The sequence below is a fragment of the Musa acuminata genome, chromosome BXJ3-6 (assembly GCF_036884655.1).
Source record: "Musa acuminata AAA Group cultivar baxijiao chromosome BXJ3-6, Cavendish_Baxijiao_AAA, whole genome shotgun sequence".
Lineage (NCBI taxonomy): Eukaryota > Viridiplantae > Streptophyta > Magnoliopsida > Zingiberales > Musaceae > Musa > Musa acuminata.
Window position 1 is genome coordinate 12,802,644 of NC_088354.1, and position 243,793 is coordinate 13,046,436.

At 39.3% G+C, this 243,793-nt stretch overlaps 31 protein-coding genes, 1 long non-coding RNA gene, 4 other non-coding genes and 1 pseudogene across 61 annotated transcripts in view; 20 read left to right on the forward strand and 17 right to left on the reverse strand.

Moving 5' to 3' along the window:
• Positions 1-605, reverse strand: part of LOC135641774 (probable serine/threonine-protein kinase At1g54610) — a 9,308-nt gene extending 8,703 nt beyond the window's left edge. For both annotated transcript variants that reach the window (XM_065157478.1, XM_065157477.1), the window contains exon 1: positions 1-605. This exon is cut by the window's left edge and continues 3,703 nt beyond it. The gene's annotated coding sequence lies outside the window, so the exon portion shown is untranslated.
• Positions 606-4,269: 3,664 nt separating this feature from the next.
• LOC135640809 (probable protein phosphatase 2C 74) lies at positions 4,270-6,758 on the forward strand. 2 transcript variants are annotated; one of them, XM_065155568.1, is made up of 5 exons: positions 4,270-4,944; positions 5,387-5,560; positions 5,797-5,967; positions 6,054-6,233; positions 6,336-6,758. In XM_065155568.1, exons 1-5 carry the CDS (start codon positions 4,399-4,401, stop codon positions 6,492-6,494), a joined length of 1,230 nt encoding a protein of 409 aa, XP_065011640.1. In that variant the 5' UTR covers positions 4,270-4,398; the 3' UTR covers positions 6,495-6,758. The 2 variants fall into 2 exon arrangements, with proteins under 2 accessions (XP_065011640.1, XP_065011641.1); XM_065155569.1 differs by lacking the exon at positions 5,387-5,560 and having other exon boundaries at positions 6,336-6,634.
• Positions 6,759-12,165: 5,407 nt separating this feature from the next.
• LOC135641623 (sucrose-phosphate synthase 4-like) lies at positions 12,166-16,834 on the forward strand. The gene is made up of 14 exons (XM_065157140.1): positions 12,166-12,593; positions 12,702-12,791; positions 12,880-13,091; positions 13,169-13,232; positions 13,311-13,525; positions 13,603-14,104; positions 14,199-14,330; positions 14,406-14,537; positions 14,609-14,785; positions 14,903-14,956; positions 15,023-15,085; positions 15,219-16,079; positions 16,152-16,279; positions 16,364-16,834. The coding sequence occupies exons 1-14, from the start codon at positions 12,192-12,194 to the stop codon at positions 16,629-16,631; spliced, it is 3,300 nt and encodes a 1,099-aa protein (XP_065013212.1). The 5' UTR covers positions 12,166-12,191; the 3' UTR covers positions 16,632-16,834.
• A 3,669-nt stretch (positions 16,835-20,503) lies between these two features.
• On the forward strand, positions 20,504-25,370 carry LOC135641733 (glycerophosphodiester phosphodiesterase GDPD4-like). The gene is made up of 9 exons (XM_065157393.1): positions 20,504-20,767; positions 20,870-20,956; positions 21,037-21,134; positions 21,943-22,003; positions 23,140-23,220; positions 23,422-23,514; positions 24,169-24,258; positions 24,468-24,595; positions 24,935-25,370. The coding sequence occupies exons 1-9, from the start codon at positions 20,564-20,566 to the stop codon at positions 25,092-25,094; spliced, it is 1,002 nt and encodes a 333-aa protein (XP_065013465.1). The 5' UTR covers positions 20,504-20,563; the 3' UTR covers positions 25,095-25,370.
• Positions 25,371-25,977: 607 nt separating this feature from the next.
• LOC135641732 (uncharacterized) lies at positions 25,978-36,310 on the forward strand. The gene is made up of 12 exons (XM_065157392.1): positions 25,978-26,275; positions 28,088-28,234; positions 28,319-28,433; positions 28,518-28,612; positions 28,840-28,943; positions 29,494-29,531; positions 30,348-30,583; positions 31,413-31,506; positions 31,617-31,807; positions 33,639-33,858; positions 35,580-35,747; positions 35,836-36,310. Exons 1-12 carry the CDS (start codon positions 26,060-26,062, stop codon positions 36,015-36,017), a joined length of 1,806 nt encoding a protein of 601 aa, XP_065013464.1. The 5' UTR covers positions 25,978-26,059; the 3' UTR covers positions 36,018-36,310.
• A 4,297-nt stretch (positions 36,311-40,607) lies between these two features.
• Positions 40,608-44,339, forward strand: LOC135584132 (uncharacterized). Of its 5 annotated transcripts, none has more exons than XM_065157394.1 (6): positions 40,608-41,033; positions 41,207-41,339; positions 41,940-42,093; positions 42,611-42,647; positions 42,915-43,209; positions 43,303-44,339. In XM_065157394.1, the coding sequence occupies exons 1-6, from the start codon at positions 40,848-40,850 to the stop codon at positions 43,413-43,415; spliced, it is 918 nt and encodes a 305-aa protein (XP_065013466.1). In that variant the 5' UTR covers positions 40,608-40,847; the 3' UTR covers positions 43,416-44,339. The 5 variants fall into 5 exon arrangements, with proteins under 5 accessions (XP_065013466.1, XP_065013470.1, XP_065013471.1 ...); XM_065157398.1 differs by having other exon boundaries at positions 42,915-43,205; positions 43,283-44,339; XM_065157399.1 differs by having other exon boundaries at positions 42,915-43,205.
• A 2,628-nt stretch (positions 44,340-46,967) lies between these two features.
• LOC103988060 (regulator of nonsense transcripts UPF3) lies at positions 46,968-56,746 on the forward strand. The gene is made up of 12 exons (XM_009406569.3): positions 46,968-47,378; positions 48,566-48,672; positions 49,358-49,453; positions 49,574-49,672; positions 49,793-49,869; positions 51,649-51,756; positions 53,380-53,530; positions 54,410-54,480; positions 54,572-54,977; positions 55,069-55,190; positions 55,271-55,324; positions 56,053-56,746. Exons 1-11 carry the CDS (start codon positions 47,239-47,241, stop codon positions 55,295-55,297), a joined length of 1,404 nt encoding a protein of 467 aa, XP_009404844.1. The 5' UTR covers positions 46,968-47,238; the 3' UTR covers positions 55,298-55,324; positions 56,053-56,746.
• Positions 56,747-57,016: 270 nt separating this feature from the next.
• TRNAT-AGU (transfer RNA threonine (anticodon AGU)) lies at positions 57,017-57,090 on the forward strand. Its single transcript has one exon. It is a non-coding gene; the product is annotated as a tRNA-Thr (tRNA).
• Positions 57,091-57,336: 246 nt separating this feature from the next.
• TRNAT-AGU (transfer RNA threonine (anticodon AGU)) lies at positions 57,337-57,410 on the forward strand. Its single transcript has one exon. It is a non-coding gene; the product is annotated as a tRNA-Thr (tRNA).
• Positions 57,411-57,455: 45 nt separating this feature from the next.
• LOC135641496 (uncharacterized) lies at positions 57,456-58,530 on the forward strand. The gene is made up of 2 exons (XM_065156863.1): positions 57,456-57,769; positions 57,864-58,530. Exons 1-2 carry the CDS (start codon positions 57,598-57,600, stop codon positions 58,394-58,396), a joined length of 705 nt encoding a protein of 234 aa, XP_065012935.1. The 5' UTR covers positions 57,456-57,597; the 3' UTR covers positions 58,397-58,530.
• A 128-nt stretch (positions 58,531-58,658) lies between these two features.
• On the forward strand, positions 58,659-62,134 carry LOC135641495 (pentatricopeptide repeat-containing protein At3g13880-like). Its single transcript, XM_065156862.1, has 2 exons — positions 58,659-60,627; positions 61,198-62,134. Exons 1-2 carry the CDS (start codon positions 58,877-58,879, stop codon positions 61,949-61,951), a joined length of 2,505 nt encoding a protein of 834 aa, XP_065012934.1. The 5' UTR covers positions 58,659-58,876; the 3' UTR covers positions 61,952-62,134.
• A 562-nt stretch (positions 62,135-62,696) lies between these two features.
• LOC135641891 (small nucleolar RNA Z279/snoR105/snoR108) lies at positions 62,697-62,800 on the forward strand. Its single transcript, XR_010497829.1, has one exon. It is a non-coding gene; the product is annotated as a small nucleolar RNA Z279/snoR105/snoR108 (small nucleolar RNA).
• On the forward strand, positions 62,702-65,353 carry LOC135641497 (psbP domain-containing protein 4, chloroplastic-like). The gene is made up of 5 exons (XM_065156864.1): positions 62,702-63,323; positions 63,668-63,771; positions 63,901-64,009; positions 64,676-64,903; positions 65,001-65,353. Exons 1-5 carry the CDS (start codon positions 63,047-63,049, stop codon positions 65,063-65,065), a joined length of 783 nt encoding a protein of 260 aa, XP_065012936.1. The 5' UTR covers positions 62,702-63,046; the 3' UTR covers positions 65,066-65,353.
• A 26,822-nt stretch (positions 65,354-92,175) lies between these two features.
• On the forward strand, positions 92,176-94,031 carry LOC103988065 (GDP-L-galactose phosphorylase 1-like). Of its 9 annotated transcripts, none has more exons than XM_065154028.1 (5): positions 92,176-92,804; positions 92,894-93,191; positions 93,287-93,405; positions 93,560-93,626; positions 93,704-94,031. In XM_065154028.1, exons 1-2 carry the CDS (start codon positions 92,508-92,510, stop codon positions 93,158-93,160), a joined length of 564 nt encoding a protein of 187 aa, XP_065010100.1. In that variant the 5' UTR covers positions 92,176-92,507; the 3' UTR covers positions 93,161-93,191; positions 93,287-93,405; positions 93,560-93,626; positions 93,704-94,031. The 9 variants fall into 9 exon arrangements, 6 of the variants coding, with proteins under 6 accessions (XP_065010100.1, XP_065010103.1, XP_065010104.1 ...); XM_065154031.1 differs by having other exon boundaries at positions 93,331-93,405; XR_010497118.1 differs by having other exon boundaries at positions 92,182-92,640; positions 92,723-92,804; positions 92,894-93,405.
• A 298-nt stretch (positions 94,032-94,329) lies between these two features.
• On the reverse strand, positions 94,330-95,046 carry LOC135640443 (uncharacterized). The gene is made up of 3 exons (XM_065154883.1): positions 94,888-95,046; positions 94,738-94,800; positions 94,330-94,642 (listed from the first exon to the last, which is right to left on the reverse strand). The coding sequence occupies exons 1-3, from the start codon at positions 94,969-94,971 to the stop codon at positions 94,466-94,468; spliced, it is 324 nt and encodes a 107-aa protein (XP_065010955.1). The 5' UTR covers positions 94,972-95,046; the 3' UTR covers positions 94,330-94,465.
• A 1,132-nt stretch (positions 95,047-96,178) lies between these two features.
• LOC135640523 (mitogen-activated protein kinase kinase kinase 3-like) lies at positions 96,179-102,421 on the forward strand. 2 transcript variants are annotated; one of them, XM_065155042.1, is made up of 11 exons: positions 96,179-96,717; positions 96,892-97,380; positions 97,616-97,703; positions 97,819-97,881; positions 98,894-99,054; positions 99,147-99,222; positions 100,604-100,663; positions 100,766-100,873; positions 100,978-101,214; positions 101,631-101,746; positions 101,829-102,421. In XM_065155042.1, exons 1-11 carry the CDS (start codon positions 96,290-96,292, stop codon positions 102,094-102,096), a joined length of 2,094 nt encoding a protein of 697 aa, XP_065011114.1. In that variant the 5' UTR covers positions 96,179-96,289; the 3' UTR covers positions 102,097-102,421. The 2 variants fall into 2 exon arrangements, with proteins under 2 accessions (XP_065011114.1, XP_065011115.1); XM_065155043.1 differs by having other exon boundaries at positions 101,634-101,746.
• Positions 102,422-102,616: 195 nt separating this feature from the next.
• LOC135640524 (uncharacterized) lies at positions 102,617-104,096 on the reverse strand. The gene is made up of 2 exons (XR_010497354.1): positions 103,447-104,096; positions 102,617-102,869 (listed from the first exon to the last, which is right to left on the reverse strand). It is a non-coding gene; the product is annotated as an uncharacterized LOC135640524 (long non-coding RNA).
• Positions 104,097-106,381: 2,285 nt separating this feature from the next.
• Positions 106,382-107,938, forward strand: LOC135639732 (transcription factor CSA-like). Its single transcript, XM_065153608.1, has 2 exons — positions 106,382-106,683; positions 106,943-107,938. The coding sequence occupies exons 1-2, from the start codon at positions 106,527-106,529 to the stop codon at positions 107,575-107,577; spliced, it is 792 nt and encodes a 263-aa protein (XP_065009680.1). The 5' UTR covers positions 106,382-106,526; the 3' UTR covers positions 107,578-107,938.
• Positions 107,939-108,787: 849 nt separating this feature from the next.
• On the reverse strand, positions 108,788-110,179 carry LOC135641350 (probable indole-3-pyruvate monooxygenase YUCCA10; annotated as a pseudogene).
• Positions 110,180-112,503: 2,324 nt separating this feature from the next.
• LOC135640582 (NAC domain-containing protein 104-like) lies at positions 112,504-113,807 on the reverse strand. 2 transcript variants are annotated; one of them, XM_065155182.1, is made up of 3 exons: positions 113,318-113,807; positions 112,962-113,230; positions 112,504-112,892 (listed from the first exon to the last, which is right to left on the reverse strand). In XM_065155182.1, exons 1-3 carry the CDS (start codon positions 113,478-113,480, stop codon positions 112,743-112,745), a joined length of 582 nt encoding a protein of 193 aa, XP_065011254.1. In that variant the 5' UTR covers positions 113,481-113,807; the 3' UTR covers positions 112,504-112,742. The 2 variants fall into 2 exon arrangements, with proteins under 2 accessions (XP_065011254.1, XP_065011253.1); XM_065155181.1 differs by having other exon boundaries at positions 112,504-113,230; positions 113,318-113,800.
• Positions 113,808-116,587: 2,780 nt separating this feature from the next.
• LOC135639884 (TOM1-like protein 4) lies at positions 116,588-126,334 on the forward strand. The gene is made up of 10 exons (XM_065153875.1): positions 116,588-116,896; positions 117,100-117,217; positions 118,882-118,960; positions 119,634-119,732; positions 119,836-119,949; positions 120,611-120,762; positions 121,823-121,904; positions 123,171-123,256; positions 123,353-123,544; positions 125,464-126,334. The coding sequence occupies exons 2-10, from the start codon at positions 117,111-117,113 to the stop codon at positions 126,095-126,097; spliced, it is 1,545 nt and encodes a 514-aa protein (XP_065009947.1). The 5' UTR covers positions 116,588-116,896; positions 117,100-117,110; the 3' UTR covers positions 126,098-126,334.
• A 411-nt stretch (positions 126,335-126,745) lies between these two features.
• On the reverse strand, positions 126,746-136,117 carry LOC135639885 (ultraviolet-B receptor UVR8-like). Its single transcript, XM_065153876.1, has 12 exons — positions 135,753-136,117; positions 135,086-135,272; positions 133,814-133,960; positions 131,758-131,839; positions 130,798-130,953; positions 129,160-129,333; positions 128,840-128,911; positions 127,911-127,982; positions 127,574-127,692; positions 127,227-127,312; positions 127,067-127,119; positions 126,746-126,977 (listed from the first exon to the last, which is right to left on the reverse strand). Exons 1-12 carry the CDS (start codon positions 135,844-135,846, stop codon positions 126,900-126,902), a joined length of 1,320 nt encoding a protein of 439 aa, XP_065009948.1. The 5' UTR covers positions 135,847-136,117; the 3' UTR covers positions 126,746-126,899.
• A 5,694-nt stretch (positions 136,118-141,811) lies between these two features.
• On the reverse strand, positions 141,812-146,932 carry LOC135640483 (aldehyde dehydrogenase family 3 member H1-like). Its single transcript, XM_065154950.1, has 10 exons — positions 146,653-146,932; positions 145,705-145,773; positions 145,508-145,604; positions 144,460-144,666; positions 144,175-144,290; positions 143,976-144,080; positions 143,728-143,900; positions 143,568-143,658; positions 143,114-143,263; positions 141,812-142,232 (listed from the first exon to the last, which is right to left on the reverse strand). Exons 1-10 carry the CDS (start codon positions 146,857-146,859, stop codon positions 141,984-141,986), a joined length of 1,464 nt encoding a protein of 487 aa, XP_065011022.1. The 5' UTR covers positions 146,860-146,932; the 3' UTR covers positions 141,812-141,983.
• Positions 146,933-155,667: 8,735 nt separating this feature from the next.
• Positions 155,668-156,962, forward strand: LOC103988074 (NAC transcription factor 32). Of its 3 annotated transcripts, none has more exons than XM_009406585.3 (3): positions 155,668-155,872; positions 155,976-156,250; positions 156,361-156,962. In XM_009406585.3, the coding sequence occupies exons 1-3, from the start codon at positions 155,710-155,712 to the stop codon at positions 156,793-156,795; spliced, it is 873 nt and encodes a 290-aa protein (XP_009404860.2). In that variant the 5' UTR covers positions 155,668-155,709; the 3' UTR covers positions 156,796-156,962. The 3 variants fall into 3 exon arrangements, with proteins under 3 accessions (XP_009404860.2, XP_018683208.2, XP_009404861.2); XM_018827663.2 differs by having other exon boundaries at positions 155,668-155,849; positions 155,942-156,250; XM_009406586.3 differs by having other exon boundaries at positions 155,684-155,872; positions 155,942-156,250.
• Positions 156,963-160,414: 3,452 nt separating this feature from the next.
• LOC135641154 (aspartic proteinase Asp1-like) lies at positions 160,415-162,864 on the reverse strand. Its single transcript, XM_065156253.1, has 9 exons — positions 162,472-162,864; positions 162,285-162,402; positions 161,947-162,170; positions 161,631-161,864; positions 161,422-161,560; positions 161,135-161,329; positions 160,979-161,051; positions 160,803-160,890; positions 160,415-160,691 (listed from the first exon to the last, which is right to left on the reverse strand). The coding sequence occupies exons 1-9, from the start codon at positions 162,690-162,692 to the stop codon at positions 160,625-160,627; spliced, it is 1,359 nt and encodes a 452-aa protein (XP_065012325.1). The 5' UTR covers positions 162,693-162,864; the 3' UTR covers positions 160,415-160,624.
• Positions 162,865-163,583: 719 nt separating this feature from the next.
• Positions 163,584-163,656, reverse strand: TRNAR-UCU (transfer RNA arginine (anticodon UCU)). Its single transcript has one exon. It is a non-coding gene; the product is annotated as a tRNA-Arg (tRNA).
• Positions 163,657-164,184: 528 nt separating this feature from the next.
• LOC103988076 (serine hydroxymethyltransferase 7) lies at positions 164,185-170,204 on the reverse strand. Its single transcript, XM_009406588.3, has 4 exons — positions 168,899-170,204; positions 167,794-168,199; positions 164,737-164,838; positions 164,185-164,635 (listed from the first exon to the last, which is right to left on the reverse strand). The coding sequence occupies exons 1-4, from the start codon at positions 169,955-169,957 to the stop codon at positions 164,412-164,414; spliced, it is 1,791 nt and encodes a 596-aa protein (XP_009404863.2). The 5' UTR covers positions 169,958-170,204; the 3' UTR covers positions 164,185-164,411.
• A 1,383-nt stretch (positions 170,205-171,587) lies between these two features.
• On the reverse strand, positions 171,588-175,432 carry LOC135640217 (nifU-like protein 2, chloroplastic). Its single transcript, XM_065154454.1, has 4 exons — positions 175,255-175,432; positions 175,054-175,156; positions 173,428-173,738; positions 171,588-171,927 (listed from the first exon to the last, which is right to left on the reverse strand). The coding sequence occupies exons 1-4, from the start codon at positions 175,354-175,356 to the stop codon at positions 171,736-171,738; spliced, it is 708 nt and encodes a 235-aa protein (XP_065010526.1). The 5' UTR covers positions 175,357-175,432; the 3' UTR covers positions 171,588-171,735.
• Positions 175,433-176,401: 969 nt separating this feature from the next.
• LOC103988080 (MLO-like protein 4) lies at positions 176,402-184,127 on the reverse strand. Of its 2 annotated transcripts, XM_009406590.3 has the most exons (15): positions 183,883-184,122; positions 183,719-183,776; positions 183,372-183,604; positions 183,189-183,305; positions 183,044-183,104; positions 182,308-182,399; positions 181,049-181,123; positions 180,754-180,839; positions 179,765-179,814; positions 179,626-179,666; positions 179,366-179,536; positions 179,235-179,270; positions 178,863-178,930; positions 178,156-178,216; positions 176,402-177,019 (listed from the first exon to the last, which is right to left on the reverse strand). In XM_009406590.3, the coding sequence occupies exons 1-15, from the start codon at positions 183,994-183,996 to the stop codon at positions 176,738-176,740; spliced, it is 1,545 nt and encodes a 514-aa protein (XP_009404865.2). In that variant the 5' UTR covers positions 183,997-184,122; the 3' UTR covers positions 176,402-176,737. The 2 variants fall into 2 exon arrangements, with proteins under 2 accessions (XP_009404865.2, XP_065011186.1); XM_065155114.1 differs by lacking the exons at positions 176,402-177,019; positions 178,156-178,216 and having other exon boundaries at positions 178,859-178,930; positions 183,883-184,127.
• A 722-nt stretch (positions 184,128-184,849) lies between these two features.
• Positions 184,850-199,215, forward strand: LOC135640892 (ATP-dependent DNA helicase Q-like 4A). 4 transcript variants are annotated; one of them, XM_065155709.1, is made up of 25 exons: positions 184,850-184,983; positions 187,492-187,687; positions 188,811-188,868; positions 189,157-189,597; positions 189,701-189,874; positions 189,952-190,082; positions 190,164-190,530; positions 190,606-190,737; positions 191,128-191,214; positions 191,304-191,431; positions 192,552-192,672; positions 192,752-192,903; positions 192,968-193,103; positions 194,912-195,035; positions 195,124-195,194; positions 195,276-195,344; positions 195,437-195,565; positions 195,648-195,806; positions 195,892-195,972; positions 196,053-196,214; positions 196,373-196,428; positions 197,770-197,893; positions 197,981-198,075; positions 198,180-198,257; positions 198,329-199,215. In XM_065155709.1, the coding sequence occupies exons 2-25, from the start codon at positions 187,500-187,502 to the stop codon at positions 198,762-198,764; spliced, it is 3,699 nt and encodes a 1,232-aa protein (XP_065011781.1). In that variant the 5' UTR covers positions 184,850-184,983; positions 187,492-187,499; the 3' UTR covers positions 198,765-199,215. The 4 variants fall into 4 exon arrangements, with proteins under 4 accessions (XP_065011781.1, XP_065011782.1, XP_065011784.1 ...); XM_065155710.1 differs by having other exon boundaries at positions 184,878-184,983; positions 187,500-187,687; XM_065155712.1 differs by lacking the exons at positions 184,850-184,983; positions 187,492-187,687; positions 188,811-188,868 and having other exon boundaries at positions 189,459-189,597; positions 189,723-189,874; positions 198,329-198,909.
• A 9-nt stretch (positions 199,216-199,224) lies between these two features.
• On the reverse strand, positions 199,225-200,051 carry LOC135640893 (dirigent protein 22-like). Its single transcript, XM_065155713.1, has one exon. The coding sequence runs from the start codon at positions 200,044-200,046 to the stop codon at positions 199,441-199,443; it is 606 nt and encodes a 201-aa protein (XP_065011785.1). The 5' UTR covers positions 200,047-200,051; the 3' UTR covers positions 199,225-199,440.
• A 596-nt stretch (positions 200,052-200,647) lies between these two features.
• Positions 200,648-201,889, reverse strand: LOC135641351 (pentatricopeptide repeat-containing protein At5g39710-like). The gene has a single exon (XM_065156709.1). The coding sequence runs from the start codon at positions 201,887-201,889 to the stop codon at positions 200,648-200,650; it is 1,242 nt and encodes a 413-aa protein (XP_065012781.1).
• A 1,473-nt stretch (positions 201,890-203,362) lies between these two features.
• LOC135639481 (uncharacterized) lies at positions 203,363-204,381 on the reverse strand. The gene has a single exon (XM_065153246.1). The coding sequence runs from the start codon at positions 204,209-204,211 to the stop codon at positions 203,591-203,593; it is 621 nt and encodes a 206-aa protein (XP_065009318.1). The 5' UTR covers positions 204,212-204,381; the 3' UTR covers positions 203,363-203,590.
• Positions 204,382-207,106: 2,725 nt separating this feature from the next.
• Positions 207,107-209,861, forward strand: LOC135640894 (uncharacterized). The gene is made up of 2 exons (XM_065155714.1): positions 207,107-207,267; positions 209,452-209,861. The coding sequence occupies exons 1-2, from the start codon at positions 207,195-207,197 to the stop codon at positions 209,664-209,666; spliced, it is 288 nt and encodes a 95-aa protein (XP_065011786.1). The 5' UTR covers positions 207,107-207,194; the 3' UTR covers positions 209,667-209,861.
• Positions 209,862-210,437: 576 nt separating this feature from the next.
• Positions 210,438-221,814, reverse strand: LOC135641249 (cleavage stimulating factor 64-like). Of its 3 annotated transcripts, XM_065156487.1 has the most exons (11): positions 221,428-221,814; positions 221,110-221,188; positions 216,486-216,660; positions 215,860-215,893; positions 215,508-215,746; positions 215,349-215,426; positions 213,636-213,671; positions 213,069-213,545; positions 212,011-212,164; positions 211,817-211,878; positions 210,438-210,809 (listed from the first exon to the last, which is right to left on the reverse strand). In XM_065156487.1, exons 1-11 carry the CDS (start codon positions 221,465-221,467, stop codon positions 210,672-210,674), a joined length of 1,512 nt encoding a protein of 503 aa, XP_065012559.1. In that variant the 5' UTR covers positions 221,468-221,814; the 3' UTR covers positions 210,438-210,671. The 3 variants fall into 3 exon arrangements, with proteins under 3 accessions (XP_065012559.1, XP_065012557.1, XP_065012558.1); XM_065156485.1 differs by having other exon boundaries at positions 211,817-212,164; XM_065156486.1 differs by lacking the exon at positions 213,636-213,671 and having other exon boundaries at positions 211,817-212,164.
• Positions 221,815-222,403: 589 nt separating this feature from the next.
• LOC103988087 (protein TPLATE) lies at positions 222,404-233,488 on the reverse strand. Of its 2 annotated transcripts, none has more exons than XM_009406603.3 (7): positions 232,105-233,481; positions 230,859-231,455; positions 229,775-230,136; positions 226,730-227,033; positions 225,244-225,366; positions 223,860-224,315; positions 222,404-223,158 (listed from the first exon to the last, which is right to left on the reverse strand). In XM_009406603.3, the coding sequence occupies exons 1-7, from the start codon at positions 233,242-233,244 to the stop codon at positions 222,658-222,660; spliced, it is 3,483 nt and encodes a 1,160-aa protein (XP_009404878.2). In that variant the 5' UTR covers positions 233,245-233,481; the 3' UTR covers positions 222,404-222,657. The 2 variants fall into 2 exon arrangements, 1 of the variants encoding a protein (XP_009404878.2); XR_001978816.2 differs by lacking the exon at positions 222,404-223,158 and adding an exon at positions 224,866-224,937 and having other exon boundaries at positions 224,176-224,315; positions 232,105-233,488.
• A 7,214-nt stretch (positions 233,489-240,702) lies between these two features.
• LOC135641139 (transcription factor TCP8-like) lies at positions 240,703-243,509 on the forward strand. The gene has a single exon (XM_065156225.1). The coding sequence runs from the start codon at positions 241,491-241,493 to the stop codon at positions 243,075-243,077; it is 1,587 nt and encodes a 528-aa protein (XP_065012297.1). The 5' UTR covers positions 240,703-241,490; the 3' UTR covers positions 243,078-243,509.
• The last annotated feature ends 284 nt before the right edge of the window (positions 243,510-243,793 follow it).

Here is a 243,793-nt window from a genome sequence, read left to right on the forward strand (position 1 = left end):
AAAATCATCACACTGTAGTTATCAAGAAGCAAATATGAATAGCTGCTACAGACAACTGTTAAAAAGGAAAGGGGAAAAACAGAATGTACAGATATCTTAAAAGGGACTTGCTGAAGCAGTAGAAAAGAATGCATAAGACAATCTGATATGCAAGATTCAATTGACCACAACATACTTCAGAACATAGATATGTCAAAATGCGATTTCAAATGTGCCAATTTACGAGCATAAATAGATGTCTTAAAAGGATGAGAAAGCATTTCAAGCAATTTCCAGAAGAGGCGCATTCACCATAAGCTGAAAACCATATATACTGTATAGGCGGCGTAGAGATTTCTGTAGCAGCATCCTTGGTGGAATGCGCAGCCGCAGCAGCTCGGACAATCGGAACCCTCGCCATGGCTGGCGAAATCCTCGAACCCAATCGGAGGTACGGTGGAGGATCTCCGGAGCCCCTCTTCCGAAAACCTAGATAGAGTTTTGCCGGGATTAGGGTTCCAATTGGGCCTGAAACGGAGCACGGTGGTGGGGCTCAACATTTCGAGCCACGAACTCCCTCACCGATGGCGGCGAAAAGAGAACCCGTCATGTAGCTCAGGCGGTTGGGCGCTGTAGAAAGACGGTGAGAAGATACTCCTCGCGTAGTATCATCATAATAAATTCTAGCCGTCCGATGAGAATCTCACGAACTTACTCCACCAATCACTTGGCCCCATCAGTTTGCGGGTTCCACACACGTTACAAGTTCAAATCGAAACCGATATCTTAACGTTATATGACGAAACGTTATTATTACCACGTTATTTTGTTTTAGAAAAGAAAGCTTTAATTATGAACTTACCAAAATAGATCTCGAATATTCTAATCAATATCACTATATAAATTCACCTCTGGAGTTCATCTCATTCCGATAAGACGTTATCTAAGATGAAATGTGTCGTGATGTCTTAAGATCAAGCATGTGTCACCCATCCATTTGATCGCATCTTCGACACAATAATAAATCTCCTTTATCAATTTGGGTTATAACATCAAAAGAGAATAGTTATTATTTTTTGTTATAATTTTACTTTATTACTATGATTGCTATTGACTAAAATGATGTGAATAATATTCTAACATCACTACACGTTTTGGTACCCTACAAATTGTCAAAAGTCTCCTCATATCTTACATTGTAATTTAGTTTAAATGTCATTAGTGTGAGGAAAAAACCACATCTTGTATTCGAACTGTGCTATTAGGTCGAATCGACTGTAGAAGTTTCAAGCAATGATTGTGCTTTGAGATTTATAGTGATGTAATCTTGTAAGTACGTAGCTAATTATATATTTGGATTAAAATCTATTTTAACTCATGTGAATTTAGTCATGGACCTCTTAAATTTTATCTTGTAAGCCAACTCCCTCAATACGACATCATAAAAACAAAGAACAAATAGGAATGGTTGAGCTAGTCCATATAATCCTCCTGCACTCGCTAGCTCTCTTTGATCAGCTTGTCAAGAAAGAGGAAGCTACGGAAGCCATAACAACGGACGAAGACAGAGAGACAAAGGTAGGAGAGGCCCAAGGTATAGATAAGGGAGCGCCTATGACCACTGTGTCGTAGGCATGATGGTTGGGGGCGTAGAAGAGAATGAAGTGGGAGGCGGTGGGGACAAATGCATTCAAGAGGAGGAGAAGAGATCAGGAGACCACTACGTATCTGGCGTCGAACTGATTGACGCACATCTACTTGATGTAGAATTAGAAACTCTTGAGCACGTCGTTAGCACTGGAGAAGCTCTGTGTGTACGATGCCCTACTAAGCAACAATAGCTCAGTGGTGGTGGTGGTGATCATTTTCGTGATGAGGCCTCCTCTCGTCATTGATGGAGGTCTTAATTTTTTTAAAAACTTAAATTACATATATCATTATATTAATAATTTATTATGAATCAGCATATCACGTAAGCAAACTCTAATGTTTATTAACTCAGGCTTAATAGGAGGGGCTTATATGCTACGTTTTTTTTTAAATGTAGGGGTTATTTTAGACACGAATAAATCATAAGGGCTTAAGAGGTCCATGACCAAAACCACAAGGCTAAAATAGATCTTAATATTTTTTAAAAATTAAATTATATATGTCATTATATTAATGGTTATTGTGAGTCAATATGTCGGTAACATCTGTTAGCTCAAACTTAATGGTAGGGATTTATATGTTACGTTTTTTTAAATATATAAGTTATTTTAGACACGAATAAACCATAAAGACTTAAGGTCTATAACTAAAATTACATGAGTTAAAATGTACATTAACCCTATATATTTCTATTTCTCCATGTAGTTATCCCCTTGAAGTATAGAAGGTCCTCGGAGTCATTGATGTGTAAAAACTAACGGAACTATGCTTGAAAGAACTGATCTCGTGAAGCTAGAAAGAACTGATCAGTGATGTTGTTCATGTGTTCTTGTATAGTCCAGGATACTACACTAAGAGGTTGCCATCGGTTTTCGAAACCATGCATCATGGACACTGGGTTTGCAACTCCTGCATTGGACCGATCTTAGTTCATCCTCATGTACGGCCAGGTTAACGAACATTAAATCTCTTTGAATTGGACAAGGCACCTCTTACTTATGTTGACTATTACCTTGTTGAACAAAATATCCTATCTTTTTTCTATAATTCAAGTTTGTCATGTACAATTTGCTTACGACAGTTTGTATCTCGATTTTTTTATATCATATTGATAATTGTTGACAAAATTTATGAGATTCTCGTCTTATCTCTTTAGTTAAGGAATACAGGCAATGCAACATCCCAAGGAGAGGAGGATGTTTCTTGGAGTCCGGTGCGTGTACCTTTAGCCGGAAGGGGTCGGTCAATATGATTCAACAACTAATTCTTATTTCCAGACCTCTTCCGTGGATGAGTTCGGGCAAGACTTGGCTACCTCTATCTAATTCGTCCCCATCAAGAATTATCCCACCACATAGTGATTAGGAAAAATCTTCGTACATTCCGTCTTTAATTTTCAACATATTTCTGACCAGAAGAAAACACAAAGAAAGAATTGATTGAGCGCCACCGACTCTCGTACGGCTCCCGGCCCCACCACGACCGACAGAGAACACGGCGTCGACCGAGTCGCCGACGCGGGGCCCCGTCGGTGGGCCGGCTCGGGTCAACGGTCATACCGATCCTCCTCCATGTCGGCATGCACCGAAGTCGGCCGGCGATCAGCCGATTCCTCGTCTTTTCGGTGGAAACGTTCTCCCGCCGCAGTCGGGTATGACACAGAACTGCCGCTCTAGAAGCAGGTCATGGCCGCAATGGGAAGCGGAAGTGGTCTAATAACGCAGCCTGTTCGGATCGATTAAACCTAATAAACTTATGGGATATTTATTTATGTTTCACATATCTTTAATAGAATAAATCTTGTCCGTTAAAAAAATATTATACGATTTTTTTAAAAATTATTCATATTTTAATTATTTCTCAAAAATATCTCTCTTTTAAGATACCTCTCGAAATAATTTTCAAGTATTTTCATTTGAGTCGTTTATAATAATTTCAATAATATTTATAATGTTTATTGATGTACTAAAACTATTATAAATTTTATTTTAAAATATTATAAGTGATATTATATTATGTCTATTTGATTATAATTACTCATAAATTATTTATAATATTATTTTTTATTTTTATAAATAGTTTGATTGAGATATGAGTCGATTTAGATACATGAAGATGGTCAAAATATTATAATAAATTATTTTTAAATTTTTATTTAGATGATATTATTTTCAAATAGGCTGTGTAGTGTTTTTCTTAATGATGATAAAAAAATAATATCAGATTAAAACACTATAATAATTTTTTTTTAAAATAATTGGAATATTTTTAAATTAAAAGTATTATTTAAGAAAAAATAAATAAAATGACGAAATACTAAAAATGTGAAAAATCGTCCAAAAATATTTAGTCATTTCATTTTGCTTTTTCTCCGGGATGCCGGCCGGACTCGAAGGACTGATCCTGTCAATTCCCTCGTGCGACCGGTTCCGTTGCCTTTTCCCGGACCACTTCCTTCGCCTCGAAGCCTTCCTCCGGTTCCTGTCGAAGCAAACTGTTCACAGCAGAACCAAACCCTCGGCTTTAAGGATATCGCCCCGTTGACGGGTCAAACATCATATCAGCAAGACGACTCTTCCTCCCTTCCTCCTCTCTCACCAAACATATATAGTTAGATGCGTTCCTTCTCCCTCCATCCCTCCCATTCTCTAAACCCAGAGCGCAGTAGCCATAAGAATAGAAAGCCAGACCTTGGAATATAAAGTCTGCTCGCCCAATCCACAAGCAAAATCCCATATCGAGGAGCAGAGGGAGAGGAAGCAAGCAACAATGGTTGATCTGGCTGAGTTCCTATGTTCCTTGTTGTGTTCTCTTGCGTACCTGAGGCTGGCGGTTAGGAAGTACTTTCTCGTCATGGCTCCCGGCCGGGCATCCCCCGCCCCCCATTCGTCGTGGAAGCGGCCCGCCGAGCTGGCCGCCGTGGCCAACAAGAGGTCCAAGGAGTCCTCCGACCTCAGGGCGCGCCCCGTCGAGGATGTGGTTCCCGGAGGAAGCAAACCGGCAGGGACTTTCGTCGAACAGGTTTCGTCCCTTCCGAGGCAAGAGAACGTGGAGTGTGAGGAAAAATCCGGTCACCCGATGGTAGAAGTTGCGGAGAATAAGATGCCAAGGATGAGAAGAAGACCGGCGAAGATTGCCATACCAAAGCCTTCAGCTGATGCAGCTTTTGGTGTTGCGGATAAGGAGGAGGATGGTGTCGAAAGGGAATTGGCCGTCGAGGGTGGTGAGTACTGTGTGGTCAGCAGGAAAGGACAAAGGCATATGATGGAAGATGGCTATGGCGTTATACCCAACATCCACGGAGACTCCAAACAGGTAATATACAAATGAATATAAATATAAATAAATATATATATATATATATATATATATTTCCTTTAAGAGAATTTTGAATCTTGTTGATTGTCATATGAACTACAAGATCCTTTGTCATCTATGACACCTTATGTCCTATGAAAGAAAGGCTTCAGGTTACTTGCTAGAGAAACAATTGGCTTTTTTTATGATATAGGAATCATATATACAGAGAAATTCTCACAATGTCTTTGTCTTTGCTGATCTGATAATGTTGATGGAAATCTAATGGATTAGACTGATACATACACAACATTTACAAGTGACAGAAAGACCAAAGACATGCTCGCTTTCTCTTGTGAAATAGAAGCTCCAAATTGTCCATGTCCTTCTCTTGCATGTTATTTGTCGCACAAGTTTGACACGTTCTTCATGTTAAGCCTCTGGTTTTACTCATCTGCAGGCCTTTTTTGGAGTGTTTGATGGGCATGGGGGCCGTGCAGCCGTGGACTTTGTCTCTGAGAAGCTTGGGAAGAACATTGTTGCAGCTCTTGATGAGCCAGAAAAGGAAGAAAACCAAGCAGCAATGGCAATAAAAGCAGGCTATCTGACCACGGACAGAGACTTCTTAAGTCAGGTGTGTAGCTCCCAACTGCTTTGAAGCATTCAAACTTGCCTCTCTTTTAATTTGTATTCATTATCGACAATACCTCCTTTGTTGCGTTGACCATCAATGATCAGTATCAAATCAATATAACAACAAAGAAATTAAATCCTTTCATGCTATTGTATGCTCACAATATTAGAGCTGTCTAATGACACCCGTTACCAAAACTTACATAGTTGACGATGAATGTTTCCTTTCGTTTGTAGGGTGTTCGCAGTGGAGCATGTGCGGCCACTGTGTTGCTAAGAGATGGAGAACTACATGTGGCTAATGTGGGCGACTGCAGGGTGGTTATGAGCAGGAAGGGAGTAGCAGATGCTCTTACTGATGACCACCGTGCTGGTAGAGAAGATGAGCGCAATCGCATTGAGAACTCTGTAAGTTCTTCTCTTCTATCTCTCTCCCAAATCAGGTTCTTGATCTTGTAGCTTAATGAGCTTACAATATTCTGAACTCCACACAGGGGGGCTACGTGACATGTCGCAATGGAATATGGAGGGTGAACGACTCTCTAGCTGTGTCAAGAGCAATTGGCGACCTGAACATGAAGGAATGGATCATTTCTGAGCCCGAAACAAAGAGTCTCCAGCTAACTCCAGGCTGTGAGTTCTTAATACTGGCCTCAGATGGATTGTGGGATAAGGTAAATATGTCCGCTACGGATTTGCTGCACTCATAATTCACATTTACCACCTAAACTTTCAGTGGTGCAACTCTTTAACTCATCGGGGAACCATTCCATTAGGTCGGAAACCAGGAGGCAGTTGATGTCGTCTCGAGGCAAAGCAACGCCATGAAGTCATGCAGAGACCTCATAGAGGTCTCCTGCGGGAGGGGCAACCGAGATGACATTACAGTCATGGTGATAGACCTCCAGAAATTTATACAGCTGCGTGGGTCGTGAAACTTCCTCATGGATTCAATCTTGAGGTAACAGATGACATGCAGCATATGATCGGCGATACGCTCACTCCAAAGAACGCATCGCATCTTCGTAAATACTGAGATCAAGATGCCATGCTCGATGGAGGCCAATTAATCTTCATGCGGAGGAAGATGATGGATAGAGGAGAAGAAGAAGAAAGTGGTAGAGAGAGCCAATACCTGTAAATACACACATTTTTTGTCTCGATTTCTAGCAATGTCAAGTTCTTGTGAGCATAGTGAATTCAGTTTTAATTGAAGATTTAAATTAAAGATTTAAAATTTTTAAAAAGAATGAATATTAATATACGAGTGATATGAATTTATTCTTGTGTTATTGTGAGTTGGAGGACTTGTAGAGACTCGAAGCTCTATCCCTTATATTTCTGTCATCTCCTCTCGTCTCCCCAAAGTCAATCTCAGCTAACTTGCAGGAAACTCACAGTTTGATTTATCGACAACGTAGGCGACAAGAATGATGACTCAACCATCTTATTGTTTGATTGCTTAAGATTTTTATGAATCGAATTTTCTCGTTATTTTTATGCTCATCGATCCATCGGCTTCGAGAACTTCAAACGACTCTCCACATTTGGTCACTCCATGGATAATAACCCACCAATTAGGACCTCTTCTTCTTCTTCTCCTTTCTCTCAACTTTCTTTTTAGCTTTTCCTTCCCTACAATAGCTGACCCTCACATACAAATTACTGCCTCACCCACCTTCTCCCATGTCTTAACTCCTAAAGAGCAGATTACCATCCCCAAGCACACCACCATAGCAGAGCAAAGATGGAGGTGGAGAAGAAGATCGTGGCTCTTGCCATTCTCATCGCGTTACATTCCGGCGGTGTCTCCGGCGATCTCGACGACCACGACGCACTGTCCAAGTCGCTTCTCTTCTTCCAGGGCCAGTCGTCCGATAAGCTCCCGCCGGATCAGGCCTTGATTTCGCGAGCAAACGTAGGTTTGGTCTTCACCGGTCACCACTGCACTGCACAGGTGTCATACTCTTGTAAACAGTTCCTCTCCTCGCTCTCCCTCTATGTTGTCAGCCATCGCTAACAGGAGTTACTAATTCAAATATTTAGAATTAGATAAAATAAAATATTAAATTTTAGATTAAAATAAATAAATAAATAAAGATGAAGAGTTTTGTTAAACTATGATGAATTTTTTATTATTTAAAAATTTTATATTTTATTTTTTTATTAATATAAATAGATGTTAATGGAAAGCATTATTCTTTGCTCCTTTACTTAATCTTCTTTCTTTTCGTTAAAGTTGTACAAAAACAAATTAACAAGTACTGGTTTTAAGAAGACTAACAAAAGTACTTCGATTAAGAAAAAAAATCAATAAATCTAAAAAAAAATAAATATGACAGTCATTAGAGTAAATAATTTTTATCAACTCCTTTCTATATTTAAAGGTGAAATTATCAGTTTTGGACCATTAAAACAAAAATCTTATCTATTTTATAAGGATTATGAAATTTAATAGAAAATAATTTTGTTGAATATAATCCACAGGATCCTAATATTACTAAAGATCAAATGAATAAAAATATACAGAAAGATATAAGAGCTCTCTTCGTACTACAACAAATAATAGATGAGTTCCTATTTTTCCCGAATTATATCGGTATAAATATCAACAGAAGCCTAGAAAATAAATAAGGTAAAAAACTTCAAAGCTTCAAATTCTTCGACATAAATTCAAATTTTTTATTAAAAGATTCCGAATCTATCATTGGTTTTTTCTAAAGTCGGTATCAAATAAGATTTTACTATAAAAATATAAAAAATTAAATAATAGTTTTAAAAGTTTTACAAAGTTTATCTTCAAACTTTGATATGATTTTTAGAAGAAGTTAAAGATATAAATATATTATATATTGATGAATTAGTGAGATCACTTTTAGCTCATGAAAAACTTTAAAACGTGTTCTTCAAACGAAGATAAATCAAAAGAATGACCAAACTTGTGTTGCTCATCCAGATCTCCGACGTTACTTCTTCTTCAATGTGACTTCCGATTGTCGATCTCCATCGTCGGCCATAGGGTGCTCGTTGTAGCAACGACAAAGATGAGAGGAAGAAGGAGGTTGACTCAAAAAAGTTGACTAGGTTTTTATGTTTTTATTATATTATTTGGGTAAATTTTTTTATATTTTTCTTGGGAGAGATATCTTCATATTATGACTTTACTATTGATTTTTTTTTTCTCCTCATGTAAGAACGTAGTTTGTATCTCATAAATCCCATTTTTAAATTATTTTATCTGATTTTTTTTGTCGACTGGATTGATACATTAGCAACTACTAATCCTCTTCCTACGGGTTCTTTCTGCAGGACTCTCGTGGAGAAGGAAGCAGCCTCGAGTTCCCAAGAGTAATAACCTGTGCTATACGCTGCCGAAATCCCCATCGGATAGTGTCAACCGCACACCATGCGGGCTGCTTTTGTAAACGTTACGGAAGCAACGTACAGTACTCGACATTCACCACCTTAGTTCCTTCTTTCCATGAAATGCGTGATATGGACGTCACCCCTTACGTTGATGAGTATATATTATTATATTATATTATCTTATTTAATTAGTTAAAAATATGCTATAATTTTAATTATGATTATTGATTAATAATTTTTTTTAATTATGATATTTTTTTAGATAATTTTGGTAAGAATAATTCTCTTAATTATTATAAAAATACATTATAGTCTAGAAGAAATAGGAGAGTCATGCACAAATATTGTGTTCTGGAATTTGAACAATCGAACAGCTACAGTTTATGGTTGTGGATTCAGCTAAGCTAAAAAATATTAGTAAATTAATTTTGAATATATGATAATAAAAAAAATTATTTTTAATTATATATATATATATATATATATTTGTGTGTATATGTGTGAGCATACGTTGAAGAGAAACATCTTTGAGAAAATCTACGCTTGTCTTGATTTTTTATTATTTATAGAAAAATATTCAGTGTCATCGTAGTTGGACAAAAGAGAAGTGTAGTGATGTTGATATCGTCACAATAGCTTACAAATATCAGAGGAGATCCTTCGGAAGAATCTAAGCCGATGCTTGAAGTAGAGGTGGGAAGGAGGATGCCAAGAATGTGCCAATGCTCTTAGGATTGTGGAACAGCTTCCTTCTTGGCACAGAGGAATCTGATTCTCCACTGTCAGGGAGTAACTTTGGCACAAACATCATAGTATATCCGGTCCTTTAATTCGTCCCTCCTTCCCAAGTAGTTTAGCTTATTGATTCCACGTACGATTTTATAGTTGTATTATGATTACCAAACAAACACAAACACCGAAGTTAGGAAAAAAATATTCACTTATTAAATTAGTTATCACATGAATAAATATTGAATTTTGTATACATATATATATATATATATATATATATATATATATATATATTCACTTTTTTTTCCTTGAATTTTGTATTTAAAGTTGGCTATGCTTAAATATTAATTTTTTTTGTATAAACCTTATTGTTGATAAATGAATTTGATAATCTTTTATGAAATGATTGTGATATATCCTAGCGGTTGTTAAGTATAATCATTAAAAAAATTATCTTGTATGTTTTATAATCTATTATTATGATTATTATCCATGTGATAAAACATAATAATTTTTCATAAAAATATATTTATTACTATAATTATTTTTCATGAGGTAAAATTATCTATTACTATGATTGTTCGTAGGATGAAGTTACTATTACTGTGGTCGAGTTACCGTAGTAATATGTAGACATGAAATTGTGATAGTAAAATTCACAGCTATGTAAGTAAGAACCATAAATAAAAGTATGTTTTTATTATAGTGATGTGCTATATAAAATGACATTCTTATGAATGTATTTGTTGTCACATCAATGTTGCTATATAAAATAATATATACATTTTTTTCAAAAGTGATATTTATGAGCTTTTGACACTTATAAATATATACTATCTTCGTTATTTTCGTCGTCTTTTATGCTCGAAGCAAATGAGATAAAAGAAACGAGATATAAATATTTTTTTTTTATCGATGAGCAAAAGTAAGAGGGAGGGAGAGAATATATATTTTTTGTTTTTGAGATAATTTTTATTCTCGTTCAAATTTTATAATATCACAAGTAAAAGTTGGAAAAAAGTTTAGAGAAACAATAGAAAAAGTTCATTAAGAAGCAATCGGGGAGGAGAAAAATGGTGTTATAACTACGGGTCGTAGAACAAGAAGCATCCTTGGAGGAGCATAATATGGATTGTGATATCACTGGATGGAGAAGCTTGGAGAGCGTGCCTGCAACATCAAAAGCCAGAGGGAGACGTCTCCGACACTTTTCTCACTCTAAGAAAGCGGCGTTGGATTCCTCCTACAGTAACAAAAAGCCATCCTGTATTCCTTGATGTGGTTGAAAGCCTGCACACAGTTGGAATCTGTCCATTAGCATTAAGTACGAAAGATGATGTTTTTGAACTCTAGCAAGGGAGGTGATGAGGCCCCAATCATTCTCACAGAAAACTGTGTGTGGCAAGGAATAATATAATGGTGATGAGGAATGATCCCAAAAATCCCGCACCAATCTTCGAGTCAGGATGAAGCTTCATGGAATTCCAGATGAGCCTCCTGCTTTGGCACTCGAGCAAAAAAGCAAAGCAGGGATGGAAATGGGATATTCCTCAAGATAACCACTCTCTCTCAACTTGTGACTGCTACCATTTCCAGCTTCCCACAGCCATTCATTGTTCTTCCTCATCCTGTGTTACTTCTTTGTTTTGCCTGTTTTTTTGTTCTCTTTTTCCTCCTCCACTTGATTCTTTCTGCTCATTTGGAATTGGAATTTGGCATTGGGCAGTGGTACACAGGTCATGTGGTGCCGAAAGTGTTGATAAGATGCTCTTTAGGTGTTGGATCCACAGTTGCTCCGCTTGATTGGCACCTAATGTTCATCCTACCTAAAGCTTACTGCATATAAGTAGAAGGCATCTGCTACTTATGTCTGTGACCATGCTATGTGACATGGAAAAGTCACAGGTAAAATCTGCTTATGAATAGTAATCCTTATAAGCATAAAATCTATAATTATACTATATCTGAAATGTGAAAATAATTTATATGTTAAGATTAAAATCAAGTGTATAGATCTAATTACTACGATGCGTATCTTTTGATGTCATCTCTTCAGAGATCTCGTTTGATTTGCTAAGCACCGTTTTTGATCCAAGATTGCTGCAGGCACCGATCCAAGATTATTGCAAGTACTATATATATATATATATATATATATATATATATATATATATATATATATATATATATATATATATATATATATATATATATATATATATATATATATATATATATATATATATATATATATATATATATATATATATGATTTATTAATTTTTAAACCGTCTTAAATTGATATAATATATTTAATTTTTTTTAATAAAAGATAATCGACTAAAACGAAATTACCGATATATTTAAAATTAAATTAATTTAAGTATATAATCTTAGAAGATAATAATAATGATCAACAGGGAATAATTACTCAGTGGAGTGATTTAATACAAGGGGTGAAGAAAATAATAATAATTGGCGTTGGTATTCCTATTTTGGAATTGGAATAAAATTTCGAATCAACCCCTATATAAATGAAGGCCCTGCTCGCTCCAACACAACTCGAGCAACCTTCACCTCCCCCTCTTCCCCTTTCATCTCTTCTTCCTCATCTTTCACTCCACAAAGACAAAACCAGACCTTCTCTGTTTTCCTGTAGAGGGCGTAGAAGAGGAGGGAAAACGGCGCCGAGTGGTACAGAGATGGCGGGAAATGAGTGGATTAATGGCTACCTCGAGGCCATACTGGACGCCGGACCCAAACAGCCTCTCCGGCTCCGTGACCGCAACTTCTCCTTCTCTGCCCTCAAACAGCTGGTGGTTCGCTCCGCCAGCAGCGGCGGTGGCGGCGTGGAAAGATACAGCCCCACCAAATACTTCGTCGAGGAGGTCGTCAGCCGGTTCGACGACGCCGACCTCCACAAGACCTGGACCAAGGTTTGCTCTTCGCCATGGCTTACTGCGTAATCCCTGTTCGACCTGTCGTTCGATTAGATGCGCCTTAGTGCCATGCATCCATGGTGCATGTGGTTGATTCATGGATAGGTGGTGGCCACGAGGAATAGCCAGGAGCGGAACAATCGGCTGGAGAATATGTGCTGGAGGATATGGCATCTGGCACGCAAAAAGAAGCAGGTGCTGGCTTTTGGTGATGGGCGCAACATGTTTGCTTTTATTCCTCTCGTTTGGCACTTGCTTACATGACTTTGGAACGGATGAACAGATACAGTGGGAGGAGGCGCAGCGGCTGTCGAAGAAACGGCGGGAGCGGGAGCAGGGGAGCAAGGACGCGGCGGCGGACATCTCGGAGCTATCGGAGGGGGAGAAGGTGGAGCCTCCCAAGGACAGCATGCCTCGAATCAACTCGGAGATGAAGATGTGGTCGGAGGATGATCAGGACGGGAAGAGCAAGCATCTCTACATCGTTTTGATCAGGTGATTAGCTCAATAGAAACAGGACATGTTGTGCGATCGCCAACAATTAGGGTTCTTATGATTTGGTCTCATGGCAGCTTGCATGGACTGATACGTGGGGAGAACATGGAATTGGGAAGGGATTCGGACACCGGAGGACAGGTTTTGCATCAACAAGGCAAATAAGAGCAAGCGATTAATCTCATGATGTTAATGCTTTTATGTGTGTGTCACGAACAGGTGAAGTACGTGGTGGAATTGGCACGAGCACTGGCGGCCACCAACGGCGTCTATCGTGTGGACCTCCTGACTCGCCAGATCTCCTCCCCTGACGTGGACTGGACCTACGGTGAGCCGGTCGAGATGCTGACTCGTCTCTCTGACGTGGATCGATCCACCAACAATGACGGCTGCGGAGCCTACATAATTCGCCTTCCGTGTGGACCCCGAGAAAGGTGAAAATCCAACATCACAATTCATGACGTGAATGTTTTCATGCATTTGATCTTACGATCACCAAGTTTTTACTCAGGTATATACCCAAGGAGTCGTTGTGGCCTCACATTCCCGAGTTCGTGGATCGGGCCTTGGCCCACATAGCCAACGTGTCCCGAGTACTAGCCGACCAGGTGGCGGAGGTGGACGGCGGCGTCGGAGGCGGAAAGCCGATTTGGCCGTACGTGATACATGGGCACTATGCCGATGCAGGGGAGGTGGCGGCCCGGTTGGCCGGTTTGCTCAACGTGCCAATGGTGATGACGGGCCATTCGTTGGGCCGAAACAAGCTGGAGCAGCTCCTGAAGCAAGGGAGGCTCAGCCGGGAGGACATCAATTCCACTTACCGGATCATGAGGAGAATCGAGGGCGAGGAGGTCGCGCTCGACGCGGCGGAGATGGTCGTCACGAGCACCCGGCAGGAGATCGAAGAGCAGTGGGGGTTGTACGATGGATTCGATCTGAAACTGGAGAGGAAACTGAGGGTGAGGAGGAGGAGAGGCGTCGGTTGCCTAGGGCGTTACATGCCGAGGATGGTGGTAAGTGAGAACTCAATTCACCTAGCATAATTCTGACATGCATGGATGTCTCTGATAATTTTCTGGTTCTCATGCTCTTTGGCTTAAATTATAGGTGATACCACCAGGGATGGATTTCAGCTACGTGAACACGCAGGAATTGATGGAAGGCGATGGGGACCTCTCATCTTTGATCGGCTCTGACGGAGCTCCAAGCAGAAGGGATCTGCCTCCGATATGGTCTGAGGTCGTACTATAAGCTTTAAGCTTTTCATTTGATTAAGCTTCGAGCTCATACTTAAGGTTGTCAACATACAAGCAGATAATGAGGTTCTTTACCAATCCTCACAAGCCGATGATCCTTGCACTGTCTCGGCCGGACCCGAAGAAGAACGTGATGACTCTGTTAAAGGCATTCGGCGAGTGCAGCCGTCTCCGGGAGCTCGCTAATTTGGTACTCCTTGATATATCACTATCCTCACTGAAGTCGGGGCCACAAGTGCTTATGCTCTTCCTTTGTCGCAGACACTGATACTGGGCAACAGAGACGACATCGAAGAGATGTCCGGCAGCAGCGCAGCTGTTCTTACCACGGTGCTCAAGCTGATCGACAGGTACGATCTATACGGTCTGGTGGCCTACCCCAAGCATCACAAACAGTCTGATGTCCCCCACATCTATCGCCTGGCAGCGAAGACCAAGGTATTGGTCAGAGCATGATCATCACGAGAACAGACGTGATTTTACTGAGACCTGAATGTAGGTAGCAGCAAGTCAAACATATAATTGTCCATCTTATTTTCGTCAACATTTATGCAGGGAGTCTTCATCAATCCAGCTCTCGTAGAACCTTTTGGCCTTACTCTCATAGAGGTACAGGACTCTCAAGTGGCATACCGGTTATGGGTTTGTGAGCATAAACTGTCTCTTGTTTTGCAGGCAGCTGCCTATGGTTTACCAGTGGTTGCAACCAAGAATGGAGGACCTGTGGACATTCTGAAGGTTCCCTCTATGTGGATCTTTCATTACTGAGTTTGAAGAATTCACAACATGAACTACAGAGGATGAAATGTGATCAAAGCAGCAGCATTGATAGATCCTTTCTCGGTGTTGATGAAGACTAGTTTGATCGCAGGTGCTCAACAACGGGGTTTTGGTGGATCCGCACGACCAATGCGCGATATCGGACGCGCTGCTGAAGCTGGTGGCCGACAAGTCGCTCTGGTTCGACTGCCGCCGCAATGGCCTCAAGAACATCCACCGCTTCTCGTGGCCGGAGCACTGCCGCTCCTACCTCTCCCACGTCGACCACTGCCGCGCCCTCAGCGGCCACCCGTCGTCCTCCCCCTGCCTCGACCTCCCTCCCACCGCCGCCGCCCTCGAGCCCATGAGCGAATCCCTCCGCGACGTCGGCGACGACCTCTCCCTCCGGTTCTCCCTCGACGCCCCCCTCGACCTCGCTAACCCTCCCACCGCCAACAGCGACATGGGGCCTGCCGCCATCCTCGAAGCCCTCCGCCGCCACCGCTGCAGCCCCCACGCCGCCGCAGTCAACGACCACGCCCCCGGCCGCAGGCAGCGCCTCGTCGTCGTCGCCGTCGATTGCTACAGCGAGGACGGCCGTCCGGCGCTCTCCGACCTCAGGCGCGTCCTCGACGCGGCCATGGCCGTCGGCAGGGGGCGGGTCGGGTACGTGTTCGCCACGGGGTCCACCACCGCGGAGGCCGTGGAGGCGCTGAAGTGCTGCCACGTTGATCCCGGCGAGTTCGACGCGCTCGTGTGTGGGAGCGGGAGCGACGTGTACTACCCGTGGCGGGATCCGCCGGAGGACGTGGACTACGGCGAGCACGTGGAGTACAAGTGGCCGGCGGAGCACGTCAAGTCCGCTGTGCCGCGCCTTGCGCAGCTGGATGAGGCCCCCGAAGGCGATCTGACGGTCGACGATGCGGCCTGCCGTCCCCATTGCCTCGCGTACTCGGTCAAAGCCGTCGACAGAGTGAGCTCTTCCGTCTTGACACACAAAAACAAGTGAATTAGTTGTATCCAATTGCCTTCATTCTGCTTTCAGGTTCGCAAGATCGACGCCATTCGCCAAAGGCTTCGGATGCGAGGCTTTCGTTGCAACTTGGTATACACACGGGCAAGCACACGGCTCAACGTCGTCCCCCTTTTCGCATCGAGGGCATCCGCCTTGAGGTCCATATCTTCACCTATTTGATTCCCCGACCGCAGTCTCAGACAACGTTCTCTGCTTGACAGCAAGACTTGCTATCATTACAGGTACCTATCGATACGATGGGGCGTCGACCTCTCGAAGATTATGGTGCTCGTGGGAGCGAAAGGGGATACCGATCACGAGCAGCTCTTTCCGGGCATGCACAGAACCCTAGTCGTTAAAGACGTGGTTATTCATGGCTCTGAGAAGCTTCTGCGCGACGAGGACAACTACGAGACAGAGGATGTGGTGCCAACACAAAGCTCAGACGTCGTCTCTCAACCTGAAGATCGTATTGCCTCAGAAATCACAAGTTTTATGGAGAAAAATTGATCTTATATAGTATAAATATTATATAAATATTAACCAATTTACAAACTTCACTTAACGGGCAAACACAAATGTGAATGGAGCTATAGACGTATAGAATAAAGGGTTAAATGCCCATGTAATTTTGGTTATAAATTAAAGTCTTTATCATATTTAAAATAATTTTTATATTTTTTAAAATATAATATATAAATATTTTTTGTCAAGTACGAGTTAATAGACGTTTGAGTCTGCATACATGTTAACTAACAGACGTTAAAGTCTGCACATATTGATTTATAATAAACTATTAATATAATAATATATGTAATTTAAATTAAAAATTGAGACAACTATTAATGACGGGAGGAGACATTATCGTGTAAGCGACCACCAACAATGACACCAAGCTGTTGTTGCTTAGTAGGTTATCATACACACGTAGCCTCTCTTGTGTTGACAAGTTTAGGAACTTCTAGTCCTATCTTAGGTAGATGTGCATCGACCAATAGACATGTAATGATCTTTTGGTTCCACTTCCTTCTCTTAGGTGTCTTCGTCCCTACTACCGCTCACTTCGTCCTCTCTCACCTCTACCTCCAGCCTCTTCTATCTCTATCTCTTCGCCTTTATCCATCGTTACAGCCTTCATCGCTTCATCTTTCTCGATAAGATAGACTTTTTTTTAAACTTAAATTACACATGTCATTATACTAATAATTTATTATGAGTCAACATGCCACGTAAGCAGATTCTATTGTCTGTCAACTTAAACTTGACAAGAGGGACTTATACGCTATGTTTTTTAAAATATATGGGTTATTTTAGATACAAATAAAATCATAAGAGCTTAAATAATCAATGACCAAAATCACAAAGGTTAAAATAGACCTTTTTTTTTTAAACTTAAACTACATGTGTCATTATATTAACGTTTGTTCATTTAGCCTTAGTGATTTTGGTCATGGACCACTAAAGCCCTTATGGTTTACTCATATTTAAATTAATCCATATATTTTTAAAAACATAGTATAAAAACCTCCATCGTCAAGTTTGAGTTAATATACATTAGAATTTACTAACGTGATATACTGACTCATAATAAACTATTAATATAATAACATATATAATTTAAACTTAAAAAAGGGTCTATTTTAGCCTATATAATTTTTATCATAAACAAAAATCTATTTTGTTAATGAAGAGGAAGCGACAAAGGCTATAGCGGTGGATGAAGGCGGAGAGACAGAGATAGGAGAGGTTGGAGGCGGAGGTGAGAGAGAGTTGGGCCATCACATTGTAAGCGCAATGAGTGGGGGCACAGGAGAGAACGAAGTGAGAGGCGGTAGGGACGAAGATGCCTAGAAGGAGGAAGAGGGACCAAGAGACTATTATATGCCTAGTGTCAGACTGGTCGACGCACATCCACCTAAGGCATGATCAAAAACTCCTAAGCTTATCGTAAATGCCAAAGGCTACATGTATCCAATGCCCTACTAGACACCAGTTGCTTGGTGATGTTGCTTGTGGTCACTTCCACAACAACACCTCCTCTAGCTATTGATGATGATCTTAATTTTTTTAATTTAAATTATATATTATTATATTAAATAGTTTATTGTAAGTCAACATGTTACGTAATTATACTCTAACGTTTGTTAACTCAAACTTGACAAGAGGAGCTTATATCTATATTTTTGAAAATACAAGTATTATTTTAGATACGAACAAAATCATAAGAGCTTAAGTTGTCTATGACGAAAACTATACGAACAAAAATATATTTTTTTGAAAACTTGAATTATATGTCATTATATTAATAGTTTATTATAAGTCAGCATGCCACATAGGTAGACTCTAACATTTGTTAACTCAAACTTAATAGGAGGGGCTTATATACTATATTTTTAAAGGTGCATATATTATTTTAAATATGAATAAACTGTAATAGCTTAAGTAATCTATAACCAAAATCACAAGAATTAAAATGGACCTTAACCCTTAATTATATCAAACAAAGATAAAATAATCTGACCTATCTACCTTGTTTAGATTATAATACTCTATACAAAACTTTGATTTAAGTAATTTTTTATTAGAAACTAGACCCTTGTATCTTTCTATCAATATCTAATTTGAATAATTTTAAATATAAATATATATCAAAATGTTAATTTTAAGTGATCTCTTAAATCCTAGTAAATAAAAATAAGTTGATTCTGACCCATCTGTATTTAATTATTTATAACTTTTTAGATAATTCTAATTTTATGTAAAACTTAATTTATCTAAAAATAGACTCATATATATTTTTAATAATATCTTATTTGAATAAATTGGAACTTAATTTTTTATCCAAATATCTAGTGCAATATACTTTACAAATTCTATTAGAATAGATTTATTGTTAAATTTATAAATTTTTATTTTTACCATTTTAAACTTGACTAGAGTTAAAATTTGAATGAGTTATATAAAAGTTCATATTATCTTCATATGTGCATGACATGTATATTTTTATTGTCTCCCATGTGTTTCCAATATATTTTTATTTTTTATAAAATATCCTTATTGTGTACTTATGGGATAGTGTCAAACTTTATCAAAACTAAAAAAGAAGATATATTCATAATAGTATAGCAAAGTGTTTAATATGCTCATATAAGTAAATCGATATCAAGATACAAGACAACAAGCTCAAGAGCATATTTATATTTATCATTTCATTAGATTCATTCGTAAAAATGTAGCAAAGTATATTATATTGAGTATATTAAGAATAATATAAAACATAAGGTCAAGTGTCACATTTGATATTTCATTCAATTCATTTATATCAATAGAGCATATAGTAACACATAAGCAAGTCTTTTGATAACATATCATTATCCACCTATTTTTGGATGGTTATTCATATTAGTCTCTTACTCTAAGAGCTCCTTCCACTCACATCTAACTTCAAGCTCTATATATAATCTCATTTCTATGCCACAAATATGATAAACACTTATTAATCTTTGTAAAAATTTTTAAGTTAGCTTGTCACTCGCCCTTATGTTAGGTTTGGGTCAATGCAGTGAAATACTAAAGCATTGTAGTAAGTTTTTAGTTTAATATAATATTACTATAAAAAGACACTTTGCTTGTATTATTATCTAAAAATCTAAATTGGTGTATGCTATTTTAAAGGTTAAAAGACCTTTTATAGCTTGAAATTTAGAAAGTTAAATATAAAGTTTTTACATTTATGTGAATTTATGGTAAATGTTTGATTTATGATTATATTGTTTCATTGATCTTACTAGTTTATAAGTGATTGTTAATAATTTTTTAATTGAATTTAAATTTTATGGAGATATCAAATAATATGATATATGATTATAAATTACATATTTCTTATAATATATGTGAATAAGAATTGAATGTTTTTGGTGTCCATAAATTTTATATTTTGGATCATGAGTTTGGATTATTGATGATTAATTTTTTTTATTTAAGATACGTTCACACCTTTTAATTGTTATTTTGAGAGTTTTACAATTATGCTCGCGGGTATATGTACCAATGATAACCCATTAGGAATAAACATGTCCTATGTATATTATCATATATATATATATATATATAATATTTATTAAAAAATAATATAAATAAAAACAATCTAGCATGGGGACATGAGCTCTCCTTCTTCTTCCCCTATCGACTCCTCTCCTCCTAATGATACTATTATTAATATTATTATTATTTATAAAATTTATTAAACTTTATTAATAGTATTATTATTATTTATAAATTTTGATATTTATTAAATAATTTTTAATAATAATTTTAGTTTTTAAAATAGAATGAAACAATTGTGAACTGAATATATTTATATTCGGCTCGTCGATGCATAATAAAACGGTTCGATTCAGAAATCACAAAACAGAAAACAAAAACAAAAAAACAGAAGCGAAATGAAGGCGATCGGCGTCGGGAGGAGGCCTTCACCGTCTTCTCCTATCCTCCCCCATCACTCATCGAGCCAGAAGAAGCTTGCACGAGCGCGATTACTCCGCATCCCCTCCAAGAGGTCGCTCCTTCGCCTCCTCCTCCTCTTCGCCGTCCTCGCTCTCGCCCCACCCCTCTACTTCCACTTCCGCCTCCGCCGATTCCAACAGGTACCGGTCATCACGTAAATCTGATCCTATACTTGAAACCCTAAATCCTGCTCTTTTATCTCTTTTGTAACTTTGGTGTTGACCTCGATCCGTTCGACTCAGATGCGATCGAGGAAGTGCGGGTGGTTGGAAAGTCCTCCCCTTGTCTGTGCTCATGGAGGCGATTCGAGCAAGGCCGTCCCCAACACCGTAATAATTGTTCTTCCATTTTTCTGTACGATTATTTTTGGTAAGTGTGGTTTTTCCTCCTTGTTCTGACCTATTAACAGATGGATGCTTATCGCGTCGCCATCGATTCTCGAGTGGATTGCATAGAAATAGATGTCTCTCGTTCTTCAGATGGGGTGCTGTTTGCGCTGCATGATCGGTGCGGTTCATATTATTTTTGTTGCTTCACTTCAATTTTGGATTGGTAAAAGTTTGTCTGCTTTACTGCATCCTGAAACACATTAAGCTATGTGGTGTTGTTATCTGTTAACGAGATTTGGTCTCCTTCAAGTGGGTGCATGCCAGTGGGACAATATAGTTTGGAATAATTCAGTTCTGTAGTGGCAAAAGAGGATGCTTTGGAATTGCATTTCATAAGAAGAGGATGAATATTAGTAAGGAACTGCAGATTGCTAAATTTTCTATACCCACAGAAGGGGAACGAAAATGTTGCGATTTACATTTTGTGTAACTTTCATCAACAGTTGCTTTGAAGTCTTAAAGGACTGTTATTTTCCCCTCACTTTCACCTGTTTTCTTTTGCTGTCTATTCTGATCCTCTCCTTTGACCCTAGAATTCAGAAACTTTGATAAAATCTCTGTTAAGACATGCTTTGACAGTTTTAAGGTGATTGTATTACATATATGTCATTTGATTAGTTGTTCGTTCTATCCTATTCAAATGAATTTGGCTTTCATGAAGTTAAAAAGGTCCACCTGCACTTCTAAGGAAATGCATGAAATTTCACTTCTTTTGCAACCGGATTGATTTGGAGTACTGGCGTTTTCAAATACTCTTGAATTAGATATTGAACAGATAGACAGAAAATTATATTTTGCATCAGAAAAACATGAAATTTATCTGTGGCAGCTCTATATAATTTTCTGACTACGATTCCATCTAAGGCACTATTTTATCTACTTTTTCTAAGCATCATTTAGACCTAATTCTTACATGACACAGGCAGGGATCTGCAGAGGATGTCTGGTAATAGTACAGCAAAAGTTGGCTACATGAACATGAATCAGGTAAGAGTTCTCTTTTTTATAGTTCATGAATCAAGTGGCATTTTGATTTTAATCACATGGTGTGGAAGCTTCCTAGTGCCCTTTTGTAATTTTTATTCCATAACCAATGATAAGAATTCAGTTTCTTGTCTGTTCACTTGTCTTGACATGAGTAAGTCTATACCAGCTTTGTTTGTTTCCTCTTCCTATATTCTGTTGACAATATCTTTCTCTCATAATGACCAATTCACATTCTTATAGTTCCAGAAATATACATCATAAAGAATGAATGATAGAGATACAAAAGTAAATATAAATAAAACATATCACAAAAATATAACATGGGTCTGTTTTACCTACAAAACCAGGAGAATTTGCTTCATATCCGGATTGCTTCAGCTGTTATGACATGATAAATTGGCCATTTTCTTTAATGATTTCTTGTAAACAGCCAAGTTTGACCTTGTTGTTATTGATTTGTGTAACAAATCATTTCAAATGAAAGTAGTATATCTGCATGTTGCATAATCTTTGTTTGCCAATGTCAACATGACAAATCCTGTCTTATAGAATTCAAGTTACATTGCAAGCCAACGGTAGTTATGCTGCAATATTCTTGAATGTTGTTATTTTGCATTTATCATCACATTTTTAAATAGGATGAACTCATTGGAAGGCAACAACAAATCTTCTTAATAAATAGCTTGGAAGTGATAGTTCTAGGTTTGTTCCCAGATTATATTGGAATTGATGCCTCTAAAAATGAATCTCTAATTCAAAGAGGAGAAAATGTGTCTTAAGCTGTCAACTAGAATACTAAACTACGGACATATATAACCATTTTAATCATTAAGAAGGCTATTTAATGCCGAATAGACATGACTACACCAAAAAAAAATAAATTAGATTACTGATGAACACTGGCACAGTAAAGGCTATCTTTATGTACATTATTGAAATTTATTGGAGGATAGCTGATTATTTGGTTAAATTGTTTGCATTTTCTTGATAGCATGTTCTGTTACAAAATTTGAAATTGAAAGAAATTTTATTATTGAACATCTGAAATTACAACTGATCAGTTTCTTGTGTTGATTATATTCTTTGTATATTGGGGAAGTCACTTTTATAAGGTGATCTTTTAGTTTGTGCTATAGATAAAGGAACTGGATGCAGGCCTTCAGTTTGCACAAGAATTTCACAACCAAAAAGTTCCTACAGCTGAAGATGCATTGGCGGTATAAACACCATATTTCTTGAAGTTCTTCCTTCTTTTTTGCTTTCACTTACTGATCAATATATTGTCTATTAGAGATTTACCAAATGAAGTAACAGAATTATGACAGCTACAATTAATGATTTTCTTCTGGTCAGCTAGTAACAATGATAGTCATTTTTCTGGATTGTAATTTTGTCATTCATTTCATTTACTTATGCAGACAATAGCAAACTCAATTAGGCAGGTCATTGTGGATGCAAAAGTCGGCCCACCATTGTATGAGAAAGGCCTAGCAAAGGACATACTGTCAATTGTAAGTTCGGTTATTTGTAATTAATCTATTGCTGCTGTATTCATAGGAATTTCTAGAAGGGATGCTATCTTAAGTTTGGTGTTAACCAAGCTTAGATTTCCATATATATGGGGTTCTGCTTGGCCCCAGTTCAGAACATCTTAGTTGGGCGAGCTTGTGGTGATTGGTACAGAATTATGAAAACCAATGCCTGTAATTCAAGATCTATATCCCAACATCAACAAAATAATAGCATTTTCACTGAGAAAAAAGTGAATGATGAAAATGTTAGCTTGAGGTCTACCATTTATATGAAATATTTTCATCATCAGTCATTGTTTAGAGGATAAAAATCAGGTTAGATTGGCCATGGGTAGGATCATGATCAGTGGGATCATGTCAGTAAATCAAGGGTTGGCTGAAAATGTTCTAAAAGAAAAGTAGAGAAATAAGAATGGAAAGAAAAAAATGGAAAAATGGAAAACTGAACATATATATCAGCTGACCCCAAATAGTTGGGACATTATAGTATCTTTTTTTTGTTGTGTATATTCTAAGATACACTAAAATTTTATTTTCTTACACGTATATCCTTGAAAAGAACATCATAGTGAAATTGACTATAGTATTATTTTCTTACATGTTATTTTCTTTTCCTTAATTAAATGTTGACAGGTGAAGAAAACCCAATGCAGAAATTGCGTTGTCTGGGCAAAAAGTGACGTCTTGGCAAATGATGTTATCAAGCTATCACAAGAAGTTGGGGTATAACATACCTCCATAAATTTGTCTTTTACATTGCTGATTAAGTTTTATTTAGAGTCTCGTAGTTTCATTGTCATATCATTATAGGCACAGCTACATAAGATGTAGCTGGGATGTCAATTAGGAATTTGCTCCATTGCATATACTAAGAAAGTTTTTCCTTCTCTTGCCTGGTCTCAGTCCCAAACTCAATTCCTGCTACTGTTCAGGTGGGATACATTGTTATGAGTGATCCTTCTACTGGTGCAAGAAGCAAACTTTTGAGAATGAAAGGTGCTGCAGTTGTGGGCGTCTACCATCCTTTGGTTGATGAGGAACTTGTCAGAATTTTGCATGGGTACGAAACACAGTTCTAATCGACTTAATCTTTTCTCTCTCTCTCTCTCTCTCTCTCTCTCTCTCTATATATATATATATATATATATACATACATACATGTATGTATATATATATACATACATACATGTATGTATATGATAAAAAGGCAGGCCTTAGATCCAGCTAGAGTATTATTTAAAAGTTAGGGAAAAATGCACCATCTTCTCACTTTTGGCAGAACTTGACTAGTATACTTTGCTGTAAAGTAATTAATACTTGTGCTGACATGATACGAAGAATAGAGCATCTAGTACAATTAATATGGAAACCATATTAATGCCATTTGTGTTCCAAACAGGGAGGGCAAGAAAGTCTATGCTTGGACTGTCGATGATGCTGGGTCCATGCAAAGAATGCTGTTTGAGCATGTTGACGCCATCATCACGAGCAATCCGTCCCTCCTTCAGGGCATCATGCAGGACATGAAAACAGAATGTCTACAGGGTGGGTTTCCTTGACAGTAAACTATCTATCTCCCAGATTATAAGGTTACTCCACAGGATTCATACTTATTCTGCTAGCCTTCTTCTTGTTCACTATTTAAAATATGGAAAGAATGACTGGGTTGTGTTAGATCATCTATTCTTAAAGCTATTTTCAGCTTTACCTTCTTTCAAACTTCACTCAATTTCTCTATAGATTTTTTCATAGATAGCTCGTTGTTCCTTTTGGGTTACCCTATTTATTGGAAATTTGGAAAACATTAGCTTCCTTAATACATAGCTTATTTTTCACATTGCAGTTATAATCTTCAATTTCTATCGCATATATTACTGCTACATGATGGGAGAACTTAGAGGATAAGTCAACGAATTATGGCTGTTCATTGAATGTGCTGCTGTTTGTGTGCTTCCATTGATATAGCATAAGACAAACGCAATGTATACCCAACCAAAGCAATCAAAATATGGTATTTATACTAATATTGATGGGCGTTGGGCCGACCGCTCCTTGGCCCATTACCAGCCCCATGATACTTCTCTAATCAGAAAGAAACCGCGCATCCACCGTTCATTTTCTCGGGACATCAACTAATATAAGGCTGATTGGTTACTGTCGCATGAAATTTATTGTGCGGAACCGTCTGTTTTAGAATCTTTCGTATGCACAAGACGGCGTGATGGCGAACTCTTCTCTCAAAAACGTTTCTCTACTCTCTTGGCCGACTCTTCTGTATACCTTCCTAATGATTGGGACATGGGGTATGAAGCCATCATGGTGCCTTTATGTTCGTCACTTACAAAGCAGGTAGAAATGTGGGTAATGCTTTCAAGGATGTTCAGGTATATTATATTAAGTGCTACTCGGTGCCCTCTCTATTTCAATCCCTTTCGCTTCTTGCCGATTTCCTATTTCCCTTTCGTTCGACCCCCCCGGCTCTGTTGCTCGTTGTGGTTGGATCGGATTCCCCCGGCGGGCGACGATGGCGGAACCGGAGGGACGACCGATGGTTGCGGCGGCAGCGGGGAGGCCGGGGCGGCAGGCGCCGCAACAGCAGCAGGCGGGTCTCGGGCAGTCGTTGACGGGGATCGTGCGGATGGCTGTGTTATGGTACTTCGCCATGAAGTTCTTCGGTCCCAAGAAGCCCGCAGAGACCTCCCAGCTCATGTCTAATCTATTCCACAAGGGCGAGCCCTTGGTCCGTCTCTTCGCTCTCCCAAACCCTAGTTATTTTAATCTTTTTATTCGAGATTTGATCCTGTGATCGGATCCTTATACATAAGAATGAAACAATCGTCTTTTTGGCCGAACATGTGATGGTGTGATGATATACGGGCAGGCTTAGCGAGAAACGTTAAACCTTGGAGTAATTCAAGATCCACGGCTTTTCCAAAATAAGATATTTTCTGGTTCGATGTATGAGTTGTTGTTCGATGAAGAGCATGGACTTGGAATACAAACCATCATTCTTTAAATTTTCTTGTTGAGGACATACATAGTGACTGAAGTTTATTCAGTTCTAGTAACCAATTTGCCTGATGTTATGATCTACTTGTATTTGTTACATATGTTTTATTTTTCTGATTTCTTCTTTTTATGACTTTTTTGTTGCCTATTATTTAGTGGTAAATTTGCCTTTTCATTGTTGACAATTTTTTGCTGAGTTCTCTTAGGGCCACAGATAAGAAAAGATACTTAGGATTGATTGCCATTGGTCATTTTGATACATGATGGATAACTAGTTTAGATGAATACCTGTAAGTTTTAACTTGTGATTGTACAAAAGACTATTCAAAGGCCATATCGGACTAGTATGTTATTTCGTGGTAATTGGCATTTCATGTTGATATTTTGGAAGGTAAGCTATTATGCCTATGCAGTTGATAGCCTTCTCTTTCCTTTCTTTATGGAGCTTGTTTTTGCTAAACCAGTTGCTCCCACTAGGCTTTGGCTATCCCATGATTTGTTTGACTTCATGAAGATCCAGATCTAAGAACTTGTGAAATCATATTGGGGGGTGTTTCCATGGTTGGATGCAGTGACTATAGGGGAAGCCTTGTCAAAAGGGGATTGTTGAGTTTGAGGCTTTATTGTTCTTTCACCAGGTTTGTTCTTACAACTCGTGGACCCTCGAGCATTCAGATCTTATGATAATCAGGATTTTGATTACATCGATCGAGACTTGTGACATCTGCCGATGCTTGTGGTTGCAGTCCTTTGAAGTGTTCATATTCACTATAAGGTTTCAAATTGAAGTCTACAATAAGAAGGTTACTTTTGTTGCTTACAAAACAACAAATTGGAGCTCCTAATTCAAATGTGTTGTACAATTAGTTTCTTGGGCAACCCAACTAGTTGCATTTAATAAGTTGAACTTATGTGTATGTAATTCAATGAGAAATTAACTTATGGTAGTTCTTGCTTTGTATGAGCTATATGTTGTTCATCAGTTAATTTAACTCATGAAAATTCTTGTTTTGAATAATTACTTTAAAAACATCAGTAGAGAAATGCAAACTTTCACCATAGATTGGTACACAATTTCACATGTCAGATGATGTTCAAATACTGAACACTGCAAGGTTTCAGAAATTCGTAGGAGACTTGTGGAGAAATATAATTGTGATAAGGAACCTATGGTACTTATATGTCAAGTGCATGACTAAAATATCAGAAGATAAGTCTTCAAAAAGGTTATTATATTATTATAAATCCACTTTAACAAGTTTTATGAGTTATTAATTTTTTCATACATATGCAACACATGAATACACATTTACATGTGGATGTGTGCTGCAACAGGATTTATTATGGTGTGTCCACATTCCACTAACACTCTTCCAATCAATATTCCTATTAAGAGTATGAGAAAAGGATATTGTACAAGCTTATCATTTTTTGTGTTTTGGATATTTTTGTGCTGTTGTTGTGCTTTATTGTCATAATGAACTCTTCTATATAATTTTACGGTGCATGATCAGATTTCTTTTGTTACTTTTCTAATGGCCAGGATATGTGGCTTTATCTTTCTGAGAAGGAGAAGTTTAAGGAATTCGGTGATGAGGATGCCCTTGTTTGGCATGAGACAAATATTCCTTATGCAGTTTGGGAACAGAGTAGTACTAGATCCTTATCCTTGAAGTATTATCCATCAGAGGTAACCATATCGATTTTGTATATGTGGACCTTAGTTTTTGGTTCATATCTCATTGAGCATACAACGGTATCATGTAACTTGTAGGCTGTAAAACACAATGGAAGCCTGTATGCTCATGTTTTCTTTGCTCGCTCGGGTTACCCTCCTGATCCTAATGATCCTGAATATGAACCATTATCTGCCTTTAGTAGGACCCATTGTGAGTATTTCAGTTTCTATGGCTTTTTTTTAGGTTAATTGGGTAATGGTCCGTATTGAGCTTACACATTTTTATTTTGTTCAGCCGTTGTTGCCTTCTTGCCCAAGTCAAAATCTGGCAAAAAGAAGAGCTTGCTAGGCAGTTCCAAGGATTCTGAAGGGGAAGAATCAGTTGCTGAGGTTATGCTTATCTCTTAGTTTCATTTGCAATTTAGGTTTTACATACATGAAAACTGATCTCTTAAAAGTTCGCTGTTAGATGACTTTTTAGTAATAAATTGATTTCTTTTCTTTTATTTTCTTTTCTGGTCTTCTTGATCCTCTTTTGGTTGTGGAAAATGGGACTGCCTTTTTACCTTTCTTCTCATATTTCCTTGGTTTGACAAACTTTTATGTGGTTCCTACAGTTGAAGGATGATACTCAAGTTGAAGCCAAAGATGTGGGTCCTGCAGAATGGATTTCATACTGGAAACCAAATATCACTATTAACCTTGTTGATGATTTCACAAGGTACTTCCCAACCTGCTCCCCACAGCAAAAAAAAAGAAAAATAAAAAAAAGGAATCAACAACAACAACACTTATTTGATAATATTTGAGCCGATTGACTAGAATGTGATGTGGTATAATTGTTTCTAATACATATTGCAGATGTAATTTTTTTTTACATTTCAGATTAGGCATCCAACTTGTGACCCCTTATATGATGGAAGGATATCTCTTAGCTGACTCAAATCTTGATCAATTGATGAGTCTGATTTAGTTCCTTTATTATTTTCTTGTGCTGCCATATCTGGTACATGTGATGTTCATGTCCACATCTACCTTTGAACTAAATCAATCCTGTTTTCATCATACATTATATTGGTATCATACAAGGGGTCACAAGTTTGATCCTGCAGTATGTTTGATAAAAAATTACATGTAACTTGCTAAAAAGGATTGTGAATAGATTGTTCAGATTTATTTGTGGCTGGCATATGTTGAGAACCAGAACATGCATAACATTTATTTATTTATTGTAAACCATTCTAATTTTCTCTTGTTTTGTTTAACTGCAGATACCCTCATAACAATGTTCCTCCAAATATCGCTGGCTGTATCCTGTGTTTCATACATTAATTGCATGCTTGAATTGAGTCTATAGTGGATTTACTATCTTTTGGTAGTTGTAACTGTAAATTGAATTTTCCACTTGCCAAGATTTGTTTTGCCTCATTTTGTTGTAACACCCTTGCAGTATTATAAGTTGTGGCATAGTTCATTAGCCAGTGTTGGTAATTCTTGTTGCTAATTTTGACTTTTATCCAAGGAACTTGTTTCTCCCAAGTCTAGCTCATCCCTGGATATTGAAGGGGTGAAATTTGTGGGATAAAACATGGAGGAGAAGGGCAGAGGGAGATGTGCAAGCGAGGAGGGCTGGAGATGGCCAGGGTTACAGTTAATATTTGCATGCAGGACTTTATGATATCCTAGAAAAAATTGACCCGAACTGATTGGTGGGAAAGATCTGTCAATGTCTATATGGGCTTGGGGCAGGTTCTCATAGGTTCAGGACTCTGCCACCTCTATGATTGGGGGGGGGGGGGGGGGGGGTGGGTTGGGTTCTCAAGCTCTTCATAATGGAGTTTATCGAAATCTTTTCAAATTTGCATGTTGTGAATCATTTAAATTTATGTTTTATGGAGTTTATCGATATAGTTTTCTTTTACATTGTCCGGATGTTGAACTTGATCATTTTCCACCTTCTATTTCAAGATAATAATTTTGTTCTCTTTGGTAAAATAATGCTTTGAGTTGTTCTCTGCTTGTTTGGATATTGACATTGTAAAATGCTTAAGTTGGGATTGCTTATTTATATAACATGATCACTCTAAATGGTAATAACATTGAATACCTTGACCCCAGATGGCAGATTTAAACATAGAGCCAACCACAGCGAACTACTTCCCTACAATTTTCTTTAATGAATTTTGGCTCTTAAGGGACAAGCTAATATCACTCAATGAGACCGTGGCAGAATTGCCTCTTAATCTGGAGTTAGGTCCCATTAGCTTGACTAAGTGGCAATTGTTTTTACAGATTGAGCAGTCTTTTCAGATCCATCGTAGTTATGGAAGCATGCTTGAAGGCGAGGCTGACGAACTTAAGGTATACTGAAATGACAGTAGTAAGTTTTGCTGTCAAGTTGCTGAGCTTTTCTATGCATTAAAGCTACACAATAGTTTATTTCAATTTTCAAGAACTAATTATTTTGGTATATAACTTTTGATCCAGTATGTTCATCCTTTTTATTTTCTTTTTTTAGATAATGTATTTTGATCTATGCATAAATCTGATTGCATTGATGTTTTATTAATTACAAGACAAAAGTAGATCTTTCCCTACCATTGAGATCTAGGCTTAATGATTTGTTAATTATATGGAAATAATCTACTATATCTTGCAAATCTGAATGCAATATAGTTTTGGATAAATTAAGTCTTGTTGAAATGCCATTGCTTTAACAAATCCCTTAATGTACTTTGAAATACTTTACCATTCATCTTGAAGTAAAGGTACTCGGTTTGCATTTCAACTAGTTAAAGGTTAATGCTGAAAGAGGCAGAAAACAGTTGTTTTAATACTAAAGTTTTAGACCAGATTTCGTATTGGTGAAATGTTATTGGGTCAACTGTAAGATCTTAAGAAAAGTACAGGATTAGGTAAGTATTATTCTTTGAACTTTAGAGATACTATGTTGTCGTAGTTCAGTTGGTTGGCAAAAGTATCGGTCATATTGTTTAGATGACTATACCTACTTTTGTAATCAGTATATTCTGATGTATTATATTTTGTTTTGTTCATTTAATTCTAGATATCTCTCTGGATTTTATTTGTTGATAATTTTATGCATCCATTCTGGTAGTGTCTCTCATCTTTCGAAGACTAATTTGATCTTTCTGTCTGCTTTTGATGACTAATTTGATCTTTCTGACAGAGGGTATTCTTGGAAGGAAACCCATATCTACTGGGGGTGACTATGGTTGTATCTCTACTACATTCTGTGTTTGATTTTTTGGCTTTCAAGAATGGTATGTCAACATGACAACTTTGAAGATATTACAAAGTACTGATAAACCACTGTTATGCTTAATGCCAAAATAAAGGTTCAAAACTATAAGATTATATTTATTTTTTGCAGATATTCAATTTTGGAATAAAAACAAATCTATGGAAGGACTGTCTGCAAAATCAGTTGTCGTGAATTTCATATGTCAGCTGATTGTTTTCCTTTACCTCCTGGATAATGAAACCTCTTGGATGATACTAGCTAGTTCTGGAATTGGGTGCTGCATTGAGTTTTGGAAAATTGGGAAAGCCATGCACATTGTGGTAAGCTCCATCTTTTACTATTGTTCCCTGATAATTGCATAGTACATACAATGTGCAGAATAACCTAAGAAATACCTTGATAAAACTTTGTTTGTTCAATGTATGAGGTGTTTGTTGACCACACCAAATTTTCAGAGATAGGACCTGAGTTCCATGGATGTTGCATATACTCCAACTCACCCACTTCACAAATTCCATGATTTAGAAGTTCCATAGGATTTGTGACTTGTACTATTCAGGAAAATCATGCTTTGGTAGGAACCAAATATATCACTTTTACAATTTCAAAACCTTTCTACTCTTTGTGCGAGTTGTTGGAAGCAAATAAAACAAGAAAGCGTAGATAAGATAAAAGATTTATTTGTACTTTTTATTTTTTTAGATAATCCAAGTCAGTGATTTAAATAGGCGCTCGGGCGAGGCGAGGCCCGAGCACCTCGTGTGTGCACCAAGCGATGCGCTTCAATGAGGCATCGCTTGGGCGCTTGTGTTGGGCGTTTCAGGTGAGCGCCTGACTCTGTTAGGCGAACCGAACCAGTTTAAGGCTGGTTCGGTTCGTAGTTTCTTACCTCAAAACCATGCTTCACGCCTACGCGACCTCGAGGAACCCTAGTGCTCCTTCTGCCTCCGTCGTCGATGCTTTCTACTGCTGCTTTCGCTGCAGATGTAGCGGACCGAGCCTTCCTCTGTTGTAGACAGACGAGTCCGACGGCCCCCTAGCTTCCTTTTGCTGTCGCATCCTTCCATTGTCAAGGGAGACGACCGCAGGTTCCTCCACCACCGACAGACACCGTCTGGAGCTTCCGTCACTATCACTGCTGCTGTCCGTAGCCTTCGTCGCCGCTATCCGCAGCTTCTGCCATTGTCATTGCTGCTGTCCGCAGCTTTCACCGTTGTCATTGCTACTGTCCATAGCTTCCGCCGCTGCCGCTACTATCGTTCTCAGCACTGTTGCTATTTCTGTTACTGTTTATATTTTTTTCTCCCCTCTCTACTTTAAGTGATATACCGTTAACAGTATATTTTAATTTAATATTATATTTTAATTTAAATAATTATGTTTTTAATTATATTATTTATTTTTTAATATTTTAATATTTCAGAGAATATTTTTTTCTCCTCTTCTAACTTAAGTAATATACTGTTAACAGTATATTTTTAATTTAATATTATATTTTTGTTTAAATAATTATATTTTTAATTATATTATATATTTTGATATTTTGATATTTTATAGCACCTCGCTTTGGTACCTTTTGGTGCCTAGCGTTTTTTAAATCACTGATCCTAGTGATATATGCATATTTTTGTATATTATATACAACTACACAGTCACCTGTATATACACTCCCATTCTAGACACTTCCGATCTGTATGTTCTTTGACCTTGCTGCTCTCTAGCATCTAAATCAACATCTGCACTCGTTTCAGACTGAGGACTGCAATGATGGCACAAAGTGTTTAAATCTTTGTTGTCATGTAGTCCATTGTTATTTGGTTTTGTTTTTTAGGTGGTTTTCCAGAGTCATCTGAGAAGCAAAATTCATTGTTGGGGATTTAATTTGTTTTGCCTAGAGTAGTTGATTTGGTAATTATTTAAGCTGTTTAAAGTTTCAAATACTTGTTCAAGGTCCTTTGTTTTTACTGTACCTTGTAATATTTGATGTTTATGGAGTTATATTGAGAGTGGATGTCATATGTGATTGTTGAGTTTTAGTGTTTGAGACATTAAACATCCAACTCAACCAGAAGATAAACTCTTTTTAATCTCAGCTTCACATGTAATTAGAAAATGGTCTTCATTGAACTTTTCCATTAATATCTACACCAGATTGACAGAAGCGGAAGGATCCCCATGCTGAAACTTCAAGACCGTGAGTCGTATGCCAAGAATAAAACAAAGGAGTATGATGATCTTGCCATGAAGTACCTATCTTATGTGCTTTTCTTCCTCGTTGCTTGCTTTTCCATTTATTCACTAATGTACGAGCAACATAAAAGCTGGTATTCTTGGATACTTTCTTCCCTCACTAGCTGCGTCTACATGTTTGGTAAGCTCCCTCTTCTTTTTCTTTTTAGTTAGAAACTGCATCTGCTGCATTTCATGTAAGGCATTATAACATTCTTTTGATGTGGCAGCTTCTGTCACTGGTGTGCCTAAATTTACCTTTTATCTCTGTCAATGTTCTTAAGGCTTGCGTGTTGTCTTTTATTCTCTGTTCACCAACATACATTTATGCCTCATACGAATCTGGGATCACCATCATATCATGGCCAAAATGTTTGAGTTCACTATATGTTTTTTGCAACACATAATTTAGTTAGTATAATGGCAATCTAGAACTTTGGAGTTTTTGTCAATATATTCCCTCGTCTCTCGTTAATGCTTGGATGTGACCAGCATAAATTTTACACATCATCCTGGGATTACATGATTCTATGGACCTATAGGTTGAGCACACTCTATGTTTCCTATTAGGCTTGTTGTTTAACTACTGTAACATACATTGATTTATCTTTTCAGATAATCATGTCGTCCCATAAAAAAAGTTTACCTATGCATTTTAGACATATATCGAACCTGATTATTTTAATTTTCAGCCAGCCTTTCTGAAGTTCTGTGAGCATTTTTCTGAGTCTTAGTCACTAAACGTTTTCTGTCCTATTTTCTTTAAGCATCAACGATTTGATGTTCATCAATACCATTGGTAAGCATTTTGTGTAATGTGTTTTTTTGTTTGAAGATTTTCTGGCATCTTACTAGCATAAGCATTAATCCTAGTTAGTTAACTAGTAAGTTCGTCCTGTATGACACCGGTTACTGTGCACCAATAAATGAAAAACACTAAAGTTTATTTTTTTCTAGAAGAAAATGATGTGATAAAAATGTACTAGGAATTGAGAACCATTGGACTGGTACCAGTGTATGTATAGCTAGATAAATGTACATATACTGTTTATTTTTTATTAATTTAATTGATAAATGTACATATACTGTGATTAAATTATTTTTTATTAATTTAATATACATATATAGCTTGATGATACTAAGCAGTATAGATTAGGATACTGCTACCACACCATTTTGATGAGTTATCATAATTAGTATTGAATTAATATTTAAATGCTTGTATATATGGAATATGACAAATTATCTATATTGTTGAAAGATTAAACATTTTATATTATTTATAATAAGAATATCGTCTTCTGAAGCAAAAGTAGATGTAACTAAATATCATCCAGAATACTTTAGTGTATTTTCTTTTCCTTATACTTTGGGACTACAAAATTGAATATGAGATCATTGAGAGAATGAATGAACTGAGGTTTGTCCCCCTCGATATCTTTGGGTGGTACAAGGTCGCAATTCCCTAGGAATGATTTTTAGAAATCTTTATGGTACATTTCCTTTGATAATAAAGATGCCATCCTCCATGAGATGTGGAGGTGCGAGGATTTTACCTTGAGAGTTAAATTCTTGAGTCAAAGTGAGTCTATTAATATTTTTTTCTCTTATCTAATTTTTTCCCCTATCCTACAATTAGTAAATCCTAAAAGGCTAAAACAATATTTTCTTTGCACATTTATCTTTTCATGTTACATAGGTTTTGGTAGCAAAGCATCTGTCCTGTGTCACATTTGATATCAAAACCATTGTCTTTTGGTTGGTACTTTTAACTTGACAATTTCCAATTGAGTTGGTCGATCAATAATGCATTTGCCTTGTTTCTTTTATGTAACTAATATATTCCTTGTGCATTATCTGCAGGGTTTATCATGATGTGCCCACAGCTTTTCATAAATTACAAACTTCAATCTGTAGCACATCTTCCTTGGCGGCAAATGACCTACAAGTTCCTTAATACCATCATTGATGATCTTTTTGCATTTGTAATCAAAATGCCAATGCTGCATCGTCTGTCTGTTTTCCGAGATGGTGGGTTATCCTTGGAATAGCTTGTTTGAACCTGTGTGAGAACTTCCTGGTAAAACTTTCAGCTAACAATTTTTTATGGGCTGTGCAGATCTTATTTTCCTGATATATCTATACCAGAGATGGATATACCCTGTTGATAGGAATCGCGTGAATGAATTCGGCTTTGGTGGTGAAGATGAAGCACAGAGCAACCGAAATTTGGTATCTGGTGATGCTTCTGCTGCACAGGAAGGTGATGCTACGACTGTTGGCGACAAGAAGACCAATTGATCTCGGTACCTACCCTAGCTGTACTTCTTTTAGTTTGGGCTGACTTAGAAAACTGTCTCGGATCCTCTTCGTGGGATATAACTTGGCCCAACAATTCAATTGGCCGTTGCTGGCTCAGCTGGATGTATGATAAGGCTGCTTTGCTGACTACATGGTATAAGCAAGCAAATCACTGGCGCATTACTAACAATAGTTTGAAGTTGGGGTTTGATGAAACTCTTTTTTTGAGTATCCAAATACGTTGCTTGGGATGTAATAAGACATCGGTCCGCTAGAAGATCATTCCTTTGATATTTTGGTGGGGCTTGGGCTTGTTCTGTGTGGCCGTTTGCCATTGAGATTTCTTTTTCAGTTAATGAGGACAACTATGTGCTTACAGAGATAGTATTGAATTGTTTTTGTCAGGACAACCACGTTGATTTGATGGGTAGCTGAAGTGTCGTTGGTTGATCCGGTTGAGTTGTTTTTTTCCTTCACATTCTACTCCTTTGATCATATTATGGAGACAGTTCGTGCCGTTCATTCCCCATCATGATTGTTCTTTTGTATATAGATGATTCTGGACAGGCCTTTGCGATAGTACTACTGCCACCGAAGGGATGACGCACTACGATTGACGCATCGTATTGGGAATATTTGCTCGTCATGAGATGTGGCTGCCTGTGAACTGTGAGGTGGTAATCTCCATCACCTTTTTTTCTTTTTCTGTTGTCTTTTCTAGTTCTTGTCAGCAATTCGATCGAACCCAGTGGTCAGAGTTTGTTCATACGAAAGCTGATAGCTGATGCAGTTTGCGCGCCGAAAGTGATTTGTTCTATTATATAAATTAAATTTGATTTGTCGATGCTGCCTAGATTTTTATCATATGTTTATAGGCTCAAATCTCATCTTTACCATTTACATGAACCTTCTTTCTCTTGTTTCTCGGCTATATTTGATCAGTTACGTGACTTTACACCGTTCATCTTCCTCACGTACGTGAATCGTCGTCCACCTTTGCGCTCGGTCTCAGCGTACTCCACCTTTGAAGCCATCTATCTTGGCACAAGTCCATAATATATATATATATATATTAAATGAAAATATATTCTATTAAAAAAGAAAGATAAAAACACCTTCAACCATCTATAAATCAATGATACACTCATTTTTAGCTTGCACCACTTAACCTCTTATAATTTATTCGTATCTAAAATAACTCTTATATTTTAAAAAACGTAACATATAAATCTCTTTCGTCAAATCTGAGTTAATAAATATTAGAGTTCATTTATGTGAATTCATAATAAACTATTAATATAATGATATATATAATTTAAGTTTTAAAAAATATATTTTAACTCACCATTTAAACCCTTATGGTTTTACTAGTGTCTAAAATAATTCATACATTTTCAAAAATATAACACATAAGCCTCTCATGTCAAGTCTGCTTACGTGACATATTGACTAATAATAAACTATTAATATAATAATATATTATTTAAATTTAAAAAATTGAGGCCATCATCAATAGCAAGAAAGGCATCCTCATGGAAGCGATCACCACCAATAGCACCAAGCCATTGCTGCCTAGTAGGGCATTGTATGCATGCAGCCTCTCCCATGCTAGCAATAAGCTCAAAAGCTTTCGGTCCTGCCTCGAATGGATGTGCATCGACTAGTCGAACGTTAGGCATGCAATAATCTCCTTATCCTTCTTCCTCCTCCTAGACATCTTCATCCCTACCGCCTCTCACTTCGTCCTCTCCTATGCTCTCACTCGTTGCGCCTATGACATGGTGGTTCAACTTTTCCTCACCTTCGCCTACAGGCTCTTCTACCTTTGCCTCTCCGCCTTTGTTCGTCGCAACGACCTTTGTCACTTCCTCTTCCTCAACAAGATATATCTTTTTTAAAAAAACTTAAATTATATATATCATTATATTAATGATTTATTATGTGTTATTATGTTACGTAAGCAGACTCTAATATTTGTCAACTCAGACTTGATGGAAGGAGCTTATATGCTATGTTTTAAAAAAATATAATGATTATTTTAAATATAAACAAATTCATAAGGATTTAAGTGGTCATGATAAAAATCACATGAGTTAAAATAAACCTTTTTTTAAACTTAAATTATACGTATTATTATATTTATAATTTATTAACTCATACTTGATGAGAGAAGCTTATATGCTATATTTTTAAAATATATATAAATTATTTTAAATATGAATAAACCATAAGGACCGCAGTAATCCATGATCAAAATCACAATGACTAAGAACCTTAACCCTACTATGCCCTCAATATCTAAGAATTAATTTTGATAGGATATCCTCCTACTATGCCCATGAAATCAATTCTACCATACTCGAAGACCCTCTATTCATTGTGATGGATGGATCTTACTCACCTTTTATACGTTGTTTCTATTTAGGAGCATGACACGTCATTTTTATAAATAATAAAAAAGATAATATCGTTATTATCGGATGCTGCACCCTTACTGCTTCTTCTCCCTTAAAATGCTGAAAGTTGGACGATCTACCGAGGACTTCAAAAAGAACCTCCATAGACAATCTCTCTTCCATCTGCGTCGATTCTGATTCCAAGCAATTTATATAACTCCTGCTCTTAAAGATCCTACCAAACACACCATGAATACTCACTCGACAACCTCGTTCAAAAAATCTTTTTTTTATTTCAAAAAGATCACTGATGTTGTCGATTCTATGGAATCTTTAGCAAGCAAATTATGTAAACGAAAAATCTACATAATAAACGGAAAAGATCACAACTCCGAAACGGATGCGTGGCATTGGTGGGGATCCCAAAACACAAAAAGGGTGGCCAAAGCTCGAGCTAGGGATGGGACGCACCACCACCGTCGATTGATGTCGTTTGTCCTCTCCTCTCCTCTCCCAAGTTTTCCTTGTCAGCTTTCTCCCGGTCAAACCCGCAGCCGACGAAGAAGAAGTTGGACACAGCTGTGACGGCAGGAAAGATACACATACCACAACGCGTGTCTGTCTTCCTTGCTGTGCTCCCTTCCTTCTTGTCGGCCCACTTTATCCCTGATTTCTAAGCTCCTTTCGATCCTTATTAGTCTCTAATTTTCCTCTTAATAATTATCCTACACTGCATCTTAACTTATAAGATTCATACCATCATTAAGTATAATGAACTATAAACGTTATTTATTATCGTGTCCCCGATAATAAGTAGTACTCGACATTAATTGCATGTAATGTTTCTCGGGTGGAATGTCGAGAAAGCGAAGCTTGCGATGCGTAAAGGTATAGTGTGGGTGGAAGCAAAGGAATTCTATATGGTTTCTACTCTCATTGATGAGAGAAGAATACGTAGCACTAACGTACTATCTTGACGCTATACGGAGCCTCCAAGCTTCGAGATTGACCGAGTCAACTCCATCATGGCTACGTGGACAAACCACATACACCGAGTCGAAGTCAACCGACGATCGTAACTCATCTTTCCATTGCATAGTAAATGACTAACTACACAACTATCTATTTTAATCATCTAATCTCCCAACCATATTGTCAATTTAGTCCGCTATCCGACAAGAGATTATAATAGTAGATGGACGACCACCCGCACCTAACTTGGACGAAATCCGCCGCCAAACCAATCAACTTCCATACCCAACATTCTCATTTCTCCTTGGATAACGTTATCTCGCCCCTACGAGGGCTCCGAGATATTGGAATGATAGATTCTCGTGTCGCTAATTGTGGATTTATCTTATGCTGACCGAGCATTATTATCATGGTGTTAGTCACATCGGCCAAATTGGTGCATTGAACAACATCTAGGGTTGATGGATGGGACTCACATGGCGTGTGAGAGACATCATCTTTAGTTGCCGAAAGCTATTTCTCTTTTTATTCCCTTCATAATAAATATATATCCAACAAAAGATGTATTAACATCTAATAAATTATCAATCAATATATATATTTATTTATATATACCCAAAAAAACACATGAAAGAAAAATATAAATACAATGGTTTTTTTGGATGGTTGATGAAGGAAAAAACAGAAAAAAAACTTCATTAATTGTGAGGGAGACAGCAACAAAGTGAAGTGCTTTCCACATCCAAGTCTGCCTGTCCACACTCCATGGAAATCTTCTGCTGTCTTGCTGGAAGGCTTCTTCTTGGCGTTGTTTGTTGCAATGGGTGATAAAGGGATACAAATCCATCACTAACATGTGATTAGATAAGAGATTAGCTTAAGAGTACAAGTAAAAAGTCCTTGTTGAACAATGTAACATATCGCTAAATTATGTTAGACAGACAGATCTAAGGCTCGAGACATTAAGATTGTATAATTTATGATGATCGATGAAGGTTCTTAATTCTCGAGTGTCTCTAATATGCATCTCTCTTCTCTCTTCTCCCTTCTCCAAGAAAATTTCCAACGGTTAAGTCCTTTCAATTCCATCACAACCAATGCCTTCTGCTGTCATCTTTGTCCATCAAGAAGGTGAGTCCCATACACCAACTCATGTGAGCAACAACAGCAGTGTTTTAAGGAGAGTATATAATGCCATAGGTCCCTTCTCCTTGTAGTCTTTCCCTTTCCTCCCTCTAGCTTTATCCTCTCTCTCTCTCTCTCTCTCTCTCTCTCTCTCTCTCTCTCTCTCTCTCTCTCTCTCTTCTCTGGGCCTAACAGAACACACATCCAAAGCCTTGACCATCTCTTGCTAGATTTGGTGGCTGATCTTTCTGCTCGTCGCTTAGGATTGGGGAGTTGAGAGGAGGAGGACGAGGAGGAGAAGGAAGGAGGAGAAGAGAAGGATCTGGGGAGGGGGAAGATGACTCCACCAACTAATGTGGCAGGCCAATTTGGAGACACCACTTACACCAAGGTATTTGTTGGGGGGCTTGCTTGGGAGACCCAAAGAGACACCATGAGTAAATACTTTGAGCAATTTGGGGAGATCCTCGAGGCTGTTGTCATCACTGATAAGAACACAGGAAGATCCAAAGGCTATGGATTTGTAAGTCTTTCTTTCTCACTCTTCCTTCCTTACCATCATCTGCAGCTAAGATTACAAAAAAGGAAGATCTATAGCTGTGACTCCTATACCGGAGAATCTGGATCTACGATCTCATTAAGAATCGATAAGCTGAATTGTATTCCTTACTTTGTTCTTGTTACACATCCTCCTAGGTTACATTTCGCGAGCCGGAGGCTGCCATGAGAGCTTGCATAGATCCTTCTCCCGTCATCGATGGAAGGAGGGCTAACTGTAACCTTGCCTCCTTAGGGCTTCAAAGATCTAAACCTACAACACCTCTTCATGGTAAGCAAATCATTTTCCAAATTTCTGCTAAACAAAGAACCAAGATTAATGATCAAATCATAATTTATATTCTGCTCTTTCATGAGGCCAAAAAAATGGAGTTCATAATGTAGGTGATAGATGTAAGATATGATATCTTTATGCCGGATCATGCTTATTTCATTGTGCCTGAGACAACTAACTCTACTAATAAAGTATGCTGGCATCATTAGCTGTATGATCGAGCATCAACATGACCTTTTCCCCCATGTTGCTATTCTTGAGCTCAGTTAAAGTTTGATGGTGTAGAATCACAAAAAGGTTGAGAGAAAAATAATGAGGTCACAGTAATTTAAACTTGCTATTCAATACAAAACAAAGCCTATAGAGAAAAGGCCGAAGGGACAAGCACATCATCCATCCTAGGAATCGAATCTGTTCATTCATTAAGGTAAAGTCATCAGTATTATTTTTGTTTTTGCTATAGTGAGTCTCACTCTTCCTCAACTGAACTGTGGGATTGTTACCTTGGATTCCTTTCCGTGGAGGAGACAACACTGTGCTGCAGTGCGACTGGGGTTGACGATGATGATGATAACACCATTGTTCTTTATCTTACAGGAGGGAGCAGGAACTTTAGGGTCGTGAAATCTTTTCAGGCAGGCCTTCAAGGTGGGATGGGAACAGCTTTTGCTTCAGCTGCGGCTGCTGCTGCTGCTGCTACCGCCTTCCCTCATTATGCCATCCAACAAGGGCTTCCTTATTATGTCTATGGGTAAGCTGTAAAGAAGTCGACACACATTGTTAGGTTCAGATGCCAGCACATGCACGCTCACTTGCCCCTAAAAAAGCAGGCCCATGAGAGATCGATCATGGCGGCCTGCTCTTGCACCATCTACACCAACACTACCTTCATCCTTCTCCATGCCTGGATGCTCGCTTCCGAGCAGTATTACACAGCTGTGTCTTCTATATACTATTCACAAGAACAGTACTCATCCTCTTTTCCATGTTCCCACTCACTAAAGCTGGCATCCTCTCTCTCTCTCTCTCTCTCTCTCTCTCTCTCTCTCTCGTTTAAGTAAAGCAGGTAACAATGCATGTAGATAAGCTTTTACGTACACGTATGAACTTATGCATGTAGATCATGTTGAACGTAGCTTTCTCCTGGAATCGTGGTTACATTCTAAACCTGCACGAGGATTCTTTCTTCAAGTGTTATGAACACGCATGTATGAGCATGGCTGTCATGAAAGGAACGCTAACTTCTGGCTTCCCACCTGCGATTTCAGGTTTTCACCATATTCCGCTGAGTACAACTACGCTACGGTATGTCCCACTTGATCCCATTTGCATGCATTGTTCCGAGGAAAAGATAGAAAGAGATATGAAGTTCCAATGTTTTCGTTTGTAGTACTCGTCTGTGTCTACTTGTTTTTTGTCGTGGGAACCAATGCCGGTTTCTCAGAACCTTCACTATTGCAAGAACATGTTCTTGTTCGAAGACAAGAATCTTTGTCGTCTCGTTGAGGGATATAAGAAGATCAAACAAAGTTATCTACACCATCTACTTACCAAGTACTCACTACCTTTTAGTCTGATCACCAGAGCTATTACAACATGTATGGTGGAGCAGCCACTCAATACCCACTCTACGGAGGAGCAGCAACTGGGGTGGCCGCTGGAACCACCGGCTACTACCCATACTTCCAGTTTGGACAGGGCGGCGCCGCCGCGGCTTATCCTCATCAGGGTCAAGGATACGGCATGCAGTACCCTCAAATGCTCCAGTACTCTGCAATGACCACCACGGCGGGGGTGACGGGCTTCCCGTCCTCCCTGCTGCATGGAGCTCCCGTGTCCCTCGCCATGAGCCCCGCAGCACAGGCAGGTTTGTTCCAAGGCATTGTTCCTTGAGATTGGATCACCATGTCTACAATTCGGGGTACTAATATTTTTAACAGTGTCTTCTGCTCTAAAACAGGCATGACAATGGCTCTCACAGCTCCAACCCTGCCGAATCCAACACCCCATCACTACAGACACATTCCTGCTCACTTCGCTGCACCTACCGCACCAGAGCAACCCTTGGCCTAACCATGGTTCTTCTTCATCCTCCATCCTTGTTCCCATTACCTGTCTCTGAGTCTGTCCATCGTCTCTAACACAAGTCCCAGGTTTCCACCCCATGGTCTTCCGCAGACCAAATCGAGTCCCACAGGGGCAAACAGTGTCAGTCGAGCTCAAGACTGGAGGAGCACAACTACAAGTACTTCAAATCCATTACTTGATGCTGCACTAGTTGTGCAGTGTCCACTCCTTTATCCCCTGGTCGGGGTTAAAGCATCTCCATCTAATCCTACTGCCCTGAGATGGGCTTATACACTGTTACAGAGAAGCATTTCAAGTCTTCTATGACCTTCACTGATCAACCCAACCCTATATGTCAACTGCACCAGTGTGATCAACCACAAGAAGTCAACTTGCCTAGGGAAAGGCAAGATGAACTCACTAACCCTCTGTTCTGTTGACGTAGCTTCTGTGTGAACATTTGTGGCTAAACTCCATGGGGAGTTTTAGCTCCAAAACCCAGGGAGGTGTAGAGAAGAGCTGGTGTTTGTTTTTGGCATGGCGCTCTACTCCCTGTTCCAGCTGACAGTATTATGAACTCCACATATGGCTGTGGAGTTCTGACCCTCGAGATATATTTTTAGTCTCATGGGTTCTTCTTCTCCCTAACTAACACTACTGCTTCTACACCACCATGGTTAGGTCCAAGAGCCCCATCACTCTCTCTCTCTCTTATGCTGCTTAAAGTTAGAGGAACTTATGTTACTGTTGCTGCTGGTTCTCTCTCTCTCTCTCTCACTCTGTTTAGGATTAGAGAGACTCAGAGACTTGTATTCCTAATATCCTATGTACTAAGAACTGGATCTTGTAATAACTAGGTAGGCATGCTACTTTATCAGATACCCTTCTGCAATCCACTGCTGCTAATAGTTTCAAGTAGCTTGATTATTATGATTGCTCTTCATGATTGTTCTGCTTTTAATATACATCAAGATAGTTCTGTGATTGATGAGGAGGGGAGTGGAATGGATGATTTTGGAGAAATGCAAATTATATGTATTTTTTTGGAAAAAAAGTTAAGTCTTATTTGATTTGGTCGAATTAATTTTCCACATATTTTCTTATTTTTGAAAAGACAAACAATGAGATTAAAAGAAAAAAATGTATAAGATTTCAGTAAAATATTTTTATACGTTAATCAATTTTTAAAGCTTGTTTTTACATAAGTAGGTGTGTAATATTATTAATATAAAAGAAATATATTATCTTTGTTTATCTTTTGGATGAATATTATGAATACTAATTTCTAGACTTCAATTTTTCTCAAATGATGCCTTAATTTTTTTTTATTCGTAAAACTCGACAATAAAAAATCATGTATTATTGCCGATCAATACATCATATAAAATAAAGAAGTAATTTAATAATACATAATGTAGATAATTTTATCCGTATATGTCGTATGATCAATTAAGTTCATTCGATTTATTAGTTCCTGTCCTAATGCTTCGAAGTTATAGATCATGGCATACATTGAAAGACGGTGGTGGTACCGCTCGTCTCCCAAAATCTCGAGGATTTAAATTTTGGGCTCCAAATTCAAATCCATTTAGGGTCTATAAATACCCTAGCTATTACTGCATAAAAAATCAATTATTATGTAGAAAGGAAAAAAGAATTCTTGATAAAAAAGAGTTGAAAAAGCTTGAAAAGTTTTAATGTTCTCCTCCACCTCTTAGAGTTTAGAGTTCATTCTAAGATAGGTGTGAAACTTGTAAAGATCCTCTCCTCAGCCAAAAGGAGAATAGAGTTGTAAAAGGGTGATTGATCTTTGCCTATTGAAGGGAGGACAAATGAGAGAGAGATGTTCTTAAAAGTCGAAAAGAGTCATTTCTCTTGGGTGTTAAATCAACTGAGAAATCACGAGGCTATGATACCAATTATTAGGATCGGGGTTGGCACTAAAAGGGAGGGGAGGGGGGGGGGGGGGTGAATTAGTGCAACGGTAAAAACACGTCTTCAAAAACTTTCATACGATAAAAACCATTTCTGACGAAAAGCCGTTTCGTAAAGATAATAACTTTGAAAGCATATGTAGATGTAGTTAAAGCACAGTAAGGAAGAGAGGCAGTTTGCTATAAAAGAAAGTTGCTCAAAATAAATGCAAACCGAGTTTTAGAGTAGTTCGGTCAATGTGACCTACATCCACTTTCGGCTTTCTCCTCCGACGAGGTCACCGGCATCCACTAGAGGCCTTCCTTCAATAGGCGAAAGCCAATCACCTTTTACACCCCTCTTCTCCTTTTCACAGGTTTAGAAGACAACTCTTACAAGCACTTACACTCCTCTTACAGAATTCTAAACTTAGAGTGGAGGAGGGAATTTCTAAAAGATTGCAACAGCGTTTTCTCACTTTTGAATACTCTGTGCTTATGTATTTTAACCAGGGATGAGAGGGGTATTTATAGGCTTCAAGTTGATTCAAACTTAGAGCCTAAAACCTTCCCATCTTGGGTTCCTCGGGCACGGGCGGTGCCACCGCCTGCATTGGGTGGTACCATCGCCTAGTGTCAATCTGACACTGACAATGTCCTAGGGAGTACCACCGCCCAGGTCTAGCGGTACCACCACCTAGGGGGTAGTGCTGGGTGGTATCACTTCCTAGACTGGTAGTAACACAGCCTGGCACCCTGCTAGGGGCGGTACAACCGCCCAGACTGATGGTACCACCGCTTGACATAGTCTCGAAGATTGTTCCACAATAGTGAGACTTCTTGGGGCACTGTTTGGGCATCTTATTGGTCCCAACATAGTCCTTACATGGGCCTAGCTAGCCCCTAATTGGGTTGGCCCAAATCCAAACCCAATTATGTACTAACTACGGAATCTAAGACATAATATGAGCTAAACAAGTCCATAAGTCTATTCTTCCGACGAGCTTCTAGCAATCTTCCGATGAACTTCCGATGATCTCTCAGCAATATTCCGACGGACTCCCGGTAAGCTCCTAGACTTCACGACGATCTTCTTGGCGAATTTCAACGAGCTTCTCTAGCAAGCTCCTAGACTTCTCGGCTGGTTCTGCCAGAACTTCCAACGATTTTATATTTATTACATTTCAATTCATAGAATTTTAGTAATATTTTAACTTTTTTTGCATTATGTACGCTACCAAATTAAATTCTATAATGTTTCGTATGAAATGCACATTTAGCAAATCGCATTGGCATTATTGAGATGAAATTAGCACAAAAGGAAAAAAAAATTAATTATTCCTTCTTTGAAATTCACACAAGCTCCCGATAGGTGTCATCGAGATTCGTGCATAGACCTGGTTTGGTCGACCTGTATATGTATACGTATACGTAAGTTCCGGAACGCCGTGATGTCGATGTCTCACCGACCTATCTTCTGATCGGAAGCTGGCGTCAGATGTGGGCACCACCTGTTTCACTAGCACTATCCACTCACGGGACAGGTACTTTGACGAGTCACTGACAAGCAGTAAAAGAGCACTGCTCGATATGTTACTTGATGTTCGAGTGTACGCTAAGTTATGTACGCCGTCGTGTGCGCAACTCGCGTCCTTGATGTATGTTCCTCGCCTCTCTCTTCAGTCTTATTGGGTCGGTTTCTTGTGTCGCTCGCATCCTCTGGACGCTGATTCGAGACCTCAGATCGGAACCCTAATTCGGGGGCAAAAACCCTAACCATCCTCTCGATCGAATCCAGGGCAAGAGAAACGAATCTGCGGAGGATTCTTGTAGCGCCGACCGTGATTGTGGCGTTTCTGGGACATAGTTCTTGCGGAATTGTTGGGTCGGGGGTGGGGGTTTTGAGGGTGGAACACATGAAGGATCCCCCCGATCGGACGAAGGTTGTGATGCGGCACTTGCCGCCGGCGATCTCGCAGTCGGTGCTGATGGAGCAGATCGATGGCAGGTTCGCCGGCCGCTACGATTGGGTGTGCTTTCGTCCCGGGAAGAACAGGTAAAGGGGTTTTGCTACTATTTTAAACGACTTCGTTTTGGTTGTAGGTACTGTGGCTCCAATTGCCATGTAATTTGATAATTAGACGAGGTGATGTTGGTAGTTATACATAAGATCTTGGTTCACGGAATCTGCTTTATTGTTATTTCCAGTGTCTTACAGGAGGCCCTAACTTTGTAGTGCATTTGTTCAGGGGGGTTTGATCTTTATGTCTGCAGTAATTCTTTTGAAGAAATTTGAATTGGCATTGCACTTTTAGGTGATAAGTCCATTTGCTTGTTTCTCCCAATTAGCCGACCTATAAGATTCCATGATGTTTATGATCTTTTAGTGATCTACGCAAAGCCAGGCTGGAACTAACCAAGCAAAAATTCTTTGAAAAGTTTTATGGGTGTCTTTTAACTATTGATTTAGTTCACATGCTTCATATGGGATAATGATCATCAAGTGAACCATGAAATATGTATAGTAGATTTAGGGTCTGGATGAAAAATTGTTCATATATGTTTATGTTTCCTTTTTTGGGCAATAACTTATACTGTTAAATTTATTATTTCTTTCAGTTCCCAGTAGGATAAAAATGAATCCATTGGGAAGAAAACATCTGGGATGTTTTTGATTCTTTAATCCATTAAATGGCAGTAAATTTTTTTTGTCTTTTTATTCGTAATTGATTTCTTTAGTTTCATATATTTGTACTTCATTTTTTTTTTTTGCATACAGTTCTGGCTACTGCTTATTGGTTAATCTCTTTTCTGGCAGAACATTTTTGTGTTCCATGGCTTTTATCTAAAGAGTATAACTGAATATAAGAAATGTGTTTATTAACTTGTGACATTTCTCTTAAAATCTTCATGTTATATTTCTGTAGACACACTGCTCTTGTGGCAACTTTTCAAAATTCTATCGGATGTCATTTTGGGTTGTAAAATTGGTATATCGAGATCTATAGGTTATCTTCATTGTTTTAGTTGTCTGAATGCAATAAAATATAATATTAAGTAGCCATTGCCTGTGCTAATTGCAGCAACCATACATTCAGTAGATTTAGTAATTAGCATTCTTGGGCTGAGTGGCTGACTAAACTTGGATATGTACATTCAGATATTCTTTTGTACTCCTGTTTTTAATGTGTTCCTGATAGTTTTTTTTTCTTTCCTTTTAATGATATCCGTTCAATTCTGCAGCCAAAAGGACCAAATACATTCTCGAGCATATCTTAACTTCAATAACCCAGAAGATGTGGTTGAGTTTGCTGAGTTCTTTGATGGACACATTTTTGTCAACGAGAAGGGTATTTAACTTCATTTTGTTCTTATCACTTCTACTTAGTTTGAATCTCTATTTTATATTTTCTTGAAAGTTGTATTGTTTTAACATATTTATGCAAGTGGAAATGTGTTTTGGGATGCACAGAGTTGGTACACTTGACTTTCTCTCAAAGACCTGTTGGTTGTGTTGTCAGGAATTTCACATTACTTCAAGATCATGTAATAGGTTCTGTATTACATGTAGGAAATATGAGACCATGTTGAAATGAGTTTTTAGTTTTTGGTTTGGTGCTTTAGGTCATCTAAGGTCATGATTGACCACATCACTGCAGATTAGTTGATGAAGTCTTCAACAATTATGTTTTTGTGGGCAACTAGTGTGAGCATTTACTTAGCTTTTAGAGCATGCAGTATAAAATGCTTTAGCCTTAATCCTGCAAGTATTTCTCTCTTTCTAGCATTCAGTGTTTACTTGTACACTTAGTTTCTCAGAGGGCCTTTCTTTCCTCTTTTCTAAATTAAGATGCAAAAGCCTGATCTTGACATGTAAATCATTTCAAGAACAGTAAAGATTTTTGTAATAAGCTAGCTGTCTTGTGTCCTAATGTGATTCTGTATTAAGAACTGTTTAAGACTTTTCATGAATCTTGTCCATGTAATCTATGGTATAGTTTTTATATGAAGGATTTTTGAAAAATGTTATCCCAGGTGCCCAGTTTAAGGCTCTTGTAGAGTATGCACCTTCACAACAAGTTCCAAATATATGGTCAAAGAAGGATGGTCGAGAAGGGACTATATCTAAGGGTACACCTTTCTATCCATTTTCAATTTTTTTTTCATGTGAGTGTGAACTTGACATATTAGACTTATGTCCTTTAGTATTTTTTTGCTTTAATCACTAGCAGTTATTTGATGAATAACTAGATCCTGAATATATGGAGTTTCTTGAGCTTATATCAAAGCCGGTGGAACATCTTCCTAGTGCTGAGGTTCAGCTGGAGAGGAGGGAAGCTGAAAGAGCTGGTCAGTTCTAATATATGGATGATACCTTTTTCTAGGAAGTGCTAAATTAGGTAGCTCAGTGATACACTGAGCTCAAGAAATTAATAATTGCATTGACGAATTTATATTTCCATTCTATAGGTGCAAAGGAAACACCTATTGTAACACCTCTAATGGATTTTGTTCGACGAAAAAGAGCAGCTAAAGTTGGCGTTCAGGTACAATGTGAATCTTGTAGACTTACGACTTTGTTTAATCTTTTATCAATTAACATAGCTATTTGTCATACATTTCTGGTATCCAACATAAATAAGGAAACATTTTAAATGTGTTTTTGCCACAGGTGGCCCTTCTAAGTTGACCTGGTTTCCATATAACATTTTAAATCCAAGTCAGGCTGAAGTTACACGGAGACCAAACTGATCCAAACACTGTAGATATTCTACCTTGGATAAATTTGTGTTGAAGTTATGTCGTTTAATATTTTAACTTTAAAAAGTTGCTTCAGAATATGGTAGCAGCTAATAAGATATTGTGTATACTTAAAAAGAATAATTTTGAGTTGAGAATTGGCAATGCTAATTTGCACAAAACCTTGGTTCTAATAAAGAAATATGTAAAGTTAAATGGATTCTGTCCTTAATAAAGCATGATTCAATAGGTTGCATTTTGTTTTGAAGTGAAATTCTAGAGAGTGAGTTGAATTTAATTGTATTTTAGGGCATGATTACTAGTTAAATTTTGTTGTAGTGATGTTTTAAGTAAATAAGGCACGAACAGAAAGGAAAAACTGGATCAGAGTCACCCCACATTGTCTTATAAAAAAGCACATGACTACATTGAAAGGTTTTGGTTATGTCCAAAACCAAAATGTTATGTTTCACTGTTTCCTCAATGATGCACTGATGTAACTTCCAGCATTTCACAATAACAATTATTCCCTGTCAATCTTGTAAACCACTCATCAATCTGGACATCTGATCTTTGATCATTACTTTTTTTACATTTCTTGTTAACTATCTAACTTTTTGATTCTATGGCATGGTTGGTCTTGCAACATGATCTAACGCTTTGATTCGATGGCATGGTTGGTTTTGGAACTATCTTAGAAGATTTACCTTTATCACCTAAGTGGTACTTGCCTCTTAGATGCTGCAAGGGGATGCCATGGGGTGAAACCGCCATTGTGTCATCATGCATGCCTCAAGTTGTCTATGAGCAAGAATTGAGAATCCTGACAGGCTTTGTTTGGCACATTGGCAATTGAAATGGAAGAAATTATGGTACTCATAACACAAGCACCATGACATGTGATGCCATATAACTCATTGTCCACCTATGAAAAGAGGCAATATGTTATCGAGTTTCTTTTCTTTTGTGGAAAAAGCCGCATAACTTTGACTTGGGGTTGTAATGAGAAGTAATATTCCACTATATTATATAATTCTTTTTGGAAATAAAATGTTTAGTCCTTATGTTGATCATAAAAATAAAAAGATGTTGAAGATCTGTAGTTAATTGACTAATTGTGGACTTTATAACAGATATTTTGATTATGGAGTTGGTTATAGTATGATTCTTTGATACTTAGTTTTGTGATGCTATATATAGCATAATAATCAGTTACTAGTGGTGATTTCTATATGAATTTCAAGTAATCAATAACATGCTTTATCCTCATTAAAGCTTCAATTCTCATTGTTGTTACTAAAGTTACATGGCTACAAGTGATAGCTGCTTTTCAACAGTTGAGGAAATTGGACATGACTTTTACGAAGTGACAGTTTTGAACATCTAATTTATGTATCAAACTGAAAAGTGTGTGGGTATTTTAATTGGTTTATTTATATGAAGGTTTTATATGATGTGCACCAAAATTTCTGCTTGTTTGCTCTGCTGGGCTTTCAGATTGATTGCAAAATAAATTTATCGATACTTCATCCTTGGGTATAAGCTATCACTTTTATTGCAGACATTAAGATACTATTATTTTGCAGGGACTATCAAGTGGTCGTAAAGTCAACAGAAGAGGTTCAGGGGTTTCTTCTGGCAACTCAAGTTCTTCTAAAAGAGGCCCTCAGAAGCGCAAGGGCACTACTTCAACTGTATGCATTTCTTTAGTTTTCTATTATTTTTCAGTTTGAATTGATTTGAGGTGGTGCATGAATTTGAAGCTTTTTTTTTCTTGATGATGCTCATGTATTTTTTTACTTGTTTAGTCTGGAGCCTGTTCTGGTTATAACTATTTTCATAAAATATTAATTGGCGAGGAATCTAAGTTTCTTTAGCATTACTAACTGTTCTTTTGAATATCATTCTGAGTTCTTGTTTTTACTGCACCAGTTTGCTATGAAATGGTTACTTCTTTTTTATTTTCTGAATTGGTCTTATGTTATCACCGGTGTGTTTTTTAATTATTTATTGTGCTTTTCGTTCCCAGTTTAATGTCTTGTTTTCTGCTGATGTTTGATCTCCTCATTATGTAAATGATAAGCATACACTTCGTGGCATCCCTGTTCACCATTTAAGCAGTCTACACTTCCAATCTCTCTGGGCAATCATAAAGCAGCATCTTTTACAGATGAATCCACTTAACTGCTGTAATGTCATCTGTCAAAGGAAGCATAATTTATTTGTCCACAAGTATGTGCCTAAGTAGCAGTAGGTGTAGAAGTATTGACTAAATTGTTTACATGTTTTACCATTTTTGGTACATGATAAATGTTGTTTTCTTTTAAGATTTAGTACAATGAGGTTTCTAGACCTTTTACTAGGGTTTTTTTGTAAAGGGTGCTAATGCATGTAGGATAGAGAAGCAACTGTAAACTTGTGTTGATGAATTTGGACAATCTGGACAATGGATATCCCAGTTCTCACTACATTTTTTTCAAATTTAGTAGTTGCCTAAAGAAAATCTTTGTTAAGAATTACTTGAGGCTTCAAAAAATGGTAAAACCTTCTGTGGTCTGCCACACACACAAATCACAACAAAAAACCTGAGAATTGAAGAGTCCAAAATTCTTTATATGTTCTTTTCAATATTCTCCTTGGACAAAAATGGCTGAGTATACCTAATGCTGTCAATTCTAAAGCTAATAATCCTTTCTTGCTCACTACAAATCCATGGTAATATCTCTGACTGGCATTTTACATGATATGCTATTACACTACAACCAACCTGTGCCTTCAGTGCTTCCGCCAATTCAGGGAGTTCAATTTTGTGAAAATGAAACATGGAAGCTTTTATCAATGTTCTGCAATTGCTAGTTCATGGAGGTTAGGAGATGCCCAACTAAAGAAATTTTTTAAGTGTTCTTTGAGATTTCTGATGGTTGGCTTCTGTACAACAAAATGGTGGCCAAGTGCATGAGACTCCTTAAATTTTTGGTCTCAAGAGGGAAAATATACGCAACCTTTCTCCTACGAGTGGAAAACAAGGTTGTTAAACTCACCATCTGTGCCATAAGTTCGTGCAATCTTATGACCCAGATCAGGCCTGGTGAGTCGGGCTGGTTGCTGAACCAAAAAAAATGGTTGAATCACAATGTTCTCATGTATCTTATGTATCAATTGGATTATCACTTTTATTTCTTGATTTGAAAATGATTATAGTTGCTTCTGGGCATGGGCCATGGTCATAAAGCACCTAGAGACATCATTATGATGGGCCATCTTAAAAACCTTCTTTAATCTAGCAATGATGCTGATGTCGCTTTTTCTTTCTGCAGTATGTTCTAAGGAACAATATGAAAAAGGGGAGTGCCAAAGAAAAACCAACTTACATATTAATGTCGAGGAGAGAAGAGCAGCAGCCTCAAGTAGATAAATCTGTGTCTGTAGCTTCTGCAATGGGAAAAGAAGCTTTAGAAGATGAACTTGGTATGTTTTGTTCAATTCTCACTCTGTGAATATTGTTAATTCAAATATCATCTAATAGGTTTTTTGGCTGCCTGCTTTATTTTTCTGAATATGTTGATGTACTGTATTTTAGATAAGGCTTACCATACAATGCTTCAGTTAAGGTTGTTTGCAATTTTTTGGCTGTTTTTACAGGAAAATAGAACTGGCATTATAATATGTATGCTAGCATTATATTATCCTCTTCCCCTCTTTATCTCTTTTTCAATTCTTCTCCTCCTCCTGTCAGACCTCTACTCGGTGGCATGGAGGTATACTGAGACATGGTACACAATGGATTGGTATCTTTACCTGATCAAGATATGAAACATTTTATTTAATAACTATTGTTTTTCTCCATTTGTATGATCTCGAAGTAAATTGCTTCTTGTAAATTTAAAGATCATGCAACATGCCTATCCATGTTGCTGAAACTCTCATGGTTGAAGAATAATCAGCGAGATTCTGGAAGGCTTTAGACTATATTATTGAGGGTTTTGTTAAATTGTTTTTTCACAATAAGTTGGCTGTCTTCTGAAGATCAATTAATTAAGCTTACAACTTGCTTGTCACCCCTCTCTCTTCTTCTAGAACATCCTTATCCTGACTGTGGATATTCACTTGCATTTGTGCCCACTATTGCTGCCACAGCAGTATTAGGTTTTTGGAGTTCTAATTCATGGTTATCCTTTAGTTTCACTGATCAATTAATTAAGCTACAAAAGGGCATTCATGAATATCCACAGCAGTTCTGTGGATTTTTATGAATGCTTGTTCCAACTTCCAAGATGCTTTTTTCTCATATAACAGTATCACTGATTTCTTTTAACTAAGTAGCTGGATCTATTGGGACTTTTGTAGCTTCTGGAGCTGTTGAATGCGGAAAGAGCAAACTCATGCTGTTGAAAGGGAAAGAGAAAGAAGGTTCTGATGTAAGCAACTGATTGCTTTTGTGAATTATGTAACCTTTTTGGTATTCTAATCTTTGTAATTGTAGCTACTGCTTTTGATATTCTTGTCTAGCCATCTAGAGGAGTGCCGCAACGGCAGGTTTTTATGCCTTTAGTAAAAAGGTCACCAACTTCATCATCTACACACCAGGCAAGTGAAAGAATCACTAAACGCATGCTCTCAAGGGAAGGGCGTTCATATTTATCTGCATCCCATCCTGAGCTGCAAATACACGAGATAAATTCGAAGAAGGACAAGCGTCCACCTTTGCCTCCCAATGCAAGCTTAAATGTGAAGGATTATATATCACATAATCGATCACTTGATTCTGTTTCTGATGGTGATAGTAATTCACATGCTGCTGCCTATGAAAGGTCAATATGTCATGGAGATAGAAAATCTGACATGTCTTTTGTCAGAAGTGAGGACATGAAAATTCATAGAGGTGGACGAGTCAGTCTTTCTGCAGTGGAGAATGGTGAGTACCTGTCGCTTTACTGCAAACTAATTGAATGTTTTTGTGCGTTATTCTTTCTAATACATGACTGATTGTTTGCAAATGTATTTAGGTTATCATAGGCATGTTGGCCGTCGTGGATTAGCACGAGATATAAAGGAAGTGGATGGCTCTTTGAGTGTAACAGAGGGAAAGAATTCCAAGAGAGGATCCACTGGCTACAGTTCCCATGAGGTGAACTATGAGAAGATTGTATTTCTCAACTGCACCCTCCTTTCATACGATTGAATTTAATCTTCCTACATAATGTGCAGAGACAAGTATGGGTTCAGAAATCCTGATCTGATTCGTGAATTTTCTAATGAATGGTAAGATTATTTACCTGAAAATTTATATCAGATTTTTGTTACTTTTTGAGCATCAGTTGAATCCTACCAAATATTCAACTAAAACTTGACTTTGATATATATGAAAAATGGAGGCAAATTTTGATATATTGTTCCTGCATATAGCACAGGATTCCATAAGCTGCAATCTTAAATAATCATTTTGGCCTATTTAGCATCTTATGTTAGTATATCTAGCACCATACTCCTTGGCTGTTGTCTAAACCATAACCCTTATTTTTCAAATTTTGAGCCATTGTTTGTAAACTCAATTAGATTGCATTTTTATTGCTAAACAATAGTAACAACAAATGTCTCAACTATTTGGGGTCCACTATATTGAATTATGTTCAGAATAATATTCTTAGTTTAATTAATCAAATTTAAATCTATATTTGTAGTTCCTAATAATGTCTTTCTGGGTCTTCCTTTTTTTTCACCCCACTAAATACTATTTGTCTCATGTATTCTAACGACAACATTCATAGGTCTATGTTTATGCTATCTTTAACTATTCTTTTTCATTTTATCTTCACCAATGGAAATATATTCTTTTACCTTTTTTAGTGGCACATCCACCTCAACATTTTCATTTTATCGAATACAAACTTTTTGGGTATGCTACTTCTTAGCTGTCCAATACTTCATGTTTGGTTCCTTGTATTATTTCCACTATTTTCTGTGACCTATTTACTATGTTTTGACCGCAGGATACATGTATTGCTGTGGATTTGTCAAACTGCAGCAACATTTTGGCTGTGGAGCTCAGTCTACTCTCACTACTGGATCCTGTGAAGTGCATAACAGCAAACCCTCTTTAGGTAATGCTGCTTAAAGTATGCTATTGCCGAATTGTTCTCGCGAGGAATAACAGCTTCAACTAGATCAAAGGCGGCATGCTCAAAAGACGCTAGCAGGTGAAATAAATAAGCTAATGGGTCTGCAAGTTGCAAAGATGAATGGGGTGCTTGGATGGATGATTTCTTAGGTTGGAAATGGAAGATGTGTCTTTATCGCTCTGAACAGTTTTGGTTGGTTACCATGTTTTTGGCATGAAGACCTGAAAGTGTTGCAGAAGAACAAGGAAGCTTTCTTAGTCAATTGCTCTTGGTTAGAGAATTTAAAGAATACGTAAGGGGTCAGTGCGTTTATCTAGCTATTGTTTCATAGGTTGGAGAAGTCTTTTATGACATGGTGCCTATGTGATTTCTTGATTTGCAGAATGCTTATGTAATAGTAGGAAACCCCCTGTTCTAAGCACCGTGCCTTGTGTTTGTATTTAGTTGTTGATGAGATTGAGAGTGGTCAAAATGAGTTGATTGTGGTGGATTGCACTCTCGGAAAGGTCTGCGGATGAAATTACTGTTGACTTAAATATGAACACAGTTTTCATGTGTTGCCTTATTCTGTTCTTCTGATTACTCTATGATTCATTCTAACTATATTAACTTGCATCCTAGGTTTAATTTTATATGCTAATCGAAGCATTTCTTGACACGATACTGATTTCTATTGTTGTTTCGATTTTGATGATAGGTTTGTTTGGATGGCAATGAAGTTTGATCTGATACGCATGTGTGGTCACATTTATGCATCGGCCACCGTCAAGCTGTTATATGAGTTACGATTAAATACTTTTTTATATTATTTAATCACATAAATTTAAAATGTGAAGCTTTCATAGCTCAGTTGGTTAGAGCACCCGTTTAGTAAGCGGGAGGTCTTGAGTTCAAATCTCAATGAAAGCACTTCTTATTACTCTAAATTTTTTCGGTTCGCATCAGTTATCTCAGAAGAAAGAAGAATACATTTAACATAAATCTAGACATGTGAAGCTTGCATCTCTCAGTTGGTTAGAGCACCCATTTAGTAAGTGGGAGGTCTTGAGTTCAAATCTCAATGAAAGCACTTCTTATTACTCTAAATTTTTTCGGTTCGCATCAGTTATCTCAGAAGAAAGAAGAATATATTTAACATAAATCTAAACATGTGAAGCTTGCATAGCTCAGTTGGTTAGAGCACCCGTTTAGTAAGCGGGAGGTCTTGAGTTCAAATCTCAATGAAAGCAATTACTAGTTCTTTTTTTTTCGGTTCGCATGTGTTGGTTGCTCAACAAAATCTCAGGAGCGAGAAGAAGATGGAGATTGGTTGTCCGTGTCATGGTGAGGAGTTCATCAGCTTTTGGATAAGAATTGTATGTACCAAAACTGCTGCAGGTAAGCTCACAAGAGCTTGGGATATCGTCTTTTCTGTTCATGGCTTGCATGCTTGGTTCCACTTCCATCCTCCCGAGAAGGCATACAACAACGCCTGTAAGCCTCTTTGACTGGGGGAAGCGCCGGAAAGCAGAGGAGAAACCTCCACACAAGTACCATGACATCGATCTCCCCTTCTCTCGATCACTAGTGGCCAACACGCACCTGAGAGGTACCTACTTCTGATCTCGCTGCTTCCTTCCATGGACGCCAGCTATACACACCTCTCTCTCTCTCTCTCTCTCTCCCCCTGTTACATGGAACAGGTAGGGAGCTGAAATGCTGCTACAGGGCCTCCATCGACGGCTTCAGCGCCGTCGACTTCCACCGCTGCTGCGACTTCAAGGGCCCTTGTTTGGTGGTGGGCTACACCACCACGTCCTTCAAGTTCGGAGCATTCAACCCCGAGGGATACAGGAGCACCGACGACTACTACGACACTTTCGACGCCTTCCTCTTCTACTGGAAGGAGGCCGGTGGCTCTGCAGCAGCGGACGACCCGGTCACACTGCCCAAGGTCGGCGGCAGCGGCGCCGCTATTTTCGATTACGCGAGAGGCGGCCCGCAGTTCGGAGCTGACGGCCTACTCATCGGCCCGCCGCTTACGCCGGTGATGGGTGTCTTCACGGGGCCGGACGCAAGCTCCGGCGTCGGTGATCTGAGACAAGCCAAGTCCAGGTTGGGGCTGTCTTATGCGAAGAGGGAGGACGGGAAGGAGTCGGTGTTTGGAGACGTGCCTAAAGCGACACTTGTTGAGGTGCAGGTCTTCTGTTGCCCGCAGATTGCAAGCTTGTACTGAGTAGAAGCCTTCCAATAGCTAATTTGGCATGATTTGGTGGATAAAGTATATTGTAACACTAAGTAATCATGTGTAGTGCCATGAAAAGTATTAAGATCACAATAATGGAACACTGTGCTAAAATACCAAGCTTATGATCATGGTTTCATTGATTTAATCAAAAGAATTAGCAGTTGAATGATGATGATGATGATGAGGCCCCATTGAAGTGGGCCTCATCTAACTTGGGCCCATTCAAATAATAAGGGAAAGCCAATAGAAAGAGACCAAATCAACTGAGTGGTTATATTATGTTTCAGGTAGGCCATGAAGGTCATAGCTCTTCTCAGCCACAATGCATAGTCCCAAAGGTTGCAATCTTGTTGTGCCATTTTAGAGATCATCATTGTATTCATTACTTGAATTCCTTGATTGGTATCTAGTATTTATACTGATGGCTATAAATTCATAGTTCATGTATCCCAATAACCACCAAATTTTATGAGACCAGCACAGATGATAATAAGGCAGCATACTTGCAGATGCCTTGAAGGATTTCCCAAGCATGTTAGCTTATACAGATCACCCAAACAACACTTGTCCACCTTTTTCCCAACCCAAATCCAAATTCCCTCTCCACCCACACTGTCTCAACCCATGTACTCTGAACTCCTCCTATCTGCCACAAAATCCCTGTCTTTGATCCATGGGAAGGAAGTCCATGCCCACATTATCAAGGCCTGCTTCACACCTTGCATGTTTCTGCAGAACGTTCTCCTTAACATGTACTGCAAATGCGGCGACATGTCCCTTGCACAGCGCCTGTTTGACACAATGCCTACAAGAGATACCATCTCTTGGAATTCGCTTATTACTGGGTACTCTCAAGTTGGAGTGTGCCGCAAGTCCTTGGATGTTTTTAACGAGGCAAGGAGTGTGCAAACTAAGCTGGATCATTTCACCTATGCTAGTGCACTGAGTGTGTGCTCTCGAATTGGGGACCTGAAGATGGGGAAAGTGATTCACGGGATGGTTTTAGTTAGTGGATTTTATCAGCGTGTTTTCTTGACTAACTCACTTATTGATATGTACTCGAAATGTGGTGGGATCAGTGATGCGAGTCTTGTTTTTGATAGTTCAAGCGAATTGGATGATGTTTCTTGGAATTCTATGATCTCAGCCTATGTTCGGATTGGTTGGGATGAGGAGACACTCAGGAATTTTGCCAAGATGCACCGGTTGGGAATAAAGCCGAATCCATTTGCTCTTGGTGGTGTCTTCAAGTCTTGCTCAAGCCTTAGCAATTCAGTTATACTTGGGAAGATGGTTCATGGGTGTGTAATTAAAGTTGGTTTGGACTCCGATGTATTTGTGGGCAGTGCAATGATAGACTTGTATGCAAAGAATGGCCTCTTGAGTGAAGCAGTCATGGTCTTTAACTCCGTGCCTGATCCTAATGTTGTTGTGTTCAATTCCATGATTGCTGGGTTTTCCCGGTTGGAGACAGATGGAAATAATGAACATAATTATGAAGCCGTATGTCTCTTCTCCGAGATGCAAAGGAGAGGAATGAGATCTTCAAAGTTCACGTTCTCAAGTGTGCTGAGAGCTTGTAACTTCCCCCATGATTTTGAGCTGGGGAAGCAAATACATGGACAAATTTTCAAGAATAACCTCAAGCGTGATGAGTATATTGGAAGTGCACTAATTGAGATGTATTCGAGCTCAGGTTCCATTGAGGAAGGATTCAAATGTTTCCATTCTGTGCTTAAGCAAGACATTGTCACCTGGACATCCATGATATCTGGATGTATCCAGGTAGACCATTTTGAGTGGGCACTGAGCTTGTTTCATGATTTGTTGGGCATTGGCATAAAGCCTGACCACTTCACTTTATCATGTTTGATGAGTGCCTGTGCAAATTTAGCTGTGGCAAGGTCTGGAGAGCAGATCCAGTGTTATGCCATTAAAGTGGGATTTAATTGGTTCACCATTATAAATAACTCCCAGATATTTATGTATGCAAGGTCAGGAGATGTTGATGCTGCCAATCAGACATTTCAGGAGATGGAGAATCGTGATGTAGTGTCATGGTCTGCAATGATCTCAAGCCATGCACAACATGGTTGTGCAAGTGATGCTCTGATGCTTTTCAAGGAGATGGAAGGTTGCAAGGTTTCCCCAAACCATGTTACTTTGCTTGGTGTTCTTACTGCTTGTAGTCATGGAGGACTGGTTGATGAGGGACTCAGGTAATTCTGTTGCAACTGGAATTGAGATAAAAATTTTAAATCCATTTTTTCCCAAAACATAAACTCACGTAGGTATCGTCTAAGATTTCATACGTTGTATAGCAAGAGAGGGTTTGTAAAATCTAGATTTTCTCTAGATCTATTTCACCACTTGAAATAAGATTACATTCTATAGATGCGAAAGATGGTGGCTTTTGTGAGCCATGCAGCATCTAGAAAAGTAAACACAAGTAGATAACTTCTGTAGAGAAGCAGCACCAGTACCCCTAATGAGAGGAATAAGACTAGGATTATATCTTTTTCTAATTACCCCAAAAGAAACAACTCTATAAGAGTTGAATTCTTCAATTCTTTTTCCTATGCTTTTCCCAAAATACATTTTCTTAGTCAATAGATATGTGGTAAATACTATTGCCTGTCTTCAGGCAATATACTTCGCATTGACTAGGCTTTGTGCACAGACGTTTGCAAGAAATCTGATAAACATGTTTTTCTTGGGCGCTGACAAGGCTTTGTGCACAGAAGTTCTTCAGAATTCTGATAAACGTCTTTTCTATCTTATTTGGCCAGGTATTTCGAGCGCATGAAAGTAGATTACAACTTGTATCCAAATGCAAAGCATTGCGCCTGTATTGTTGACCTCCTCGGACGTGCTGGGAGGTTGGTTGATGCCGAGAAATTCATACTAGACTCATGTTTTCATGATGATCCTATCCTATGGAGGGCTCTGTTGGGTTCTTGCCGAGTTCACAAGGACACTGAAATGGGTACACATGCGGCAGAACGAATAATGGAGCTTGAGCCTCATGCCCCTGCCTCATATGTGCTACTTTACAATATGTACCTCGATGCAGGAAGGAAATCCTTTGCGATGAGGGCAAGAGATTTAATGAAAGAAAGAGGAGTGAAGAAGGAACCAGGTCTTAGCTGGATTGAGATTGGTGCATCGGTTCATTCTTTTGTGGCAGGTGATAATTCCCACCCTGAAAGTCACGCAATATACGATAAACTAGAAGAAATGCTGTCCAAAATAGAGAAGATGGGTTATATCAAGATGGAGGCTTTGGAGATCAATGGTTCCAGTCCAAAACAGAATGGAAGTTTTGTGAACCATCACAGTGAGAAGTTGGCAGTAGCACTTGGAATGATTCGTCTACCCCAGTTGGCGCCAATTCGTGTTATGAAGAACTTGAGGGTGTGTGTGGACTGTCACACAGCAATGAAATTGTTCTCAGAGAGTGAAAAGAGGGAGATTGTCCTCAGAGATCCTTTCCGGTTCCATCGGTTTAGAGGTGGCTTATGTTCTTGTGGGGACTACTGGTAATTATAATTGGTGCAACACCAGCAATGCCATTAAACTTCACTATGCCATTCTGGAAATCAACTGAACAGAAGGGAAGCCTAAAAAGCAAGGTGAAACATGCTGAGGGCATTTGTTGGTTCTGTGACTGTACATCTTATGGAGCAAAAGGAAAGTTGCTGTCCATAATTTAGTCAAATTTCAACATTTTCGATCTTTGCCCAAAGAAGAAAAGAAAAAGGAAGATGAACCAATGTAGGAACAAACAAGACAAGCAAATTCACCGGCAACCAGTCATTTTACCTCTTTGAAAGAAGCAATTTCTCTACAGTTTTGATCTTTAAGAGTACATTAACCACCATTAATTGCTGTGATCTGATCTACCAAATATTATTTTGCTCGCATGTCTTCTGCAGTTTACGACGCTGATCCATAACATTCAACGGTGATGTTTGTGACGATAACATGTAGAATGTCATTGTAACCATTTATCAAGCACCGAGTAAACACAGGTAAATCCATTCGTAAGGAATCAAATTGATTGATATTGTTGATCATTTTTCTAGCGGTGGGTCTTTTGTAGGGAATGATCCCACCGTAAAAATAACAGTTGATCTCCAAATTGATGTATACCGCATCTCCATGATTACGATCTGTCCAGAATTGAGTTTAGTCCCACATCGACAGGTAGGAAGAAGACAGGATCGCTTCGGGCTACATATAGTTGAGCGGGGTCAATTGTAAAACCATGATCCTTCAGGCAGTAAACGGGATGTGATGAGTGGTAAAAGCTCGCGCTGTTTGCGTGAAGAGCAGCCGCCCAGAGCCTGTTACGACAACAGGGCCTGCTCCCATCTTTACCCTTCTGATCCCAAAATCTGTAAAGCATACATAAAACTTTCTCGTATGTAAAAAGCTCATTATCGTTGGGCTCTTTTCGTGTTCGATCGGACTAACCAGGTTTGGATACTTCATTGATCATTCATCGAATATCCACCACAAAACCAAGGGCCACTCTTTAGCTGCGCTATCCTTTATTGCCACGACACCACGTGTCCTCGTGGTCTGCAAGAAGGATAAAAGTGGAGGGATTCAGCTTGCGGTCTTGCTGGAGGAGGGATGGAAACCACCCTTTGCAGTAGCTGCAGCTTTTCTGTGACGTACGCACCCCGACATCAGCTCCATCCGAAGAGGTGCAGCGCAGTAGCAGCGAACGGAGGTGGACTTAGAGGGGATGGGAACAGAGCCACGGGGTTGTTTGGGAGAAGGTGCGCGTTGGCTTCTAGTTTGTCGTTGGTTTCCGGGATGGTGTTGGGATCTCCTGGAGATGGGTCGGCAGTGACGCAGGGTCTCTTGGCCGGGAGGATCCCCGGCTTATCTGAGCCTGACGAGAATGGTTGGTATTCCTTCATACAAGTTATATGACGACCTTTCTGCTATTCAATATTCATGAATTTTGGTGATCTTTGGGCTGCTTATAACATGATTTATTTCTTGAAATCTCGTACAACAATGTTTATACCAAATTTCTCGAGATGGATGCTGCTGGGGTGCGTAATTTATTTGTCTGCTTAAGCCAGAAAACACAGAAAATATGACTGCAAGAAACATGTTTGCTGAAGTGTCTAAGAGGGTTGTGATGTTAAATCCATTGTGTTATTTCCTCTGTTTCATCACCATCTGTACGAGTGTGGTATGCAATCAGTTTGGATAACCCTTCATAAGAAATTGCTCAGACAGGTTGGAGGCAATATCGTAGACCGGATGACAAATCCGGAGGCCATGGAGTGGGTTGGAGTCCAATAATCCCATACAGCTTCAAAGTTCCAGATGGCTGGCAAGAGGTACAAGTTCTTACTGGAAGACATCCTTGGATTATGCTTTGAATGTGACTTCATCGCTACGTCTCATTTCTGCACAAAAGTATTCCTTTTGGCACCTAATTGTCTTTTGCTAATCATGTGTCGCCTCAGGTTCCCGTATCAATTGCAGACCTCGGTGGCACAGAGATTGATCTAAGATTTGCAAGCTCCAAGGAAGGCCGACTGTTTGTTATCGTAGCTCCTGTTCGACGATTTGCCGGTATCGTACCATGTTTCTATAGTTTGTGCACACACCTTCTGCCATAGCACTTAATAGCAAATTAAAATTAGGCTTGTTCTGGCAACCAGATAGCAAATTAGTTCTCTTCAGACTCAGAATGAAACTTTTGTCTTGTTTTTACCATTCCACTAATCTTTTCAGGAAAATCTAGTTGAGTTGCATGGTTCTTTTACTTGATCAATGTTTCCCCTTATCCCTACAAAAGATTGATTAACTTGTCAATTTACTTCAGAAAATTCATGCGGACGAATATGATTCCAGAATTTATATAACTGTTGTGCAGATTCTTGATGTGTTGATATCAAGGTCTAAACTTGCCTACAGTACAAGTACTGTATTGTTATTTCCATGTGGACACATATACTGGCACATGGATCTATCAATCAGTTTAGATGAAATATGACTTCCAATAATCATAGAATTTTGTAGTGGATGTGACTGAAAAATAGGTATCATACAATAACCAGAATGACAAATTTGATAATGTAAAAAAGTATTTATCAAAAATGAATTGCTTGCTTGAGATTACAGGTATTCGTTTGAAGAATTTTGTTTTCTTGGAAATGCCAATTGCAAGAAACACTCTTGTCTTCCTAAAGATATTTCTTGTTCTCATTCATCATGTTATACTTGAACCTTGTGTAGACATCGAAGGAGAAGCAGAAATCGAAATGATTGGACCACCGGACAAGGTCATCAGTGCTTTCGGCCCAGAAGTAATTGGTGAAAATGTAGAAGGTAAAGTATTGAGCATGGAAGTAGCAGAACATTCAGGAAGGAAATATTATCAATTTGAATTGGAACCACCTCACGTCCTAATCACAGCTACGGCTGCTGGAAACCGACTCTACTTGTTCAATGTAACAGGAAGCGGTAAAACCAATATCTGAACATTCTTCGATCACCAGATTCTTTTGATAAACAGGTCATGGATCTTGTAACTTGGAAATCTCTTCCTCTTCGTTTTCAGGTCTTCAGTGGAAGAGACACTACAAGGGTTTAAAACAGATTGCAGACTCTTTTCGTGTCGTCTAGAAGCAAACTAAGTTGATATCTTGTAAATGATGGATGGTTCTCGGTCATCAATATCGATTGAACAACGAAAGAAATCTTTTGCTCAAGAAGAAGAAAAAGAAGGGATGCTTCTGCACAGAATTGTAATGGTAATCCATGGATTGCCTTCTTAGAGGTTGTAATTTCTTAGGTAGCTTGCATCCCTCCAAATTGTACACCTTGCTAAAATTATGTATCATTTAGGATTACTGGAAGCATAGGTTGCCCTTCTGAGCTGCCCAAGCATCAATCAGTAAACAAGCTTTTGCACGATAGGCTCAAACCGACCTTCTGCAAGTCCAAAGAACTTGAAGAAATATAACTTATCTCTCTTTTGGTTTAATTATCATATAAGAGTTGTTCACTGTTCATAAAAAATATATATATATGCCACATCACACATAGAGGAATATTTCATCATTGAACCACTTATTAATAATCTGTAAATATTCAGGAGACAACTTTATATCAAATCATTTTTTCACTAAATTAAACTTCGTATGCATTCCAACCTCTATGTGAATTGTTTTCTTAAGAATATTATTGTCAAGTTGATGGTATCAACCAATTGGTTACATCATTAAGTTGATTACATCTTAAAGTCGAACACGTCGTCATGATGATCATACCCATCAGGCTACCACACCCTCAAAATATTTTGGCATTTGATCATATCACCATATAGGTTGCTCCCTCAAGATAGTCACACCCGACTACATCCTTCTAGTGTCCTTAAGGTAATAGTGTCATTTAAGATTATTATATTCTTAGTTCATATTCTCGAGTTGGTATATCCTCAAGTTGATTATATATTACAGTTGGTATCATCTGAAGTCAATTATGTATTCAAAGACACATTGGACCTTTGAATCTCTTCGAGTGATGCATTTATCACACACGATGCCATGAGACATGATTTTGTCTTCGAGTCGACTTCAAGTCAACTGCAGCTTTAAATCGGATAAATAGCACCTTCGAGATGACGCTACGTGACTCCTACATTGACTTGCTTAAGCAATATCACTAGGTACACAAAATAAATAGAGGTATATAGAATGCTTTGTTTGGAATTGAACTATGGTTTCCAAGATGGCATAACAATACTTTAGCACAAACATTCATATTTTGGTATTTATGTTAATAGATAAATGGTAAATAAGGTCTGTTGACCCCTTGTTGATCGAATAAGACTGCTAGACTAATTGGTTGGGTCCATGGCCGAGCTACTTGATCAAGCCATTCCAACTTGATCCCAGTCAAGCCTAGCCCAACCAGATTAGGTGCAGCTATTTCATCCACCAAAGTCTCTTGTAAGTAAGAGATCCTTAGTTACCACTATACTACTCATTCATTTATCTATTATTAACAAGACAAAATATGTAATAACTATTTATGCTCATGGCATCCAATGTCATTGATACAACCATCTATTTTACGATATATCCACTCAAGATAAGAAAACATGTAAAGCGCTCAACATGACCAAAGCATCACACTCGTATGCGATCTAAATGGACAAATAAACATCCGATGCATCTAAATGTCTCTATTGTGCATATGATAAATCAAAGTAGGATAAAAAAGTATTAAAGTAAATCGACATAGCCAAAGTATCCTCTTCTTACATATGATACATATAACATGGACTAAAGAAGTATCCAAATCACATGACATACCAAAAGTATGCACTTGCACGTCATACATCTATCCAAAATGATATGATTGACATGTCCCCTTATACGTAATGTGTTCATCTAAGATAAAAAAATATTTGAAACATGTTATATGCCTAGAGCATCCTCTTAAGCATGATGTGTTTGCCTAAGAAAAAGTATACCAAGCATCCAACATGATCAAAGCGTCCTTTTGTGTGTAATATGCCAACCTAGTAAAAAAAAAATGCATATATAACATTCGATGCATCCAAAACTTTTCTTGTGTGATGTATCTATTTATGATGAAAAAGTATTTGAAGTATCCGACATGATCAAATCATTCCTTTATATATATTATATCAATCTAGAATAAAAAATATTCGTAACAATTAGTCCTTTATATACATTATAACAATCATTTCTTTATATATAAAAAAATATTTGATCAAAGTAATCTCGTGCACTCAAGCCTAAGATGAAAAAAATATCATGAATGCAATATCTATCGAAGTTCCAAGATAGAAATTATGCTTCGAAATAAAGAAGCCCTTTGAAATTATGCAACATCTTTCGAGGTATATTTTTTATTTTAAATTCACTTAACTAAACTTGAGCTATTATGAAAATGATTACAATATATTTTTAATCATTGAAGTGGTCTTACCAAATGTACTCTTAGTGTAATCTTTTACAAGAATGAGATATGGGTAGCTTTTACCTAGAGAGAAATTTTTATTTGATCAATCATGACTCCTCGAATGTGGAAACACTACAAAATGTCTTAGAGATTGATGCTCAATGGAAATAATAATTATTTCATTAGAGGTCTTGCAAGTATTTGCAAATCTCAAAGAAAACTACACAAATAACAAGTGGTACCAAACATCATTTTTGATAGGGATTCTCTAATTTCCAGGAATAGTTAAAAGCAAATGGTTACTTTTATTTTTTTTCCTTATTTTTATTTATATCATTTTTATTTTTTATTCGGCTCATTACACAAAATCGAATTAACGATAAATAAAATAATAATTATATTTTATTCATAATGGGTTAATTTTGTCATTGTAATAGGAAAAAAGAAAAAAAAAAAGTTTTGCTTTACACAAAACCTTTCAAAAACCATTTTGCTTTACACGTCTTGCTTGACACCAAACCTTTCAAAAACCGTTTGCTCTCTTTAACGTTTCCTCCACGCTTTACACCTTTCAAAAACCATTTGCTCTCCTCCACGCTTTACACCAAACGCTTTACACCAAACGCTTTCTCATCGTTTCACACACAAATAATCAAATGGTGGGATGAATAGTGACAAGAGGGCTCGACGGGCTGTTGTTGGGCATTGTCGCTATGGAACTTGGCGCCCGACAAGGCTGTGCTATGAAGATGGCTGCCAAACCGGTGGCAAGTCATCCACGACAGAGGGGTGTCGGTCAAGGATTATTGACCATGATATTGCATTGGTCACGCACAATGGAAAAGTTGCAATGAGAGGAAATTGAGAGAAGGGGTATTTGGGGTGTTTGGGTGATAGGGATTTTGACTTTGGTCATAATTAATTTTGATTAAACTTTATCCTTAATTAAATTATGATTATAGCCCATTTTTAGTTTTAATTTTTGTTGATTCTCAAATTTTAATGATGAAATCAATTGATAAGTTTATGAGACTAATATGCTCTTGAGATAAGTGACATAAAAAAAAAATACTTTGATTACATAATCAAGAAAACGGGGTCGAAATAAAGCTCATATATCAAGAAAACCATTAAGCATGAAGTTGGATTAATTGGACCCATTAAAAAGTCAAACTAGTAGCCTAAACCAGGCTTGGGTGGTGGTATCGCTAGGCTCAAGTGATAGTACCACTTAAGTTAGTCGATAAATATAGTTTGTGCTTTGTTAACCTTTTTAACGATGGTACTGCCTATTGATGAGGGTAATAATGGCGATAAGACTCGGGTTGACATCAACTGCCCCTGATGATGCCTCGCGCTTCGGTTGACCTGACAACACCTGATAAAACAGACCGGAACGTCGGTCGAGGCACATTAACATCTTGCTCAGGCTCGGTCCTTCACGCCACGCCAACACCGCTGTCAGACGTTACCAGGAGTACGATCCTGCTCCCTGCAGGCGGGCACATCAGGCAACGGTAACCTTCACTATAAAAACTCCGACTATATACTAACTTGATCGTCGGAGGGGTCGGGTCGAGTTCTTCTGACCCGACCTGTGTACAGGTGCAAGGACGAAGTGCCCCCACACGATGCCCTGGCCAGGAGTCCCGTCCTGGAGAAGACAGCGGCCCCGTCTCCGATCGCACCTAGCGAAGCCAGCCACCTCAGCGGACTCCCGGGTCCCGCAAAAAGATCCCCGCTCATTCGGATCCGAACCAAGCTGTGTTGGCCCCGAGGCGACGACTTAAAGTTGTTGACACCAATATTTTAACGCTAGAAGGAGGGTCGAATGTCGAGGGATCGGTAGATCGACTCAAACGAACCCACAACCGAGGATAGTAGAAAGTCTTTTATATGCTTAACTATATACAAATATTAGTTTTACAATTGAAATACTAATAGATATTAGAGTTATCCAAAAATAAAATATTGAAAGCTATAAAGGAATAAAATAAGATATCTATAAGGGACAAAAGACTAGATGCTCATATATAAAATATTAGATCAATTGAATTGATGATAATTTTATATATTAATTTACAAATTATCTCAATAATAAGAAATCCACTTTATGATTTATGTTTACATTAGTTGGAGGGACAATTTACATAAATAACATAATACAAATTACATTATCAATAATAAAAGCTAATTTCATGACATACATTGAGGTCGCTATTCAAACTTTATGATCGTGGAATTTCATCTCACAACTTAGTATGATCATACTCAATTGTCAAGTTGTTGAAGATATGTTTTAATATACTATAGTAACTTTCTTCTCTAAAAATAATAAGTTTTATAGTGGATCCTAACATATTAGCATAAAGTATTTTATAGTTAAGGAATGAGTCCAGAAACAACTAGTATCAATTAAGATATGTTTTGAGTTCTACTATATTGATTATATTGATTGCTGATTCATTTACTTAAGTTTTACTACTTAAAGTATCTATTTAAAACATATTCTTATGATTAGGTTTATGAGCAATTCATAAAAAGATATAGTGATACATATTTAAGTGAATATTATAATTAATATTTTTTCTTACATAATTAAAATTATTTATTTTTTCTATCCTATTCATATATGTATATATTATGGTTGAATGTGATAACATAATTGTCTTGACAAAATAAATTATAGAGGTCATTTTGGATTATAATAGAAAAAATTAACAATGTTATCGTCGTATATAGAATGAAGTATAACATTGATGTCATACAATTACTATGACTTAGTATTAGGATTCAAACTTACTATAATATTATTATATTTATTAGACTTATTAGCTTATTTTTTAAATTTACACATGTATAAATGCTTTTTAAATTTTCATAATCCAATTAGGTAAAATTATTTTTAAATAAATTTTATTTTAGTTATTTTGATTTTAAACCCTTTGTATCTTATTAATTAATAGCAAGGATTTAAATTTTCAATTATACCACTTGTACCGGGTGGTACATACTGGTTTGCCAATAGATCGATATGCGAACCATCTACTATCAGGTGGTATGCTTGATATAGTCCCGTATCGGATGATATATGACTGTATCAGGTGGTAACGGTCAAAATTTCGACTATTACCATTTGGTACAGTTGGGTAACGGTCGAAATTGACCGTTACTACCCAATACAGTCAATAATGGTCAAAATTATCTCTTAAACTATCTCACTCTATTTCACTCTCACACTCTCTTAAACTATCTCAAGCTCATTTGTACTCTACTAAACTATACAAAGCAAGGATTTGTGAATTGAATTAAGGCTAATTTAAAAAGATTAAGAAGAAAAACTTTTTAATGTATTCTCTTTCTTTAATTAGAGAGTAATTAAGATATTTAATATTATGATTAGTGTGTTTAATATTGATTTATTTGAAATTAGACACTTAATTGATCAAATATTTATATTTCATACATATTAAATATTAAAAAATATTTATGATGGTAAAAATATGTTTAATTAGATTTTATTAAAGTTATTTAAAGCTTTAATTAATGATTTTAATGATGATTTAATCAAAATTTGATTAAATTTGGGTCTATTCAATGTCTTTAATATGATGTTTGATATATATTTTTAAAAGAGAAGTAATTAATAGATAATTAACTATATTAATCATGTGATTAGTGTATTTAATAATGATTTCATAATAATTTGATCTTTTATATTTAATGATTCCTTTATATATTTCACATATTTATGATGATAAAATATGTTTAAGTAGGTTTTATTAAAGTTATTTAATACTATAATTAATAATTTAATAAAAAATTGATCGATTTTAGGTCAATTCAATGTCTTTAATACCTTAGGGTGTTTGACATATTTATAGTATTGAAAAATAAGTAAATGATGCATAATTAACTATGTTAATCCTATGGTTAATGTATTTAATAATGATTTCATAATTATTTGATCTATATTGGATTAAAATTACATATTTAATATTTTTTAATGTGTTTCATATATTTATAATGGTAAAATAAGTTTAGTTAGGTTTTAATAAAATTATTTAATGCTACGATTAATGATTTTTGATCGATATTAGGTCAATTCAACATATTTATAGCTTATTTAATTTAAATTTGGTAAAAACATGATACCAAAGGAACAGTTATATGATAATGCATGGGTTCATGCCCGAAAGATGGATGAGAACCATCATCATTGACAATGTATTTATTGTGACTACAATGACAATATTAGAGGAATAACTCAGGTGAAGATGTATTTGGCCGATGGATATCTCGATATTGTAAAATTCAAAAAGTTTCTGATGAAGATCTATAAATTATTTCAAAGCAAGCTACAATAAGTAAAAGAAGATATATTACAAAGGAAGACAATAGTTAAGGAAGAATACTGTAGAGCTACGTAGGAACCTATTTATGATCAGTATGAGAGTCGCGACGATGAAGTCAACCCAGATCTCATAGCTGGAATTCGTGCATCATTAGAGCATTAGTTTATGATTAATAAAACAATGAGGCATTGATGACCTGACTCACAATGGGATCATGATGATGATAGTAGAATCTAAAGGTCGACCAACATGAGGCTGCCAACTGTTCCTCCTTAGTTATGCCAAGCTAGTAGCATGAGGCATAGTGAACTTCGTGGTTTTATTAGAGGTCTTGGCAAGCGATCTATACCATATATTGTTAATATTGATCCGTAAACCTATCACCCACAAATAGCGAAACATACATGGATTGACGATATATATACAAAAGAAAAGAAGTGAGATATTGAGAAGATAATTATAAAATTATTCAATTTCCATAGGACTCCAACCAACATAGCCTAAGGTCCATATTACCATAGTATGGTCTCCTTTATTCAAAAGTCTGGCACGGGGATTCAACTTCCAACATTGAGGGAGATTCACGACGTGTACTTAGATGAAGAGGTGATAGAACTAAAGGATTAGATCAAATATTTTAAGAGGCAATGAGACAAATATAGGGTAACATTGATATATGATAATTGGATAGGGTCAACAAGAATGAGTATCGTCAACTTTCTTATTTATTGTAATAGAAAAATGGTATTTCATAAGTCAGTTAATGTTTCTGATAAGATCCAAGATGCATACTATATTGAGAGCTTGATGGACATCATAGTAGAGGAGATTAGAGCATAGTATATTATCCAAATATTATCAAGAAGACTAGTTTACAATTGATGGAAAAAATAAAAATATTATTTTAGACTCCGTGTGTAGCTTATTGCATGGATTTAATGCTAAAGGATATTGGTCAGCTAGACGTGGTCAAGAAGTATGTAGCTTGAGTACAGTCAATTACAAAGTGTATATATAACCATTATTGGGTCCACTTTTTAATGCAAAAGTATATAAATGGTGAGATACTTTGATTTGGAGTAACTCAATTTGCTACCAATTTTATTGTATTAAAGTCATTACAGCAAAAGAGACATGGCTTGAAGGCAATGGTCACCTCATAGGAGTGGTCTGATTCCAGATATTCGAGATCGAGCGATGGAAAGAATGAAAATGTCATTCTTTTCTCTAGATTTTGGGAGATCGTGGCTAAAATCATAAATGGTATGGAATCACTTTATATTGTTCTCCGTAAGGTCAATATGGATAAGCATCTATAGATACTGTTGCTAGTCATAGGTGCCCTATAAGCCAATCACGTGAGTGATAACACGTGTGATATAATACACATTCTTTTTGCTTATTATATTATTTGGCATTTTATCACATTATATTGCTTGTTGCATATATATATTGTTAGACTCTTGCTCTATTGCTCTAATAGTTAACTTTTATGATAGAAAAAATATCCATGATTGTTGAATCTCATATTTTGATGATGAATTTAATTGATAAGTTTACAATCTAATCTACGTTTTGAGTAACGTAGGACTAACTTCAATCAGAAAATAGAAATCGATTAAAGTAGGAGGAATCAGATGTTGGGCCGGAGTGAAACATGCCTCGAGATTGAATATTAAGCTGAAAGATCAGTCGATGTACTGCCAGAAGTCATTCGTGCCATGAGTTTGGGCATTAGGCCGAAGGATCAGACATTATACCAAGGAGATCGGAAGTTGCGGGAGTCAACATGCTGATTGGGCAATACGTCGAAGAAGAGGACGATGCGTCGGATGAACCAATAACATGCTGGACAACATAGGATTCATGCTTATAATCAATTATGTCTAGATCAAGTTAGTTTAGGTCTAATGAAGTTGATATTGATGTGAAATAATGTCAACTCAATTAGGGGCCAATTGAGCCTGGGACTGTTTTGAGCCAAGTGGAAGGCTTGTTCAGTGACCCATAACTGGCCCAAGCGATGACATCGCTAGACTAGGAAATGATATCCCCCCAGACACAGTCTCCTAGACTATGTCAACCGATAGTACCACCTAGACACAATCTTCCAAATTGTTTCAGGTGGTGGTACTACCAGTCTAGGCAGTGGTACCGCCTAGTATCAGTGCTACAAGCGATGGTATCGACAAGACCCGAGAAACTTGAGACATTTTTTAGCTTTATTTTAAAGTCATTTGAGGTCTATAAATATCCCATATTTTCCTGCTTAGTAGAGCACAAAATTAAGTAGAAAAGGGGGAAAGAATAATTGAGAAAAAAATTAAAAACTCTCTTAAGATTTAGAGTTTCTTCCTCATAGATTTAGAAGTTTTCTAAGGGATAAGTGAGGTGTAAAATGTTCTCTCCTGGGACTATGAAAGGGAGAAAGAGTTATAAGGGTAGTTGATCTTTACCCGTTGAAAGAAGATTGGTAGTGGAAGCCGATGGCCTCGAGTGAAGAAGAATCGAGAGTAGATGTAGGTCACGATGACTAAACCACTATAAATCTGATTTACATTTTTTTTTATGCTTTTCATTCATATTACAAATTGATTTACTTATTCACTATGTTTACGAACCATATTGACATCGATTGGACCCATTCATGCACATTTTCTTTGATCTTCTCTTGTGTAACCAATGGTTTATGTTCTAATAGTTTCAAAGCTAAGGTATCAGGTAAGAAGACCCCCTGTCGCCATACCTCTTTTATAATGACTCGGGCCTGATAGGCTAACTGGCCTATCAACTTCGTTTGGTCTAAACCACTGACCAAAATGCTTAAGCTGAAGTTGATAGTAGTATACTCATCAGACCCTTATAAGCCAATCTTAATCTTGCCCACTTTCGATGTGGGACTAATCAGGGATGTTACATCTTTATTCTTGCCTAACAAGTCTTATCAACTCGAACCTTTAAAATGGTTGACTGAATACAGATCACATCACTCCTTTCAACTTTAAAGGGGTAAACATTTCTCACCTAATGTTTACCAACGATCTACTACTAGCCTTTCGTGCTAATAAAAAATCCTACACCAATGTCCTCAAGGCACTTAACATTTTTTATACTTTAACCTCCAAAAATCCAAACTATACTTCTCAAAGCATTCCACCCCTTCCATCAAGCATTCTATGAGGTACCTTCTTTAGGGCATTTCTCTTCATTTTTTTTAACCAAAAAAATGAGACCGATTAAACAATTCTCAACTCTATTTCTACTCATCTATTGTTCAACTGTAATATATCAGATTCAATTCTAAATCATATAATGCATTTAGCATGAAACTTATTTGGAACTCCCACCCTTCTTCCAACCATACAAAACTTCAGTTGGTACATCATTTACAAACCCAAAGTTTATGATGATTGAGGTCTTACTAATCACAAAATTATCAAGCGATCAATTTGTGTTACAAGGGTTCTACCACTTTTAACAATTCTGAACTCCTCATCCTATCCCTCTTGTTCATCTCGCCCTTCAAGGAGAATCAGCAAAAATAATAGCTAATTGCAACAGCTAATACTAAAACAATAATGCAATCAGGTCACTGGCTTTAAGCAGAACAACAAAATAGTATTTGATGATCACTGCAAGCTCTCTGATCTCTAAGAAAGGCACAGTGATGTTCAAAGAGACGACAGAAAGAAGGATGTCACATGAGTTGAGAAGCAACAAGTGTAACAGCATAATGCCTTCATGAGATCAGAGTAACCACGGAGATCAAACAATCCTAAAAGAAGAGTGTACCAGGCAACAAGAACACATCCCAGGTCAATGTCAAAACCAAGTACAACAGCATAATGCCTTCATCAGAAATCTGCTTTCTGTTCCACACAAGAAAAATAATTCAAATAATCACTTGAAGAGATTGAACCTTCTCGAGAAAGAAAGAAATAAGGTAACAACAGATTATGAGTGTATCAGTAGACAGAATCACAGTGATGGGTAGAATAACTACGCATACAGACATCACAGAAACCCACATGATGCTAGGGCCAAGCACTGATTTTGGAGGTGATCATCGAGAACTCTTCAAGAAGCAAGGACTTGGAACTGATTCAGGATTCTAGAACTTTTCGGGAAGTGCAAAGAAAAGCAAAACGAGTGGCAATTTACCTTCCCTCTGAGATCAGGCCCCTGCCCAGTCTCCTCTGTGGTTTTGGGTCTCAAGCAGCAGACAAAGGCGATTCCCCGTTAGCTCCTCCCCCGTGGGTGGGAAGAAGTCGAGGTAGCCTCCTTATAGGTTTTGACGGTTGAGTCCGGTATTAGTTAGCCCAACTTGACCCCACCTAATTGTTAAACCAACTAGACTAACATTTAATTAAGGAGACTTAGGTGCAAGCAGTTCACAGCACTCAGAACTTGTAGAAAGTGTGATCCTATTGTAAGTGAAAAAGAAGAGGCATTCGCACAAACACTGTCGTGTTGTTACCTTCCGGTAAAAGAGACAAGAACTGGAGTAGCAAAGCTCCATGTAAACAAGCGATAGGACCACAGAATCCAGCAGAAAATCACAAAAAATGTTCTTCCAGGCTTCACAATCCACTATTCACGTCCTCGCATTAACATACAAAAGAATCAACGTACGTCTGCATGCCCTAGCGAGCTTCCGTGATGGCGTTCAGCTTCGGGTAGAGGATGTCATAGTGATCGGCTTCTGCAGCGCCACCGGGCCTATACAACAAGGTTATGAAGGGCAGTCGGCGGCTGGACGAGCTTGACGTTGCAACACGCCGGGCTGCATGCAGAGTATATCGGACCTCGTCCAGCGAGATGGAGTCAGGAGGGAAAGTCTTTCTGCTCCATCTTGGTATTTTCCATTGTGTTGTAGGGCTGAAGTCACGGTCGAACGGAGACTGCCGCCCTAATTGATCCAGTCTCGTGTCAAGGAACACAACACGCACCGCCACACCCAGTGCATCCGATAGAGCAGCGAGCTGCCTATGGTAGGGGATGTTTTCTCCATCGCCAAGAATGCTGTGAACCTGCAAAAGTACGTGAATCTTCAGCGCCTGCACGCATGTTGGCCAATTAAAGCGTCCTACCTCGTCGTAGTCTGTGTCTGGATCAAACAGGATTTCAGCAGCTTGCCTGGCTATTTCATTTGAAGCAGCATAGCCTAAGAGTGAAATGACTGACCGAGCAAACACATTAGAGAACACTGAACGAAGAGAAGACACAAGAAATTTAATGGTGAGCAAAGCGTCCCACTTGAAGCTGAATCCCACTGTCTCAGGCTCCTCGACAGAAACTCCTTGTGACTGAGCTCGCAAAGCAACAGAATATTTCAATCGCTTTGTAGAAGAGTTCTTGAAGAGACTATAGTTCAAGCAATCACCTTCGTGGTGTCGATTCTTCTCTGATGTGCTCGTACAACAGCTGGAGGAACATCTGAAGGCAATTTCACTTATAAGGACCAAAGGAGAACTTATACGCAAGCAGATAGAGTTGGAAAGCATTCTTACCTCTCTCAGCTCTTCAAAGTTGGCACAGATATTGCCGCGGATGTCATTTGTCCACTGACAAAGTGTAAGACTTTTGTCCGATACGGTCGACCTCGGTGTTGTCTCGTGTGACCCAAATGTGCTCCTAACTCCGGCAGAAACAGAAACACCATATAAGAAGATGCAGAACCACTAAGTTGCATCAAGTTCTCAAGATGTTGTGATGGGTTACCACATAGGCAAATAGAAAGCTTCGGTATAACGAAGCACCATCGTTTCGTATCCTCCGAAAGAAAGCATACAGTCGATGAAGCAGCTAAAAGTCGGAAAACATGCTTATCCTAACTTTCCCATCTTATATGCGACGGTAAAGTCGACGAGAAGAAAGAGGAAGAGACGGTGATGAGCAACAGAAGATGAAACCTGGATCTTTTCTCGCAGGACTTTTTCACTTCTGCGGTATTCTGCTACCATTGAGCGAAAAGTTTCCTGCAGTACAATTAGAGAATCGACAGAGTGCTTAAGGTATATGGCCTTGTTGTGGTATATTTTTATGATGAAGTGTGATGTATATTTCAAAGTTCGTAATTGTTAGTTGTCTAGTGGGATTATTCTCTTAGCCTTTTTTTTTTTTTTAGTCTCTCCTCCTCACATATGAATATCTTCTAATATTTTCCTCCAATTCATGTGTCATTCAATTGTCTCCGTCAATCTTTCACTACCAATAGGAGATAATTCTCTTTTTTAATCTTCTCTCACATATGGATATCTTCTAAGAATAATCTCTCTTTCATTCATTACAACCGTAACACAAATACACTTGCCAGAATTTAACCAAGTAACTGAAAGAACAGAAACATGATGCATGCATGTTCAAGAACTAGTTGAAGAGAGCTGCTTACCTTTTCTCCGAACGCCAGCTTCTCCTCATTCTTCTCCTCAACCTCCGCCTTCAAGAAGTATAAGAAAAGAAGAGCTCAGATGTTTCATTGCATTTGAGCAAGAACCACTGGATGGTTTTGAAGAAAGACAAAGTCATGTGCAAGAAAGAACTCAGAAAGAGAACTATATATACAAGCCACAGGCAGAAAATATAAGCCACGTAGATGTAATCAAGTAACAAGTCTCATGAGATGGAGTGGAAGAGTTGAGATCAAACCAACATAAAGAACAGTGTGCAGGCAAGAAAGTTGAGGAGAGGAGAAAGGTAGTAAACAATTGTTGTCCTCTTTTCCTATATTTGGCATGGACAATGACAACCATGGATTAGTTTGGAGATCAATGCGCAGTTTCTTAGAACTTGCACGACAAACTATTTGTCCATTTGTATGGTTTTTTGTTGGTTCCCTTTACCCTTTTTTATAACTTTATATTTTTAGATCCAATTCGTTTCAAGGACCAATAACTTTCACCGTGTTTGTTCTTTCAATTGCTTGGTTAAGTTCTTGAGTGTGTATGTGTTTCGGTTGCAACGCGAGAGAGATATATTATGAACTTTGAAGTATACATCACACTTCATCTTAGTTATTTAGACATGTGCAGAGGAAGAAGATGAATTGGTCCTATTCTATAAGTCTATGCAAAGATGTTAGATGAATCACAAGTTATATCGACAATTGAGTTAGATCTAATTCAGTCAGGTATAATTCAATAAGAAGGTGTTAGCTAGTTTAGCTGGTAACAACTTTGACGGTTTACTATAAGGTTCTGGGCTTAAATCCCACTTTTGTTATTTATCTTTTGCGAAAAATAAAATAAAATCACAACATGAATATCCTCATGTTCTTAAGACACCTAATTTAATTCAGGTATTGTAGCACATCTTTATAATTAGTTAAATTTTATGTTAGTATTAAAATCAAGTATCGAAGATAAAAAACGAAAGGTGCACACCTTTGGATAGGATTAAGGTTTATTTTCTATTTATGTTTACTGAAATGATTGCTTGTGGATCCCTAGTGAAATACTTTCTCTAACTCGTTTTCTCTTTTGTTAGTCATAAGGAACCCTAGGAGGTTTCGGGGAGGCTGACTTTTATGGACGGACACACAAGGGTGCCGCACGACTTAAGCAAAACTAGCTAAGTGTGTCACATTATGGTATCAGAGTAGGACAAGCATACAAATAAACACTTAGCATGTAAATGTAAGGGATCTAGTAGGGCTGTGTTGAGGGTAGCTAACACACGCGACTGTTTGGGGAAACATGCATGGAGATGTAGGGAAAATGAGTCGCTTAAAAGAGCGAGCATCTAATATTGGCATTCAGAGTAATGACTAACCCTTAACGCAAGAGGCACCACAAGGATAATCAAGCTGGGAAGAATGTGTAGCTCACAAAGGTTGGGATGGCTGAGTTGTGCAATTTTCCCAATTTGCTCCTAATTAAGTTGGCCTAATTCTAACCCAATTACACCTAAAACCTACTTCGATCTAAATAATTATTACAAAGCTTGAATCAATTGTTGTCCGATTCATCGTTCTCTCTTGCGGCCTACTGCCCAATCGGCCAGTTGACCTCCATAACTCCGATTTCCTTGGCGCAATTTCCACTCTTCTTGCCCCGATGTCCGAACCCATGGCCCGAAACCTTCTTCTGATACGTCGATCGATCCTCCGGCTCGACGTTCAATCTTCTGTAAATTTTACTCTAGCCCAACATGATTCTTCCTACTTTAATTGTTTCTCCCTGATCGAATCTTCCTACGTCACTCAAAACACAGATCAGATCATAAACACATCAATTAGTTTCATCATCAAAATCCAAGATTCAACACTAAACTCTAATGGATCTTGCCCTGTTGGGTACTGGATCTTCATCCAACTACCCAAGCCACTTAAATTAGTGAATTTATATTCAATAATCACTCATTGGCTCTTATTGGATCTCATTCATAGGATCCAATAATTCAAGGGCTTATTGGATATCCAATAAAATATAGGCTTTAGCGAATATCTCATATCTGAATCTCTACTCGTCGCAATGCCTACCATATGTGTGTGACCCGCTAAGCTTAATATCAAGCTAGCTGTGAGTCATAGTTGTCAGAACTTCTTTTGAGTCAGTGAATTATTATCTCTATAATAATTCACTCAATTCATCGATTACGGATGTACTAGGTCACTATGTCGCAGTCCCTAGATGATATAGGGGAATTATTATCTCCATAATAGTTTGTCAGCTATGAGATCAACTAGTTCTTGAACATGCATGCATCATGTTTCTGTTCTTTCAGTTACTTGGTTAAATTCTGGCAAGTGTATTTGTGTTACGGTTGTAATGAATGAAAGAGAGATTATTCTTAGAAGATATCCATATGTGTGAGAAGATTAAAAAAGAGAATTATCTCCTATTGGTAGTGAAAGATTGACGGAGACAATTGAATGACACATGAATTGGAGGAAAATATTAGAAGATATTCATATGTGAGGAGGAGAGACTAAAAAAAAAAAAAAGGCTAAGAGAATAATCCCACTAGACAACTAACAATTACGAACTTTGAAATATACATCACACTTCATCATAAAAATATACCACAACAAGGCCATATACCTTAAGCACTCTGTCGATTCTCTAATTGTACTGCAGGAAACTTTTCGCTCAATGGTAGCAGAATACCGCAGAAGTGAAAAAGTCCTGCGAGAAAAGATCCAGGTTTCATCTTCTGTTGCTCATCACCGTCTCTTCCTCTTTCTTCTCGTCGACTTTACCGTCGCATATAAGATGGGAAAGTTAGGATAAGCATGTTTTCCGACTTTTAGCTGCTTCATCGACTGTATGCTTTCTTTCGGAGGATACGAAACGATGGTGCTTCGTTATACCGAAGCTTTCTATTTGCCTATGTGGTAACCCATCACAACATCTTGAGAACTTGATGCAACTTAGTGGTTCTGCATCTTCTTATATGGTGTTTCTGTTTCTGCCGGAGTTAGGAGCACATTTGGGTCACACGAGACAACACCGAGGTCGACCGTATCGGACAAAAGTCTTACACTTTGTCAGTGGACAAATGACATCCGCGGCAATATCTGTGCCAACTTTGAAGAGCTGAGAGAGGTAAGAATGCTTTCCAACTCTATCTGCTTGCGTATAAGTTCTCCTTTGGTCCTTATAAGTGAAATTGCCTTCAGATGTTCCTCCAGCTGTTGTACGAGCACATCAGAGAAGAATCGACACCACGAAGGTGATTGCTTGAACTATAGTCTCTTCAAGAACTCTTCTACAAAGCGATTGAAATATTCTGTTGCTTTGCGAGCTCAGTCACAAGGAGTTTCTGTCGAGGAGCCTGAGACAGTGGGATTCAGCTTCAAGTGGGACGCTTTGCTCACCATTAAATTTCTTGTGTCTTCTCTTCGTTCAGTGTTCTCTAATGTGTTTGCCCGGTCAGTCATTTCACTCTTAGGCTATGCTGCTTCAAATGAAATAGCCAGGCAAGCTGCTGAAATCCTGTTTGATCCAGACACAGACTACGACGAGGTAGGACGCTTTAATTGGCCAACATGCGTGCAGGCGCTGAAGATTCACGTACTTTTGCAGGTTCACAGCATTCTTGGCGATGGAGAAAACATCCCCTACCATAGGCAGCTCGCTGCTCTATCGGATGCACTGGGTGTGGCGGTGCGTGTTGTGTTCCTTGACACGAGACTGGATCAATTAGGGCGGCAGTCTCCGTTCCACCGTGACTTCAGCCCTACAACCCAATGGAAAATACCAAGATGGAGCAGAAAGACTTTCCCTCCTGACTCCATCTCGCTGGACGAGGTCCGATATACTCTGCATGCAGCCCGGCGTGTTGCAACGTCAAGCTCGTCCAGCCGCCGACTGCCCTTCGTAACCTTGTTGTATAGGCTCGGTGGCGCTGCAGAAGCCGATCACTATGACATCCTCTACCCGAAGCCGAACGCCATCACGGAAGCTCGCTAGGGCATGCAGACGTACGTTGATTCTTTTGTATGTTAATGCGAGGACGTGAATAGTGGATTGTGAAGCCTGGAAGAACTTTTTTTGTGATTTTCTGCTGGATTCTGTGGTCCTATCGCTTGTTTACATGGAGCTTTGCTACTCCAGTTCTTGTCTCTTTTACCGGAAGGTAACAACACGACAGTGTTTGTGCGAATGCCTCTTCTTTTTCACTTACAATAGGATCACACTTTCTACAAGTTCTGAGTGCTGTGAACTGCTTGCACCTAAGTCTCCTTAATTAAATGTTAGTCTAGTTGGTTTAATAATTAGGTGGGGTCAAGTTGGGCTAACTAATACCGGACTCAACCGTCAAAACCTATAAGGAGGCTACCTCGACTTCTTCCCACCCACGGGGGAGGAGCTAACGGGGAATCGCCTTTGTCTGCTGCTTGAGACCCAAAACCACAGAGGAGACTGGGCAGGGGCCTGATCTCAGAGGGAAGGTAAATTGCCACTCGTTTTGCTTTTCTTTGCACTTCCTGAAAGGTTCTTGAATCCTGAATCAGTTCCAAGTCCTTGCTTCTTGAAGAGTTCTCGATGATCACCTCCAAAATCAGTGCTTGGCCCTAGCATCATGTGGGTTTCTGTGATGTCTGTATGCGTAGTTATTCTACCCATCACTGTGATTCTGTCTACTGATACACTCATAATCTGTTGTTACCTTATTTCTTTCTTTCTCGAGAAGGTTCAATCTCTTCAAGTGATTATTTGAATTATTTTTCTTGTGTGGAACAGAAAGCAGATTTCTGATGAAAGCATTATGCTGTTGTACTTGGTTTTGACATTGACCTGGGATGTGTTCTTGTTGCCTGGTACACTCTTCTTTTAGGATTGTTTGATCTCCGTGGTTACTCTGATCTCATGAAGGCATTATGCTGTTACACTTGTTGCTTCTCAACTCATGTGACATCCTTCTTTCTGTCGTCTCTTTGAACATCACTGTGTCTTTCTTAGAGATTAGAGAGCTTGCAGTGATCATCAAATACTATTTTATTGTTCTGCTTAAAGCCAGTGACCTGATTGCATTATTGTTTTAGTATTAGCTGTTGCAATTAGCTATTATTTTTGCTGATTCTCCTTGAAGGGCGAGATGAACAAGAGGGATAGGATGAGGAGTTCAGAATTGTTAAAAGTGGTAGAATCCTTCTGACACAAATTGATAGCTTGATAATTTTGTGATTAGAAAGACCTTAATCATCATAAACTTTGGGTTTGAAAATGATGTACCAACTGAAGTTTTATACGGTAGGAAGAAGGGTGGGAGTTCCAAATAAGTTTCATGCTAAATGCATTATATGATTTATAATTGAATCTGATGTATTACAGTTGAACAATAGATGAGTAGAAATAGAGTTGAGAATTGTTTAATCGGTCTCATTTTTTTGGTTAAAAAAAATGAAGAGAAATGCCCTAAAGAAGGTACCTCATAGAATGCTTGATGAAAGGGGTGGAATGCTTTGAGAAGTATAGTTTGGATTTTTGGAGGTTAAAGTATAAAAAATGTCAAGTGCCTTGAGGACATTGGTGTAGGATTTTTTATTAGCACGAAAGGCTAGAAGTAGATCGTTGGTAAACATTAGGTGAGAAATGTTTACCCCTTTAAAGTTGAAAGGAGTGATCTGCATTCAGTCAACAATTTTAAAGGTTAGAGTTGATAAGACTTGTTAGGCAAGAATAAAGAGGTATGGCGACAGGGGGTCTTCTTACCTGATACCTTAGCTTTGAAACTATTAGAACATACACCATTGGTTATACAAGAGAAGATCAAAGAAAATGTGCATGAATGGGTCCAATCGATGTAAATATAGTTAGCAAGAAAATTCATAGCTAAAAGAACCTCCTAAATGGCAATCATGATGTTATCATTGTTAAGACTATATCGCCGTTCGTAAATATAATGAATAAGTAAATCAATTTGTAATATGAATGAAAAACATAAAATAAATATAAATCAGATTTATAGTGGTTTAGTCATTGTGACCTACATCTACTCTCGATTCTCTTCACTCGAGGCCACCAGCTTCCACTACCAATCTTCTTTCAACGGGTAAAGATCAATTACCCTTATAACTCTTTCTCCTTTTCACAGGCCCGGGAGAGAATATTTTATACCTCACTTATTCCTTAGAAAACTTCTAACTCTAGGAGGAAGAGACTCTAAATCCTAATTTTTTTTCTCAAGTATTCTTTCCCCCTTTTCTACTTAATTTTGTGCTCTACTAAGCAGGAAAAGGTGAGATATTTCTAGACCTCAAATGACTTTAAAAATAGAGCTAAAAAAGATCTTAAGTTTCTCGGGTCTTGGCAATACCATCGCTTGTAGCACTGATACTAGACGGTACCACTGCCCAGACTGGTAGTACCACCGCCTGACACAATTTGAGAGACTATGTCTGGGTGGTACCATCGGTTGACATAGTCTAGGAGACTGTGTCCGGGGGATACCATTGCCTAGTCTAGCGGTGCCATCGCTTGGGCCAGTTATGGGTCACTGAACGAGCCTTCGACTTGGCCCAAAATAGTCCCAGGCTCAATTGGCCCCTAATTGAGTTGACATTATTTCACCTCAATACCAACTTAATTAGACCTAAACTAACTTGATCTAGACATAATTGATTACAAGCATGAATCCTATGTTGTCCAGCATGTTATTGGTTCATCCGGCGCATCGTCCTCTTCTTCGACGTATTGCCCAATCAGCATGTTGACTCCCACAACTTCCGATCTCCTTAGCATAATGTCAGATCCTTCGGCCTGATGCCCGAACTCATGGCACGAATGCCTTCTGGCGGTACATCGACTGATCTTTCAGCTAAATATCCAATCTCGAGACATGTTTCACTCCGGCCCAACGTATGATTCCTCTTGCTTTAATCGATTTGTATTTTCTGATTGAAGTTAGTCCTACGTTACTCAAAACGTAGATTAGATCGTAAACTTATCAATTGATTTCATCATCAAAATATGAGATTCAACAAACATGAATATTTTTTCTGTCATCAAAGTTAACTATTAGCATGGACCACATTAAATAGAGCAAGAGTCTAACAATATAATGGTTCTCTTTTTTTTTCATAATAATGATTAGGTGGTCCTACCCCAACTAGGGACGAAGGTTAAGAGTCTTAAAAAGAGAAGTTAAGAATAGGATTAAGTACTAAACAGAAAGCCCTAAGGAATTCTTTATTGAAACCATCGAGACCTGCGCTCATGCCCAGTCTCATTTGGTGAAGAGCAACTTCATCCTCTACTGGAAAGAAAGGTTTACAAAGGTTGTGATGAACCTCCAAAGGTATGGAAGGAAGAGGAGGGCACTGGGATCAATCAAGAGGATCTATGGTGTCTGAATTGTCCTATATCTGAGAATACTAAAGGAAAAATGAGCTGACGATCTGATTGGAACAATCAGACACAGAGCCATTCTCATTCATAATATAAAGAATTTTATTTTATGTCCCCATGTTCAAGTCATTGAATCTTGGCCCTCGACTACTACTTTAAATGAAGTTGTCTATTGAGGGTTATGATTCTATTGTAGAGGGACTAAAGATCAGTAGACTCCTTATACGAGAGATTACCATTGGCATCCTTGAGCTCAGGAACATAGAGCTCGACCATGCTATGTTAATAGAGTTCTCAAAATTCAATCCAATAGATTTCCTCCATTTGGATTTCTCTAAGAGTAGCAAGGCTCTATTGGAAAGCAACCATGGGATTTAGGAGTCTTAGATCAAATTGAGCAAAGGATTTGTTGGTTATATCATGGAGCATGTTCTAGCCAAAAGGTCTCAAAGCAAAAGGGTTAGAGAGTATTGTAAGAGATTGGGTAGTCATCTTAGCTAAAATGAGGGAGTAGTCTAAGTGAATTTTAGGAAAGTGGAGAATTGAAAACTCATGAAATAAAAAAAATCCCAATGATAATTTGTGAGAAACCTATCCAATTGAGCAACAATCACATCGTTAATAGAATGATTATTGGATCATGTAGGACAAATTTAAAAAGTGAGAGGGGACGGCCTCTCACTTTGCACTTCGAAGATGAGATAGTATTTAGATTGCCACATAAAGACAGGGAATATTCAATAAAAATTCAATGCGAAAGGAATTCGTCCCATAAAAGTTTACATAAAGATAGACGAGTATTAGCATAAATGGTTGATAAGAGCCAAGAAGACGTACTTTCAACTGAACAACGAGATTAATAGTTTGAGGATTCTTACTAAGCAATTTTAAGTTTGCCTGATTTTTATAGAACTAGGATAAACCCTTTATATTAAGATATCGTCATTCTAATATTTGTCATATTTCTTATAGAAGTCTTTGATTCATCTTTCTACTAGTGGATTTCTAACATTGCAATCAGTTCAAGATTATATATTCTTATCGAACACCTATGTTTATTTACCTCACCTCTTTGACGATTGAATCTCGGATACTCATAATGAAATCAATTAATTAATTAATAATTTAATTCATATGTTGAGATAAGTGATACAAGACTAATTACGATCGTGAGATAGACAAAACGATTAAAGAAGAATCCAATGTTCGGTCGGAGTCAATGATCGAACATCGGGCCGGATGAATCGGGTGATATACCGAAGGATCGGATGATGTAGTGAAAGCTCACTGGAAGTTCACTAGGAGTTCACCAAAAGCTCGCTGGAAATTCACTCGGAGTTTGTCGAAAGCTCATCGGAAGATCGCCAAGAGTTCGTCGAAGTTCACCGAGAGTTCGGTTGAACAATTGATATGCTAAACAACTTAGATTTCTTGTATCGTAATTGTTTTAGCCTTAACTATCATAATTAGGACTTTAATTTGAGTTAGTTTTGGGAGAAATCCTACTAACTCAATTAGGAGCCAATTAAGTCATAAACAAAACTGAATTGGTCTAGTTGGATGGTTCATTCAGTCACTTGGAGCCATATTAGGTGGTGGCACCACTCAGATTGGGCGGTGAAACCACTTGAGGCTTAGCCTCCCAGGTGGTCTAGGCGATGGTATTGTCGGTAATTAATACTACCATACGGTGGTACCACCCTATTAGGTGGTGGTACCATCAGAGCCCAGTCTTCAAGGCTTTGTTAAGCGATCGTACCGCCCAAACTGGGTAGTGATACCACCTAAAGTTAGTCTGCAAGCGATGGTACCACCCAGTACTAGCGGTAGTACCGCTAGTACCCCGGAAACCCAAGATGAGACATTTTTTTGCTCTATTTTTGAAGTCATTGGAACCTATAAATACTTCACTCTTTCCTACATGAAAAAGTACAAAAAGTGCGAACAACACCTATCTAAGAGAGGTGTGAGGCTGGTAAAAGGTTGTCTCCTAAACCTGTAAAAAGGAGAAAGATGTTGAATCTCGAATTTTGATGATGAAGTCAATTGTCATTTGTTATCTAATCATATATTGAGATAAGTGTGCAGGATTAACTACGATGAAAGTAAGACATGTAGCAAAAGTTGCGTCGGAGTCAAGACTATGATCACGTTGGGGGTTCGAGAGTTCGACGGAAGTCTGAATGGTCGTCGGAGGTTCTGCGGGAACAAATCCGAGAAGTCCAGGGGCTTGCCAAAGAAGCTCATCGAAACTCGCCAAGTGGATCATCACAAGTCCAGGAGTTTGTCGGAAGTCCACCGGAGCATCGCCGAGGGATCGTCGGATGGTCGCCGGAAGTTCGCTGGAAGAAGCGATTGACGAACGGAGCAAGCTGCAGTATAATGTCTTAAAATATCGTAGTTAGCATGATGATTAAATTAGAAATGGGAGGTGATTCCATTAACTTAATCTTGGGGCAATTAGGCCCTTGACAGACCCAAATTGGGCCGAATGGATAAGCCCATTCAGACCCAGATTTCTTGGCCAGCGGTGGCACTGCCTGGGTCGACGGTGGCACCGCCCAAGGGCTCAGTCTCCGAGCGAGACTGGGCGAGCTAGAATTTTCTTGCTTTCTATGGATTTCGAATTGTGGGACATAGCTGAAAGTGGTTTTGAGAAGTCTTCCAAATCAATGAACAAATGGAATGATTTAGAAAAGAAGACTTTTTCTTTGAATGCTGAAGCGATGAACACTTTGTTTTGTGCCCTTGATAAAAATGAATTTAATCGAGTTTCCATATGCGAAACTGTACATGAGATTTGGCACACACTTGAAGTCACACACGAAGGCACAAGTAAGATTAAATAGTCAAAAATTAATCTTTTGGTTCATAGCTATAAGTTGTTTCGCATAAAACCAAGCAAGACCGTTGGAAACATGTACACTCATTTTACAGATGTTGTCAATGGTCTAAAAGCACTTGGTAAAATTTTTTTCAATTTTGAACTTGTTACCAAGATATTAAGATCCCTTCCAAAAAGTTGAGATCCTAAAGTAACAGCAATACAAGAAGCAAAAGATCTAAATAACTTTTCGCTTGAAGAATTTATCAGGTCCTTGATGACCTACGAACTGATGTGTATAGCACATGATGAACTTGAGAACAACCTTCCAAAGAACAGGAAGGACATGACACTTAGAACCAAAGAAGACCACTTGGGTGAAAACTCAGGTGATGATGATGATGACTTAGCACTCCTTACAAGAAAGTTTTAAAAATTCTTAAAAAGGAACAAAACAAAATAAGACTTTAAGAACAAAAGTGAATTAAAAAAGGACCAAATAATTTGCATGAATGCAAGAAGTCGGGACACTTAAAAAATGAATGTCTCCAAGTGAAAAAGAAGCTACCAAAGAAAAAGAAGGCGCTCAAAGTAACTTAGGACGATTCGAGTGCATCCGAAGATGAGGAGCCAATCAACAAAGATGAAGTTACAAATTACGCTCTAATGGCTCTCAATGATAAGGTAAGTGACTCAATCAAATCTTATTTAGCTTATGATGATTTATTTATTATTTTCAATGATCTATATGATGAATGTAAGCTAGTTAATAAAAAATATAAGTTGTTAAAAAAGGAGCATGCTTCTCTTGTTAGTATATTTGATAAATTAAAAAATGAGCATAGTGATAGTATGTTAGCTTCTTGCACTAAAGTATGATGAGACAGATTCACTTAAAAAAGAAAATATCTTACTACAAGAAATATTAAAAAAATTTAAAATAGGTAATAAATCTCTAAACATGATCCTTACTAATAAGGGTCATGTTCATAGAAAGGAAGGAATTGGCCTTATGAGTAACACTCAACAAAAGCCAACTATCTTCGTAAAAGAACTTACATTACATGTCTCACCTAGAGAAAAATATATTTTTTATGAAAAATATGATCATTTTGCCTATAAATGTCTATTTAAAAGGTATAGTCCATACAAATTAGTTTCAGTTGCTAAAGGAACCATAAATCACTTAATGATAGGTAGATCTATTTATGAGGGACCCAAGGTTAAATGGGTACCTAAAAGAAAACCCCCTTTCTTATAGATATATCTACAATCACAAGCTAGAAGCAAGAGATGGTACTTTGATAGTGGATGCTCAAGGTACATGACTAGAGATCCAATACACTTGTCTAAGCTCACTAGCCAAGACGAAGGATTTGACACACTCGGAGACAACAACAAAGGAAAAATTATTGGCAAAAAAAATATAGGTAATAAATCAAATCTTTTGATTAAAAATATTTTATTAATAGATGGTTTAAAACATAACTTGCTAAGCATTAGTCAATTGTGTGATAAAGGTTATAATATCAAATTTGAATCTAATGCTTGCATTATATAAATACCACACATAAATAGATCTTTGATAATGTCTATACTATTAATCTTGATAAGTTTTGTGATGAAACTTGCTTTTCAGTTTTAAATGATGATGTATGGCTTTAGCATAAAAGATTAGGCCATGCAAATATGAAACTAATTTCATAAATTTCAACTAAAAAATTAGTAAAAGATATGTCTAAATTAAATTTGTCAAAGATAAAGTTTGTGATGCATGCGAACTAGGAAAATAAATAAATAAAATTTAAAATCAAAGAATCAAATAAACACCTCTAGACCACTACAATTGATCCATATGAATTTATTTGGACTAATTGATATAACAAGGAGGTAGTAAATATGCCTTTGTAATTGTTAATAATTATAATGGATACAGGACATATTTCTTGGCACATAAAAGTGATTACTTTAAATATTTTTAAAATTTTCTAAAATTAGTTCAAAATAAAAAGAATTTTATGATTTCCTTTATTGTAAGTGATTATGGTTGTGAATTTCAAAACCATGATTTAAAAACATTTGTGATTTCAATGGGTATAACCATAACTTCTCCGCTCCAAGAAACCCTCAACAAAATGAAGTTGTTGAGAGAAAAAATATGAGTTTATAAGAAATGGCAAGAACCATTATTAATGAACATAGTGTACCCAAATATTTTTGGGCTAAGCCGTTAACACAATATGTTATGTCATGAACATGGTTCTTGTAAAACTATTACTTTCCAAAACTCCCTATGAATTCTGGAACAATAAAAGATCTAATATTTCGTATTTTAAAGTTTTCAGTTATAAATGTTTTATTTTAAATGAAAAAGATACCTTAGAAAAATTTGATGCAAAATCCGATGAAGATATTTTTCTTTGTTACTCCTCTTTGTCTAAAGCTTTTCGTATATTTAATAAAAGAACTTTGGTTATATATAATGTATTCATCTAAGATAAAAAAATATTTGAAACATGTTATATGCCTATAGCATCCACTTAAGCATGATGTGTTTGTCTAAGAAAAAGTATATGAAGCATCCAACATGATCAAAGCGTCCTTTTGTATGTAATATGCCAACCTAATAAAAAAAACATACATACGACGCATCCAAAACTTTTCTTACATGTGATGTATCTATTTATGATAAAAAAGTATTTGAAGTATCCGACATGATTAAATCATTCCTTTATATACATTATATCAATCCAGAACAAAAAATATTCATAACAATTAGTCCTTTATATACATTATAACAATCATTTCTTTATATACATTATATCCCTCCGTTATACGTGTCTTTCTAAGTAAAAAAATATTTGATCAAAGTAATCTCGTGCACTCAAGCCAATGTAAAAACATCATATATGCAATATTCAAGATAGAAATTATGCTTCGAAATAAATAAGCCCCTCGAAATTATGCAATATCTTTCAAGGTATATTTTTATTTTAAATTCACTTAACTAAACTTGAGCTATTATGAAAATGATTACAATATATTTTTAATCATTCAAGTGGTCTTACCAAATGTACTCTGAGTGTAAGCTTTTACAAGAATGAGATATGGGTAGATTTTACCTAGAGAGAAATTTTTATTTGATCAATCATGACTCCTCGAATGTGGAAACACTAAAAAATGTCTTAGAGATTGATGCTCAATGGAAATAATAATTATTTCATTAGAAGGCCTTGCAAGTATTTGCAAATCTCAAAGAAAACTACACAATAACAAGTGGTACCAAACATCATTTTTGATAGGGATTCTATAATTTCTAGGAATAGTTAAAAGCAAATGGTTACTGCATCATCTACTATCAAACCTAAACATTCAATGATCCCTATCACATATGGCAGCAGAAAGCTCTCTAAGGAGAGCTAACCTTTAGTGTATTTGAGATACACAAATACACAAAATATTATTGGGGCGAATTTTCGGAAAAATCCTTTGATTTTTTTTTTCCAAACAAATCCAATTTTATTTTTTTCTATAGACACCCCTGTTTTTCAATATTCTAATATTGTCCTGCTTTTATTTTTTTACTTATTTTTATTTATATCATTTTATTTTTGATTCGGCTCATTACACAAAATCGAATTAAAGATTAAAAAAAATTAATTATATTTTATTCATAATGGGTTAATTTTCTCATTGTAATAAACAATAAAGAATACAAAAGAAAAGGCCAAATAAAATTATGCAGCTAATAGTAGTAGGGGAATAAAGGGCCCCACCATTTACCACCCACGTGTCCCTCTGTGGCTGAGACGAACCTTTCTCGAGGCGCAGCGAGAGCGATCGAGGTGGGTGTGAAGGAGAAGAAGCAGCAGAAGAAGAAGAAGAAGCGCCAGAGTTGGCCGATCGCGGGTTGTAGCATTGGGACCTGCCGGTGGGAATCCCACCGCCTCTGCCTCGTCTTGGACAAGGAGCGCAGCCCCGCCCCGCACGGTGGTCGCGGTGCCCTCCCCTCCGCCGGCGGCAGCCCCTCCGACATCCTCTTCCTCACCGGAGACGGCTGCTCCTCTCTTGCCTCCCTATCTTATCTTATCTTAGATTAGCCTTTTCCCCCTTCTTTGACTGGTTCACCTGAAAGGACAGATAGAGAGAAAGAGATAAAGATGGTGACCATCAGGAGGGTTCCCACCGTGCTCTCTACCTGCCAGGAGGATTCCGGCCAGCCCGGGGGCTGCGGCCGAAACTGCCTCGGCAACTGCTGCTTGCCTGGTGACGCACAAAATCGCATCTTGATTTGTATTATTCCTCCAAGATTCTGTTTGTTTCTTGCTGTAGAATTGTTTACAGTATCCAAACTTCCCCTTTATGCCTTCGGCAGCGACGCAAGTCCGAAAGTTTCTCCCCCCGGTGTCGACGAACCACCGTCCGATTTCTTTCTCAACACCCTTTTGCAGGGGCAGGTATTACCGTCCTATGCTTCCTAATAATCTTCTCTTTTTAGCACCTTTCTTTGTTAGCTGACGAAGTTTTGGGGATATTGTCGTGGGAGGATCGGATGAGCCGCGGGCTGTTTCGGTACGATGTGACGGCGTGCGAGACTTGGGTGATTGCCGGGGAGTATGGTTTCATGGCGCAGCTGAACGAGGGCCGCCACCTCAAGAAGCGACCCACGGAGTTCCGCGTCGATCTCCTCCTCCGGCCCTTGGATCCTACCAAGTTAAACTTCACCAAGGTCGGCCAGGAGGAGATCCTGTTCCGCTTCGAGGCTGGGGAAGGTGACAAAGCTCGGTTCTTGGAGAGTGCTGCTGGTGGATGAAGCCAACACACCCAGCGTTGCCGCGATCAATGTGAGTTCTCTTCCAATGTGCTTTTGTTCTCTGCGCTTCATGGTAGCTATTTCTATTTCTTTTCTCCTCTCTCTTGACTGCTATATATTGCCGAGGTTGCCACTTTGAGGACGGTCATGTGCTCGACTGCTTGCCTCAGAGAATCGACCCTGATAGTTTCTTGCTGGCTCTTCATATGGCAGCAGAAGCAGCAAGGCCCTTACTTCAAGCTCGGGTACAATAGCTTAGGTGCCTTTGCCTCCATTAATCACCTGCACTTCCTCAGCCTCGCTGATTAATCTCTGTTTACGCCTACTGTTGGTTCACACAAGCCAATAGTCGGAGAATTAGTGACAAAAAAGCTTTAATTTTTAACATGCCCTTTCCAGTTGAGAGATCTCCCATGGAGAGGGTTCCAATTTGCTGAAGCTTCGTCTGTCCCAGAGCAGAGTGAAGGTCTCACAATTGCTCAATTAAAGACAATTCCATGGCATTATGCATGTTATGCTGATTCCTAATAATTGGTTCTGAAGCAAAAAGAAAGTCTCTTTCTGAGGCAAGGTTTGAAGAAGTGAAAGCTTCAATCTTTTGAGGCCACAGGTGTAATGGAGTCCGAAGAGAATAAAGGAACACCATTGAAGTCCTCATCTTCCAGGGGGGTGTTGCTTAGTCCTACAATGAGCAAGACGGCCTGAGCTGTGCTTGCTGCATTTGCCTAGTTGTTTCCGAGGGGAATAAGAAGCAGATACTCTGTCTCACCTCGACACTATCCGAACTATCTTCTCTTTGTATTTGTTCTTCAGAATACTTTGCCTAAATATGCAGGTTATTTGAATAAAGCAGATTGTCGATTTCATTGTAGGATTTTGTACCCATTGATAATTTAAGCTTCCATTATTAGCTGGGGTTCTCTTTGTGACGAACAGCAATGGCAGCTTTAATTCTGTCCTTACATTTGTATTCCGACTCTGTTATCTCTGAATGTTTGTGCTTTCTAGCTTCTCTCTTGCATCATCAGAGTATTAAATTGCAGCATTGGCAACACAGAATAATAATGATTCTCCAAAATTCTGGATGGAAACACCATTAACAATGATGTTAAATAGAGTAAGAAAGATTACCAAGCTATTAGGAAGACCAGATGCATGTTTGATACAATAAAGAATTGGACACTGTACATATATTCAGTAGAAATCATCTCTCTTCCTATCAGCATGTTCACACCTCTCGATAACTTTTAGCTCACCATGCCTCCAATATATGAAAAGGAACCCCGTGAAGCAAAAGGTAAACAGCTAAAAGGAGGCATTCGCGACGTCAATTTGCAGACAGGTATGATACGATTGCTCCAATTCTACCCAATCCCTCATCTCATCTCCTTCTTCCTCCTCCTCCTCCGCCTCCTCCTCATACTCATCATCACAATCCTCGAAAAGGTCGTAGTCTCTAATGCTCGGCACTGGTTTTAGACCCTGGTGAGAAAACAGCAAGCAAACCACCATTACCGACTGAAGATTACAGAGTCTCAACTTATAGCATGAAAACTCACATCCATAGGGTTTCTTACCTCGGTGAAGATCTTCCTGGCCTCCTCCATAAGATTGTTGTTCAGTATAAACATAGCGGCCTCCTGAAACAGCAAAGTTCAAAGAGAAACGACGTATCAGGAATCCACCAACACCTCCAAGCACAAAGAATAAAGGAGAATATTACATACCCTCGCGACCTGGAGCTCGGCCACTGTGAGTGTCCGAGGCTCTGCCTCTATGGACGATTTCCTCTCCAGTCCGATGATCGCCATCTCTCCTCTCTCGCTCTGTCCCTTGGTAAGGCTGCCACCACAAGAAGAAGCAGAAGAAACACGTAAATGGATTCACCTCGTGTGTGGTTTCTTATACAAGGGAGGGAGGCTGGAGAACGGAACACGTGCACGGTAAACCATGACGGAGCGGGCGCACACCTGTTGCATATATTTGTCGCGCATGATCGCAGGTGGCACGAGGTGGCCACCATGGCGGTGGCCGTCACATGATGCGTCGGAGGAGGACACGTTTTGCCCGCCGTGTCGGCTGCGCCTGCCGACTTCGCCCTCCTCGCCACCTTCTGCACGCACCCACAACATTCTAGATCAGAACACACAGTTCCAGTACGCTTCACCGTAGCCATGCTGTCGCAGTAATCTGATCAGAGTCCAGCAAGCAATAAACACGCACACAAATTACTCGTTCATGCACGACAGTCTCAACCCATATGTCGGGCTTACGCCCGTCAATTTCCCACGCTTGAACTGTTCGAACAGGAAACAAGTCAAAGTCCCCAGGATTGACCGATTCATGTTGGTCAAATCTTCATCACACTTATCTTGACTCGTTAGCTCAACCACTTCCATCCCATTTCTTGATATCCCGACACGAATTAGGTAGCAACGGACGGTGCGGTGTGCATCACGCAGACCGCTGCACCCTAACGTACGTGTCAATAAAACACATTTTATTATTTGATATATGTCGTCAGATGGATTTTAATGTCTTTGGATCCGCCGACATCGTGTGTGATAAATGCATCTAGAAACTGTAAATGAACAAATGGGGGCCACGACGTATCAAACCATCCCGGAGTTCGAACGGGTTGACCTGTCGAGTTGACTCGGATTTCTGTCCCTCGTTGAAGGAGAAGAGAACAGCGTTCTCTGGTACATGTCTTGCTCTCCGGGAAATGTTTGGTTTTGACGGCTTCTTCGACGGTTCCCTCCTCTCCTTCCGCTCACTTTCGTATTGCATTAGGATTCGTGTTTATCCGGATCTCAAGCAGATCGAACGGATCATTACGTTTAACGCATCGTGTTTATTATGGGTCAGTCCGTAGGTGAAAGCTCGCTCGTTGGCGCAGCGTTCTCCTCGTGGGACACGCAGAGAGAGCGCGCTTTAGGAGTTGCGAATTATAGATCAGACGGTGGTAAGGGTTTCCCCGCATTGTATTAAGGTGGGGGTATTTGTTCCATTGTTTCTTCACGAATAGCCGCCGGCCTCCTGTTGTTTCCTTTTTAGCCCCTCGCTAGCTCGCTTTTTGAGCTCCAATCTCTTCCGTATTCTTTCGCGATTCTCGCTCGGGTTTATGCCATGAAGATGCCAGCTTGGTGGGAGGGGAAGTCGAAGTCCAAGCCGAAGCCGAAGCCCAGTTCCAGTCGTCGGTCTGCGGCGGAGCAGGAGCAGTCGCACCCGGTGGACGATGAGGACGTGACGCCGAAGCGCGGCAGCGGGCGCGGGAAGGTGAAAGGTAACATCTTTGACGGGATTCTTGGCTTCAGACGGGGCAAAGTTCCTTCCCCCATTTCCGCCGGCGGCGGCTGTGGAGGTGGTGGCGGGAATGTTTCGGTGTTCGGTCAACCGCTTCCGCTGCCGAAGTCGGTCTCGTCGCCACTGCCGTATTTGGTGTCTCACGAGCACCCGGCGGTCGCGGGGTCGGCGTCGGCGTCGACGTCGGTTTCGACCTCCAGCGGCAGCTCCTCGGCGTCGTCGGATGAGACTCCTGATCTCGGGTTCTACAGGTATTTTCTTTTGGCTTCCCTTCCAATCGAGTCTTTTGGGGATGGTTATCATCACGTTTATTCGATCAGGACTAAATTCCAGTTCATGATGCGTCGACGTGAATCTGGCTCGAGGGTTCTCGGTCCAGATGCAAAATATGATCTTTAATCTCTTGATGTTGTTGGATCGAGTAGGTATCCGGATACCATCAGCATGCCAAGGGGAAGAAATGTAGCACCTGACTTGCAATCGCCTCAGTATACAACTGAAGACCGGCAGCTCTTCTCCCGCATTGCAGCTTTGGAACATCCGAAATACTTTGAAAGCTCTGATACTCCAAGAAAAGAGTCACAACCACACGGATTCGATCCTTCCTCTAATGGTAGGACTGCCTACTCTCATGTCCAATCTTCGGCTGAGACTTTATATGGTAGAAGAACTGCAATTTCTTCCCCTGGGCATCCTTTTCCTACCTCCCCTGTGCATTCCAAAGCATTTGGTTTATGTCCAGTCTCCCCAAGCCAACGACAGGATAATTTTAGGAGCCCACCTCATCCCTTACCTCTTCCTCCAAGCTCCCCTAGCTCTTCATCCTCTTCTTCACGTTCTCCAAGGCTGCAGTGGAAGAGGGGAAAATTGATAGGCAGGGGAACCTTTGGCCATGTCTATCTTGGATTCAACAGGTGCTTATTCCCTGCTCTCTTTCTGCATTGGTGTATGATGCACATTATCTTTGGAATTCTATAAGCATATAATATGATCCATGAAGAGCAATCAAAGTGGTCTTGTGAAGGGGTTTTGCATTTTCAATTGGAGATATCTGTTATTTATTTTCATTCATATGCACTATGGGCTACAGCTTTTTGAATTAGCATATACTAAAATATACTAAATCTTGACTTTTTATTCATCCTCCAGTGAGAGTGGGCAGATGTGTGCAATCAAAGAGGTCAAAGACATATTTGATGACAAAAATTCAAAAGAGTGTCTCAAGCAACTAAGCCAGGCAATTTCTAATTTTCTTTGACTTGGAGAACATCTATTCCTATATATGAGTTTCCTTTTTGTGCAATCTTCATCATATCAAGAAAGTTAATGTGAAATATGCTCTCTTCTGTCAGGAAATTGGTTTGCTCAGTCAGCTGTCCCATCTAAACATTGTGCAGTACTATGGAAGTGAGCTGGTAATCTGAAAACATTGAAGTAGTTCTTATTTTTCATCTTTGCAAGAACCTCATCGCATATGTATCTTTCTAATTTGTAAATTAAAATATTTCCATTGTTAGGATGCTTGACAAGTTTTGGTTGTGCATTATGGACAAAATTAATGACATACGTGAAAGAGAGACATAAAAGTAAAGAAAATGAGCCACAGTTGTCTGGCAAAAAAGTGCTTAAGTTTGAGCAACATAATTATTAACAAACCAGGCCAGCCTAGATCGTGGACATGACATATCTTGACACTTATGCACTCCCTGAACCCAACAAACTCAAATCATTGCAGTTTGGTCTAATCAAATCAATTTAAAACTTAAAAGAAATATGAGCCAAAAATATCCTTTTTTCAACTGGTCTTCCAATGTGATATATGTTCTTCATGTTAATCATGTAAGATTAATCCTATCCTATGTATGATAATAAGATTAAGCTAGTACTTTTTGTGCATATTCAGTGGTAATAATGATTCATGATGGCTATTTGAGTTTTCACTTAACTCAATGATGGAGTGGATAAGTCCAATAGTGTATTTGCCTTCGTCTTCCCTTCTTCTCATCCTGCTTGCAGGTCTCTGTATATCTGTGCAAATGCATGAACATACACATCTAACCTAATTCTTGCACAGTATCAACTGAGTAGACCAAGAATTCCCCATCCAACAGTGACCCTTAAAATGAGAGCAAAGTAGAATTCAGAGCTCTGCACACTAATTGGGTTTCTGAATGCATTCGGCAAGAAGTTAGTTAGGTTTGTACATAGAAAATGAAGAAATTACTACTAGAGATATTCATTATTAACCTTGTGTTGATATTTGATAACTATATACATGTTTTACAAGAAAGGATAATAACTATTCCTTTCAAAAGTACTCTGACTTGATTTCCATTTGAAAATTACTCCCGAGAGTTCTTTTTTTGAAAAGTTTATTAGGTTATAAACATATTTCAGTAACTGATTAATTCAGAATTCCTTGTACAGGCTGAAGATACACTCTCAGTCTATCTGGAGTATATCTCTGGGGGTTCTATTCACAAGCTGCTTCAGGAGTATGGTCCTTTTAGTGAACCTCTAATCCGGAACTATACTGCACAGATCCTTTCTGGACTTTCATACTTGCATGAGAGGAATACTGTGCACAGGTACCGGCTGGTGCCTTTCCAAGTTATATATCCTTGCATTGGAAAAATTTTGTAACCAATGTGGTTATTGAAAGTGGATAGCTCTTTTGCAGGGATATCAAAGGAGCAAATATACTTGTAGATCCTAATGGTAAAATCAAACTGGCTGATTTTGGAATGGCTAAACATGTAAGCTTCTTAAGTTTTTAAGCTTAAAATATTGTTAGCTGAATAATCTGGAAAAATGAAAATTTCTAGCTGAGATCATAAGTCAGACAAATATTATTCGTGCTTGTGGACTTCTGCTGTATATGTATATATGTAGACATTATTTACATATTATGTATATATACATGTTTATTGTTATGTAAATATCTAAAAAGAGGTAACAACCTAAACAAAAGTAATTACTTAAGCTTTTTATTGTTTCACCAAACAAACAATATTTCTGAGCACAACACTCTTAGCATTGATTAATAAAAAAAAAAGAGCTTATTAGGTTATTGTCTAGTTTTTTTGTCAGAGTGACATTTAAAAAAAAATTTGTTAATGCAAACATCCATCATTTTCATTTCCAAGCTTATTAGGTTACATAGACTTATAAAGATCTAATGAGTGTATTAATATCAGCCTCAGCTTAAGCATTTTGACCAGTGATTTAAGTCATATGAAGTTGATGAGTTAGTTATAATGGCCATTATTTTTGCTCCATAAGATGAACTACATTGATAATCTCCAGTCAATTATTCATTATCATAGGCCTATGTTTATCCAAAAAATCTCTTATTAAGTGTGTAAAAAATTTTCAGTCAACTTTTCAAGAAGGGTACCATATATCTTATGACTGTTTAAAAGACTCATTACAAGTTTTCATTAAAATTTTTTACATTTCTAGAAGTTTTACATATGTCGAGTGGTATATAATTTATAATACATCTTAAAAATATATGAAAGAGATAATTAAGGTAAAAAAAATACAATAAAAAAAATGATCGCACTAGTCTGGTTGGTACTGGTAGGTATCATATGGTTGTACCAAGGACTAAAACTATAATATGATGATAATATAAAATAGGGTTACTTCTCTGTGTGATGTTATTTAATTCCATGAGTGTACTGCTATTGACGGTGAGACAGATGGTAATATGGTAAAACTGGTTGCTTTTCTCCTTATGTAGGTACTTTCCACTTGATTTGAAAGTGACATTTTCACTCAGATTTGGCTTATTGGATCTGGCATTCTGCATTCAATTACTGTAGCATGTAACTCAAGACAATTGTGGTGGGATATAGCATCATATTTAATCGCTGTATTAGAAGTCACATCTACAGGAATCATCATAAATTTATCAGTCAATTCCAAAAATACAAATTAGAGTTCACACTATCTATATGTGCTGAAAACAAGCATCACTTTTAGTGACTTTCTAATTTTCAGAATCAGTTGCTTAGACATCCTACATGTGTCTGTTACCTGATGAAACATTTTGTACTTTACTAAGCATAAGATTTTTCAGAAAATTGATTTCTCTGTAATGCCACTTATTTTTAACAACTCATCATGAAACAGATATCATCTTGCACTTCAATACGTTCATTTAAAGGAAGCCCTTACTGGATGGCTCCTGAGGTTTGTTAAATCTATAACAAATGTTATAGTCTTAAGTCAACAAATTTACAATCTGAGATCAGTTTCCACTCTAAACTTTTGCGCAATTTGAACATTCTGCAGATTATCATGAATGGAAGTGGCTATAACCTCTCTGTAGATATATGGAGCCTGGGATGTACAGTTCTTGAGATGGCATCTTCAAAGCCACCCTGGAGCCAGTATGAGGGGGTGCTATATCCATCTTTTCCTGTTTTCTTTGAGAAACATAAACATCTCTGACATTGAGTGTCATTACTCGTGTAATTATAATTGTACTTTTTTTGAATTACTAGGTAGCTGCCATATTCAAAATTGGGAATAGCAAAGATATACCAGAAATCCCAGACCATCTTTCTTCTGAAGGAAAGGATTTTCTAAAGTTATGTTTGCAGCGTGATCCAATGGCTCGCCCTTCAGCTGCTCAACTGATGGAGCACCCTTTTGTTCGAGACCAAATAACAACAAATGCAGCAAAATTTAATGAAATCAGAGATACTCTGCCTTCTTCCGCTAATAGAAGTACTAGAATGGTATGAGTTAAATATTTATATGTGTTTGCATTTTTAGCTCCTAAAAATAGATGATTCTTGGATGTCCTCAAGCTTCTTTATACTTCCTGCCTTTCCTTGATTGCAACCTTCTTATCCCCCAGTAAACTATATAAAATTAGTTGAATTAACTGCTATAGTTTACCTATAAATTATCGGCTTTATTTTACTAAATGTGTACTTTATCTGTAAAACTTAACTTCAATGGTGCTTATTAATTCATGTTCCATAGTTTTTATTTTTCTTTCTGAAATTCCTGCCAGACAACATCTCCCACACCTTTCTTTCAAATAATAAAATCAAATTTGTGGCGAAAGTTTATTTCTTTAGTTCTGGTGGTTACTGTAAATTGTTCATTCTTTCATTACCAAACCATTTATCATTTCTGATATATGCAGCAGTTGACTGTCGAGCTCTCTTCAAAAGAAAACGCTTCTCTACATGATAGGGAATATGGCATATGTCAAACATCTAGATTTCTCTCAGAACTTCCTTCAGCATATAAGAATTCAAGGTATTGTAACTCCAAACTGGACTGACCAATGGGTTCCCTTTTCCTTGGCTCATGACAATTGCTTTTTTATTAATTTTTGCAGAAACTTAACTAGCTTGAGAACAAACATGTCCCTACCTGTTTCTCCCTGTTCCAGTCCACTAAGGCAGTTCAGACAATCTAACAGAAGTTGCTTGCCTTCTCCTCCTCATCCATCTTATTCTTCCGGAGCAGATAACTACAGTCCAGTCAACAATATACTCTATCCAGCTAGATTAAGCAATAACATTTCAAATCCTTTCTCTGATATCGGCTTGCTAAAGGCCCGAACACCATCTGACTCTTCGAGAAGATTGAACCTCCGTTTGTAAACATGATAGTCAGAAACTGAATCCGGTCACTGCAATTGATGGTGGAAAGATTGGAATGGGATACTAAAAGTCCATCCTAGGCCGTTGCAGTTGATGACTCAATGGGCAGCATTTGCAATTGATGGTGGAAAGTATTGCTTCATGTGATATCATCTTCCATTCAGGATGGAAGATTTTGGCTAGTTTTGTCGGTTTTGTTCATAAAGTTGTTGAGAGTCAACATGATCAATGTCATGAATATCATATATTTATAGCTTGTACAGAGTATACGTGTTCACAATATATAATTGACCAGTAATTGAGGGTTTTGACAGTGGGAATGAAAGACCTTGTTCTGGAGTTGTTTCAAGTTCAGCTTTTTGCTCTGTAGCATAATGATGTTAACAGAGTTGCAAATTCAAACACACAGTGTTCAGTGGAAGCTTAAAAAGTCTTCATGATGGACCTTTTTTGTTTGTGCGCGTGCCTTGATAGTCTTGATCTTACCTGAGTGAGTGCTCAAAGGTTTTTTTCAGCAAGCTTTGTGCATGTTTTTTTTTTATTGCCTTTGAACATGTTACATACGTAGATCCCAATTATTTATTTCACAGCTTGTCCATATTTCTACCTTTTATAGTTCATGGGACCTTGGTGGAGATTGGTAGCTTTCCTAGTATCTGCATGCTCCTTCCAGAGGATTAAGAAAACCTGGCTGAGTGCTTCTGCTTCTTCATCATCTTCTTTATTTTGGTGCTAAGCTCACCAAGCTGTGGGCAACTGGTGGGCTGGTTTGACTGCAAAATAAGCATGTTTAGTCAACCCCATGAGTCCCAGTATACTATTATTATTTGTGACAAACAAAATGAGTATGATTTGATATTGGACATGGATGGTCCTGTCTCTTGTATACCTACTACAACTGGCATCTAATTACCACACAAACAATAGCTTGTATTCATGAGTTTTATCCAGTGAAATGATGACTACTATTCAACTCCAAAACAGAGTTGGCCATCCAAGAATTTAAAGCAGTTTAACTGATCATCTTCAGCATCATGAACAGCAAATTTCATCCGCAAAGTCAACGAATGATCTCACTGAATGAGATGGACAAGTCAGTAGGAGCACCAGAACTGCAGCACAGAAGAGCAAACCACATTGTCACTCATAACATCTTATTCTTCATTTGCAACATGTTGCCTCATCAGTGGCCATGTCAAATATGAAATTCCAATGTTTTTTGTTTGAATTATCTCCAGTCTCATCATCTCTTATCCTCAGCATAGCTTGTGTTAATCAAACTATGCTTGGGAGTTAAATGATTTGTGGCAGGGGAGATGAAGATGACAAGAAAAGCAAGGAACCACTCACCACAGGCCCTAGAAAGTTGCACTCAAGCTGCCACATGAAGCCTCCCGCATCAGGTGGCATTTCAAGGAAGATCAATCAATAACAAGAACGCTCCTCAGCTGTCTTCTGTGGAGAAGATGAACTGTCCTTCGGATATGCCAAAATCATAGACAAAGTGAAGCGTTCAACCCTACAACACCCTTTAGCAGCATGGACCATGGCAGAAACAATTTGGGGGAATCCAAAGGACAGCCACAACACAGAGAAAGTACATAAGCTGGCAATTAAAACCACCCATGTTCTGCATCTAATAAATGAAGGAAAAGTTACATGGCTGCTGTTTTCTGTAGTTTCAGTTGTTCATGCACTTGCCACTTTAGCTTGGATGGTTGTTGAGGGCTTTCCCAAGATAAAATTCCCTCCTCTAAACTCTTCATGTTGGTTTCCTCTTATTTTCCAACTCTTCTTTAATGTCAAAGCCATGTAAGATGGGAAGAGATTGTCCAGCTTGAGATAGTGGAGCTTAAAGCAGATAAGAAGTCCCATCCTGTGCACAGATGTTAACTTCAAGATGGCCTTTTCTGTGGTTTTCTTAAGTAGCCAAGCTTGAGGACCAAGTGTATTCCTACACAAGTAAACCACAAACCATGTGTATTTGCTTGGTGAAAGCTACTCCCAACCTTTCCCACTTCATGACTTAATGGAGAGGGCAAGGTAGTGCATTGAAGGAAAGATGCAATGTAGATGTCCAAGTACAGGATGACAGAGATGTATACTCTCCTAAAAGCATGCCTCCCTTTTCCTCAAAATAAAATCAAAAAGAAAAAAGTACTTCTTTCAACAACTCTTCCTTCTTTTGTCTGATTAACAAGTGAGCTCTTCAAATATAGTTCATAAACAAGCTACTGATAATCTTTCCATAGAATCATCTGAAGCTAACAAATTAAAGTTTACAAGTGTTTGATCATGTACTCTACCTAATAAATGCTCACATATAACTTGTTGTAAGCATTTATTATGTTACATGTTGGAATGATGATGTCTCCAGAAAAGATATGGTCAGGTGTGATGCTTTTTAATGGCCAGGACAGATTCTGGCTTCTCCTCCTTCATGTAGCCACTAGTTGATGGATCTCATTAAATACTAAGTCAATCTTTGATAGCTTTAGAACCAAAGAGACCAGGCATTTCCTATTCCACTAGCATCCACAAATGCAATGGGGGGGGCCATTCTTCCTTCTTCCATATAAGGAAAACTTGATGCCATGCTTTTTGTGAATCCTTTGATCAATGAGGTTGTAGGAACCTTTCTTGATGTGGTTTCCATCTTGCTATATTTTATGCATGGCAACAAAATAGATAAAAACTTAAGGATATCAATTCATGTATAGGAGGAGTACACTATATATTAATTGCTTTGAACCACATTAGGTATCTCAATACTATATGATTAATAGTGGTAGTTGCCACAGATACATCATATTACATTGACTAAGAGATTCTTAAACTACTTTGACTAGGAGATTATTAAAAAAAAATGTTAGGTAATATTTTCATGTGTATATATAAAATAGTTGATGAAAAATTCAATAAGAAAATGGCTCAAAACATGAGACTCTTATTAATACGAGATCGATAGAGAATCAATTATATAATCTTGTTACGAAAATAGATAAATTTCTTAGTAACGTGGAATATGAAGTTAATCTTATAATAGCATCAAGGATCATCCCTAATAAAGGATTTGATCAAGTATTCAAGGGTTACAACATAACCTAATTGCAATATATATATATATATATATATATATATATATATATATATATATATATATATATATATATATATATATATATATATATATATATATATATATATATATATATATATATATATATATATATATTGCATGTTTAAATTGATTGACATGCCTAAGGGCTTTACTAGATGACAAATTGAATTGAGGCACTAAAAACTTGTGGTGATCATATTGCCATGTTAATTAACTCTGCTAATATAACACAGTTTAATTAGCCATATCCCTCTCTACTACAGTTGACTAGGAAAAATATTATTGGACATGGTTTTATGCTCCTCAAGAACATAATGTTCACGTAAGCCATAATCTACAGTGCATGTATATTACTGTCAATTGCAGGAATTGAAGATGTTCTTTTACCTGACATGAACAATTTCATGTCAAAATCTCGTTTAATTTTGACTTGCATGTCAAGACAGCTTTTTCCTAGTTTCTACTGAGCATGCTTCACGTAACATCACTGATTGAAGGTGGATATTTCTGTGATGAATACTGTGTGCTATTTGACTCTTGTCACTCCCTTTCCTTGTTTAGATCCGGAGGAACAATCTCTCATCTTAATTAGCTTCTGCAACCAAGGTCATGAAGCTTTCCTCCTCACCCCACCCCACCCCCCACACAGGTCTGCGAACCATGTGGAGGCCTTAAAAGCTTTCCTCCGCACAAAGGCAACCAAATTAGGGTTCTTCATCTTTCTATATTCCCCATCCCCTTATTCTATGTGTGGGTAGTCCAACCGACGGAGAAACCGCTTGCCATCTTTGAGAGGAGTAGATAACAAGTTCTTGAGGGGAGAGATAAGTAGCATCCCTAAGAACACGACATCGCTGATCCCTTCAAAGTCTTTAAATTATTGTCCACCATCTGATCTTTTATGATCATTTGTTGCCACTTATTCCTACCAAACAACGAGAGAGATCATTTCATTCTGCACCGTAGGTATTTCCAAGTCCATGCATTTGAAGCTGCAAGAATCATGATGTGGAAAGAGAGAGAGAGAGAGAGAGAGAGAGAGAGAGTATTGATAAGGAAGTTGTAGAACGGAATGTGTATATATTACTAGTAATAAAGATGGGATTGGTGCAAGTTTAGAGGGAGAAAGTGATGGGGGCAGTGGCCAAACACGCAACTGTAAGGGTGATCGGATAGTTCTTTCTACCTCTCCTTGTCGTGCAAAACGAACAAAAAGGACTTGCCATCCAAACCCTAACCCAACCCATCCCTTTTACTTCTCCTCTTCCTCCTCCTGCGCCCTCTTCTTCTCTTTCAGCAGGTAGGGCTGATGGGATCGACGTCGGCTTCGGCCGGATCTGGTGACGCCAAGGCTTGCCCTCGTGGTCACTGGAGGCCCGGCGAGGATGAGAGACTGCGGCAGCTGGTGCAACAGTTTGGTCCTCAGAACTGGAACTCCATTGCTGAGAAGCTGAAAGGAAGATCAGGTGTGTGTGTGTGTGTGTGTGTATGTGTGTGTGTGTGAGAGAGAGAGAGAGAGAAGAAAGATTGTGAGTCACAAATTCTTCTTTCCATGATGTATAGTTCACGAGAGGGAGAAGATTAGTAATCATCACTAGGCTTTTGCTAGTTTAGAGCTTGTTCTTCTTGATGTTGTCATGCTTTCACCACCAGTCAGTTCTCTGTCCATAGATAGAGTCTGTTGCTTCCTAAGAGAAGGGTGCTATTGCTGTCATCTATTTGCAGGTAAGAGCTGTAGGCTGAGGTGGTTTAACCAACTTGACCCACGGATCAACAGAAGGCCATTCACAGAAGAAGAGGAAGAGAGGCTGCTGGCGGCGCAGCAAGTTCAGGGGAACAAGTGGGCGCTGATCGCGCGGCTCTTCCCGGGAAGGACGGACAACGCCGTGAAGAACCATTGGCATGTCATCATGGCCCGGCGGCACCGGGAGAGATCGAAGCTGTTTAGGAAGAGCGCCAGCTTCCCGGATCAGATCCATCCGGTCTCAGCTCCTCAGGAAGGAAGCCATCGACGGCATCTCCGATTTGGTTCTGATAGCGACTTCCGCGTCGTCTCACCCTCAGGCTTCATGCTTTGGCGAGCTTTCTCGGGATCAAGAGACTACCCTAGCACTCCCAAATGTAGTTCCGGTGTTCTCCTCGACAGCTCGCAGCTCCATGGCCGCTCGCTTCGCCCTCATCATCAAGCTTACAGAAGCCTCAGCGTAGATGCCAACTGCTCTGACTATGCAGTGAGTGCACGCGACATGGCTCGAGATGGAAGCGATTCAGCTAACAGTAGAGCTATCAGCGAGCAGATCAATGACAGAAGCAAGAAGGTTGCCTTCATAGATTTCTTGGGAGTTGGAATAACTTCTTGAATCCAAGAACCTTTCGACTCCTCGGATTTAGGCTACAGATTGGGGTCCAAATTAGGAGAGACAACCGAGTCGGCCGGCCATTATTTTGCTTTGGGGTCTCTGACATATCAAAACATCATCCATTAATCTGACACAAGTCGTGGGAAGAAGTATTACTTCCCCACCATGGATTGCATCTGTTCTCGTTCCTTCCTTCCTCTGTGTTGTGGGCATGAAGATGTGCAGGGTAGATGATCGCATCGGATGGCGGCTTATGCATGCACGCATGCATGCATGCATCTCAGTTGTGATTGTTATCATCAGCATGTAATTTATGTAATCAAACTGTGACAGTGCAACCCTAACTATGAATTGCATGAACAGGTTCTGTAATTTGCATTCAGATTTAGCAACTAAGATCTAACCATTATCTCAAGGTTTTCAATGAATGTGCTGAAGGTGTATGCTTCTTAAGATCTAAGAAATGACTAACCTCATTGCTGGTGGCAGATGTTATACTCTACCTATAACCTTTCATATATTCTCAGTGCTTCTTATCCCATCATAAATCATCAATTAAGCTTGTATGTTATAATTAACGATGATTCATTGGCTATAATTTGCAAAAAAACATGTTATGTCGTAATTGAAATATATTGATATTATGTGTTAATTTAGTTAATAATTACATTTATCTGGCTTCTACAGATTGGCAGAAATTTTGTTTATTAAGATATGTAACGGTCTTCGTATCAACCCGTTATAAGGATTAGCGGCCGATATAACGGAGTTCAAATATCTTGGTGAGTTATAACTCAGTTACTGCACGATTCGGGATCTCATCTTCGATCCACGTGTCAGAAAGCGGACGACTGGCCACCCTGCTTAAGTTCCTCCGCGGTTTACCGGAACGGAAATTAGAACTGATGTCACGTGCGCAAGCGACACCACTAAATCACCGTTCATATTCATCCAGATCGTCGTCATCGTGCTTTAAGATTCGCGCGTGGTGACGGGGGAAAGAACTCCTCCCCTCCTCTTCTTTGTTCGCTCTGCAGCAGACAGAAATGGCTGCCGTGAACTCCACTGTGTCGGATTAATGCGTTCCTCCGGTGCATTGTTTAGCAAAGAAGTGTATATACTGAGAGAATTCGTCAGTAGGATATCAGAGATACAAGTCAGAATTGAGGTCTTCTTTTTCTTTGTCAGTGCTAAACAATATCAAAAGCTCTCATTCTTGGTTACAGTTTTCTATCTTCGTATCGATGTCACCTGCAATATTTAGTGCATCCATTTTGATGCCGGGCAAGCCCTTCTTGGAGAATCCTGAAAAGTAGACTCCATTCTTCCCTTTCCAATGCTGAGGAAAACTTTGTCGTGGGAGTCCTTCCTGATTCGATAGCTCACCTTCGTCCTACATGAACAATATGCTTGAGCTTAGAAACATGAGTGATCGGTCTGAGTTTTATGAAGGGGAAACAAAGGGTTGCACCAAATTCCTTTCCATCACCCAGTTGATTGCTGAGCTTTTATAGCCCGTGGCAAAGATGATGGCATCAAAACACTGGGATTGACCATCAGCAAACACCACGGTCTTCCCTCTTATGCTTGTGATCGCGGGCACCACCTGTCATTCCAATTCAGTTCGTGAGAAGGAAATAAGACATGGCATCATATGCGAGCATAAACCAATGGCTTCAATATGATCACCTGAATCTGCTTTGACTTGATCTTTTCGATGGTGCCGATGTCGATGACCGGGGATCGTCCTTTTGTTTCTTTGGTGATGAAGGGAACTCTCTTTGGTCGAATGATGCCATGCTTTGATAGATCCCCGAACTTTAGTTTGGACAGGATGAGGATGATGACATCAACCATGAACATTGGAAGATACTTCAGGAGCACCATTCCCACATAAATCATCTCCTTGGTCACTACGTGGAACTGCACATCAGAAGAGACTGTGAAGAACACGTTGAAATGACTTGACGTAGTTAGGAGATCGTGAGCAGTTCACGTACTGGACTCCGAATTGAGATGGACGCGTATACGCCGAATTCTGAGAGATCGTAAGCGATCTCCATCCCGGAGTTGCCGCAGCCGACGACCAGGACGCACTTCCCCGGGTACGCAGCCCCCGACTTGTATCTCGACGAGTGGAAGACGTCGCCGGGGAAGCTGTCCAACCCAGGGAGGCGCGGAACGAAGCCCTCGCCATTCTCCCCGGTGGCCACCACGAGAAACCTTCCCTTGTACAGCTTTTCCTCGCCGGTTACGGTGTCACGGGCTCCGTAACACCGACGCGAGCGTCGTACTTGGCCACCTCGACTTGGGTACGTAACTCGGGGTTCAGCCGGAAGCGCGCCGCGTGGCCGTCGAGGTAGCGAATGAACTGCTCCTTGGGAATGAACGTCGGCGTGGTCGGGGGGTGGGGCATGTGCGGCAGGGCGTAGTACTGCTTCGCCAGGTGGAGCTTCATCCGGTCGTACGACCGCTTCCGCCACAATGAAGCGACGCAGTCTTCCTTGTCAAGGATGACGAATGGGACGGAGAGAAGGAAGAGGCAAGCGGCGACTGCGAGATCGGATGGCCCTGCTCCCACGATCACCACAAGGCTCTCCATCACTTCTGCTGCTGCTGTCTATTGCAGCATTTACATAAAAGGAGGCTGCATGCGTATGAGCTAATCCATACACCACAATCTCTTCTTGTCGTATTAGCTTCGGGTAGGAAGCGTTACACCTCTCCGAGCAGCGCGTGGAAAGGGCTTGGAGAGTCCTCACTCTGCTGGCTGTGGGCAGTTCTCAAGCTTCATACAAGCAGCTTGTCGAGTACTTCCGAAGGCAGTATATGTTTCCACCTTTTTTAGTGAGAAGAAAGGAGGATTCAAATAGAATATTTGCGAGATTTAATTCGATATTCGAGTATATTGCATACTTCTTTAGATGGTGAATCGTAAACCATGTTTCCTGTTTTTGTCTTGCAGTATTGCAAGTATCATGCGATTGGATTAACGTTAGAGAGGTATTGACATCTAACAAAAGTTTTGCTCTTAAGTGTTTTCAAACAGGTTTTTCTTGGTTCAATCAGCACCTTATAAAGCAAATGTTGTTGTAAAGCAGGTATTTCTAGAGGCTTGGAGAGCAATTGAAAGTGATAGAAGATAGAAATTATAGAAAAGTTATACATGTTCTCCCTATTTATACAGGTTAGGAGGAAGAATTTTTCTCGATAGAGCAGCGAGATTTTCTCATACAGTAGGAAAAATCTTATATGCTATCATACCCCCGCAGGATGGTGCTCCTATCAAGGATGCCGATCTTGAATCGATGCAATATAAATAGTTTATGAGCAAGAGGCTTTGTGAGTGAGTCTACTAGCCGTATGTATATGAGAAACACGTAGTTGATGTCAGACAATTTGATCTCGCATAAAGTAGAAGTTAATAGCAATATGTTTCATACGAGAGTAGAACACCGGAGTAGTGCATAGATAGGTAGCTCCGACATTATCATAATATATTATAGAAATAGGAGTCGAATTAATGTTGAGTTCCTTGAGCAGATTTGTGACCCAATTGAGTTATGCAGCGGTAAAGGCGATGATATAGTATTTAGTTTTAATTGTAGACCGTGTGATTATCTTTTGCTACTTAAAACTCTAACTGTGCAAGGTACAAACGTTAGAGAGGTATTGACATATAACAAAAGTTTCGCTGTTAAGTATATTTTCAGACAAGTTTTTCTTGGTTCAATCAGCACCTTAGTATTTTTAGAGGCCTAATAAGAAATAAAATTACTTGGAGAGCAATTGAAAGAACTCCTTAAAATCTATAATTTGATTGTTCTATAAATAGTGTTGATGAGAGGGAGATGTAGTAACATCATATATATATATCTCTCAATGGTTTTTCTAATAGTAAATAATTCTTTATTTGTAGGGGTAAGATTTGTGATTTTAACCAAAGCAAACTCCCAACAACACATGTCAGTCACTTATTAGCTCGGTGTAGGGCTGATGTGGCAAATTGAGTCTCGTTTCTTAGAGCAACTACATATCAAGGAAAAGAGGTTTGTGACATTATGGGTAAATTAGGTGGGAATCCAAATCCACTTAGGAGCAACCCCCAACCTTTAATGATGAGCCTATCCATAGGATTCTTTTGAAGGAAGCTCATGCCTCCTTAACCCACATCATAAGCATCATTAGTAGAAGATGCATTTCTAAGACATTGGAAGAGCCCCACTTTCCTCATTATCAACCAATAGCTCCCCATGCACAATACAAAAGATCAAAATACATACGTAAACAAACAAAGTGCATCAAGTTAGGACCATGTTTTTGTCGTGGCACAAAGCCTAACCACACCACAACTTAATGGGTTTCCAAGCAAAGTGGAAGATGACCTATCCATCCAACAAAAACAAGTGTTTCTACATGGCCACATGCCCAAATCTTCACATGCATCACTGACTTCTTTAGAGGAAGGTGAAGGTGGTGGTGGGGGGGGAATGAATGGTAGAGCTCAATTGTTACTCGATCATCAAGCAAAGATGACAGGGGCAGTTCATGAGAATGATATGAGTGCCAAAATTGTGGATCTTGGCACACATCTCTATCATTGAAGTGAACTGTGTGTCACTTTAGACACTATCGTAAACAATAAAGTCTTCAAGAAAATATAGACATTATCAATGTATATATTAAGTTTCTTTTGCTTTTTATTCTCTTGATTAGATGTGAATTCTGTTGTAGGATATACTAAGATATATATGTTGAAGGAAGAAACTTTCTGTGAAGTCCTCACTAGAAAATGCAAATGCTTGGCAGGCAATAATTATTGGTTGGCAAGCAATTAAGTTGGCATTAAGGCTCCATCAATATCATATGGTATCAGACAGATGAAAACATCTCAATCATGCAAGCTTGGTGGTCCAAGCACCTAGCTGAGAATTTGAAGAGCTCAAGTAATCTCCACTTCCATCTACTATTTTAGGCTTATCCCATTGACGACACAGATGACCTAATGCTTGTGTATCCTCCACCCATCAAAGAAAGAAAAAGAGAAAGAGAGAACAAAAGCAAGCACCTTGCTTTGTGGCAGAACAAAGCCACTGAGATCATTCATTATATACACGTTAAAGAAGGTGATCAAACAAATAGCTCCATAGAAGTATGACAAGTCCTCAGTTTGGCAAGCTTATCTCATCAATGTCATCCAAGGACAAGAACACCTCGTCCAGGCACGAGAGCTCCGAGCCGCCGTCGTCGTGGAAGCTCGACTGTGAGCCGCCGGTCGACTCGTAGACTCGGCACACGACCCATCTGTTTGATTCCTGCACGGCGATCGTCGTCGTTGAATGAACGAGACGCGGTTCTTGCATTGCCTGAGCTGAATCACTTACTTTCTTCCTTGTGCCTCCGTCGCCGGTGCTGTGAAGAACACCGTCATCCAGTAGATGGTACTCGTGCATCAACCAATTGGTTTTGACGCCCTCAGGTGCTTCGCCCAGGTAGTATCTGAGGGTCTTCTTCACCCCGACATCGACGCAACTGCTAGCTATCGTCTCGTGATCGGTGCCGGCGGCGTGCCAGTAGCCAGTAGCCGTCGCTCTGCTCTGGGTTGTGTGGGTGAAGAAGTACCAGTGGCGGTTTCCTCCTTGAAGAGCTTTACCTTCGAAGACACAGTACATACGTCTTATATCGCATGCATGCAACAACACGAAACGAAGCTAGTAAGTATACGGGCCAGGTTGCTGACCGCCGAGGTCCCACGGATCGCAGTGGTGGAGGTCGATGGTGGGGATGATGTCGGGATGGCACGGGAGCAGCGCGGCTTTGCGGTGGAGGAAGTGGAGGACGAGCTCTTCGTCGGAGGGGAAGAACTGGAAACCAGGTGGTAGGCTGCTGCTTCCTTCTCCCATGCTCTGGTAGAACAACAGCGTCAAGGGAGAAGACTGATCATCCGTGGAGTGGAAGCTCCATGTACATTTATAGTGCGAGAGACAGCGGTGGAGAGTGCTTCGAGGTGGCTGCTAATTAATAGATCTTGGTTTTCCTTTAGATAATAGCTATCGATGTGCTACGGAATATACATTAGTGTTCCACGAACGAGATCGCAACATCTTGTCAAATGGACTTTTCCTCTGAGAAAGGCACGCAAAGTGTCACTTGAAAACCATCGAGGGAGAGAGAGAGAGAAAGAGAGGAAAGTGATGTGATTGTGATCGAACAGTTCGTATTAACAAGAAAAAGGTGATGGAACCCAATGGATGATGATTGCAGTATGGGAACAAGAGGGGCTCCATTGATACTACAGTATGCTAAGCAATGATCTTACGTAGCAGTATATATATAGTATCCAATTGTTTAAGAGATATTAAGAAAGAAGACTCAAAGAATTAATTTTTCATCAAACAGTCGAATATACACTTAAATCTACTTTATAATTTAATAATTTAATTTTGAATTAAATTAATGTCTAACCTGATATATATTATTAGTTTGACTAGTTTGACTCCGACCATAAGTGCTACGATTTGTAAGAAAGAAAACAGAGGAGTTAGAAAAAAAAAACTAAGGAGATTGAAATAAAAGATAATTATAAAAAAAATAAAAATAGTTGGTAAGGAGTCGAGCAACGAGCTAGAAGAGAGCTTGCTGTAGGCAAGTGGCTCTGATACTATGTAAATAATTAAACGAAGAAGATAGAAGATGGAAATTATATAAGAAGCTATATTCCTCATTCAGATGTTACAGATTAGGAGGGAGGGTTTTCCTCAACAGAGCAGTATCTTAATGAAATATTTTTAGGAGTTAGTAAAAAAATAAAATAAGGATATTGAAATAATAAAAAAAGAGGATAATTATAAAAAGAAAAAAGTTTTGAGTCAAGAAAAGATTAATAACTAAGTTAACAAAATTAATCCTATCAAATAGTCAAACTTATGATTGCGAATAAAGTTAATAGTACTCCTACTAAGCTAAGGTTGAGAATAGGATTGATTTGCACCGGACGAGAGAAAAATTATTGAGCCACACATAAATAAGAAAATATTCAGGTATAAAGAGAAATTAAAATAGGGGACCAAAAACATAAACCACATGTTAGTAAATATAGAGAGATTTTAAATTAAATTAATACCTAACCTGATATATGTTATTATAATTAATCTATAATCGCCAAGATATGTTGGACTGCTGAGGCAGGCATCTATCTGAGCGTGGTGGAGGCTCCAATCATGCTTTCCGTGTCTCTGAAGTCATCCTTCGGTCCATCGTATCGGAAAATGACGTGTTATGTTCTGAACGGTGGGGATGTCGTGTATATACACAGCTCAGACGACAAGCTGAGGTCGTTTCTCTTTGTCATTTTCGAGAGCCTGCACGCTAAGAAGAACAGTATATATGTTGGCTCTCGAATGGAACGACGAACTCACCTTTCTGATACACTGTAGATTTGAAATGCCACCCTATACAAGACCCGATCTGAGAAGATAGAAGACCGACATTGCCAGAGATCCAAGCAAACCGGTCGCTGTGATGCTACGAGACAACCATAGCCAAGCAAAAGATGAGAGGTCTTTGACGAAGATAGAAGACTTGTTGGTCTTCGTTGGAGACAGAAGATTCTGCAATAATTCCACCCGTATTTGAATTTACTTAGCAGCCTTGACTTTCCAGCCAACCATCAACCCCACCTGGCAGTAATCCAGGCAGCATGTGAATCACACACTGTAGCAGATTTTACACAAGCATTTGCTTTTCCACCTCTTCTCGTTCCTTTCCTGTCTCCCACAGTCATGATCACTGGCCAGTTCAGTTTTGATGATGCGAAGCACAGATCATGGCACCCAGAGCTGGGTATGGCGCATGGCATGGTGGAGTCTGCTTACGAACTCACGCCCTGGGACATGGTGGAGTCAGCGAGGCCAGAGAGAGATAGAGAAAGACCGGCGGTGGAGGGGAGATGAGCGGTAAGAAGAATAACAAGGCAAGGAGAAGGATGTCGAGGAGTGAGAGCATGCAGAGTGGGGGTTGCCTTCTTAAGATGTTCTTCCTCTTCTCTCCTGGAGATGCTGGCAGATGGAGAGTGGTGGAGAGGAACGAGCAAGCAAACTCCTTTCCCTGCAGCTGCATGACCTTATTGCATACAGAAAAGGGTTGCGGATTCACTGATGCAGAGTAATCTGCATATAACAAGAAAGATTAAGATCTAAAACTATACTCTTTAAACATGTTCCACCTTTTTGCAGGAGACCAACGAGCTGTTTCTTCCTTCAGCCATGGAAACCCATCTCCATCCCTGCTTTGAGTCTGGGATTGCTTGCTATTATTCTATGATCAGAGGATTGTTGCCAAGACATAGCAGCAGAATGCATCTTTGCCTCTGCATTTGTATCATTATCCGGCATGAGAACTGCGGCAGGTGTGCTTACAATTAAGTAGTGTTTAAGAAGAGGCAATTGTATGGGAGAGAGTGTATATATATATATATAAATAAATAAATAAATAAATATATATATATATATATATTCCAATTATAATATTTTTACATTGTGTTGTAACAATTTTAACGATACCAAAAACACACGGTAACATAGAACAAAAGCATGATAATAATTTTAATTAATTATAAAAATATTATAAAACAGTATAAAGATGTTATAAAAAAATATTAAGAAAGAGAGAAAAATATGATGACCTGATATATGTTAAAATTTTAATTAGATGATTACGAATCTCTAGAAACCTAAAATAACATGCAAGTGCCGAAATATATGATTTAACACTGGCAAGGAAGCATAAGCTTTGCACAAGCCCTCAAATCGGTTTCTAGTTGCTCTCACAACACGCTTTCATGTGGGGAAAGTCAAAGTCAAAGTCAAAGTCAAAGTCAAAGTCATCGAAATTTATTTGGTTCAAAATACTTAAGCTCAAATTAATAATAGCATAATTCCTTATTATCGAACTAGGGTTTCACGCATGCAATTAAGGTCGAATTGGGTCTTAGCAGTCGATCGCGCAATCAGAATTGGTGGCTTTGACCTTTTGCGCTGTGTGTGGACAGAACGACCACCGCGGCACTGCAGAATCAACAAACACGCAGAAGCTAAGCAATCAATCAAAGTCCGTGTTTGGGATCTTCTCTTCTACCCCGACGACTCCTTCCTTCCACTGCCACTTTATTTTTTTATTGAAGTCGGCTCCTTGATGGTCAAATCCTTCTCTCTCTCTCTGTTTTGTCTTTATAATTCCTCCCCAAGATAAGAATCCAAAAGACGGACCCTTCTTCGCCCTTCTCTCTTCCCGTCCCGTCTCCCTCTCCTTCGGCGTCAAGGTAAACCCTTTGCCTCTGGGATCCTGTCTGTCTGTGTCATCCTATCGATCCGTGGGTTCTTTAGATTTATGTTGACTTCGATTGTGTCTATATGTTCTTGAAGTAAAAAAAAAGAGAGAGGATTTTGAGGGTTCTGGGTGGTCGATTTGGATATGATGGTAAAATTTGTGGTTCTCGGTGTTCATATTGGGTTCGATTTGCAGGCCTTTTCGTGATGGCTTCGGCTGCGGCGTGTGCGGATCGGGCGACGAGCGATATGTTGATCGGCCCGGATTGGGCGATCAACATCGAGTTGTGCGACATTATCAATATGGATCCTGGGTAAGGTTCTTGGCTTGTTCTTTCCCTTTGGTAGAACTAGCTTTTAGGGGGGTTTACATTGGTTGATTCGGCATAAAGTTTCAGTTTTTGTTGGGAGTACCTAATCAGATGGATGAGCAACTTTGAGGTTCCACTGCTAACGCATCCAACGGTCTACCTTTTCCAAACTTTAGGAATACCCAAGCTTTTTGTGATGGAACTGGCATGACCTCACCAGTATTTGGAGTCCGAATGCATTAGTTTATGATCATATATTTCTCTTACATAAATTGCCTGAGCACACATTGGTTTTATTTGAAATGGACGTTTGACGTTATCTATCTGCTAATTCTGGATTGCTCTTATCTAAGTACCTTGAGTTCCAAGAAAAAAGAAAAAGTTTCACTCCTTATAGATGATGAATAATAAATATATAAGAGCAGATATATGAGCCTAATGGACATGATAATAAATATTAAATGTATACATCCAAATCAATGCCTGAATGCACTAGTTTTTGGACATATATTTCTATTACATAAATTGCCTGAACACACGTTGGTTTTATTTGAAATGTACGTTTGACTTTTTCTATCTGCTAATTCTGGATTGCCCTTATCCAAGCACCTTGAGTTCTAAGAAAAAATAAGTTTCACTCCTTATAGATGATAAATCATAAATATATAAAAGAAGATACATGAGCCTAATGGACATGATAATAAATATTAAATGTATACATCCAAATCAATGTCTGGACTTTAGATTGTACTCTATTTTCCCTCTAACATATAATTCCATCACCTCAATGACTTGATGAAGGCGTTGCATCCTGAAGGCTATAGATTTGTCACCATACTTATTGCTTTATCACTGCAAACAATGAGGCAACTGACCATTTCTACGATGCGAGTAACCTTCTTAGAGAGGCAGCCAATTCTGCTTAACCAATTTTTTAGAGAAATATCTTTTTTTAGTGTGCTTTATTTTTGTTGTCACGAGCTCTGGTCAAAATGTTTTAAGTTAAAGTTGATAGTAGTGCACTTATCAAATTTTTATAAGTCAATCTTAGTCTTTTTCACTTCTGATGTGGGACTAATCAGGGTGCTATAATTTTTCCCACTTAGGGGTTTGACATCCTCATTAAGGCCTAGCATAACCCAAATTAAACCATAGCATGGTGCATGTGAGACATAACTCAGTGGTGACCTCATGTCGTGACTAGTCCTTTGACTCCATTCATGGATAGTCGTGTCATACTCGAGCTTCCTCACAATGCCCAAATATTAGGTCGGCTTTGATACCAAATGTTATGACCCGAGCTTGATGGGTTAGCTGACTCATCAACTTTGTTTGATTTAAATCACTGGTCAAAATGCTTAAGCTGAATTTGATAATAGTACACTTATTAGACCTTTATAAGTTAATCTTAGTCTTGTCCACTTCCGATGTGGGATTAATCGAGGTGTTACATTTGTTGTTCTAAAAAATGTTAGGATCATGCTAGTAAGTAACTGATATTTTCCTTTATAAAGATTCTTCTATGAATCTCCCTTCTGATGGTCTGTGGAGGTTTCTGATTTCAATGTGCTATACTTTTGTTGTTCTAAAGAATGTTAGTTGGTTCATACCTGTAAGTTACTGATATTACTAAAGCTTCTTCTATGAATCTGTCTTCTGATGAACAGACAAGCAAAGGATGCACTGAAAGTACTTAAGAAGCGTCTTGGAAGCAAGAACCCAAAAATTCAACTTCTAGCACTTTTTGTAAGTGCATATTCCCCTCCAGTTAGAAATTGTTATTTCTCGAAATGTTTAATATTCAATTGTTGATATTATGTTTAAGTATTTATTGAGTTCTGATTTATAATTATGATGGTTATTTTGATAGAAATATAGTAAAATTTTAATTTTTAACAATTTTCTTTTCTTCCTTAGAAGTAATGCATAAGTATTTTCGTATTCATATTATTTTGTTGCAGTAGCAGGCCTTAAATACTTCTAAGTTTTAAGTATATACACCAGGATGCTGTCAACTTCAACCTACAGAAATTAGTTTAAGTTTAAATGGACACTTGACCATGTGTATGCAATAAATACTCCTAGATCACATGAAGTTCTTTATTGTCCACAAATATGATTTTATACTCTAGTTATGCACTTAACATGCTTTTCTCTAGCAACACTGTGATAATGATGTCTAGTATATGTGTGTAATCTATATAAAGACAGATGGTAAAATGGATTCTGAAGTTTATATAAACAAGTGTTGTTGCTCATTCTACCTTACTGTCACAAATAACAGATTCAACTAAGCTATTTGAGAGATCGTTTTTCTTTTTTTGGTTTAGTTGGCTTTCTCCCAAAAAAGATATATCTATGTTTTAGTTGATATTCTGTCTCCAGTGGTAATCTTATTTTACTAAAAAATGCTAACTAGGTGCTAGAGACTCTAAGCAAAAATTGTGGAGACAATATTCACCATCAGATTGTTGAGCGGGATATTTTACATGAAATGGTTAAAATAGTGAAGAAAAAGGTAAGTACCAAATCTGTAGCACCTCTTATCAATTGTGTTTGACATCTCAATATTTGTTCCTTAACATCATGCATAATACCTGTCTCCTGAATCATGTTTGCAGCCAGATTTGAATGTGAGAGAAAAGATTTTAATTCTGATAGATGCTTGGCAAGATGCTTTTGGGAGAGCAGGAGGAAAACATCCCCAATATTATGCTGCATACCAAGAACTTAGGGTTTGCATCTTTTTGCTGTGCACCTGGTTATTTTTTTGCTTGTCCTAGTTAAAGTGGCAACCATTCCATATGCGGTTGTATGAGTTGTTTGTTATCCTTCGCTTTAATATCTCTTTCATTTGCCAAAGATCATGAGGGAATTAAGCAAAGTGCTAGTCAAAACATCCAAATGATTTTTAATAATTCTCTGTTCTTTAACAATAAGATTGATTGCTAGTTCTTATCTTGATGTAATATATTACAATGGGATAAAACGATCATAAGGTTCTAATCCTTTTGTCCGTACCAGTTATCTGACATTTTACTGATGTGTTTTTCACCAACATAAAGAATGCAATTTTTGTGCTAATCTGGGCCACTAGAACTAATATATCGGTAAATGCACATGCTTAGCATGTTTCAGGCTTTCCGTATTATTAGGTCTGTTATTTCCTAGATTTCTTCTGTGTATTGACAACCCATACGTTTTTGCAATAAAAAAAATTACTGTTTCCTTTTATAGGCATCTTATTTATGCGTTTTGTCATCCCATTTGCTAGCAAATATTCATGTTAATCATGATTGGGTTATTTTGTGTTTTCTTCCTTGCATATTTACAGGGGCAGCTAAATCTTTTGGCCTTACAGTTATATTGGAAGAATTTGTTCATTTTGTTTTACAGGCTGCTGGAGTTGAGTTCCCACCCCGAACAGAAAACACTGTGCCACTATTTACCCCTCCACAAACTCATCCTATAGAATATCAGCCTGCCACATCAGCATATGAAGATGCTGCTTTAGAAGCTTCCCTTCAGTCTGATGTTTCTGCTCTCAGGTTACTACTTCAGATTTTTCTGTTATGCAAATATTAATGTTTGATCTGTTTAAATCTTATGCACCTCTTTGTTTTAGTGGTAATGACTTTGCTACGTTCCTTTTGTCTTTTTCTTTTTGTCATTAATCTTTTATACCGTTTGGACGTGACAGGGATATTGCTAAACACTATTGACTTTAGAATTCATTGTCTCAAGTCTCAACCAAGGCATACAATACCGCCTGGTACAGTTTGGTACGGTCAATATTCACCACTCTGACAGCGACCGAGACTTAGAGTAGGGTATACCAGTCAATATAGGACCAGTATGCATGGTTGACTGGTACCAGGCGCTGTAGCATGTGGTAACCTTGGAAGTGATGCTACCCAACTAGCTATTTGATAGCTGTTAGAGGGCTTTTGGAAGCTTTATAAACAGACCCCAGAATCTTCAAATCAGCCCTCACTCTCTCACTTCCTCTCTTTCTCGATCTCATTTTGTCTCTGCTCTCTCTCAAATTTTATAAGTGAAGATCATTTATGATGGTTTGTAAATTGTATAAATATGACTTGTAAATGCTGACTAATTGTTCCAAGAGAGCTAGAGGAATATCTAAAAAAAATTGTCAGAAACAATTAAAGAAAGAATTTGAGGAGGCCATGGTTTGACTTATATTATTGTGGTAGAGCTCAATGGCTGGGAGGGAGAGATCCATGTAGTCATTCCCAAATGGTTAGGAATTATAGCTGTGTCGGTTTTGTTGTTGTTGGAATTAGGAGGAGGTAATATTAGTGAGATCTTTTTGTAAAAAGTAAGGTTCAGATTGTTGAATGCAAATACAAGGATATGTGTGCTGGCTAATTAGATAATGAATTATACCTGCTGAAAATAGCTGAGACTGTGATGTTTTTATTAATTTTTTTTATTCTGCTTGAAACTTTGTGCATGAAGCATAAATAATTATGCATTAACCTTTAATACACAGGTATACTGAATACTTTTGATTACCTACCACATGTTTATAAACATAGAATTTTTGAGAAATTCACATTCTAAGAGCAATCTATTGTCTTCATGCAGCTTGCAAGATATTCAGAGTGCTCGAGGGATAGTAGATGTGTTATCTGAGATTCTCAATGCATTGGATCCCAATAACAGAGAGGTAGAAACTTTCCAATATTGTTTTTGATACAGGGTTTCATTCTCAACCGAACCATTTCCTATTTGTTTGGAACATGAAATGGCATAGACCCCTCCTACTTATGCACTTCTCGTATTGCAGAACTTGGAAGCTTAGTTCTACTTGTTCACTTACAATGCCATTGATCCTCATTTTTCTGCATTTCAGCATGTACGCTGTTAGATCATTCCTTTTTAATAAGAAACTCTGGGTTAAATTTGCATAACTGAGACTAGAAAGCCAAGAGACGGGTGAGTGGTGGATGGTTTGCAGTCATTTATTATGCTGAATGAATTATGGGAACTTTTAGAGTTAGTGAAGTTTCATTAATCTGTCCGGTGAAGAATTAGTGGAAAAGAGAATCTGCTGTGTTCGAGTGTCAGAAAAGTGAGTCCTTTCAAACTTTAATTGGAGCTATAGCAAGAGCATCTCTAATTCTTCTTGTCTGAGGAGTTAAGGCTACAGTTTGCAAATGGTTAAGGGAGCTTGGAATTATGTATGAGTATAGTAATTCAAACAATTCAAACAAAATTTAGAAAAGAACTGAATTTATATTGGATATGCTGTAGGCACTTCCATTTCCTGTCAAGTCTTTTGTAATTTTGGAAAAGGAAAGTGCTATTAGAAACTAGAAAACATGTTTATAATGGTTTGTAGGAATTGTTTATTAATATTTTTGGATGAATAGCTATTTCTGAAATGAGATTTTTATGTAGAATATCATGCATCTTTATTTCTTTTTTTAATGATTTTAATGAAGGTTCATTTCCCATGTTCTTTTCTATTTCAGTAGCAATACAGAATGTTGATTATTGGTTATGGTATATGATTGCCAAAAATGTTATATCTTCATCACTAATTATCAAATAAGAAAAGAAGATCCTCTATTATGTAATCGACCTCTGCACATAACAGACTTTTTGCAGCAAATTTGACAATCATGTTACACCACTTATGTAACTTCCTTGTAACTTAAGTTACAACTTCCTTTTCAAGTAAAATGAGTATTTTTCATCTTTGTTTTGAATTGTTGCATATCAAACATGTATCTGATGCTTCTAACATATAATTAACAGTGTCAGATAAGTTGTAGACTACAAGTGTCTTTCAAATATATCCTGCTTTTGTCATGACATCTTAATTTTTTGCCTCTACTACTAGGAGGTTTTCATACAAGGGCATTATAGATCAATACATCCTTGATTTAGACATTTTTCATATCTTAGCTAATTGTGCCTCACATGACAGGGCTTAAAGCAAGAAATTATTGTTGATCTGGTCGAGCAGTGCCATTCTTATAAAAAACGTGTCATGCATCTTGTAAATAATACTGGGTATGGTCTAGATTTCCAGTGTGCTGTAAAGTAACATGGAGTTGAAATCTTATATGCTGATTCTTTCTTTTTATTTTGCATTTTTCTTTGTAACAGAGATGAAGAGCTTCTTTGTCAGGGTCTAGCTTTGAATGATGACCTTCAGCGCATACTGCAACGGCATGATGATATCTTAAAGGGAACTGCTCCAAGTGGTGGAGCCCCACTTGCTTCAGCTGCACCTATTGTTAATAATGTAAAATATGAAGATGATGAGCTTGAGGATGATTTATCCCATTTGTCTCTCAGGTACTTTATTTACATGAGGCTACATTTTCTTTTTATGCCTATTTTTATGAATAGTTTTATGCAAGATATGCAATTTTGAATAATACTATCCGGTACGGACGGTGCGTACCGGTTCATCAGTTGACCGGTACATGGACCACCCGTTACCGGATGAAACGAAATAAAAAATAAAAAAATAAATATATATTTTTATTTATTTATATTTATATATAAATATTTTAAAAAAAGGTGACGTCGCGTTGCCTTTTTCGGCGACGTCGCTTTTTATAAGAATATATATATATATATATATCGAACGAATGTCGAAACTTTGGTACGGTACGATATTGCATACCTTGTTTTTATGTTAATTATGGAAGTAAGGCATGGTGTATGGGTGAGACACCTATGCTAAGAGGATATTATGTTTCTCTGATAGCTGTTAGTATACATGATTTATTTTGTCTCTTCAACTTTAGGAGTTAGTGTGAGAAGTTGGCTGAATATGTTTTTTCTTAATGTATTTTTCACTCATGATCCTTATTAGAAGATTTGTTGGAACTTTCATCTCAAGCCAAAGGACAGTCAAGTTGATCGACATAGACTGACACATGCCCACATCATAGGTCCAAATCTTGCCCTGTGCCAACTAACACAGAGGTGCACCCACTGGCGTGGCTTTGGAGACTGATTGTGCTACAAAGCTTTGACATATCTCCATATTGCAAAAGCAAATCTTTGCAGGCCTATGATGATACTTGCTTAATTCTTGCATGTTGAGACTCATTCAAACTGTTTTCATGAGCCCAGTGATGGAAATGTAGTTGTTTCTTCAAGCAAATTGGATTAAATTTCTAGCTTGTGCATCTTAGTGTTTGTTGAAGATCTGCAAGGAAGTTCAAATTTTAAAGCAAAGCCAAATTAGCCAATGGTCAAATTCACAAAACTGCAACTTAATATAGACTTGTAAGATCTCACCTTAGTATCCCATTTTTATGTCTGGTCAACAACTTAATATCTCAATAGTAATCAAATTAAACAAACTCGAGGCTATCTGATCGCAAGTCATGAGCTTGAATGTTAATGAGATTATGAATTCATGACTTGTGGTTGGATTAAAATTGTGCCTAAAGAAAATATCTCTAATTGTGAATCACCAAAATTGGGATAAGCACTAGACCCTGTGAGGGCTTGAGACAACTTGTGTTTTACATTCTTTTGTGTTAAATGAACTGTGGCATTGGTGTTGCACCTTATATTATTAATACAAATACACCATGCTTTGCATCTTTGGAGTAAATATAGGTGAACTGGGATGGCTTGAGACAAACTGTTCTCTCCCACATTTTAGCATGAGTCACTTGTCAACTGCTTGTGATTAGGCAATGAGATTATCTACATGTTCCTGCAGTTGAGTTGAGCTATATAATCCTTTTAGGACAGGCGTTTTAGTAACCTATCTCTTCTGGACCAGATTTTAGTCTTTTCATATTATGTAGCCCATGTTAATGGTATTTGGCTTGTCATTAGTCTTTTAAAGAATGGAAATGCTATGCCAATTGTTCACATTTGTTGCTTTCAGTTTTTGGAAAATCTTCTGCCATAATAAGGAAGACAATTATGTCTTTTTTAAGTAGATGGATAAATGGATTTTGTTTCTCTCACACATGAAATGGATCTCTTAACTGCAATATTCGCTGCATCTAATATTATGGAGTCTTTTGTATTAGCTGCTTCTTAAAATCTCACTGGACAACCTTGGAAACATGTGCAGTTCATAGCATCAAAAATTCCCCAGCATTGTATTCTTTTGGTAGTGTTAGAACATAACTCGTTAGCAGAAGTATGTATAAGTTACCATTCTACGAATGGTAGTGAATTTGCTTCAAATGGGCATGCTTACCTAACTAAGATCATGTCATCTTTGGACATTGCTACAGGACCTCAAGGGATACTGCAACAGGGCAGAGCAGGAAGGCTTCTAATGTCAAAAACCCAAGCCCATTTCTTCCTCCACCCCCACCATCGAGGCCAATCAGTACAGAGGCAAACACAGTCGACTATCTAAGTGGTGATGTTTTCAGATCAGAACAACCACTGGATGCACCACTTGGCGCACCTCTGCCACCCGCTCTTGCTCCACGCTCCCTTGGCTCTTCTGAATCAGCTCCAACATTGAAGTCATCTGGACCACCCAGGTACGATGAGCCTATTCAAGCAGCAAAATCCGGCGAAGAGCAGCCTCCAAAGGCTCCTTGGGAACTGCCGCAGCCTTCTGGTGTGATACCACCACCCCCATCAAAATACGGCCAAAGGCAGCAGTTTTTTGAGCAGCAGAAGCATGGTTATTCTGATGGAAACTCGATATCACCTTATGATGGATTTGTAGCTGAAGACCAGCAAGACTTCAATTACCTTCAACAACATGATCAGCAGCATTTGGGCGGTCTAGACTCTTCGCCATCAGCCCAGCAAGCCAAACCTGAGGACATGCTCTTCAAAGACTTGGTCGACTTTGCAAAGGCGAAATCATCTCCATCAACCAAGCTACCCAGCAGTCGAAGAACCCGCTAAGTGGTTTCCCTAGAGCAGGTTTGGCTAAAAGAGACTGGCAGGTGTGGAATAAAGGAAGACATTTATGGGTTTGATTATTGTCCAAGCTGGTTATTCTGTGGTGTATATGTTGGAGAGAGTCGCTTTGTTGACAATTATATTCTGCTTACACAACATATCTTCTTAGGTTATTTCTATGTAAAAAGAAATCATACTTGTTTTATTGATCGATTTCACGTGGACGTCTTTTTGTTGTTATTTTCGTGTGCTAGTAATGTTGCACATTTTCTCTCAACAACACATCAGCTTCCGTGAGCTTTTCAAGTGCGAGACGTCAAGAAAATATTAGAGCTCAGTAAGCTTGTGGATGTACTTTTTCCAATTTCAGTGATATGTCTACATATATTTGGTCTATAAATCTTTTGAGCTCTTTTATATGTTCATGTCACAACCTACGTATATTCAATTTCATTTGATCTAAATCACTAACTAAAATAGATATAAGTCAATTTAGATACTTATCGGACTAATCATGTGGGTGAAAAAAAATTGAGGGCTGAGCTTCGGATGTTGGGGGGTGAATTATTTTAATTCATATCATAAGTTGAAGTTGGCAATCCAATGGACGAAACTAAACTGCTAAAAATACAAAAAAAAAAAGGCAACATATGAGAGAGAGACCGAATAATGCAATCATGTATGTATGGGCACACGATTTACATGTTCCTGAAATGAGAGTTTCATGCAAATAATATCCCAAGGAAAAAAAAAAAAGGAAGAGTGGTATGTATCGGAATAATAATTCACAGACCGAAAAGCTATGCTAGACTCGCATCCGCTTGACATCAGTCTCGGGTACACTCGTGTCGTTCCCGTTGCCCCTCGTTGAAGGCTTTGCAGCCTGTAAAGAAATCATAGCATCTTTAACTAACCAAATAAGAGTTTCTGAACAATGGCATATCTTTTAAAGATACGCTCCTCCAAACTTACAGTCTCATCAGGAACAATGGCATATCTTTCAGATGGTGAAACCCAGATTTTGCCTGTGAAACACAAGAAAGCACCGTGAACTTACTTCTGGCACTAGGATCATCCATACAATCATCATGTACGAGAAGTGGCACTACATGAAGTTATCTGTCTATCTAACCTGATGAAGGTGCCACTTTGGAGGATTCTATCTGCTTGCAACCTAGTCCATCCTTGCTTATTACCTCTATCATCTTGGGAGTATTCCTTGAATAATTAGAACCCAAACTCAGAATGCCAGATTTCGTATGAATTGTGATCCACTATCTTAGAATAAATAACTTTTTTGTACAATAATAAGTACGCAAATAATAAAAAGAAAATGAGCATCCTAGTCGAGCACATTGGTTGGCAATGCAGCAGAAGGTAAAATATTTTGGTCTGTTAAAGATTGGATATTATTAAGGAAAGACTAGCGATCAGCATTAACAGTTCCAAAATATTGGTGAGTCACAAAAATGCATTTACCGGTCAAGAATATCCCCGTGGCCAAGCTGCCCACTTGTGCCTCTGCCCCACGAGAAAACATTTCCTCTTTCTGTAAGGGCAAGGGTGTGCCTCCATCCACAGGAGATTTGCTTCACTTTCTGCAAATAAATTGAAAAGAAATATTACATGACATGTTGCATAATTGCCTTCAAGCTGAAATTACAGCTTATGATTCCTATCCTGATTAAAAAGGAGCCAGCATCTTTTCTGCTACCATTTTGCTAAAACGTTGCAAAAGAAGGTGGAAACATATTTCAATAATGCATCAACCGTCAAGGTAAATTTAGCATGTCAAAATTATAAGATAGTGATGTACCTGTTCCTCTGGAAGTTTAACTTGTACAGGAGAGCAGTGATCATCATTATCACCAACACCAAGTTGTCCAAACTACATAAGAACCATTTTGTAAGTACAACAGCCGAAAACAAACAAAAAGAGCAATTTCTAAATGCACGCATCATGCCAGTCAGAATATAATTAAAGATTAGTCTAAGTTACAAGAACAGCTAACTATGGTACTCATCGTGTAGATACAAATTTTCTACAAGGGTTAATCTCACAGTACTTCGTGTCTCATTCTAGGAACCAAGAAACAAAGTCAAGCATTAAACTCCTGAATTTCTGATTGGTTTTATGCCATTCTTCCTAGTGCATGAATTCAAGGTTTGAACATACAGTCACAATAAGATAAATGCGAAAAGTTTGGTATCAATTTAATACATGCAGTGTGGCAAATGGCAATGATGCTGCACCTACATTGATGAAGAGTATAAGCTATTTTAAGTCTTGGCAGCATTCAGTAATAGTGCTATTGATGTTTATGTCTTTCAATTTTGACTTTTCACTTTTATCCTGTGCTTGAGAATTTTATATCTTTGCAACATTTTTCACACTACCTGATATATCAGCATTTAAATGTGGCTTGCTAGTGCGTGCAACCAATCTATTGATTTTGCAGTGCAAAATTCTGGAAAAAGTGGCACAGGAAATTGCAGCTATAAACAGGATATTATATTCTCAAATTTTCAGAGATGGCATGGAAGATAACTCACGGTTATGCTACTGTGGTACTTACATGGAAGTACCAAAATGGAATGTCACGGAAACTTCTCTACTATGAGAGAGAGGGGTTCCAACACTTCGGTTCTAATTAGAGCAGTTGACTAATAAAAGCTAAAAAATAATGGATGACATATGAAGCAGCAGATAGTCAGACATATAGGTGGACTAATGAATTTATGAACCTTATTCCATCCCCAACCATATAGTCTTCCATCAGACGTGAGTGCCATAGTATGTCTCCAACCACCTGAAATCTGAAACAAAACAAAAATACATCCAAATTAGTAAGTGTAAGTAAGTTTGATTATCTTTGATTCTTAAAAAACAAATAAAAACTGCAGAAGTAGAAGGTAGAATGCTAAATGGATTGAGATTTCTGTGCAGTAAAACACAGTGTTAACATGCTGTATTTTGTGACAGAAAAGGAGTTACCAAGTTGTCAACTAATTAACAGAACATATGATCAAAGAGAATTGTATGCTGTTAGGAAAGAATTAAGAACCTGAGATATACAGCTATCTTTAAGTGCTTCCAACAAATGTGGACTGAGGTGATCCTCAAAATCTCCATGTCCTAGTTGACCATATTTGCTCCACCCGTAGGTGTACAGATTCCCAGAGGAGGAGACAGCGATAGTGTGACGCCATCCACATGCAACAAGAACCATGTTTTCCCCCTACACAAAGTCATTTAAGTCAATATCCTTTTGTTTGTTTAAACATGAGAGGGGCAAATGAAAGTGCAAATAGAAAGTAAAGAGTACCACAGAAGAAATAAGCTATTATTTATTAAAGACAAAATTATGTTCTGCTTAAGAACAAAATTTAAATTAGTTCTTCTAAAAATTATGCAGTTCACAAATTTAAATTGATTATGGTGAATTGTGTTAAAATATCTGCTTATTCTGCATGATCCAAAGAGAACTAGATGACATTATATGAGATAGGCATTTGGGAATAGGATAGGTAGCCACAGAAGGTGCTTTAAGAGAAGCATACAAATTTCAGAAATGCTTGCTACATAGAGAGGGAGGGCCTGGCATATCTCAAGACAACAAAAAGAGAACTAAAGAAGGAAATAAAGAATGCTGAAAGATTATAAGAAAAAATCAGAATTTACTAAAAATCTCCACTGAACAATTCCAAATTCCTCGCTGTCAGCTACTTGACAGCAACAATGGCTGGCTACTTATCCAAAGTGATGATTGACTATTATAAGAGTTTCTGCTTGCATCCATGGGACACTACGTTATCAGGTCACTCAGAACATCGACTTGTAGAGGACATGACCAGCATATGTATCCTAAATTAGAATGCCAAACTCTTCTCTCACTACAAAGCCACTCTCCAGGAAAGGCTTCTTTCTAAGACCTGAAGATTGTCAAAACCAATTAAATTTCTCGAATTCTGAGATCATTCACAGAAACTCTAAAGACTTGTATAAGGATTTTAGTTACTAACAATAAGCCTAACTACTATCAGTTTTTAATCCCAATTAAGAAAAAGTTCAAAGTTGATTAATATTAGTAGGATTAGCAATGACCACCAATAGATTGAATTTGGCATACAAACAAGAACTCTAAATGACATTTAACTGTCTGAATGAATCATGCATGCTCTGCAACCTCTTCTCTTGAATTATTATTTTCAGCAAATAAATTTAATTTCAATCATATCAGTTGATAAAATACCAATCTGACCAAGGAAAGGTCATCACTTGCATATTGATAGTATACCAGTGTACCAGTCTATCCAGTTACTAAATCCAGTATCAAACTGAAATTTAAATACTTGATTTTGGGTGTTTTCATAATACATTTATGGAGGGTGATGAGTGTCTAAGTCATAGAAACAACCACTATACTCCAAATTTTCAATGTTGCTCCTAGTCCTTGAAACAACATCAATCATTCACGATAGCAGAAATTTCAGTCCATGACAACATATTATATTGCTTTCAAGCCTATCAGATTCCAGAATGGCGAAGTCCTAGGTGGCAAGTTCTCATTTGTGAAGTCAAACACTTAGTGCATGCAAGTCAAAGACACTTAGGGAAAGAAATTTTTGCATTAGATTGCAGAGTAATTCAATCAACCATTAAACTTGTACCTTGATGAACTACAAAAGAGCAAAAGTTGTACCTTGATGGAAGTAACCTTTTCTGGAGTAAGGCGATCATTACGGTCACCCAAGCCCAAATTACCATAACGACCCCAGCCCCATCCATAGAGGTCACCATCTTCTGTAACTGCTGCAGTATGTTCAGCACCCGCAGCAATCATTTTGACACAAATTCCCTGACAAGTACCCAAATAAAGTCACTTGAGAACAGAATATCCATAAAGGAACATCATCACCTCCAAGAACTTCGAATAAGAAACCACAATCCAGAAAAGTATTTTAACAATGACATACAACGTGTGTATAATATAACATTGTGATATAGAAATATGTTGATGGTGGTTAAATTTAACTCCAAGGCACCAGAATGAAGCACAACATGACAAAAATAATTGGAGGCTTTATCTATCATGCTACAAGAAAATAAAGAATTTGAGAATAGACATCAACCCTCCCTTAAGTTTTACTCGATCACAAAAGATCTAGATAACAAGAGAATTTTCCATGAACTAGCCTTTCAAGAAGACAACCTTATTTCCAACTCAGTTTATCTCCATGCAGCAAGCAAGTAGTTCCCAGGGTATCTAGATAGATGTATTCGAAACAGCAGCTCAATCGAGAACAACTAAAACATTATTCTTGAAAAGCTATCATGCAATGAAAATACATTTTTTAGTGAAAGAGGAAATACATAATCACTCGCATAACCCAGAAATCTTCAGTTTTATTCACAGAAAATACATAAAATTGTGTTTCAAGGAAGTGGCTTGATAAAGTTATAATGAAGTTGTTAACAATAATCTTAAAAAGTGTATAGAACATTTTCTGCCACTCTAACAACTTAAGTTTCAAAGAACATATTAAAGCTTCATGGACTGACTTGTCCCAGGAGAGAAAAGTGAGGCAATTTTTGCAGCTAAGATTCGAGCATGTAAACATATTTACATCTTAAAATAAGAAGCACATATATCTTAATGTACCTGAAAAGCTTGAATCTTTTGTGGTACAAGAGAGTCATCTGTTGTGCCAAGACCTAGTTGTCCATTTTGATTACGTCCCCAACTGAAACAAAAACAGTTTATTATTCATATAAAGAAAAAAAGAAAAATAAATTATCAAAAAGAGAGAGGTTGCCAAGGCATCAAGCAATTTGGTGGATGGGCGATTAAAATCCTGGTTTTCAGGCTTAGCTAATTAAGGTTTGCATGGTAATTCTCAAATAGATTGATCATAGGGATGTCATTAGGCTTGATTAGTAACTCATTTATGAAAATATGACTTTGTTAGGAGAGTACACAAGACTGTAAAATTTAACGGTTGGCCAATAGGTATCATGAGATCATGTGACTGTTGATCTCTATGACCTTATAACTTATGCAATTTGGCCATTGCAATCACTTCTATGAATAGATTATTAGAGAAAAACCAAAAGTGTGACGTGTTTATGCTTCACTAGAAGAATCGAGTGTTATCCATTTGTCAATGACATATCGTATTGTGTGATCCAAGGATTAAAATATCATATCGTACTGGAGTTTTAACATTCGCTCGATATGGTATAGTACTGTATACCGAGCGGTATACCATTCGGTATACCGCTCGATATATATATATATATATATAGTAAAAAAAATTCGACGTCGCCTCTCTTCGCCCTACGCGAGGCAACGTTGCCATTTTTTTTTTACTTTATATATATATATATATATATATATATATATGTTTATATATAAAAGTAAAAAAAATGGTGTGAGGCGACGTCACCTATATATATATATATATATATATATATATATATATATAGAGGCGACATCACACTTATATATATATAAAATATCGCCTGGTATCGGTAGTGGGCGGTCCGTGTGCCGGTCTGCTGATGAACTGGTATGTACCGCCCGGTACAAGCGATATTATTCAAAATTGAAGACCTTGGTGTGATCATTCCTTGATACCTCTGTAAATTGTTTGATTCAACATGAATTTTGTTGATCATGTAGTAAAAATGGGTTGGACTTTAAACTTTTGGCTTTATCTATCTCATATTTGAAGAAAGGTGTTAGAAACCATAAATACTTATGTCTCACTTTTTTTGCAAGCAATGAAAGTATGACCTATTAATTGTGAAAACTTTTAAAGGAACATAAATTTTCATGTATGCAATCTACTAAATTTTTGTCTAATAATCTTGATATTTATTTCAGTTTCACTTCAAGAGAACAATTATTTTCAGAATCAGTTAATGTAGCCTTAATCGAGTCTTTTCTTTTCTTTCTCGAAAGATAAAAAGTATAAGTTGAGTATTTTTAGCATGTGTAAAATTAATGTTTTAATCGATGCTTGGGGCTAACCTGATATACGAAAGAGATAAAAAGAAGAGTATATTTTTGTGCCTAAAAGTTCTTTTACTTTTCGTGAACTTTATTTAATAAATGATGCGATCAGTTACCCTGTATCTAGTCAATTGGAATAAACCTGAAGACTTGTACTCAAAAGATGTGGCGGTAACAATTTTAACAAGAAAATTAGATGTCAATTTTCAAGCACCTCCTAGGTTTCATCTCCATGCTTAGCTGGTTACTTGCATCCTAATATAAATTACATGATTTTAGATGCAACTTCTAACCAGACAATCTAACTCGCCTGCATATATTTTGTACAGGCATAATAGATGTATTAGCATTCTGGTAAAAAAAAATGTAAATAAATATATTCATTAGTTAACTACTATGTTGTTGGGGGCTCCTAGTTTAACAAAGGAAAAGTATTGTTGAGGACTGATTTGAATTTCTTATGTCACACTGCCACAGACAAGATAATTGGTTACCTTCCCCATGGTCCTTCGAGATAATTCCAAGAATCTTGAAATTTTGCATAATCATTTTAAAAGAAACCAACAAGATAAAGGATAACAAATAGAATGCCAACAGTCAACATGTTGTAAATAGCCAAAGCTCAAAGAAGAGAAGAAATGATTAGTTTAACGAAACAAAATGCCACGAGACCCTCAAGATCAATTTAGTAACTAAGACTTGCCTTTGCACTTCCCCATTCATAGTCACAGCCAAGCAATGGCTATCCCCACAAGCAATTTGTTTAATCTTCAAGCGCTGCAGCGCCTTGATTGGCTGCGGAGTGAACACATCACTAGAGTTTCCATGGCCTAACCTTCCAAAGTCACCCCTGTATTGTGAAGTCATTGATAATAATGTCATCATATAAGAATCACTGTTAATGGATCTGCATTGCCTCAAAAGCAGTTGAAATCAGACTGCAAAGCGATTTTCCAAGAACATATCATGACAAAAGCCAATGTTCCCTGGCTTTGTTTAATATTGTCAATGAATGGTCTAACGCCAGCATGATGGTAAAAAAAAAGCTTCTCTCTTATTCTCTGCTGGCAAATATCCAGGTTTATCTATTCAAGGAATCAGGTTCCAAAATCATTGCTATTTCATTTTTTTGTCATCAAACAACAAAACTTATATCAAAATATAGATTGGATCAAATCACTAGTACAAATTTCCACAACCAATGTAATCATGTTTTCAATTCAATTAAGAATTAGATAGCATCTTGACTTCAGAGCTAAATCTTTTATAACTACACATTGGACCATGGATAAGAATGTTGCTGGCAAAATCACCATAGGATTTTTCCAATACATATCATAAATAAGTTTGCAAAAACAACAAATATGCTCGGGCACACATCTAATAAACAAGGAAGGAACAAAGACATGAATCAAGTTCAGAGTCTTAAAATAAGTATGGTGATTAGCATGGGGAAAAATAATTCATCAGCCATACAAACTTAAACCATAGCATATCTTTAAGATTGCACGATGCTAATACTTGCAGGATCTTTAGATGATTAGAATCATGCGCTTTGAATTTCTCCAAGGTATTGATCTTTCTTGACAAAAATCCTTGGTTGAAGAATAGCTTTTATAAATATTCGCTCACAAAACTGTTGCTAGAAATGGAATCACTCTTTCACTATCTAAATGCTCTCTCAAGACTTTCAAATTTGAAGAAATTCAACGGATGCAACCAAAATGTCACACCCTTTGGATGTGGGTGAAAATTTAATATTACACCCAGTATAGCATGCATATGGCATATTATGCATTTTCTGCAGATGGCACGTGGCTAACATTGCATTAGACAATTTACTCAAGTGACTATAGTTAGTTTGAGGAATATGGCAAGACTGAATAATTGGCATTGGAACAAAGCATAAAAAGACCCCATTCAGCAAAACAAATGAAGAAGTGAAATGGCATAACCAGATGGGGAGAAAACATACCATCCCCAACTATACACTTGCTCGTCTGATTCAGAATAAGCTGTTGTATGGTCAGCTCCACAAGTAACAGAAACAATGCTTCGGCTGTCCAATGCACATAGTAACGTCGGAAGAAGTCTGTCTTCAGCATCTCCATGGCCCAACTGCCCATCTTCACCCCTTCCCCAGGAGCAGATATCACTGCCAGCTGCAAGAAGCTAGCAAACAGTTAAGAGAGCATTACCGCCACTCTTACATCCAAATTACTGAGACATGGGAACTCCAGAATACTGCAAACTGATTTGTTGTCCAAACTGGCTATCCAACCGAAGCCGTAATGCCTATTGTTGGTATGCACAATGAAAGCTTGCTAGATTTATCAGTCATTTGCCGGGAACATGGAACTTTCAGGGATTTCAGTGGTACAACGGAGTGAATGGAGTAAAAATATTTAGTAATATATGCATAAGTTTCAAGTATTGAGAAAAAAGAAGATAATCAAGAAGAGGGTTTTGCCATCTACGCCAACGATTATAGTCTGCTATCAAAGAAGTGATCAAGAAGAGGGTTTTGCCAATTGAAGCGTCTCACTACATGCATTCAGTGGAGCCAAGCGATTCGATCGATCCAAAGGCAGAGTCTCTGAACGGCCCTTTATCCAGATCGAGAAACGAGATTTCTAACTCACAGAGCAGCGCAACGGAGTGGCTGGCGCCGGCAGAGATGAGGAGGACCTCGCGATCCGGCGCGGCGGCGTCTGCTCCGCTTCCTTCCTCCGCCATCAGCACTCCCTTGTCTCTACGTCGCCCTCTCCCTCTCACACTCCCGCCTTAAAATAACACTCTTTGTGCCGGGATTTGACCTTCCTCCCACCAACGTGTTCTTCAAAACAGGGGTATGGCTAGGATGGGTGAAGTACCACCGCCGCTCTCCTCCATCATCATCATCATAGTGATTGGTTGGCTGCATAGCCCAGCATTTAATATGGTGAGCCGACGGGTCTTTCCTTGCCGCCCACAAGTCCACGGGCGTCCCTCTCCGACACACCTCCGCCCCTCCCTCTCCCTCTCTAGTTGCGGTAAGAAAGTTGATTGGGTGAATGCCATAAACCCATTTCAGTCCACGAACGAATAGGATTTTGATTGATAATGTGACGTATCATGGACCAGACTGATATCAAACTATGGTGATCCAGATACTAAGGTTTGAGCTGTCCTCTCCGGTCTTGATGACAATAAAGTGGTCGTTTTCATGTGTCTGTGCCATATTTGTCGCATTTAAATGCAGCCTCTAGTTTATTGTGGGTCCGAAGTGAGGTAAGCAGGAACATGTGGTCTCTCATTGATTGACATAATAGCCACCGCAAGTCTGCAATGAATGCCACTTTTAAATGATACGAAAAAAAGGTAAAAAAATCACGTTAATATGGGTAGTAAATTGTTGTGGGAAACAAATTGAGCCGTGGCCTCGGGGCGACGTGGCTCGGTTCGGGTTCGGACGACGGGGATCTCCCTGGGGCGTTCCTCGAGCCCGCTGAAACGGTCGGGTGCGGTGTCCAAGGGACGGTGTAGCCGTCTCCTCCGGGCAGGAACTCCTCGCCTGCGCGTCCGGAGGGGACCTTCGGCTGCACACCTACACAAAGGTCGGGCTGAGGCGCTCGGCCCGACCCCTCCGACGATCAAGTTAGCAGATGTGGAGGGGGTTTCAGATGAAGAAGTGTTTTTGTGTGTCTGTCCCTCTCCTCCCTTTCTAATGAACGAGAGGGTATTTATAGGGAAGCATACTGCTTCCTGAGTTGCTCGCTTGCAGGGGGCAGGCTGGTAGCGTCTGACTTTGTGTTGGCGTGGCGTGAAGAATTGAGCTTTGACAGGATGTTAATACGCCTCGGTCGGCGTTCCGGTCTGCATTGACCAGGTGCTGTTGCGTGAGGCGTCATCTGACGTCAGCCAAGTCTTATCATAATTATTATCCTCATCATATTCCCCCCCCCCCCCCGAAGGAAGTCATGCTGTAAAAGGGGGGGGTCCGAGGCATGGCTTCGACTTTGAGAAACTGTCCCAGCCGGGCGCCTTGCCGTAAGTGTGAGAATCGTGGAGTTTAGCAAATAAGAAGGGTTGGATGTGCAACGGTGACCCAGGTAGCGTGCGGCCGACGAGCACACTTAGTAGGGCAGGCCGACGCATGGTGTGACCTCGGGGAGCATGGAGCCGAGGAGGACGAAGCAGGCGGACTAGCCGCGTAGGTGTGGTCTCAGGGAGCATGGGGCTGAGGAGGACGACGCAGGCGGGCTAGCCGCGCAGGTGTGTCTCGGGAAGCATGGGGTCGAGGAGCACGACGCAGGCGGGCTGGCCGCGCAGGTGTGTCTCAGGGAGCATGGGGCCGAGGAGCACGACACAGGCGGGCTGGCCGCGCAGGTGTGTCTCGGGGAGCATGGGGCCGAGGAGCCGAGGAGCACGACGTAGGCGGACTGGCCGCGTAGGTGTGTCTCGGGGAGCATGGGGCCGAGGAGCACGACGCAGGCAGGCTGGCCGCGTAGGTGTGTCTCGGGAAGCATGGGGTCGAGGAGCCGAGGAGCACGACGCAGGCGGGCTGGCCGCGCAGGTGTGTCTCGGGAAGAATGGGGCCGAGGAGCACCAACGCAGGCGGGCTGGTCGCGCAGGTGTGTCTCGGGGAGCATGGGGCCGAGGAGCCGAGGAGCACGACGCAGGCGGGCTGGCCGCACAGGTGTGTCTCGGGAAGCATGGGGCCGAGGAGCCGAGGAGCACGACGCAGGCGGGCAGTCACCCGACATCCCGGCCCTCCTTCTAGCGCCAATCTGTTGTGGGAAACAACTTTAAGCCGTGGCCTCGGGGCCGACGCGGCTCGGTTCGGGTCCGGACGACGGGGATCTCCCTGGGGCGTTCCTCGAGCCCGTTGAGGCGGTCGGGTGCGGTGTCTGAGGGACGGTGTAGCTGTCTCCTCCGGGCAGGAACTCCTCGCCTGTGCGTCCGGAGGGGACATTCGGCTGCGCACCTGCACAAAGGTCGGGCCGAGGCGCTTGGCCCGACCCCTCCGACGATCAAGTTAGCAGATGTGGAGGGGGTTTCAGATAAAGAAGTGTTTTTGTGTGTCTGTCCCTCTTCTCCCTTTCTAATGAACGAGAGGGTATTTATAGGGAAGCATAATTCTTCCTGAGCTGCTCGCTTGCAGGGGGCAGGCTGGTAGCGTCTGACTTTGTGTTGGCGTGGCGTGAAGAATTGAGTTTTGGCAGGATGTTAATGCGCCTCGGTCGGCGTTCCGATCTGCATTTACCAGGTGTTATTGCGTGAGGCGTCATCTGACGTAAGCCGAATCTTATCATAATTATTATCCTCGTCATAAATAAATAAATAAAAACTAATTTTGCTGATAGAATGTTGTATTAAATACTTGCGGATGGGGTCTATTTCAAACCGTCGTCACATCGAATATTATGCATGCAGGCAGATCGTCCAGAAAGAAATATAGGGCCTACTGGGCCTTGAATCATCCATGCAGAGAACAAGCACTTCGAGATTTGGAATAAGAGATTTGAATCATCCATGCAGTGAACAATCTACACTGGAAGGAAGAAAACAAGGCCGGAAAATAAAATACAAGGAACAATAGATGAAAGGTAATATAGATCTTGTCTCAAGAGAACGATCCGAAGAAAGGCCCAATAAGTCTCGTGAGATCAGACTTTCAAAGGTGGTGTCAGTGACATAACATGCGGGCATCCAAGCGCCCTAATGCCATCAGGCTTTTCGGTACCAAAGTAATTCAAGAAATTGGTACTCAAGAAAAGAACCAAAAAGCAACTGGGACCATCCCAAACTCTATGACCGTACTAATCTGAAATTGTTATAAAAAAAATCACGATCTCGTTATTTGTTGGTGAACCTTTACGTCGTGGTCGAGGTGTCAGCACAGCTCGATCCAATCCCCGATGTAAAAGGTCATCCACGTGGATGCTCGAGTGGTGAGGGCGAGCGTTGGGTCGAGTCGGGTTTGAGCCTCGTCCTCCGAGCACGATCTTCTCTCTTGACGAATGACCTATTTCTTTGTCGTCGGGCTCCTGCACACAGGTCGAGGTCGGGAGAGAGATTTCCCGACTCAACCCATCCGAAGCTCAAGTTAACAGTATGCATGAGAGAGTTAGAGTTTGAAATGTCCCCCTTCCTGATTAGGGAGGGTTAGCTTTTATACTTGCGATGATGAGTTAGTCATAGGGGTCAATTTACTGTGTTGACTCCTCGGGCAACCGACTTAAGCTTCTGTACGAGCGTCGACCGACCTGCACGGATCAGCACCACGCAACATCGCCCCGAGCTTTCCGGGGTGGTTGTACTGTGATGATGTCATTCATATGTGGCAAGCGGTTGCTTGCCACGTGTGTGTTATGGGCCACATCAAAGCATCCAAAGTTTGGATACCAAAGCGCTGTAATAAACAAAAGCAAAGAAACAATGGGGTAGGAGCACATCTCACCCTCATCACCACCCTAATCTTCATAAATCGTTGCAAAGAATCATGATCTTGGAATCCTTCTTGGACGAACAAGTGTTAGCCAGACAACCTAAATGTTGGTGAATAGATGTGTCGTAGCTAGTGAGTCAGCACGGCCTGGTTCACGGGCCGATGTCGAGAGTCTTCGGCCGATGAGCTGGTTGTCGAAGTCGGTCACGTCCTCAGGTCTGGGCGCTGGCAGTCATGCGCTAGCGTCTCTCGGTCGGGATGACGATGGTAGCCTGGTGACCTCCGCTTTCCTGCACAGAAGACCCTCGTCAGTTGGTTACTGACGTTGGCCCCTCCGACAATCAAGTCAGTGCTTGATGGGGGGTGTTTGTTTTTTGTCTCTTTCCCCTGGCCAGATGCTAACCAAGAGTTTTTATACCACTGCACGAGGGTTGGCTGTACGCAGGCTTGATGTGCCAACTGATCCTCGAGGGGCGCGCATGATGACGCCAAGCGACTATCGTACGCAAGTTTGGCATGCCAGTTGATTCTCGAGGGGCATGTCGAGGAACGCCTTTGTACATATTTCGACTTGGCGCGTGGGAAGGGTATGCGTCGGTGGTGACGTGGTTGATGATGTGGTGATGATGTGGCTGGGACCAGAATATACCTTATCACTTCCCCCCGCCGAAGCGCACCTTGGGGGTCCTTGCAAGAGGGCGAGGGGCGTGCCATTGTCGGAGTGTCACGCATGTTGGTTGTGGAGCTACAGGGCGGGCTAGGTTCCGTGCTAGAGAGAGTTGGAGTCGTCGGTCGGGAGGCCGGGCCTAGGTAGGATGGTACTAGCGAGTCGCAAGTCGGGGATCCATCTAGCACGACTCGGATGAAGACTAGGCCTGTGGGCCGAGGGACTGTGCTCGGGCTCAAGCAGGATGGTACTGACGAGTCACAAGTCGGAGACCGATTTAGCATGACTCGGATGGAAACTGGGCCTGTGGGCCGAGAGACTGTGCTCGAACTCAGGCAGGATGGTACTGACGAGTCGTAAGTCGGGGATCAATCTAGCGCGACTCGGATGGAAACTGGGCCTGTGGACCGAGGAATTGTGCTCGGGCTCAGGCATATGGACTGACGAGTCACGAGTTGGGGACCGATCTGGCGCGACTCGGACGAAGACCAAGCCAGTGGGCCGAGGGACTATGCTCGGGCTCAGACATATGAACCGACGAATCGTAAGTCGGGGACCGACCTGGCACGACTCGGACGAAGACCGGGCCTGTGGTGCTTTCCGCATCACAGAAATCAAAGAAAGATGCGCCTCAAAGTACAAACCCACTTAAATATGCACCTCAAAGTACAAACCCACTTAAAAACCAGACAAATCACGCATCGGCCATCAAGAAATCAAAGAAAGATGCATTCTATAAATTCGAAGATAAAAAATAGTAGTTCCTCGAGGAGAAGGATCGAAGGTAAACCAAAGCTTGGAACTCAACACCCAAATCATTTGATCGACAACATGTGCTAACGATTCATGAACGCTTGGATAGGGCAAACGAAGAGCAACGGGAGAGGCGATTACCTCCTCTCCAGCATCAGCCCCTCGCTCATTCTTCCTGCTTTGGCTCGCCACACCATTCCGTCGTCGTCGTCGCCGTCTTCTCTCGAGTTGCGCTATGCAATGCGAGGGAAGAGGAGAAGACTCCTTTTATAGAGGGCAAGAGTCATCGGCCCAGAAACCGACCTAGTTGAACCCGGTTCAGTCCAACTCGACCCAACCGGAGTTATTATTTAGAAATATGGTGGGGTGGATTTATTAGCTTGTTTTAGTTATAAAATACATAAAATGAAAAAAAAAACCCACCTAAAATGTTCTTTGTTTTTGCATCATAATAAAGAATTTTAATTTAAATTATAGTTTCAAGTAATAATTAATTTACAGTAGCTATTGAAGATTTCACTATACGCCATTCTTATGGTTTTGGAAGAATAAGTAGAGCCAATGTAGAGAGTAATTCTGCCCATAAAAATGCTATGGAAACTATGGATACCGAAGGCTTAAATATACAACAAATCAACTAAGAAGAAGCTTCTCCAACATAGTGAATAATAATATTCTAACAGAGATCAAATGGTCCTGTTTCGATTTTAAAGAGAGATATATGATGCCATGAAGCAGAAAGAAAGAAAAGCTTGATTTGAAGGCATATGGAGAGATATAGAGACCAAACATCATCTCATGGCTTCTATAAAGCCATTAGTTTATCCAACAAGTAAATCAGGACACCAACATTAATCCAGAACATAGAAGATATTGTATAGCTAAGATCAGGACACACAAATTTCAGTCAGCTTGATGTTCTTAGAAAGTTAAATTACATAAGAACACAAGTACAATATATTACATCAAATCTAATAAAGACATATATAGTTAGTTCATAGATATATTGCATAATGTAGACAATTAAACTTTTTGATGCCCAGGCCACACAACAAGAGCATGAAGCAGCGGCAGGATGTTACCGGCGATCAGTCCCCTCAAAACCTTCTGCTTCAGTGGTGTATATGGAGGGTACCTCATAGGAATTTCCCCGTAGAAACCTCGGCTTAGTACAGCTTTTTTGTGACTAAATGCATCAAATGAGAATCTTCCATGGTAGGACCCCATTCCACTCTCTCCAACTCCACCAAATGGCAAATGAGGATTTGTAAACTGCAGGAAGTTAAAGACATTGTCACTTCAATTTTTCACTTTTCTAATGAAGGTACCATTTCTTTTGAAAGCTTCAATTTTGCAATGAAGATTTAAAGATACAAATGCGCAAATGTGCATTCATTTAGGTTTGAATTGATTTGATGAAAGTGAGAATCTACGATAGAGTGACTTCAGAAGTGATCTACTTCCATTTCTGACTTTCCATATGGTGTACTGAAATATCTAAAATTGACTTGCTCCAAAGTCAATTTTTGGATGTGGAAAAATGTTTTATAATTATAAATGCTGTATCAATATGGTTTTTAGTCAAATCAAGGTAGTTTGGATAAGTTACTTTAAATTACTCTACCGTAAACCAATACCTTAAATCCATTAATCATTAATATTTTGCTAGTTTGTTTTCCTATTATTTTACTATTTAATTTGATTATAGTGCAACACTAATCATTAATGAATATTATAATTTTTTCATTAAATATGTTGCTAAACAATATTCTTTCAATAATTTATACATATAAATTCAGCTAAGATATATCTATCTCATGTTATACACATTAAACTTTGTTTACTATATTTATATATGATTATTTTATAATATTATAGACAAAATCTAAATTACATTTTATAAATATAAACCTTAAGTAAAAAAAAGTATTAATACTAATCTGTCTGGTTGTGACAATTATTACATTATTAATGACAATTTTTTAATAATATGTTACTGTAATTAACTTCACATCTAATATTACACCTATGTAACTTAGGTAAGGTCAAATAAAGAATGCAACTTATTGGAACCTGAGTACTGAGAATTAGGTTTTCACACACAAATACTTGCACAAAACTTGAACTGCAAAAGGTACTCTTAGAGAAGTTACTTGTAAGATCGCATCATTGATGAGCATTCCTCCAGCTGATACAGTCTTCACGAACTTTTTTTCTAATTTGTGGTCCTTGGTGAACAGATAAGCTGCAAGAGGCTTCGGTTTTGAGTTTATAACATCAAAGCTGTGTTCCAAATCATCAACCTTTGTAAATCAAAAGAAGAATTCAAAAGAATTAGAAAGTATGTGCATTGCATTTGATAATATTGTCTATTCAAAAAGCATATGCATGTAATGAAAGTGTATGTTATAACGAATATGTATGTGCACATGATAATACCTTGTTAAAAAAAATACTCATGATCTTATCTTAGGCAAGTCAAGAAGTTAATATATTGTAAAGTATGTGTGTGTAATAATAGTCTGTTAAAGAATATAAGTATCTTGATCTTATCGTAGACAATTGAGAAGTTAACATTCCAAATAATCATCCAGAATGATTTCTTACCGTTATAATTGGTAGTAAGGGACCAAATATTTCCTCCTTCATTATGGATGCATCACTGGGAACGTCTAATAAGAGCGTAGGAGCTATTTTTCTGCAATCACATTAAGATGATGTTACAAGAAAAAAAAATGTTACAAAAAAATATTTCCTAGATGCTTACAAATGCTTTTCATCTTCTTGGCCTCCATGGACAATTGTGCCAGAAACCTTTTCTTCATCCAAAAGATTTTTCAAGCGTGTGAAATGACTGGAGTTCACGATACGAGATAGATCTGTTGATCCCAATGGATTCTTCCCGTAAAATTTCTCCAAAGTTATTTTTAGAGCATCCACCTGCAAATGTTATCATCAAAAACACTACAAGAAGCAAGAGTAAGCCCTTCTCAAATTTCACTTCAAGAAGCCTACCAATTTTGGAGCAAATGCTTTTGTTGTAATGATGTAGTCTGGAGCGATACAAGCCTGTCCACTATTACACCCCCACTTGCCTACAACAATTCTCTTTGCCACAACCTTAAAAGAAAATTCTATATTAGCTTCATAATTAAAGTATAATCACTTCCAACAAAGAGAATCCAATATTCCTCTGCATTTGCAAATTGATTACTTTTATATCAACATTTGAATCAACAAGAACAGGACATTTTCCTCCAAGTTCCAGGACTAGTGGTGTCAGATGCTTTACTGCTGCAGCCATCACGATACGGCCTACTCTTGCACTGCCTGTAGATTCCGACAATACTTTTACAATACCTTTTGCACGTACAAAGAGCAAACACCAGGAAATATGCATGTAGGAGCAAAACTAAGCAAGATGTTGAGTAGGAATGAGACTACGATGCACGTTTGTGTGTGATCATCTTTGGTGTGAGGCATGGATAGTAAGTCAAACCTGTATAGAATATCTTATCCCACTTTTGCTCCAGAAGTGCCGATGCTTCAGGAATAGATCCCTCAACTACCCTTATACAAGAGTTATCTACATACTGTGGTAGATTTTTTGCAAGAAATGATGATGTGACTGTTGCAACTTCTGATGGCTTCAGAACAACAGTATTCCCAGCTGCAATGGCTCCAATTACTGGATCAATGGATAACACTGGCAAAGGAAGCAAAAAAAAAGAGTCACTACTATCGCGAAGAAAACATGTCATAGATGCAATAGCAAGAATGTAAGCCATTTTCTTTAATATCTTCCCATCGTTAAAATGCAGCATAGAGAACAAAGCCATGAGATCGAGCCCTTCAGATTGTATCAATGATATATACCAAGCAACGAGCAGGTGATTCAGGTAGATACCACCTCCAGGTCATCTCCTTCACTCACACAGGACAAAAAAATAATTATGATGTGGCTGCAAAGTAAATATATCATCAGAGCTTGTAGTAATTTATGTGATGAGCATCTGCCAGTAGATTAGTCAAAACCTATTATGCCCTTATTTATCATTTCAAACCATTCATTTTTATATTTTTTTAATTTCCCTCTCCCAGGGAATAGAGAGGACCCATTAGAAAGAACCATATATATCCTTCCACAAGAGTTTACAGCAGAATTATGTGATGCAGCTCGCATTAAATAGAATTCAGACTGGTAATGCATTAAATGATGACAACAAATTCTGGGTGTCAAGGCCATTTTAACACTATACACATAAAAGATTATGCATGAAGATTTGATATTACTCCACAAAAATATGAAGTTACTGATTTAAAATTTCAGCATGATGGTTCTCCACTTGTATCAGGTTGCTTTCATTGTACTAGTAATGCATTTAACAGGTCATCTGCATCTAGATAATAGTGTCTTAAAATTACTTTTGTATCTTCAAGTAATCACAGTAACAAACAGATTTCTACTCCTACAACTACTTCCCATGTTCATTAAAGAACATCTAGCTTCAAAATGATCATAGTCACTAAATGGATTCTCGACTTACAAAATGGAAAGTTCCATGCCGAAATGACAAGTACAACACCAAAGGGCTCCGGCACAATTTTTGCAGATGATGGAAAAGTTGTAATAGAAGTAGGAACCTGCATGGTTGGTGCAGATACTGACATTAGCTGTTAATTTTGAAGGGTTCCTTATTACAGATGTTTTCATATATGTGCATGGAGTTTGTGGTCTTAATACCTTCCGCGGTTTCATCCAGCGTTTCAATTTCTTTAGAGCAAACAGGCATGCTTCCTTTGCCAGTGAAATCTGCAACATAAACTAAAGGTCATATATGTAAACAACCTTATTTGGTTCAGCTAAGAAGGAAAAAGGAAAGATAGATGGGAAGAGATATTAAAAGAAGGACACTGAAAATATTCATCCGAACTAAGTAAAGAAGCAAAAAGAAGAGAGTAGATTAATAAAATTGTTGACCACAGATGCTCACCTTTGAGAGTACATAAACATTCACCTTTGGGACAATAGCCTACTTGTCTCCATGGCTATAGAGCCAAGAAGACCATACGAGGAAGCAATTCTAACTATCTACATTGATAACTGGATGATGATCGAGCATGTAAGACTGTGAATTGAAAGAAATGGGAAGAAAACAGGATTATGTGGCAATCCCCTAAATGAAAAATTATTCTGGTGATATGAGTTGATAGCTCTTCAAGGAAAGAAAATAATTATCTACAGATAATTGTGCCAGCAAGAATAAATCAAGGAAAAACACTCCATCTAAAGAATGACCTTTTACATCATGACATAACTATATCAGTTCAATTAATCTTCAACCTCAATAAAAATGTCATACAAAATTCAATAACAAAGGGGACGGATTTCTATCATCGAATAGAAATCCAACTTTCGAGTGCTGTTCCTCTTTGACTCTGTGGTCAATGCGAAACATCCAACCAGGTGTTCCACCGCAAGCAAAGCAGCGCAGAGGTTCTCGCGGTACGAATTGGTTAAGTACCAATGGGTTCTCATCAAGCTTCAGCTATAGGAACGAACAATCAGTCCCCAGCACTCAAGCTCCAAACGCTCTTCGAGAAACGAAAGATTGCAGCTACCTAACCTCTCACGGCAAGTACGAGACCAAACCGAGGGCCAAAAGAATTTAAGGGATGGAGCGTCAAGGACCTCGTGAAGGAAAGACTCCGTAGGAGGCTTGGCGAGGTCATGGTAGAGCGCCGCGGCGATGTCCGCCTCGTTCTCATCGATCATCCTGGCGAGGGCCTTCAGCTGCGCTGCCCTCCAACGCAAGCTCCTTGTCCTCCCGGACCGGAAGGTCTCCCTCAGCTCCGCCACCACCTCCGCCGCCCTCGCGCCGTCGAATCCTTTCCCCATAGCCGCCTCCTCTTCCTCCTCCGGAGTGCGATGCTCTTGGAGAGATCATATAAAGCAAAAGACGCAGAAGAGTAACGGCGAGTGCGGGGACGATTTATAGGCAGTGATGTGCGTACGCGTTCGATGATAAGAGCAAACAGTGGCATTTTAGTCTATTCTCATTTAGTGGAATTCCATTAAATAAGATTAATAAAAAAACGAATTTTCAAGGCGATATTATGACATTTTTTTTCTTTTTTTCAGTAATACTAATAAATTACTATAACGTAATATAAATATATTATAAATATAATTTTCTTTTGTAATTTTTATAATATATATTTTTTATATTACTGAAAACGCTATAACGTAAAAAAATCCATTCAAAGATAAAAAAAAAAAACATGTTGACTTCAATTTTGGGCAAAGGAGTTGACTCACATGAAAGAGGGCCGACAACGGAATCCCATCCAACTCGCCGTTTGATGCGAGAAAGGATGACAATAACGGGTCGGGTTTTTTTTCATGATTTATCCGACTCATTTATATTATTAATCGTATACACATTTTAACCGAATCTTGTTAGTGTAAACAACGACGTGACCTCGGGGCTGACGCGGCTTGGTTCGGGTTCAAATGATGGGAGATCTTTCTGGGACAACCTTTGAGATTGTAGAAAAACGACTGCGGTGGTCCGATCGCGAAGGGGTCACCGTTTCCTCCGGGTGGGGGCTCCTCGCTAGGGCGTTTAGTAGGAGGCCTCCGTCTTCGCACCTGCACACAGGTTGGGTCGGGAGAGCTCGGTCCGACCCCTTCGACGATCAAGTTAGTGAATAGTCGTAGGGGTTTTTTTGTTGTCCTCTCCCTCCCCCCTTTTTCCTCGGAGCGTGTGGGCTTTTATAGTGAAGATTACCGTTGCCTGATGTGTCTGCTTGTAGGGAGCAGGATCGTACTCCTGGTAACGTCTAATACCGACATTGACATGGCGTGAAGGACCGAGACTAAGCAGGATGTTAATGTGTCTCGATCGACGTTCTGATCCGTATTGATCAGGTGCTGTCAGGTTAACAGAGGCATCATCTGGAGCAACTGATGTCAACTCAAATCTTATTATCATTATTACCCTAGTCAAATCTAAAATTGCTACTCTTAAACAAAAACAGACTTTATTTTTCGAATCTAAACATATTTATTTGTACCCAATCGAAGTATTATTCTCTGGTCGGATTCCAGTCATGTTTATACCCGAATTCGAGTATACTTTTCATCGTGTACGGGTGAAACGTACGCGTGGTCGATCCCTCGTCAACGGCATGCCGGGGAGGCAGCAGTTATGGCCGAGGTTGACGTGACCTCCGCTAGTGGGTCCCACGTCATGGGGGCGGGTGGCTGGATGGGTACTCGCACGGCGGGCGGACGGGAGGAACCATCAATTGCCCATGTCGACATGATGGGGGCTCCGAAGACATCCATCATCGTGCATTAATTAGCGGACGAGCATTTCTCTGTGCCCAATTGATGACTCTGTACGCACTGCACGTTCTGCGATGAAAGAAGGAGAGCAGCTCAGAAGAGTCGATCCAATCCATCTCTCCTCCCATTGATGGCGGCGTTGACCGACACCAAACTCGCAACTATTACCGCACGAGCGAGCGCACGCCACCTGATGCTTCGATGCATGCATCGATCGGGGGGCTTGCACTTATTGACGCTGCGTCATTGGACTGCTGAGCTTTTAATGGCATCGAATCCCAATTGTTCTCTCCCAGTAATCATGATTTAGAGGAACTGGAGATGTGTCATATATGCATGTAAAATAATTAAAGTATGTATATGCATTTTATGAAATGGAATGGGCAGAAGAAGAAATTAAATGAAGGGAATAAAGTGATGATGACAGGGAAGCAGTGATGCAGGTGGTGAGCAGTAGAGGAGGGTTTTATGTGTGAGTGAGTGCCGACTCAACATGCATAGTATCGATCTTTATTGAGAGCTGTGCTGGCATTACTTGGTTACAGTACGTCTGATCTCAAATAAATTAGCACGTATGGAATGCCAAGAAGAGCTTCAAGTATTATTTTATTGTAATGCTATGCTACTTTGGATAAGATGAGTACGAGCAAAGCAATAAGAGAGAGTCAAGAGAGAGAGAGAGAGAGGCATTTAATGTACTTGTTGAACCCTATTAAGCATTATTGTTGTGTACATGGGAGTTGGAATACGAGGCATAAAGTGGCATGCTTAAGCCAAGTCAACTTGGGTAATCAAAGCTGATCAGTGAAAGAAGCACAGCAATGATGATGTCGACCCCCTCGTAGAACACCTCACAATTCAGCAATGATGTAAAATATAGTGCCAATTTAGTTTTAATTTAAGAGGGGAGGGATGTTTTATGAATTTGGATTGGCAATTCCTTTTTTTTTTTTCTTTATGCAGATGGTGGATGGAGTTCTTGATCTGATATGCATGTCCATTTGTTTTAAATGATTGGGTGCAACATACAAGTAAATAAGTTGACCAAAATCACTTGGAAGTATGATGCATCTAGAGAACATAAGTTCAATAAAAAGTTACTTGTAAGATTGTCATTGATGAGCATTTCCCCAGCGGATACAGTGATGAGAACCATTTAATAACAAATTGTAGCAAATCTTTCTATGAATACAATGATTCTTCTGCCTATATAAAAATATCGATTAACGAAGATAATAATTCCCCAATCATATCTCGAAAGACTAAGAAGATGCTCAATGAATTTTATAAGGCTTGATTAACTTCTCGATCTCAATGGCTCATCGAAAATTTTCCGACATGGTGTTAGGAAAACTAAGAAAATTTTCTTGTTTCATATGAAACCTTAATCCATTAATAAATCTTCAGATTTGATACTCTTATATTTAACACTTTAGTAAAAGTTCTTTAAATTGTGTCGTACTAGAATTCAAGATTTTATAATTGTTTAATTAAATGACTTCAAAAGTATGTTGGTAAATATTTTTTAAAAAATTTTTATCTCACGACTTCCCATTAAGTAATGGGAGGAACTCAGATGGTGTTTTCTACTATGTTGGATATATTGTCAATATTTCCTAATGGATTCTATCAGTTTCATTTTTGTAAATCATACACATTCAACATCAATCATTCCCTACCACTCAAAGTAGTATTTTATGTTATCTAACCAATCAACAAATATATTTGGGTTAAACTTATCATCAAAATCTAACACATCCACTTTTACTCTTCGAGCTAGTTCCCTTAGATTCTCAACAAACCTCATTAGCTTATTACTCAGGTTTGTGAATTTCTAATACATTTCTAAAAATTCATCATTAAGGTCAAAAGCTTGATCATGGTATCAAAACGTGATGAGCCCATAACCCATAGGTCCCGAAATTGGAACCATCAAGCTTTATAAAAGATCCGAGGAAAATTTATTCTAGACAAAAAAAAAAATCATCAATTAGTTAGCCTAGAAATTATAAAAGTTATATTGAAAAATGAAAAGTCATCAATTAGTTAGTTGGTCTAGAAATTGAAAAATCTTTTGGTCTTTCTAAGGATTCCATTTCTATTAAGTGCACTCTTATATTAAGTGTACTTATTTACTATTTAGGTATCTTGCATGTCATATTTTTTATTTTTAAAAGACATATACTAATTCCCAAGTAGATTAGGATTGGGAATCATTATCTTCATTAATTATACCAAGGCTTTTTAAACCCCTATAAACAGTGGAGTTTATGAATGAATCAAACACATCAATACTTTTCTCTCTTTAGTCTCTTTCTATCCTCTAATATCTAATATTTAATCGCATTCCTTTCTTTTTCTCCTCTTTAATCTCTCATCTCATACATCTTTTTCTTTCTCTTCCCCTCTCTTTTTCTTTACTTTTCCACGCTATTATTAGAGCACATCGCAACAACAAAAACTTTAATCAATACTCAAGAATCCATGCACCTCCAACATCAATCCCTTACCTATAGAGTTAGACTTTGGGCAAATGTCCTTACAAAATTAATGGACCAATAGCTCTCGGTATCGGGTAAATTTTTAAAAAAATTACTAATATTTTTATTAAAAAGAAAAATAATATATCTCATTAGATAATGATTTTCATTGCTTTTCTTCTCCCACGTCGCCCCACATTTTCTTCTCTTTTTTTTACTATTTATTATCCTCTCTCTCCCCTTTAACTACAAGTATAACACTACTAAAATTTAAACCATTAAAAATTATAAAAAAACAAAAAAAGGAAAAAAATGAGAATCATTTGGAATATTATATTTCTACCTTGTACATTATAACAATTAACAATCTTATTATCAAGGGGTAATTTATTGGCAGCATTATAATGTGAGGTAAAAATCAAATCAATCATGATGAATCCCCAAACCAACTGAGTGAGATGAAATACCCTTAAGACTAATTTAGCAAATCATGACACAATGTTGAACCCTCAAGAATGAGGAGGTTACTGAGATAGTCAAGCAACATATCCATTCTCCACAATCTATAACTTTCTAAATCAAAAAATTTTACTTACTCCCAAGCTCCAATTTGAATAAATCCTAGGTCCATCATAGGGCACCTATTCATAATTATACTCCAATAATTCTTAATGATCAAATTTCCCTTAACGATAAATTCTTAGATACTACTAAAAATCCACAAACCCGAGTAATGAGCGAACAAGTTCAGTTTGTAGACAATACGGGAAAAATAACTAAAAGAGCCAAAGTAGATATTGAGCTTTTAATGGTAGGTTTAACCCAATGTGTTTGTTGACTAATTAAATAGCATGGAAGACTACTTTGAGTAGTATAAAATGATTGATATTGAAGAAACTGAAACTAGTAAGATCCGCTAAGAAATATTGGTAACATGTCCAACATAGTTTCAAGCATCATCAAGAGCCACCCATCACTCAATGGGAAGTCATGAAACAAAAATTTAAGAAAAAATATTTATCAACCTACTTTCAAAACCAACTAGTCAAACAATTATAAAACTTTAAATAGTTAAATTCTAGTATGGTAAAGTATTTAGCTCGATCTGAGAAACTTTTACTTAGATGTGAAACATAAGAGGACTAAATCATCAACGTTTGAAGATTTGTTAATGGGTTAAGGTATGACATCCAATGGATAGTCTTTGTTAATTTCCTCGACACCATGGAGGAAGCTTCCTAACTGAGCCATTGAGATCAACAAGTATATTAAATCTTATCCAATTCGTCGAGCATTTCTCAGTCTTTTGATAATAAACTATTTCCCAATCCATCCCAAGTAATGGTTTTATTAAGTCAAAATTCTCATTATCAGCATCAATCTTAGTCCAACCATAAATCGTCTAAATTATTCAACTATTGATTCTCAAACTATTTCATCTTCAATCCAATATCATTATTGTTATAATAAAAATCATATTATCACTCGTTGTCCTCAATGTACTCTTGCCTTAAAATAAAAATTAAATAATTAAATTAAAGAAGTAGACTAAGTAGTTGAATCTGAGACCTACTTAGTGATGAGAACGAACTAGAATTTGAAGATGTCAATGATAATATTGTCTACATTATTCTTTCTACTAATAGTGATTCCAGAAAAGGGCTTGTATCTTCTCTATTATTAGAAGCAAGAAAAAAACTTATAAATTGGTTATAAATGAGAATAATAATATGAACATAGTTTTAAAATCTGCCATAAAAGGACTAAACCTTAAGGTATAATTGATAGTGGTAATAATGATGGGACGTGTGTTGACATCAGCTCCTCCAAGATAATGATCCACGCCTCGGTTTGACTTGACGCGCCTGACCGAGGTAGACCATGACGACGAACGGGGCACGCCATGTCTTGCGCAAGCCCGGTCCTTCACGCCACGCCAACACCGATGTCAGACGTTGCTAGGAGTACGATCCTACTCCCTGCAAGCGGGCACATCAAGCAACGGTAACCTTCCCTATAAAAACCCTCGCGCTCATAAAGAAAAGGGAGGGAGAAAAAGGTGAGAAAAACCCCCTAAGACTATCCACTGACTTGACCGTCGGAGGGATCGGGTTGAACCTCCCGACTCGACCTGTGTGCAGGTGCGAAGACGGAACGCCTCCCACCGCGTGTCCAAGCAAGGAGTCCCACCTTGATGAAAACAACGGCTGTCCAACCGCGATCGGACCACCATAGTCGGCCACTTCAGTAGTCTCAAGGGTCGTCCCAGGAAGATCCCTAATCATTCGGGCCCGAACCCAGTCGTGTCGGCCCCGAGACCACGGCTTAAAGTTGTTGACACTAACAATAATCACATTTAACCCTACTGGAAGTAGAGGGTCAAAATTTCCTCTTTCATTATCGTGAAACATCCGAAACATCTAATAAGAGGAGTTATTCTTCTGCAATCACATTGGGATGATGTTACAAACATATAACTTGAACCATCTCATTGAAAATGGTATTGCGTGTGATGCGTACCGGCAATCTTCATTCCGGTGTCCCGCGTAGACAATCGTGCCAGAAACCTTTTCACCATCCAAAAGACTCATCGAGCTCGAGAAATGGTTGGAGTTCACAGTGCGAGATAGATCTGCTGATTCCGACGCATTCTTCCTGTATAATTTCTCTAAAGTTGATCTTAGAGCATCCACCTGCAATTATCATGGTCACTAATCGAGCAATAGATAAGCAGGATGAAATGGCTACCCACTTAGCAATTTTGGAGCAAATAATGTTGTTGTAATAATATAATCCGGTGAAATACAAGCTCGTCCAATGTCACATCCCTTCTGTTTGCGTGCTGCAATCTGAGAAACAAAGACAAATTAGTTTCGCTAGTAAAGAACGAACACTACTATCCAACAAGGAGAATTCAATGTTTCACCTTTAAGAATGATCAGTACACTTGTATCAACATTGGAATCAATAAGAACAAGAGACTTTACTCCAACCTCCAGAATTGCTCGTGTTGGATGCTTTGCAGCTGCAGTCATCAGGATATATGGCCTACTCTCGCATTGCCTGTAAAGTTTACATAGTAGTTCTGTTATTGTTCAATGTCACAGGTTTAAGTGCACAGAACCATCAGCCACTGCACATTGTTGAAATGGAAGAAATAGCTATATCAAAAAATCTTATATAAGTGGAGCATGTCACGTATAAAGAACACCAAGGCAGTACATATTAGAAAAGAAAAATATTGAACAGGAGAAACACTTTTAGGTAGCAAGTAAAGACATGGATAGAGTATTTTATCAAACTTTTGTACCAAAAAAGTGCTGTTTTCTCAGGAATAGATCACTCAATCACTCTTATAAAAACCTCTGATGGTTTCAAAACAACAACATTACCAGCTGCAGTGGCTCCAACTATGGGGTCAATGGATAACAATAACAAAGAGAAAAGATGAGAGTTCTTAACCTTACTATTTAAATGCATCATGGATGTGAAGAGTAAAAAAATGCATTTCATCAGATTCATCCTGTTGTTTTTTTAGAAGACTTAGCTATAAACAACATAAATTCCACAAAGGAGGAAACAGTAAAAACTATACTGAATGCCCTCATATACCAAAGCCTGACGGATAGAATTTGTGGATCTCCTCCTAGACTCACTGATGTAAACCCACAGTGAAGTGAAGCAGCGAATCCAGAAGTGAAGAGACCAACCTACAGTGATGTCTCCCCATACCCCAACCTTTCGAGCTAGCGAGGGAAAAGGAAGACATATATAATTAACGAATGCTATCTGACTCCGCGCAATTAAACTACTGCAAACCAAGATGTGGTGATCCCAATGCTGATGTTAACGACGACTGCAGCACTGGTTGTTCTTTCGTTTTTTTGTGTTAAATAACGAAAAGATCAAATTGGAAGCCACCGCCGCATCTTCTACACGTAATCTGCTCGCCGCGGCGGTCGACCAAGGACCGACGACCCCACCTTCCTCCGTCCAATTAAAAGGACAACATTACCCATCAACATTGGGTATTAATCCCTTGTTCCTTACCTGCCTCGCGAATAATATAAAACTACTGGCCCAGAAGAAGATGTTGCTGCGGATCTCGTCTGTTGTCATGCCTGCGGGCCATGTCTCTTGTCACGACCGCGATTTAGGTGGACCGAACCATCCTGAAACTTTCCCGGGTGGTGTCCTTTCACACACGATCCACCCATGAAAAAGAATCCGCGACCCACATGCAGATCCTGAGACCGCACTTGCTCAAAGAATAGAAAACATCCACTTGGGAATCCTACGTGGAACCGTAGACCATCCTCCGATCGTTGACCTACACCAATCATTGTAGCTGCCTGCCACGTATAAATTCAATTTATTACTATCAACTTAACTCTCCGTCCGTTACTCTCAGATCCGGAATCCTGATGGGTGCAAAAACGGGTGGCCTTTTTCAAGTGTGGAATCAAGGAATGGACATAACGGATAACATCTTGACCGTACGTTTCGCATCCACCTGGAATACCCGGTGCCACGACGCTGACAGGTAAACACTGATTAAGTGCCCCCCGTCCTAAATTGGAGTCCGACTCCGCCTCCATCTCGCCGCGTCTTCCACCGGTCGCTCCGCCGTCCCCATCTTCCGCCTCGCCCGCTGCCGTCCTCGGGCTGACGCCGTCCCTTCGCCCCCTCACTGGGACAACGCGGGCCCCGCAACCTTCTACGTCAGCCGTGACAGAATCCGCGCACCCCAATCCCGTCCACGCTGCTGCTCCCCGCTCGATCTCCGCCACGTTTCGTAAATCCAGGCCACACTCCACGCTATAAGTTCCCTACCCTCAACTCTCCCGAATTCCAAAGCGTTCTTCGCCTTCTTACGACAGCCGAGGCGAAGAGAACGACGACGGAAAGGGAGGCGGCGATGAACGGCAGCGAGTTGGCCCTGCCCCCCGGGTTCCGCTTCCATCCGACGGACGAGGAACTGGTGATGCACTACCTATGCCGGCGGTGCGCGGCGATTCCCGTCCCCGTTCCCATCATCGCCGATGTCGACCTGTACAAGTACGACCCCTGGCAGCTCCCAGGTACACATGCCTGTCCTCCCCCTCTCTCGCCCATTTCTCACCCCGTCCGATCATGATCACGCGGTGCAGATGGATCTTGAAGTCTTGATGATCTCCTCGGCAGGCATGGCACTGTACGGCGAGAAGGAGTGGTACTTCTTCTCGCCGCGGGACCGCAAGTACCCCAACGGGTCGCGGCCGAACCGGGCCGCCGGCTCGGGATACTGGAAGGCCACCGGGGCCGACAAGCCCGTCGGTTCGCCTCGCCCCGTCGCCATCAAAAAGGCGCTCGTGTTCTACTCCGGGAAGCCGCCCAAGGGGGAGAAGACCAACTGGATCATGCACGAGTACCGCCTCGCCGACGTCGATCGCTCCGCCCGCAAGAACCGCAGCCTCCGGGTACGCCAACAGTGTCCTACACGTGCCCAACAATTAGATGAGGTTGTACGCTGCAATATACAGACCGCTATGTACCTGATCCGATTTCTCGCTGGCGTTTCGTAATGCAGCTTGATGACTGGGTGCTGTGCCGGATCTACCACAAGAAGGGGGAGGTGGGAAAGCAAGCCAACCCGGGCCGAAGGGCAGCCGGACCCAAGAAGACTCGGCCGGCTCAGCCGGACTCAAAACAGGGTGTCGTCTCGCACGTGCCGGGGCCGAGGAGTGCAATGATCTGCTTCGACTCGCCCGAGTCACTGCCGCCTCTGACGGGGGAGTCGACCGGCTCGGAGCACGTGCTGTCGTCGTCGGAGTTCGCCTGCGAGCGGGAGGTCGAGAGCCACGCCCACGACTACGACGACTGGGACATGGAGCTCGGCGTCGGGCTCATCGACGAGGAGGACGCCACGGGAGTTGGTGGGCTGCCGGCCGTCTCGCCGGCCTTCTTCCACGACCCCTTCCCTGATCTCCTCGTTCACCTGCAAAGGCCCTTTTGGGAGATTTAGCAAATGACTGTAAATGAACGTTCGATAACTTTTGCCCGCTATTGCTGGTTACTGCGGACCTGCAGAACGACACCAGCAATAACCCGGCAAACACGATTGGGTGGGGTGTATGATCACAATGAATCCAACTTGAATCGACAAACTGTTGCTGATGACTGTTCAGTGGATGGATGATGATGACTCCAGTTATAGACTTCAGATTAATGCAAGTGCTCATTCATTGGGATGTAATATATTGATATCTAGGTGTTTCAAAAAAGCAGATTACTAACATGTCTTTTTCACTATAAACGCTTAAAGTCCTACAACAAACCAAGAATTAAATAGTATAAAAGTGAGCCAGGCATAAAACATTGTTTGCTGTCTTCTTACAATAATTTTAGTGCAATTTTGCTTACGTTAAAATATGCCAATTGTTCATATGTCATTTTAATAAGTAGCTCCTCATATGGGGGCACTATTAAAAATATAAAATATTTTAAACAGTATGAAGGGCCTACATGCAAATATAAAAATGATTCATTGGCACTTTACCTCAGCATCCTCGAGGAGTTGTGCTGCTTTAACTACTTGGATGAAGCTTACTGCATCTCCTTGCTGTTCCACCCGACCAAACCATTGCCTGCACAGATTGATTTACTTTGGACGGGAAGAACGATCTGACCTCAAAATATGATGCAAAAATTTTTAATGTATTACCGGCAGATGTAGGCATGTGCTATGTTATTTGCCAACCCCATATTCTGCCAAAATGTCCTGATGATCAAAAACTTCAACCATAACATTCTTGGAAGTATAAAAAAAGAGATAAATCATAAGTTACAGACAAATAGAGATACCTACAGACTGTTGACCCTGAAACAATTTAACATGTTTCGTATTCCTTCTTAGAAGTTGTAACTTGCAAGTTATTGTTACTATGCAAAGAGTAATGATCCCCTTTTGTGACATCACACCATTACATAGGTCTCATTTCAAATAGGCCATCATAAAAAAGATCTCGCCAGGCGATCAAACCAAAAAATCTTTCTATATTAGCACAAACCAATTATTAGCCTTACAGCAGAGATTGTCATAAAAAGTGTTTGAGGGAATGTCCACTGCATCAAGAAACCAAGGGGAAAATGGAGACCACCACATTTAAGTGTTCTTTTAGCATATGCCTTCCTAAAAAACTCTTTTACAACAAATGCAAGAAGGATCATCATTCTTGGAAATCCATGGAAGCATAAAAAATCTAATGAAGTGAAAGTAACCTTGATGAATCTTACTGTTTTACAAGAAGCTACCATTTGATATCAAACATCAGAACTCCAAATCACTGACTAAACTTACTTTAAAGAATGCTTTTTTGGAGGTTCAAACTTACGTTGCCGATAACATCACTAGCTTCATCAGACAGAGAGTGGAAGGGAACGTTATGTCAACTTTCATTATCCTGGATCAGAAAAATCTACTCAGCATAATAATGAAGCAAACACAAGGAGCAGTATGGGGGAATTAAATATAAATGTGCCATACTAGTATTCAGCCTTATATGGGGGAACACCAAAAAGGAACTCATAGCAAATAATGCCTAAAGTCCAATTATCAACTGCATAATCATGTTCCTTCTTCTCTACCATTTCTGGTGCTAGACAATCAACAATACCACACAGTGTCTCTTAGCATTTGACTGCACAGCCCATCCAAAATCTGCTATTTTAAGTCATCTCAGCAAAGTAGAAAATCAGACATGTCATTGATCTAAATATGGATTTCATTACATGTACAGAATAGAGTGAATGCCCTAAATTCTCGCTGCTACATGAACAAACTTCATTTAGTTGATGGCAATAAAACCAAAAAAAAATTGATGCTTTATAAAAGTGGCAATACTTTATGCCAAGTATAGGTTTCTTGGATGGATTTGGTAGCTACAGAGACCTACTGAATTCCTGACTGCCACTGTGTTGGTGGGCTGTTGGGTTTCTTTGGTAGCCTGGGTGATGAAGAATTTTGGAATTCACACAATCCGAAAAAACCTTCAAAAATTTATTGGAGCTTTGGCTTCAGCTTTCCTGTAAAACCAGGATTACATGAATTCTGGATTTCTTTTTCTCTGAATTGTACAGATTTTGGACTTTTCCTCAACCCAGTGTACTACTTTTGGTTTTATGAGCTGTATGAACATGTGCATGCCACTTCCACTGTAACTAGCAGTGTTAACTACATTAAGTTGATGGATAAGAGGGTTTGTTATCTGAAATGGAATGATGCTTATTAAGACCTTGGGGAAAACATAACTTGTACATAAGACATGTTTAGAGAGTCATCAAAAAGACAAAATCAAATCATAATTCAAGGGCATCATATAGATAACGCCATCTAAGGGCCAGTCCAGCCAAAGTCAAGTACCAAGACTTTGAGAACTCATGTTCTTGAGTTCAGCAACATTTTGGAACAAGGAAGGGATCATTTCCCATCAAACTCCACTCGTAGGTCTTCACTTTCGAGTTTCAACAAAACAAACACACTTCAAATTATTAGAATGAGGTTGAAAAGTTCTAAAACACTTTATGACAAGTGAAAGATCTTAACACAGGTTTTTGCCATAGAAAATGATGTTATAACACTTTTTGCCACCATTGAATCCCTCATGATGATAATTGACAAGATGAACTACATCAGAAGCATGGTTGATCGCACAAATATGCTACAACTGTGATCATGGGCAAAAAGATGGGAGCATTCCGACTAAGATCAAGTAATTAGGAATCCCTCAATATCCAGCAGCAGGTTCACAGGCTGCTTGATGTCCCTATGGATAACATGATTATGGGCGTCAAGCCAAGCCAAGAATCACAGGCTTGAAAAGCTCACCTGAACCGCGAACTCGAGGTCCAAGTAGACGCCGGTCTCATCATGGAACCAAGCCAAGAAACGGAAGACGTTCGGTTGGCTCCGACAGTGCTGGATCTCGATCTGCAGCCTCGCAGATCACCCTGAACACGCACTTCAACGCGAGAAGCATCACGGTGAGAACGAACAATAGATCATTCACAAGATATAGAGGATTGTACGAGGGTAGAGTAGCACGCCTACTTCTCTCTGGCGGGATAGGCCTTGCCGTACCTCTTCCTTCTTCATCGCATGATCGATCGATCCATCTGTAGAAGAGGCCAGCGAGGGTTTTGGAATCGAGAGGTAGTGGGAAGCGGAGGAGATTTGGGGGCAATTAAGAGGGCGGGGGGGGGAGAGCGAACGCTTAAAAGACCGCCATCCAGAACGGATCTAACCAAATCCGGATCCGATCCGAACTCAAGAATAACCGATCCGATCACATTAAAATGGGCAACCATAAGTGAATCTAAATCTCGAGTCATGTTTGGTCTAACCAGACCAAATCGGATCCCATTACGAACCCGTAATCCACTCCCATGTATGAGTGTTGGACTCATTAACGAACTCAATTCAGATTAAAGTCAAAATTTACACTAAACATGCTGTTTCAGCAGCAGCTGTACTTTCCACCTGCACAGAAGAGAGCTGATCCAAAAAGAATCATGAGAAGATGCTTAAAGGCTACAAACACACTCTGTTTGTGCATTCAAAGTAGATGATCCAAAGAGAGACATGATTTTGATCCATGAACTGTCCCAGTGCTGCTGTATATGACTTTTATTTTGTCTTACTATGATTACATCCAAAGAAATAGGAAAATACAACCCCCTATCATCATACATATCTGAGCTGCAACAAAAAGAGTCATACATATCTGAGGGGGGGCATTACTTGTATCAGAAATCACACTGTTTACTGTTTTCCAGTGGTAGTATGAAGGCCTTTCTCATTTTAGGACACCCATGCTGGCATATTGAGACAGATCACCATCCTCGAGGCCATGGTCATCAGCACTGTTTGAAGACACAGAAAAGAGTTGCAGTATGAGAACCCCCGCCCACCCCTTTGCATGCACACCCACGTAAAAGGAAGTAGTAAATCATCAGAGAGAGGAAGTTCCAGACTTGGGGAGCCTGTTGCATGCCGCACGAACCCATCCAATGTGCTGCTTCTCATTGTCATAGACAACCATGTGGTCTTGCAGAGATATGTCTGAAAACACCCAACAATCCAACCAAAGTTTGATCAACAACAACAACAACGAGGAGCTTTTCCTAATCAGTCTCTACGGGCCGTTTACCTCCAATTACATTGAGGTTTCTGAGTCCAGCTTCACTGCCATTGAGAATTCCCAAGCATGCATTGCCATGTTTCTGCAATCAAAGATCCTTAGTTTTCTTTTCTTTTGTTCAGTAAGATTGACAGCGATAGAGAGAGAGATGTTGTAAATGCTTACTGTGATGATGAGGTAGTTTTCTGGAGATAGTTCAAGCAATGCTCTCTTTCCTTTCACAAAGTCGAGAGCTAAGGTCTTGAAGTACTTCTTGACATCACTCACAGACTTGAATGGCTTCTGCCCCTTCCAGCACACCGGAAGGGCCGAATCATCGAACTCCTCAATCAGCGGTGTCTTCGACAGATCACTCTTCACCTGCAATGTCTCAAGCTCCCATACATCAAATCCCCTGCTTTGAACAAATTCCAGAACAACTGAATCCAAAGAGCGAGCGAGCTCATACTTACAGCTGAGAGGAATGCTTGGTAGGGATGAGACTCAAAGTAACTGAAGGTGCTCCCGGTATCGAGAACCACTTCTATTTGCTTCGCTCCCAGAGACTGTGTCCCCCAGTAGAGTTTTGCTGGCCCAGGCGAGTAGTAGTTCCTGATGCAATTCAAAGTCATCAGGATTCTCACCGCGAACTCGATCAGAATCGCAGCAAAAGCCACCTCACCGGAATCCAATACGAGACATGGGCGCCCAAGTCATTCGAGAGCTGGGGACCAAATCGTCTCCAAAGAAAAGATAGCCTCCTCCCTTCCCGCTGAGGCAGTGGCCGACGACGTTCTTGGTCACCCCTTGATTGCTCAGCTGCGATAGAACGCTAACCTTCCCAGTGCCAAGCCCGAGAACACCGTCGGTCGGCGCAGAGGCGTCCTGGACCGCGGACTGCTGATCGTACCCACACCTGCACGTACCAACTGCATTTTATATGGGTCGCAAAGATGGAATTTTTGGAGAAGGTGAAGTGCCGGAGATCGGATGCTGACCCAAAGGCGAGGATGGGGCTGGCGCGGGTGCTGTTGGTGAGGCGGAGAGAGAAGGCGTCGTAGAGTAGGACGCCGAGGGAGGAGCCGCGGTCTTCATACTGGATCTCGTAGTCGCATTGACCGCTGTTCTCGCCCTGGGCGATGCCCGAGTGAAGGGCGGCGCAGAGGGGGTCTCCACTGGGCACCAGCTTGCTCTTCTTCGGCCGGTACCACGGGTGAGGCCCCTGAAGTCACCAAATCCAAAGGAAAGGTGCAACTTTTACTTGAATCTTGAGATAATACTTGGAATTATGTTGAAATTTCAATTGGAATGGAAGGGGATGAGGATGAGATCCGACCTTGGAGCAGCTGACGCAGGGGGCGTCGCACTGGAGCCAGGTGAGGTCGCTGCCGGTGTCGACGTCCAAGAAGTAGGGCTTCGACGGATCGCCAATGTTCATCACTACATAGTAAAGCCTGCGAATTCGATCAAGATTCAAATATTAGAGACCATAAATCGACCAAAGCCCAAATCTCGATGCGCACCCGTGGGGGTAGACGTCGCCGTAGATGGGGAAGACAACGGAGGACGGGACCAGGCGACCAGCGTGGACCGGAAGCTCCGACAACAGCTCCGGAGGGCTCGACGCCTTCGCTTTCTTCGGAAGAGTGGTGGCAGCCGCGGAGGAGGCGGGCGGGATCGCCGCGGCGGCGACCAACAAGGCGATTAAGAACCGCCCTCTTCTGACGGCCTCCCAAGTTCCCATCCTCCTCCGATTGAGATCGAAGAAGCAAGCGGAGGCGGAGCTCTTATCCTCAAAGGAGCCGTCGACGGCGATCTGTATCCGGCGCCCGGTCGCAGGGCTCGTCCTTCCCCGCCGGCTCGGAAGCGGAAGAAGGAAGACGGAGAGCGGGTGAGATGGACTGGCGACGTCTCAGCTACAGCTTTGGGGCCTTATTTATCCACCAATCTAACCCATTGTTACCCCAAACCATTGACACCAACGTCCCTATCAAGTCGGGACCGCTTCTTGGGCCCCATAGATTGGTGAGTGACTGAGTGACAGTTTCGGGGGACAGCCATGGGGACAAAAATATTTCATGAGAAATTTACATGGGAGGAGGGAGATGAGCTGATAAACTCGGAAAAGAGGATGACGATGATGAAACAATAAGAAGATAAGACAATGAATAATGGTGATAATTAATGATAGGGCCGTGGGAAAGGCTCTATACGCCTCATTATTGTGATTAAACTCCGTGCGATTGAAGGGAATCAAAAGGCAGTGCCTTGGTTTACTCGTCAAGTTGATGCAGCCATTTCAGAAACCAGCATTAATTCCATGCTGAAGCTGTGGAATTTTGGTTGCTAAAGAGTGCATTTGTTGACTTTTCAGTGAGAGAGAGAGAGACAGAGAGAGCATTTGGAATGAATCCATGTCACAGTTACAGTGGCAAACTTAGGCCGCAAGTTTCGCTGGAATTTTTTTTTTGTGTTTTTACGTTGAATTTGTATTTCTCATTTAATTAGTCATGTTTTCAGGAAAGAAAACAGATGGGGACTCTTCTAACCCACAATAAGAAATATGATTTAGAAAAAAAAAAAAAAATAAAGATGATTGTTGTGAAAAACCGAAACGGAGAAATAATAAAAAAAGCACGCCCGGTGGGACTCGAACCCACAATCGCCTGATTAGAAGTCAGACGCCTTATCCATTAGGCCACGGGCGCTTGTTGTACTCATTGTCAATAAAACTTAATATCTGATGACAAAATATTTATTTCGACGCTTAGCGGGCGTAGCTAACTTATTCATTCTGTGTTCGTGCGCCGTCACAATCGGTAAGTACTGCATCCGAACAACTTTGATCGGTATGGAGTGGAGGAGGGCAATCTCCACGAATCCACTTGTGATTTGCCCTTGAGACTAGAAATGTGGAATGATAGAGGAGCAACGTGTCACATTCTGATTCCATAAATTTATGAAAGGCTCGTATCTCATCGCAACATCAAAGAGTGAGCATATATTTGCTTTGCCCATCTTGATTCGGAGCGACACAAATTTACTATAGCAATCCCTAGCCTCACTTATCACAACTTTGAACTCCAAAACAAATAAAGCCCATGGATAACAACAAAATGACAAACGAAACAGTGTTTCTCTCAATTAGCTTACAAGTATATATATGGATATTAGAGCTCATAAGCTAGCTGCTCTCAAGTCGAGTATTTGATGTACAAATAGCATGAACGTTCCAATTATAGGACCAGAAACAAAAAGGGTGGGTAATATGGCAAGGTTCTGACTTTTACAAAACAATATGCATCTATGTCCAAATCAACTCAAAATGGTACTTTCGTTTTGTACAGTAAGGTAAGCAAACAATGGAAAGCAATTAAAGACTGTCACCATGTTTTTGCAGTATAACATGTATTTAAGACAGTTACCATGTTATGGAGAATAGCAAGATCTCTGGAAGTCCGCCTTAAACATCATATCCTGGCATTGCATACTGTGAAGCAAAGGACTCCACACGATTGCGAAGCTCAGCAACATCCCTACTGCTCTCGAGGCCCTTCAGAAACTCCTTTTGTATCTTCCCATGTTCCTTCTGTATGGTACTTGCTATTTGTGCGGCCCTTAGAAGAAACTCGGCAATCAATTCAAAATCTCCCTCTAAACAACCTCTGGTTGTCATAGCAGGAGTTCCTACACATGCAAAACCCGTACAAGTTGCTTAAAATCCTCCCAACATACAGAACCTGCATGTTTGATATTGAAAATATATATATGGGCATGAGAGACGTCACCTATTCTCACACCCCCTGGAGAGATGGCACCATTGTCACCAAAAATTGGGGTTTTGTTCAGAGAAATGTGGCATGCCTCACAGACCTTTTCGAAGTTCTTACCTGTTTCAGGATTACCATCAGTAAAGAGTCATGTCTATAATAAGAAAATCTCTAAAGATTATAATTATAACCTGCACACAAGTTGCATTGATTAAGCACAGCTAAGTTGATAAAAGAAATGTTCTCCAAAAGTGGCTCTTGATAAGTTGCCTATTTTAACATAAATCATATACTTTTGGAAGGTGGTTAATCTTGTATTCATTGACATGCAATGAATATACAGAAATGAAGGGTCCTGTTTTGTAGGAAAGAAATTCTACTTCCTTTAATTAGTTAGCAGACATGAGAAGCATCTCATCTCATTTGCCATCAATATTTTTTACAAGAAAAATTCAAAGAATTTTATGGAGATTTATTATTTACAAGCATATTGAATTGCTTGACCTATATTGAATCACATATAAGATACCAGATACATGTCAAATGCTTCCTTGAAGTATCCAAAATTTTAAATAATTATCAAAAAGATTGGGTACTTTCAGGATAGTTCTTGGATACTTCTTTGAAGAACTTTATTTTATTTAAATATTTTCCTAAATAAAAAAGATAAAAAGATTATTCATATGCTGTCTTTGTTGAGAATGTATGATTAATGAATTAGAGTAACTTCACTTTAGTTATCAAAGTTTTTTCTATCTCATCTATATTCTTCATATGCTACGTTCTGAAAATAATATCTTAAAAGATAGATTATAGGATGCTTGCATATTACTTATAAATCTATTATAAATCATTCTAACACCATAGGTGTCAAACTTTATCCTGTAGTATTATATATTTATATACATCTTAAGTTATTAATTGTTTCCCTCATTTGTGTATCCATTCTACAATGCATCTGATTTTTCAAGTTTTGAAGTTTAAATATATCCATGTTCTATTGAAACAGTGTCCTGCATCTGCGTAGATATTTCAAAGATTATAGTTATAATGAAATTTGTTGCTAAAGAGGATATCAACATTACAACAAAATCAGAATACTAAGAATAACTGACCACGCAAGAATGGTCTATGTTTCATAAATATTACCAAGTTTTGATAACTAAGTTTGAAGTTATATCTTAAAAAACTGGTGCCAAAACCAAGCACTTGGGTAATTCTAAAAAACATTGTTATTTATGCAAACATGCACCAACCAAAAGTCCGACCGAAGCTAATAATCCATATAACATTCATAAAATCACCAAAAACGTCTGATATTAGCTCTCTAAATTGGTGACCAATCACCTAACAAAACTGATTTGATTGAAAAAGTGGCTACCTATAAATTTCTCCTGTAAATTTCTCCTAAACACTAAAGGAACTTAATATACGGGGAAAAGCCACTGGATTACTAAGTGAAAGAACATCAATAAGCTAGACATAGATGTAATTTAAACTATAATTATAATTTAAACTATAATTATAAGTCATAAGTCCAATTATAATTTAAACTATATGATCAACCACAAGCAAAGCATCATAACTCAAATTATAATTTAAACTTTGAACGACATATTAGTTTTGATTGCTAAATTTATAAATTTTATAATTAGTGTACAAATTCATGTTTATTTCTTTAAAAAGCAAAAAGATGTCAGCAACCAAATTATCTTGACACTGTATTTCACTTTCTACATTTTTGTCCCTCAGTTCCTTAAATTTTACATTCCAATTACTCTTTTTTGCATTTTCAAGAAAGCCAAGAATACATATGCCAAGTTTAGTAAATATCTAAAGCATTTTTCTTCCATCAACATACTTGTTGGATCTGACTCTTGTCGTACTTATAGAGGACACAATAATGAACTAAGCTCCATTATTGCTATCAAGAATTTAAAAAGTTCACTTGTGATCCCCCATGGTTTTCTACAAATTGCATTTCATCCAGCCTAAAGCTCTGCAATCTCAAAACCCTTTTATTTCAATTTCCCTCCCAAAAAATAACAGTTTCAGATGTGATTTGTCTAATCATGTTATCCTTAGTGAAAATTTATTCTCAAGGTTTGACTATATCATGTTTGTTGCATACATACCCTCTCAAACAAGTATCATGTGCACCAAATACCAATAACAAGATGCTACTTCCAATACAAAAGGCCACATATCAGTCCGTCACCATTATTACTTGCAGTTGACACCATGTTTCAACAAATGTAAACTAGTAATCCTGGCCAATAACAATAAGGTTCAAAGAAGCCCATGAAAGTGATTGTCTTTCATAAGCAAACCCAACCAGATATACTTGCATGTTAAAACACATGAGTGAAAGAATAGTTCAATAAGAGTTTAAAAGAGCTCCATGACAATAACAAAGGGCAGCACATGTTGGAGAAAACCTATATTATCATCATGGAATTTCCATCATAAAAGGCAACAGCAAGATTCATATTTTGAAAACAGATGACGATGCTAAATTGGATGCCACCAGCAAATCTGTAGTATACAAGTCACTTATTTCCTTTTTAAGAACTAATGTTCTTACAACCTTCAATCAACACACACACACACACACACACACACACACACAATTGTACTAGTAGACCTAAGATCACAAGAGAAGCTAAACTGCCAAATCAGTGGACAGCACAAAAAAATAAAGAGTCAAGCCTCAAAGATTTCCCATCCCATTGATTCAAGTTATGTTTATTTGTTAAAATTCATCGTAGCTTTAGTAAAATAACAGTAGTTGTAATTTAATAGACAAGGAGGATGTAATAACCTACAGCCCAGAGGAAAAAGCTGAAGATACAGAGCACATGCAAAATAACAGAAAAAGCACATACAGGTAAAAGTAAATTCCTTGCAAATTTAAAGAAGCAACTCTGTTCTCTGTTGTGCAATTTGAGAAGTTAAAGGCTGTTCCCATAAATCATTTCTTAGTTCCATGGACCTTTTCTTTTTTGCAAAGACTGGCATATCTAAGAAACATTTTTCGTGCTTGATAATTTTAAGAATATTGATCTTCATGAGTACCTGTTAAACCGAAGGTTCTGAGATCCCAAAGTAACAAATGGTTGTCTGTGCCCCCAGTGACCAGTCTGCAATTTCTTCTCAGTAAAGCAGATGCCAATGCTTGAGCATTTCTCTTGACCTGTTGAATGTATGCTTTGTATTCAGGTGTAGCCACCTGCTTTAGAGCTATTGCTAAAGCAGCTATATGGTTATCATGAGGACCGCCTTGAAGTGATGGGAAAACAGCAAAGTTTATCCTCTCCTCGAAATCATATCTATCATTTTCATCTGTTTGACCCAGGCAAAACCCCTGCCTTTTCTGTTTCTTCCCTTTCCTGAAGAAAATTATACCACCCCTAGGTCCTCGAAGGCTTTTGTGAGTTGTTGAAGTAACAATATCACAATAATCAAAGGGGCTCAGGGATTCCTGCAAATGGTTAAACTGGTAGTGAGTAAAGTCCATTTATTCATCAATGGAAACTAAAGAGAGAAGTAGCATTACATAGCTACCAAGAATTCCATAAACAGTTCTACGGAACATAATTCACTAGCACAAAATCAGACAATAAAGTCGGGTGGTCAGAATCAGGAGGGAGTGTTGGTAGCCACTCTCTTACCGTGTGAACTTCAAAAGAAGAACCAGCTTTCAATCACTTAAATTTGAGTAACTAAAAAATTATCATTTTTTTATTGCAACCATACGGCGTTCCAGCATGACTAGCTCATAATTAACTCATTTACGAGTATTGATGAAACTTTTTAATATATTGTTATGGCTTAATCAATTAGATTACTGATTTAGCTAAAGGAACGAGAAACATCAATGCCAACAATGAATATCCATGTCAGTACAGCTTTTATAGAACAAAAGGCATAAAAGTAAACCTACACTATTAACAAGAGACGAAAAAGAGTCAACTCGTTTTCATTGGTCTGCCTTAAATACATATAATTTTTTCAAGTGGCATTCTTCTTTACTGCAACTAGATAGAAGGATAACAGTGTCCTCACCGCTTCGTCACGTAGTCACAGTAGAGACAAATGATGGGTAGTTCATATTCACACTGAGGTAACAGACTAAAAGGTAAGAAAAATCTTTAACAAAAAATGGAGAAGGGAATTGAACCTTGGCAGCCACAAGCCCGCTAATGTGAGCCATATCACACATCAACACTGCTCCACACTTATCTGCAATCTGCCTAACGCGAGCATAATCCCACTCTCGTGGATACGTGCTCCCACCACAGATCAGTATCTTTGGTCGATAATCCATCGCCTTTTCCTCAAGCTTATCATAGTCGATGTAACCTGTGAGCGGATTCACTTTATATGATAAGCTCTCAAAGAAAATGGAAGCTGCAGATATTTTCTTTCCGCTGGGCGTGTAATACCCATGACTAACATGCCCGCCTGAAGGTGAATCCAGCCCCATGATTCGATCCTTTGGGAGCAATAAGCCTGTGTACACCGCGAAATTGGCTGAGGTGCACGAGTAAGGCTGAACGTTCACACCCCAGCACTCAGGATCGAGACCAAACGCTGCAAGGGCACGGTCATGGCATAGCCGCTCGATCTGGTCAATGTACTGGTTCCCACCATAGTATCGGGCACCCGGATATCCCTCAGAATACTTGTTTGTCAAATGGCTACCGAGGGCATCGAGCACGCCACGGCACACAAAGTTCTCCGAAGCGATGAGCTCGATTCCCAGTACCTGCCGCTGCTTCTCCTTGTCCATGATCTCAAAGATCTCAGGGTCGGCTGCAGATAAGGGCTGGTTTCCCCAGGACCGGACAGCGTCCCTCCGCGTCTCGAGATCAGGCTCGACCCTGGCCCTCTTCGAGAGTAGCATGGATGACGACGAGCAAGAGGAGGACGAATCCCCTCTCCTCTGCCTCTTGATGCACATCGAGTACCCTAAAATCCTGACTTCTTCCTCCTTCTGATCCTCCTCATCGGACTCCTCGCCATCGTTCGCCCCCACGGATCCATCGCGGGCGCTGTCCGGCTGTTGGTCGAAAAACTGCAGAGGGATCGGCCGAGGGTTGTGGGACGGGTCCCGAAGGCCGGGATCGATCTGGAGCGAGATCGAGTCGTCCGCGATGGGGGCACGAGACGTCAGCGGAGGTAGAGGAACGGCGTGGAACCCCAGGGACAGGTTCGACTGGTGATGAGTGTGATCCATTTCAAATCAAAGACTGGAATCAAACAACGATTCCAAACTCTACAGATCGTAGCAACAGAAACAGCGGCAGCAACAACAAGAACACGAACGGAAACAGCAGCGGTGAAGGGAGGCGGAGGGCGAGGCAGAGAGGCTGCTAGCTTCCATCAAAGGCGAAGAGAGGCAGGCAGATAGAGAGAGAGAGAGAGAGAGAGAGAACGAAGGAAACCCTAGCCTCAGAAAAGGGCAGAGGAAGACGGTATAAGAGAGAGGGAAGGGACCGGCATTAGCCCGTTTAAGAATGGGAATATCTGGAGGAGTGGGAGCGAACCTGGACGGGATCGCGGGCCGATACGCGCTTGTCGTCAACTTGAACAGCAGGTCACCATCCCCTTCACGACCCCTCGCTTCGGTAAGTCGCGACCACGCCCAGGAGTTACTTCGACGTTCACGCGTCTTATCCGATTGATGCCGATTGGACGGTGGATTTAATTCCTCTATTATTCTCGTGGTTTACTGCGGAAGGATCAGCTGCAAGATTCGAATTAGGGTGAATCACAGCCGAACACGTATAATGGGCATAATCGAGTATATTTTGCGATAAGCTTAATAATTATTTTCATGTATATCATCAAAAGAACACATGATCGAGCAAATTGTGGGATTTTCTTGTTATTAGGAATAGACTATTTCTAGTATGCTAAAAAGGATTAATTTGTTAGAATCAATTAAACTTGGATTCCCTATTACTTGGTTTGATCTTAATTATTGCTTCACTACGTGCACAAATGTTAGAATCAAGATGGAGAAACACTCGATGATATATATGAATAGAGTTCTTTTTTTTCTTTACTAAATACTTTCATACTAATATATGGAGCATAAAAATTTTATCAACTAAAATAGTTAGCACATTTATGATTTTATCCTGATATATTAATTTTTGATAAGAAAAACTCATATTTATAGATAAGATTATATACTTTTTTTTCCCTCTAAGATAAGTGATGAAAGCGCACATTTACAATATTAAATATATTATTAAATTTATATAAAAAAATTATATATTTAAATTAAAATCTATTAAAAATTATAAATGACATATTTACAATATTAAATAAATTATTAAATTTATATAAAAAATATTTATATATTAAAATTAAAATCTATTAAAAAATTATAAATGACATATTTACAATGTTAAATATATTATTTGATTTATATAAAAAAATTTATATATTAAAATTAAAATATATTAAAAATTTATAAACGAATACCTACATTGGAGTTTAGGTTAGGTTTTAGAAATCTTGATACTAAGTTTGATTTTTTTTTTTCTAGTGTTGTCCAGAGACAAATTTTTATAGTCTCATTACCTAATTATTGCAGAGGATTTACTTTCTAGAAAATCATAAAGTCTTCCCCTTGTGAAAAAAAATTGACATTGTACTTACTGGATGCATCATCCTTCATACATATTATAGTTTAATATTTCTATTGTAAGAGAAAGAAACTTTAATTTTGCCACGGTTCATGTGGATTGTCATCACCATATATATATATCATGCTGTATGTAGAGTTATAATTTGCACAACATAATCTAGACATTGTTTATCTCTTAAGTTACACAACATGAGAGATGCAATCAAAATCACCTCAAATCAATCACAAAGGCTTCGATTTTGAAAAGATGATGAGTCTCTTGAGCTTTTTGTATCAAGCAAAATTATTGACTATACAACGTCTTACAACATCATAGTGTAAGAATAAGTATAAAAATAAATAAGTCTTCGGCCGACCTACGATAAAAGCTGAACAGCCGCAATGGCAGGTATCTTTTCTCGCAGCTTCTGAGTTACTGCCACTCGAACAGTCATCACCCCGGCGGCTTGCCCTGTTAGCCGAACCTTAACAATGGGCTCCTCGATTTTGACTAGCTCAAGCTCACCACCACCGGTTCCAGCAAGGTATGGCCTTATCTCATCAAGTACCTAACATGGAAAAAGAGGCGAGTATCAGGCTTCTCATTCTGGCATCTGTTTGTTTATGTAATCACACAAAGAAATGGTAATATCAAGGCTGCCAAGATTTCAAAACAGTTCAGTACAATGTTGGCGGCAGAAAAACACCACAAGGATAAGTTAAGAATTCTTGCAAAAAAATGTCCTCCATCCAGTCCAAGAAATATTGCCATCAAGCACGGAAATCAATATCATTCTTAGTGATTCCAAGCTTCAGCTGGAAATAAATCACTAGAGGGTTTTGGTCACAAACTTTCATTTCTTGAACAGCAATCAAATCCACAAGGACTCCAAAATGAGATCTAACTTAGCTCTTCTCAGCAATAGCACGAGTGAATGGTGCAATATTCAAGCTGGAATAACGAGAATTATAAACAAGTGTTATCAACCTAGGGCATCAAGACATGAAAAAAGTAGTTTACCAAAGTCACCTCACACTGGGAAAATGCTTTATTGAGTTCATATATCAATACAATTTGGTATGAAAATTTTCATTATCATTTTCTCTCATCAAGAGCTACACTTTAGCAATAGCAAGATTTAACTTCTTGTTTTTAACTTCAAAGGAACATAAGGCCTAAATAGATAAAACTCGCTGTTCTGAAAGTGTTCCAGACAGTGTTACATTGGAAGTTGCTCAAATACAATGCAACGAAAGGCTCATGTGTAATTAAACTTACATCCTTAAACCCTGTTAAATATATACTCGTAATAGCCTAAATGGGCGATCAACTGCTCCACAACGAACCATTGAATCACACCACAATATTTTTACAAGCCATGTCAGGATGCAATGCAACAGTCCAGTTAATGGGACATGATAAGTTGGAGACATAGCAAACTTTTGTTAACCGCCAAGATTGAGATCTTACATAACATGCATATATGTTTCAATTGTAAAAAAATTGACAAAACAAAAAGATATACAAAGAATGTCCAGACAGGTCGCTGTTCAGACCTTTTGGAGACTACATTAATAGTTGGGTTTGAGCTCAGTTTGGTAAAGATGATTAAAGAATTAGACGCTTAGCATGAGAGTTGGAACCCACACCGTATTTCATCTGAATTAAAATATACTCACCTAACAGCTAAACAGATGGAACAAAGACAAGGAAAGGTAGAGGTAGCATTGTTTTATGTTTGATCAATTCTGTTTTCATGGTGGCAACTCGTAGATACCTTCTTTCTATAATCGATAATCCTTGAAGAAAAGTACACGAGAAATATGAAATGCACAAACACCAGAACATTTATAATAAAAAAGTAAAAAATAATGTGAACTAGCACCCCTAAAATATGGAAGGTTATTAGTTCAATTTAAAGACTAAAAATCTTCAAAAATCATGGACCTAAAATAACACTTTTGCAGTCACAATCATGACAAAAAAGAACATAGGACACATTCAGCATCCCAAATTTCCAATGGAGAAAACCACATGTTAACATAATTATCAATATGCTATTTGTTACCTTCTCTATATTTTCTTCATTCAGCTGAAGACCAGTCTCCTCATCAGTGATTGGTTCGACAGCAACTATATCTGGAATTTTTTCCATTAAGCGACGCTCAATGCCCATCTTCATCGTCATTACAGAACTTGGACAAGAACCACATGCTCCTTGTAATTTTAATCTTACAATGTTTCCATCTATCTCATGAAGTACTACATTTCCTCCATCTGCTATAAGATATGGTCGCACTTCATCCAACACCGACTCAACATTTTCAGCAGTTAGAGGTAACTCTACTAATGGATCAGGAGTAGCAACTGATTTAACCACTGTAGCAAAGAGATAGAATGATTAAGCTAACATAGACCCATAAAGACAGAGGAAAGAAGAGGAGCATAGCATCCAATAGTTTTGGTTTTCTAAAAACAAAAGAAAAGGTCAACTAAGTTAAAATGGCTTTTATACTGTGCTAAGAAATAGATAACCCTCATGCCAAACACCTTATAGGAAGACAGTGGTGCAACTTCAGACACAATGCATAAACTTTGGAAAATATGATTTCAAGAAAATGAGCTTTTAAGACTGAAAGATACTTATTGTATGTCAATGTAGTCAATTGTATTATGTAATATGAGTATTTTTGGGTTTCAAAAATTATGTGAAAAAACAACTGATAGCACCATTCATCTTGTTCTTTGCAGTCCAACTTCTTTGCCTTTGACGAAGTGAAGTAACTTTGCTGGAGTTCTTACAACTCTTACTGTTCTGTTTTTTTTTTTCTTTTATCATTCATGACATCACAATCTTCTCTCCTATCAACTTCCTTAATTCAGTTTCCAACTTAATGTTCCTCATTGCCCATTTGTCTACATTTCTCCAGGCACTAGCTAAAAATTTACATTCAGTTGGTAATCATGAATTGAATTAAAAGCGCAAGTAATGTACTTCGTATCAGGTACTCCAGATAACAGAATCAGAATGAACTCAGATTAGTTGTGTTTTTTTCGCTGCTTATTATTCTTCTCTTATTTAGCATCCTTTGACCTTGGAGTGTAGCATCAGTTACATGACTAGTAATGTGGTATCTTCTTCTGACTAATGTCTCAGATGCACACATTGTTTTCTATAATATGAAGTATAAAAGTTTATCTATTTCATTCTGAGACTTAAATACGGACTTGTGTAAATCATACAAACATTCACGACATTAAATTAGTTTTTCTAATAACTCTTTGATTAATCACTTCCCTGCAGCAACTTTATTCACTTCCGATATCAACAATTAATGTAAAAGATAGCGACAAAATATGCATAAAAATAATACTTATGGAGGATTGAAAGCCTCAATTAGCTTATATTCCCATTCCTTTATGGAGCTTCATAATTATGGCATGAAGAGCAACCCAAGGGACACTGAAAAATCCAAATCTCCTGATAACCCAATCCCTTCTCCTTTTGACAGAAGACCTCTAATTGCCTTAAAACTATATGATCTCATATGGCGGTCATCAAGGGGGCACTTCATCCGGGGAAAAAAACGAACTTTGGTGATTGATTCATCAAGCGTAATATAAATAAAACCAGAATTAACAACGAAAAAGCATCGGCCAAACCAAACGATATTGAGACCATCGAGAGGCTCACCAGCCGGCCTCCTAAATCTGGGAATCGACCGAAGAGCGTAACCCCTATGCGAGCGAAACCCGCGCGTCAAGATCGAAATCCTGGTTCCCCGGACGCCCGAATCCTGTCGTTTACACAGCGATACCTTGTGATCCCCGGGGGACCGGAAACCACCCCAATTCAAACCAAAAAGGAAGGGAGAAAAGAATAGCGGAGACAGACCTTGAAGCGGAGAGGACGGAAAGGCAAGAAGGCTGCGGCGGCTGAAGAGGAGGTGGCTTCGGTACAAGACGAGGGATTCGACACCACCGAAGTTTGCATCATAGCCTCCTCTCTCTCTCTCTCTCTCTCTCGAACAGGATGAACAGGAAGACGCCGGACGCGACGGCTGTCGAAATAGGAAACGACCGCGTGTCCACCACAACCTAACGAGTGGAGCAACGGACCCGAGCCGGTGCTAATTGGAGTCATGCTAATTAGCACGGCCAGGCGGCGAGCGGATGGCCAATTTCCACGTGGCAACTATTGTCTCTTTAACATGGTTTGACCAGCCATGCGACTAAAAATTTTGACCGCCATCGCCAAATCTGTGTGAAGTCGCGACGTGCTTCTTTCACGTGTATCTCAGTCGCGCTGTCTTGGCATGGTTCGTGCAAAATAGAACAGTTGTAACCGAAGCCGGTGGCTATCGGAGTCGGAATCATGTATTCTCTCATGGTCCATTTCCGGGCCAACAAATCATGCTTATTTTAACGATTTTACCCTTATCTTTGTTCCTAGAACCTTCGATTCCCAAATTATTCTCACAACATTTGGGGTGAATAAACACAACAAATTTGGATAGCCTATTAATCTCAATTTTTTCTTTTTTGTAGATCTCTTATTTCAACAAACAATTTATGATATACTTATATAAACTTCACTTGGGAATTTGTTTTATCATTGATGAAGCTTAAAATTAAATCATATTAATCAACTAAGTCAATCCATTCCAAACACCAAGTTCACAATTTTTCTTAGTAATTTACATTTATGTTATCCAAAAATATTACAACAATCATATTGTGATATTTTTTGTGTTTTTGTTTGCTTTCTTGTGTATTGCACATGTTTTTGCTTAAGGCATTTACCCTCCCAACCCTTTTTAGTCATTTCTGGAATCTGATTCTTAGGACATGAATATATATATATATATATATATATATATATATATATATATATATATTACAACAAGAAAACACATCTTGTTATATCAGGAAAACACATCTTCATAGGTATTTTACTCATAGTGACAGGCAATTAAGAAATTTGCATATTGAAGAACAAAAATAGAAAGGAAAAGGACAAAAAATAAAACAATAGTAACAAATATAGTCTTTCTTCTGAAAGAAAGATGAAATCTAAATATTAATTCCAAAGGGAACATTTTGTTCATTACAGGCAGTGCTGTGTTCCCTGCAAACAATACACAACTTCATTTCAAACATGCAATGCATATCACAAGAAACTGAAAATAGTAGACACCCTACAAGAACTGCTGTCATGGTTGCTTGCATCGTTGTTTCTCATCATTTCTCTGCTTTCAGTCGTGTGCAATGCTCGCGATCCTATCAACAATCTGCTTCATGGTTTTACGTACTGGGAAAATGAAACCTGCTTGGAAGAAGTGATGAATTGGGTGTTATCTTCAATCAATCTGTTTCAACTAAAGATGAGGGGTTTTGTTCTCCTGCACGTCTGAAATATCAGCAGCAAGCTCTTCCAAAGAGGCTCTTGACGAGCACCGGGACAAGGTGCCTGATCCAATTGTGTTCGTCTCATCTGTCTCATCAACGGTTGATTCCAACGAGCAAGTTGATGTAGTAGTAGTTCCAAGTCGTGAAAGAACAGGATCACGTTTAGATTTCTCTTTGACTCTTCTGCACCAACTATGAAGCGACTCCCTCACGCTCTCAGCTATCAGAGATTTTTTAAATTTGGACCCCATCTACATTTTGTTACAGGAACAAAAGTTAAGACAATGGCATTAGAATATTACAAACAATAGATAAATGGCTTCCTAGCAAGCACAAATTTTTTTGTGTGGGTGCCCATAATAGTACAGAGCCTCTTTGACATATGTAGGAAAAATAAAAGGAATCTAACCAAGCTGCAAGCATAGTTAATGCACATCAATTATTTTGGAGCATTAACTCTGTGCTAAACAAGTACGATCATAGCTACAGAGAGGAATCGACAAGTTACAGACATCCATTTTGAAGAATGGTGATTCAGACTATTGACCAATAGATAGCTAAACCAATGCGACTCGAAGGGCCTGATGAAAAATTTATGGACTCTGGTTGTCGCAAACAAACTGGTGGGCATATGTTTTCCAAGTGAGGAGAACCTTTAATTCTTTCCTTGTGACTTATTGTGGTTTTCTTGAGGCCTCTTCTCGCCAGTACTTATGTGCGCAAGCATGTTGTTGATCAACTTTGTAGAATTTTAAATGGTTTACAATTTACATAAGAGCCTTTGCGATGTATATAGACCGCATTATAGGGTTCCTCTGGATACTCATTCTACAATGTTTTACATTTTTATAAGCCTCATTAAATTAAACAAATGTCTGATATAGTATTAGGGAGGTTTTGATATAATGTAGATTCCTTATCAGCTTGATGACTTTGTGTATGCACTAGTCACAGCACTTGCTCCCCAAGTTTCAGATTCAACCAACAAGTACTGAAGCAAACTGACAATTATGGAATTGCTCAATGAAATTTATTGGAAAAATAGAAGCACCATAAGTGAAAAACGGAGGATAAGGTTCACTTCTTTTTTCTCTGAATAGGAAACCTGGACTTATATTGATTGGATGAAACTTGTAGAATATCTCACACACAAAGAAGCTTGAAATAGCATTAAATTGCACTGGTCTAAAATTTTCCAGAAAAGCATTTTTTTTATTACATTCTTGCAATTTCCAAGAGGTGCTAGTATCAAACACATGCAAATAGAGACTATTATATTCATATACGAAAACATGACTATCTGACCCAGAAGTGTGTATTAAAATGCTAAAGAATGTCATGCTGATTAAAGGAAGAAGAAACAGTTTAATTTGAAGTTTAACCTAACCTGAGAAATTATCACATTCAGGGGTAACGTGCTGTAGCTGCACCAAAACTGAACTAGTAGCCTGCAACATATAAGAAACCAACTCAAGTCAATGAATGACATTTTCTTAAGTGTAGTGTATGAAAATTGCATCAAAATAAATACATGAGATTCAACCTAGACGACTTGAAAGATGCCAGATGCATTCATCTTATTCTAATGGAACACAACATACATACACTTCTTTTTTGTATCTGTAAAGCCACTGATGATTCCCTGTAAAATAATCAAATTGCATCACATAATTGGTAATCATGTTCCACGCTGATGATCACTGCACTATCTTCTTTGTCTTCTGGGTGATGACACTCAGCTCTTTCATTGTACTCGGTCCTAAACTCCTAATTCGTAATCACCCTCCTGAACTATCAACCCAAGCCTACAAATCCGTTAGCTACAATTTGTGTTCCTAAGATTTTAATTATTTAACTTTCCACATGTTTTGTGTTCCTAAGATTTTAACTATCAACCCAAGTAACAATGATCTAGACTCTAGAGGATGATAAATTAGCTACACCTTCAAAATAACGAATTTGATTACAAAATAGACCAACATATATCAATAACATGAGCATAGCAGGGCATTAGATCAACTGCTAAAAGTCATAGATCTGCAAAATCTATCATTTAAAATTAGAAGCATGTAACACGACTATAGACAAACTTACCCGGAAACCAAGCGAGTGGCAACCATAAAATGATTCTTCATGAAACATGATTGAGAACTTAAATCCCACTGTAAAAAGAGATTATATGTTAAAAATACAATAAAAGAAAAGACATTTAATGTAAAATCAAGAGAGTTTCATGTGTACATTCAACTTATCAGTATAATAAATAAAGTGTTCTCTCTGCACAAATAATTGCTTTCAACAAGTATTTGCAAACACAAAGAACCTACTCATGAGCAAAATTGCTTCAATAAGAGAAATACAGAACCAAGCAGATAGCTTAGCAACAAATTATTCAAGAATGTCTGCAGAAGACCAAATACATTTTTAAGCAAGAGTGCAGAAGAAATATAGTGACTGCCATCTTACCAAGGACCAAATGAATGTTGCCATCTCAAAAGCATTCTGAATGTATAAAAGGAATGTCAGAACACAATAGTAACAAACTATTATGTAATGACAGGTATAGAACTATTATGCAGTAAATTTATCATCATCACCTGAAAGGAAATAAATTGTATCAACCACAATAAGATTTCTGGTTTTCCAAACCAAAACAGATCATCACGTGGCTTTAGTTGTGTCCCAACACATGGATCTGTTGCCCCAACAACTTCTAGAGCTAACTGAGCAATGACATGTTCAAGCTTGGTCCCCACCAGCACGACCAACTTTTTTGTACGTTCATGGAAAATATAAAAAATATGCTTTTGAGGAGAGTAGCCCATATTTTGGAAGAAAAGGTGATGGAAAAGCTTACAATGGCAGGGACAAAGGATAACCAGAAGTATATATTAAGCCCTGCAAAGATGAAGAAGGATAAGATGATTGGATGAAGAAAAGAACTGGCCATGAATCAATTACAGAAAAGAAACAATAGTGAAAGAAAGATGGCTTGCCATGAATGTTCACAAATATACACATTATTGCATACACCCAAAGTGGCCAGCTGCAACATCAATGAAGGAAGCATATTGAAACAGCAAATCATTATAAATTTAATCTTGTTAAAATTGGAGGAAAATGCTACTGCTATTCATAGGAACACCAAGCATGACTGGGATCAAAATGTCAAAAGAAGGAATTGGGGAAGCAAGATTCATCAAAATTATATATGAAAGTTAAAATATGATTCCAGATGATACAGTAGGCAAGTAAGAATATCAAAAGAATAATTAAAGATATTTGGTTAGTAAACTGCAAGAAAATAAAGGACTGTAGCTTTAAAGCAGTATATGGCCTACTTATATGAGTGATTCGTAAGTATTAAGTCTGTACTTCCAGTACCAGATATTTATGACAACCCTTGGTTATGGTTCTTCTCTTACGAGATACTATTGTTGGTGAATACAGACTTCTTACAGGTGAGGCTAGAAAAGAACTAGATATACTTGTATCAAAAGATCCAAAGAGTTCATATAATGTACTGAACGAACCAAATACTTCATGGCACTTATTTTAAGAGGCATAATTTTTCTCTTTGTAACTGAAAGATCAAATGAACCCATTATAGTCTACACTCAAACATCTACATTCACTAAATATAGCTGAATAGCTGACCTAGCAATTAATCTGTCCATATAACTAAGAACTATGTTAAGAAACCTAGAATTAAATTATAAATTTAATTCTCTCACTTTACACAATTCCACCCAAAGTGCCCCTATAAATGAACTCTTAAATCTAGTATTTTTAACAGTATATGAATAGAAGAAACATATCAAAATATGTTCAGAAAACAAGCATTACAAGTCTAAGTACTGCTAGGACTTAACGTGTCCATGCATCTCAACACTTGTAAGATGGCACATGGAAAAAGCATCACTAAATGATTATGTCCAAAAATAATTAAAGTTTCACCCTTGATCAAATTGCTTATTTTGTGTACCTGATGCCAACACTTCCATGAAACTCATCTTCCATGCTCCGCACCATATATTTGTGAAAATTATAAGAAAGTGGCAATTTGTGATTCTGAAATGAAAGCATAATTCAAGTACACCAACAAAACAACTTAAACACCTAATGCCGCTGCATGACAATCTAAACCTTACGGCCATGGGATGGCTAAGAGTAATTGCGTAGAGAAAGAAAATGTTAATGTAACAATTATGTAAGAAAGCTTCATGAGAAGGGTGTAAAAATCAGGTAGCATTAGAAGCAATTTGATCTGAGATACTCACAGTGATGAAACCTAAACGCAATGCCATATAATCTGACTTGGCTATAGATCCCTTGAATTGGCGGAAGAAACAGAGCTACATAGAGTTTGAGAGCCAATGTCAGAAATCAGAAGCATATTGATACTGATTGATGGCAAGATCATCACTGATATTTTGTCATCTTACCAGATGAATGATTGAATAGTTGCTTAAAAAAAATAGAAAAAGATCATCCCTGGTGCCTAACTGATTAATTGAACAGCATTCAGGATTATTGCTAAGTTTATGAGCAAACAAAATAGTACATATATTCCAATGTCATTCCTAGCAGAATGGAAAAGCTGCTCTGGACATCAAAGGTACTAGTCATGGAATCAACCTTTTTGCTTGCTGGGGTAAGGTTATGTACAGTGACTCCCTGCATTGCAGAGTCTTGTTTACTTGGTCAGCTTTTTTTTTTCTTTCTTTCTCTCTTTTTTGAAGGAACAAGATACAGAAGTAAATTTGATCACTTCAGTAACTGTCACTTGAGAAACTTTTACCATTTTTCACTCATCTACAAAATCCAAATATGTACATTAAATTTTAGTGAGAAAAATAAAATATGAATGAGTCATAGATGCTGCTTGAGAAAAGCATTCATAATTCAACTTTCAAGACTTCGTTTCCCATAAAATCATATTCTAATATTCTTAAAATTAAAAGGTTGTTGAAGCTTAACCAGCAAAGTTTCAATTTAAGTCTAATTACTTTTTGAGTATATCTTTTGGAAGAGTTAGGAGACACTCAATAAGCATAAAGTTAAATTTTGTGAACCTCGCCACAAATATTTTATTATTTCGTCATCGAACCTGCCATAACTTTCCAAAATAAAATTAAGCATGGAAAATAATAGCACATCAAAAATATCCTAACAAATAAAACATCACACCTTAATAACATATTCTTGCAGGATTATAATTTTTATCACGGATATCTATAGAGTCTATACTAGGAATTAACATGACCTCAAGTCAATAGTATCTCAAAACCAAATCACAAAATTCATTATTTAAAAGGAGAGGAAATAATTAAATATTTGATAATTAATCAACACAAGATACCTATAACAAAAGAAAGATTTTCCAAGTTTTTCATTTGTCAAATTCACATTGTCTTTGTTACAACTTCACAGAGGTTCATTTGAGAACATCAAGTAGTAAATTTTTAAAACAAATTGTTCCTATGTATCACAAAACCGTAGGATAAAGCCCGAACTACACATCTTATCTAAATCTCACCATCCAAATAAGAATCTTGTTCTTGCTCCATGGATGAGATGCATGATGAAAAACAAAGGTAGACTGTCTCTTCATCATCCGATTCCTCCTTGCTTCAACAAAAACAAACAACGTCAAGTCATCCGGCTAAACAATCACAGAACTCCAATCAAATGAAAGAGGCATGACAGTGCAATAGCAGAAAGCAATGCTATAAACAAAATTCTTCCAAAAGTCTTCTTAGAGCAAGGAATTTCACATGCTAAAATGTCGTTCCATAATTCTATTGGCTACAACATCATTCTTTCCAAAGATGCTCTTTTAGAAATCATTTTCACCAAGCTTCTCATTGCAGAATTTCCCATAACCGAAACATTTGTAGACTAACTTGAGAGAGGTGTGTGTGTGTGTATTTTAAGGGAAAGCAGTTATAAATGAAGGTTAATCAAGTTAGCTTTCTGAGCCAATAGAAATAAATCAGCATCTAATTTCCAAGTCAATGCAAAATCCAATCAAGCCTCTCTAAGAAAGAACTTTAGACGGATTCAACCCACCAAATTGCCTTTAGTAGCTTGTTGTCGTTCCATCAGCTGATACTAGCAATTCTATTAAAATAAGCAATGAGTTGACATTCACCCAACCAAAGCACCTCTATTCACAAGCCATTCAGGAATTTTCCGATGGCTAATGTAACGTGTACTTGTCAATTAAGAAGAATTCCTGAACAAAGATATGGGAAAATACATCATGATTTTACCTTGCAAGTCCTCACTGGACATTGGATATGCTTGGCTCTCCCATTTCCTCCAGCTGTAAATCTTCGTGGCAATCAAGAAAACAATTTGATGACCAACACAGAAAACCAGCCTCCATATGCCCAAAGGGTACTCAAACCATGTTACCTTAGTCATGGACAGAACGACAGTGACGAAGCTGTACGCCACATGAGTGATCCCAAGAATGAACAGGAAGCGGTGGAGCTGCTCCAATCCTTCGAACGGGACGAAGGGTTCATAGCCCTGAACACGAAGATCCATCAACCAAATTCTCAGCAGCCGAGCAAATTCGATAAGGGAGTCGCCCACCTCTGAACAATGATTCGCAGACAATCCAAGCAGCTCCTTCGCAGTCTCCACGGCCGCCGAACGATTCGAAGCCGACATCGGCCCCGAGTCCCCGCCGGCGAACAGATCCTCTAAGTCGCTCTCGGAGCAGACGTAGAAGCGGCTGCTAAAGAGCGAAGAAGGGACGCAGATCTCGGAGATCCACCTCGCCGTCTGGCTCAGCATCAACGAGATGAGACCCAGCAACATGAGCTCTTTACGTGTCAAAGAAAAACCACCACCGCCACCACCGAGAAAACACCATCAAGATCCGCCGTTTCTTGCAGAAGCAAAAGAAGGGAGCCGAAATGGATCAAGCGAGTCGTCACCTTCGCGAATCTTCTCGAGGGCGGCGAGCATGGCCTTGCGCTTGGTCTTCTTCAGCCACTGCCGCGTTCAAGAACTCGGAAGGAGTGGGTTTGGGGATGAAAGGAGACATTTTTATCTTCTTTTCTCTTCTTGGCGAGTGGATAGAGAGAGAGAGAAGCTTTACCTTTCCGAAGCGGTAGATGGAACGCTCGACGAGGAAGCAGACGGCGACCATCGCGGTGGTAACGGTTGCTACGGACCACGTCGGCGTCTCCGCAAGAGACCTCCCTTCGCCCATGTCTCCTCCTCGTCCTTCCTCCGGCGCTTTGCTCGTGCAGTATCGGGGAGCAAGAGGGAGGAGGGAGCAGGTGAGATGAGAGTAGTGTGTGCGGGCGTGAGATGCGAGGAGGAACGAGGGTTTCTTTTCCCCTCCCTTTCTTTACTGCGCGCGGAAGGAGAAGCGAAGCCGCGACGTCCACATGATCGCCGGGTAGACGCAAAAAACGCGGGCCCCGTGGCACGTTCTCAGACTGACACGGCAGAGAAGAAGTCTTTGGGGATGTTTCATCGGGGTAGCGTACGCGAGCTACGCTTTTAAAGGCGTTCAATGGAGGGAACCGTTGTGGGATGGGAGAAACGTTGATCCCTGTCTCCGACATGACAGGGGAGCGTCGTCCGAATCATGAAGCGTGAAGTGTCAAGTTCGCAGGGACAAGGTGGGGAAGGACATCTCGTGATGGCACGTGGCGTCATGCAGTCTCATTTCTCTTCGCTGTTGTTTATTATTGTTTCTTTTTCTATCATTTGTAAAAATTATTATTATATATATTATATATATGATATAATAATTGGTCCAATTGACTGCCAATTGGGTGCGGTGAGAAGTCAAAATTGGCAGAGCTTAATGACCGTTTCAGTACCCAAAAATGGGTAAACGAAGTGAAGTCCATTACATACGTCAATCACTGAGTCATTGGTAATCGCAACGACAAGTCAAATCAATCAATCAACATATTTATGATTCTGGATTCTGAGATCTCACGGGCCTAAATAGAGGTGGGATATTTGGGCCGGATGGACCAATTCGGCCCACATTCCTTTCGTCGGTGAGTTTGTACGGTCGTGATAGAAGCCCTCCCTCGACATCACCCCGCGCTAGTTTTGAAGGGAAAAGGGAAAAAAGGAGTCCGAAACCAGTCTCCCTCTCTCTCTCTCTACGCCAAACAGAAGCCCTTCCGTCACCGTCGCCCTGGAACGATCGAATTCGAATTTCTGGAGATATCAGGTAATGACTCTTGTTTCCCTTACATTTTTTTGAGTTTTTTTTTTCTTTTGGGTTCAGGTTAGGATTGGTGTAGTTGCGATTGTTAGGGCGTTCGCCGTGTTTTTTGTCGATTGGACTGATTTTTCGGGTAGATTTGAGTCAGATTTGATCCGAGGGCTCTGTAGATGATTTATGGAAGGCACTTTCGTCAGCAAACGGCTATGATGTAGAAATTTCTGATTTTCTTTTGGTTGAATGGAACGGTAGAACTAGAAATTTGGTCGGGGAAAAGAAAGGGCATCAGTTTTGAGTGAGAACCGGGAATCACTGTTGATTCTAGCGTCTATACGTTGAGGATTGGGGTTTGCTTCTTGAAATTTGGTTGGGGAAAAGAAAGGGCATCAGTTTTAAGTGAGAACCGGGAATCACTGTTGATTCTAGCGTGTACACGTTGAGGATTGTGGTTTGCTTCTTGTTGTTAAGATCACCAAGTTGAGTAGTTCATCGTGTTTTAGGGGGAATCGACTCTTTGGGGGTTTGCTTCTTGTTGTCTCCCGTCTCTTCTAATTCCTTCTTCTCCCCTCTCCTTCTCCCGCGTCTCCTCTTTCTCTCCTGTTCTCTCCTCCCATCCCAAACTGTGGATGCCTGTCTCCAGGGAACTTCTATATTTGCTGTCACAGCACTGCTCGGACAGCAAGCTTTAAATATTTGTTGGATGATGCACCAAATGAAAAGATGACATGGATGCTATAACTATATATGTTGGTCTTCTGTATAGCACTATAGCTTTTGATGTTAATAATACATCGGCCTATTAATGTTGTTACAGTTTTTGATCTTTTAGTATATGTTGGTTGTGCAGTTAAGCAGATTTTAAAGTAAATATTGCAAGTGTAAATCATCCACTGGTATTTGGAGAGAAAAAAAAAAAAGTGTACAAGCACCTAGTTAGATGTATCCATCATCTTTGAAATTCTCCAAACAATTTATCGTCAACCTGATTCCTCAACCTCAAGTGCTTATCTTGTTCAGCACACTTTATGCATTCACAAATTCTTGATAGATTAGCACTGGACAGTGATTGAAAATGAGGAACTGAAGTGCTTAATAATGTCTTGCATGTATGTGTAGTTTTGCGTTTGCCTTGACTTTTTTGCAGTAAGCGTTGCTTCTAATGCCAAAGAGTTATTGTATGCCTTTTTCTGGTCATGAAATAGGAAGTGTGCATTTGGGCAAGGTCACAACTCAAAAATTACAATATCTCTGAAACAAAGATAGTAAAAGCAAAGTTTTATCACAATACAAATAACAATAGGAAGTATGCATATATGTTACCAAGGTTGCTTCTTCTGCTAAAATATGAGATGTTGTAGTATTTTGGGTTACTCTGCTCAGTGCACGGCAAGTTCCATTGAACTACTGTGCTATTGTTTCAATGTACAGCTATAGCTAGTCACTGCAATATTCCATCGAGGAAGAGTGACTGCTAGTGCAAGTTTCTGGGATGATCATTCTTCATGTTGCAGCTTTTGCATGCAATAATCAAGACATTGTTGTTTAAGTTCTATTCAAATGTCAACCCAAAGTGATACATCATGTATAATTTATGTTTGGTTTGGAATACTTCCAAATGGCGGTTTCGGGTATTTATAATTTAATAAAATGATAAACATAAAAAAGGAGCTTGTTATTATCCCAGGATGTTGTTTGTCTTCTGCCTATGTAATTAAATGTTTAACGTTTCACTTCTGCTCTGCAGATTTTACTATGAGGTAATCATAATAACAAAGGCAAGCTGATGTAGGATGAGAGTGGCAGAATATTTTTTTGATAATAGATGAACATAACAGGGAGGAATAGAAGATAGTAACTGAAAGATAATAGGAAAACAAATGGGTAATTACTAGACTCGCTCAGGCTCAAGGAGAACATTCCCAGGATGAAGGCCTCACACCACCCACAAACAAGGTGGGAAAGAACTCAATTCATCTTTTTTCATTGATCCATTACATGTTCTAGCCCGTTTTATAGGCTCAAGTACAAAGATTAAAAGGAAATTACAGAAATAAGAAAAATTACAGTCACATCAAATCAAATATACAATCTATTCTTTCCTTCGAAGAAGATAATATTCTTGAGGGACAACCTTCCATTCTTGATGATATTATTGATTGATAGACTTTCATCTTTGTAGAAATGAATATTTAAAATCTCCAATTAAGATTTGCATCTTCAATCAATAATGAATTTGATTTCTTCTACTTTTCCTGTATTTATTTCCTTTTTCTTTTCCTTGCATAGATGTTGCCATATGACAATTTATGACAAATGCAAAATATCTCAAAACTAATAAAATTTATTCAAATAACATATAAACCAAATTGCTCCTGCATCACATGCTAACTGATGACTCTTCAACTTCAAGGCATGTCTACTGATAAATAAAATTCTGCTTGATATATTTATTCTAGTTCTTTTCATGTCTACATAATTTGCTTTTGCTTGGTCTTCTACCTAATAAAATTTCAGGCCCTTAGATGCATAACAGAACTAAGTTGAAGTCTGCTAATGAAGACAAATCTCCTAAGGTCAACTGGTGCAATCATGCATCTGCTTTTGAGGATTTTTCCTGTCAAGACAAATTTTTGAGCTCAGGTTTTTTGTTCTCTTTACCGACACAAAAACCTCAAACCCAGAAAAGTGTTGATCAGTTGTTGTGTACAAGGTATGACTGTTCTAAAAGATTTTGCTGCTTGTCTGTTTGACTTGTCTGCAGAACATATATCTTTTTGCTCAATATCTTAAAGATGCTTGAAAAGACATCATATATGAATGTGTGATGGCAATATCTGATTTTTCAGAAGGTGCCTTTAACCAATGATTTCAGAGTCGAAAAGTCAGAAAAGGTAAAATAAAAAGAAAATATCCTATCAATGGCTCATACTAGATTGCTTTCATACTGAAGCAAATAGACTTCTCAGGCTGTCTCTGTAGATCATATTTTGCCTGTCAGAAACAAAAATATACTGCTATGTATTGAAATTGATAGAAAATTGGATCCTTTCAGGCTCCATGAATCACTTTGATTGCACTGAAAATCTACTCTAGTAAGTGCTAAAAACATGTACTAGTAGTTGTAGGCCAGGTTCTTTCAGTCTATTTAATCGTCTTCTTTCATTTTTCTCGAACTTCTATTAAATTGTTATGATAAAAATCAGAGATAAAAAAATCTATGTAGGCATAGTTTGCTAGATCAGGATTTGGATTAGTTAAGTCTAATACGATTGGGATTAGCAGAATTGGTCAAATTGCATCAGTGGGATTAGGACTGCCTTACTGTTTCTCTAAGTACTATGCAGATAAAGCATTGAAAAGACACATGAAGCAAAAAAAATTAAGTTGAAGAGAGCATCCTCAAGATTTGAGGTGAATTATGAATCCTGTGATATCTCATTTCTCTAGCATATCTATGTTTTTGTGACATTAAGGTATCCTATCCTCTTCTTTTATCTAGATCTTATCCTCTGTCTAGCAAACTGTTGACAACAAACTCCACAATAATCATGGTAGACACAAATGCTTTGGACGTAAATAGCAAACATAACAGTAATAGTATGTTTTTCTCAAGGATTGAAATATCGTACCGTACCGGAGTTTGGACGTTCGCTCGGTACAGTATGATACTGTATGCCGAGATCCTACTTCTGTAGGAACTAGTTGCCACTGCAGCTATTCTCAATGTCTATCTTAGATTTAATCAAGTAAATATATCTTATGTGCTTTCTGTTAGCAACACGAAACATGTGCTCATTCTGACTGGATTTTTATTCTTAAATATGAACTATCAGGTCTATTGCTTGTGAAGTTCATGGAAGCGAGAGGCTACAATTGTTACAAGTTGAGAAGGTATGCTTGAGTATGATGATTAGAGAGGTTTCTTCTTCTGAGTATGAATAATCAGTTTGAATTGTTGAAGTTGAACCGATTCTTCTGCTCTTACACTTAAAATTTGTTACCATTTGAGCTTAAACTAGGACAAAGGATAGATGAATAAATGGTAGTGGTTTGTCCTAGAATTAGCTTGTATGTTCTTTCTTTTATGTTATTCTGATATGTTGGTCAGTTTTCTTATGCTGGAAAGTGTGGCAACTGGATGTACTATTCTTTTGATCTGTGAATTGAATCATTTGTCAGGCCTGGAAAGCTCTTTCGAGCATGCAACTGGCTTGCAGGAATTACTTGATACCTGGTTTAACTGCTCCAGTACAGAACCATAACAAAGATCATCTTCGAGCTCCATTTACTGACTCATCCAACAATGTTAAGAATGTGGATACTTCCCAAGTATTTAAAGGCCCATTCCATGAAAATATGCCTTCTCATGTCAATTACAGTTCACATTCTAGATCATTCCCTCAATATGATTCACCACATTATGCAACAGACTCATTGCTAAAAAGTACTTACGATAAGAACAATAATGTAGCTTCAGAAATGGCACAAGTAACTGGAGCACAAATGCAGAGCTCTGCCACTCATCGGGTTATTGATGACCATGAGCTTGTGTGTACTGCTGCTGATAATCTTGCTGATGACAAGTTTTTAGATGCTCTTGATGATGATGAAATATTGGAGGTAGGATTTACTGATTGTTGTTGTTCAGGCGGTTCTTGCCTAAAATCAATTTACATATGGTTGTTGGCATGAAACTTACATTTCATTAGATTATGTAACACAGAGTATTGATGTTGACCAAATAGTTATGGAACACTATCAAGTAACTGCCACACCAGAAGGATTTATGTGTAAACAGACACCTTTTACCCCAGTTTCCAGTAGAAGTTGTACGGTAATCCCTGATGAAAACATGTTGCCACCAGAACTACATGAATCATGTATTCATGGCTCCAAGGTATGCTTTTCAATGTTATTTATTTATTTATTTTCCTAGCAATCAGCACATTCTTCATGGTATAGCCAAACGTGCAGCTAGCTCTGTGTCCAGAAGCTGCAATTCATCTGCAAGAGATGAAGGATCAGCTCATTGCTGTATCAAATGAACTTCTTGATAATGCTACTGAGCTTAGTCCTCCGGACTGTGAAAATCTTCGTCAAAAGCGGTTTGTCCTTGTATGAGTGTTGTTCTATCACTTTGTTATGTGAGAAGTCTTTTCTCACAAGTCAATAAATTTTTATGTCAGGTTATATCTGAATAAGAAGATCCAGCTGCTTGAGAAGTACCTTTGCAGTCTAAATCTAGATGAAGAAAGACAGAGATCACATTCTATGGCATCATCAACTACTGCAAGGGGTTTTGGACCTGAGAACCCCACAAACAAATATATGATAGATCCTATTAGGTTTAACACCCAGGTTCATCTAAGAAATGAAACAGGGAACTGTATGATGTGGAGCTCACCTGCCCCATCCCACTATACAGATAGGTTTGATGCTGCACCCTTGGAAAGAGAAGTGTTTGCTCCAAAGCTTCAGAACATTAATTACGTTGAAGGATCTGGAGATATAAAGTGGAAAAGTTTAGATTTTCCATGGACCAAGAAACTCGAGGTGATTTCTGTTGCCTGATATGGCCTTTCATCTTCATTTCTTTTTGGTTAATAGTAATTTATTACTTCTTTCCAGGCCAACAACAGAAAAGTTTTTGGAAATCACTCATTTCGTCCTAATCAAAGAGAGGTGATTAATGCAACAATGAGTGGATGTGATGTCTTTGTTTTAATGCCAACTGGTGGTGGGAAGAGCCTGACATACCAGGTACATGTTCCATTGAGGACTTTATCTACTTCATTTTGAAGGTGGTGTTTTCCCTGTTTAGCATATTCAAACATTCAGTTCATTTTTTTTAACCTTCGTCTTTGTGGCAATGATCATTTAAGCAAGCAATACACATTTGCAGTTTTACTGTTTACAGTCCCTTATGTCTTGAACCATCAAACACATAAACGGGTATTATTTTGGCAATTTTATTAGAGGTACTGGATAGTTGAATTTTAGAGACATCCTAAATGTCATTTCCGAAAGAAACATTCTAAATGTCATTTTCCAAAAGAAAGGCAAAACGTCTTTATAGAAGCTCATATATAGCATAGAGAGCAAGAACACTATCAGCTGTTTTGAATATTACTTACAGAAGTTTTCTTGCAGCTTCCTGCTCTCATCAGCCCTGGAATAACATTAGTAGTTTCACCGCTTGTCTCACTCATCCAAGATCAGATTATGCATTTGTTGCAGGTTCTATAAACAATTTGGATTTTTTTTTTCTTCTCAAGGAAATACCATAGGGTATCAACTGAGTCGTTCCACATTTCCATTTTGATCAGGCAAACATTCCCGCTACTTATCTTAGTGCCAGTATGGAATGGGTTGAACAACAGGAGATTTTTCGAGAATTGATGTCTGGTTCTTGCATATACAAGCTGCTGTATGTCACTCCAGAAAAAATTGCTAAGTGAGTCTTTTCTGCGCATGACTAGGATTATCATACAAATATCATATGTTATAATATTATTCAACTGTTGCATGGTCTTTAGTTCAGGTAAGACTACCAATGGCATTTCTACTTGAATGCTTTTATGTCCAGCATCATGGCATCCAACTAAGAAAATTACAAACGATAAGAAGAAATTTGACTTGTGATTTTGTCCTCAATGGAGTTCAAAGGTGGAAAAAATTTCATTCAGCTGACCACAAATATTTGGGACCTTACATCTTGTTGAATGAATGACGAAAATACAGTTGTTCTTGAAGTCATTTGACATCCAAGACTTGTTCTTGAATTTTCATCCCAACAAAAGGCCTGAGGTGAAGCTGGTACTCACCTGTAAGGGCCTGAAAATCAAGATAATGAAAAGGCATTCTGATCAAACAAATAAATTCTAGGAGATGCAAATATACAAGTTTGTTTCCAACACGTCATGTTGCATGTGGACCATGGATTCAAAGCTCATATGTGATTTGACAATGCAGAATCGAATTGATGTAGCATGAATGTCAATTATTCTTATATTAGGTCTAATCTGAAGCCAGGTCTATTAACATGTATTTTTTTCATTCTTTTAGCATTTTAAAGTTTATTCTGTATGGACAATAGTTTGGAGTGTTTTGAGTTATTTTTCATGTAATCTTTCTTTAACAAAGTTCAGAGGAGGTGCCTATGAATTGCATTTAAGTTAATAGCATGTCCTGTTGTTTTGATACATTTTATTCTTCCTGTTTTTCTTTGTTCTTTCTGCTTTTTTGTCTACCCATGTTCTACCTGCTATCAATGGGGCTTTCCCCCGCGTGCAATATAGTTGTCTTTTGATGCTACAAGGTTTTCTTAAGTTGCATAGATTAAATAGCCTACTAATACTGAAGCTATTTCATCAAGTTCTGTGTTTGTCGAAAACAAAATTTTGCTTATTCGGGTAAGATGCTTTATCTTTAGAAAATCACATGGTAGATGTGAGATATAGTTTGGAGGTGTAAAACTGTAAATAATCCTAGGATTCAATTTGAAACTTATTGACTTGTACTTGCCAGTTCTCTTGGTTAGATAATTTTATGATATGAAATATGTTTAATCTCAGGAGTGATGTTTTATTGAGACACCTGGATTCTCTACATTCTCGGGGATCACTTGCTAGAATTGTTATTGATGAAGCTCATTGTGTAAGCCAGTGGGGGCATGATTTTAGGCCCGATTATCAGGTTGTGCAAAGAATCCTTATTTCAACATCTTTTTAACTCGTTCACTTGGTTTAGTCTGATTTCATTGTTCATTTGCCAGGGTCTTGGAATTTTGAAGCAGAAGTTTCCAAAAGTCCCAGTGCTAGCTTTGACTGCTACAGCAACTGTCAGTGTAAAGGAAGATGTTGTACAAGCTCTTGGGCTTGTGAACTGCATTGTTTTTCGACAGAGTTTCAATCGTCCAAACTTGTGGTCAGTGCCACTGAACTACATATCAATTGTGACTTTGATTTGGCTCATCTGTTTCATTTTGCAGGTACTGTGTAATACCCAAGACAAAGAAGTGTTTGGAGGACATTGACAAATTCATCAAAGAAAATCATTTTGATGATTGTGGCATCATCTACTGTCTCTCAAGAATGGACTGCGAAAAAGTGGCTGAAAAGCTACAGGTTTTTCTTTTGAATTATATGCTATGACCTTTTAGAAATTTTGTCATGGGAAAACCAAATCTTCTCTGATTTGTTGACACTTTTGTTCTTTTTTCTATTGTTTGACTACTTTGTGTATTCACACCAACTTCTTTTGTCAAAAATCAAATCACATATATGCATTTTTATTGCTTTTATTTGGGTCCCAATGCTTCTTGAATACCATTGTCTTGAACTTTGTTTTTCTTTTAAAATCCACAAACCAGTTATTCTCCAGCAATGAAACTTTGGAGTTTGGATCACATCTTCTAAATGCAAGTTGCATTTTCAGTCTAATCCTTGTAATATACTTTTCTAATGGGATTTGAGTAGATGTCGGTGTCAAAACATTTAAATTGCTATCAGGAAATGGGATATGGTTGTGTACCATATATATCCAACCAGATAGCAAGGAATAGAACTTGTGGGTCTCTTAGAATAATGTCAAGAGATGGAAAAAAATGCTAGTACACATAATGATGTTTAAGGTTATGTGAAAGAAGTTGTCTAAGTTTTGGGCATAGAAGTTCATGCATTTTGTTATAAAATATGTATGCTATTAATGATGCATTAACCATATAGAGGATGAATTTTATTAAGAGGAGCCTATTTATGAGAACATTCAGTCTCTAGTGGATGCTGCGTGACTAATGTACTAAGCATTGGTCTTCCGTGAATGCCATTATGTTCAAATTTATCCTGGATTTTGCTGAAGACATGAATTTTAAATGTATATTAACTTTTCATTACAAATTTTATTTTCTAAATTCAATCTTATCGGTCCTCATCCTTGTGCACGTCTGTTTGCAAGTTTTGAAGTTACTGCTTTATTGATCAGTGTCAACTTTCACCAATATCTGCACTTGCACAAACTAATACATATGCTTGTAGAAAGCAGAAAAATATAAGCATCTCGTGTTTGACATCAACTAGAACAAGCTTATGTCCCAAATATTTGGTTTGGGTTACATGGATGTTCTCCTGTCATTGAGGCCTTTGTAATCTAGAAAATATTTGTCTGACTTAATCCCCTGTATAGTTAATTGATTCATTAATATTAAATTACAACAATAATGCTAAATTGGTGAAACTTCAAAAGCCTCCTTGAATTTTTATAAAATTATAATGGGAAATATTTACCGCTATGATTATGGTTCTCTGTTAACCCTTCTTTGCCGTTAAATGACCCCAAAGTTTGAAAAGATGGAACATTTTTACTTTATTTTAAAAAAAATTATAAAATTTTATGCTTTCTAAACAAGTTATGAGTTTATACTTGTTTTACCATTTGATTGTGCTTAGTGAACCCTGCCTATCATACAATTTCTTCTGAATATAATTGTTTTTGAACAAGCTTGTCAGTGATGATCTATTTCGTGGTAAACTCAGCAATATTGTGATAATCTAATCAACCATCTACTATTTTAGAATTTCTGGCAAGTGGCAACTAGATGTTTATCATGTCAGAATGCTGACATTTCCTGATCCAGAAATTTAGGAAGAAGTCTATTTAGTCTTTGTTGAAGTTGCATCAATCTTTCATCATCTGTGATATGAATATCTTTTTAGTTTCCCCTATTGATATTTTTGGATATTTTAAACATTCTCTTCTTTTTGTGGAGGGAGTACATATTGCATCCATTGGATGTAGTTTTTTCCTTTGTTATTCTTTAATGAGAGGTCCTTGTTAAGAATGTTACTTGGTAGTGCTAATAATTTTGGATATGCTTGTTTTCTGTCTGTCACCATTATGGTAAGAAATTTTTAGTTTCTCATTTAACATTTTCCAGGAATTTGGACATAAAGCAGCATTTTACCATGGGACCATGGACCCTCTTCAAAGATCATATGTGCAGAAGCAGTGGAGTAAAGATGAGATCAACATAATTTGTGCCACTGTGGCATTTGGAATGGGTATTTCTCACTTATATGTATCTGAATTTTGTCTGTAAATAAATTATTGCATTTATTGAAATATATTAATGATACATGAAAATTTTAGGTATCAACAAACCTGACGTTCGTTTTGTTATTCATCATTCTCTTCCAAAATCTATTGAAGGTTATCATCAGGTAACTCCTAATATGCCTCTGTTGAGCCAGAGCAGGTTAGGCTTTGACTGCAAAACATATTTTTTCTTTTTGACTTTTTAGGAATGTGGACGTGCTGGTAGAGATGGTTTACGATCATCTTGTGTACTGTACTACAACTATAGTGATTATGTAAGTCAATATATGGATGTTTTTCAGCGTACCTCTCTATAACTTTAGGTATTGAGTAACATGAACCCCTTTTCTTTTCATCTTGGGAACAGATTCGTGTCAAGCACATGCTTACCCAAGGCATGATTGAGCAAAGTCCCTTGGCATCTGCATCAAGACGCAATTCGTTTGTCAGCAATGATAGAGTGTTTGAAACAAATATTGAGAACCTTTCACGCATGGTACATCAACTAAGTTGATGCTTTTCATTTTCAGCAATGGTTAGCACATATGTAGAATCTGATACTTTTACTTCTATTGCAGGTTAGCTATTGTGAGAATGAAACAGATTGCAGACGTTTACTACAACTGATTCATTTTGGTGAAAAGTTCAATCCAGACAACTGTAAAAGAACCTGTGATAATTGTTCAAAACTGTTGACTTGGGTTGAGAAGGATGTAACTGATATAGCAAAGCAAATGGTTAGTGTTGATCAATTTCTATGTCATAGTATACTGGCTTCATCTGGCAACTGACACATTTTACTTGCATTATATTTGTTCGTAGGTTGAATTAGTAATATCAACTGGAAAGCAGTATTCAACATCTCATGTTCTGGAAGTATACAGGGGTTCCCTGAGCCAAAATGTACACAAATTTGTGTGTGAAATCTTTCCTCTCTGATGGTAGTAAACTGGGCTTGAGCACTTATGTACTTTTTGCTGCAGGTTAAGAAACATAGGCATGACAATTTGGGCCTTCATGGAGCTGGAAAGCATCTGCCAAAAGGTGAAGCATCAAGAGTTATTCGTCATTTAGTTGTTGAAGATATACTTGTGGAAGATGTCAGGAAAAGTGATATTTATGGATCCATTTCTTCTGTTTTAAAGGTATATATATATCAGAGATATCTTTACCTTCTACTCTACAAGTGTTTTTTTCTTTGTGATTCTATTAACATGGCTTCCATTTGTTCCATGTGGTGTGCTCTCAGTTCGATCTTAAATTGAATATCAGTATCTATGCGAGACTGATTTTGATTCTGCAGGTAAACGAGTCTAAGGTGCAAAGACTTCTCTCTGGAAAACAAAGGATCATATTGAGGTTTCCACTTTTTCCTTGCTCTCTTCAACTAGTCTTGTTTCTTTTTCTTGTTCTTAGACAACTATGACTGGAGGATTCGCCTAAAGAATTTGCAGGAGCCTTCCGTAAGATAAACAATTGTTGACTACACTTTTTTCTCTGCTCTAGGAACTTTAGTTGCTAAGTCCTCAGGGAGTTACAACAGGTGGACCATAATGATTTCATACTCGGTTATGGTATTACCTTGATATGGTATGGTTCTTTGGCTTTCCAGACTAAACTACTAGATCAACTAGGTAATGAGGGTATGACACGGAATACTCAAGACATTTTATCGGATCTATTCTCAAGGAGGAATATTTGGTTCATTTAAGACTGAGATATAAGTCTAACTTCTATCTGCATCTGATGATGATTTCTTCAGATGTATTAGCAGAACTAGTTTAGCATGTTGAATCTTAGAGGACTCTAGGTTGGACTGGATGTTGAACCATGGAATGTTTAATAAAAACTTGTTATGAAAAATATTCTTGTTGAAGGGTGGCAATTGACACATCATAAATACAATTGATCGCTATGTAAATGTAGTATGACAATTGGAACTTATCATAGATGTACCATGTCATCTAATGACGTAGCTATTAAAAATCCTGTGTGGTCCTGACCGATTGCCATTGAAGGCCCTTGTGATTTTGATCACTGGATGGTAGGTTTTTTACAATGCCAGGTGCAAGCAACTGATTGAGCAGGCAGAAAGGTTCATTTTTAATTTACTTAATCGACAATGTTAAATGTAGAACAGGATACTGTTTCTGAGACACTAGGAAATATATATCACTGGTGTAGAGTCATACAGTGTCAAGATTTCTGCAATGTGGAGGGCATACTGTCAGAAGTCATCTTCTTTGATTTCCCTGCTTCTTAGTTATTAGATCAAGTAGCTTTCTAGTTCAAGATTTATATTTCATAAGTTTTCCCTCTAATCTACTATCCATGGGAGATCATGTGAGTTTTGTGATATTGCCTTCGAAGCTATATATTCCCTATGTCACTCACCTATGCAAGTTGGCTTGTATTTATTCATGGTAATAATTTCTCATAATCCGCATAATACTATGATATTTTGAGGTAGAGTTTGTATGCATGCCTATGTTAGTGTTCATTGTGTTCTTTATCCTATTACTGGCCGTCTGATTCCAGGTTAACCAAACTTTTTAAAATAATGACAAGGTAGAGGTTGTCTTTTGCTATGATTACAATCTGCAATTGCAGGTGCTATAATATTCAAAATACTATATCAGAATTTCAGATTAATGTTGAAATTTGATAACGTTGATGTCATAAACTTTTGCTGTTATGCAGGTTTCCTGCTCCTGCAAAGGCATCTAAAATGAACAAACCTGAAGGGACACCAGCAAAGGGTTCATTGCCAATGAACACAATGACATATGACATGGGCGCTCAATCAACAAATGAAATCGACCTGGTAAAATTCATATCCACTGTCTTAATGTGCCTATCATATAGCACCTCCTGGAGAACTATGTTCAAATATTATTCTATCTAATTGCAGAATCTTTCTGTCAAACTTTATGCTGCTTTACGTATGCTGCGAACAGCTCTTGTAAAAGAAGCTGGTGAGGGGGTCATGACATATCACATATTTGGGTAAACTCTGTTTTTCAAATTCTTCATCCCATATGCACAAATTAATGCACTTACCTTTAATTCCTTTTGTGCTGATGCTTGATGAATTCCCATTCCTACATCAGAAATGCCACATTGCAGCAGATTAGCAAGATAATACCAAGAACCAAAGAAGAACTTCTCGAGATCACTGGCATTGGAAAGTAAGAATTTGTTACATCTACACCATTAATCAAGTGCTAAATATGTTGACTAATTTGAGTGCTTAATCTAGGGCAAAGGTCCATAAGTACGGGGATCGTGTGTTGGAAACTATAGAAACTACAATCAGAGAGTACCGTAAAACGAGTAGGAATAGCAGCAGTAGCAGCAATGATAATGCTGATGGAACAAAGAAGCGGAGGGGCTCAGCAGGCAGCGAACCAGGTGCTAATGATGATGACTTTGCCGAAAGCACCGTGCAGTCAAAAAAACGAGTAGCAAAACTAGTAAACAGCCAAAATGGTCCAGCAGACACCACAAGCATGTCAGCTTATAATGGTCGGTGTATAGATATCGATCTTGATGGTTATGAGATGGAGAGTGAGGATTCAGTTCCTCCTACGAGGCAGGGACCCCCTGGTCGAGTTCTGCCTCAATGGTTAACTCCAGCAAACCAAATCAACAGCCGCATAGGTGGCCTTTTTAAGGAATATGCATTCAAGAAATAGTTGGATAAGCGAGATGGTTGCCCTTTCTGGTTCCTCCTGGCGATTTGCTTCCAGTCTACAAGGTCATCCATTCTGTACATCACGTCCACTTTGCGGGCTGCTAACTTCAATTCTGCTGCTGGAAAATGTCTTTTGGGTGCAAGGTCGATTTTGATGTCTTGTTAAAAGTCTAGTTAGGGTGGGTGGGAGGTGCAAAGAGTTTGGAGGAAACGTGACCAAATTTTTGAAGCCATGTTAATAGTTATGCAAGGCACAAGTAGTGATGTATACTTAGCTGCGCGATGCAAGTGCAATTTTGATATACTTTTTTGAGAATTTGTAGGGCAATTGCGTTATTGTAAATTCCTGTCTACTACACCAAGCCAAGGATCAGATTGTCTTTATGGAATGGGAGGGTGCCCAAATTTCTGCTTTTCTGGCCAAATAATTCTTGATACTTAAGATGATTGAATTGGTGCCATTTTGGTTTCCCTTCGGATGATTGAACAGTCTATTTATGTTTCAGATATATCAATAATTTCTTAGATGACTTGTAGTCATGTAAGAAATTATAATGACTGACGCCCACTTTATTTGGTGAATGTGCTGTAGCAGTCGAAATGATAACCGAAGCAGATAGAAGAATGATGACTCAACCATCGTCAACACAAACGAAACATGATGACGGCGTGGTTGCTCAGTAATGCATGACGTAGACGTCGTATTCGACGATGGCGTTCCCGGTGCTCATGTCGAGCCTGTGGGTGCGGGCGACGGCGTAACCGCGGGCGAAGCGGAACAGCCCGCTGCCGCCCACCACCGGCATCTCCCGCACGGCGTGGAACGGCGCGTTGCGGCCGAGGACGGTGAGCACGCTGCCGTCGTACTTGCCGCCCACGAACACCAGGTTCATGGCCTGGAGGAAGCCCATCTCCTGGAGCCCGGCGGCCGCGTACAGCCCCTGCGCCCGCCCGACCGGCCTCGACGTGGGCTCCGGCCCCTCCGTGAGCAGGTCGTCCATGACCATGACCACCCCGAATGAGGTCGGCGGCTGCGCATTCGGTGGCCTGGCCACAGCCACCGCCGTCACGTTGCTTCCACTGACGACGTCGTGGAAGTAGAAGTGGAGGTGGCTCACCTTCTCCTTCAGCTTAGCGTGTACTCCTTTGGAGAAGCTGGTGGTCTCAATGCGGCCACAGGAGGAGGGGAGGAGGAAGGACGAGAGGAGGACCATGAGAACCAGGAATGCCTTGCCCACAGCGTCCGCCATTTTGGTACCATGCCATGCTTGTATCGCATCCATACATATAACAGAGCAAAGCAAAGCAAAGCAAAGCGATCTCCCCCACGCCACCATGGAGTGGCTGCAGAAAGTGAAACGGCTCATGGAAGCATCATCATACCGCACAAATATTAAAGCGATTCAATCAAATCCCTGGCCATAAAAATAAATAATAAAAAAAACCAAAAAAAGGCTTCTATTTCTGCATTTAACTTTACTTTGACTTGAAGAGTTCGACAACATCGTAGTAAGATAATAAATACTTTGCTTCATAATGCGTGTCGGTCATCAAGATTCTTTCCTCCTCCCAATCTAGCTTGGATTGGACGCCAAGTAGCGTGACACAATCCTACTCTCCTTTCTTCCTTGGGGTACAACATGATCTCCATCATTCTTTTGAGATCTTTAAACCAGCTCGAGTATACCGTGCAGAATGTGCCCCTCGTATGGCAGGAAACATGACAGATTACAAAACATGAGCTCAACGATGGAGTGTTGTATCACTTACACTCCATCGTTCATCCTCCTCCTTTCCAAGGCATCAACGAGCATCCTTTCCGCTGCATGAGGCACTGCATCTTCCACTAGAGATCCATGCAGATCACCATCAATGGTTCTACAGCTACAATCCCATCACCTTATTTTCTATCTTCCATCTCTTTCCTGTCCTCAGTGCCGCCATCGCTTCCTCACTCACTTTGATCCACAGTAGCCCTGCAGAGGCATCATCGCTCGTGGCGTTGCTTCTGTACACACCCAGTAGAATCTTGTAACAGGCAATGTCCGGTGGAATTCCCAGCCTCACCATCTTTCCCAAGAGAGTGTTGCATTCCCACACCCTCCCTGCCCTTCCCAATCCTCCGATGAGCATCGAGAATGTGATCACGTCCGGCGAGACCCCCTTCTCCATCATGCGACGGAAAGCCAAGATCCCATCTTGGACCATCTGACGGTGAGGGATGGCCGAAATGAGGGCATTGTAGGTACCGGCATCGGTGGCCGCCGCCCCGCCGCCCTTGCGCTCCATCTCCGCCACTACCCCCTCTGCCCTGCCCCACTGACCGGCCTTCGCACAACCGTGCACGAGCGTGTTCCATATCACCACGTCCGGCTCCCGCCCGTTTCGCTTCATCTGGTCCACCACCTCGAAAGCGGCATCCACCGCGTCGCTGCTGCCGGCGCGGCAGATGTCGCGGATCAACGATCCGTAGAAGAACACATCGGGGACGGACCCTCTCGTCGCCAGCAGATCCAGAAACTCGATCGCCGACCAGACGGCGCCGCGGTCGCAGTGGGCTCTGACGAGACCGGAGTAGTGCCGGGACTTCAGTGGAAACCCTAGATTAGCGCCGGAGAGGAGGAGAGACCCGGCGATATCGAGGTCATCAGAGCGAAGGAGATCTTGGATGAGGGCGGAGAAGAGCCGGTCGCTCAGCGGCGAGGGGCAGGAGCGGAGGAGCGCGTCAGGGGGTCGTCCAGCAGCGGAGTACGCGCGGAGGAGGGGGAGGACCAGGGCGGGACCGGGGCGGAGGCCGTCGCGGGGCATGCGGGCGAGTAGGAGCTCCACGGCGCGAAACCGGCGGCGGAGGGCGAGGGCGTATGTCAGGGCCTGGTAAGTGGGGAGGTCGTGGCGGAAGCCAGGCTGTCCGGCGGCGGCCAAATAGACGGAGAGGATCTGCCGAGGGGTGGCACCTGCGGCCTTGACGGCGCGGAGGACGGCGGCGTTGGACAGGAAATGTGAGGGCTTGTCGGCGGCGCCCGGAGAGCGTGGGTTCCGGCGGGACGAGGTAGGGAGCCACGGGAGATCGGTACGCGAGGGGGAGGCGGTGGGCGGGGGTCGGCGGAGGAGTTCGAACGATCGCATGGTGAGCGCTTGGAGACGGACCGCCGTTTGACTTGGACTGGCCGGCCCTCTAAATACTGCATAATGGGCCTTTATACGGCCCTCATTGGCCTAATTAGTAGACCCAACAATTTGATTTGGCCCACGGAAACTAGAAACCATATATATATATATATATATATATATATATATATATATATATATATATATATATATATATATATATATATATATATATATATATATATATATATATATATATATATAATAATAATAATAATAATAATAACATATTTTAGTGCTGTATCGCCTATAATAACGCCAGCTGACAACACGGAGTCACAGCCGGGTCGTCTTCCCCACCACGAAGACTTCCGCCACCACTGCCTCTTCCCCATCAACCTCTGTCACCGCTTGTTATTATACGTACGAAAAGAAGCATCTCATGGGGGTGAGTCATGGAGGTGTGTCTTCACTGGGAGGCACGCACTGACATCTTCCATATGACTACCCCGCAGCTCGTTCTCTCTCTCTCTCTCTCTCTCACACACACACATCTCAGCTCATCCAGCTTGCGTGCTGAGTGGTACACCATCATCCAAGATCCAGATGCAAGACTGCAGTCTGCGCTACAGATAGCCTGATAATAATGACTCCTCTTTCTCCTACTCTGTCATCACCTGATCAACCAATCAACCCTAAGCCAAGTTGATGTTTTCTTTGTTGCATAGATCAGCAATCTACTGTTGACCTAAAGGTTGAGCAGCTTATGAACCCTAAGAAATTGGATGGATTTGTCAACCACCTAACTTGTAGGGTGATGCACACTACACATTATAGTGACACTTCTCCTTGCCTACACATGCACGTCCATCGTTCTCGCACTGTAGTGCTGTCAAACTGGCACTTCAAGCTTGGAGAATAGAGAATAAGATCCAACTACTACCGAAACAAAAGAGTCAAAAGCTACAGGGATGAATCTTAATATTGTATCATCTTCGTCAAGGAAACAGCACGAGAATGACAGTAATAATTGACAGACACATCTGGTTGTCTTCTTCGTTACTGTACGCTATCCCATGATAGTGTTGGGACCAGAACTCCTCCTTCCTTTGAGAGCTGAGATGCATTCATTTCGGTATGAAAACTTGCATGACCTACACTGAGGAATCATTTCGATATCAAAGAGCATGGCCAGATGCGTACGTTTTATTATGTCAAGAAAGCTTAATGACATGCTACAGGATCCATTTTTGGTCCTTCCAAATCAACACAGGAAGTCGACTAGAAGAAGAAAAGGAATGCTAGAGTTATCGGCAAGTAGCTCATTTCTCTTCCCGTTTCCTTTTCCCTGATTCATTGAAGTTAGTCTGGGGAAGGAACTGTTAGGAACTTAGATCTGCAAACATGTACGTACTTGAAAAGCACAGTTTGACCTCCATCCACCAACTTGCTCCACTTTAGAAGCATGACACCATGTTGAAGGAAGAAAAAGAAAGAGAAGTGGAGCCGACCACTTCCTGCTGTCACAAAGCAGCTGAAGAGGGACTTGAGATGGTGTACATGTAGCGACCACTCAACAAGTACATCATTTAACATGCTTTTAAGGACCTTCGTTCTAATGGAAACCAATACAAGCAACGAGAAAGACGCAGTCTGAGTGATTTAACGTCTAATATGGGAATAGTTTATGTACTTATCTACGACGGGACGAGTGCGGGCTCAGATGTCGCCTGCACCGGGCCGGCGGCTGAGCAAACCCAACGGTCCTGTGCGAGGGAGGCGGACCGTGGCGTCTATGACGGAGCACGTCGCCTTGCAGGAACCGTAGAGGTCGAAGAGCCGGAACCGGTCGGCGATGGTGGTTACCCTCCGTGGAGATGCGTCGGGCACCCCCCAGAGCTCCTCCAGGTCGCCACCGGCGTCGGGGAAGTCCTTGGCGCATAGGGCGAGCGCCGCCGCGAACGGGTCGGCGGCGGCTAACCGCGCCGCGGAGCGCTTCTTTCGCGGGATGGGGAGGTCGGAGTGGGAGCGGACCGGGGGAGGGAGCGGGAGAAGGCGGTGGTCGGCGGCGTCCTCGGCTGCGGCGGCCTGGGAGAGGGCTTTGGGGATGCCGGGCCGCTGCTCCCAGGAGAATGGGACGGCGGAGAAGCGAGGGGAGGTGGAGGCGGAGCTGGAGAAGGAACGGGACCGGGAACTGGTCCGGGCGCGGGGTTCCTCCGGGGATCCAGCCGCGGAGTCGGTGGGGTTCTTCGGTGACGGCAGTGTTTCCTCCATCGTCGACTCCCACTCCCCAGAAGATAAGACGGCAGGCGAAGAGAGGAGAGACGAAAGGTTCGTCATCGTGCTCTTCTGCCGCGATCCGACTCCTCTCTCTCTCTCTCTCTCCCTCGTGTGACCGTGTTCTCAACGACGTCTAAATAATGGACTTGGAACGGAGGAACTCAATTCGATTGGCGAGTCGAGAGGACGCATCAGCACCGTCGGATTACGTCAAGATAGAATCATAAAGCGGAAGGGGTATTGGCGCGCGTGGCGAGTGGTGGTATCATTATTTGGAACGCGACATGACAACGGAAGAGAGGGAGTGGAGACTGGCAGCGTGTCACTCTCATTCTTCTATTCATAAGAGACCACTGTTCTCTCTCTACATGTTTGGCAGAAGGACAGCACAATTCATGCTTGAGGCTTTACAAAATACTTGTCTTTCCCCCCCCCAAAAAATTTGTCTATAGAGTGTATGAATGCATGATTCATATGATTAATCATGTCGGCATGTTTCCCCTTTATTAGAATGTACATGATGTCCACGGTATGATGATTCATATATTCTCCTAGAAATCTATGAATCGTCACATAAGATTGTCAAAAGATACACTCAATCCATGGAATTTAGGCCAAAGATGTTGACAATTTGACATGACACCACATTCTCTCTTTGATCAATACCAACAAAAGGTATCCAAGTGGCAAATCACTTCCTTCTACGCCACAGCAGACGAATCAAACCCCCGTCGACGATAACATCAGACGGCAAAAACAGTAAGCATAAAGGAACAGACAAAGACCTATACTGGCTCAAGAACACTCCAATTCACCTTTCTCCTTTGATTCTATGAATACGAAGCCATCTTTGTTGACCACCATTGCCTGCATCGGCTACTTGGCAGCCTGAGTTGCACAACAATATCTGCTTCTAGTTTCCTGTGGCTGTGTGAACTTTAAGGTCCACCACCGCAGTCAAGTAATGATTTCTGGCTGCAGGCAGCTCTTGGTTGCTGCAATCGGTAGTGAAGCAGCGGCCACAGGCTTTGAGAGCCCCAGCACGTCTCCTGCATGAGAGACGATGGTTTTCTTGCTCTTACTTGAGCTCTTACTTGAGCTCTCTCTTCTTATAATATGACGTATATGAGCATGAAAAGCTCAAGAATCATTTAAAGAAAACAAATAACAGAATATAAGATACAATGTTATACCAAAATTGCAGCAAAGAATCAATCTCCACTTGAACAGTAGAAGTATAAGATGGGCTCACATCTGGAACAGTCATCTAAGCCTCAGTTGAGAAAGGATAAGTGGTCCTTTTAATACTGTTGTTAATGTCATCTATTCATTGCTTGAATTCTCGTATTGCCTAAAGTATGTTCAACCAAATCGATAAGACTCTTAAGAGTTTTTTTTTTATTTGTTAACATTGGAAAGGAAAAAATTAGTCTTAAGCTTCTTAATTGGGATTGCATTACTAGCCCTAAGGTGGAGGGGGGCTGTGGCATCCATAACTCTCATTCTTATCAAAATGATCCTTTTTATCCTTAACAGATCTAATCTTTTATGAGAGAATAATATCATTCAGAGGAATTGATATTGGGAACCCAACATACACTCAGTTATTTTTTTTGGTCTTGCACATGTGTTTCTAATATAGGATAACTTTAAAAAAAATATAGTAAATAAGATACAAATAGATATGTGACATGATCCTCCGATCTTGATGTATCCTCGAGAGATAGTCTACTTTTTTTGACATTCACGAAAGAAAACAGTTTGATAGGATTTTAAATTTTTTCAACTATGGTTACAATGTATCACCCGATTTTATTGGTTTCGATATGGATTTTGTTATTATAAAATAAGAATCACACTATTATATGAAATAAATTTAATGTCAAAATTTGAAATCAACTAACTATATATCAAAATTAGGATGCATAACTTTTAATAATATTTAGAATACCTTTATTTCATTCATAAAACATATTCGATCCATAAAAATGTAATAATAATAATTTGTAAAGAGAACGTCCTTCTCTCTTCTTTTTATCTTTTTACAATATCATTATGGATAATGAAATAGGGACTAAAGAAAGATAAAAATAGATCTATTATCTTGTGTTATATTATATTGTATATTGTGTATAGTTCTTAGGAGGTTCTAGAAAACTAAATTCTCTAAGACTCAATCAATATATCATTTCCGAGATAATCATAGTCACCCTTAAGTTCTATCTTTCCATCTCAAATAATTTCATACATTAAGATCATATCGTAATAACAAAGACGTTAATAATATTTTTCCTTAACATAAGAGTATTTATTATGTACACAACGCCAACCAACTTCTGCTTGCGTATCAGCATGCTCTGATAGCCGAAACATCTCAAGTCCAAGTCCAGCACAAACCAAGTCCTCTTAGAGTATGTCCTCGAGACATTGTTCACTGCAAGAATACGAGGCATTTTAACTGTCATTAATCATATACTACTTTGTATTATTGTGATGAGAACTTCTGTGATTTGAGGGAATTATAGCTGGAAAGTCTCAGCGCGGTATGGAATTGGAGATTAATAACGTGTATTCCTCTTTAGTGCGAGTACGGGTTGGGATTTTTCTTATTGGATCGCACCCAAAAGTTTGGGTTCGACTAAATCCGAGTTTGGTCAAATTAGAAGGAGACGGTCGGATCGGAATCAGATTGGGTTGCGTTGGGTCACAAATACGGTCCAATTAAAATCTATCTCACGTTATCGGATCGGAGTCTTATTGCGTTGTCGCTCCAATTAAAATCTCTCTCACGGTATCGGATCGGATCCGGGTCTGTGTAGAGGATCGGTTTTGCTGGTCCGATTACGCACGGATCTCAAAGCAAATCCAACGATGCTCTGCGTCCGCTCAGCTATGATATGGCAAGCATGCATGCATAAATCCATATATACATCCATACATCGGCATACATATTCTATATGTATAGGTTTGTCATAGGAGAACGAGCGCCGCCGGAAGTCTCCAGGAGAGGAGTCGTCTATCGGGAGTTCCTCGAGAGCCAGACATGGCGTTGAGCCGCGGCATCCGATCCGGGTTGAAGCTTTTGTCGCACTCCGAAGCCGCCCTTCCCAGATCAGGCGGGTCTATTCTCCCCCCTCTGAATCTTCTTGGTTGGTTCGCTTGATTTAGGGCTTAAATCCCATCGATCTGTTCGGAATCCTGATGTGATGTGGGGTTCTCCGCGGTTCAACCTAGTCGTGGTGCCTGATATGTTCCTATCCTTTGATCGGTTGCTTATTATCTTATTATTCTTTTCGATCTACGTTACGGAAAGAATCTGATGATCGAAAGGTGGCCTATTGCTGCTCTTGATCGCCTGCGGTGGCGTGATTGTTTTGATCCCCATTCGTGCCCTTTATTTGGTTACTTTGCGAAAGATAACGGAGTTTTGTTGGTTCACAAGTTGAAGGTAGGGAAGAGGATGGAACTTAGAAACCATGAGTGTGTTATATGCTTTTTGATGTTAATTTTTGGATCTAAATGTTGTAAACTCATTCGATGGTATCATCCAGCTAGGGAAATATTCAATATTGCTTCATGTTATGCTGAACTGATCACAGAGATTAAAATTGAAGCGAACACAGTAGCACTTGGGATGTGTTGAACTTGATCTAGATCTCACAGTATTTGAAACGTTCAATCTTCTACTAGTGATTACTTTTACCATCTTTCTTGAGAGGGTTGATGAACTAGGTTTGTAGTGCCTATACTTATTTTAGTCATCCAGGACTCGCTTTATGGAGAATTCTTGTGCATGCCTTTGATGACGGCACTTTAGGTATAAGTTATTACTTAGACCTGAACTTTTTGCTGTAAGGTTATAACACTATAAAGTTGTTCCTTTTTTGAGTCACGGAAACGGTCTTTCTACATTTAGGGGAAAGGCTGTGTATGTTGATCCTAGTGGTCAATTAAAATAAGTGATGCTTATGGTTGGAAATTGAGAAAATGGAGTCACATATATGTAAAGAAAAGAAAATATTGGAAGCATCAGATTCATCTTCTCTTGGGTACAGACATGTTTATCATCTGATCCTTTGCTAAAAAGTTCTGTCAGTTTTTTTTATTTTTTGTTTTGAATGCATGTATCTTCAAAGGCACTTACTTGGATATGGTTCATATATATTTTGGACAATATGTGAAGGAACACTGCACATTGACTTTCTCTGTGCTTGGTTGCAAGCAATAGTAGAGGAAACAAGAAATTATTGGTAATATGTAGAAACACTGACATAAGAAACTTGCAGCATGCTGTTGTCCTTTTCATTCTTCTCAATTAGCCAGTAGTGATATTGATTTACGACTATATTATCTTTTTATTGTTTCTACTCTGCATGTCAATAGTGTCTTGACATGGATTGAAATTGCTTCTCTGTGCCTTTTTCCCTCTCTTCTGTATTTTAGTCTGTATTTTGTCTTAATGAGTACTAGGAAAGCTCCATATAAAATGCATTTTTAATATGACATCCTAGTTTAGTTTCAAAGTCGAATCGAAAGAAAATTTGAGTTGTTTGTAGAGTTAGATAAGTTTATATTATTAACCTGGACTTGAGTATTTTTTACCATGTGGTTTCAGTTAATAAACTGGTTTTCATTAGATCGAGTTGTGATAATCGGTACCAGGGTGGACATAGTACTTGGTTTGTTGAGGAGCCCAACTATAAAAGGGTTATTAGTGGACGGGACAAAAATATGTCACAATGAAAAACCATCAATGGGTTCGACCACCAACCAATTATGTTTTCATCCCAAGTTGGGACTTGGATTTTGACAAGAACATTAGGCCTTAAATGAAGGAAATCATGACACATTCCATATTGGATGTAGGAGGAGAATTGACTTGGTTTATATGACTAAATGGATATAATTGGGTTTAATTATTTTTGGCCATGTGGTCTCAAACCCATCAAGCTAATGAGTTACACTATCGGGTCGGACTGTGACATAAAACGTAATGATTTATTAAAAAAAAAAGATAGAAAATTTATGTTGAGTCTCAACATGTTGAAAATTCATGTTACTCAAATCCCTCCTTTAGAGGGTTTGACATGATGATAGTCTGCTTCAACCAAATGCTGAGTTTCCGAACCCTTTAAACGATATGTTTGTTTGGTAAGTCATGTTTTCTCATCTATTCTAATTTTGAGTCGTCAAACTGGTTTTTCGCATTGCCTCTTTTTATCTTTTATTGTTTGCATTGCCACTTTTTATCTTTTATTTACTTCTATTTACTGATAAAAAGTTGTTTGACCTGATGGCAGTGACCCATGAATTCCATGCGACGAGCATGAAGAGAATGGGAGGGCATGGCCATGATGAGCCCTTCTACATTCATGCTAAACACATGTATAACCTGGATCGCATGAAGCATCAGAAGCTAAAGGTGACTCTGGGAGTGCTCTCTGCATTCAGCATCGGTGTGGTAGTTCCGATTTATGCAGTTATTTTCCAGCAGAAGAAAGCTGCCTCTGGATGAGATTTGCATGCAACCTAGGAAAAATAATGACTTTTGCTTGATTTCCTCTGGTATTTGTTTGCTGGAGACATTTGCCTTTCCATCGATTTCTTATGTTCTTCTCTAAAAATTGAAAACAGATTCCCATAGTCTATTGCGACGTGGTGATTGTTTGCTTTTTTCTTCTTTGATAAGGAAGGTTGGGTTTGTCTTTCATCAGTTTGATGCTTGTGATGAATGGAGGCATCTGATGCTTTCATCTTTGCGACGACTGTCATTTAGGAGACTTGCAATTGTTATCCCATAGTGTTGCTTTACTAAGTATTCCGTTAATGGAGTGTTTTAATGCATAGTTGATGGATTGGTTAATGCATTGTTTCACAAGTGTTAAAGCTTATTTGCTATTGTAGGCAGTCATTGCAGTTTACTGTGCTAGTTATCAAATCCACACAAGCAAAATACGCTGCGAAAATAACTACTGCTTGTGAGCTTCACTGCAATTGTTATCGATGCTGATTGCAAATTGCCTAATCATGATTAATGCCTATTGGTGCGTGCACACAAATGCTGACTGCTAATGTTCATTCTCTACCGACAAACATTGGCCATTTGCAAAATTCCAACTCAAGAAAATGCAACCTAACGAGTTCATGTTGGCTTGAAGCAATGAAATGGCAAGGTGATGATTGACCAATAAACGAGTCAAAAGGTCAAGCAGAGCAACAGAACTCGATTGGAATGACCACACTGTGAATGAGCACAGAAAACAAATTGCAGATGGAATAACATTAATAGTGGCAAACTGCATTTCCCATTGTGAAAGAAGATTATCATTGCACTATTTTTCAAACATCAAATGAATTTTTGACACTTGATTTGAAGCAAAAAAAATCAAAGGCTATAGATTATCGTCTACTGTTACATGGAAAAAGGAAGTGAAATCTTGCATCGTCCGTGGTTGGTGATAGACCCTTATGCTTTCGTCGGCACCATTTCCTAAATCAAAGAAAGATCAGCCGAACCAAACTACACTATTTTGCCAGCTGACAACATCTGTTGGAGCCGAAGCACTTGCTGTTGCTGTTCTTGAGGCAATGAGCTCAACTGTTCTGGAGTCAGGCTAAGTACTTGCTGCAATAGAGCTGACTCTACTTCAGGTGAAAGCTGCAGAGAGAAAATAAAATAAAATATGATTTGCGGTGAAAGATAAAAGCATGAGACTGCACATTAGGCTTCCATGATCACAGACCAAATTAGTATAATACATGATGAGAGTCATATTATGGAAAAATTCAAATGCTCAAATCAACGAACATGGTTGTTACGAACTATCAGTCGATTCCATGGTAACTCGTGTAAGAAAAGCAAGCAAATTGTGATGTTGGGGTTTCGAATGCTGATTTGCTCAAAACTCGATACACAACTTAATCAGATCCTAAATGTACATGCGACAACAATACCAAGTTCGTGCGGATATGGATTGAACTCTTATAAACACCCAACTCTTTTTTGGACACTAGATGGACAGAAAGGATATAAATGTTTGACATAAGACTACCTTAAAATCCTACAAAACACGTGTATTGTTTGATCTGTGAAACATGCTTTATGAGATGATAATATTTCAGCATTTTTATATAAGTTAGCTGATCATCGCCTTTCTCTTGCTAAAACATATATTGGAAACATACTTCAAGGTAATTTATCCCAAGTTACAAAATTTTCTTTCTCGCATTGGACATAATATAAGCTGATTACTATGTTGTCACGGACAGAAGATTTAGTAAGTCAAGGTCAGAAAAAGTTACAACCTTATGGTTACTTTTCATAAGCCTTAACACAAAAGTTCCTTAATCAATATTTACAATATAGTTAATACATGACGAAAGAAACCAGGAAAAAATGAACTTGAAGTGATAACAAAACAACAAAGAATTAAGATCATAATTAGTTGGAGGTGTTGCTTGGTTGATAATATGGGCTTTCCAAGACACTGCATACATATTGCAACTATTCAATTTGAAAAGAAATAAGATTTTACCATTAAATATCAGAATTAAAGTATGAAATTCCTATGAGAACATATGAAAACAAGAGGTGAATTACAAATAAAGGTGGTGAGATGACTAAAAATATTATATCTATTTCTAAGACATCCAGGAAAATAGTACCTGAGGCATCTGCTTCTTAGAATGTTGAACTGCATCTCCAACGACCATTTGGCTCCCAGCAACTATGCCAGTGCCAAGTGCTTGAAGTGAGGAATTATTAATGCCAGAATTGCCATTCACTATTTGGGTAACACCACTTCCATCTTCTAATCTTTGTAATTTTGAATGATAATTCGACGGTTCCAATACATTACCTGTTAATCTGGTTTGATCTGCTAATCCCACACCTAAATTTTGTGTCCTAAATCTGGAATGCCAGGTTAAATCTTCAATCGCAGAAGATGTTGAAACTCGTTTTGGAAGTGTCTCCAGTCCAGCTGACAGCAGTGGGTCATTTGATGAGCCAGTCTATCAGGAAAACAGTAATTGTCAGTATAACAGTAGAACAAACCCACACAAACATAGCACATTCCCCTGCTGATATATGAAACTTCAAAAGGTTATAATGTTATATGAACAAATGCGTAATCCAAACACACTAAATAAGGAAAGAAGGATACAAATGCATTTTCCTGTTGCTTTTACCCCAGAAAAATCAAACATATGAAAAATTAGATCATCACTATCAAACCATGAGAAAGCCAAACATACCAAGTGAAACAAGGATTCAAATGCATTTTCCTGTTGTTTTTAACCCAGTAAAAGTCAAATTCATGAAGAATTGAATCACCGCCCTGAAACTACTATAAGTTTCATTCAGCAACCCTACTCCATAATTAAAAGGTCATGCGATTAAAGAGAAATTTTTAATGCTTTCAAAAGGACCAACAACAAATACTGCATATTAACCAAGTGTAGCAAGCATCTGCGTCATTTCCAAAATAAGGAACCTACAAAATGCCTTGAGGTTAAAATATTCTCCCCAGGATTAACAGACTTTAACAATGTTTTCAACTTAACATCAAGCCTCCCATGATTTCAATTTCCTGACAAAGCAGTTAGACCAGGAAGGGAGTTTCAGGAAAACCTCAGAATAAATTTTGTCAAAGGTTCTGCAATAAATAAGCGGCCATCCAAATTTCAGCTCACACTGTCACAGCAGATTAAAAGCGAAAAAGAGGATATGAATTAGGAAAAGGTGAGAATTTTCCCTGGCATCATACCTCGACTAACACAGCCATGAGGCTGCATGCAGGAACAGCAAGACAGACCTTCCTAATCTAATAGATAAAATTTGTTGATTCTGCCTGATAGAACTCAAGAGCTGAGAATCTAGATAATAAACATTAAATTACTTAATGAGAAGTCTTACCTGAGAAGTAAGTGAATGCGGCAAAATTGACTGTTGCAGAGCTGTATTTGGAAGGGATAACTGAGGATGATGTGCTAAACTTGCAATAGCAGTTGATAAAGGTTGCTGCGGAAGCGGGGGTTCACTCTCTGATATCAGCCCTTTGGATGTTGATAAAAGAGAAGGCTGATATGGAACGCCGCCAATTGATTGAGGCCATCTTGATGGTATTGTAGCAACTCCAGATTTCTCCGCCAGAGTTCCTTGTGATACCTGACCTTGTGGAGGTAATGGGAGTTGATATTGTGGTTGAACAAGGACTTGTTGAAGAGGTAATGTCGTCTGGTGTAGGATTCCAAGGCTTTGTGATGTAACTGCAATGTGACTCTCAGGTGGCCGGGGGAACTTTCCACCTAGTGTTTGTGAAGATGTCAGCCCGACGTTAGATGAATTCTGAGGGTTTGAAATTGATGATTGGTCAGTATTTGCAATCTGCATCTGCAGTCAAGATCAGTTACAAGCATTTGATGTTAGCATAAGCTCCACAAATTGCCATTATGTATTAGACTTCAGATAACCAAGACAGACCACTGGCTGTGCAGCCATGCCAACCATTATCTGCACCTGCACCAGGAACACAGTACAAAATCCAGTTTCAGATTATCTCATCATGTGATACAACAAACCTGTAATGGAAAACAACTTTAACAAGGCAGGAGAATCTCCACAGGAGTGTAGCCATCATTGCTTTACATTCTTATTGAAAATGACTCGTAACAAATAAGGCACCAACGGCTATCCAACAATATCTTGCGAAGTCCAGCCTCCAAAATGTTTGCTAATAAACTCCTAGCTGATACCAAGACAAGAAAAACTTGGACCAAACACCAAAAGACTAGTAGGTTGGCAAAAATCTCTAACTTGGTAGTCGCAGTTTAAACTCATGTACTCAGAACAACACTCAAGATTCTTGAAGATTTGAAGAGATTAAGGAAAATCAATGGGCTTCACTAAAAAAAGAAAATTTCATTCAGCTGGCACAAATAAGCCAATGATTAAACATACCACCTAATTTATGTTAAGTTAAACTTTATAAATATAAATTACAAGCAACATAATGATGTAAAGTGATTACCATTCCATTGTCAACAGATACGATGTTGGCACAACCCTTCTAGGATGGCTGATTAATGATCTAGATTACTTGAGGCATCGCCTTTGAATGGAAAAAAGAGAAATTAAAGGTATTGGTTAGCTGGTAAATGTTTGCAGGAGAAGGATCAAGAAGGTTAATTGCTGTAATTCTACAAGTACTTCCAGAAGACTTGAAAATTAAAGTTAAACAGGGTGTCTTCTCCACCAGTTTGGAGAGGCACTCTGATATCAGGTTCTTAAAAGACTCATGGATGTTAGTTTCCTACCTCTTTGGCAATGTTTGTTCATTCGATTATGAAGGTCTCAGTTTTATGGTTAATGAGCATAGAAAATCTGAATGGAAGAGTCAGCCAAGCAACTATTTTACTCCCTAGTTAGTTCCTATGACAGACAAAAGATACAGGAATCCACAGTGTTCACATTACCTGATAAAGTTACTTAATAATTAACCTGTTATTAACAATCTTGCTTAAGTGTTACAGTGTTAGGTCAAGAAATGCACAATCACTGTCAATCAGCAGAAGCTGTGTCTGCTAGTTGTCATAAATGTCTGCCAGGGAAAAGAGGTAATCTTGAGATGGATTTGTTAGTATGTTATGTTAATTCTTTTGGAAGGAGAAGAATCGATGAATATCTTTCATTGTTTAGACTTTCGAGATTATATTTAACATTTTTTCCCTTTTGCTGCTCAAAAATTTTATTTGTCAGAGATGCATCCGCCAACATAGTAGGATTTACAATTTGCAAATTCTCTTTTGTTGTCTCATCCCATCATCAAGAGGATTCCACTGTTATTAATTTTATTTTTCTTTCTTCTTGTATTTAATTCATTAACTTATGAAATAAGCTGGCAGTTTTCTGTCTCTGCCTAAAAAGAAAGGACCTTTACAACATCCACTGATCCCCTCCCCCGCTACTGGCAAACAAATACACAAAAAAAAAAAGAACATAGAAATTCAACACAAGTATACAAAAGAAAGAAACAGATCTTTGCCAAGTCATAAGATCAAAATAGACAAGCTTTAATTGCAACATTTCCTGAAAATTCAAGTTTGTGTTTGGATTTATAAGTACATTCTCTGCAGATAACAAACAAAGATCATCCCATAGATCTAGAAACAGAGTCATCAGCGAGTTTAACATCACCTGAAAGAGGGCTTTTGCCAGCTGTGGACTTGCTTGCATAAGTTGTCTAGCTAGTGCCTTGTTCTGAGTAGCAAGGGCCTATCATCAAATTAAGACAAACTTCACGTCATGCAAAAATTATTAGTAGGAAAAGAAGGGAGCAAAAAGAAAAGAATTGACCTTCATCTCGGATAAAATTTCATGCAATTGGTGTCTAGATATTCTGGACAGATAGTGAGTCAAGGGATCAGTTCCTGTTCCTGACTGGCCCGGTAAAACACTTTGTGCATTGGAAATCTGAGCCCCACCCAAGGCTCCAGCCATGACAGATGCAGCTGTTGCAGCTAAGGGGAGACCTACTGGCTGATGAAGAGTTGAGTCACCCAAAACAGGGGCACCACTAAATTGTTTTTGAACATCTGTTATATATGAAAAAGCATGTTAACAAAGACTGTGAATTAATAATGGAAGAAATGGAATAAAAGAAAACATGAAAAACCAAATTTGACATTGAGAAATTGAGAAAGCGAACCTGCACTTGGTGCCAATCCTGGTCCACCATGGCCCTGTAAAGGTAATACTAATTAGAGTACAAAATATCTACTTCATGAGTTTCATCTTATAGTATAGTTCAATATATTGAATGCACCAACCTTCTAGGAAAAAAGATGACTGATAAAATTTCCAGTCAAATGCACATTAGTATAAAACTATAAGGCACATATGCAGACAACCGAGAATTCAGATACTTCAGAGAATATATTTATGTGAACATTCATCTTCTGCCTAATTAGTAATGACTTGATCAATAATAACAAATGCATCATCATGGCCTTTAGAAGTTCCTTATCAAAATATATTCTTTTGCGGATACAAAGATATATTTTCCTGGTTAGGTAAAAAGAAGAGTAAGTTTAGATGATATTAACAAAGAGAGAGGACCTAGTGATGAGGAAAAATATGCCAAAACTGGCTTGCTAATACTTTTATTAAGAACAATTGGCACAATAACATCATCTGACAGCAAGAAACTTTTTGAGTGAGTTATGCCAATATCATTGTTAAGGTAAGAATATTTTATACCCAAGGCCATACAAAAGGGTTACTCCCGGAATAATTAAAACACTCCTATGAAGTCGACAGCTAAAGGATGATGACCTGCTCCCTGTTGCGATCAGAATTTTTATCATTTTCGGCAAAATCAACTCGTAATTGTCGCCCATTTATTTCATAGCCCTGAAGGTTGCGGCGAGCACTCAGAGCAGTCTCTTCATCTTTGTATTCACAAAATCCATAACCTTTGGGCTTTCCAGTTTCTCTATCATAAACCAACCTGCATCAACTTTATGCAGTACCATTAAGAAGAATACACAAAGGAAGATATAAACAGATATTCCCATGTAGAAATGTTCCTAGAGTTCCCTATACATGCCTATAGAAAACCATGCATCATTAAGAGCTTTAGAGATGGAACTTTAAATTTTGTACATTGGTTACTGTCATATATATATACATATATATATATATATATATATATATATATATACACACACATACATATATATATATATATATAAACACACACACACACACATATAATTGTGCTATTTAACATATATTGAGTCTATAAACAATGAATAAAGTTTTAGAGCATACATACCTGTTCTAGATACATTATACCCTTCAGGTAGGGCATATGAAAAGTTTTAGAGCATACATACCTGTTCTAGATATAACATACTCTTCGGGTAGGGCATATGAAAAGTATAGTCAAATGATGTAGGATCACTCATCAACTCATGTTTACGAATAACTAGTAGCTAATAAGTGCTTCACTAGCCTACAGTATAATCATATAAAGAAAGTTGGGGGCCTGAACCATGAGACAATACCTGCAATCAAATGCAAGGCTTGCTTTACAATCATGTTTCAGATTGAAAGATGTGAAAAATGCTTAGATTGATGAAATGATCTAGGGTTTACACATACGTATGTTTCTCAATTGTTGTTAGAGTAGAAACTTAGAGATTATAAGGATACAAATATAGGACTTGCCATTTGTTAAGCTATTTCTCGAGAATGAAGAGTAACTAGAAAGTAGATTCTATATCATAGTTTAAGAAAAAGAAACGAAAAAGGCACAAAATAGAATGTAAAAGAAAAAGGTTCAGGATCACAAGATATACCAATGAAAGAAATTATCAATCAAGTCAAAATCAAAGTGAATTAACTTTATGAGTTGATAACTCAAAACAAGGTAAAGTATCACATGATTGATGGCAAAGATTTAGGTCGTGGATGTCCGTCAGAAAATCTGAGAAACAACTAAAATGTGAAGGTACATAGTGTGGACGTCCCTATGCATTCTCCACCTCCTCGGCACCATGCACGACCAAGCACTTTCCTTTAATGAGAGCAAGGGATCGATGACTCTACGAAAGTCCTTCCTCTGCGGTACCATGGCATTGTCATGCCAATGACCCTACTATCCCTCGTCTCGCATCTGCGTCCCTTTCTTCGTGATAGGTCGATTCGCCTCTGCGGCACTATAGTACTCCTCCAAGTCCACCTCTATTCTAACCGACGCTTGGTTTTGTGTAACCGAGTCCCTCTGGACTCACCGTCGCTTCCTTGCCCCTTTCGACCACCTGTTTTAACACCTCTGTGTTCTCCGAATAATTCCCCTTGGTCAATGGAAAGACAAAATGCAACTCTCATACGTAGCCTCCGCCATCATGTTGTTGGGCAGCTTGGGCTCATGCTGATTCTATTCTCCTTTGTGTCCTTGATAGCAATGTTCGCTTACTCGGCCTTGTCCTTTGACTTGCGGATCTCCCTTAAATGACTATGAATTCTAGAGTAATCCAACTCTCTAGTCGTTCCAATCATACCTCTATGTGATCAAGTCCCCTCATAGGACTCATTGGTACTTGCACTCAGAATTTTCTCTCGATGGTACACAACCCCCATATGCTGATGACTAAGGTTTTCATCTAATGTAAAATTCGATACACACATGAAAGACTTGCCTCTACGATACCATGACATTCACTCCTTAAATCCATAGCCCTTCTTGTCATCGTGTTGCTCACCAAAGTGGGGCTCCTAGTAGCTCCTAATTATACCTTTGTATGATCAAGAACCTCGCGGAACTTCTCCCGTGTTTGTCGCATTGCCTCAAACTGTTCCACCATGATTCGCTGCACTATGTCGCCTCCTGATGATGTCTCCATTGTATTTTGATATTTGTGGGATGAACTTAGACTGCAATCTCTCTAAGTGTGACCTCTACCAGCACATCACAGGGTCTCCGCCACCTCCGATTGTACTCGCTCCTTTGGCAATCGACCTTCGTCCACCCGCTCTTGGGTCACAATTGGACGAAGCATAGCTCTAGGATAGTCCATGGCCTAGCAGTTCTCGAAGTCCACTAACTTCGTTAAAATTGGTGCGTTATTATCTGGACTCTAGGTTTCTACCCCCCAGCACAATCTCTGTTGTGCACCACTTCCTTCGCGACAACTCGAATGACAGCATTGTGACATATTCTTCAAGAGTACCCGCCTTCGCGTTCTCTTGCCCCGTGCCAAGGCCTTCTGACCCTAACTTTTCCTCCGCAAGTTAAATCACTTTAGTTCCTCCGTCAAATGCTTCGTTGAGATAAAATGTATGTGTCTCAAAGCTCCCTTTGACTTTGGCACCATATAGGTTAAGTCCACACCATCAGAATAAGGGACCCATAGAACGATATGATCCCGCTCCTGCCTTTGCAAGAGTTCATGTCCTTGACCTACGTCCAATGAAAGTTTCGTGCCTCCGCTCCATGTTCCATCTTCTATGTTGACTCCCTTTGTGCGGCTTGGCACTTCACCAAGTTCCACCTAAATTGCTCTACTCCTCGGTTTGCATTGAGTTGATGATAGCCCTCATGCCTACCATTCCACGGATCAGCCCTTGTTAAGTCCGATCTCCACATCGACTCTAAGTGTACCTTTGTTTAATGTTGCCTTGGGTTGCTCCCCTACTTGATCTTATAATGTGTCCACCAACGCATTAATTTATGCGAGACCATGCGATGACTCCTCACCGCTTGCTCGGTTCGTTAAGCTTTGTGGAGTTGTTGTCTTGAGGTATCCCTCCTTAATATATGCAATCTATTGCACATGATTTTCCCTTTGGAGAACCGGGACTTATCCCTCTTGGATATTTGTCCCGTTTGAGCAACTTTTCTTTTCACATCATTCCCTCTGGAATTTTCGAAGACCACCATCGCCTTAGACCACTTCACTTTGTTGAACGAATTGCGCACTGTTCTGCTCCCGCGAACACACGTGCTAGATTATGACTCTTTGCCAATACAACCCCCTTGCGCCCTTCAAGGCCTAGCAATATGTTGAACTTGCTACATACTTCTACCTCCTACGAACGTATCCTTCTCATATCGAAAAGAATGTTTCAATGCTCCATGGCACCGAGTTTCGGTCGCCTTGGGATGGTCACGGATAGTCCATTATCCGCATACAAGCTCTTGCATGAGTACCAAATTCTTCGAGTTAATAATTCCCCTCACCTCTGTGAGCCTTGCATAACTCTTTCGATAGCTAAGCAACCCATCCCACCTTGCACGGTCTCATCTTTTGCCAAGCGACCCAATTGCCTTGAGCACTATCAAATTTGGTAACCAACGTCGAGTTGTAGCTCGAACTCAACCATCACAACCTTTATACACCACGCGTTCTTCCCAGCTCGCTTGTCCTCGTAGTGCCTCTCGTGTGAAGGGTTGGTCATTCATCTGAATGTCAATCTCGGATGCCCGTTAGGTCCCCCACATTTACATGCTAAGTATTTCTAAGTGTGCTTGTCCTGCTTTGATACCATCTGTCACAAACTTAATTGATTTTGCCTAAGTCGTGCGACACCCTTACGTATTTGTCCGCAAGGGGTCAACCTACCTCTTACGGTCCCTTAAGAACCTGCAAAAGAGAAGACTGGTTAAAAGAAGCGTCTAACTCGAGATCCAACAAATAACCATTTCAGCAAACACCGAATAGACAATACAAATTATAAATACAGACTTCTCAAGCTCTGAACGGTCGCACGACAAAGAGTCCAAGGTAATTCGCCGCAGCCAAAAGTGCCCACATGACACTGTTGCGTAATGAGGCAACGAACTAACCCTAGACACTATCTCAAAGGCCCATCCAGTCATGTGTCACCCGAGTAGCTTCTGGGTGTTGTGCTGATTGACACTCCGCACTACTCTGCGAGGTTAGAAAATCCTCAAAATGATTGCCTGAATGGTCTGTTTCTGGGCAGTTTTGTCTCTATATGACGACTGCACACAACTTACATTTACAAGCCTGAAACGATTATAAAAACCAACAAAAATAAGGTTGTTAAGCCTATTGTAAGCTTTCTACGTGCTGTGCAAAGCATGAACAAAACCAAAAGACATAGACATACACAAGCATTACGTCGAACACCCAATTTACACCTTTATACCTGACACCATATACGACTAGATAAAAGCTCACTGGATGGTGTCACCAAAAGTCCTTTTTTATTTATAATAACTTAAATAAGGTATACCATCAAAGAAAAGATGTTCAATCAGATCCAAGCTGCAACAATTCAAAGACCATCAGTTCTTCATAGTCAGTAAAGTAATCAAATATCCGCATACAAAGTAACAAAAGTAGTACAGAAACCATTACACATTTTCGCTGTGAACTGAAAATCGATTCCAACATATCAAGATTCTAGGGTTCTCAAGAACGCTGACCTGAAGGACACCACAGGGCCAACTTCCTCACATAACTGTTTAAGCTGATCCTCCGTCGCATCGTACGGTATGTTCCCGACTGCCATAAATCACGAAACTTAACATAAGAAAAGCAGTAACACTCGAATAACCCAACTTGCAGGCGAATCGAAGACGAAAAGCAGCTAAAATGGCGATTTTCTTTTCGGAAGAAGCATCAAGGGCACAGAGCAATCGAAAAGAAGCAGCGACAGCAGCCCAGAAAACAAAGTTTGGGGAAGGATGAAGACCACAAACAGGCAATAGAATCGATACACAATCAGACGGCAATCGACCGACCAAAGACGCAGCGGTGCTGAGAGCCAGAGGAGGCGGCCATGTCATAGCGAGGAGCCAACGCTTTCTGAATGCGCCGCCGGCGCCTCTCCTCTTCGACCGCCGCCGCTCCGAGTCCAGTAGTCGCCGCCGGAGAGGCGACCGCGATCCATGTACCAATCCAATCGAGGAGAAATGTTGAAAGTCCGGCGCTCGCGAGAGGCGGCACGGGAGATCTCAAGGAGGGTTTGTTCGTTCGACTATTTGGGGACTTAAAAAGGCGGGCGCGAGGTGAGATGGGGAGGCGGCGGCGCGTCAAGGAAGGAGGGAAGGAAAGAAAGGAATCTATCCGAACCGTGGTCGGCGTCGGGCTTGTGGTTTAGGCGACGACGACTTACGCATTGAACGAGGCTTCAATAACGGCAGCGTCGAATTTTACTTCTAAATACCGAAAAAAGGGAAAACATTTTCCCAATTAATGAAAATAATAGACAAAAAAAAACTACTATGATCAATTTTGATCTTAGATTCATGAAATTGATCTGACACGATGAAAAATACAGTAAGAGACCAAAATCACAATACGACGAGGATGAATTTTTCTTGGGAGTCAATAAGGATTTATATCTTATTTCACTCAATTCCGTACACAAAAAAAAATTACACATTCGATATAGAGAAATCCGTTTTATACCATATGTTATATATGGGCCTGCCTGCCCCCTTAAACGTCATGCTTAGAGAAGTTCCTTCTATAGCATTTATATGTCCTCTTTACTTATCATACTTACCTAGCATGTCCAATTGACGTATTGCCTATCCGAATTGGCTATAAGATGGACAGGAGGTCAGTCTTCGATATTAAAATTATCAATGTCCAGTAGCAAAAAAAATCTAAAATTGATATCAAATATGACTACAACCCAATTCTTGATCTCTTTTAACTCTAGAGATCAAAAATAACAACAGTTTTCTTTTTTGTTCAAGGTGATGATATATATGATTGTAAAAGAACAATTCACGTTATTTTTCATCCTGTACACTCTGATCCAAGGAAACCGGGGAACAACTCCCCTCGGTTTATGTATAAACCGGACAAGACGACATCAATCAAGATCACAGATATTAACAAGGCTGACTTACCATGTGCACGCAGACAAGAATTTTGCAATCAACAAAAAAATGAATTATCAAAAAACAAAAGAATTATGAGGTAGAATGAATGGCCAAAATTTTGAAGGTGAAAACCAAAACTCACTGAACTTTGACGGCTTTTTCTTTGCATAACATATGCCACTCCTGTAGAACTGCCGACTGAAGAGCACGATGTTCCACTTCCTCTGCTGTCAGAGTCGATAAGGTGGAAGGTTCTTTGGGGTTACCGTTCTCATCCACATTCTCTTTGTTTTTCTCATCTTCCTCCTTTTTCTCTTCAGCCTTTGGACGCTGTGGTGGGGGTTTGGCTGCCTTGAACAGGGCTATCTTTTCCATAGAAATCCTTAGCCTCTCTTTAGCCGCAATCTTAACCTCTTCTTCGGGCATGTACTCCACGCCCCCGTCTGTGATATCATCTAACCAGCCTTGTAGATCTGATCCTATTTCCTTTGTGATTGATGCATCAGAAGCACGGACGACAAACTTACACATCATCGTTGTTGTCTCATCTCCTAGATCAACATTTCTGCTCACCTCACTGGCACCGAAGATCATCATACCCACAAAACCACCAAACCAAGTTTTTGCAGCATAGCACAACTGTCGAGAAGAATCAGAATTTGAGACGTCAGTGATGCACAAGTAACTACTGTTACAATCAGCACAACAATCCAAACATCAACTAACTATGAAAATGCTACAAAACGCTTTTTGGTAAAACAGGATATGTGATTGCAGATCTTAATGTAGTATTTATTATATTACAATTAATTTATAAAACCACCGTAAGATCAGTTATGCCACATGGGTCAAAATGTCAGATATTTAGAGAACACAAAATTATTGTTGTTTAGATGAAATATTAAGATAGGTGGATACGGTTGATAGAAATAATAAAAAAGAAATGTTTATACTAATTAGTTGTAACTCTGACAAAAGATAAAATGTGGAAAATTGTTTAAATGATATCAACATATCCAAAGGAGACTATTAGTGCTCCACAAGGTATGCTAACCAGGATTTTGATGACAGCTGGAGGAAGACCTCAGAAAAAATTTTAGAAACAATGATAAAAAGAGATAAGTGCTCTTAGTTTGGCTAGCAAGTGATACCGCCCTAAAAAGCACCCCATGGCCAGAAAAGATTAATATAGCCACATCCATGGGCCATTATAACTTCTTGTTTTTGTTTTATATTCGAAATTAGAAAGTATAAATCCACATAGAAGAAACAGAATGCAGTTCAGAAGGGATAGCAGTTTGAATTTCGATACTTCTATGCATATATAACTATCCACTTACCTGAAAACCTGCTACCGTGCGGATAAAGTGTGAGCAGACTTGATGGAATGGCTTAGATGAGAGTGATTTCAATCCACTGAGAAATGGAGAAGCCTCATACTGCTGTGCAGCAGTGGCTTTGAAACCACTGCCTTCGTAAGTATATGCACCTGTGTACTCCAATATAGCAGGTAAACTTGGCCACAAGCGAAAATATTCAACGGGAGAACATTTATGTGGTAAGAGAAGCTCGGTTAGTGGGATCTTGTAAGGCTGGCACCTTAAAATCATGGGCTCTCCAAGCTCTGGTTTTAAGACACGCCTTTGTCGCATGACCTGAGAATCCTCTTCTGCATAGTCTCCTTCATAATCTCCAGAAACACCACTTCCATAGAAAGGGTAATACAAAACTTGAACCCAAAAGGCACATCTCTCAAAGTGTGAAACACCAACAGTGACACTGCTGAGGACCGGATCCTAAGATAAACAAATTTAAGTCATGCTACAAAGCTAGTACAGATTCCATCATGAATATTGTAGATAAACGATGTCTTATATGCAGCAAAAAATATTCCACGTGATTCACATTCTAACAAAAAAAACAGTCAAATTTAAACAACTGCCATATAGCATATACCAGTCAATCAAAGTAAGCATTGGGACTCCAGACGAGACAACAAGTTGCTTCAAAATGCCCAAACCTACATGTAGACATTTTTGTGATATGATGCTGGAATTCAACAGCCAAATAATTATTTTGACATATCAAGTAGGTCATTCGTCCATTTTGATATCATTGCAGTTCTTTAATGTAATAGCTCTTCACAATTTGATGATGGGAATAAATGAGAAAATTGGAACTTATCATGCAATAATATCTAAAACATAAAAAATTAATTTTATAGCTCAAGAGTTCAAAGGAAATACTGCAGAGTCCAGACTAATGTCTTCCACAAAATGACTTTCCACTTAATGTACTATGATAATTTGGAAAACTTAAAAGTGCACTCCTGCTCTATAGGCTTACAAGTGCTGATTTGTTCAGGCTGTAAGGATTTTGGAAGATACAATCAACCACCTATAACTGACAAGTCTGCTCCTGTTTAAAGATGAACAAAAGAATTGTTTCAGATTTATCATGCAGCATCCGCAAATGAACATAGATTCATGAATATAGAGAGGCACTTTTTTGTATATATAGCATATGATTGCAGTATGTATGCATGTGCAAGTGCGAACAAATGACAATAAAGTTATTTTCTTAAATGTGTCTGCACGTTATAAACACACATCAATGAGTGATAGCAAGGCAAAAGCAAATTGGAAAGCCAAAAGGCCTACAATCATTAAGTAGCAATTACAGAAGCAAAATCCAAGAAAATTAGCAGAGAATCCTGAAAGAAACCTGTGAGACAAGATTTCTTAGCTGTCGAACTGCTTGAAGTGACCCATCCATAAAGTACAGTGCTCCAGAGAGGCCAACCCGGATATCCACCCTATTAAGCTCTAGTTCAGTCAAGTTTAAGATCTGAAATTATTGATTTGATCAGAATGGTTAATATGTCTTGATGGCATAGTTTAAATAATACTCAACTACAAATGCAGTTAAATAAATCAGTGCATATAATGAGTTGAGATCATGACAAACTAAAACAAAAAAGGTATTTTAGCTTGAAAGTGAGAAAGAAATACCAAATTTTTGCATATAAACTAGTGCAAACCAGTGGTACATGGAATCATATTTCCAAACTCACAAGCCTTGACAAATAACTATTTGCTTGCCCTTCACTCGGACGCTTGTCTAACTGTAAGTATATTGTTTCATTATCAGTTAATATAGTAATAATAAGAAGTGATTTTTGTGATTCTAATTTGATGATACTAGGCTTTCTAAATTATATAAAGTCAACATCCAATACCTCACTTAAGAAGACTAAGAGATAAATGTCACTTTTTCCTTTTAAGTTATACTTCAACTTTCCTGTAACTCTATTTTTTTATCCATGACAAACAAAAAAATTAAATACACATTAGTAAGATATGTCAGACCAGCCTAGATGACTTGTCATGTTATTCTCAATATTTCTACCTACAACGTATGAGGAACAAAATTATCATACAAGAGATTGTCAAGAAACCTAATAAAGACATTGGCTGGAGGAAATGCACCCAACCAACAGGATATGCTAGAATTCTTGTCAGTTTCCTTTTCAGAAAAGATAACGTCCAGCTCTAAGTTAAAAAAACTAGCTAGCTATATCTCAGGTTCAAACAATCTTGATCTTTGACTTGAGTGCTACACACCAAAATAAACAACCCAAAGTGAGTCATGCCACACTTAAGCTGCAGATGAAAAAAAATCTGCTGAACCAGGTCATTTTTGTAAGTGATTCAAATTTAAACGACAATGAACAAGACTATCCTCAATAAGTGCAATCATCTGCATTTCCTTTTTTATCTTTCTCTTTAGACGCAAACATACATTCCAACATTTTCATACTTGCAACACAAAATTTCCATATGCATTGATTCCAGATTATCAAATATTCTCACCATGAACATGCTTTTTGTTATTGCTTTCTCATAAGTTTGCCTCTTGCACATGAGAGTTACACAACAACTGAATAAGCTCCATACAATCATCATGCTATACACCTTGATTTCCTATCTGATTTCCCCTTCTTCTTGTTTTAGTACCAAAATCTCCTACATTCTGCTAATTCTTGGAAATACTTCTAAAATGTTTATGTTCCCTCACTTCTTAATTTGAAATATTAAGACAATACAAAAATTATAGATGCTAATATATGCAAAAGTTGGTTGCAAGCAGAAATAACCATCTGAAATCAAGAAACATACACAAATATCAACAAAGTATATAAGTGTGATACCTTCAAGTGAAGGGTGATCCTCCCATCCATCGAATCTGCCAGATGATATGCTTCAACATAGCAAGGATCACTACTACCAGTTAGAGAATGTGCTTTTGGAGGTACTTTATGCTTACTAGAGTCGACACCTTTGGTTAACAAAAGTCTCAATTCACTGGGGTCAGGCCTCCAGAGCTCTTGAATGGCCTTATGAACCAATCCTTCCAATTTTCTGTCTTGGGCTGCAGATGTCTCAAAGAACTGAACTGTGAGTTTATGGTGGCTAAAAGGATAATCTCCCATAGTGTCACTAATTCCTACCCATCTGAAAATTATTACATGTCAGTCATTCTTCAAAGCATCAAATAGTTTACAGCATTCGTTGCTACAAAGATCAAAAAAGAAGTCCAAGCTTCAAACAACACAGAACTACAGTTGAGTCAGATGATCGAACTATGAAAGACATTAGCACAGGAGCAAACCTGTACATTGTTTTTATCAATCTTTCATAACAAAATACATACATATAGAAATGCAATTACTAATTACTTCATGCTCTTCCCATGTTTTAGCAACACCACAAATTTTTTATTCATGGATCTGAATAGCCTCTTGGATCCATGCTTTAGAGTAATGATTTACTATTGTACCCCAAGAGTTGAGTTCCACAAGATGGAAGTATAAGAAAAAAATCCACAATGGCACCATGGTGTCACGAACGGTCGTCGCGCACCCGCAACAACTTCGTTCAACGAACCGTTCGTCGCTCTAATCTACATGTACAGCTGCTTGGCAGCATGTTTTGACTTGGTTTTAAGTCCTTTTGCTTGTAAAAATGTAAGTTCAAACAAGTTGCAGTGCTACAATGCGACCGCTCACCGAACTGAGCAAAACAGTCCCAAAACAGCTCCGTTTTCGCGTACCACGGGCTGATTTCTGCAGCCCGTTGCTGCACGCAAAACGTCAGCCATCTCAGCACCCTGGAACCACCCGGGTGGCACAGGGCTGGATGGGGCTTCGGTATAGTGTCGAGCGTTAAACACTCTTTCGCAAGTTCGCACGTTACCTTGGCGGGAACTTGTTGTCGTGCCCGGCACTCAGTGAGCAGCTGTTTGTGGACTTGCAGCTGTTCATTCAACCTTTTAAAGTCCTTATTTTTCCCCTCTCCCTCTTTTCTCTTGTGAATGTAAGGTGCTCGCTGAATTGCTTGTAAAGCTTCCCCTTTTCGCGAGACGTCGGGACTTGTCCGTCACTCGTTCTTCGAACTAATCAACTTTCTCTTTTTACAGGTCTTTCGGGACCTGCAAGAGGTTGCAAGTGGGCTGATCTTTGCGGACGCAAATCGCAAGAGCGAAGCGCGACTTAGACAACGCAAGCTAAGTTGGCGTCTTTGCCGCAAGGGTGCCTCGCGACTTAGGCAACGCAAGCTAAGTTCGCGTCTTTGCCGCAAGGGTGCCTCACGCCTTAGGCAATTCCAGCTAAGACCGTGATAGTGGAGCAGTACTTAATGCAGTATCACTTAATTTGGTATGCCCCAGTGTAAATATGCCGTGCACCTAAGTGGCCATATAAGAATAAAGGTTCATGATAAGCTTGAAAAAATTTGAAGGATTTAAAAAAAATATATACTGGAGATATTTAAATCTACTTTTGAAGTGCATATCCATTGTTTCAAAAAAGGGTCAGGAATGTTTTCCATAAATATCTACCCTTTGGCAGTTCATTTTTAGTGTCACAGGATTCATCAGAATTGTTGGAACTGCAACAGCCTTCCTCACCCACCAACCATCAAAATATGTGACTGTGCATTCTCGTATACTGCCCATGTATCCTCCAATCTCCAATCCTATCTCTTGTACCCTGTCTCATTCTCTCATTCGCTTCATATGCCTTAAGAGTGTGAATGATGAACATGGAAAAAAATATCAGCTAAAAGTACTGAACATGCAATAAAGGTGTCCAGCAAGAAACAGATTTCTTTCTCCACCTCTACTTCCAATTCCACAATCCTCTTGTCCACTCACTCTCCTTTTTCTTATTTCCTCCTCTATGTAGTCCTCTCTGCTGAAGTTGGTCACTTACTGCTACATTCCATCTAAAATCAGCCAATCCAAACATATTCACGCCGAATCAACTGCAGAATTAGATTGAGTGATAATCATCAATTAGATAAAAGTTAGGACCAAAGCTGGACTACATCAGATTATGATTGGCCAATTCCCAAAACCTTGGTAATAAGCATATTAGTGCTCCAAAATTCTTTCTGTAGCCAAGTTCTACATTAATTAGGCTAGGAGAACAAAATCATACTTGTCCTGATAAAAATATCATCTGCAAGTTTGTTTTTATTGAGTACTGTAGTGCATTCTACACAACTAAAAGAAACAATTTTTGCATTATATGAAACATCAATTTTCTAAAAATCATGTCAGAAGCTACACAAAAACAAGATTATCAGTATATGGTTCATTCCATGAGGATGTTTAATCTATTAGTTATATGAACATGTTGTGGCTTTCCGAAGAAAATATGCTGCCTCATTGATAGGAGATCTAAGTAAAAGTTAACAGTCTTTAATAACATTAATAGACTCCGATCTGTCAAATATCTACCTAAGATGTAAAGTTACGAGCATTAGACAGTAGACACCCTTCCAAGCTAGCAGCACATGTTTATCAACTTATCTTTATTTCTCTCAGTTTGAGAACCCATCAACTTAACCAAAGAAAAGTGTATATTTAGTTAAAAAATATCCTTGTCTTGGTAAATGCAGTTACAACAACATGACCAGTGTTTATTGCCCTATCAAGAGAACAATTCTTGGAGTCAACAACAACACAAACATATAAGACAAATGCATTACCAAAATGGACTTAACTGAAGCATTTCTCAATCATTTTTAAGCTTTTTGGTAAATGCTATAATCAACAACTGAAACACATTTCTTAGTTTAAGTATCTAATTGATTAAAATGCATATCTAATCAGATAATTCCACACAATAATAAACTCAATCAACTGATGAAAAACACACTTGCTGAACTTGTAACGTGCACAAAGGACTGACCTGCTTTCTGGATGACTTGTAACAAATTTTAACATCTGCAATATATAGCGACTTTGATGCTTGTTTACAGAGTCAGCCATGGAACCACCTTTAAAATCTTCAAGTTCTTTACTCAACAGTTGTCCTGCTCTGGGATTCCGTGAACCTAGACGTTGTGCACAAATAAGGACTGCTTGCACATCTTGAAGCTTGTTTGAAGTAGTTGCAGAGGAATCAGTATTAAACAACATATTGTGTATATTGGATATAAATATGTTCAATGGATCTTCTGGATCATCAGCTAGTAGTGGATCAAGACCCTCCATATCAAAGTGTTCAGCAATGGCCCAAATCAAGCGTGCAGATATTCTCGGTGTATGCACCTTGCAGAGCAAAATAGATCTTTAACATGATAAGTAGGCAGGCGAGGACAATATGTGTGTTTGTATAAACAAAATAGATAAAACACGTAAGAAGAAGAATGAGAGTCAATAGAACGACATGCAATTGCTATTTTACAATTGACGGCTAAGGCACATATGATATTGTTAAAGAGGACAGTAGGCTGTTTTAACGAGAAAGGAGCCTTGGCAACTTCAAATATTTCTGAAAGGGTTAAGCCACTGTCACATTTTCATCCTGAATAAAGCAAATGAACTGATATGTACAAAAGTCTCTTTTGATAGTTATTTTTTATATGATTATCATAGTCTCATACTATTACAGCCTCACAGGAATATTAATTTACCAATTCAAAACAGATGCATAAAAAGAGCATGATAAACAATTACATCTAGCTGATAATCTCCCAAGCACCCGACGGTAAAAACATTCAGCCAAATTTAAGAAAAAAATTGAATACGAGAGAAAAAAAGAGGCATTTATGCAAAAATAAATTGGTTGTTTCATTGCAATCTTGAAAAGTACTGAACTTAATGCAGAAAATGGCAATTTACTAGTGTATTTTATCTCTATTATTTCATGCTTGCTCACTACAAATTTGCAAGTTCCTGCATATGTGCAATGCCTTAGCATTTCTTCACAATCATTTTCCACGAGAAAAAGATGTATCAGATTTGGTTGTGACAAAAATAATGCTACTAACCTCACGCAGATCTTTGATAAGTTGTAATTGCAAGTTGCGTAACCTAGTCTCATACAGAATCTGCTCCTGAGAAGCACCATCTTTGATCCTTTTCACGCCTCCTCTTGTATCATAAATGTGACAGAGCCTGACGAGCAACTTCAGGTAACAATCAATGGCATAAGTTCGTCCATCACAGTCCCACAAAACACATGGCCGACACACTTCCACAACCTCTAAAGCTGATTCTGTCCAATTCAGTGCACCATAACCAGTTCCATAGGCTAAAGCACCAATGACTCTGCCCTCCGTTCCAGAATTTTTCTGCTCAGGCAACGGAAGAGATAACTGAAAGCAGCTTTCCACTAGTGAAGCAACTAATTCCTCTCTGAACAAACTTTTACTTATTACGCTGTTCAAATCATCTTTTATTCTTACATCCTCAAAAAGTGAGGTAATGTCTGTTCCAGGAAGAGGCTTCTGTCCTCTTCGCACACTTTCTTTTGCAAAAAGATCGACACAAAGGGCTGTACGGCAAATACATGCCAGAGCATACATACGATCTGATTCTGCCCTCAGGTTTCTCACCATCAGAAGCAGCCTCTTAAACAAAGAAACCTGAAATAAGGAGGAATGAGAAAAAAAATTAACCCTACAAAACTCCATCAGAGTAAAGAATACCTACACTTACCCCTCTGAATTATCAGAAAAAATAAACTTTGTAATTAAAGTACAGTATCAGGCAAATCTTGCAGCACTCTTACCATTTCTTATATTGTATGTTCTGAAAAATCATATCTTTGAATAGGATCAGCACCTAGTGCTTTAGTCTTCTATTGTTTATTAAAGAACATTACTAGAAAGTAAGTTAACATCACTAATCTAGTCTAAACATGAAAAAGCCAAACAAACAACAAGGTGTTTGGGTTTGTGTACATACATCATGCACATACATATATACACATGTGTATATATACATGTACATACATATATGAATATATATATATATATATAAATGCTTGGTTGTGTTTGGATTTGTGTTCTTGATATTTACTACGTTAGAGCTTGCATATGCAATAAAGATCTGGTGGCAGCATTTGGTTAGTTAGACTTGCTAAAGTCCTGGCTGCCTTTTTTGCATATGTAGTTGCTCGCTTAAGTTCTTTAGCATGTAAAAGATCAGCTCATGTCATCTTTGGCTATTGAGACCACCAACAGATAAGTAAATAAAAGACCACTAAGTAGACAAAATGGACTGGCGGTGCACCTGCATGCTGAGATCGAGAAGGTGGAGATTCGTGACGACAGCCCTCACAATGCTTTCTCTAGCAGAAGAGAACTCCTGCCTATCCCAGAGTGTGAGAATGGCAATGATTGACGCTGAAGCCCACTCTGGCTTCCCTCCCGGAACATCAGCCAGCGAGAGCATATTGATCCCGACCTCAAATATCAGAGGCGGATCCAACGAGCTCAAGAATGGAAGGAGATGGGAGACCACATCCGAGACCCCCACGTGTTTCTCAGCGCTCGTCGAGGAGTCCGCTGCGGCAGAAGCGCTCCTGTCGTTGCTGCTCCCTCCCAGCCTGGAGATCTTCCGGAATACCTCAACCGAGCCAGATGCCACGGCCTTGGTAGCAAAGACGAGTGGGAACACGGTGACACGGAAGCTCTCAATGGGGAGGACCAGGGAGCGGGCTATGAGGGCGTTGCGCTTCTTCCAGACGAGGTCGATGGCAGCGACGACCCAGTTGGAGCGGATGGCGAAGGAGTTTTCGCCGTCGATGAGCTTGTCCCCCGCAAGGCGGCTCATGCGCTTGGTTTCGAACTCCTGGAAGAGACGGCCGACGGCCTCAAAGGCGGCACGGGAAACGGCGTCGGAGCGGTCGAGGGTGCCTTGGTTGATACGGGCCCACCAGGCGGAAGCGCGGTCGAGAAGGCCCGGGGCGGTGTGGCAGAGGAGAACGAGGTCGTCGCGGGCAAGGACGCATCCGAGGGTCTCGGTGGCGGCGAGGCGAAGGGTGTCGCTAGGGGAGTCGAAGAAGGCAGCGATTTCGCGGTGGGCGTCGGCGACGAGCCGGGGGAGGCGGTGGGATGGGAGGGCGGAGAGGATGGAGACGGCGGCAGCGGCGACGTCGGGGTCTGGGAAGTCGAGGTCGGAGCGGACGGCGGAGCAGACGGTGTCCCACAGGTCGGGGGTGAGGCGAGTGGACCGAATGAGGTCGAAGGCGAGCTTCTTGGAGACAGCGGAGGCCGGGGATGCGAGAATCTCCTCGCAGGTAGAGCGGGCGACGGCCGACACGTCCCGCCCCGCCGCCGACTGCTGCAGCGCCTGCAGTAGCGCCCCCGACTGCCGCAGCGCGTCGTTCGACCGCAGGTCCGCCTGGATCTGCGCGATCAAGATGTCCATCCCTCGCTCGCAATTCCTGTCTTTCCCCTCAAGAACAAGGAGATTGAGGCGGGACGTGGTGATGGGATTGGGTCGGATCGGGATCTCTATCCTCGGGTAGAAAGGGGAGAGGGGGGGGAACGGGACCTCTCATGGCAGTTGGGATCAACAGGGAGGTGGCGGAAGAGACTTGTATTCCGGCTGATGAGCTGCAACAATCAAAGCCCAAGGCGTAGTAACGAAGAAACGGCATTTGGGCCTTCGATGACACCTATCTCTCTTCTTTCTATTTTTAAGAAGGGCTTTTAACATAGTTTCTAATTAGTGTGTATATATATATAATTTAATCGATCTAATAAATTTAATTCAATAACTACAAATCATGATTACTAGTAAGTTTTTCAGAAAAACAAATTTAAATATCTAAATGCTCTTTAATACTTTTATTGAAAATTTAATTTTAAAGATATAAATACAGGAATTACAAATTGTAGAAATATAGATAATATATCTCTAAAGGGAATTAGATATTATTTAGAAATTTTATTTGTGGGATTGACTGAAGATGACTAAATATTTATGCACATTTTTAGTATTAAAAAAATAAATACATGAAACATAAATTAGAGGGCTATATATCATTAATTTTGCTTGATGTCTTCATTTTCCTTAAAAGTAGTATAGCATGCAATTTAACCCTAAATTCTTATTGTTTTCATATCGTAAACAATAATTAAAAACATGGGCCTAATTAATGCCATCTTCAATTTGGGACTTTGTTGAATGAAAAACACTAATCCAAGAACTTATTGAAAATGTCTAATTTTTCATGGTTTTTTACTTCAATTATTTGTGATATATATATTATATAAATATTTATTGAAAATGTCCTGTGAAAATGATGTACAAATCAAAGAAAGAATTCCAAAGGAGAGACACCACTGAATCATAAATATGATCATTCTGTACATTAATTAATCCCTTTTGATGATTCAATGAATGCCAAACATATCAAGTTGAACAAACAACTGCCTATCATCTAAGCTTTGGCAAAAAGATAGTAACACATATTATGAACAACTATATAGATCTTTCTAGTATCATTAATATTATTTATTTTATATTTTTAATTATAATATATATATATAGGTTTTTTTAGCATGATCAACTACTACTATTATAGCAACTACATGGATATATTAAGTTTTTCTCTCTGTCTCCTCCTACCATTTATTAATTATAATATATATTATATATAGATTTTTTTTAATATGGATGGATAGCTTAAGATTTTCTTTATATCTTCTAGTTATCACTAATATTAATTAATTAATATTTTAATTGTAATATATATGATATACATAGGTGTTTTTAGCACATGATCATGCTCTCCGATTTTACATGTATTAGAGCAATTAAATAAAAATAATTTTCTTTCAATCTTATCCACCTCAATATTTTCATATTAATGACACAAATTATAAGTACATTATGCATGAACAACAAAAAGAGTCATAAATTGTCTATTGAGGAAAACTCAATATAAATAAGCTGCAGTGCATCACTGCAGTTGTGCTCATCCCATGACTCTGATGTATCTCTTCCACCCAAAAAGAAGAAGGAATCCTTAATGATTTCATGAGCCGGCCATGAAGAAAGTTTCATTACTATGTCACCAAAGTCAACATGACAATGACTTGCATCGAAAGCACTGTTGCAGAAGACTTGGTAGTGAAGCATTCATTGCTAATGAGGTCATTTGGACAATGTTAGATGGGAGTCTCAAACACATGCAACTCGATACGACCCTTAAATCCTCTCTACGATCACCCAAAGAAGCTTTCTTGAACACACACCGACCAAAGGAATCATTAAGAGACACCAAGCGTTTATTTGAGCCCTAGAAATCCAACGAAGCCCAACTAGCAATTCACGATCACACATTCCGACATCGAGGATCAAGATGGGAACTTGCAGATTAGATAGCAGCTCCGAAGGCATAAATGATTGATTTCACACAGAGAATACCCGAATCTCTAATGACCGAATTAGAATCGAGCAAAAATACCGAGAGATTTACTAAGAAAACAGGGGGAGAGTAAAAAAAAAGCACTCTTTCGGTGGCCGAGCGGGAGATGAAACCTACCGGAGAAAGACGGCGAAAGGCATTTCTATCTGGCAGCCGGGGGCGAGGAAGAGACGGGGCGACATGGGCGGCGGCGGACACCCTCCCCGGTTCTCGGCTGCTATTTGGTACATGTGGCAAGCGTCGGGCCGATCGCGTCTGCCTGCATATTTCGAGCTTACCACGTAAAAGAATAATTTGTTTTATGAATTTTTTGTTAAATAAAAGTAATTAAAAATCTGTTGATTTTTTTTTTGAGTAATTAGAAATTTTCGAATAACCGTTTTATTATTTTCCATTTGTTATGAGAAAATAGAAATGTGGGTTTGTAATAATATTATTTAAAATTCAAAAAAATTACCCTATTTTTATTTTTAATTGTATTAAATATATTAAAAAATAAATAAATATTTTCGAGTCACATTTAAGATATCAATTATCTTTAGCTAATATAGAGTTTAATGATTGATGATGATGATGATGATCGATAACAACATCCTACGATCAAAATCTATTATCATCATTTATTTTTTATTAAATAAAATAAAATATATATTCCTTTGATTTTAATTATTTTTTATATTTTTAACTATTTGATTGGATAATAAAAAAAATTTAAATTCTAATTTTTCTCGATATATACTTTTACATCTTTAATAATAAGTAAATCGATTCAAACCTAACATATGAACAAAATCCGAGTGTATGATGCAAGTCGAGACGTCCAAAAAAAAAAGGATTTTTTATTTGCTAACTAAAACTATCCAAAACTTAAATTGTTAAGAAAGGATCTAATATATGCTTTTAACACTATATATATATACCCCTAGAAAACTATAAACATTATATGCAGCATGTGTAGAAGAAGCTCTACCGAAATATTGTAGTATCAGATTCTACTTGAGGTGTCTGTGGTCTTCCTCCTCCGATGTCATCTTCGATCATCTAACAGCAGCTTCGCAGTGGCATTTACTTGAAGAAAAAGGATATTATGTTGTCACAGGTCAACTTCAGCGATGCAATCCCGCTTCGCTTTCCTGTGATGTTATGTGCCACACCACATGATGCTTATCACCGCACTGGTGCAGTCCAGGGAGGCAGGTCTCCTCCACAAACCACACCGAAGGCCGTGCAGGTGTGTGGCATTCTCAGCATGGCGTCGACATCACCTTCTTGCCTTTCCTCTCAGCACTGTTCGTGGCTTAAGATGTCCACGGATCTGTTCGGCGGAGCAATCTCCTCCCTGTAGCCATCGCCTGGTGGATTCTGCACTTTGTGCTGTCAAGAAACAGCAGCCGTGCCCATCATCTGCATGGCTAAATGATGCAGCCAAATGAGCAGTTCCTCCGCCGTATGCCTCACCATCTTCCCCAATCATTCTTCTTCTTCTTCTTCTTCCAGCCTCTTATTGATCATACATGGTTTCTGTCCATCGAATCCCATACCACCCCACCCTATACTTCCCTTACACAAAAGAGAAGCGAAAGAAGTGTATCAGTCAACAATTTGAACTTCAATTACTAATAATGGATCCAAATTCTTATGATATATTTTATATTGTAATATGATGAACCTTATTTTACTATAAATCTTAAATCACAATGTTTAATTTATTATTTCAACATAATGAATCCAATTTCCTATATGAGCTTTTTATTTCACTAACCATAAAGTTTAATTTAATAATATTACAAGAAAATGAACCTTAATTTTTACTAAAACTATTATATTGATTTCTTATATAATTATAAAGTTTAATTTAATATTTCAACAAAATGAATCATATCTCATTAGGCTCTCTTTTCTTTTTTTTTTTGTCTTTTGCCTCAATAAATCTATTCTTATTTGAAAATACTAAATGTAAAATCTTTGAGAAGAAGATTAAAGACACTAATAACAAGAAAAGCACACACTAAATGTAAAAACTTTGAACTATTATTGCCTGTTGTTTCACTACACCTCCAATAATAATTAAAAGGACATGCACTGTCAAAGGAGGCCATCATGCAATGATTTCCAATAATTTCCATGTTGCCTTGATGGATGCTTGCACCATTAAATGCTATTCTAGCTCAATCAATCCTAGTCTTTTTCTCATTCTTGCCAACTTGATGGCTTGGTATGTGGAAAAAGAGTTCCTGATGTTTGTTCTCTGGATCTTGAAAAGGAGACATGCCAAGCTTGCATCCATGAGTCTAATATTTGAATAAGTAGGGGAAGAATCATGATTGGAATATTACAACTTGCAAGATTAATGGCTGAAGGTGTCAAATCAGCTTGACCTAAAGTCCTCCTAGCCTTTTCCTTCCCACTGGTTCAGATTGAGATCTGGTCCTGCTACCCAATCTTTTAAGAAAGGAATCAAATATGGTGGTGTAGGTCCTCTACAACTTTGGCCGTAGAAAGTGACTACCAAAGGCCACCTAAAATGATGAATTGTCTACTTGGCTGTAATTTTATCTTTGATTCAAATGTTAAGTTGTGGAATAGATTTATAATTTTATCTAGGATTTGGTTTAAACAGAGATGATAAAAAAAAAACGACTCGGATCGAATCAATTAGAATTTTATCGATAGAAAATACGATACGATACCTCACGTGAGAAGGAGAGTCAGTCCATCTTCATCCATTTTAATTTGTGGATTGTTTGGTTGCTTAGATTTTTTTTTTTCTCTAGATGTATGTACTTTGATTTTGATTAGTTATTTTTTAATATTTTATATCAATTAAAATAATTATTTCATAAATATTAATTTTATTTAAAAATACATAAAATTCAAACTCATTGAATAGTTTTGTATGAATGATCACTTATCTCAAAAGCTTAGACCCATAGGAAAGTACTCGATTAATCTTAAACATCCATAATCCAATACCTTAAATTTAAGAATGTAATAATAATAAGAAAGAGTCAACAGCTTTATTATATTAAAATCATCATATCATATTTTAGGATTCCTCGAAGCCAATATTCTAGAAGGATAAAAAAAAATCTAAATACACACAATTAAGATTTGATTCCCTTATAAATATCTTATATATATTTTTAAGTTTTTGATGAAAAGATAGAAATATGTAATGAGTATTTTATGTGTTACGAGTTTCTCTAGAATTTAAGTTCCTCGAGGTCTACACGAGACTTTGTGATTAATATGACACGAAGAAAACTTTAATTTTTCTTTACTAATTTAAGTAAAAGTTATCAAATTATGTTAAATCTTATGATATATTTTTAATTATTATTCTCTTTTAATTTTTCAAGTTATCTCGATGCAAATGAATAGTTATCATGTCAAATATATGGTCTCTCGTCTGATTATTTGAATCATATGGATGTAGATTGAGCTCCATGCCACTCACTAAGCTCCATGCCACTCACTAAGCTGTCCTAAGAACCCCCATCGCATCGCAGAAGTGCAACAAATGCAATGCTGCTTCTCCATCTACTAACTCACCTCCTAATCTCATCTTTTGCGCTCAGTGTGGAGACTGATTGATTAATGGATGTTAGCTGGGGTACCAAGATTGGATGGTACGGGTGAGATCAAGCCTTGCCTGTGTCAATCAATGCAGGAAAGAGGGATGCCAGAAGGCAGGCATGTGAAGAGATGATGGAGTCAGGATGATGGTTTTAGCAAGCTCCAACATGAAGTTGTCTACCTGTGACTGTTCGAGCTTGAAATGTGGAAAGAGTTGCAGCTCGAGGACCCACCTCATTACCATCCCCACCTGCATCAGGAAACCCTCCATTAAATGTCAGTGATAGATTTGGCTACGCCGCACTCTCATACCAAAAGTGCTACACTCCTCTTCTGCACAACCATCATCTCTTATGTTTCGCGAGGAAGACAGGCACAGGACCATTGCTGAGATCTCAGTTGGCGTCATTCGCACTCGTGTTAATCTCAAACACAAGCTGACCAGCTCAAGAGAATCCACTAAGCTTATGTAGAGAGAGAGAGAGAGAGAGAGACCGTACGAGCAGGACGGTGAAATGGAAAGGAGAGCATGCAGTTCTACGGCTCACAATAATTGATCGATCACCGTCCTCCTCCTCCTCCGCCTTTGCGTCTCTTTTTACCGCAGTAACTATGCACGCACGCACGCACGCACGCACGCACGCGCCATTCCGCAGGCGAAAGCAGAGCTGAAGCCATGCAGTCGCTGTACTTGCTGGCTTTCACCCTCCACCTCCCCTGCTTCACCCGTCTCCCTCACAATAGGAAAGCCCCTGGCGCGGCTTTCACTCCCAACAGTGGAAGCTTGGCCGGTGAAGAACCCAAAACCAGCTCAAATCTGATACGCTTCTGTGGAATGAAGCCACGGAGACGGACGCGGACGGAGCGGCGTTGCTTCAAATTATGGCATCGGTGAGTGGGATGGGATGGGATGGGGTGGGGACGCGGGAGGGGTCACCGTCAGGAATTCACATACGGAGTAGCCAACAAAGGTGGGGGTGATGCAGGAACAGCGATGCTGCTGTGTCTGGTGACCAGAGGCCGCCATATAATACACCATTACTCCTCCGTGTATTTGAATCCGCACCTCGCTTTCCTTGCCTCTCCTGCCCCCCTCTCCAACTTGCTCTGCAACTTGGCAGGGCGCAGGGCAGGCCACCGAGCGCACGTGGGTCAGGTGGTGGCTCGATGCTCGAGCCGGGTCCTGACACCCAGTCGCGTGTGGTGCAGCAACCCATTGACATGGTGATCCACCTGGGAGTCAACAAAAGGAAGGCTTCCCCAGGCTTTGATCGGCGCCATGAAAGACCACATATCAAAAGAAGAGAAAAGAAGGAGACACATCGGATCGCTACCGGCCTCCTAACCATCTCCTCTCCGCGAGTTGGTGCACCAGAGGCCGGTCGAGAGAGAGAGAGAGAGAGAGAGGCGGGCAGGCCAAGATGGAGTAAAATAATCAAACACATTGTGATCATAATGTAAGCGGGGGATAAAGTTGGGGATGTCCGTGCTGCTGTATCTATCCATCAAAGGAGGGGGCGAGGTGGGGCAACCTGGAGTTGACTGGCAGATGAGTATTCTACTGCTACTGCTGGATCATCTTACGAGGGTAGGAGGAGTCTGCTGCATCGACTGGAGGGGTCAGTGTGCAAAGGTTTTTTCTTTTGGAAAGGAAATTTCTTGAAAAGAAGAGATGGTTGTGTTGGGATGAGCTGTCATCAGCATTAGATGCTTTATCTGACGCCCACCTGCGATGTCTGGCTGCTGCTGCTGCTGCTGCTGCTCCATATTACCGCAGGGGAGCAGTAATAATCATAGACTGAATCCTGCATCAACCAAGTAGGAAGTGAGATTAGCATTGGGCAGTGATGGAATGAAGTGAAAGAGACATGGGTTTGCTAGGTTTTTAACTGCATCTTTCTAAACCAGCAGTCTATATTCATTATTCTGTTCGAGGCCCCACGAGTGGTTCTCAGACTCGAAGCAGTGACAGAGAAAGGAAGAGAGGGAGAGAGAGGAATCATAAGAAAGAGGGAGAGAGAGAGAGAGAGAGGGGTGAGGGAAAAGAGAAGAGAAGAGAAGAGAAGGGGGGAAAAAAGCTGAGGCCTGAGGGAATTAGGGTTTAGGATCTAAATCTCCGCGACCCTCCTTTGCTTTCCCCTCCTCTCAACACATCTCCTTCTTTGTGTTCGTATTTTATTGGTAGTCTCTCTCACTCACTCACACACACACACACACACACACTCTCTCTCGGTCTCGCTTCTGTGTCTGTGCGTTTAAACGATCTAAAGTTGCGTCTTCCCCACCTCCCATCCGCTCTCCCTTTCTCTCTTGCTCGCGTGCGTTCGTTCTTCTTTCTTCCATTCTCGCCCACACTGACGCGCGCGCACAGGGGACGACAGTGAATCAAGAGAGGAGAGAGCCCCACGCCAGTCTTCCAGCCAAGTATGCAGCGGCCCCCTGCACGTGTTCCCCCTCGCAAACCCTAACTAGGTTCTCTCTCTCTCTCTCTCTCTCTCTTTCTCTCTCTCTTCCTCTTATTATTTCTTCGGATTTTTTTTTACGAAAAATCTCATAAAGAAATATATAGAGTTCGAGAGGAAAAGAGAGAGAGAGAAAAAAAAGGAAAAGGAAATAATTGCTGTGGATTTATAGGGGAGATTAGAGAACAGTAAAGGAAGATATGGAAAAAAGTGAGCATGGTAGGCATGGAGGTGGAGGAGGAGGAGGAGGAGGAGGAGGTAGAGGGGGAAGAGTTCCAACAAATAGCAACAGCAGCAGTGGAACCAGCAGCAGTAGAAGCACTTCGGAACACCACCAGCAACAGCACTACTTTGGCCATCATCACCAACAGCAGCAGCAAGGAAGCAACAGCAGGCCGTCGACGCTCGACAAGGTCGCCTTCGAGAGCCGCGGCTCCGTAGCCCCCTTCATGGGCTCCATCATCCACCACGGTGCGTCTGGCCGAGGCGTCGTCGACGCCTCCCTGGCCATCTCCACCGCCAAACCTGACCCCGGCGGGGCCGTTGGCCCCTCCTCCTCCTCCCCCGCTGCCGAGGCGTCCAAGAAGCTCGCAGTCGCTGGCACCCCGGCCAAAAGATCCTCCAAGGACCGTCACACTAAGGTCGACGGCCGCGGCCGCCGGATCCGCATGCCGGCTATCTGCGCCGCACGTGTGTTTCAGCTGACGCGGGAGCTCGGGCACAAGACCGACGGCGAGACCATCGAGTGGCTGCTGCAGCAGGCCGAGCCGGCAATCATAGCTGCCACTGGTACCGGTACGATCCCAGCCAACTTCTCCACGCTCAACATCTCGCTGAGGAGTAGCGGCTCCTCCTTCTCCGCCCCGGCCTCCAAGTCCGCCCCGCTCTCCTTTCACGCGCTCGCCCTCGCCCACCACCGCCCCGACTTCGAGCTGGTGACAGACCCTGGTGCTGCCGCAATGCTCGGCTTCCACCAGCTCCACCATCATCCCCACCAGCACCAGCTCCTGTCCGCCGACCAGATCGGGGAAGGCTTACAAGGCGGAGTCGGCAGTGGCGGTGGCGACTCCACCGACACCTATTTGAGGAAACGATTTAGAGAGGATCTCTTCAAAGACGAGCAACAGACTCCTCCCCAGCAGCAGGAAGGAGGCGGAGGGGCCGGCCCCTCGTCGCCGTCGTCGGTCTCCAAGTCCGTGAGGGCGGGCAGCGGGCTCCAATTGCAGCAGCGATCACAGCAACAAGACGCAGCAGCTGCAGGACTGACGAGGTCGCCAGGGATCCTCCCTGCGGCGGCAATGTGGGCAGTTGCCCCGAACAGCGCAGCTGGCGGAGCGTTCTGGATGCTTCCCATGTCCGCAGGGTCAGCCGCGCCGGCAGTGGCCGCGGCCACCGGGTCCTCAGAGCCGTCCATCTGGACGTTCCCGGCCATGGCCGGGCAGTACCGCGGCGGGATCAGCGGCGGAAACACCATCCAAGCGCCACTCCAATTCATGTCACGAGTAAACTTACCTGGTGCCGCCGACTTCCAAGGTGGCCGTGCTCTGCCGCTGGGATCGATGGTGCTGCAGCAGCCCACGAGCGGCGTGGCGGCTCAGCATCTCGGCCTGGGAACGTCCGAGACTAACCTGGGCATGCTTGCGGCGCTCAACGCGTATAATAGAGGAGGTGGCCTGAGCATGAATTCTGAGCACCACCACCCAATGGATCACCATCACCAAGCCCACACCCATCAGCAACAGCAAAGCGCAGACAGTGACGAGGACAACCACACCAGTTCACAGTAGAGGCGAGGAGAATTCACATTTGCGTCATCCCACCGTGTTCAGTAAGATCCTAAGCATGCATGGTAGAAACAAACAATCCAATTGGAGCTTCGAATCCAGGAAACGGAGACTGTCCCTCCCCCTTTTCCTTCTTGTTCTTCTTCTTATTCTTCTTCTTCTTCTTCTTCTTCTCTTTTGACTTGCAGAAGGTGAGCTTGGCGTGCAAAAAAGAACCCTTTAAATTAATGGACAGTGTTCTTTCAGCTTGTGAAAGAATACTTCCATCGCTTCTCTTTCTTTTATTTTTGTTCTATTCTGCTTGAGTGTTGTGATTTTAAGAACCTGATTTGTGGGTCCAAATGGGCCGCAAGAGTGGGGAACAAAGATTTGTATAGGGATCCAATTCGTCTCTGTAGTATAATTCTTTGTTTGTTCGAGAGAGAGAGAGAGAGAGAGAGAGAGAGAGAGTAGCTTTTGATGGCTAAGTACTCACAATCTTTCCTTCACCTGCCAAACCTTTTACCCGGGTGCATCTTCCTCCTCGGTTTCATGTAATCCCTGATCTAGACTTCTGCAATGGCTCTTCTTTCTATTTTCACGTTCATGGGGGTTCTCTATCTCCGGTTATCTTTGATGTGTGTCGTCGGAAGAGCCACCGAGCGATAATAAAAATGAAGGGCTTTCGCTGTCACAGCCAAAACTAGGCAAACATCCTCATCTCCACGGGGAGCGAGCTG

Excerpts from the sequence above, each read along its gene's own strand:
- LOC135640483 (XM_065154950.1), bottom strand. The coding sequence starts at position 146,859 with ATGGGGAAAGGATTCGACGGCGCGAGGGCGGCGGAGGTGGTGGCGGAG. Across the intron at positions 145,774-146,652 it reads CGGAGTCTTTCCTTCACGAG|ATTTCACTGGCAAAGGAAGC; the intron begins GTCCTTGACGCT and ends TTTATGTTGCAG. Across the intron at positions 144,291-144,459 it reads GGATAAGATATTCTATACAG|GCAGTGCAAGAGTAGGCCGT; the intron begins GTTTGACTTACT and ends CGGAATCTACAG.
- LOC135639481 (XM_065153246.1), bottom strand. The coding sequence starts at position 204,211 with ATGACGAACCTTTCGTCTCTCCTCTCTTCGCCTGCCGTCTTATCTTCT.
- LOC135640892 (XM_065155709.1), top strand. The coding sequence starts at position 187,500 with ATGCATAACAGAACTAAGTTGAAGTCTGCTAATGAAGACAAATCTCCT. Across the intron at positions 195,973-196,052 it reads GGGGTTCCCTGAGCCAAAAT|GTTAAGAAACATAGGCATGA; the intron begins GTACACAAATTT and ends TTTTTGCTGCAG. Across the intron at positions 196,429-197,769 it reads AAACAAAGGATCATATTGAG|GTTTCCTGCTCCTGCAAAGG; the intron begins GTTTCCACTTTT and ends GCTGTTATGCAG.
- LOC103988065 (XM_065154028.1), top strand. The coding sequence starts at position 92,508 with ATGGTGACCATCAGGAGGGTTCCCACCGTGCTCTCTACCTGCCAGGAG. Across the intron at positions 92,805-92,893 it reads ACACCCTTTTGCAGGGGCAG|GATCGGATGAGCCGCGGGCT; the intron begins GTATTACCGTCC and ends TTGTCGTGGGAG.
- LOC135640894 (XM_065155714.1), top strand. The coding sequence starts at position 207,195 with ATGGCGTTGAGCCGCGGCATCCGATCCGGGTTGAAGCTTTTGTCGCAC. Across the intron at positions 207,268-209,451 it reads AGCCGCCCTTCCCAGATCAG|TGACCCATGAATTCCATGCG; the intron begins GCGGGTCTATTC and ends ACCTGATGGCAG.
- LOC135639732 (XM_065153608.1), top strand. The coding sequence starts at position 106,527 with ATGGGATCGACGTCGGCTTCGGCCGGATCTGGTGACGCCAAGGCTTGC. Across the intron at positions 106,684-106,942 it reads GAAGCTGAAAGGAAGATCAG|GTAAGAGCTGTAGGCTGAGG; the intron begins GTGTGTGTGTGT and ends ATCTATTTGCAG.
- LOC135640217 (XM_065154454.1), bottom strand. The coding sequence starts at position 175,356 with ATGATGCAAACTTCGGTGGTGTCGAATCCCTCGTCTTGTACCGAAGCC. Across the intron at positions 173,739-175,053 it reads CAGATTTAGGAGGCCGGCTG|TGGTTAAATCAGTTGCTACT; the intron begins GTGAGCCTCTCG and ends TCTTTGCTACAG. Across the intron at positions 171,928-173,427 it reads ATGAAGAAAATATAGAGAAG|GTACTTGATGAGATAAGGCC; the intron begins GTAACAAATAGC and ends TTTCCATGTTAG.
- LOC135640893 (XM_065155713.1), bottom strand. The coding sequence starts at position 200,046 with ATGGATGCGATACAAGCATGGCATGGTACCAAAATGGCGGACGCTGTG.
- LOC135641732 (XM_065157392.1), top strand. The coding sequence starts at position 26,060 with ATGGCGGAACCGGAGGGACGACCGATGGTTGCGGCGGCAGCGGGGAGG. Across the intron at positions 26,276-28,087 it reads TCCACAAGGGCGAGCCCTTG|GATATGTGGCTTTATCTTTC; the intron begins GTCCGTCTCTTC and ends TCTAATGGCCAG. Across the intron at positions 28,434-28,517 it reads TGCCTTTAGTAGGACCCATT|CCGTTGTTGCCTTCTTGCCC; the intron begins GTGAGTATTTCA and ends TATTTTGTTCAG.
- LOC103988076 (XM_009406588.3), bottom strand. The coding sequence starts at position 169,957 with ATGGATCACACTCATCACCAGTCGAACCTGTCCCTGGGGTTCCACGCC. Across the intron at positions 164,839-167,793 it reads CAGAACCTTCGGTTTAACAG|GTAAGAACTTCGAAAAGGTC; the intron begins GTACTCATGAAG and ends ATCCTGAAACAG. Across the intron at positions 164,636-164,736 it reads TCCAGGGGGTGTGAGAATAG|GAACTCCTGCTATGACAACC; the intron begins GTGACGTCTCTC and ends TTGCATGTGTAG.
- LOC103988080 (XM_009406590.3), bottom strand. The coding sequence starts at position 183,996 with ATGGGCGAAGGGAGGTCTCTTGCGGAGACGCCGACGTGGTCCGTAGCA. Across the intron at positions 183,605-183,718 it reads CCTCGAGAAGATTCGCGAAG|AGCTCATGTTGCTGGGTCTC; the intron begins GTGACGACTCGC and ends TGACACGTAAAG. Across the intron at positions 183,105-183,188 it reads TCGTTCTGTCCATGACTAAG|ATTTACAGCTGGAGGAAATG; the intron begins GTAACATGGTTT and ends ATTGCCACGAAG.
- LOC135584132 (XM_065157394.1), top strand. The coding sequence starts at position 40,848 with ATGACTCCACCAACTAATGTGGCAGGCCAATTTGGAGACACCACTTAC. Across the intron at positions 41,034-41,206 it reads GATCCAAAGGCTATGGATTT|GTTACATTTCGCGAGCCGGA; the intron begins GTAAGTCTTTCT and ends ACATCCTCCTAG. Across the intron at positions 43,210-43,302 it reads GAGCCCCGCAGCACAGGCAG|GCATGACAATGGCTCTCACA; the intron begins GTTTGTTCCAAG and ends GCTCTAAAACAG.
- LOC135641623 (XM_065157140.1), top strand. The coding sequence starts at position 12,192 with ATGAAGGCCCTGCTCGCTCCAACACAACTCGAGCAACCTTCACCTCCC. Across the intron at positions 12,594-12,701 it reads TCCACAAGACCTGGACCAAG|GTGGTGGCCACGAGGAATAG; the intron begins GTTTGCTCTTCG and ends ATTCATGGATAG. Across the intron at positions 14,957-15,022 it reads TTGGCCTTACTCTCATAGAG|GCAGCTGCCTATGGTTTACC; the intron begins GTACAGGACTCT and ends CTTGTTTTGCAG.
- LOC135639884 (XM_065153875.1), top strand. The coding sequence starts at position 117,111 with ATGGCTTCGGCTGCGGCGTGTGCGGATCGGGCGACGAGCGATATGTTG. Across the intron at positions 117,218-118,881 it reads ATTATCAATATGGATCCTGG|ACAAGCAAAGGATGCACTGA; the intron begins GTAAGGTTCTTG and ends TCTGATGAACAG. Across the intron at positions 118,961-119,633 it reads TTCAACTTCTAGCACTTTTT|GTGCTAGAGACTCTAAGCAA; the intron begins GTAAGTGCATAT and ends AATGCTAACTAG.
- LOC103988087 (XM_009406603.3), bottom strand. The coding sequence starts at position 233,244 with ATGGACATCTTGATCGCGCAGATCCAGGCGGACCTGCGGTCGAACGAC. Across the intron at positions 225,367-226,729 it reads GGATCACCCTTCACTTGAAG|ATCTTAAACTTGACTGAACT; the intron begins GTATCACACTTA and ends CAATAATTTCAG. Across the intron at positions 223,159-223,859 it reads GCACGGTAGCAGGTTTTCAG|TTGTGCTATGCTGCAAAAAC; the intron begins GTAAGTGGATAG and ends TCTTCTCGACAG.
- LOC103988074 (XM_009406585.3), top strand. The coding sequence starts at position 155,710 with ATGAACGGCAGCGAGTTGGCCCTGCCCCCCGGGTTCCGCTTCCATCCG. Across the intron at positions 155,873-155,975 it reads CGACCCCTGGCAGCTCCCAG|GCATGGCACTGTACGGCGAG; the intron begins GTACACATGCCT and ends TCTCCTCGGCAG. Across the intron at positions 156,251-156,360 it reads GCAAGAACCGCAGCCTCCGG|CTTGATGACTGGGTGCTGTG; the intron begins GTACGCCAACAG and ends TTCGTAATGCAG.
- LOC135640523 (XM_065155042.1), top strand. The coding sequence starts at position 96,290 with ATGAAGATGCCAGCTTGGTGGGAGGGGAAGTCGAAGTCCAAGCCGAAG. Across the intron at positions 97,381-97,615 it reads GTCTATCTTGGATTCAACAG|TGAGAGTGGGCAGATGTGTG; the intron begins GTGCTTATTCCC and ends TTCATCCTCCAG. Across the intron at positions 99,223-100,603 it reads ATTTTGGAATGGCTAAACAT|ATATCATCTTGCACTTCAAT; the intron begins GTAAGCTTCTTA and ends ATCATGAAACAG.
- LOC135641154 (XM_065156253.1), bottom strand. The coding sequence starts at position 162,692 with ATGGGAACTTGGGAGGCCGTCAGAAGAGGGCGGTTCTTAATCGCCTTG. Across the intron at positions 161,865-161,946 it reads AGCCCCATCCTCGCCTTTGG|GTGTGGGTACGATCAGCAGT; the intron begins GTCAGCATCCGA and ends TGGTACGTGCAG. Across the intron at positions 161,330-161,421 it reads ACCAAGCATTCCTCTCAGCT|GTGAAGAGTGATCTGTCGAA; the intron begins GTAAGTATGAGC and ends GAGACATTGCAG.
- LOC135641497 (XM_065156864.1), top strand. The coding sequence starts at position 63,047 with ATGGAAACCACCCTTTGCAGTAGCTGCAGCTTTTCTGTGACGTACGCA. Across the intron at positions 64,010-64,675 it reads TCCTGTTCGACGATTTGCCG|ACATCGAAGGAGAAGCAGAA; the intron begins GTATCGTACCAT and ends AACCTTGTGTAG. Across the intron at positions 64,904-65,000 it reads GTTCAATGTAACAGGAAGCG|GTCTTCAGTGGAAGAGACAC; the intron begins GTAAAACCAATA and ends CTTCGTTTTCAG.
- LOC103988060 (XM_009406569.3), top strand. The coding sequence starts at position 47,239 with ATGAAGGATCCCCCCGATCGGACGAAGGTTGTGATGCGGCACTTGCCG. Across the intron at positions 48,673-49,357 it reads CATTTTTGTCAACGAGAAGG|GTGCCCAGTTTAAGGCTCTT; the intron begins GTATTTAACTTC and ends ATGTTATCCCAG. Across the intron at positions 54,481-54,571 it reads AAGAGAAAGAAGGTTCTGAT|CCATCTAGAGGAGTGCCGCA; the intron begins GTAAGCAACTGA and ends ATTCTTGTCTAG.
- LOC135641495 (XM_065156862.1), top strand. The coding sequence starts at position 58,877 with ATGAGACCAGCACAGATGATAATAAGGCAGCATACTTGCAGATGCCTT. Across the intron at positions 60,628-61,197 it reads CTGGTTGATGAGGGACTCAG|GTATTTCGAGCGCATGAAAG; the intron begins GTAATTCTGTTG and ends TTATTTGGCCAG.
- LOC135641351 (XM_065156709.1), bottom strand. The coding sequence starts at position 201,889 with ATGCGATCGTTCGAACTCCTCCGCCGACCCCCGCCCACCGCCTCCCCC.
- LOC135639885 (XM_065153876.1), bottom strand. The coding sequence starts at position 135,846 with ATGGCGGAGGAAGGAAGCGGAGCAGACGCCGCCGCGCCGGATCGCGAG. Across the intron at positions 133,961-135,085 it reads CAAGTGTATAGTTGGGGATG|GGGTGACTTTGGAAGGTTAG; the intron begins GTATGTTTTCTC and ends TTCACAATACAG. Across the intron at positions 130,954-131,757 it reads AAAAGATTCAAGCTTTTCAG|GGAATTTGTGTCAAAATGAT; the intron begins GTACATTAAGAT and ends GGTACTTGTCAG.
- LOC135641733 (XM_065157393.1), top strand. The coding sequence starts at position 20,564 with ATGAAGGCGATCGGCGTCGGGAGGAGGCCTTCACCGTCTTCTCCTATC. Across the intron at positions 23,221-23,421 it reads CAGCTGAAGATGCATTGGCG|ACAATAGCAAACTCAATTAG; the intron begins GTATAAACACCA and ends TTACTTATGCAG. Across the intron at positions 24,596-24,934 it reads CTTGTCAGAATTTTGCATGG|GGAGGGCAAGAAAGTCTATG; the intron begins GTACGAAACACA and ends TGTTCCAAACAG.
- LOC135640809 (XM_065155568.1), top strand. The coding sequence starts at position 4,399 with ATGGTTGATCTGGCTGAGTTCCTATGTTCCTTGTTGTGTTCTCTTGCG. Across the intron at positions 4,945-5,386 it reads TCCACGGAGACTCCAAACAG|GCCTTTTTTGGAGTGTTTGA; the intron begins GTAATATACAAA and ends ACTCATCTGCAG. Across the intron at positions 5,968-6,053 it reads GCAATCGCATTGAGAACTCT|GGGGGCTACGTGACATGTCG; the intron begins GTAAGTTCTTCT and ends AACTCCACACAG.
- LOC135641139 (XM_065156225.1), top strand. The coding sequence starts at position 241,491 with ATGGAAAAAAGTGAGCATGGTAGGCATGGAGGTGGAGGAGGAGGAGGA.
- LOC135640443 (XM_065154883.1), bottom strand. The coding sequence starts at position 94,971 with ATGGCGATCATCGGACTGGAGAGGAAATCGTCCATAGAGGCAGAGCCT. Across the intron at positions 94,801-94,887 it reads CCGAGCTCCAGGTCGCGAGG|GAGGCCGCTATGTTTATACT; the intron begins GTATGTAATATT and ends TTGCTGTTTCAG. Across the intron at positions 94,643-94,737 it reads CCAGGAAGATCTTCACCGAG|GGTCTAAAACCAGTGCCGAG; the intron begins GTAAGAAACCCT and ends TTTTCTCACCAG.
- LOC135641249 (XM_065156485.1), bottom strand. The coding sequence starts at position 221,467 with ATGGCCGCCTCCTCTGGCTCTCAGCACCGCTGCGTCTTTG. Across the intron at positions 212,165-213,068 it reads CGCATTCACTTACTTCTCAG|ACTGGCTCATCAAATGACCC; the intron begins GTAAGACTTCTC and ends TTTTCCTGATAG. Across the intron at positions 210,810-211,816 it reads CTAAGAAGCAGATGCCTCAG|CTTTCACCTGAAGTAGAGTC; the intron begins GTACTATTTTCC and ends TTCTCTCTGCAG.
- LOC135640582 (XM_065155181.1), bottom strand. The coding sequence starts at position 113,480 with ATGGGAGAAGGAAGCAGCAGCCTACCACCTGGTTTCCAGTTCTTCCCC. Across the intron at positions 113,231-113,317 it reads CGATCCGTGGGACCTCGGCG|GTAAAGCTCTTCAAGGAGGA; the intron begins GTCAGCAACCTG and ends GTGTCTTCGAAG.
- LOC135641496 (XM_065156863.1), top strand. The coding sequence starts at position 57,598 with ATGGCTTGCATGCTTGGTTCCACTTCCATCCTCCCGAGAAGGCATACA. Across the intron at positions 57,770-57,863 it reads GGCCAACACGCACCTGAGAG|GTAGGGAGCTGAAATGCTGC; the intron begins GTACCTACTTCT and ends TACATGGAACAG.